This window comes from Vulpes lagopus, chromosome 7 (genome assembly GCF_018345385.1).
Source record: "Vulpes lagopus strain Blue_001 chromosome 7, ASM1834538v1, whole genome shotgun sequence".
In the NCBI taxonomy this organism is placed as follows: domain Eukaryota; kingdom Metazoa; phylum Chordata; class Mammalia; order Carnivora; family Canidae; genus Vulpes; species Vulpes lagopus.
The window spans coordinates 72,697,808-72,986,165 of NC_054830.1; the positions used below are offsets into that span (position 1 = coordinate 72,697,808).

At 36.3% G+C, this 288,358-nt stretch overlaps 1 protein-coding gene, 2 long non-coding RNA genes and 1 pseudogene across 8 annotated transcripts; 1 reads left to right on the top strand and 3 right to left on the bottom strand.

The window, feature by feature from the left end:
• Positions 1-1,900: 1,900 nt before the first annotated feature.
• On the bottom strand, positions 1,901-64,808 carry SMC2 (structural maintenance of chromosomes 2). Of its 3 annotated transcripts, none has more exons than XM_041764101.1 (25): positions 64,698-64,808; positions 63,390-63,619; positions 62,653-62,802; positions 60,051-60,173; positions 58,363-58,401; positions 55,360-55,470; positions 55,142-55,186; positions 53,075-53,308; positions 52,726-52,875; positions 49,942-50,175; positions 48,389-48,548; positions 42,074-42,191; positions 41,165-41,303; positions 40,557-40,676; positions 38,790-38,994; positions 29,055-29,190; positions 26,343-26,467; positions 23,553-23,746; positions 22,432-22,575; positions 19,822-20,016; positions 17,404-17,604; positions 15,301-15,417; positions 11,985-12,145; positions 8,011-8,158; positions 1,901-7,001 (listed from the first exon to the last, which is right to left on the bottom strand). In XM_041764101.1, the coding sequence occupies exons 2-25, from the start codon at positions 63,555-63,557 to the stop codon at positions 6,843-6,845; spliced, it is 3,576 nt and encodes a 1,191-aa protein (XP_041620035.1). In that variant the 5' UTR covers positions 63,558-63,619; positions 64,698-64,808; the 3' UTR covers positions 1,901-6,842. The 3 variants fall into 3 exon arrangements, with proteins under 3 accessions (XP_041620035.1, XP_041620034.1, XP_041620033.1); XM_041764100.1 differs by lacking the exon at positions 64,698-64,808 and adding an exon at positions 64,491-64,658; XM_041764099.1 differs by lacking the exon at positions 64,698-64,808 and adding an exon at positions 64,474-64,658.
• A 20,273-nt stretch (positions 64,809-85,081) lies between these two features.
• LOC121496018 lies at positions 85,082-207,880 on the bottom strand. 4 transcript variants are annotated; one of them, XR_005989088.1, is made up of 6 exons: positions 207,814-207,880; positions 195,517-195,607; positions 191,929-192,032; positions 176,149-176,214; positions 172,687-172,773; positions 85,082-86,000 (listed from the first exon to the last, which is right to left on the bottom strand). It is a non-coding gene; the product is annotated as an uncharacterized LOC121496018 (long non-coding RNA). The 4 variants fall into 4 exon arrangements; XR_005989087.1 differs by lacking the exon at positions 85,082-86,000 and adding an exon at positions 93,735-93,893; XR_005989089.1 differs by lacking the exons at positions 172,687-172,773; positions 176,149-176,214.
• LOC121496020 lies at positions 197,989-201,261 on the bottom strand. Its single transcript, XR_005989090.1, has 3 exons — positions 201,127-201,261; positions 200,371-200,470; positions 197,989-198,108 (listed from the first exon to the last, which is right to left on the bottom strand). It is a non-coding gene; the product is annotated as an uncharacterized LOC121496020 (long non-coding RNA).
• Positions 207,881-237,347: 29,467 nt separating the features above from the next.
• Positions 237,348-238,417, top strand: LOC121495183 (annotated as a pseudogene).
• The last annotated feature ends 49,941 nt before the right edge of the window (positions 238,418-288,358 follow it).

The window sequence follows — 288,358 nt, forward strand, 5'->3', positions numbered from 1 at the left end:
ATAGTGAATATGGGTCAAACAATCGCATTTGAGTCAGATTGCTAATCCATAGTGTGGTACATGAGCTAAATACCATGGGCTATTTCATATTAACTTTTATGAGTTCTTATACTCTTTCATTAAGGAAATCTTGGAGACCAAGTCATTTAATAGGTTATGGACTCGAGAGTTGCACTTAGCAGTTTACAATCTACTACAACTAGGACGTGTTCAGTTACTAATAGGCAGTATTTTTTAATGCCTTATGAAAGGGGGATGGGAATAGAGAATGATCCATAGTGGTATTTTTTTTAACAGAACCTTGAAAGATGGATATGCTATTATTGATAGGAATGGTATAGAATGTTCCACATGAAAAGCATGAGCAAAAACAGACAAAGCAGCACGCTGTGCTCACGAGTGACAACGACTGTAGATTGTGTGGCATGTGGGGTTCACAAAAGCAGTTTAGGATAGGTTGGAACTCCATAAAGTAGGCGTTAGGGGCTTAGAAGTCCAAACTGTTAAACAGAGTAGTAATGTAAACAAGGAATAATATGCAGAAAGGAGCAATAAGCTTTGAGGTAAACGTTAGAAGCTTATGACCATCAAGTAACAGAGCCCATCCTACAAACCACTAAGAAAAGTTGTCTTGGGTAATATGTAAAGCATCAACCCATCAAAGAAAACTCTGGTCCTTAACTGGTGGCTAGAAAAGAGGCAGTTTATGCCTACCAATCTGTCATACAAATAAGGAATAGTATAGTAGTAGCCACAGAATCTCTCTGGATTGGTATAAAATGACCAGTGGCATCAGCTTTAGGATTAAACTGCAATCTTTGTTCTCTACAATGGATTTAAATGTAGCTCTTCTTGTTCCTACCCATGAAACAAGAGAATTTTGTCAATGCAAGGCAGAACGGGAATGTCAGTTCCAGGCACAAACACAAGAGTATACCTAACTCCTAGTTTGTTATGTTATTATGGCTTAGTGTACGGGGTCTTCAGCTAGACAGTCTTAGTTTAAATCCTGGCTCCTGTCTCTCCTCACGTTCTAGCTGTGTAACTTTGGACAAATTATTCAAAATTCATATCTAGAGTTGAGAATAAATATATAGTTGGAAAGGGAGTTTTAGATAATCTAGATATTCTTTCTTGGCACTAAACACAATGCAACAAGTGATTCTTAAGAGTTTGTTGGCATGTGGAGTCTGAAACCCTATCAATAAAATTATTGTACTCTGTAACATTAAAATTAGTGTTTCTTGTACTTAGAAGGGCTATTTTACCTATGCAGGATTTTGTAGCATCATACTTTGGTCATGGGAAAATACCATTTATTGAGTTATGCAAATCTTCAAAATATTAAACATTTCATAATATAAAAAAATTGTTTAATATTACCACCAGTATAATCAGAAAAGTCTTTAATGAGAAGATGTCCTGAGAAGGTGTCCAGCTCACAATGACAAATAAATACAAGTTTGTCAAAATTCTAATTTTCATTTGAAAGTTACAGTTTTATTATTTGCAACAAATGTCAGGTTAATAAGGCTCACTTTGTTCATTTTTAGGAAATGTCTACCAAATACTATAGACTTATAACCATAGTTTGTCTTAGTCATCTGTTCAAGTAAATAAGAAGCAGGTTTTTTTTTTTTTTTTTTGAGAAAGAACTGAAAGAACTGCATTTCTGTAAAATAACCATGTTTTGGTATGCAGAAATGCTTTTTATATAATTCCCATTTTATCAGATTATGAAAGATGGAGAATGGGATAAAAATTAACTTTTATAGCTTCATCAAGACACTCTTTAAATTTTAAAAGTGAGCCTGTCATTAAAAAATTCAATCAGTAAAAAAAAAAAAAAAAAAAAAAAAAAAAAAAAAAAAAAAATTCAATCAGTATTGCTAATACACTATGCTGCTCTGCCTTGGTTTATGCTACGGTGACAGCAGTTTTACCCACCCTTCATGCAAATGTTAGCATGGGAGTTGCAAATTCTTTTCAGTCTGCACATAATTCTATCAGTTCTATATATTGCAAATAACTTCTGTGCTTTGTCTTTTCATTTTCTTAAGAGTCTTTTGAAGATATTTTTAAAATTTTAATGTTCCCTTATTTGTTTTGTGTGTGTGTGTGTGTGTGTTCTAGGAAATCTTTCCCTATAAGGTCACAGAGATTTTGTTTTCTTCTAGATGTGTTATAACTATTGCTTTTTGGCATATGACTTATCCTTAGTTATTTTTTGTGTATGTTGTGAAAAGGGGAATGTTTTTCTGTATAAATATCTTGCTGTCAGTAACATCTGTTGGGAAAAAAAAAACATGAAAACAGTTGATCTTTTACAGATGTTATTAGATTTAGTTTGCGAATACTTTCTGTGTTTTTGCTCCATCTTCTAATTTTGTTTTGTAATGTTTGGTCAAGTTTTAGTATTAGAACCCTGGTCTCATAAAACAAGTTGGAAGTGTTCCCCTCTCCCACTATTTTCTAAAAGACTGTAGGACTGGTATTTCTTCCTTGAATGGTAAAATTTATACGTGAAACCAAATGGGAGGAAAGTGTTCCTTGTGGAGGATAGTTAATTATTTGAATTGCATTAATAGATGTGAGGCTATTCTGGTTTTGTCTACTCTGGTCAGTTTTGGTTGAGTTTTATTTTTCCAAATTTCCATTTTGTCAAAGTTGCTGCATTTATAGGCATAAAAATCATATTTTTGCATTCTTTTAATTTAGGTCAGAGCCACAGTAGTAACTCTTCTTTCCTTCCTGATATTAGTGACTTGTAATTTCTCCAGTTTACCTGATTGGTTTAATTAGAGATAGACTGATTTTGTTGTTCTTTTGAGAACTAGATACTAGTTTCAATTTTTTTTTTTCTCCACTGTTTTTTGGTCCTGTATATGCTGACTTCTACCTTTCTATTTAATTTGGGTTTACTTTGTTCTTATTTATCTAAAATATAGATTAAATATGTACTTCTTTTTGTTTCTTAACTCTATCATTTAACAATTTAAAGAAAAAAAGGATTCCTGATCGTAACATAATAAACTAAAATTTGGAAAATCCTCAGCTATCTGGAAATTAAGAAATGCATTCCAAAAGAATCCAACAGTGAGAAATGTCCAGGCAAATTAGAATATATTTTGAACTTAAAGATGAAAACGCAACATAACTAATCTTTTAGCTTCATCTCACAAATTTTGATAAGAGGACAATGGTAGTATTAATTGCTTGCTGGAAGAAAAGGTCTCAAATCAGTAATCTAAACTTCTATCATAAAACTAGAAAAGAGTAAAGTAAGCCCAAAGTAAGGAAAAAAAAGAGCAGAAATCAAAACTGAAAGACAAAGTCAATGAGACAAAAAAAATGGTACTCTGAAAAAATAAAATCGACAAACTTCAGTAAGTTTGACAAAAGAGGAAAAAAACACACAAATTACCTATATCAGGAATGAAAACAAGTGATACACTTTCGAGCTTGAAGACATTAAAAAGATAATGAGGTAATACAATGAACTCTACACACAAATGACAAATTTGACAATTTAGATGAACTAGAACAATTCCACACACACACAAAAAAAATACAAACTATCACAAGTCACTCATTATAAAACAGATAATTTAAATAGTCCCATAACTATTGAAGAAATTGTGTGTACTTTACATTCTCCCCATCCTACCCTCCTAATCTCCAGGGCCAGACAGTTTCACAGGAGAATTCTAGTATTCAAAGAAGGACTAATAAATTCTATATAATTATACAAAAAATAGAAGGAACATTTCCCATTTTTATAAAACTAGTATTACCTTAAAACCAAACAGCCAGTAGAAAAAAAACCAAAAACCAAAATCCATGACCAAACTATTAGCAAACAGAATCCTGTAATAGGTATACCCTGGAGATATTTCTGGTATGCAAGTATCATAAAGCAACATTTTGGGTTTTCCAGTGCATATAAAAGTTATATTTATACTGTAGTCTATTACGTATGTGACTGCATTATGTCTAAAAGAAAGTATATACCTTAAAAAATACCTTATTGCTAAAAAATGCTAACCATCATCTATCTGAGCTTTCAGTGGGCTCATCACAGATCATAACAATAATGAAAAAGTTTGAACCTATTGTGAAAATTACCAAACTGTGACAGACTCAGAACAAATGCTGTTGGAAAAAAATGGTGCTGGAAGACTTGCTTGCTGCAATGTTGCCACAAACCTTCAATTTGTTTAAAGGAAAAAAAAAAAGATAGTTATCCATGAAGCATAATAAAACAAAGTGTGTCTGTACATAAAAAGAATTATAGACATGACCAAATGGGGTTTAATCTAGGAATACCAGGCTGGTTTAATATTAAAAAATTAAGCAATGTAATTCATAATATTAACAGGTTAAGGAAGTTACATGATCATATCAATCAATGCAGACAAAGCAATGAACAAAATTCAATAACCCATACATGATAAAACTGATCAAAGTAGGAATGGAAGGAAACTTCTTTACTTTGATAAAGAATATATACTAAAAGCCTATAGCTAACACAATACCTAGCTGGTGAAAGACTGAATGCTTTCCTCGGAATTCTGGGGAGAAGGCAAATATGGCAGCTCTCATTAGTAATCTTATATAACACAATGCTAGAATTTCAAGCCAGTGTAGTTTAAAAAAAAAAAAAAAAAGGAAATAAAAGGCACACAGATCCAAAGGGAAGAAAACCTGCCCTGATTTGCAGATGACATGATTGTGGGAGTAGTCAGCCTATTTGATTACTTTACCGTATTGGAAGAGGTTTCTCAAGGTTTTGCTTTTGCCTTCTTAGTGTACCTGAAATGCCCCCGCAAAAAGGGGAGGAATCTTTTGCAAATGTTTGACCTTCTTCCTAAAAATAATTTTCTCACATTGTGCATACTGCTCATCCAGGTATGTCTTAAATTTATTATGTACAATAAATACAAATGTTCAAAATGTCAGAAGGGTAATGTATCATAGATTCTGGAGACCAACTGCCAAGATTGGTATCCTGGCTCTGCCTCTCTATTAACTGTATGGTCACTAAAGACAAGTTCCTTAACTTTTCTGCTCAATTCAATTTCTTCAAATATATGAATGATGCTGATCAAAAGTACTTACCTCAAATGTGAAAACATGTGCAAATGAGAGTAGCATCTGATGTATAAAAGAGCTTAGTAATAAATGTTACTCCTGTTACTGCACATGTATGAAATAAATGTGCCCATTTCCCCTTCATTTCTTCCAATCAAAGAATACGAACAACATGACTCACAAAAATTTAATATGTTTGAGCATTCTCATCAAAGAGTGAGATTATATGACAAATTAGGGGAACAAGTAGATAATTTGTAGTAAAGAAAATGAATTCATCTGGCAAAATACTCAAGCTCACAAGTTATTTATAAAGTGCTAGTTAAAACAGCAATGAAGTGCCATTTACAACTAGCAAATCAGAAGTAAAAATTACAGCCAGTGCTGACTAGGTTGTGGTCAATAGGTATACGACTTGATGACAAGTGTGAACTGACTGAGCTGTCCTGGCAAACAATTTGCAATACATTCAAAATGAAATAAAAAACGCATGCCTGCCTCTTATATATGTGATATTATACTTTCTGTAATTCAACATAATTCAACATTTACATCTTTGTCTCCCTCTCCTCCCACAGCAGGCATGAACTAATTCCAGATTCAATCCTTTCTGATATGCGCATTTTATCAGTTAATCTGGATGTTATCTGACATCCTCAGATATGTATCAGAATGAAGGATAAGAAATCTTAAAGCCAAAAACTATAAGCATATATTAGGGAAAGGATAATATAAAGGAACTAAGACTTAAGGATCAAGAAGGGATGTGGGGCCCAAATAACAAACTCAAGGTCAGATAGGTTAGGTCATGTGAGGGCTTTTAAGATTCAAAATTTGGAGACACTATTCTGGTGATGTACTTAGAAATAATAGGAATTACACACAGTAATCTTTTAGCAGTTGGCAGTGCTTCTTTTGAGTTCTTTTGGTAAAAGAGATGGATCTAGTTATGTATCTGATTCAAAGAAAAATGTGGTTTAGTCTGTTCACTCTCACATTCTCATTCACTAATAGATTGTTACTGACTGGATTACGAAAAGGCTGACAAAAGTCTCTGAAAACATGAAGAGACTTCAGATAAATGTGGATAGCAGCATGCACCACACCTTCTCCTAGGCTATTAAAAATCTATAAATACTTTTTAAAACCTTCAGATTGCACAGACCAATTACAAAGCATAAAGAAACATGATATCCAAACATGACTGAGTCTAAATCAGGGCTCTGGCACTGTATCTTCATAGAACTAACCACAAATAGCTCAGGGAATGCCTAACAGCTTCCTTTGTGTTCCCTTTGTTGGTCCAGATGCTCACTTTCTAAGTCTTCCTTACCTAAATGACTTTCTTAACAGAAAACACACTAATATCACCTTAGGAATTAAACTAATTAAAAGCTGACTATCAGCTATATTTATCCTATAATTTAATTTCATCTGTTTCTTTGTATTTTTGCAAACAGAATCTACCACCAGCCAGGTACCTCAGGCTCCCCAACATATATAAAAGAATTGTGTAAGAAAAAGCATTTGAGGACGTGCATAAAATCACAATCACAGTAATTGGACCACAGTTACATTAATTAAGAAAAGGGGAATCTATACTCATTTAGAAGTGATTATATAAAGGAAGAGAAAATATGGGTTAAGTAACAAAACATTACATTTTTACATAAATAAGCCCAAGTTCTTTATGTTTAAAAAAACCAGTCAAGGTGAAGGAGTAAATCTGTACTTTTAACTTCCAGATGTGGTCATTTGGGTCCTTTTGCCTTGGAGGTGGTTTCCTTTGGAATCTTTCCATTTTGACACTGAGTAAATCTGGCTACTGTAGAAACACCATCCACAAACTTGGTTTTGAAAAGGACATTTGCATTGTTGAACATACCCTCCTTTAGTGACACGACAATGAACTTAAGGGAAAAAGGAAAAAAAAAAAAAGCATAAATGCTATTTTTTGTAATCTGAAGAAATGCACTATTTTTATTCTGGGGTTAAGAACTGTCTAGAGGTATTCTGATTATTTCTTTCAAAGCTTGGTTCAAAGCAAATGCACATGCTCAAATCCAAGTAACAGTTCTAATATTAGGCACCTATATGGATTCTAGCTTTCTATATTTGGGTTTTAGGAGTCTCTTTTACCTTGAGTGCTTCATTAACCAAGTTTACTATTTCCTGCCAGTTGACTGCTTGTTGCTGCCCTCTGCAGCTGGCATCACTGTTTTGTTGCTACAAGTGCGAAATGCCCTGGTGAAATAGCTTTCCCTGGGATATTTTAAAAATATCAGAGAAGGCTACAAGTTCCTGTAAGCACTACCACTAGCTCAAATGGACATTTACAGAATTAAGAAAAGGTACCACTTCACTGTTACCTGTTAATAAACACAGTCTGTGAGAACTATGAAAAGTGAAGCTCCCAGCGTTGGATTTTGCATGATCTACACAACCACATTTGGGAGCCCCAGTTCCTACAGCAACAGTTCAATAAAAACAAACTGTTCTTAAAGGGCTTTGGGCTTTTATTTCCTACCCAGGAAAAATGCTGAGTACCCCCATCAAGAACCCTATGATTTTCTGATTTCTTACTTAGATTGTGTATCCTCTGGCAGCTAGCTAGAGAAAATAGTAACGTCAACCATAAATTAATTCCAAATTATGAAAAACTTCGATTCTCCTTCATCGTACAACCAACAATGGTAATGTCTGGATCTTTCTTTAATAGGAAACCAACCCTTTTTTCCCCTTCTCTATCCATTTGAATGTAAGTTTGTCTAAATAATCACTGTATATTTAAAGAGATACATTAATACTTTAATATTCTTCGATCCTAAATATCTTAGTATTGGCCATTACTAAAGAATAGTTTTAGAAAACAAATACTATACTTAAAACTATCATGGAGACATTTTTTCTGGTTCTTACCTGAGAATGTGTGAAATGGGTACGCAGCATCTGTCCAATATTCTGGGTGTGAGAAAGGTCCAAGGCTGCATCTACCTCATCCAGGATATAAATTGGAGCAGGTTTGAAGAGGAGCATGGACAATATTAATGACAAAGCTACTAACGACCTATGAAAAGATCAGAAGAGAAGTCACCAAAACTTGATTTTACCACTCTTTACCAAAACACTAAAGCAAATCTGCTATCCTCTTATTATGGGTAATGCAGATTTAGCTGAAAATCACCATAGAAATAAAGAATCTTAAATTTCAAACTTCAACACTTTTATTGTATTAAAATGTTTCTTTTAATTTAGATTCTCCTATTTTCTCTTAAATGAGTTTTATTTTAACAGACCAGGTTTATATTCTTCTTTCCAATCAAATAATCAGGATAATTGGTATTTATCCTTAAGGAAAGATCATGTTAGGTTCTTTCTTTCCTTCCCCAATTGCTATTTAGGTAGCAGGCGACTGAGGGCTATATACTTACCTGTAAAGACAATAACTACTGTCTTGGTGATAGTATAACAGGTTTAGGTGCCCTCTTTCAAACTTTTACTATGCATGCACTTATGAGTATACACAGACACACACAAATACCCACTTTTTGTACTGGTACCATTTAAGAGTAAGCTGTATCGACTATGACCCATTACTCCCCAATGTCAGAAGTTCAAACAATTATTATGTGGTTAATTTTGTATGTCAACTTAACTGGATCACGGAGTACTCAAATATTTGGCTACACTTTATTTTTGGGTTTGTGGGTTTGTCTCTGAGGGCATTTCTGGGTGAAATTTGGATTTGAATTGGAAGACTCAGTAGAGCAGTTTGCACTCTCCAACGTGGATAGATATCTGATATCCTACAACTTGCTGAAGGCCTTAACAGTAAGAAAGGTAGAGGAAAGAATTTGTTCTTTCCTGCCTTGTTACTTGAGCTGGGACATGGATATTTGGTCTCCATGCTCCTGGTGCTCAGGCCTTCAGACCCACATTGAATTACACCACTGGTCCCCCTGAATTTCTAACCTGCAGACAAACTGCGGAACTTCTCAGCCCACACAGTAAGATGAGCCAGTTCTGTATTAAAAAATGATCTTTTCATATACATACACAAACATACACCCCCCGCCCACTGGTTCTGTTTCTCTGGAGAACCCTAATACACCTTATTTAAAAGCTGAGTTAGGCACCCCAGATTTTAGAGCTCCTTTTCAGTTCTCTTTTAACTAGCCATCCCCTGTAACTGTATCTGGTTTTGTTCTAATTTGGTATGAAGAATCATATAATAATTCTTACATTTTTTTCTTAAACATTTTATTTAAAAAAGCTTTTTTTTTTTTTAAATAGAGAAACCAAACTTTCTAGCAAGGGCATGTAAAAAACAGTGCAATAAACAATAGCAAAACTGATATCTACCTCTATAGAGGGGAGTGGAGGTTATTCAAGCATCCTAAAATTATTTTTCATTGGCTCTCTCTGTGCCAAATGTTTACAGCACTGAACTTTCTTTCAACTTAACTTTTCAGGAAAAAAAATCTTTCACCAAGAGTTATACAGTGCTGGATATACATCTAAAATAATGGTATATATCTAGAAATAATTTTGTATCATCTTAATTATGGAAATAATTTTCAGGTCCCAATAAGAAAATAAGCATTCATTTTAGGTTATCTTCAGAACATTTTCTAAGGCTTTGGCAAAAAAAGTTAGATATTGGGATCTGAACCATGGAATTCAATTTTAAAGTCACCGAAAGGTGTCTTATACTGTTAAAATATTTAGGAATTTTATCATAATGAATTATAATCAGAGGATCACTATTATATCATAAAAATGACAAAGGATTTCATAAGGAAAATTAACAGGTCTTGGTGTTTTCTAAATACATAAGAGTTCCATGATGGCATCATAGGGCACATGAGAAAAATTTAACTACTAGGACTGTACAGCCTGCAGGGGAAAAATGCAAAATTAATAACCATCTTTAATTATGTGAATATTCACAATTTTCTCTCAGTAGGTTTTAATTATTTGGTTCTCTACAGCAGGTAAGGATTTAGGCCACATGACCTCCTAAGTGTGCCGATTGAATCACCGCGTTAAGACTGGGAAAGAGGTCCCTGAAGCCTAGAACATGCTATTTCCAACACTAATTCATTCCTTTATGTAGATCCAAATTTCCATCTGGTATCATTTTCCTTTTGCCTGAAAACTTCCTTTAACTTTTAAAGTTCTGCTGGGATCAGACTCGTTCAGCTTTTGCTTTTCTGAAAAAAATATTTATATTGACTTCAATTTAAAGAGTATTTCGAATAGACATAGAATTCTTGGTTGATATGTTTTTCTTTTACCACTTTCTAGTTGTTGTTCCAGACTTCTGGCTTGGACTGTTTTTGACAGTAAGCCTGAAGTCCTTTCTATCTTTGTTCCTTGGCACATAATATGTCTTTCTACTTTTGGCTGCTTTTAAATTTTTTTTTCTAAAATCACTGGCATATAAAATCACAATTTCATATAACATGGCTTTGCTATGTTAGCATATGTGTGTGAAGGAGAGGGATATGTTTATCTTACCTAGGGTCACAGAAACGAAGACTGTGGGTTTACAGAACTCATCAAACTTGGGAAAATTTGGAGCCATTATTTCAAATATTTTTCTATCTTGCCTTTTCCTTTTTGAAATTCCAAGTACATGTATGTTAGATGGCTTGATGTTTTCTCATAGGTCACTGAAGCTCAGTTTTATAGTTTTTTCTCAGTTTAGTTTTAATAGTTTCTATTTGCTGTAATTTCAAATTCATTAATGTTTTTTTTTTTTTTTTACATTGTCTAACTTGTTAATGTCATGTGGTGAATTTTTTTAGGCATATTTATTCTCTCTAGAAATTCCACTAGATTCCTTTTTCCTTGTAATTTTTGGAAATAACTAACACAATTCTATAACTTCCTTGCCTTCCATTTTTATCCACCTGTCAATTCTGGGTCTCCTTCCATTGGAATAATTTTTTTCTAGGCAATGAGTCACATTTTCTTGATTTCTATCCAGTATTTTTTAATCAGATGCCAGACATTGTGTTATGTTAGAATCTAAATTGTGGTATCTTTCTTTAAAAGCACTGGACTAAAAAAAAAATAAAATAAAGCACTGGGCTTTGTTCTGAGAAACAACTACGTTACAGGAGGATCAGCTTGCTCTCTTAAAGATTTGCAGTGAACTCTGCTGTGTGTGTGTAAGGTAGCCTTCACTTTGGGGGCAGTAAAGACTGAATGCAAAGATGTTGCTTTCTGGGGCCTCCCAAATTTTAATTTGTTTCTTTAATTTAGTGAGTCCACTAGGCTTTGTGTGGATTCCCCTCCCTGCACCTATAATCCAGAAACTTCTCCAATGGAGAAAGCTGGAGTAAACACTGAGCTGAGAACTTTTATTTCATTGCTCATAGGTATCATATTCTTGGGCTATTCATTTCCCAAAGCCTAAAAATAATTACTTTTCATATATCTTATCTAGTTTTCTAGTTGCTTATCCTAATTTCTCCTTTGTTGCCTACTACTTTAAAGGTTTATTTAGTCATTTGAGAGAGAGAGAACACATGCAAGTGGGGAGAGAATCCCAAGTAGACTCCCTGCTGAGATGGAGCCCAATGTGAAGTTCAATCCCATGACCCCAAGATTATGACCTAAACCCAAATCAAGAGTGGGACGCTCAAAAAAAAAAAAAAAAAAAAAAAAAATAGAGTGGGATGCTCAACTGAGCCACCCACAACCCCCTGTTGCCTACTATTTTAATCAAATGTTCCAAAAAATCTTCAATCTTATATACTAAGCTCCTTAAATTCTACATATAAAGATTACCTACCAATTTTCAACTTTGTTTTGCTTAGTTAGATTATGGATTATAATAAAATAAGAGGAATGAAACATCATAATACTGAAAAGGGATTACTCACCTCTGACCACCACTAAGTTCTGTTAGGTTTTCTTTCCAAGTATTTCCTAAAGCAACCTTGAATTCCAGACCATCCAATACAGTTTGGCCCTCTGGTGGTGCAAGCATAGCATTAGCACCAGGCAAGAGAGTAGAAAAAATAGACCCAAAGTCCTTGTTCACCTGGATTTAAAAAACAAAAAGATATTAAAATATTATAAAAGGCTTTTCAAGAATAGTCAAATATTGGTATGTGTATATTCAATCTACTAGATACATTTTGTTGTCTCTTACTAACTCAGATATTCACAAATTATGGTCCATGTGATAAATCTGGCCATGCCCATTTGTTTATGTATTGTCTATGGCTGTTAAAACTAAAACAATAGTCTAGTAATTTCAACTATATGGCTCGAAACATTAAAAATACTTACCTGTTCCTTTACAGAAAAAGTTTACTGAGCTCTGCTCTAACTTCTAAGGGGAACTAGAGGCTATACTTCTAACTGTACTCTGAAATTTCGATACTTTTGTAAGCTATATTATAGGAATCTTGAGATTCCAGAATCTTCCTTCAACTATATAATATAGGAGACAGAAGTTGCAGTTGCAAGTGGCAGAAACAAAAAACTCTTGGGTATAAAATGTTCTCTTATAAAACTTGTTTTCTTTCGACTGCTTTGATGGGCCAGTGGTGATCAGCTAACCTTAAAAAGCCTAAGATCACAATGAGGTCTAAGAAAAAAAAAAGGCATGAAATCAAACAACCAGATCTGACATTAGATGGTCCTTGTCTGTAGGCTTCTTTTCAGCCAAAGAAGTTGTCAAAAAACAGGAACAGGATTAGACCCCAACAGAAAAGGCTAAAGAAGCTGTTTGGCTTATCACCATCAAGCCACAGATTACCTAGAGATTTAGGGTCAGTATTCTAATTTTAATTGGGTAATTTTTGTACACACACGCTTGGATCAATGATTTGAGAATGTGGTCATTGGTCTTCAAAAAAATACACAACTAATAATTTTAGAGCGTTCAGTAAATTTGAGAGCGTATACACACACAGGCACAAACCCATGAGGATCTGACAGTCATGTTCCCTGAAGAAATCTACAAATTCAAGCGCAAATAAACAAGAGATCTAGATACCAAGGAATACAGTTTTAAGAGTAACTGCATACATACTGAGTAATACCCTACACAGAGTTAATAGATTTTAGTTTTATCTGGGATAGATTTCTGGAGCTAGGTGAGGTTCATCACAATGGAGAGGGCCACTCTCTTTTTTGGGAATGATGAAGATAGCAAAGTATTTATAAACAACTTTGGTTCTTTTTCCGTTCTTTAATTTTTTGTCCAGGTAGGAGTGAGACACTAAACAGGATTAAAACAGTAGACTGCTACTAAACCCTGAACATGACCATGGATTCCATGTGGAAACTCCTCCAAAGAGTAAAAGAGAAACTTAACAGTTAGTGGGTAAAGAAGAAGATAGTCCTATTCATGATAGGAAATGCATTACTTTCATGGACATATATAAAGGTGAAATGTGACTGAATTTGAAAATCCAACACAGGTAAGAAGGAAACAGAAAAATAACAGAGCCAATGCTGAAAATACTCTGGCTTTCTGAATTGAATGTGCTGGAACCCAGAAGTATACAATGCTAATAACACTACTTACCTCAATAGGTTATTTTGAGGATTAAATGAGAACATTAATATGAGAATTGTATCTAACATATAATAAGCACTGAATAAATCTACCTGCTTTGAGAGAAACTTAGAAATTGGGGGAACATCAATTTAAAGGATAAATTTGTACTTGCATTAAATGCAGGAACCATGGGGAAAAGTTCTCAAATCCAGTGTTAAATCCACACTTATACAAAGATAATGGGACCCACTTTTTGCATGCCTTTAAAAAAAGCAAACTCCATAGGGAGATGGTACACTGAAAATAAGTCATAGAGTAAGAACAAGGTGACTAAACGGGATAATTGTGCTGCCATTACTGAAAATGAAGTTTTCAGAATTCCAAATAGTTACAGAATTATTTGGAGGCAAAGTACCCAATTAAATCCCAGAGGCACAGGCTTGTTAAAGTACCAAACAGCACAGTAACTATGTTTGAAGTCTTTTGACTGAGAATCTTTTGCTAGGATGATACAGGAAAACTTCCACATAAGAGGCTATGGAATTTATCCTAAAGCAGACGAATTACACGCAGCCTAGGAAGTGAAATAATAGTAAAGAACCTTGAAATCTGCTAAAGTTGTTATGATACAAGACAAAAAAAGTACTTGGGATTTTGCTGAATGACAGTCCAGTGAAAGAGAATTCTAAACTTCCTTGCTTACTGCCCAATTTTTTTAAGGGCAATTTTTTTAAGGGCAATTAGCAACTGAAAGGCAATCTTAACTTTGGTTCTAACTTAGGAAGAGAATCCCAGTTTTCCATCTTTGGCTATATGATCTTAGGCTATTTCACCTTTCTAAGCTTTTATTTCTTCATCTATAAAATATGGATGGTTAACTATCAGTTATGGAATTATTCATTAAAAGTACAAAATGCTTCACTAAAAACCTACAAAATGCATAACTATGAATTTTGAAATGCAATTAATAACTTCTAAGTGAGGGATGCCTGGGTGGCTCAGTGGTTGAGCGTCTGCCTTCGGCTCAGATGGGATCCCAAAGTCCTAAGGACTGAATCCCACATCAAGTTCCCCAGGGAGAATTCGCTTCTCCCTCTGCCTATGTCTCTGCCTCTCTCTCTGTGTCACTCATGAATAAATAAGTGGTAGGGAATATGCCAATCTTTAGTTAGAGAAATGCTATGAGAAGGAATATTTGACCTCTGTGAGTCTAGGCAAGGAAACCAAGGAAGTTAGAATCAACCAAAGGGGTCCTTGGGAGGTGCTTTCCAGTGATCAGAGCTTCCCAATGCAAATCTGAGAATGCTTCTAGCTTCAAGCAGAAGGTGAGTAGGGTATGGCAGATACTGGACAGAATCTAAGGTTTCAGATAAATAGTATTTTGAAGGTAAGAATGAAAAATAAATCTAGAAAGTTAGAAAGTTAGAAATTTAATATAAGTTAGGACCCAGAGAAGTAGACTAAGAGTATGAAGGAACACAAACTTATTACCTTTGTAAATCAGTAGTAGGTAAGTCTAAAAGGACAAATGCATTTAAAAGTCAAGGAGGTTTTAATTAAGGTGTGAATGTGTGCCTCATTCAAACACAAATCATTTCAAATTCATCTTAGCGTATAAACCTATTGACAATATTCTTCATAGTTGCCTCATAGAGAATAAATGACAATATTTTTGGTTCAAATACCTTTTGCCAAGCAATATTTAGGGCTTGGTTTTTCTTCTGGTCAAGGTCTTCTATAGTTGCAAGGATTTTGGATTTGTCATTTTCTACAATTCTTTTCTTCTTCATCAGGTCATTATACTAGTAAGATTAAAAAAAATCATAATTAGAAAAATATAAAATTTTCCTTATATTCTAGAATTCAGTCAGGAATAGGGGTTTAATTTTTATATATAATATACATACTCCTGTTTACCAGAAAGGTATACTGCATTAAGAGTCATGATGTAAACCAAATCATGAAGAAAGTAAATATATCACCTATATGCAAAGTTTAGTTGCTATTATTGAGAATTTATAGGATGAGCTCCTGACGTATTCTGATTCCACTAATACTTCTACCAGAGCTTTCTAGCAGCCAAGGCAAAAAAGAAAATGTCTTATGTAAACTCAAAAGTAGCCCTGGCATGCTTTCTTCTTAAGGTCAGTCTCAGCAGTGACATAAAATTTCAATTCCTCACCATTATATACAAGCCCTACATAATTTGGCCCTTACTTATCTCTGACTTTTTGGTATCCCACTTCTCCCCAGGCTCCAGCTGTATGGTCTTTTTTCAGTTCCTTGAACATAATAAGCTCATTATAGCCTTACAGCCTCTGCATTCTTCTCTCTTCCTGGAATGCTTTCTCTGTATCTGACATAATTGGTGCCTCAAGTATCATATCTTCAGAGTGGTCTTTCCTGGTTAATGTAGAAACTCACTGATAAAAAAAAAATTGAGGGAGGCTGCAAAGGGATAATTACACCATGAGTAGCAGCAGAACTTTCTAATAATCCTCAATTAATTTCTCCTCAAAGCCTCAAAGGAGGTTTCAAACTCTTCCTTAAAAATTCCAGCCAATCCTGCTCATGTCCCCTTGCTGTCTCTCTGCTTTATGGCCAAGCTCCTAAGACTTCCTCTCTATAATTTTCTCTTATTCCTTGCATAATTCCATGTAGTTTCTCATGTGGACAGACACAAAATACAACAAAACAAAAGGCCACCTTGCTTATCAACAACAGAGCTTTCCCCCCTCTGGTAAGGAAATGGGAGTTGGCAAATTCTTTTAAAGAAGTATTAGACCCAGTTATCATATCTAATAAAAACAAAGAAGTGAATAAATTTCATGATCATATGCAGCTCAAATTCAGACCAGATTTTCTTCCACATATATGGCATATATTGCAAAGCCTTAATGGAGAAATAGAATCCAGCAGGAACATTTTATAGATAGATCACAACATGAACATTATTAGCCTATTTGGCATCTAACATAATATAGATTCTTTGTAGATACTAATGTCAATAACAATTACAAAAAAGACCCATTATAGAAAAATTTCTTAAAAGTAATTGAGCTCATAAGTATTACCACTTTTAAAGAGCTCTCATAATTCTATGATACAAATTCAAACAGAATCTTGCAAATTTAAAGAAGGTATATGGCATAATATAAAACTACTCAGACTGCTATTTCCTATGGAGCTGTCAAGAATATGGATTGCTTTCCCCTGTAGATTTTTATAGTAACATGGCAGATTTTTAAAGTTTTGTCAGGGTTGGGGAGATGGATAACATTATCAAGTAAGTGAGCATTAAAACAGAAGATGCTGCTGGATTTACAAGTTAATTAATGAGTGGCTATGCATATAACAATATTAGTCATTATTATGTAATGGTTCCAGGACACCCTTGAGTCAAAAGGCATACAACAGTTATGGAATGAATGGTAAGGAGGCAGATAGCTGAGTACACCTTATTTTTCAAAGCCCTTTCAAGGCAAGTGAAAGAAAGGATAGAAATATGAGGAGGTAACCAGAACAAACTGTTGTTTTTATGTACACAGAGAATAAGAAAAGGGTACAATATGTTTATGGCAAAGCCAATAGAAAAGTTATTCAAGGTACAAAAGAATATATAAATAACTGATAATGCAAAACAATGTAATAAGAACTGAAAAGAGAGAAAGGGAAAACAGAAAAAAATCCAGTATCAAAGGCATCAAGCAGAAAATTTCCTAATATTTGCTGCAAGGGTCACAGAGAGCCATCAATGCTACTCAGGTGGCCAAAGGAAAAGGGTTTACCCGCTCTTCAGCTTCTGTTAGAACATTCATAGCTCTCATGTTGACATTTCTCCCCAGTTTCTCCTTCATTTCTTGCAATTTCTGAAGTCTCTGTCCAGCTTCTTTTGGGTTGTTGGTCTTAAAATCATAGGCGCTATTAGGTTGCCCAAAAAGGTGTTTCTCTGCATTAATCCAGTCATAGTCTTTCAACATTTTGGAGACCTAGTTACAGAGGATAATAGAAGCATCTATCATTGTTTACAAATGGATATTTAAAAACCAGTTTCTTGGGGTGCCTGGGTGGCTCAGTTGATTAAGCCTCCAGACTCTTGGTTTTCGCTCAAGTCATGATCTCAGGACCCTGGGACTGAGCCCCACTATGGGCTCCAAACTCAGCAGAGAGTCTACTTGAGGATTCTCTCCCTCCCCTTCTGCCCTCCTCCTGCTTGTGCATGCTCTCTCAAATAAATAAATCTTTTTTAAAAAAGTTTCTTAAATATTTAGTAATCTTAAATCAACGACTCCTTCATAAAAATGAGGCTCACTGTTAATAGTAAATCTATATTTTTACCTGGAGGATAGGCTCAAAAAAAAAGATGTTGTATAGAAAAAATATCTCCCTATTACTCAAGCACTAGGAGAACCAGCCAGCTCAGGCAAGTATAAAGTATATGTGAAACATTTCCATTAGAATGAAATATAAGTCAGATAAGGCTCCTTCAGATTGTACCAAACTCAAGCAATGGCTTCAAAAACAACTTGTGAGGGAACCTCAGGGTGGCTCAGTGGTTGAATGTCTGCCTTTGGCTCAGGTTATGGTCCAGGGGTCCTGGGATCAAGTCCTGCATCAGGCTCCCTATGGGGAGCCTGCTTCTCTCTCTGCCTCTCATGAATTAAAACAAAAGAAAAACACACAAAACTTATGAAAGTTAGGATTCTTATGGGAATACGTAAGGCATAAACTTAGTAAATTTGTGCAAGCCAAATCCTGATTAACTGATTAATTCTGAGAATTATTAGATGAATAAAAAGCTGCCTAAACGTGACTCCATTCTCTTAGCCACTCTTTTGATAAGGCACAACAGTATACTTTATATAATATAAACTGTTAAAAATTTTAAATTATGGTGCTTAAGGAGACTTTCTCAACTAAAACTGTTTAGGCTGGTGCTTACTGGTAAAATCTAATCCTTGTCAATTTGTTTCTCCTTATTAATTCCAGGGGTATGGTCTCTCCTCCAGGCTCTAAAGATGATCACTTCCAGTCTACCTTCCCGCTGATCCATCAGCTCTAAGAAGTGATTCTGGGTACAGGTTACTTAGCCTTATCTCTAGTGCCTTGCCTATCATCTGATACTAGTTGGTATTCACTAAGTATTTGATAAACCATATACTTCAAAGAATCCTTGACTTTTTAGCAGTTCTATCTGCAAATCTCCTTTTCACCTCCTTAACTGTAAATAAAATCCCCCAGCAATCACCACTACTAGCATTTTCAATTAGCAAAAAACTGTATCATTTTTTTGTTATTTCAGGATAACAGTAATATTAACATTGGTAATATTTCAGTGAATCCACTAATATTAGGCTACCAGGCTAAAAGGAAATCAGTAATAAATTAGGATACTAATGATGCGGCTATGAAAAAAAAAAACATTTTTTTAAAAACTCAGTAATGAACCTGAACAGGAACACATGGCTCTTTCAGAGGGTGGGGTAACTATTTTGTATGCTCTGAGTTTTCTGAAGTTAAATCTCTTCTACTTTCAAGATGCTAACAAAGATTTAAAAGACACCAAACTGTTACACACTCCTCCGAAAACATAATGGGTGAGTTACTAAGACTCATGAGTGCAGCCTCTTAACCAAGCATGAATTTCTGCAAAAGTATGTATTCTCTTTAAAGTACTTAAGACATTGTGATACAAAGAAGGAAGAAACTTTTTAAGAGTGACCAAAAAACTGAGATAACTGCAAAAAGATAGCTGGTAGGCAAAACTGCAAAATTGACTGATTCTCACAAGGACATCCGGAAGCCAATGAAGTCCTTCTTTTAGAAGTTGCCTGTATATGTATTTCTGTGAGTTTCCAATTCATTTTGAAATAAGGTAAACAATATATATTATTAGTACTGATCTATTAATAGATCCATAAATATTTGCGGATTAAAAAATGGTCAGTTCCATGAAAAAACATTATTTGGTGAAAACATGTTGGAGACAGGAATAAATACCTGAAATTTAGAAACAAAACATTTATACTATTTGGTGAAAAGGAACATTGCTGAGAAGCCTTCAAAATAGCTGTAAGCCTCAAAATTATGTTACACAGCAGTTCTGCCATTTCTACTGAATTCCTCATTGAGCAGTTTACCAGAATATTTCAACAACTCAGAAGCAAAAATCTGATTACGGGTAAAAATAAACAACACAAACGTGCCTTCGAAGCAGCATCTTCAGCTTCCCGTTTATGTTTGCTGATGTTGTGGTCCAATTCCTTAATTTTAAGCTGAGAATCATTGTTTTGTTCCTTATGTACTGCTACTTCGGCATATTTAGCTTTAATTACATTGTCTTGGGCTATTATCACTTCTTTTTGTTTGGTCACCTCTTCTTGAGCTTTATTTACAGACTCCTGAAACAAATAATTCAAAGACAACATATAGCAAGGTGCTGTGGACATATTTTTAGTTTATTAAAAGATCTAACAAACTTTGGGCAAGATAGAAATATGTTTAGAGGCAGATGGTCACCTAACCCTCTATATTTTACATCCCCATTAAAATGACTAATTTATATACAGGAAAAAACTTGTTTTACTACTAGAAAAAAGATGGGATGCCAGTGTTCATGCTGGAAGCGACAAAGTTTCTGCTGGGTACAGTGTAGTTGGGATCAACTTGCAGGGATTATAGGAATCTGACTTTTGAGGTCTCAAAAAGGTGGCATTTTTTAGTAGTTAACAAGAAGACAATATGACAGATCCCCAAATATCATTTATCAAGAGTTTGCAGGTTGGTGCTTTCTACTTTTCCCTTTTATAGATATAAGCTATTTTTACCAGTGACAATGGAAGGTCATAATGTTTGGTTCTAGCACAGGGGTCAAAAGAGAAAAAGAAAAGAGAAACTTTTTTGAACAAATAGATCTGTGACACAAAGAAAAAGTTTCTTGCTTTGACTTTTATTATCCTCCTACTTCCCAAGGCTGAAGCTACTCACTCAATCCTCAAAGTGGTAATTAAAACTGCAATTCAGTCTATCAACAACCCCCTGCTCCACAAACCCCTTTCGTTCATCCTAGATCTTAAATCACACTAAATGTTTAAACCAAAAAAACCAGTTCAACTCATGTTTGGGTACAGGGAAAACCTAAGTAGGACAATCTGCTACAAGCCTCTGAGGAAGAGAAAGGTAGAAGGGTGGTTTTTTGTGATGAAAAGCACAAGTAAAAAAAAGTGTAGCAGTTTTTTAGGCATGCTCATTACAAAATGATCATTTTGAGCAATAAAGAACACTTAATGTTATGGTTAGGTTATTGAATGTGCTCAAAGTGCTTTAATTTCCTAAAATGTTTAATCTGTGTCATTAGAGATCTTCTGAGGAAGGAAAATAAATCAGGGCATTCATATAAAAACCGAAAAATAATTTTAACTTTTTGAAACATTTGAAGAACAAGAAAAGAAAGTGAAAAATAGTCTGGTGATTATTAACCAAAGGGAAAAATAACAGATACAGGCCTATTAACTAACACCATATCTAAAAAAAAAAAAAAAAAAAAAAAACATGTTTATGAAGATTTTCTCATGCTTACAGGTTAAAAATTGCATTGCAATTTTGACTACTTTAATCTTTTTTATAATAATAGGAAATTGTCACTAAGGTTGAGCAGAAATGAAATTTTAGTTTTGTCTAATTATTTAGTAGACGGTTTCTTTTCTTAGCCTCTGGGGAGTGTCCTTTGCTATTCTTATCAAAGAGAGGAAACAATTTAGAATGAAGAGCCTGAAAGAACCACCTTTAAGAACGAAGTGATCCATTCTATACTTTTCCATAAAGAAAAATGGAAATATGTATATGTTAGGACTTTGATTTCATTTAGATTGAGAAAGGAGTAGCTTATTTTCACATTTATCTTTATCTTTAGAAACATGTTACCGAATTTTTTAAAAACTCTCCAACATGAGCTCCATGAAAGATAGCACAAAATATGGAAAATATTTCATATGAAAAAAAATGTAAGATTAAGACATATTAAATATCTTTAAAAACTAAAATTTACTTTGGAGACAAAATAGAAACTGAACAAATCTAGAAAATCTAATCATCACAAAACACAGAGCTGAGAAGCATTTTTTCAAAAAAAGTAGTTAAAAATGTTATTCTGCGGATTTAACAATGTGTTAAAAACAAAACTTGGGTGCCTGAATGGCTCAGTCAGTTAAATGTCTGCCTTCAGCTCAGGTCATGATCCCAGGGTCCTGGGATCGAGTTGCACTTTGGGCTTCCCACTCAGTGGGGGGTTTGCTTCTCCCTCTCTCTCTGCCCCTCCTCCCCCTGCTGGTGCTCGCTCTCTCTCAAATAAAAAAAAATATTTAAAAAAACAAAAAACTTGAATTAAGTCATCAGAAGAATTAAGAGCAAGCGCAATGGGGCTGTTTTCCAGATTTGTTCCTTCCATCGGAGGAGTACTTCTCAGCCCTATGGGTCATAATGGCTATTCCCTGTATCTGCTGTTCCTTTATCATTTTGCATTCTCTTTTCTCTTTAGTGATCAATCCCACATCATTCCAAATTCCTACTGTAGTGAATTTTTAATTTAAACTTTGCCTGCTCGAATTACTGTATAATTTGTCTTCAGAGTAGAGCCAAACTAAAACAATTAGTATTATAATTTCAGGACTCTTTCTGGATCACAGTAATCACTGTTTTGGCTCTCATCAAGACAAGAATCAAGAGAGCGAGACCTCTAGGAGTCAAACATCTTCTAGCCAACATTTCATAAGTTGATTCACATTTGTTATTTATCCAATATAGTAAGTAAACGTTACCTTATTTTTAGCCACCTCTACTGCCATTGCTTCAATCTGTACTTCATAGGATTTGATAGCTTCATTTACAGCTTCAAGCTGTTGTTTATAGGATGTGTGCTCTCTCTTGAGCTCTTCCAGCTCCAGGGTGATAGCTTCAACTTCCTAGAAAAAACCATTATCTACACATTCAACAGCTATTGACTACTAAAAAATGAATACATATATCTCAGCAAAATTAGTAAGATTCTCATGCAAGTTAGACCCACAGCTTCATTATTCAACTACCAAAACACATGTAAGTGGTTTCCCCTAAAAGAGAAAGGAAATTTATTTTCCTACACTTAAAAAAAAAAATCACGTATAGTTTAAGTAACTTAGCATAACCTATTTCCTTTATCCGTTTATTCCTAGAGAAAAATATAGAATTCTACATAAAAGATAAACTAGCAGAGGAAAAATCCTTTTTAAAAACATAATTATGCAATGTCAAAAAAAAACTAGTTTCTCAATTTTCTTCTTTCCCATTAAACCTTTTAGTTCATTAGAAAATACTTTGTGCAAGCATTTAATGACAGAATATGAAGAAAAATAGATTTAAGTAAAATTGTATAGAAAAGTGATTCAGAGCTGTCTTTAAAAATAGAAAAGGCTAGGTTCAAATTCCAGCTTTGGCACTATCCAAAGGGTAAAATCAGATATCACCAGTTTACAACTGAATGGCACTTTATAAATGTAACATGCTTTGTCCTGTATCAATTTTCACAGCATCCATTCACCAAATGGATGATCACCAAATAGAAATGTCAAAATTCAAGCTGACATGACACAGCTCTACTACATAATAGAAGTTTTGGTCTACTCTTGCGCAAAGCATTTACAATAACGTAATTTTGCTCGTTCTTTAAAATTAGCAAGACTATGCAACCCATCCTTATAATTATGACCCTCCATTACAAGGTTTTCAGCAAAATGTTTTAATTTGACTTAGAAGATACATAATTTATCTCCTAAAGAAGCATAGTGTGCTTTAGATACTGTGTGAATACTGATGAGTAAGGCCATCAAATATGCTCTACCATCTTCAGCTTTGTATTGATGATAAAAAGTTGGTTTCCACTTCAAGAAAGGTTATTTATTACCTGTTGTTTTTCTTTCATTTTCTTACTAGAAGCATCTGCTTTTGTTTTGGCAAAATCCAGTTTTTTCTGAGCATCCTTCAGTTCTCGGTCTCTCTCAGCCTCTGCATTTTTCATTTTATTCTCCAGTACCTCATATTTTTCTTCTGCTTTTTTCTGAATTTCTTTGGTGTTTTTTAAGGTCTCCTCACTTTCCTCTGTATCATAGAGTAGGCAAATGTGACTAAATGAGTTCCTCCAACAATTAGCAGTTATAGGTAATGGTTTATAAATGTCTTATTAAATTCACCTTTAAACAGAAGAAATGGTCTGAAAAATTGGAAGCTAAAGTTTAAAAAAATTAACTGTTCCAACCTTATCCTAGAAATGTTATATTGAAACACAGATCCTACCTAAGAGCCTACTTGAATTATCTAAAGATCCATGAAGAAAGTACTTCCAAGCATATGAAATCTGAGTAAAATAAACTTTACTTGTAACTTATTTAAAAGATCACAAGCCATCCTTTTAGTGTACCTTTAAGATGCTTCCTAAACCAGAATCAACAGTATTTTTCCTTTTACTTAGTTGCCAAAAAGCTTACAGTTAATTTCATAAATAAGCTTATGTTGTATTCTTTGCTTATTTATGCCTTTTCTTAAAGTAGAGAATATGTGAAAACATGTCTAGGATGAAGCATAGAAGAAATAGCTCTAATTTATAAGGAAAAAAATAAAAGCAAGATCAAAATGAGCACATTACTATTACAACTGCTATACACTGTTTTAGAATGTAGATACAACTATAACCCTGGAGATCATGACTATACAATGTCCTATACTGCTTTTCAGTGTAATATTGCTGTAAGAAATCACAGAAAAAAAATTAAAAATACAAATGAAAATGGAAATAGGATATAAAACTTAATGGGATGCAGCAAAGCAGTTCTAAGAGTAAAGTTTATAGTGATAACTGCCTACGTCAAGAAATAAGAAAAATCTCAATCTACCACCTTACACGTAAAGGAACTAAAAACAAGCAAAAAACAAAAGCTCAAGGTTAAAAGGAAGGAGGAAAAGTAAAATGAAAGAAACCAAAAAATAATAGAAAAGATCAATGAAAGTAAAAGCTAGTTCTTAGAAAGATGGAACTGACCAACTTTAAGCTAGCCTAAGTACAAGAAAGGACTTAAAATCAGAAAAACAAGGGAGACATTATAACTGATACCACAGAAATACAAAGGATCCCAAGAGACTATTATGAATAATTATATGTCGTCAACAAATAGAACAACCCAGAAGAAACAGATAAATTCCTAGAAACCTACTGCCTACAAAGACTGAATCATGAGAAACAAAAAATCTGAACAGACCAATTACTAGTAAGGAGACTGAATCAGTAATCAAAAACCTCTTAAACTGGAGTCCTGGACCAGAGGACTTTACTGGTGAATTCTATCAAACATTCAAAGATTTAATACCTATCCTCAAAGTCTTTCAAAAAACAGAAGAGGAGGGCACTCTGAAACTCCTAAGGCCAGCATTACCCTGGTATCAAAACCAGACAAGGACACCAGAGGGGGGAAAAAAAAATTACAGCCTAATAACCCGGATGAACATAGACCCAAAAATCTTTAGCAAGTATTAGTAAACTGAATTAAATTATACATTTGAAGGATAATATACTATGATCAAGTGGATTTATCCCAAGGATGAAAGGCTAGTTTAACTTCTGCAATCAATGTGTTATACCACATTAAACCAAATGAAGAATAAAGAGCATGTTTTCGATAGATACGGGAAAAGCATTAGACCAATTTCAACAACGATTTATAATAAAACTCAACAAAGTAGGTATAAATGAAATGTATCTCAACATAAAAGGCCATACAAGACAAGCCCACACTAACATCATACTCAACACTGAGAAGCTGAAAGTTTATCCTCTAAGATCAGAAACTAGACAAGGATGACTCTTGCCATTTTTACTCAACATAGTACTAGAAGTCCTAGTCAGAGCAATGAGGAGAAAAAAAGAAACCAAACAAACGCATCCACAGAAGAAAGGAGTTAAACTATCTTTATTGCAGATAACCCTAAAGACGCTACTAAAAAACTGTCAGAACTAAGAGACAAAGTCAATGAATTTCAAAATCAACGTACAAAAATCTGTTGCACTTCTATATACTAATAATGAACTATCAGAGAAATTAAGAAAACAATCCTATTTATAATTGCATCAAAAAGAGTAAATTAAAAAAAAAAAGTAAATACCTAGGAATAAATTTAACCAAGGACGTAGAAAGACCTGTAACATGGAAAACTATAAAGCACTGATAAAAGAAATTGAAGACACAAATAACTGGAAAGATACGCCATGCTCATGGATTGGGAGAATATTATTAAAATGTCCATACTACCCAAAGCAATCTGCAGATTTGTTGAAATCCTTACCAAAATTCTAATGGTATTTTTTTTCAGAAATAAAACAATCCTAAAATCTGTATGGAACCATAAAAGACCCTGAATAGCCAAAGCTATCTTGAGATAGAATAACAAAGGTGAGGAAATCATACTCCTTGATTTAAACTATAATACAAAGCTAATGTAACCAACACCATATGGGATTGGTATTAAAAACAGACCACATAGATCAATGGAACAAAAGAGAGCCCAGAAATAAACCCACGTGCATATAGTCGATTAATTTATGATAATATAATAATTAAAATATTTAGGGTGATCAAATAGATATAAGATCTAAAATATATAAAGTTAACAGAAATAGATTAAACAGAGAATGTTTTTATCTTACCAATGGTTTTTTTAAGAGCATCTAATTCTTCTTGCTGCTTATGATATGAACTTTGCTGGAGCTTGGTTTGTAATAAATCTGCCTCTTCAGTTTTCATTTCCCACTGCTGTTTTAGTTGGCGATACCTTAGAAAAGGAGAAGATTACAATAAATGATTATAACTTTTCTGATATTTGAGATACGCACTTAAACTATATATAAACTAATATAAACTCACAATATAAACAATATAAGATGCCACTGGTTACAAGAAGAGCTTTGATGACATGTTTCTGAAGCAAATTCAAGTCTGATTTGGTCACTCAAGGTAAATGACTCTAAATGACCAATACTGGTAATAACTATAGAAATACTCTTAATTTTAGAAAACACTAAAAATAACCTTGGAATAAATAAGTTTCCTTAAAAAGGGTCTCTCCTACTGATTTGTATCAAGAAGAAAGACTCCACAGTAGCTCCCTACCAAAAAAATACATTAAAATGTAACAACCACACAAAACTTCAGAAATCTGGTTATTAGTTTCCATTTTCAAGTTATTAGCAAAGTTCCCTATATTTTATAATGAGACAATAGTTTAAAAAGGCACAGTGCTGACCTTAAACATTATAGTGCACTCTTCTTGCAAATCCTGTAATTCTAGCCCATTTCTAGCTGCTGAAAATTCTTTCTTTGGAAAATATTTATCTAATTCAGCAGTAGTGAAATTTCCAGTTGGCACCAGAAATTCATGAGGTCTGAGTAAAAAAGGAAGGAAGCAACTTATATAACATAAATACTGCCTAAGTATTTTTGCCTAAGAATGCTTGACAGCAATTAAAACCATAATTCTCAAGCCATTTCTCAGTTCATTTAAAAATGTGGGGTGTAGGGGGGATCCCTGGGTGGCTCAGCAGTTTAGCACCTGCCTTCGGCCCAGGGAGTGATCCTGGAGTCCCGGGATCGAGTCCCACATCGGGCTCCCTACATGGAGCCTGCTTCTCCCTCTGCCTGTGTCTCTGCCTCTGTCTCTCATGAATAAATAAATTAAATCTTAAAAAATAGAAATAAAAAAATAAAAATGTGGGATGTAGAAACTTGAAAAAAGATATAAGCTTTTTTCTTAATATGGTCCATGAAAGAAGGGCTTTCTACTCTCATTTTTTTTTTTTTTTTTAAAGTAGGCTCCACACCCTGCATGGAGCCTAACATGGGGCTTGAACTCACAACTCTGAGGTCAAGACCTGGGCTGAAATCAAGAGTGAAACACTTTACTGACTGAGGCATCTCTCATATTTTTAAAAATCTATTTCCTTTCCTTCACCTCAATGCCATAATCAGCCTACGAGACAATTCTGCAAAATAACTTTATTCAGTGGTATTGGATCATTTAACAGTTCTAAGTCAAGTCCAACTACAAATTCATTGCCTTGCTAAAGCTTCCACGGATCTCAGAAATGTTCTTCCCATCTTCTTCACAGAGAAAAAAGTTCATTCACTTTTTGGTAATTTATGTTAATGAAAGTAAAAGTAGGCTCTACATGTAATATGTTTGAAAGTGGATATCTTGATACAATTTCTATCTTGGAATGGCCACTTTGACTGATTATGACCCATCTCTTTCCACATATATAATATTCTAAAAAGTCTTGGCACCATTCCAACTTTTGATAATTTCAGAAGATAAATGCTAATAATTTATATATATTGAAGTTTATCTATGTACAGATTTTAACCTTTATTCAGTATTATGAATTCTGAATAAAATGTTTGATTTTAATTTTAACTCTGTTCCCATTTGTCATCTTCAGAGAGACAGGAAAAAATTAGAAACTTTCAAATAATGTACTTTTTAAAGTTTGTGACATTTTCCCCCTTAGAACTTAGCATTATCTAACATATGTTTTACCAATTTAACTTTTTTATTGCATTTTCTCAGATTTCATATATATATATATACACACACAAGAAGGAGGAAGAGATTTATCGGTTTGGGTCACTGCTGTATTCCTGCTCCTAGAAGAATACTTGGCACATAGGAGACACTCAGTAGTAAATAACATTAACTGACAAAAAGAGGTTATATTAAATAGCATGATCCCAATTTCAAAAAATAAAAATATGTATTTACCCATATCATACACAAACAGAAGTAATGTTGAGAGGTACACATATATATCTATATCCACATCCATAGAGAAGAAACACTCTAAGTGTCTGACTCTTAATTTTAGAAATAGTTTAATAGTGAATTCCTGACATGAACTCCTATACTTCCTCAGCAGGCAACCCAGCAGTCTTTAATATCTATAGGACAGCCATATGCTGCTAATGTTGACATCTGATTGATGCTACATTATGTATCATTTCAAATCAGAGACTTTAGTATCCTCTGGTATCAACCTCCAGAGTATCTACGGATTTCCCTACCAATTCCAGGAGAAAGCTAACAGTATATCTTAACAGGGAAAGAAAAATATTTGGCTGATTTTTTTTTCTTCCTTGTTTAATTAGCTTTCCCTATTTTCTTATAACAGAGACCTTATTTTTATCAGAAAAAAGTAAGTAACTGATAAACAAGTTATCAACTCACAATTTATTCAGATAATACCAAGGATATTATGAGAAAAGTCAGAAATTATATTCTTTAGATAAAACTCTTTCATTTTTCTACCATACAAATCGTTGACCAAAAAGAAACTTAAAAATACAACTTAATCTGACAGAAATCTTACTTTTCAGCTGTGTTTTTAAGACCTGCTAATTCCTCATCTAGACTCTGTAGTTCATTCTCCTTGATTCTCAGCTCATCTTGAACATTTTTCAGTTCTTGAAACTTGGTTAAAATAGAAGCTGCCTGGGATCGAGCACCTGATAGAAGCAAATTTTAAGAGGACTTAGACATTGGGTTACTACATATTTAGACAATAAATAACTTTCAAAGAATTATACTTGAAAAGGTTCAATAGCACATCTTATATAGTTAGCTTATAAAGATACAGAGTTCATTTTATCATTGGAATCTTAGGATATACATAGTCCATAAGAAAATACTTCTAAGCAGATGTGGATTGTTTACTCAAAATAATCACTGCTCCTTCTGGGCCCATCCCTCTCAGGGCCATTTTCCTCTCCGATATCAACTTAGCCATGTGATTTGCTCTGGCCAATGAAATGGAAAATGTGCCTCTTTTGAAAGTAAGCTTTAAAAAGCAGCACATAATTCACCATTTGTTTTCCCTCTCCCATTAGAAAAGCAGGTTCAAAGCAGGAGCTATTTTCCCTTCAGCCTGGGTTCCAGAATGAGAATAACACTGAACAGACATAAATGACCTACAGGTAAAGTAGTCTTACTTACGGTAGGTACCTTTTAGAAGCCACTGAGATTTGGGTGCTATTTGTTACTGCATCATAACCTGGCCTAAATTTTGATATAGCAGAGGAAGCAGGAAAAATTGGTTTCACTTTATAAGCAATTGTAATTGTGTGACAATAGATTGAGTTATACTGGCAAGAAAACTCTAGGTTTGATGGGAGAATACAAAGATCAAGTAGCAATGGTATTATGAGCACTTTGGTAATATGATACAGGGATGTGTATTTGCCATCCCTAAAGAAGGAACTTCAAGAACATCCCAATCAATGAAATCTAAAAAGTGTCTTCTATCTTACATATTTAAAAATATTTGATCTCTCTTTATCCTCCAATTACAGATACTAATCCTCTTATTGTATATACTGGGGAATTTGATACTTGCTGATGGAATTCATTTTGTTGGCTATTGTTTTCTTGGCCTAGAAAGAGATTCATTCATGTGATATCTCAACAGGCATTATATATACAGTCTCTTGGTTTGGTTAAAAACACAAACTGTGAAAACAGATAACCTGAATTCAAATCCCGGGCTTTGCCATTTACCCACAAGTTATTAAACTACTCTGTACATAAGTTTCTACAACGGTATACTGCAGATGATAACAATATACCTATTATACAGTTGCTAAATGATGAAAGGAGTTCATTATTTAAAGCCCTAAAAATAGGTTATCATAAAATGATAGAAATATTCTATATCTGCATTGCCCAGTTACCTGTTAACTACTTGTGGTCACAGAATCCTTGAAATATGACTAGTACAATCGAGTAAATTATTTTTTTGGCTCTAATTATCTTAATTAAATGTAAAGAGCCACATATGGCTACTGTACTTGACAGCACAGTCTTATAATGTTGCCTGATACACAGGGAGTACTATTTAGTGTTTGTTAGTACTTGATCACTCAACATTAGATCTGGAAACTCAATGTGGCAAATACTAGAACAAGAAGATGATGATCATTATCTTATCTCAAGGGCGGATTTAATTTGTCTTACTTTTGCCAAATACAGTGGCATGTACACAATTTAGAACTCAACATTTCTCAAACAAGGGTAAAGTAAAAATACTGAATTAAAAAAATTTTTTTCCAGTGGCTAGAATATCGTAATAGGGCAAAATGCAAGAGAAAAAAAACAAAACAAAACAAAAAGCAGGAACAGACTTACTTGAGAAGAATAAATAAAGCAATAGAATTGATTACTATAGTATGAACTCCTTGAGGGCTATAACATAATTTCTCAGTTATTATTAAATAGCTGTGATACAGTAAGCATTCAAAAAGAAAATCGAATCCTTAAGTTAGGAATAAAAACTGGATTAAGTCATTCCAAACCCACAATTTCCCGTTTTGAAAAACAAAAAGTCTCATCCAACTTACCACACAGATTTTGAGGACAAAATGATGTAAACTAAAACCTACCTCTGAGATTTTCGGGGAAGATGGAAGCAGAATAGGAGGACCCTAGGCTCACCTCATACCATGAATACAACTGGATAACTATCAAATCATCCAAAATACTCCAGAAATCAACCTGAAGACTGGTGGAACAAACACCACAAGTAAAGGCAGAAAAGAAACCATGTCAAAGAAGGTAGGAAGTGTGAAGATGTGGTTAGGGAGAGAAATGGCTACCATGGTGGGGTGGGAGCTATGGCCAGAGACTAGCACCTGGGGGAGGCCACACGGGTGAGGCCACACAGGAGACAAATCCCCGTAGCAACTGGCTTTGAATATAAGAAATGGTGAAAAGGGACTCTAAGGGAAAGGAAAGAAACTTAGTAGGGAAAAAAATGAGAGGAAGACAAACCATGAAGAGACTCTTAACTCTGGGAAAAACAAAAGTTGGCAGAAGAGGAGGTGGGTAGGGGAATGGGGTAACTAGGTGATGGGTACTAAGGAGGGCACATGATGAGATGAACCCTGGGTGTTATACTATATGTTGGCAAATTGAATTTAAATATTTAAAAAAAAGTGAGAGGGGCCAAATTTCATGAGTTGTGGCAATGAGCAGAGCTTAAAATCTAGTTTTAAAGGTCAATGTGCTTGGCTCTAGAAGAGCCACAAGGGTATTGGCGCTGCTTTTTGGACAGACAGCAGGGTAAACAGCCTAAACAAACAACATGGTAACAGCTTTCTGAAGAGTGCCTGGAGCACACAGTGGGGAAGCAGTGAGCTCATCTGGAAGCAAGTCCCAGAAAGGCAGCATTCAGGGAGAGATCTCCCCTTAGAACAAAGGAACAAGCACACCCATCCCTCACCCACCCCTCAGTATAAACACAGAGCCATGTATGGGAACCAACCCAGCAGACATTTGCGACCTAAGATGCTTATACTGAACTCCATCTCCCATGCTCAAGTGGATTCCCCCTTCCCAGTCATGCTTGCCTCAGTCCCAGAACAGCAGGCTCCCACCCCCAGAAGACCAGTCCAAAGCCTTGGCAAGACCATGTCTCCTGGCCTGTGAGTTTTACAGGGCCTCGGTTCCACTGGCAATAGGTATCTTTTCACAAGCAGACCAGAGCACACCTAGTTAGTGTTCCACATTCAGGCCAGAGACTAAACACTGCCCACAAGAGGCAAAGAGAGCCTCTGTAGACGACTGGCCTAAAGGATAAAGAGGCCAGGACACAACAGAAGAGCACACTCAAGAGTGGAGTGGAGTGGAGTGATACACTGAAAGTGAATGAGAAAAAGATGCAGCCAAGAATACTCTATCCAGCAAGACTATCATTCAGAATAAAAGGAGAAAGGAGGTTTCCCACAGAAACAAAAATTAAAGGAGTTCATGACCACTAAACCAGACCTACAAGAAACTGGAAAGACCAAAAGTGACAGACAGTATGAAGGTAGGAAACACAAAAGTAATAAAAATGAATATCTCTGTAAAAAAAAAAAAAATCAGTCAAGGAATTTACAAAACATAAGGATGTAAAATATCCAAATACCTAAATGTGGGGAGGAGAGCAGTAAAATTGGGTTCAAACTTAAGCAAACTGTTTCCTAATACAGACTCCTATATGCAGAAGATACTACATACAGGGGCGCCTGGGTGGCTCAGCAGTTGAGCGTCTGCCTTTGGCTCAGGGCATGATCCCAGAGTCCCAGGATCAAGTCCCACTTCAGGCTCCCTGCATGGAGCCTGATTCTCCCTCTGCCTGGGTGTCTGCCTCTCTGTGTGTCTCTCATGAATAAATAGATAAAAATCTTAAAAAAAAAAAAAAGATATTACATACAAACCTAAAGGTATTCAAAAACTAAAAACTATTAAATGCAAGGAATAAAAAAAGAATGCAAATATATCACTAAAGAAAACCAGCATACCACGAAAGAGAGAAAAAAGAAGGATGAGAAAAACTTCAGAAAAGAAACAAGAAACAAAATGGCAATACATACCTATCAAAAGTTACTCTGAATGTACTAATGGACTAAATGCTTAAATCAAAAGAAAAAGAAACAGGGTGACAGAATGCATTAACAAACAAACAAACAAACAAGATCTATATGCTGCCTCCAAGACACACTTCAGACCTAGACACCTGAAGGTTGAAAGTGAGAGGATGGAGAAACATTTATTATATGAATGGATGTCAAAGAAAGCTGAAACAGACATAGTTAGACTCTAACAAGAGTCAAAGACAGACACTATGTAATAATAAAGGGGACTATCCAATGAAAAGACATTACTGTAAATATTTACAAACTCAGCATGGGTATCTCAAATATACACAACAGTTAATAACAAACAAAAACGAACAAATCAATATTAACAGAAAAGTAGGAGGGGACTTCAACACTTACATCAATGGATCGATTAGTCAGAAAATCCACAAGGAAACAGTGGCTTTGAAAGACACAATATGGACACACTAAATGGATTTAACAAATATATTCAGAATGTTCTATCCTAAATAGCAGAATACACATTCTATTCAGATACACATGGAAAATTCTCCAGAATAGATTGCATATTAGGCCACAAAGAAGTAAGAAACTAGAAGCTGGTTCTTTTAAAAGATGGATAAAATTGATAAATCTTCAGCCAGAATCATGAAAAAACAAGAGAAAGGACTCAAAATTACAAATGAAAGAGAAGAAATAACAACCAATTACACAGATAATACAAACAAATCTAAGAGAATATTATGAAGAACTATATGCCAATGAATTAAGCAACCTAGAAGAAAAAGGATAAATTCCTAGAAACATAAACTACTAAAACAGAAACAGAAAGAAATAAAGAATTTGAATAGACGGAGTACTACTAGCAAGGAGACTGAATCAGTAATGTAACAACTCCCAAGAAGCAAAAGTCCAAGACCAGATAGATGGCTTCACAGGCAAATTCTAACAAACATTTAGAGAACAGTTTATGTCTATTCTTCTCAAACTATTCCAAAAAACAGAACAGAAAAAAAAAAAAACAAAAAAAAACAAAAAAACAAAAAAACAGAACAGGAACGCTTCCAAATTCACTTTATGAAGCCAGCATTACCCTGATACCAAAATCAGACAAAGAAACCTCAAAAAAGAGAATAGGCCAGTATTTCTGATGAACATAGAGATAGAACAAAATATTTTGAAAAACAAAAATCTTCAACAACTCAAAAAAAAAATCTTCAACAAAATATTAGCAAACTAAATCCACAAATACATTAAAAAAAATCATTCACCCATAAACAAGTGGGATTTATTCCCAGGATGCAAGAGTGGTTCAACATTTGTGTATTAATCATGTGATACATCACATCAAGAGAAAGGACAAAAACCATAACATCATTTCAAAGATGCAAAAAAAAAAAAAAAAAAAAAGCATTCCATAGAGCATTCATTCATGACAAAAACCCTCAAAAAAGTAGGTTTAGAGGGAATACACCTCAACATATTAATAGCCATCTATGAAAAACCTACAGTTAATATCCTACTCAATGGGGAAAAACTGAGAGCTTTTACTCTAAGGTCTGAAACATAACAAGGATGCCCACTGTCACCACTTGTGTTCAACATGGTATGAAGTCCGAGCCACAGCAACCGGCCAACATAAAGAAATAAAAGGCATCCAGGTTAATAAAAAAATAAAACTTGCACTATTTGAATTATACTATATACAGAAACCCTGAAGATGCCACCAAAAAACTACTAGAACTGATCAATTAATTCAGTAAAGATGCAGGATACAAAATCCATGTACAGAAATATGTTGCACTTCTTTGTGTTAACAATGAATCGCCAAAAGAGAAACTAAGAAAATAATCCCATTTACAAAAGTGCACTGAGAATAATATGATACCTAGAAATAAACTTAATGGGGTGAAAAACCTGTATTTCCAAACACTACAAAAACTGATGAAAGAAATGAAAGATGACGGAAAGAAAAAACATTCCATGTTCATTAAATGGAAGAACAAATATTGTTAAAATGTCCATACAATCCAAAGCAATCTATACATTTAATGTAATACCTATCAAAATGCCAACCAGGGTTTTTCACAGAACTAGAACAATCCTAAAATTTGTATTGACCCCCAAATAGTCAAAACAATCTTGAAAATGAAAAGCAAAGCTGGATGCATCACAATTCTAGAATTGACTTCAAGTTATATTACAAAGCTGTAGTAATCAAAACAGTATGGTACTGGCATAAAAATAGACATTATAGATCAATGGAACAGAAAACTCAGAAATATATCCACAATTATATGGTCAACTAATCTCTCACAAAGAAGGAACGAATATCCAATAGGAAAAGGACAGTCTCTTCAACAAATAGTGTTGGGAAACTGGTCAGTAATGCAATAAAAACAAAACAAAACTAGACCACTTTCTTTTGCCATACACCAAAATAAGCTTAAAAAGGAATAAAGACAGAGCTGTGAAACTTGAAACGATAAAATTTTCCGAAGACAGTACATACAGTAATGTCACTGACGTAGGTCACAACGATATTTCTCTAGGCACATCTCCCAAGGCAAGGGAAATGGAAGCAAAAATAAACCTTTGAGACTACATGAAAATAAGCTTCCACACAGCAAAGGAAACGATCAAAAATACTAAAAGGCAGCCTACATAATGGGAAAAGATATTTGCACCTGACAAAGCTGATAAAGGATTAGTATCCAAAACATAAAAAACTGATAAAACTCAACAACTCAAACCCAAAAAATTCAATTAAAAAATGAGCACAAGACATGAAGAGATATTTCTCCAAGTAAAAAATACAGATGGTCAATAGACAGGAAAAGATGATCAATCAACATCACTCATCAGGGAAATGCAAATCAAAACAATAAGGGTATCACCTCATATCTGTCAGAATGGGTAAAATGAGAAACACAACAGACGAATATGGCAGAACATGTGAAGAAACAGCAACTTTCGCACTGGTGGCAGGAATGCAAACTAGTGCAACCACTGTGGAAAACAGTGGGGGAGATTCCTCAAAAGGTTAAAAATGGAACTACCCTATGGTCTATCAATCACACTACTGGGTATTTATCCAACAAATATAAAAACACTAATTCAAAAGGATATATAAACCCTTATGTTTATTGCAGCATTATCTACAGTATCCAAATTATGGAACCAGCCCACCTGTCTACTCACTGACTGATGAATGGCTAAAGAGGTCACCTGTGTGTGGGTTACACACACACACACACACACACACACACACACACACACACACACAATTATTCAGCCATAAAAAGGAATGATATAACACCTAGAGCTCATTGAATCAAGTGCCCTCCTTAATGCCACTCTGTTAACCGATCCCCCTCACCCATCTCCCCTTCCAACAACCCTCAGTTTGTTTTCTATATTTAAGAGTCTCTTATGATTTGCCTTCCTCTCTATTTTCCTCTTATTTTTCCTTGCTTCCCCTATGGTCATGTTTTGTTTCTTAAATTCCACAAGTGAAATCACATATTTGTCTTTCTCTGACTTATTTTGCTCAGCATAATACCCTTTAGTTCTTTTTATCAAAAGACTTCATCCATCTATTCATGAGAGATACAGAGAGAGAAGCAGAGACACAGGCAGAGGCAGAAGCAGGCTCCCTGTGGAAAGCCTGATGCAGAACTCGATCCTGGGACCCCAGGATCACACCCTGGGCCAAAGGCAGACACTCAATCATTGAGCCACCCAAGCATCCCAATATCCTTTAGTTCTATCCATGTCATTGCAAATGGCAAGATTTCACTTTTTGATGGTTGAGTAATATTCCATTATTTGTGTATGTGCATACACATAGCGCACACACACCATCTTTATCCATTCATCTGTTGATGGACATCTGGGCTCTTTCCAGAGTTTGGCTATAGTGGACACTGTGGCTATAAACGGGTGCGGGTGCCCTTCAGAGCACTGTTTGTAAATTTTGGGTAAATACCCAATAGTGAAATTGATGGGTGGTAGGATACCTCTATTTTTAACTTTTTGAGGACCTCCACAGTCTTCCAAAGTGGCCGCGCCAGTCTGCATTCTCACCAACAGTATAAGAGGGTTCCCTTTTACTACATCCTTGCCAACATCTCATTTCCCAAGTTGTTAAATTAAGCCATTCTGACTGGTGTGAAGTGGTATTTAATTGTCGATTTGTGTTTCCCTGATGCTGAGTGATGCTAATCATCTTTTCATGTGTCTGCTGGCCATTTGTAGGTCTTCTTTGGAGAAATGTCTGTTCATATCTTCTGCCCATTTCTTAACTGGATTTGTTTTTTTTTTCAGTGTTGAGTGTGGTGTGTTTTTTTTTGTTTTTTTTTTAAAGATTTTATTTATTTATTCATGAGAGACACGGAGAGAGAGGCAGAGACATAGGCAGAGGGAGAACCAGGCTCCCTGCGGGGGGCCCAATGCAGGACTCGATCCTAGGCCCCCAGAGCCAAAGGCAGACACTCAACCACTGAGCCACCCAGGCTCTGGAGTTTGATAAGCTCTTTATAGATTTTGGATACTAGCCCTGTATCTGGTGAGGCATTTGCAAATATCTTCTCCCATGCCCTAGGTTGCCTTTTGGTTTTGTTGACTGTTTCCTTTGCTGTGCAAAAGCTTGTTATCTTGATGAAGTCCCAATAGTTCATTTTTGCTTTTGCTTCCCTTGCCTTTGGAGACCTGTCTTGAAAGAAGTTGCTGCAGCAAGGTCAAAGAGGTTGCTGCCTGTGTTTTCCTCTAGGATTTTAATGGATTCCTGTCTCACGTTTAGGTCTTTCATCCATTTTGAGTCTATTTTAGTGTATACTATAAGAAAGTTCCAGTTCCTTTTTTACCTTTAATTCATTTAGTACAGAGTATTTTTTTGGTATTAATCTTGTCTCCTAGGCTTTCTTTTCATTGCTGTTTGTCTCATATCTTGTGTATCTTTTTAGATATTTATTTTTACCTCTTTTTCATTAGATTTAAGCTCCAAAATAAATTAAGCCCAAAAAAACCCCACAACCCTGAAAGTAAATAAAGTCAAATCCAGGGACGCCTGGGTGGCTCAGTGGTTGAGCATCTGCCTTCGGCTTGGGTCATGATCCCAGGGTCCTGGGATTGAGTCCCACAGAGGGCTTCCTGCATGAAGCTTGCTTCTCCCTCTGCCTGTGTCTCTGCCTCTCTCTGTGTTTCTCAAGAATAATACAATTTTTTTAAAAAGTCAAATCCATAAATCTTTACACTTCAATATAAGATTTTTAAGTCATTAGTAAACTGATATGCTTAATAAATATTTTCTGCTTTTCCTTTTTTAATCTTACGTATTTCCTAGAGCTAAATGAACTAATGGTATGGTTCCTGGCATATCCTAAGTTCTCAACATATAGAGGAAAGAATCTTTAGTAACTTTTCAACATTAGCTCTGAAGTCCAGCTCTCTGAGTTAAAATACTTAGCTCTAACACTATTTGAGTTACTAAATGACTTACTAAGTTTTTCGAATTTCAATTTCATTCCTTCTAAAAAAAATGGGAAAAATAATAAAACTACTTTATAGAACAGTTATAAGGAATAAATGAGAAAAAAAGACAAATATGTATAGCTCCTAGCACAGAGTGAATTAAATAAATATCAGCTATTTTTATTCTTTGCAAATAAACAAGAAAGCAAGCAACCTACCTCCACTCAATGTCCCATGAGGATCAAATACCTCACCTCCTAGAGTTACAGTTCTAGTCATTATTCTTTTGTCGAAAGCCACCTTTTTTGCATTATCCATATTATTACAAACAAACGTTGTTCCAAAGACAAATTCCATTGCTTTCTGAAGTTCTGGTTTGTATTCAACCAGGGAAAGAGCCACATGAACATTGTTAGGACCAACCTGTGGGAAAACAACAGATATATCACAGTACATACTACTACTTTCCTTACATTATTTTATAAAACAGAACTACTATACTACAAATTTAATTAACTTACCTAGCACTACAATTCCTTTTGAAATTTCTAAAATACTATGGAAAATCAAGAGTTTTAGAAAAAATTTGTTTAAACACTGAAACCTCTATGGCTAAATAAAATATTTAACTAAAGTACCAAGCATTATGAGACTGTCTATTAACAGCAGAAGGCAGCACCAAATTTCTAAATCCAAAATGGATTACTTGGCACATCTTGGTTAAAATAAAGCAACTGCTAGATCAACACAATTACACAAAATGTTTTGTTTCAATTATTAGTAATTTGTTTGTTCTAAGGAAATACTTTTTCATTCAAGTTAAACATGGGAGGGCAGCCACCTATCAGTTACAGAAAAACACAACTAACAATTGCCAGGCAAAAAAATGTTAAATCCCTGTTTTATTGTGATCCAACTGCCTCTTCTCAACCTTTGTTGATGTGTACTTCTGCCCATCTTTTTAAAACACTTAAGCATCATTTAAGGAACTTAGTAGCAACGGAAGAAATCAAAATGAAGGCAGTTCTGTGTAATAAATGTTCAGCATTGCCCTCTAACACCGCAGCTACCATTAAAAAGGTCTGATTAAGGGACCTGCGTAGAAGTATCTTTGTTGTTAGCTGAGATCCCCATTTACTTCTTTGGACTTGTCCAAAAAATGAAGTAACTTCCAAAACCTTCCAGACCCAATGGTGATTATTCAAAGTAAACAAAATACTAACCAGAAACACTACCTTTCAATTACTCTGCAATAATTTTCCTTCTCCTAAGAGTATACATGTCAATACAACTGTATTTTAAAATAATTTCCAGTGAAGGCTGATAACATAAGGATTGGCTTCATGTTATTACCCAATATTACACAACTATAATTGCCTTTTAAATGTATTGCCTTGTGTTCCTCTGGAGTTTACTTTTTTTGTTATTGTGTTTTTGGTTTTGTCTGTTTTTACTAATATCCATAACAGTTTAGATACACCTCAGCAGCTGACTGGATAGCCTGGTTCCCTGCTTTGCTTGTCCACAGGATGGAAGGCAACCTAGAGAAACTCAGAGAAGCAGCCCTGTTATGTAAGGCTGATAGATACCCCCTGTAACAGTTGTTACTGTGGGCAGTTAAACTGCACCTGGCATGAAAAAAACTGAAGAATTCTGGTATTTATAAGCTCTGTAATTCTAGTAACTCAGAGATTGGAAATGTAATACTATCATGTGATAGTCATGTAACCTGACTGAAGATTTAAAGACATTTTAACATTACAACTTTGAAAGATCAAAGGTAGTTTTAGTTTTCCACCATTGCCATTCCCCTTCCATCTAATTTCACAAGAAGCCAACTCTTTTTTTGTAAGCTTAAATGTTTAAGGCATGGTAACAACAACATTTTGTGGTTCTACATAGGATTCTGTCCCCCAAGTTAATCTCCTCTAACTAAAACAAAACAAAAAACGAAGATTTAGATAAAACACATAAAGAAGACTTACAAGATTCTGAGCAACCCTCAGAGTTTCTGGAGCAATACATCTGGCTGAAATTTTATTGAGTGGAATTATAGTGTATCGACGTTTCAGTTCCCCCTTTTCTAGTAACTTTTTTCCAGTAACCTAAAACATTGTGCATTTGAAATGAAAACATAAGATATTAATGACAGAAAACATTCAGAGGGAAAGAATGCAAGTTTAGGAATCCATAATTAAATGTTTAGTGCCTACTGAGGGGGGCACTTGATGGGATAAGCACTGGGTGTTATACTATATGTCAGCATTCAAACTCCAATAAAAAAATATACATACATACATACATACATAAATAAAATAAATGTTTAGTGCCTACTATGTGAACAATCAAAGGTCTAAAACTGGTAATATGCATTCTGGATTCCTGAGTAAGCATGACACTTCTTTGGGAATACAGTTAATCAAATATAATAATAATCAGTAATATAATAAAAAACCATTAAATGAATAAATGTACCTGTAAAGATAAGCAACCTTAGGAATATCTTAAAATATCAAGACATTACTCAATTCTAGCAGCTCATGATATTTTCAACTACAGAACTGTAAATTTTCTTTAATTAAAATTAATTTACCTCTGTGTCTACTACAACATTGTAGAGCCGTTCCCCAGCCACTAATTCTAAAGCTGTGGTTGTAGAAGTATCTTTCACACTAATCAGAGAAGCTACAAGTCCTTTCACACAATTTCTATTCCAGTTCTTCTCTGGATCTCTAAAATAGAACAGTTGACAAAAATTAATCTGAAATAATACAACAGAAAAAGTTGTATTTTACTAGGTAAGATTTCTTCCTAACAACACATTAAAAGAGAAGCTTATATGCTTTTAAGAAAAACAAAAATTTTTAAATGTTCCAGCTGACTAGACAACTATTGTTTTAAGTCAGTCAAAAGATCTTTCAGTACATACTGTTTTCAATGAAACAAAAATAACTTTGATGTTATGATCTTTAAAAAAAAAAAAAGATTTCAGAGACAGAGAGGGGGAGAGAGAGAGAGAACACATGAGAGTGAGAATCAGAGGGAGCGGGGAAGCAGTTTCTGCTGGGCTTGGAGCCCCACATGGGGATCAATCTTGGAATCCTGAGATCATGACCTGAACTGAAACTAGGAGTTAGGTGCTCAATCAGCTGAGCCACCCAGGCGCTCCTGATGTTATAATCTTTGTAATACATATACTACTCTAAGTATTCCTTGAAAAATACCCATGTTTTGAAACAAATTGTAAAATGTTAATGTAGATATTTAGAGAAAATTTTGACTGAGATTTAATTTCCTTCATTTTGGTCTTTAGAATTCCTACTGCCAACACTTGAAACAATTCAATAAACATTTAAGAATAAAAAATGCCAATTAAAGGAAAACAGCTTACAATGTTTTTCATACAGAAATCCTGATGTTAATAAAATTTTCAAACTGTCTTCCAGCTTAAAAATATATCTTGGCTATTACCACATTAAAATTTAAGGTTTAAATATCTTACCTGTAGGCAAATTGAATATTAGGAAATCTGGCTAAGAGAGCTTCATATGTTTCTTTCAATCTACTGATATCACGAGATAGCTGCCTGCGCTTTTCCAGAAGTCCTTCCTCCTTGTTTTCTGAACAGTAAATCACAAGTAAATTGACATAAAGCTTTTAAAAATGAAACATTCTATAGTTTTAAAGAAACGAACAGTAATCTCTATTTCCAAAGCATTCCTAGAAGCAAAATACAAATTTCTGGTATGAAATAAAAGGATGCTTAATATGAAAGGTCAAATAGACATTATTACCAACAAATAACAGAAATTTTCATTCTGAAAGCAATATAGGAGTTGAATAACTGAATGGGAACATACAAATGACTTCTTGAGTTTTCAAGTGGCACTTTGGTGACTGAAGCAGGAAATGGTCAGTAGTTGTTTTAAAAAATTCAGAGCTGGGAAAATGGAGAATCTTAATCTCCCCATGTCCCATGGATTTAACTAGATAACAACCACATCAATGTAAATAACCCAGAAAACGTCCCAAAGATTGGCACAACACTCTCCACAGCTAAGTTTAAAGAAGAGACCACGTCAAAGAGGGTAGGAAGGGCATATGCAGAGAGGTTCAGAAGATACTATATACACCAGTCCTACTATGGCCCGAGCAGGAGGCTGGGATCAGGCATCTGGTCTGACTGTAGCCTCACCCACCAAGAAAAGTCTCTCAAGGGACAACATAAGGAAAGCAACAAGCAGTTCCGTGCTACTGCATCTCCAGCAAACACCTAGTCTGACTCAGCTCAAACCCAAAGCAGTCCCAGACTGGCCCACTAACAACAGAGGGTACAAACCCTGTCCATGACAGGCAAAGAGACATTCCAGACAACTGGACTGAAGGCAAAAGCGGCTGAGCCATAACAGTAGGCTACACACGACATAAAAGATACCACTAAAGCATCAGGTTCTGGTGAACAGGAGACACTGCACTGCAGAGCACTATAGGAATTCAGCTTCATAAGGTCACTACTTTCAAGATCAGGAGATATAGCTAATGTTCCTAACATATAAAAACAGACACAAAGTTAGTCAAAATAGGGGATACAGGGATATATCCCAAAGGAAAGAAGAGGACAAAATCATAGCAAGAGAGCTAAATGAAACACAAATATGCCTGATAAACAATGTAATGATCATAAAGATATTCACTGGACTTGGGAAAGACTGGACTTCAATGAGACCCTTAACAAAGAGACAGAAAACATTAAAAAAAAAAAATCAGAGATGAAGAACTCAATAACCAAAATTAAAAATATACAAGATGGAACAAACAGCAGACTACAGGAGGCAGAAGGACAGATAAGCAACCTATAGGACAGAGTAACAGAAAGCAATCAAGCTGAACAGGTGATAGAAAAAAAATAACAAAAAATGAAAACAGACTTACAGAAGTCAGCAATACCATCACGCATAATAACTTTCAGAAACAGAAAATTTGAAGAAATAGTAGCTGAAAACTTCCCGAATCTAGGGAAGGAAACAGAAATCGAGATCTGGAGACAGAGCCCCCAACAAAAATCAACCCAGGGAGTCCAGACCAAGACAAAGTAGTGATAAAGAGGAATTTAAAAAATAGCAAGAGAAAATAGTTACAAATAAGGAAACTCCATAGGCTATTAGTTGATTTTTCAGTGCAAATCTTGCAAGCTAGAAGGGCGTGGCATGATACCTTCAAGTGCTGAAAGGCCACCAAGGCCATCATTCTTTTCAAAAGCACATGGAACATTTTCCAGAACAGATCCCATATTAGGCCACAAAAGAAGTCTCAACAAATTCATACCATGCATATTTTCTGACCACAATGCTATAAACTAGAAATCAACCACAAGAAAAAGTCTGCAAAAAGCACAAACACATGGAGGACAAAAACATGCTACTAAAGAATGAATCAGTCAATCAAGGTGGGGGAGGGGTGGAGAGGGGGAGGAAATAAAATACATGGAGACAAATGAAAATGAAAACACAATGGTCCAAAATAGCTGGAATGCAGCAAGCTGTTCTAAGAGGAAAGTTTAAAGCAATACTGGCCTACCTTGGAGAAGCAAGAAATACCTCAAATATCCTAACCTTTTACCTAAAGGAGCTAGAAAGAAGACAAACAAAACCCAAAACCAGAAGAAGGAATAATAAAGTTAGAGCAGAAACAAATGAAATAGAACTAAAGAACAGAACAGATAAAAGAAACCAAACTTTTAGCCAGACTCAATAAGAAAATAAGGAGGACTAAACAAATGAAATCAGAAATGAGGAAAAATAACAACCAACACCACAGAAATACAAATTGTAAGAGAATATTATGAAGAAATATATACAAACAAATTGAACAACCTAGAATAAACTCCTAGAAACATATAACCTAACAAAACTGGAACAGGAAGAAATAAAAAATTTTAACAGACTAACAGCAGTGAAGCTGAATCAGTAATATAAAAACTCCCAAAAAGCAAAAGTCCAGGACCAGACGACTTCATAGGCAAATTCTACCAAATATTAAAGAACAGTTAATACTTATTCTTCTCTCAACCTATTCCAAAAATAGAAAAGGAAGGAAAACTTCCAAATTCATTTTATGAGGCCAGCATTACCCTGATTAAAAAAACAAAGATACCACACAAAAAAGAGAACTAAGAGCCAGTATCTCTGATGAACATAGATGCAAAAATCTTCAACAAGGTATTAGCAAACCAAATCCAACAATACATTAAAAGAAATCATTCACCACAACCAAGTGTGAATTATTCCTGGTTAAACATTTACAAATCAGTCATCGTAATATGTCACATCAACAAGATAAGGGATAAAAACCGTAAGATCATTTCAATAGATAAAAAGCATTTGACAAAGTATAATATCCATTCATAATAAAAGCCTTCAACAAACTAGGTTTAGAGGATATATACCTCAACATAATAAAGACTCTATAGGAATAATCCACAGCTAACATCATAATGGGGGAAAAAAATGGAGCTTTCCCCTAAGATCCGGAACAAGACAAGGATGCTCACTCTCACCAATTGTATTCAACAATGGTACTAAAGTCCTATCCACAGTGATCAGATCAGCCAAAAAAGAAATAAAAGGCATCCAAATTGGTAAAGAAGTAAAACTTTCACTATTTCCAGATGGCATGATACTACGTATAAAAAGACTGAAAGATCACCAAAAAAACTGCTAAAAACTGATAAATGAATTCAGTAAAGTTGCAGGATACAGAATCAATGTACAAAAATCTACTGCCTTTCTATGCACCAATAATGAAACAGCAGAAAGATCTATATGCCAATAATTAAACAGCAGAAAGAGAAATTAGGAAAAGATTCCATTTACAATTGCACAAAAAATGATAGAACACCTAGAAATAAACTTAACAAGGATGTATAAGATCTGTACTATGAAAACTATAAAACACTGATGAATAAAATTGTAGACAACATAAACAAACGGGAGGATATTCCAGGTTCATGAATTAGAAGAACAAATAGTGTTAAACTCTCCCTACTACTCAATCTACAGATTTAATGCAATCTCTATCAAAATAACTATCATTTTTTACAGAACTACAACAAACCATCCTAAAATTTGTATGGAACCACAAAAGACCCTGAATAGCCAAAGCAATCTTGAAGAAAAAAAAAAAAAAAAAAAAAAAAAAAAACAGAACTAAACTGGAGGTATTACAATCATAAATTTTAAGATATACTATAAAGATGCAGTATTCATAACAGGCACAAAAGTGGACACATAGATCAATGAGATATAAAAGAGAACCCCAAGATACACCCATGATTATATGGTCAATTAATCTTTGACAAAGCTGGAAAGAATATACAGTAGGAAAAAGCCCCTACAACAAGTGGTGCTAGGAAAACTGGACAGCTGTCTGCAAAAGAATGAAACTGGACACTTTCTTATACCATAAACAAAAATAAACTCAAAATGGGTTAAGGACCTAATGTGAGACTTTTTTAAAACCATAAAAATCCTAGAAGAAAGCACAGGCAATAATTTCTCTGATACTGACCATAACAACATTTTTCTAGATAGATCTTCTAAGGCAAGAGAAACAAAAGCAAAAATAAACTACTGGGACTATGTCAAAATAGAAAGCTTCAGTACAGCAAAGGAAACAGCCAACAAAATTAAGACAATCTATGGAATGGGAGAAGGTATTTGCAAATGACATATCCATTAAAGGTTAGTATCCAAAATATGTAAAGAACTACTACAACTCAACACTAAAAAAATAAATAATCCAGTTAAAAACAGGCAGAAGACAAATAGACATTTCTGCAAGAAGACATACAGATGGCCAACATACACATGAAAAGATGCTCAACATTACTCATCACCAGGCAAATGTAAATCAAAACCACAATGAGATATTAGTTCAAACCTATCAGAATAGCTAACTAAAATAAGACAAGAGACAACAAATGGTAGCAAGGATGTGGAAAAAAGGAACACTTGTGCACTGTTGATGGAGGTGCAAAATAGTGTAAACACTTTGGAAAACAGTATGGAAGTTCCTCAAAAAAGTAAAAATAGGATTATCATATAATCCAATAATTCCAATACGGGATATTTACCCAAAGAGAATGAAAACACGAATTAAAAAGAAAATACACACTCCTATGTTTACTGAAGAATTATTTGCAATAGCCAAATTATGGAAGCAGTCCATGTATCTATCAATAGATGAATGGATAAAGAACATATAGTATAGACACACAATGGAATATTACTCAGCCACAAAAAAGAATGAAATCTCTCCATTTGCAACATTGGTGAATCTGGTGAGTATAATGCTAAGCGAAATAATTCAATCAGAAAAAGACAATTGCCATATGATTTCACTCCTATGGAATTTAACAAAAGAACAAATAAGGAAAAAGAGAGACAAACCAAAAAACCACTTTTTTAAAAGATTTTATCCACTTATTCATGAGAGACAGAGAGAGGCAGAGACATAGGCAGAGGGAGAAGCAGGCTTCCTGTGGGGAACCCAATCCAGGACTTGACCCCAGGACCACGCCCTGAGCCAAACCAAAGACTGACCCACTCAGGTATCCCCAAAAAACCACTCCTAACTATAGTTAAACTGATGGGGAGGTGATAAGGGGATGGGTGAAATGAAACAAGTGGTTTAACAGTACATTTATGATGAACACAGAGTAATGTATAGAATTGTTGAATCACTACACTGTACACATGAAACTAATATAACACTGTATGTTAAGTATACTGGGATTTAAAACAAAACAAAACAAAACAAACAAAACAAAACAAAACAAAACAGCTGTTTTATACTTAGTTGACCCTTAAACAATGGGATGGTTGCTGCGGGGAGAGGTTGGGGCACTGACACCCCTCTCCCATGAAGTTCTAAATCCATGTTTAACTTTTTTTTAAGTAGTCTCTGGCCCAAAACAGGTTTTGAACTCACAACCCTGAGATCAAGAGCTGTACGCTCTACCAACTGAAGCAGATACCCCTGAATCTGTGTTTAACTTTTGATCCTCAAACTTAAACTTAATGAGCCAAACATCGACAAGAAGCTTTACTGATAAGATAAATGGTTAACACATATTTTCTATGACATATGCATTATATGTTGTATTATTACAGTTAAGTAAGCTACAGAAAATTGTAAGGAGGGAAACCTGGGTGGCTCAGCATTTGAGTGTCTGCCTTTGGCTCAAGACGTGATCCCTGGGTCTGGAATCGAGTCCCACACATCGGGCTTCTTGCAGGGGGCCTGCTTCTCCCTCTGCCTATGTCTATGCCTCCCTCTGCCTCTCATGAATAAATAAAATATTTAAAAAAGAAAGAAAGAAAATTGTAAGGAAAATACATTTATAATACCGAGTTGTATTTATTTAAAAAAAAAAGTCTCAAGTAGACTCATGCAATTCAAACTTAGGTTCAGGGATCAACTGTTTTATAAATACTTATACTAACATCCATTAATAGAGTCAAAAAAAATCCTACTTGCTATTTCCTTTATTTATTTTTATTTTATTTTTTTAAGATTTTACTTATTTATTCATGAGAGACAGAGAGGGAGAGAGGCAGGCAGACAGACATACACAGGCAGAGGGAGAAGCAGACTCCATGCAGGGAGCCCAATGTGGGACTTGATCCGGGGTCTCCGAGATCACATCCTGAGCCAAAGGCAGACGCTCAACCACTGAGCCACCCAGACATCCCCAATTTAGTTTCTATCAACAATCACTGCCTCCTAATGATTTAATATCAGGTGTTTAAATGCAAACCTTCATAATTTAGCTTCTTCATTTCGGCTTCTAGTTTTTCTTTAAGTTTCTTCACAGCCTCTAAAGCTTCTTGATCTTTCCTGTAGCCACTATCCATCTTCTTAACTTCAGCCTGTTTAGTCTTTAATTCTTGTTGGGCATGTTTCAACTTCATCTGAGCCTGTTATTGAAAATTTAATAGACTATTTGAGGCAGATAGTGCTAGTGATTAAATGACCATAGATGCAGATTGGTTTAAGAAACATCAGACTTAAAATGTAACTATTAGGTGACTTGCATTAATATTTCAAGAGATGAATCATTTCCCAGTATTTTCTCCTCAGAAAACAACTCAGTCTAAACAAATAAATGCTTAACATAAGTGATTACTTATAATTTAAGCCCATTTTTTAATACTTATAAAAGATGACATTACTGAGTTCAAAGATTATATTGAAGAATAATTGCCATTAGCTGTTAAATTAAAAACACAACAGAAATCTAGTAATCAGAACACTAGTTCTCTTCCTTTCCACTTACGTATGCCCGTTTGTTAGTGTATTTTTGAGTGTTGTTCAATTAACAATGGAGAAACTGTACTGAGCAATAAGAAAATTCAACTGGGACAGGAAACTAACAAGAGAAATTTCAATGCCAGGAGAAATTCAAATTTATATAACTAAGGACTGTTCCTTAAAAGCATGAACTCGTATTCTGAGATCGAACTGGATGTGTCATCCAAGACTGAATAATGGTGGACTTTTCCCAATATATACTAAGTTACAGAAAATCTGAGAGGACCAGCAAGTTTTTTTGTTATTGATCTCTTACAAATTCTTGTGACCATCATCTTTGAATGGAAAAGTTGCAAATGCGTAACAGAAATGTTGAACAGGAGTAATACGACACAGACACAAACATCTGTATTTTTAAAGAGGAGTCTTCTTTTAAAAGATAATGTGTGAAAAAATTTATTTTTTCTTTCTGCCCTCAAAACTCTTGCATGTATAAGACTTTAAAAGCTGTAAAACTATCTAAACAAATTTGAAAGCTTGAATGACAAGCTTTGAAGATTATGAAATCAGTGTAGGGAAATGGAAGACTAGAAAGGCTAAGAGGGAGGTAGAGATAACCTCAAGGATGAAAGGTAAGGACTAAGTGTGGGGGCACAGAATTGGGCAGGATGTTTGTTGTCCTGTTAGAGCTTAAGATTGTGACTTTATGTTGCCACTAAAACAGCAAAAACAACAAATTAACCTCAAATATTCCATACAATACTACAAATAGAATAAAGCGTTTATTGCATTTACAATTTCAACTAATCTAGGAGAGTATTTAATGTTATAGCATCTCAAACTATTGTCATCAATATTTAGCAGTTAACATATTTGAATTTCATTGTGCTATAAAGCACCTAATTTCATTAGGTGCTATAAAGCAGCAAGATAACAAATTCCTTGACATCGATCTGATTATTTTCAACATTTTATAACAACTGTCAAAGCACAGCAGCTTCTTAAGGGGGGAAAAAAAAAAAAAAGAGCAATCACACAATCATTAATGTCTATATTTACCTGTTTGGCTTCTGTCTGAGCTTTACTTATGTCATTTTTACAGGCCATCATTTGACCAGCAAGAGTTGCTTCTGCTCCATCTTCATTACTAGACAATCCAGCGGAAACAGCATTGAAGTGCTGCTGTGCAGCAGCCAAAGCTTCAGCATCTTTATTACTTGCTTCTTGAAGGGCATTCAGCCCATCTGTTATCTTTTTAACCTCTTTTTCCTTTGCTGCTAAAGTTCTAGAATCCTTCAGGAAGAGTTTCAGATTGGAAAATATTATGTTTTAGGAAAGATTCCCACTTTTTCTTATATACCTATGCCCTTATGTCATCAAATTTCATAGCATTCTGAAGTGGGCATGGTTAAAAGGAAAATAATTTAACCATCCTAACTTTAAAACTTTATTTCCATTTTTCAATTCACCCTCTGTTTTTGGGATAAATGTACCCTTATACTACCAGAAATACTTTCATTCCACATGCTACAATCTAATCCAGAAATTAGTTAAACAATAGCACAAACCAGTCATTTGAAGAAACTAAAAATTAACTTTCTAGAGCTCTAAAAAAGTAATAACCATTCTACTCCAAGCTTCAAAGTGAAGATTGTAGGACTAAGAACACATACATGAAAATTTATAAACTATCAAAAGCCATAAAATTTAAATATTAAATACTTGTGTGAACGGCATTACTAATACTTAATACCGTTTAAGTTATATACACTAAAACACCATTATACGGTAAGATACCAGCCTGGGGCGGGGGGCGGGGAATCCAGCTATATTATTTACATGAAAGTGACCAAAAATTTTGGCCTACATGTTTAGTTCATGATTAGAAATATTAGATATTTAACATCTACCAGGCATTGTTCTAGACATTAAAGACACAGGTTCCTCAGGGACCCTATATTCTAGAGGGGAAGACATAGTAAAAAATAAAGCAAGGGACAGAAAGTGATGGGAACTACTATTTTAAAAAGAATGAGGGAAGGCCTTTTTGTGATGACATTTTGGGCAGAAACCTACATGAAATAAAAGGAGTGATCATGCTGATGCTAGGGGGACACAATTACGCAAGCTCTGCAGAATACGCTTGGATGTTTGAGGAACTGTGGTTGGAGCAAAGTGACCGAGTGGAAAGGTGCCAGAAGTCCTAACATGTACAGTCTTGTGGACCATGGTAAAGGTGGTAAAGGCTGAATTTAATTATATATGTGACACTGAAACATTAAAGAACTTTAAGCCCAAGAGCGATGTGATCCAATTTATATTTCAGTTTCTGTGAAGAACAGACTGTAGAGCAGCAGGAGTAAAAGCAGGGCAAGTGGTAAGGACTCCATTATAGCATCCCTCTTGTGAGGTGATGGCCTCCAGGTTAGCAGTGATGGAGGTGATGAAAAGTGGCTGTATTAAGGATGTACTTTTAAAGTGAGGAGAATTTTCTGACAGAGTTTGAGAAAAAAGAGAGAATGCAGGAGGACTCTAATTTCTAGATCCAACAATTAGGTTAATAGTGGTGCCATTTTCTGATGTGGGAAAATTCAGTATTGAAAAAGGTTTGGGTAGTTAAGGAAAACTTAAAAATTTTATTTTGGATACATTAAGTTTTAGACTCTTTACCTATGTATAAGTGTCAATCAAATAGCTGGACAAATAAATACAGAATTCAGGGAAAGAGTCAAGTTTAGTTAAAGATCTGAACATCACCATGCAGATGGTATTTTAGGGCTATCAGGCTGGATGGAACTACCTAAGAAATGAGTGCATATAAAAGAAGTTTGAGCACAAGCCCTGGGGCATGCCAACATTTGTATTTAGATTTGTCTCTCTAGATTAGATTCAATATTCCTATATTCAACCACCTAATCAACATCTCTACTAAGTTTAACAGGCACCTCAAGCTTATTATGTTCACAGTGTACTTCTATTTTCCACTAAGCTAATGGTAATGCTATTTCCAATTGTCAAAGACAAAAATCTTCAGTATCCGTCAGACCTTTCTTCCACTTTCAGCAACCAATCTGTCTGGACTACCTTATTGGACCCACACTTAAAAATACTCATAAAATCCTATAATTTCTCTCAATACACCCATTTATACTGCTATCCTAGAGCTATCATTGGCACCTACCACCTGAATTACCTGCTTCTTCCCCTTATCTTTGTATTATTCTCTAAATACCATGAAAGTACTATTAAAATATAAAAAATCTTGTTCTTCTCTTCTTAGCCAGCTACAATAGCTTCCCATGTCACTCAGAATAAAGATCAGAGTCTTTCACATCTTACAAAATCATGTGGATTGCGCTCCTTTTACCTTTCCGTATTCCTACTTACTGCTAACTGGCCACAATTACTCTCCCTGCATTTTTATTTCTAATACCGTAGGTACCTGGGACAACTGCTACTGGTACATCTTCCCCCAGAGCCAATTTATTTTCATGGTTCTCTGACTTCCGTCAGGTCTTATTAATGAAATATCACCCTCTCAATGAGATCTCCAGTGGTTACCCAATTTAAAAATCCCTAACTGTACCCACCTCCTTTATATTCCTAAAACTCTCCCCTGAATTTTCTCCAAATCACTTATCACTATATAACACGCTATATATTTCACCTATTTTATCATCATTTTCCTCATTGGAATGAAGACCCAAAAGGCACTGGTCCAAACTGTCATTTTGTCCACTGCTCTATCTGTAGCCCAAACAACTGCACTTGGTCCATAGCACACACAAGCAATAAATATTAATGAAATGGACTTCAGATTTACTGAACTTTGTATTTACTTACCTCAATCATATTTTTTTCTAGTTCTCTGCGTTTGTTCTCTTCACTTGCCAGATTTTTCTTCTTGAGATCAAAGGCACTTTGAGATTTAGTATTAACTCGCTGAGCTTCTGCAAGAGCATCTTCTAAAGATCGGAGTTTACCTCCAATTTCCTATAATCAAATGCATCCAAATCAATCAAAGTACTTATAATTTACTCATGCCATCATTTTCTTATAGGACTTCAAGAAGACTGACTTTTTATAAGCTTATTATAAAGATTAACAAATCAATATGGAAGACTACATCCAGCGAACCTTAGTTACTATACATAATTTTTTTACAGTATATCATCTCTTATGTATGTCTGACCTTATCTTTTCCTTTTTCCAACTCTTCTATTTCACGACTAAGTGCTTTTATTTTTTTGTCATCCTCAGACAATTTTTCTTTAAGCTTTACAACTTTATCTTGCATTTCTTTTAACTCCTCAGCTGAGCGTTCTTTTGTATCTTCAGCCAGCAAAAACTGATAAGCAATATATAAACGACTCAAATGTTCTATTTCCCTCATTATTTTTTGGTACTCCAAGTAAGAAGATCTTTCCTGGAAAAGAAACCACCAATAAAGTATAACTCAACCTTCATATTTTTCAACAAATTTAGAAAGACTCAAACTATAGCAACATGTATAAAACTCCCCATAACAGTTTTCATCTTAAGTTAGTGATCATGGATTATAGAAACTTAAACATTAGTGGCTTTTCAAATAGCATTATACCATAACCAGTGAATCCTATGTGGCTATTTCTTCTAATATATAATCAGGCAGTTGGGATTAACAAAGAAATGTACATAAAAGGTTCATAAACTGAGGGTAGTAGTTTATCAGTATGACCTATACAACCACCAATGATACACTATTACATGTATTTTGTAGTAGTATTACCAAGATACCTACCCAACAGTCAATTATGTAACTTATTTATAAACATATGCTTACACATTACTAACTTGATTCCATTAAGGACCTGCTAGGGTAGACAGAGTAATAATGAAAATCTCTGTAACTTACAGATGAAGAAATGAACTCCGTGTCGTTAAATGACCTCTCTAATGTCAGATTCAGAATGAATTTTGCAAAATTGGGTGTAAAACCTAGGTTTATTTATTTATTTTTAAGATTTTATGTATTTATTCATGAAAGACCCAGAGAGAGAGAGGCAGAGAAGACACAGGCAGAGGGAGGAGCAGGCTCCATGCAGGGAGCCCGACTTGGGACTCGATCCCAGGTCTCTAGGATCACGCCCTGGGCCAAAGGCAGTGCTAAACCGCTGAGCCACCCAGGCTGCCCAAAACCCAGGTTTAAACTCATGATCTAGGCGCACCTATGTGGCTCAGTTGACTGAGGATCTGCCTTCAGCTCAGGTCATGATCCCAGGGTCCTGGGCATCCCTGTTTGGTGGGGAGTCTGCTTCCCCCTCTATCCCTCTCCCCCTGCTTGTGCTCTTGTGTGCACTCTTTCTCAAATAAAATCTTTTTAAAAAGATAAATTCACTCTGATTTAGTGTTTTCTACTAAAACATGCCTATAAACAGGATACCTTCAAGATCACTATTCAGTCCTTCCAATAACATCCACAATACTATATGGATTCAGAAGACAACTTTGAGAAGTATTGAATTTTAATGAACATTTAATGAATTCCTAAATACACAACTTTATTTATTTTTAACGACTTTATTTATTTATTCATGAGAGACATAGAGAGAGACAGAGACACAGGCAGAGGGAGAAGCAGGCTCCATGCAGGAAGCCCGATGCAGGACTTGATCCTGGGACTCCGGGATCACAACCTGAACCAAAGGCAGACACTCAATTGCTGAGCCACCCAGGCGTCCCAATGGACAACTTTAAAATCAATACGCCCTCAATGCATTTTTTTCACTGAAACGCTGATGGCGTCAGAAACTTTAAAAATTATAGAAACAACCTGGACATGTTTCAGTTCCCTTCACTTACCAACTGTCTTGATAGCAATAATTACAGTGATAGCCTCTATTATCCTAGAAGCTATTCACTCTACCAGCAGGAGTATTATGAATGTCATAACCTCAAGAAATGTCCCACTCAATTCTAATTATTCAGAAAGTCTAGACTTCTCTCCAACAAAGTATTACATCATTACGAATCATTACAAAATGATTGGCATATCATTTTCTGGGATCACCAGTGATCTCTGAAATCATTATGATTAATAGATATGCAGAACATGTCTTCTACAAGCAGAAGGCTGATGATCAAATATCAACTCTTTAACTCCTTATTTCATCCTACAGAAAAATTCCTGTGGCACACATTTCATCTTTATTTGTATGGTCTTAAATACCGTCACCAATTTTGAGACATTCTAGCTGGCAATCCTCTATACAGTATATACCTCCTTTAATTTTTGAATGGTTGGAGTAATCTCTTCTTCAAGTATCTGGAAAATAAAGGAAAATCAAATTTTTCAGTATGTAAAGTACCATTAAAAAAATGTGAAAGGAAAGTACCATGAAGTCTAGGGAAAAATTGGGAAAGGGAATTTCCTCTTTGCAGTAAAGAAACTCTAAAATTACTTTCATATTTAAAAATATTTTATGTAAATTTAATTACCGTCTTAATTTCTTTCAGCTTAGCCTCTTTTTTTTCTATAGTTTTCTGGGCAGCTATTTTTTTGTATTCATACATCCTGGTTCCAGCTGCTTCTTCTATCATGGACAAAATCTAGAAAGACAATTACATTAATGTTTTAAGAATCCAAGATAAAGAACTTCATTTGAGTTTACATTAAGTATATCATTGAAGGTCTTAACTTCACTAAATATCTTACCAAATAATGCCCCAAATGTATCAAAGAAGTACATACAAATGCGTGTATTCCCCATAGCCTTAACATTCAAGAAACTTTTCTGGCCTTTACGCCAACCTAAAAATCAAACTTCATGCTACACTGAGGATGTAGAGTAAAAGCTCTTTTAAAATTGAAGCCAGGAATGTCTGGCTGGCTCAGCTGGCTGAGCATGTGACTGTTGATCTTGAGGTTGCGGGTTTGAGCCCCACATTGGGTATAGAGATTATCTAAAGATAAAAATTTAAAAATAAAATTGAAGCCAGTAACTCCTCTCTCTTTTCCTTCAAATATAAGTCTAAAAAAAAGTAAAGGCTAACAACATTCAGTTGTCGCTTTAGAGTAATCCTTTCTGACAACAGGATGAAGTGTGACATAACATATGCATCCCAACCATGGCACTTGCTCTAAGAACTTGGGCAAGTAACTTAATTTGTTATGCCAGTTTCTTCATCCATAGGATACTTAGTATGTCACAATACTGTTGAGAATTACACAAAGTAATTTATGTGGAAAGCACTCTGAAAAAGGTAAATATTAATCAATTACAATTTTATAAGTAGAACAATTTTGCCAGCGCTTCTTTTTCAGAGGCTTCTATTCATCATCAAGTCTTATCTCTAGAGGATTATTTCTCTCAAAACTTTTTTGATTTCTATGTATTTGTTAGGTTTCAAATTAGAAGTTTCCCCTTAAAATGTTATGTAAGGAAGATATGCATAACCTACAGGTTCAGAACAGACCAGTGTTATCAATTATCAGTTTTATCTTAGTTCTTCTCAACAGAAAAGAGTAACTTTTGTTCTTGTACAAAACACTTATTCCTTCATACCAACTCTTTCAAGGGGGTTTCAAGAAAAAAATTAAAATTAAGTATAAATACCCTAAGCAATCCACTGTACGTAATGAATTAATTTCACTCAACTCTTTTTCTGTAGGGTTTAAGTCTAACATGGAACAATGGTTGAGAAGGGCTGCTCGATACAGTCATTGGGCACATAAAATTCTTAGAACACTGGTTAATAAACTCCTTGATATTTGCCACTGTGGGGATTTTTTTAGATTTGACATCAAAAGCCAAGGCCACAAAAGCAAAAACTATATCAAACTGAAAACCTTCTGCATAGCAAATCAAATCATAAACAAAATGAAAAGGTAACCTATGAACGGGAGAAAATAGTTGTAAATCACAAATTTGCTACAGGTCTAACATCCAAATACGTGAAGAATTTGTATATACAACTCAAAAGAAGAAAAACCAAACAATTCAATTTAAAAACGGGATGCGAGGATGTGAACACATAGTTTTTCACAGAAGACATACACAAATGGCCAATGTGTATGTGAAAGGTACTCAACATCACTATCATCTAGGAAATGCAAATTAAAACCATGAGCTACTCCCTCTGTTGGAATGGCTATTATCACAAAGACAAGAAATATCAAGTGTTGGTGATGCTATGGAGAAAGGGAAACCTTTACATATTGTTGGCAGGAACTTTACATATTGTTGGTAGGAATGTAAGTTGGGTGCAGTCATTATAGGAAACTATGAAGGTTCCTCAGAAAATTAAAAATAGAACTACCATGTAATCCAGCAATTCCATTCTGGCTATTTATCCAAAGAAAACAAAGGTACTAACTTGAAAAGGTATCTGCACCCTCATTTACAATACCAAGACATGGAAACAACCTAAGTGTCCACTGACAGATGAATGAATAAAAAGATGTGACATATATACATATATACACAATGGCATATAATAAAGCTATTTAAAAAAGAATGCAATTTTGCTATTTGTGACAATGTGGATAGAACTTGAGGGCATTATGACAAGTGAAATAAGTCAGAGAAAGACAAATACCATATAATCTTACTATATGCAGAATCTAAAAAGAAAAAAAGAAAAAAAAAAAAAAAACCCTGAGCTTATAGAGAACATATTCATGGTTACCGAAGATGGGAGTTAGTGGGTGGGCAAAATGGGTACAGGTGAAAAGGTACAACCTCCCAGTTATAAAAGTCCATGGTAGTCACCATGTTACAGCATGAGGACCTTAATTAATAATACTGTATTGTATATTTGAAAGTTACTATGAGAGTAAATCTTAAAAGTTATCCTAAGAAAAAGAAAATTGTAACTGGTTATGGATGTTAACTAGATTTATAAGGATCATTTTGCAACATCTACATATGTTTAATCACTACATCGCATATCAACTAATATGCCACTTCTACCTCTATTAAAAAAAAAAAAAATCTGTGCCCCAATGTCCCAGGCATTTTCCTATACATTCTCATTTAATCCTCAGAAAAGACCTGAGGTATGGCCTACTAACTCTAATTTATGGATAAGGAAACAAAGAATCAGAAGGGTTATGTTATACAGCTTTAAAAAGGTGAAGTGTAGGGCACCTGGGTGGCTCAGTGGTTGAGCATCTGCCTTTGGCTCAGGTCGTGACCCAGGACTCCTAGGATCAAGTCCTGCATCAGGCTCCCAAGGAGCCTGCTTCTCCCTCTACCTATGTCTCTGCTTCTCTGTCTGTGTCTCTCAAGAATAAATATAATCTTAAAAAAAACAAACAAAAAAAACGGGTGGGGAGATATAGCGCCAAATAGTTAAAAAAAAAAAAAATTCTTTACTAGTCACTTTTAAATCAATAATGTTTCTAAGAATTTTAATGGAAGAAATTTTTAAAAATTGATTTAAAAGATTAAAACACTATCCACAATTATAATTTTTACTGTCCACAAATAGCATCCTTACCTCTGGAGGTTTCATATTCAATACTTTTGTAATTCGGCCCTGAAAAATAAAATGGCAGTTACTATAATGATAAATTAATCACCTACCTAAAGGCATACATGTTTATCTTCACTGAAGCTGTTCCATCCTAATATACCAATCTTTTAGGAGTTCTTTCTTTAATCTACATGAAAAGATGTTTCTTTTATTATATTTGAGACCAAAGTTACCTTATAATTCCTAATTTTGCCAATTACCTTTTCACTTACCAGTGATATGGTTATTAAAAAATATGAAATTAACTCAGACTGTATTTCTGAGGCAATATTAATGATATAAAAGTGTCCAATAAGTATATATATAAATTTTAGCATAATTGTTTAACACGTCTTTTTTTTAAAGGCTACACTCCGGGATCCCTGGGTGGCACAGCAGTTTAGCGCCTGCCTTTGCCCCAGGGCGCGATCCCGGAGACCCAGGATCAAATCCCACGTCGGGCTCCTGGTGCATGGAGCCTGCTTCTCCCTCTGCCTATGTCTCTGCCTCTCTCTCTCTCTGTGTGACTATCATAAATAAATAAAAATTTAAAAAATAAAAAAAAAAATAAAGGCTACACTCCAAGATAATTTCTAGAAATAGATTGCACATTTGTGAGCCTCAAAAAGAATCGTAAAATCTTTTATTTCAATGCCAGAATATCACTACCAAAAAAAAAAAAAAAAAAAAAAAACAAGACAAAACCCCACTACCTAAGTCTCAGAGCATCATATTACTTAGGATTTAGATTATTTTTTTTTTTAAGATTTTATTTATTCATGAGAGAAACAGAGAGAGAGAGGCAGAGACACAGACAGAGGGAGGAGAAGCAGGCTCCATTCAGGGAGCCTAAAGTGGGACTCCATCCCAGGAATCTGGGATCACCCGGAATCAAAGGCAGACGCTCAACCACTGAGCCACGCAGGCATCCCAAGGATTTAGATTCATTTAAAATAAATTTTAAGCTTTAAGGCTGTGATGTAGTAAAAATAAAGTTATTTTGGCACATCAGGATCATGCCATTGACCTTGCAGGATAAGTCGAGTGAGATAATATAAGGGCAAGAAAATATTAGCACTTATTTTTCATTTGAATAAGTCTCTCAGGAAGGAAATTACTTAAAATTTAATATATATTTGAAATAATAAAATGCTTCAACCCAATACTCTGAAAGAATACATTATGACAATATACTTTAAATAATTCTTATAGGGGATCCCTGGGTGGCTCAGCGGTTTAGCACCTGCCTTCAGCCCAGGGCATGATCCTGGAGTCCCAGGATAGAGTCTCACATCAGGCTCCCTGCATGGAGCCTGCTTCTCCCTCTGTGTCTCTGCTTCTCTCTGTGTCTCTCATTAATAAATAAATAAATAAAATCTTTAACAATAAATAAATACATTCTTATAGTGACCATGTATTATTCTTGTAATAACAAAATAAGTCAAAGAAAATTACTTCTAGACATTCTTTAAACTTCAAATGTGTATGTTAGAATATATCAATACAAAAAAAAAAAAAGAATATATCAATACATATAACTAACACATACTTCTTAACAGGTACCCAAATACCAGTACAACAGAAAATAAAAAATGGAAAAGCCAAAATGAAACACTTGTCCTATTAAAATAAACGATGTCAAAACTATTATATAAAGACCATAAACAAAATACCTGCATGATGAGAAAGTGAGGGTTGTTTACATTAAGGCCAACAGAACAGAAGAGATCTTGTACTCTGGAATTGTTTGCATTTACTCCATTGATTAAATATTTATTTCTACCACCAATAACCACCTAAAAGGGAAGTATTTTTAAAAATATAAATGAACAGACGTATCTTGAACTAAGATGACAAGTTCCCAAATATGTTTCACTTGTTTCTTCTGTCCAACAAATGGTAAATAAAACCAATCCTAAGTAAATAACGGAGGAAGTAGGAGGTGGTCAAAAGACTATAGATTGAGTCAAGATAACCGACTTCTAATCCAAGGACTTTTGGATTATATAACCATGCACAATCCTCCTAACCTCCCCTGCATTGGACTAGATCTCTAAGGTCACTTCTGACTTTGTTTTCAAGTACATGTGAAATGATATTCTTTTTTTTCTTTTAATAAATTTTTTATTGGTGTTCAATCTGTCAACATACAGAATAACACCCAGTGCTCATCCCATCAAGTGCCCACCTCAGTGCCCACCACCCAGTCACCCCCACCCCCCGCCCACCTCCCCTTCCACCACCCCTAGGTCTTTTCTCAGAGTTAGAGGAGTCTTTCATATCCTACACATGATCATTCTCTGTAATTTTTCCACCCTCAGAGCTTAACCCTTCTTTCCTCCACTTTTTAATTTCCAAAGAACAGAACGTAGATACTAAAAACTAAAGACAAGCAGTTCTTTTTTAAGAGGAAAGGGAGAGACTCTTAAGCAGGCCTCATGCCCATCAGGGAGACCAACAAGGGGGCTCAATCTCCCAACTTTGAGATCACAACCCCCAATCAAGAGTCAGATGCTTAACCGACTGGGCCACCCAAATGCCCCAAAGATAAGCAGTTTGATAACAATCCTTGAGAGATTCTAAAAGGAGTTAATAAAGACATGACTTTTGAATTCTTGAAAGAAAAAGAGTAACCATAGAGCTTCAAAGAACAACTTCTACCAGACACCAGCTTGTTCACACTGTACTATAGCCCTTATACTGTCACTTAATGGACATAATCATGTCATCCTCAGTAATTTGAGGTCCTTAAAAAGATGTTGCTCATTTTTCTCTCTGTATTTCCAAGTGCCTTTAAGAATGCCCAGCACACAGCAAACTACTGGATGAGTGTTAATTCATTTCTTTTCTTGACAGGAGTATTAAGCTAATAGATCATATATTAATATATTTAAACAAGAAATCTAGTATATATAAATATTATTTTTTAAAAATCCCTATAACAAAATTTTGGTGGAAATAAAGGCATATGGACTGCATGAGGACAGGAATTTTAGGTAGATTAGTAGAAGACTTATGAAAATTCCTAAAAGGTATCTGATGGATGCTTAATGACACAGAACAGGATTTTATCCCAACCTAGTCAATGCCTTATTTTTTCTTAACCAGAGGTTTTTATTAAAAAAGAAAGCAGGGATCCCTGGGTGGCGCAGCGGTTTGGCGCCTGCCTTTGGCCCAGGGCGCGATCCTAGAGACTCGGGATCGAATCCCACATCGGGCTCCCGGTGCATGGAGCCTGCCTCTCCCTCTGCCTGTGTCTCTGCCTCTCTCTCTCTCTCTCTCTGTGACTATCATAAATAAATAAAAATTAAAAAAAAAAAAATTTAAAAAAAATAAATAAAATAAAATAAAAAAGAAAGCAGAATCTATAAGCTACATAATGCTAACATAGAGAATAAACAGGACTTAACAGAATTTTTAAAAATAAAACTGACAAACGAACATTGTATGACTATAACAAGATAAAGGGACAAAGGTCTGGTCCTGCACTGGTTTCAAAAATCTGCTTACAAATAGAAATGGCAGTAACACAGCTAATACACATTTAAAAAATTACAGTGATTTTTAAGTAAGTTGGATATGAATTCATAATGTATTTTGAACTCTCCAATGTCAAATAGGGGAAAAGAGAATCGCACTTAAAATGAAGTGACAATTCTGCTTAATCCTGTCCTAAGGAGACTAATCCTGGTAAATGCAATTTAAGGCGCCATGCATGAAATAAAGGCAAAAAAAACTAGCGCAAATTTGTATTCAGCGGAATCAGACAAGTGAAGGAAATAGAAACAATTTTATCAGTTGAAAGACCTAGAAAGATTTAGCTTAAGTATTTAACACCTCAATAGTAAACCGAAATATTAAAATATGGATTATGATCTCAAAGAACCAGATTTAATATGTAAAACTTGATGATAATACTTTGGCTCATTTTATAGAAATAACTTTTTAATTAGACCTGCCCAATAACAGAGTAGGTTACCTCAGAAGGTAACAAGATCCCAAGTATAGGTATCCCAGCAGAGAAGAATCAAATACGGTTCAAGATTTAAGCACAGCTGAGTTGCCTGTACTGACTGACAGGTTTCCAGATCCCTTTCAATCCTCTTGGTAAATGGTGGAATTTGCATGATTAAATTTTTAAAATAAGGACGACATTCTTAAGAGGTCGAGTCTATTTGATCAATTTGCTCATCAACTTTGCCAGTAAAGTCATATTGCCAAAAAAACAGGTCAGATATAAGTTCTTAAGTATCCAAATATTTTGTAGCCACTCACCTGCCTTGTTACTGTTATTTCATCATGAACCTCAAATCCTAAAGGACTTTGCTTTTTGTCAGAATTATCAAATGTGATTGACACTGAGGCTTTGGTGATACCAGCCTGCCCGTTTTTGTAAACTAAATCTTGTAAGTTAGAAGCCCGAACCTAAAACAAAAGAAAAGTTTATCAACTACAAAACCCCATACTGCACAAAGAGGCATTAAAAATGGGTTACTTGCTGTTGGAAAAGCACCCATGTAGTATCTGTTAAGTAGCTGAGGGACAGCTGCATTCAGAAGCAAGGAAAGGAAAATGGGAAACCACCTAAAATGAGGGCCTTTCTCCACAGGACTCTTCCAACCCTGCATTGAATTGTTTTCTACTAATTTCTTAACTGAAGTTCATTTGAAAGATTTAGGAAGACAGCATCTAAGAATTTCACCGTTCAGATGCAGACTGAATGGGTAGGAATCCAGACTCTGGAAGAAGGCTGCCTTAAACAATGCCTGAGTTTGAGTGTTGCTCCAAACATCTTAAGGAAATGAACCTTAAGCAACCCAAAAGTTCTGTTTTCTCACCTAAAAAGTGGAGTAATAACACCTACCTCTAAAGGACTGCGGTGCGGTATAATGATTTACATAAAACTTGCTCAAAATGCAAATGAAGAGATACTAGCAATATAGTCTCTATGTTCAATGTGGGTTCCCTCGAGACTCCCCAAACTTAAGATTCCCGTACATCAGAAAGTTTACCTGAGATAGGTTGGAGATGCCCAGCAAAAAGCAGATGGAGTCCAGTATGTTGGATTTCCCACTACCATTTAAACCAGTGATGGCATTGAAGAGGGGATCAAAACCATTGACTTCAGTCCTCTGAGCGTAGGACTTAAATCCTTCAAGAATGATGGACTTGACATGCATGATCACTAGTGACTTGGGCAGGCAAAACTTCTGCCGGGAATCAAACAGGCCGCAAAGCAGCTCTATACAAGAGAGAGAACATTAAGTGGAACAGAAATCTGTAATCATAATGTACGCGAAAGACTAAAAAAACCATAAGAATGACAGCTTCCAGAGAAAGAAAACAGGCCCTTGCCGAGCTACTTCCCTCTGATGTAAAAGACTCGTCTTCCAATCTAACCAGTTGGAAGTTAATTAAACGTCTTCCAATCTAACCAGTTGGAAGTTAATTAAACCATTAGGTCAACCTGGAGGTCACCGACTTCCTTCCCCAGGCTTACCTCCCGTCTTTATCATTCTCTAACAGAAACGGATTATTCCACATCCCACTCCCTTGGCCCGCCCGTAGTGCCCTGTTCCCAGATACTGACACGACTCACTCTCCTCTACTATGCTCACGTCTTTCTTCAAATGTCACTTTACTGGGCTCCTTCTGGACTTTCCCATTTAAAAACGGACCTGTCCCCATCCTCTCACTCTTTTTCCTTCGTCGTACTTCAAGATGACACTCAACAGTATGTATTCGTCTATCCAGACCATCGCAATGCAAGTTCCTGTTGACCTTTGCTGATGCCCACCGCTTAGGCCCCAACAGGGCCTGACTCCAGGGCGCCGGGGGCGGGGGGGTCAGTCAATACCCTCCAGCTTGCTTCCCACTCGGCGTGTCCCCGCGCCCCCCTCCCCAGGCCTTTCTACCAACACCTGTTTGCCCTCCTCCCGGGCTAGAGAGAAAGGAGCCACTGCGCCCGGGAACCCATCAGGACTAACATTAGCTTGAGGTCGCTTCTCGCGAACCCGTCTCCCCCCCCTCCCCGCCGCGCACACCCAGAATCAGCGCGTCCTCCTCTGCAGCCGGGACTGCCCGACTAGGCCCCACCTGCCGCGCGGACGCACCCGCCGCCCCGCCGCGCCAAGCCGCCCGGGTTTCAGGTGCCCTAGAGGCTACTCCTGGTTGCAAAAGCAGAGACCGGCCCACTCTGCCGGGCTTCCGGACGCTACCAAGCAAACCCCGACATAGCGGCTACGACGCACAGCCCGCGCTCCTCAGCCCGGCCGGAAATATTTATATCTTTGAATTTCGGCGCGAGCAAAGGACCCTACCTCGGCTGCCTAGTTCATTGGCCGGTGCCTAGGAGATGCCTGACTTAGAGGTTACATTTTTCCCTCCCATCCAACAGTACAAGCGACCAGGAGGTAGGAAAGGGCGTCACGACACTGGCAGCTCCGGGGGTGCGACGGCGGGGGCCTGAGGACCAAAGGAGCACGCGGCTTGTGTGGAGCCCGGCGTCCGGCATCTCGCGGGCAGCCCCACACCGCAGCCTGGGGGCCTCGCGCTTCGCCGGCCCCGCCCCCGTTTAGGCCCCATCTGGCCTCGGGCAGCCCGGAGGCCCCGCCCCTAGAAGGCCCCGCCCAGAAGCCCCGCCCCCGAGTCCCGCGGTGCTGGCGGGACTCGCTGGTTCGCGCCGGGGTAGTTGCAGAGCCGGGGAGGCGGGCAGGCGGGCAGGCGGGCGGCCTCTTTCCCCGTGTCCTCATCGTCCTGCAGAAGCCTCAGAATTTACCCGACTTGGCTCAAATTTATCAAAATTGGGAGGCTGCGCTTTTTGGGGGCTGGGGGAGAGCGCAGTTTGGGAGGTCTGGGGGGGGGCACGTTCTGGCTCCGCCCCTCCGCGTTCCGGACCCTGGCGGGCTTTGTTTTTTTTTTTTTTAATCTTTTAAAAATCTTAAAATCTTTTAAAAGTTTTATTTATTTATTCATGAGAGACACACACAGAGAGAGAGAGGCAGAGACACAGGCAGAGGGAGAAGCAGGCTCTGCAGGGACCCCAATGCGGGATTCGATCCCGTGACCCCGGGGTCACGCCCTGGGCCGCAGTTGGTGCCAAACCGCTGAGCCCCCCGGCATCCCCAGCCTGGCGGGCTTTTTCATCTCAAATTTCGCGTCGGGGAGGGAGGTTGGTACTCGCGGTCGTCGGGAGCTGTGCAGGGGGTGGACTAACAGGTGTTCTGCTCCCTGCACTTATAAAACGGTGGCAGAGCCAGCATGTCAGAGAGTTTTTTGGAAACCCGACAGCTAGTATTTGTTGAGCCTCAGTGTGTCAGGCTGGGTTCCCAGGGCTTTAAAATCCTGCAGCAACTCTGAAACCTGTGACGTTGTTCTCCTCTTACAGGTGAGCGGAGAGGTTGGGCGTCCAGCCCCGCAGCGCGTCCTCGTGAGTCGTGACCTACCGGCCCTCTTCACGTTCAGAATCCAGTACCGCTGGTACCAGGGTCTTTTATTAGCCTGTCCTGTTCTTAACCAAACTGGCCACTTCACCCGGAGGTGAGCGTACGGATAATAACCGTCCTTTAGGAAGGACGGCTTCAGAGGGCACTGTCCCCAGGTGATGCAGAAGAACACGGTGCAGCCGGTCCCCTGTGTTATACCACGTATTTAAAATGTAGAAAGAAAGAAAGAAAGAGAGAGAGAGAGAGAGAGAAAAAGAAAGAAAGAAAAGAAAAGAAAAAGAAAGGAGGGAGGGAGGGAAAGAGAGAAAGAAAAAGAAAGAAAAAAGAAAAAGAAGGAAGGAGAAAGAAAGAAAAGAAAAAAAGAAAGAAAGAAAGAAAGAAAAGAAGAGAAAAGAAAAGAAAGAAAAACGAAAGAAAGGTCTTTCTTTGGCCCAGAATGGCTTTGCAGCATTGGGCACCAGTGGAACTACCAAAAATTACCGAGAATGGGCCTATGTTTTGAAATTCTTTCCCTACTTATAAAGGAACAAAAAAAGGTTTTTGGTGGGTTTGGTTTATTTACTAAAGACTCACTCTCCTATCCCACCCCCTTCTGTAATGTCAATGGTTACTAGCTTCACATCTTTTAACGGCTAAGTATTTCTCTTTGTCTATCTTGAATCCTGCATCCCCTACATTCTACAACTCCTATATTGGTTCTATTCAATTTTCTATTAAGTTTTTTTATTTTAATTCCAGGATCGCTAACATACAATGTGATATGAGTTTCAGGAGTATAATATAACGATTCAACACTTCCATACAACACCCAGTGCTTACAAGCGCCCTCCTTAATCCCCATCACCCATTTAACCCAGTCCCCCCACCTGCCTCCCTTCTGGTAAACATCAGTTTTTTCCCTCTAGTTAAGAGTCTCTTTCTTGGTCTCTCTCTGTAAAGAGTCTGTTTCTTGATTTGTTGCTCTTTCTCTCTCTCTCTCTCTTTTTTTTTTTTTTTATCTTTGCTGGTTTGTTTTGTTTCTTCAGTTCCACGTATAAGCGAGATCATGTATTTGTCGTTCTCTGACTTACTTCGCTTAGCATAATACTCTAACTCCATCCCAGTTGTTGCAAATGGCCTATTCAATTTTAACATACATTTACTCTCAACTATGTCCCCTTCATCATTTTGTGAGTAGAGCATTTTAATTTGCCAACAAGCCCTGAAGTGGGTTTTACCAAGTTGTGAAAAAGAAACATTTTTGAGAAGTGAAAATGGACACTATTAGCCTTTGCCCTTAATAATTAGCTTATATATTTAAGTCGGGTGGATGAAAACATATGCAAATGCACTTTTGCTGGATGAGCACTTCTGAGTTGTTAAAAGAATATACATACCTACTTCCATTGCAATTATTTCCTAAAATTAAAATTGCTTATTAAGGGAGAGATCTATATCAGTTTAAGTCTTCCAGCATGCCAGGTACATAAGGAATTTCTGTGAAATTAGATGGATTTGAGGAAACAACTAATGGCTGACTGATAGCCCCCTCCTGAGATCATAGGGAAGTGGGGAAAACCAAGGCACAAAGCCACTAATACCTCCATAATTTGGAGAGAAAAGGGCTGGAAGTAAGGATAGACCATAGGGTAAATGTAATAAAAATAGAGCACTGTTCTTGTTTCATCACCATGGATCTTGTGAAAGGTTCAAGATTGGCAGGCTGGTAAAGTTTTAGTCCTATGTCCAAAGCAGCAGCACCAACAAACATACTGATAAAACCATAAGGAAGGACTTCGGAAAAAGATTTGGTCTACTCTTCCAGGGCACTGGGAAGAACCCTCTATCCCTGGGTGCATATTTCTAATTTTAGACTTCTAAAGTAGCCCTTGAGACCTAGATGATTCCTTTCTCCCAGCAACTTAGGACAGAAGAAATAATGAGAGGACTTTACCTTCCCTGCAGACCTAAGGAAAGGTTGATTCATTTTGTTGAGATTAATTTGGGGTTCAAAGGAATGAATTCATAATGACGGGAACTTCATATTGTAAAATTGTATTGCACAGGAGCTCATTTTGAATACACCAAGTGTAACCTGTTTGACAAATATAGCGGAGCATAATCCAAAATAAGGAATGGTGGGACTCCTGGGTGGCTCAGTGGTTGAGCGTCTACCTTTGGCTCATGGTGTGATCCTGGAGTCCTGGCATCGAGTCCCGCATCAGGCTCCCCGCAAGAAGCCTGCTTCTCCCACTGCCTGTGTCTCTGCCTCTGTGTGTGTGTGCATGTGTGTGTGTGTGTGTGTTTCTCATGAATAAATAAAATATTTTTTAAAAATAAGGAATGGAAAAGGAGATGACTATATTCATTCACTTATGGGATCTGGTTAGACCCATTCATTTTCATTTCGATGATGAAACTGCAGTATTACATGTTCTGTTTGGTTCTTTGTGTATTCTTTCATCATAATTTCTATTATTTTGCCTCTTTAATAAAATAACTTTATTTTCTCTTTCAGGTACTTCAGCTTTTGAGTTCCCAACTCTACAACATTTGCTGAATTTTACTCATAGTGATTTATATCCTTCCCTGGTGCTGTTCTGGGATGGGGTTGTTTTGTTTAATGGGAGTCTCTCATGCCCTGAGTTGTGAAAGAGTCCCTTCAGAACAGTTATGTATTTGTTTCTGCCAGGGTTCTTTGGCTCTTAAATATCCTGAGGCATTTGTGAATGATTATTTCTCAGCTTGTGGTTCCTGAATTATGCAGATACTATGAATTTATATCTTGCAGGCCTGGGGTTTTTATTTCTCACAGGTACCTTTTGTTTTTAACCCTTATGCAAAGCCACAAGCAAAGAACAAACTTCTTTGCCTCTTTCCCAGACTAGTAGGTTGAATTTTTCCAGGCCCAGTGACTGGCAGTTGTTTAAGCCTCGAGGTTTTACCTGAGGGCTTAGTTCCTATTCCTCTGCCTCACTGAGGCTCTGGGCCTTGTGCTGCTTGTGCATGGAAACCCAGCTACTGGCTCCTGAGCCCTAAAGCCAAGTATAAAATGTGGGAGGGCTGCAATTTATCAGTTTGTTTCTGGCACTGAGAATTTCCTGTCATGTTTTTGCTTTTTGTTACTGAGCTTGGCATATGGTTTATATAATAATTATTATATTAATTTTTTTGTATTTAAATTCAATCAACATATAATGTAGTATTGGTTTCAGAGGTAGAGGTCAGTGATCCATCAGTCTTATATATTGCCCAGTGCTCATTACATCCCATGCCCTCTTTAACGTCCATTACCCCGTCACCCCATCCCTCCATCCCTCTCCCCTCCACCGAGCCTCAGTTTGTTTCCTATGATTAAGAGTTTCTTATGGTTTGTCTCCCTCTCTGATTTCATCTTGTTTTATTTTTCCCTCTCTTCTGCTATGATCCTCTGCTTTGTTTCTTAAATTCCACATATGAGTGAGATCATATAATAATTGTTTTTTTCTGACTGACTTATTTTGCTTGGCATAATACCCTCTAGTTCCATCCACATAATTGCAAATGGCAAGATTTCTTTTTCTTTTTTCCCTTATTTTTATTTATTTTTATTTATTTTTTTGATGTTGAGTTGTATTCCATTGTGTATATACACCACATCTTTATCCATTCATCTGTTGATGGACATCTGGGTTCTTCCCATAGTTTGGCTATTTTAGACATTGCTGCCATAGATATTGAGGTGCAGGTGCCTCTTCAAAGATACTATTATATTTTATCCAGTATTACTTTTTAAAGGGAAGTTCAGTCAATCATTTTAGAGGAGGTCTTCATGACGTAGTTTTTGAATGCATGTGAGTTGGTGTTGGTGGGGTGAGGTCTGGAGCTGATGACCAAGAAAGAATTCTTGAGATGTCTATGGTGCAAATTGGTGATTTTATTAAAGCACTGTGACAGGACTTGTAGGCAGGAGTTGCTTCATCTGAATTGTAAGGAATGGCTGATTATATATACTGAGGAGTTGGGGGAGGTTAGGGAGAAGGGAGGTTTTCAAAAGAACTTTTATATGCTAAAGAGGACCTACCAGATATCAGATATTGGAGGCTTTGTCATTGTCAAGGTTGTGTTTCCCTCTAGTAAAGCATTAACATTAAGACAGTTGGGAGTTTCCTGGATGTTATACTCTGACTATCACAAGTCCTTGTCAATGGGCTGCAGGTTATAAGGAAATTTTAATTTTTTTATTTTTTATTTTTTTAGAGATTTATTTATTTATTTATGATAGACAGAGAGAGAGAGAGAGGCAGAGACACAGGAGGAGGGAGAAGCAGGCTCCATGCCGGGAGCCCGACACGGGACTCGATCTTGGATCCCAGGACTCCAGGATCGGGCCTTGGGCCAAAGGCAGGCACTAAACCGCTGAGCCACCCAGGGATCACCAGGAAATTTTATTTTATTTACATTCCCTTCTACCTTTGTTTCCCACATCACTATGGATGGGCAGGTGGTGTTAGGACTCCAGGAAATTGAGTCTAAGGGTCTCTGGAAGTTAGCTACTGATAAGAATGCTTTTTCCTTGTAAATCACTAAGACTTTTACACACTGATAGAGGCTCCTGTCTTGAGGGACTGTGATCTCTATTAGTTAAACATTTGGGTTTTTTTTGTTTTTTTTTTTCCTTTTCTTAGTTTTAGGGCAGCCAGGAATGCCTAAGGAATATCACATGTATCCCACCTAGGAGTGGTGGTGGGGGTTTGTGGGGTGTCATCTTGCGCTTTGTCCTCAGCTTGCCTTCCGCTCCCTTATCATTCTCATTTACTTTTCATGAAGAACATCAGTGATCTCTCTTTTGCACCGGCAAGCATTGCTTTCAGATTCTTATATTCCATATAAAGTATCTTTTCTTAAAAAACAGAAGTCTGGCACCAACTAGCTTTTAAGAAAATATTTTCACATAATACTCATAAAATCCAAGGTCTTATTTCCTATTTGTAATTGCAGGTTTTCAGCTCTCCTTGACTTTTATCACTTCCGTATTGGTTTATAGTTAAAACTACTTCTCTTTTGCCACACCCCTTCCTTCATGGAGATGATTACTGGATCCCCTTTCTCCAATGTGATTCTCACTTCATTGTTCTCTTTGTTGTGATGGTATCTTCTTTTTTATTTCAAATCCATGCACATTTGCTTGATCTTCTTCCAGTGGGTTCCCTTTTATTACTGTTAGTTCTTACTAGATTCAAACAGACTTTTCACTCTTAGATTTTTAGTTCACAAACTCTGTCCCTTCTGTATTAACATTTTCTCTGTAGTCTTCGACATCCTTCTTCAGTCCTCTAGTCACAAGTATTTCTTATTCTTTGAATTCTGACTTAAATTCCTAATTCAGCAAATACTTATTAGTACCAGTCTCTACCCTCTCTAAAGTTCTACAAAATACTTATGCTTCTATATCAAAAATATGATATCTCTACACTCTGTATAAATACTTGGTGGAAACTGCCTACAGAATTAATTCTAGTCTCTTTAAGGTGACATGCCTGGCCTTTCATAATTCATTCTCAACCTTCTTTCCCAGACTCATCTCCTGTTTCTTCTTTAGATTGCCTTGTCTTTTTGTTGTTGTTGTTGTTCACTACTGTGAACCAACCAACCAACCAACCAATGACAAAAGATAGTGTGCCAACTTTGTTAGTGGATAGGTGAATGAATGAATTCAGAAGGCATTTATAGAATGCCTACCTTATGCCAAGAAGTGTGTTAGGTGTTGGGATATAAAGATGAATAAGATGTGGACCTGTCCCAAGGAGTCCATAGTTGAGTAGAGATGATTTGTATAAAGACATAACCAGAGGAAGAGTAAAAGGGATTATAAATAGAGTAGATGGCACAAGGCATAGAACATAAACATAATGCTTGATGTAAAAATTATCAAGATTTAGAACAGGAGATCACAGAAGCCTTAGATAATAGAGTATTTTGTATGCCATTTTAAAGAACTTTGTGTCATTCTTGAAATGTTGATGTTCTTCATCTCTGTGTCTTTGCACGTGCTAAACTTGAAATGCCCATCCTCTCCATATCTCTCCGCATGTGTATTTCTATTTCTATGTCTATTTCAAAACCCAGATCTAATCCATTTCTGGAAAAATTGCTCCTATTCTCTTCTTTAATCTCTTAATCCTTTCATCAGATTTTTCTTCTGAGCTTTAGTCATACAGTGGCCTATCTTTGTGACATACCTCAGGGCTTACTTAGCACACAGTAGACAATAAATACTGGTTGAATATGAGTAAGTTTAGGGAGTTCATTTCCTGCTTTCTGATTAAGGTAAAGGAAAAGAATAGGTTAGAAAAATGCAGAAAAATTGAAAAATGCAGATTATTGAAATACATAATATATTCCTCAAATTATTCAATATTTTAAGGCTCAGCAAATTAATGGTAGTGATTATTTCCCATTGATATAACATTGAAACATTTTTTTTATGCCAGCTAGCCATAATTCTCTTTGTGTAATACCATCAGTGACCACAGTGATCATCATAAAGCTGAGTAACCTACCATAGAATATCCATCCTAGCTTTTTTGCTTCAGAGGCTGTCAACACCATATACTTTCCCCATCCTACTTTTTTAACCTATAAAGTAAAAACAAGCTTCTATTATGCCATGGAACAGCTGTAGTTTCAGGTTCAAAGAATACGATTCAAGTATCACCAGTTCCCAGTTGCTGCCCAATATAATTACTACCCCTCCTTTGTGCTCCTTTATTACATACACAGACTCCTGTTACATGTTATTGTATTTATATACATTATAAATTATATACATTATATACATTTATATTCTTGTTTCTCCTCATTGTGAGCACTTTCATAGCAATGGTCTTGCCTTATTAGTGTCTGTATACTTAGCATCCATCCCAGTTCTTTGTCAGAGTTGTGCTCCATAAATGTTTACTGAACTGAGGAACAACCAGAAGAACATATAGAACATAGTATAAAGATGAGCATTCTTTTGAAACTAGAGAACATGCATTCTGTTTTTTAGATTTTTCAAATAAACATTGGTTGTTGTTGTGTTACTTTTATGCTTCTTAAAATTCCTAAGTAATTACCTGCATACTCCATCAAACATTAACATGCACAGCAACTCAGGTATACCTTGATCACTCTCTCTCCTCCCCTTCCAATTCTGACCTTATCTCCAAACACTAACTTCTGCTCCACTTATACCCCACTCCGGTTGGGTGGCAGATAGGGAATATCCAGCCCTCTGGCTATTCTTCAGTCTTCACTCTCCCTATACTCTTTTCCCCAAATCCCACTCCTACCCAAAGGGGTGGGATCCTGACCTTTATTTCCCAAGGGACTTCAGACCAGGATAATGTAACATCAATACATTTTTAAGAGTTTGAGGGTTTTTTTTTCCCTTCAAAATACAGCATTTGTGGGACATTCATAGCATAGCTTATTGCAGCTTCAGCAATCCAGTTCTAATTCTCTTTATATCCTTTGTCAGTGGGCATTGAAAATCATGTCTGCCAGTCTTTTTTGCCATTTCTAGTTCTCCTCTCCCAATCTCTATGGGTCACTACTTGGAAAAAAGAAAATGCTTATTGACTTCTATAAGGACAAGCAATAATGTACAGGCATAGACTAATCTAGATCCATACACAGTAAAGAAACATGTTTTTTAAGAGAAACAGACTTTGCCTACATTAATATAAATATGTTACTATATTAAGGAAAGCTCTTTATTTTCTTGGTGCTATATATCTAAAATCTAGCAGACAACCATTGCTCAATGTTTGTATAAACTCGAGTATCCAGATGATTCTCCAAAAACAAAGGCTTTTTATGCCTAAAAATTTAATCCTTCACATTTTAGGGGAAAAAAACAGGGTTTGCAACTTTCAAACAGTTTTGCCCATCATTGCTGTTCAATGATTTAAAATAATCTCATTTAAAAAACACCTCATTTATGACTTAGCTTGTCATCTTATTACTTTTACTGCTTAAAATATTGATGTATACTAGTGCCAAGTTCCAAACACTTTTCCTAAGTTACTTTATGTAACTCAATAATTATTTATTTTTATTTTGTTTTTTTTAAAGTAGGCTCCATTCCCAGCTTGGAGTCCAACACCGGGCTTGAACTCACAACCCTGAGATCAAGACCTGAGCTGAGATCAAGAGTCAGATGCTTAACCTACTGAACCACCCAGGCATCCCAACGATTCTTTTATTATCTCCATTTTATAGATGAAGAAGCAGGATCACAGAACTAGACTTTGATCACAGAGAAAAGCCAGGACTAAAGTCCATCCATTTATTCAACAAATGCTTGGGTGCTTACAATGTCAGTGAAGAGTACAACAATTTCTGCCTCACGGAGCTTATACTACAGTGGATATCAGTTCTTATTTTATTGATTACAAAGCATAACTTCTTGCAGTAATCTTATAGTGCCCTAGAAATAGCTAGCAGTCTTAATGCCTCTGGTAACTTTCTTTTCCATGTGACTACTGAAGCCCTCAAGTCATTGAAACCCCAGCTGACCTATTTCACCAGATGCTGGACATTCTCAGTCAAGTTTGGATTTATAGTGGGTACCCAGGTTTAGGTCAAAAACATAAAATCTTAACAACTTCTTTGTTTTCAGGGAAATGAAGAAGAAGTATCTCACTAAGAATGATGGGATAATAGGTAGATTTGTAAAAAGCAGCTTGGATTTAGCATAGGTCAAAGTGCTGAGCACGGACAACAGGAGGAAATGTTCCTCACGGTTCCAGTCAGTGGCATCTTTTTATACAAAGCAATATTGCCAGCATTCTACTTAGAGTAATTTGCAGTAATATTTATTTTGAATATTTTTTATTAACGGGATCTAGGAGTATCTGGTGAGAATTTCTCTACAAATGGCCATCGGATTAGTCTTATTCATGAAACTCATAAATCCATGAAATTCAACATTTTATATCTAGGAAAAATAAAACTGGGGTCATGCTGTTTAAGAGGGTAAGGGAATTTAACGGAATGCTGGGGTATTTATGGCAGATTTATGATGAAAATATATTCTAACTGGAAGCTTAATTGTGATTTAAATTACAGGTCAAGCTGTGCAATGTGTTTTCTTTTTAGGGGGAAATCTTTGGGGAGGTAAAGTGTACTTGTTTAAAGAAACAGCAAATGAGAAAAGATTGCATTTTCTGTTTCTCTTTTAAAATTTCAAGCTGCAGGGCAGCTGGGTGGCTCATTCAGTTGGGTCTCTGCCTTTTGCTCAGGTCATGATCCCAGGGTCCTGGGAACCAGCCCCACATTGGGCTCCCTGTTCTATGGGGAGGCTACTTCTTCTTATCCCTTTCCCTTTGCCTGCCACTCCCTCTGCTTGTGCTCTCTCTGTCAAATAAATGTATAAAATATTTAAAAAAAAATAAAATTTAGAGCTGCTTTAGGTCAAATTGCCTTTGAGTTCCTAATGATGGCTGTTGTGAAATTTCTTTGTTTTACTTTGTTATTCTCACCCTCTGTTCCAGAGCAGTTATTTCACTTGACAATAACAAAAAGATGTAGGCAGCATATCTGCCAACAAACTAATATGGAAACCAGAGATAAGGTATTCTCAACCTTTCTAGAATTGTGACATCCTATCATTTTAGGGACTCACATAAAATTAGTAAGTTCTGCAGACAGAAGAGCCCTTGAAGAATTATAGCCACTCATTTGGCCAATGGGAAAATTAAGTCTTCTAGTGATTTTCCTAAATTTACTCTTTATCTCAAGTAAATTAAGGTCTAATGAAGAAATAAAACATGTATATGAATAATTTTAATTCAATGTAAAAGAAATTACTTCCCTGCAAAATAAAAATTAAAACATAATCAGAGGTTGACTCTGCAGGGAAGAGTTCTGCTTGGAAAAAGAACAGGAAAACCTGAGAACTCAGATTCTTACTCTTTGATATTTCCTTCACCCTCAGCAAAATTCTTCAATACTTAACATCACAACCACCATGCAGGATTCAGCCATGAATGGGGATGGGGTCAGGGTGGGGAATGGGGACAAAAGGCCTAGAAGTGACCTGCTCTCCCTTTAAGTCTCTGAAACAAGGCCAAGTCAAGAATGGAACATTTATACAACCTTCTACTGAAGCTTTAGAATAATGGGGAAACAGTTCATAGAATATGGTGAAAGAAAGAAGAACCTAGTTTACAAATCATGACTTGGGACAGCAGATACTCTGGGACTCCCAGGCTTAGGGTCATTGGTGTGAGACCCCAGAGAAATAAATGGCACTAAAGTATCCTATCTGAATTTCTCATGTTATCCCCCCCTACCATCTTCCATCTTAGTTTTTCTATGCCTCAGGTTTGAGGAGCAGCTTCATAGTCATTCACTTAGTGGACCTTTTCCCCCTTCAAAGCAAACTTATAATACAGGTCTGGTGTAGAGTGCCAAGAGAGTACAAAAGAGGAAGGAAGAAATCATGGCTGAAAACAGCATCATTTCCTGGTAGGTTTTTCCTAGATGGTGTTTGAGCTGAATCCTTAAGGGTAATATGCTTTTGACACTTGGAGGTAGGGAAACAACGGTCCAGGTGGACAGATCATTGTGGGCAAAAACTAAGAAGCAATGGTTTCCATAGGTGATAACCTGGTACAGCCTCCAAAGATTTTATTAGGAATCTATATTACTCTTGTAGTGGATGCTGTGTTGTACCACATGGAATCCCCTTCAGGACAGAGGCAGAAGTTCCCTCAGCTGCCAGGAGCGGTGGCTGCTGATAGCACACAGCTGAGCCTCTCCCCAGACACTGCTCTCCCATGAAGAAAGCTGCCGAGCTGGAAATTATACCTCCTCTTCTGTGATCAGCTACATCCAATGGCTGGTTGATGCACAGACACAAAGCCCCTTTGCTTCAACCAGGACAAATATAAAGGGTCATCTAGACAGTTCCCTATACAGTCAGCAGGGACCTGGTGATTGCAGCTCAGTTCAGCATCTCCCTGGGGCCTGTTCTCTTTTCTGCACTTGTCACAGGTGTTCTGGACCGCAATCCCGAATTAACTTTCTGCATAGCAATCTCTTGAACTCTCTGTATTCTCTGGGGAACCCCCTAAGCAAACTCCAGATATAACTGGAGACACTATAGGCTATTTTAACAACATTTAACATAGAACTTGGAAAGCCTAAAGAGTATATGTGATTAGAAGTGCTGGCTTTTGGTCTCTGTGGTAACAAGTTGGCACCTCAAATTAAGTGCTGAATTACTAGGCCAATTTATATTCCACTGACAAAGACCTGGAAAGGAGAGAAATTGTACTTAAGTTGCGATGCGGCTGTCCTCAAGCTTTGCCAAGCCCATCAATCAGTTCTGGTCACTAAGTGTTAGGGGCTTTATCAGTAAGATTATAACTGGAAGATATGTTTTGAAAATAAAACAAAACAAAAACAAAGATACTCAAAGGCTTAACAAGCAACAATGGTTTATTTCTTGTTCATACTATATATCCGTTGTAGGTCAGCAGAGGGAAGAGGTATTGCTGCTTGTTATAATCACTAAGGGAGGTAGTCTACTGGAATAGTCCCTCCCTTAGAACCTTATAGATCTCAGGCACCTGGGTGCCTCAGACAGTTCGAGAAATTAAATAAATGTGTGTGTGTGTGTGTGTGTCTGTGTGTAAAATTTCTCAATTTAACCACTTGAGAGGTACCTGGATGGGTTAGTCAGTTAAGCAACCGACTCTTGGTTTCAGCTCAAGCCATGATCTCAGTGTCAGGATATTGAGCCCTATGCCTCATCAGTGCAGCGTCTGCTTGAGATTCTCTCTCTTCCCCTCCCCCCCTGCTTGCTTGCATGCAGGTGCTCTCTAAAATAAATAAATAAAATCTTAAAGAAAAAAAAAGAAAGAATCTCACACATCTCCGCCAGAGGGAACATGAGCTCTGGACTGGTCTAAAACCCAGAATTTAAAATGCTCCACCCAAAATAACATTATTTACACTCACAATTTACCACAACTCTTTACTACAGGGGGCTCAGGAAGTGCAATCCCAACGATGCCTGGAAAATCAAGACAGCTGCAGGGGCTGGAATAATTGGCAGACTGCACTCATGAAGCCTTGGGGGAAATCTTGAAATCTAGAAAATAAAAAATTTAAAGAAAAAAAATCTGGTTTAACTGGTAGCTGAATTCTCATTTTCAATGAAATTTTTAAAAAGCTTGGTAGTAAGTAATCATTGATCCTTTATTGACTTTCAAGTCATATTTGCACTGTTTAGATTTTGTATTTATTTTATAAACACGTGTTAGGTACCTTCTATTTAGAAAGTGCTATGATTGTTACTCTTGGGGATTAACTATGAAAAATCTCTGGAATGTTTCCTTAAATACACTTGCATCTAGTTGGAGATAACAGGCATTTGAAGTATATAGGAGAAGAAAACAAGGACAGGATACAGGCAATGTTAAGTGAGTGCGAAAGAGGAAATTAAGTGTCAAGTTTGAAGCTAGGCAGGACAAATCTGTACCATCTACAAGTGCACTTGAAAACATTCTTCTGGTTTGACCTATGTAGAAAAGTTAGATAATGAAAAGTGAATGTTTTATTATTGTTTTTAAACCCTTCTTGATTTTCATTTCCCCTCCTCCCATTTAAGACCCTTCTATTTACATGTAAAAAAACACTTTTTTTCCATATATAGCACCACAAATCTTTATGTGCTTAGGATAAATTATAATGAACTGAAAGCTAGTATCACTGCTCCTTGAAATCAGAAGCCATGCTTTCGTGGTATTCCGTATACTGTCTTTTAAGTTAATGATGATTTATGGTGATAATTACAATAAATTGCATGTCCTATGCCTCTTACAGGTTATAAAGCAAGTTTACATAAACTATTAAAGTTATTTCTGCAACATGCTCATGAGATAGGTCCAGGTAGTTTTAATACAATTATTCCCATATCATATATAGAGAAATTGAGGCTGAAAGAAATAAAACATATTATATATGTTTTCATATATATAATATATATATATATTAAAGCCACAGTAGGTCACAAAGATAGACAAGGCCAATTATTAGTAATTAATAAGATCTTAATTCAGCAGAAGAAACAAGTTATATCTGAAGATATGGTTAAGCTTCTTCTTTAGGTGATAATGGAGTGTTGGAGGCAAAGGAAGAAAAGGAGATAAGGCTGTTAGGACAGCACAGGTAAAGCCAGGGAGAGGCAGCCTAACTCATGACATAAAGTACTAAATCAGTCTAAGTTGGACACCTGAAGATTTATCATTGTCTTCAATTTAAAAAAATGTATTATGTTTCATATATAAACAATTCATAGAAGGGAGAAGGGAGAAAACATCCCTTCATTTTCCTTTTATGAATTTTCTTATTATAAAAGTACCATAATTCATCCTGGGAATTCAGAAAAGTACATGAAAAAAATCCTGGTATATTTTCTCCTAATTTAAATATGTGTTTGTTATTATATACATATTCTTAATATTAACATAAAAATTTTTATTTATAGCTAAGGTCATATTTTATAGACCTTGTTACTTTTTTTTTTTGACCTTTAATGCACACATAAATCTAACTGCTCAAGATGAAGATGTGATTGGGTGTGTGATGGAAATACTTCCACTGAACTGTCTGTTCCAGGACATAATTACTTTTGGGGTGTGGCCCAGTAGGATGCCAACTCCTAAGATAAACTTATGTTTAACGTAGCTCAAATTTCTGATTGATCTGATAGATCCCTTTATAAAAAAAGGAGACTGGGGGCACGTGGGTAGCTCAGTCCGTTAAGCATCCAACTTTTGATCTTAAGGTCAGGAGTTCAAGCCCCATGTTGGGCTCCATACTGAGCATGGAGTCTACTTTATAAAAAAAAAAAAAAGGAGAGAGAAACACATACATATTTTTAAAAAAATATTGAGTATCCTATGTAGAACTATGTGTATATAGCCAAATAGAATACACAATGAAATATAAAAGTATCTTTCCTATTATAATGAAACACACAGTCTGTGTTTTCACTTAGAATAGTTATGCTTTATCAAGCACTGATTATTGGCAGATATTGTTCTCAGTTTTCTCATGTATTACATCTAATCCTCAAAACTATTCCCCTATATTTACAGATGGGGAAACTGAGGCTCAGAAAGATTAAATAATTTGCTTAAGGTCACATATCTAAAAAATGTCTAGAATGAAATTAAACCAAGTGGATTACAACAATAATTGTGGTATTAAATAAATATTCAATTTAGTTACCTATTGTGTTAATGGGTACTTTGATTAAAGAAGCAGACAATGATATTTTAATAGTAGTTATCTCTGTTTGGTAGGATTTTGTAGTTTAGTTTTATTTTATTCTTTACTGTTACAATCAGAAAAAATTACTATTGACTGTGGCTCTGCCTGTTCTGAGCAGGAAAACACTGGGCAATACCCTCTTTATATTTAATTTTTCATCTCTGTTGTATCTGGAAATTGAGAGTGTTGAGACAACTTTTTGAGGATACCTTCTTGCTCTGAAATTCTATTGCTTGTAAGACTTGACAGGGGATAGAATATTCCATGCAGAGGACCTATATAATACTGAGACTAAAGTTTATGTTTACATAATGTTATTTCTAGAAATACATTATAAACTCAATTTTCTCAAGAAAAAAAAATATATAAAAGCTAAACGAAGCCAAAACAAAACCAACCCACAAAACCTCAGAGGAAAAACTAGAGAAAGTAAAGGGAATCATTTTGGAAGAATGGTATAATAGAAAAAAAAAGCATTTTTCTAGAAGCAGGACCAAGTTACATTTCAGGATTTGCTACTTTCTGGCTATGTTGAGAAAATGCTTTCCCTCTTATTCCCAGTTGCTTTTCCTATCATAAATTAGGCAATTAGAAATTGAAGGAGTTAGTGTCTTGCTGTAACCAGGCAAACTTGATGCTACATGGAACATAGGAATCAGAGCAGTAGGCAAAATCAGTTTATCACTTTTGGGGGGATAGAGGGAGGATGCAAATGTTGCTCACTCTTGGACAGTAACACAACACATATCGAAGGTGCCTCATTCCAAAGACAAAATGAGCTTTTCAATATAAGGCTTTCTAGGAGAACCTGGGGGTAGATAGGTAAGGATGTTTAGTGACTCCCAGGCTACATAGTACCAAGAGTCTTGTCCTGTGAGATCTGTGTGCTTATTGGCAGAGGACACATCTGGAGATAGTCCTTTAATCAAACATTTCCTTCATACGGGATCAGAGAGAGGTGCCTTTAATCAAACATTTCCTTCATATGGGATCAGAGAGAGGTGCCCCTACTCAGCATTCCTGATTTCTTCCTCCCATGGAATGAAATGTCTTCCTTGCTGCAATTGTGGTGGAGGAACTTATATGGTTCCTCTCTCCTGTGTAATGATGATCCATGATCTTGATGAAGAAAGAATCTGACAGTTACATAGTTGAGTACACCCTGAGGTCAAAGAGGAAAAAGGATCATAGTATGTTCATGACAATAAAAAAGCACATAACTTACTTTAGGGGAAAAAAAATGTGGATAAAGGGAACTCTAATAAACAGTGAATGAATTGTAAATTGGTAATATCTAGTGAAGTTGAAGGTGTATATTCCCTACAACTCAGCAGCTTCTTTTCTAGGAGAAATTCTGATATGTGTATAAAAGGAGATATGCTCAAGATTTATGGCAGCACTAGTTAAAAAAGGGAAGAATTAGAAACAATTGAAGTGTCCATCAACAGGAGAAAAAAATAGTGTGATTTTGTCATGGAATAGAATGTTACAAATATAAAGCAGTTAAAATAAATAAAACAGAGCAAAATATATATTAATACGGATGATGATCACAAACATAATGTTAAATAAAACAGAGCACTTTGCAAAATAATACCTGTAATATGATACCATTTATATAGTTTAAAATTCTGCAAAATTATAATATATATTGTTTAGAGATAAATACAAGTATAGAAAGAGTAGAAAACCTAATTAAAAATGATAAATATTGAATTAATGAGACTACCTCTGAGAAGGAGCAAAGGTCATGGAAATGCAAGGATTGTAGAGAGAACCCCAACTATAACAAAAGCAAATATGGAATAATGTGAAGGTATGATAAAACCAGATGCTACACACATGATTTTTATTATGGTATTCAATATTGTTGAGTTTTTTTAACTACTTAATCTTGAAACACTAATTTAAAAAGCATTGCATATTCAAGCTTGTGTATTTTTTAATGAGTATAAAAATTGCCTTTAACTTGTATAAAAGATAAGATGCCAATCAAATGTTAGAAACATTGAATTAGAATTTCAGGATTCTGTAGAAACATCTGCACCTGTAAGAGGAGATAAATTAGGGAAATTATGGATTTCATTATTGTAGAGGATTTTATCCTCTTATTGAATGAGAGAAATTTTATCCATTTGTATGAGTCATATTCTGGCTCTGAGTTTTACCACATATATAAGCACAGGTATTTCAATTTTCTGTAATTTACCCATTTCTAAAATTGACATATTCGTTTTTTCAGATTATTGTTTCCAAGCTCTTTGACAAAAAAGGTAGCTTCTAAAATTGTAAGTAAAGTCAGCACATTTGTTTGGCTACTAAACCCTATGTATGCTTTATTTCAGCAAGTAAAACTCACAGGAATGCATTCTTACCATGTCTGTCTAAGACACATTGAGGCAGTGAAGTTCGAAGGTGTTATGTTCCTGTAGATTTCTATTATACTAAAATCCTTGAAGCATGAGAAGTGTGTAGCCATACTGATTTTCTCTCAGCATGTGATGCAGAATTTATATACTCTATTTCACTCTCATAAAAGAAAATCTATCGCTAAAAATAATGGTCCTGCACAAATTATATATTGAAAATGATCAAATACCTCCTTTTAAAATTCCTACTTTTTATATGACATAAAAATATAAATTAAGAAACCAGAGTTTGAAGAAAAATGGTTAAAATTGTCATGGCTTTTAGCACCAGTTTTTATTTTGCTATGTAGTTTACATAACTTGAATTAAATCCAATTTTGAGGCAATAAGGTGTCTATTTAATTGCATACTTTTATTAAAATAGTTTTTAAAACTTTTCAGAAAGTCCTCTAAATTATATATTTCTATAATCCATTCATTTGGTACTTCTTGTAGACTTACCATGCATAGGATATGGGGGACCAAGATCTATAAGGAACACATAATTAACATGTATCAAATTTATATATTCAAAGCATTTTCCAAGTACTTTTTAAACATATCTTATTTTACAGTAGCTCTGAAATGTAGACATTCCCATTACGCTGATTTTGGCAGCTCCTCCCATCAAGTCCTTCCATGACTTGAATCTAAACTTCCCTTTTGATTAGCTTCTGGTCAACAGGGTACAGTAGAATTGACTGTCATTTCTGAGCTCAGTCTCTAGGAAATCTTTCACTTGCTTTCTCTTGGCATTCTATTCTCACAGATAGCTCCGGTTAGCTTACTGGAGGATAAGAAATTACATGGAAAGAGCCAGTTGTCCTACCTGAGGCTATCATAGATCATCTTGCCAGCCAACTACCAAACATGAGAAGGAACCCAGCCAAGATAAGAAAGCTGCACCCTTGATACAAGTCTCATTACAGATATGTAAGTAAACCCAGCCAAGCCCAGAAGAACCACCTAGCTTACTCAAGATTTAAGAGAAATAGAACTTTAAGTCAATAATAAAGCTATAATAAATAATACAATACTGTATATTTAAAAGTTTCTAAAAGTCAATCTTAAAAGTTTTCATTTTATTAAAAAAAAAGCATTCAGAAATGGTTATTGTATTTTTATTCTAAAGATTTTATCCATTTATTTCAGAGAGAGAAAGAGAGAGAGCATGCGTTGGTGCAGGAGCAGGGATCATGACCTGAGCCGAAGGCAGATGTTTAACCAACTGAGCCACCCAGCACCCGAAAAATGCTATTGTTTTAAGCCACTGAATTTTGGAGTCATTTGCTACCCAGCAATAGTTAACAATGACACACTGATCTTCAAAAAAGTGACACGATTTAGATTAGAGGTGAATACTGAATCACACCTGTATAACTTCAAAGCTTGTGCTCTTTCCATACACTGCATGGGATATAAATAATATGGACATGTTTAGACCAAAGTAGTATAGTTACTCCAAAGAGGGAGGAGTAACTTTGATTGACATGATTAAGAAAGCTATTATAAGGAAGATAATTCTTTGGATTGCACCCTTAATAGAGAAGGAGGCTTGCATTTGAAAATGAGCTAAGGTCTAAAAGCAAGAAGGTGAAAATCATGTTCAAAGAATGGCCAATGAGGCTGTTACCCACAAAGTACAGTTGGCAGAAAAAAGCATTGGGAGATAATGCCCCAAGAGTGGTTTTTATTCATGCTAGGTTTTTTTGTGCATTCAGATGAAAATTTCAATGGAAAGAAATTGTTATTACTTTATAAGCAAAAATAGTAAATTGGTTGGGTGTTTTGATTACTTGGATTATAATTTCATAATTTCAAATTAAAATATACAAATGTCAAAGCATTATTTATTATAAAAAATTGGTGTTTGGAGGAGAAAATATACTTACCCTTTTAAATGACTCAATATAACTGAAAGGTCATAGATGTTAGAGAGACAATACTGGATGTGAAATTCAGTTTAGTCATCTACTGCCTGGACCTGGACAAGACACTTAGCATCTCTGAGTCCTCGTTTTATAACCAGCAGAATGGAGACAATGAATATCTATTTCATAGGATTTCTGGGAAAATTAGATATAAGGTATATAGAAATGTCTAACACACAGTAGGCACTTGGTAGACAGTAGCTATTTTTACAAAAATCAACATTTAATACATTAAAAAAAAAAATCCCCTTAGAATCAAAGTTTCAATAGTGACCTTAAAGATGGATACAACCATGACTAAGTTCAGTGGTGCTCTGAAGTGCAGTAATTCTTCATATTTTACTGATACAATTTTTTAGATTATATGTCAAATAGAAATATTTATGCTATTATGCAATTATGGGGAATGTAGAAACTCATCTCAATCCCTACTTCCTCTACAAGATGAAATGCAGAATGATACAGATTATGTTCCAACATCAGAAAATATTGAATTAGTGATTTTGTGGTAAGAATAAAATGTAAAATGAATCCCTACCAAACACAGTTGAGGGGTGCCTGGGTGGCTCAGTGGTTGAGTGTTTGCTTTTGGCTCAGTTCATGATCCCGGGGTCCTGGGATTGAGTCCTTTATTGATTGGGGTCCCTGCAGAGAGCCTGCTTCTCCCTCTGCCTACGTCTCTGCCTCTCTCTGTGTCTCTCATGAATAAATAAATAAAATCTTAAAAACAAACAAACAAAAACACAGTTGAATATGGACCAGCACATTGGGAAAGGGTAAATTAGGGGTGGGATCATTTTCCCCTCAGAGGTTTATCAACTGCCCTTGTAAACTCGTCATTGTTTTAAGAGTCTTTATGTCAGGGAGCTACATCTAGAAGGGGATGATGAATCCTCACACCTACAGTCACATATGAAACAAAACTAGTATGACTATTTATTAAAGAAGTAAAATCCAATGCTCTTTTTACAACTATTAACAAATATGTGCGAGTGAGTTTGTGTTGAAACTGGGCACTAATGCACACTGGTGAGAGTATAAACTGTAGTTATCTTTTGAAAACAAAATAGCAAAAACTTGGAGAATTTTCAGGTTTTTTGACCTGCTGTTGCTATTGGTAACACCGTGTTATTTTATGGAAAAAGTAAAAATCACATGCAAAAGGACTCATTGCTGACTTATTCATAACAGTGAAAAACCTGAAAGCAGTTTAATGTCTAAAACTGAGAAATGGTTCAGTAAATAACAGAATATCAATTTGTAAGCTAGAAACCATCCATTAAAAAGTACTATGAAGAATAGCAACATATAAAAATGTCTATAACATCATGTCAAGTGAAAAAAAAAACATTAAAATCTACACTATATTTCCAAACACATAAAATTGTTTTCCCATGATCCAGGAAACACAAAATATGAAAACAAAGGATTTGTTGGTGAGATGAAATTGCAAGAGATCTTTCTTTCTTTCTTTCTTTCTTTCTTTCTTTCTTTCTTTCTTTTCTTTCTTTCTTTCTTCTTTCTTTCATATTGGTCTAATGCTTCTAGTGCTACAAACAGAAGACAGAATTAGAAATTAATAATATGGAACTAATTACTCTTATGTTAGATCTTGAAGGCACCTACAGGTTGATTGTTTACAGTTTACCAATATCAGTGTAATTTCCTATATCCAGAAATGCTTCACATCCTTTCTTCAACAGATTCAATTAAGTGTTCTTGTAGCTGTAAATTGACATCAACCTGAAATAAATACTGTAAGCATAATAGACTGGAATTTATGCAGTCTGCGTTGTGTAGAATTTAGAATGAATGATAAGACAATTACTCACCAGTTCCTCAACACTTCACTACATCTTGGACTGGGAAAAAGGAAAAAACAAATTCTTGAAAATGGTATTTTCAGTGTCTATGGGTTATGTTTTGAAAAAATGAGAACACTTCTTTTTCCCAACAATAATAGCTGTATGAATCTTAGCTAATTACATCATTCACATTCCACATTAAGTTATACAATTCTTTATAAGAAATATGGAGCTCTTTCTTTTTCTATCCACATCACAGAAAGAACCATCATAATACTGGACATTTGAAAGAATCATTTTTGTGTGCTGAATGCTGATTTTTAGGAGATTTCGATCCGAAAGCTAGCATTAACTTTTGAAAGAGATATTACCTGCTTTGAGCTTCAATGATCTTATTTATAAGCTAATAGTAATTTTTCCCTTCCCTCTGTGTCTCAGGTAAAGTTATAACAAACTATAAATTAATGAAAAGAAATGCAAATTCACTCAAAAATATAAAATGATAAAATTGCATTTGCTACTCCTGAGGGAGGTATTAATAAATATTTAAAATATTCATTACAAAAAGAAAAAATTACTATCTTTCTATTCTGTGTATCAATTCCTTGGTCATTCAACAAATATTTATTTGGGGCCTACTGTCATTGGGCTAGATGCACGGAATACAACCATAAAAATGACAAAGATCTTCTTCCACAGTCCAATAGGAAAGGCAGACAAGTGAACAGGCAATAACAGTATAATTTGATACATTTTATGGTAGGGCACTATGGCAGTGCTATGGATTGAATGTTCCTGTGCTCTCAAAATTCATATGTTGACACCCTAATCACTAATGTGATGGGATTTTGAGGTAGGTCCTTTAGGAAGTAATTAGGCTGCATTCAGTCATAGGAGTAGAGACCCCATGACGTGAGCTAGAACTAAGATAGAAATTGGTACTGAGAAGTGGGGGCGGGGGGGGGGGTCCACTCTAACAAATACCTACAAATGTGGAAGTGGCTTTGGAAGTGGATAATGGGCAGAGGTTGTAGAGTTTTGAGGTGAATGCTAGCAAAATCCAATATTGCTGTAAAAAGATTTTTATAAGTAATTCTGGTGAGGGCTCAGAATAGAAAGAGGAAAACTGTAAAGAAAGCTTCTGGGGATCCCTGGGTGGCTCAGTGGTTTGGCATCTGCCTTTGGCCCAGGGCGTGATCCTGGAGACCGGGTATTGAGTCCCACGTCCGGCTCCCTGCATGGAGCCTGCTTCTCCCTCTGCCTCTCTCTCTCTGTTTCTCTCTGTCTCTCATTGATAAATAAATAAAATCTTAAAAAAAAAGCTTCCATCTTCTTAAAATACATTAATAATCACATACTGAATGCTGGTGGAAATACAGATGGTAAAGGCCATTTCGATGAGGTCTCAGACATGTGACTGGACAATGCAGAAAAGATAATCCCCATTAGAAAGTAGCAAAGAACTTGTTTGAATTGTGTTTGTGTCCTAGTCTTTTCTGGAAGACAGAACTTGCAAGCAGTAAGATCGGATTTTTAGCTGAGATTTCTAAGCAAAATATTGAAGGAGTGGCTTGGTTCTTCCTGACTACTTATGTTAAAATATGACAGGAGAGAGATAAATTGAAGATGGAATTGTTTAGCAATAAAGAAATCAGAACTTGGAGCTTTGTAAAATTCTCAGCCTGTCCATATCGCAAAAAATGAGAACACCAAGGTTGTCCTTTTTGTATGGAGATTAAGTTTGAGCATAAACCACAGATCTTATTAGCCATCTCAAAGGAGGACGAGAATAGGGAATGATTACACCAAAAGATACTGCCAGTTTGCATTTAGGAGAACAGAGAAAGTGGGATGAAATGAAGGAAGGTTGCCCAGATTCTTAGACCCTACAGGACTGGACCCTAAAGCGATTTGGCTGTGTGTGTGAACTTGTCCTTCAAGAAAAGAGAAGAAGGACCCCAAGGATGATCCAGATATCATCCTGGTGACCACCTCAACAGGCCAGATAGCTTCCAACCAAATTCTTGTTGCCACTCCAGTGGGTCTGAAAGTCAGACCTTCAAACCAAAGAGGATTATTTTTGAGCTGTAAGGCTGAATGGAGTTTGCTTTGCTGGGTTTTGGACTTAGTTGAAACCTGTCACTCCTTTCTTCCTTTTGGAATGGGAATGTCTATCCTATACCTGCCCATCATTGCTGGTATTTTGAAATATGATTGACATCTATATATAAATCTTGTATCCTATGACCTTGTTAAACTCACTCAGTTATTGGAGCTATTTTTGTAGATTCTTTGGAATTTTCTAAATAGACAAACATGTCCTCTGTGAATACAATTTTTCTATCCAATCTACTAGTCTTTTACTTCTCTTTTCTTTATTGTGCTAGTCAGTACTTATAGTTCCATGTTGATTAGGGGTAATAAGATACATCCTTGCCTTCTCAATCTTAGAGGAAAAGCATTCAGTCTCTCACCATTAAGAAGGATGGTAGCTATAGGTTTATATTTTGATGTTGTTTATTCTGTTAAGGAAAGTCCTTTCTATTCCTAGTTTTTTTGTTGAATGATAAAGTTTGGCAAATGATTTTTCTACATCTATTGAGATAATTGCATAGGTTTTTAAATTTAGTCTGTTAATATGGTCACTTAATTGTACAAAATGTATCCTTTTTATGTATTTTTACGGATATTTCATATATTGTTAGATTTGCTAATGTTTTATAGCTGGTTTAGCAGCTCTGATGCTGGAATTTGTACTGGGGCAATAAGACCCCAGTCTGATCCAGTCTGATTTTTGGTTTTCCATTTAAAAAAATTAAGAGGTGGCTATTAAGATTTTTTTTATTTCTCATAATCCAGTAATGCTTTAAAAAGCATATACATACATACACACACATATACATACATACAATACCTATTTGTTTAGTATTTAGAAGGCCCTTCAGAATATCTTAACTCCACAGAGTTATAAACAGAAGTCACCTGATCATTTGAGCTAGAAGTACACACTCTGCCACATTTTAATAAGAAGAAAACTGAGAATAAGGGTGATATGTAATCTGCTCACAACCACATAGCTAGGAAGTGTTATACGTAGGAAGAATTGTCTGCACCAAACTCCATGCTGTTTCCAAAAAACCATACTCTCATCTTCAGTAGGTTACATATAATGGGAAATATGAGGTCTTATAAAATTTTTTGTTCTTGTATGTGTTTTCATATTATCTTATTTTCAGGAAACCAATTGTTGATTTTATTAGGAAATCAGAATATTTTATTGTCTGAGCACTCAACCATAGCTTTTACTTTTACCTCTGCTAATCTCTCCTTTATACCAACTACATTTTAGATTTGCAAGAGCAAGAGTTTCTACTTCTTTGTCAGGATCCCATGGCTCCTGTATTCTGGTTGTAATCATTTATGAGTTCAGCAATTAGAGAATCTAGATTTGGTTTCATCAAACCTATCTTGAAATCACAGCGAGTACTTTTCTGTAATTGGAGTACATTAACATTAAATACATTAATTTGAAGGCTAGGATGAAAGACTTTTATGCAAAGTTTTTTCTTCTCATACCCATTTTGTCATTCAGACATTTTGAGCATGTTGTATTATTGCGTGCTGTTTTTTTAAAGTAATAAAAATCCACACCTAATTTGACATGATTTCTTTGGCAGTTAATAAGAACACATTATACAGTTTAATGAATCTGCAAACTAAATAATGGTTGTAGTGGGTGTGAAAATAGGGATATTTAAATGCATAAGGAAATTTAGCACACATCCCAGTGGCCATGTAAATAGACTTCTGATTCTTTTATAAATTGCAAACACTTTCTTGTGCAGAAACACAGTGAAAAATATAGTCCTGCATCCATACATAGAGCTCATTATCATACCTCAGAATGTTTACTGCATGCCTATTATCCACTTAAAAGCTCCATTAAAACAGCTACTCTGTTTCAGCAGCAGCTAAACAAGTCAAAAACGAAGCCTCATTTGTCACTATTTATCCCCAGAGATTAGAGACAGCTGTATTGATGAGGTGTATTTAAGATCACATCTTCAGTTATTTTGATAAAAAGCTTTCAAATATGACCTTGTGTCATATAGAATCAGTATTCAAAAGCTCATTATCAGCACAAATTCTAGAATAGACAGACCCAAGAGGAATGTACATGAAGAAAAATGATTGTGAGTAATGGACATTTGGTAGATGGTACTGTTGACTTACTTTAAGAAACTTAAGCCTTTTGGTGTAATAGGTATTATTATTTATTACAATGCATGTGCAAGGATATCTAAAATGTTCGATGCTTTACATGAAAGTAAAATAATTAACAGGACAATACATTACTGAAAAACAGAAATGAGCTCCAGCTTAGGGCCAAGTAAAGAAACCATAACACAGAAGCTACTGACATTCAGAATGTGTCATACAAACAACAATGCATTTTGAAGCCCCTGGTTTTAAAAGTCTGTGATAATCTCTTCTCTTCGTTTGGCCCCATCTATCCTTTATTTAGACACCAATGACCATTTTTTACAATTGCTGCGCTGCTCCTAAATGGGCAGATGGTAGCAGTATTCACAGACATAAACACAGAATGTGTTAGGTTAAGCTTTTAAAATGAATATGAAAAGAATGACTAGACATACAGAGATCAAATAACTATTTGCAGGATCTTTGGATGAATGACATGAGATGAACTGTGTGGTGTCTATTTAGGTGAGCTTAGATCCAACCCCTATGTGTGCACCTGTGCTTTCACATGTTTAAACATAAAATGTATTACTATCTTGATCTATTCCTTACATCTTTATGCAAATATACTTACAGGGAATTCATTTTTTTATAATAAATTTATTTTTTATTGGTGTTCAATTTACCAACATACAGAATAACACCCAGTGCTCATCCTGTCAAGTGCCTCTCTCAGTGCCCGTCACCTATTCACCCCCACCCTCCGCCCTCCTCCCCTTCCACCACCCCTAGTTCATTTCCCAGAGTTAGGAGTCTTTATGTTCTGTCTCCCTTTCTGATATTTCCCAACATTTCTTCTCCCTTCCCTTATATTCCCTTTCACTATTATTTATATTCCCAAAATGAATGAGAACATATAATGTTTGTCCTTCTCTGATTGACTTACTTCACTCAGCATAATACCCTCCAGTTCCATCCACGTCAAAGCAAATGGTGGGTATTTGTTGTTTCTAATGGCTGAGGAATATTCCATTATATACATAGACCACATCTTCTTTATCCATTCATCTTTCGATGGACACCAAGGCTACTTCCACAGTTTGGCTATTGTGGACATGGCTGCTAGAAATATCGGGGTGCAAGTGTCCTGGCGTTTCATTGCATCTGTATCTTTGGGGTAAATCCCCAACAGTGCAATTGCTGGGTCGTAGGGCAGGTCTATTTTGAACTCTTTGAGGAACCTCCACACAGTTTTCCAGAGTGGCTGCACCAGTTCACATTCCCACCAACAGTGTAAGAGGGTTCCCTTTTCTCCGCATCCTCTCCAACATTTGTGGTTTCCTGCCTTGTTAATTTTCCCCATTCTCGCTGGTGTGAGGTGGTATCTCATTGTGGCTTTGATTTGTATTTCCCTGATGGCAAGTGATGCGGAGCATTTTTCATGTGCATGTTGGCCATGTCTATGTCTTCCTCTGTGAGATTTCTCTTCATGTCTTTTGCCCATTTCATGATTGGATTGTTGGTTTCTTTGGTGTTGAGCTTAATAAGTTCTTTATAGATCTTGGAAACTAGCCCTTTATCTGATATGTCATTTGCAAATATCTTCTCCCATTCTGTAGGTTGTCTTTGAGTTTTGTTGACTGTGTCCTTTGCTGTGCAAAAGCTTATCTTGATGAAGTCCCAATAGTTCATTTTTGCTTTTGTTTCTTTTGCCTTCGTGGATGTATCTTGCAAGAAGTTACTGTGGCCGAGTTCAAAAAGGGTGTTGCCTGTGTTCTCCTCTAGGATTTTGATGGAATCTTGTCTCACATTTAGATCTTTCATCCATTTTGAGTTTATCTTTGTGTCTGGTGCAAGAGAGTGGTCTAGTTTTATTCTTCTGCATGTGGATGTCCAATTTTCCCAGCACCATTTATTGAAGAGACTGTCTTTCTTCCAATGGATAGTCTTTCCTCCTTTATCGAATATTAGTTGACCATAAAGTTCAGGGTCCACTTCTGGGTTCTCTGTTCTGTTCCACTGATCTATGTGTCTGTTTTTGTGCCAGTACCACACTGTCTTGATGACCACAGCTTTGTAGTACGACCTGAAATCTGGCATTGTGATGCCCCCAGCTATGGTTTTCTTCTTTAAAATTCCCCTGGCTATTCGGGGTCTTTTCTGATTCCATACAAATCTTAAAATAATTTGTTCTAACTCTCTGAAGAAAGTCCATGGTATTTTGATAGGGATTGCATTAAACGTGTAAATTGCCCTGGGTAACATTGACATTTTCACAATATTAATTCTGCCAATCCATGAGCATGGAATATTTTTCCATCTCTTTGTGTCTTCCTCAATTTCTTTCAGAAGTGTTCTATAGTTTTTAGGGTATAGATCCTTTACCTCTTTGGTTAGGTTTATTCCTAGGTATCTTATGCTTTCGGGTGCAATTGTAAATGGGATTGACTCCTTAATTTCTCTTTCTTCAGTCTCATTGTTAGTGTATAGAAATGCCATTGATTTCTGGGCATTGATTTTGTATCCTGCCACACTGCCAAATTGCTCTATGAGTTCTAGCAATCTTGGGGTGGAGGCTTTTGGGTTTTCTTTTTTTTTTTTATGATGTAGAGTATCATGTCATCGGCGAAGAGGGAGAGTTTGACTTCTTCTTTGCCAATTTGAATGCCTTTAATGTCTTTTTGTTGTCTGATTGCTGAGGCGAGGACTTCCAGTACTATGTTGAATAGCAGTGGTGATAGTGCACATCCCTGTCTTCTTCCTGATCTTAGGGGAAAGGCTCCCAGTGCTTCCCCATTGAGAATTATATTTGCTGTGGGCTTTTCGTAGATGGCTTTTAAGATGTCCAGCAAAGTTCCCTCTATCCCTACACTCTGAAGAGTTTTGATCAGGAATGGATGCTGTATTTTGTCAAATGCTTTCTCTGCATCTAATGAACCATATCATATGGTTCTTGGTTTTTCTCTTGCTGATATGATGAATCACATTGATTGTTTTACGAGTGTTGAACCAGCCTTGTGTCCGGGATAAATCCTACTTGGTCATGGTGAATAATTTTCTTAATGTATTGTTGGATCCTATTAGCTGGTATCTTGTTGAGAATTTTTGCATCCATGTTCATCAGGGATATTGGTCTGTAATTCTCCTTTTTGGTGGGGTCTTTGTCTGGTTTTGGAATTAAGGTGATGCTGGCCTCATAGAATGAATTTGGAAGTACTCCATCTCTTTCTATCTTTCCAAACAGCTTTAGTAGAATAGGTATGGTTTCTTCTTTAAACGTTTGATAGAATTCCCCTGGGAAGCCATCTGGCCCTGGACTTTTGTGTCTTGGGAGGTTTTTGATGACTGCTTCAATTTCCTCCTTATGGGGAATTCAATACACATATTTTTCAGCAGTATAAAAACTTTTCCAGAATGAGGGTTGAAAGAACCTTCCTAAAAATAAAGAGATGCATATCATTGTTTAACCTTTGTATTTACGTGTTTCTATCTCTTTATTTACTTATTTTTAAATCTGGAAGAAATCTACCATCTTACTATTTCTTGACTTCTGGATGCAGCAGATATTGGTTGTCTGTAAACCGTGATCCTTAGCCACACACCTTTCCTCCATTAAATAAGCCTGACTCTATTTGGTAGGTCACAAGCTAAGTTCATAAAATTAAGCGTAAGTAGTCTAAGCTAAACATTTCCCTATGTTAATGAATGGTGAAGGATTAAATAAGTGACCTGGTTCTGGCCAATAAAGTGTTTGGAATGGTTGGGTTCCTGCAAGAAAATTTGCAGCCTGATAAAAGGAAAGAAGGCAAGATGTCTTTTTCCTACTTTACAGGGGCTTTGTGTGGACCTTATGCAGGAAGCCATGTTGAAGCAATGATACTATCTTGTCTCTTCTGTGCTAGCGCTGTGGACAGATTGGAGGAAAGAGGATGCATTAATGAGTAAAAGGTTGTTATCAGAGTCTGAGCCAAAGAAATGGCAGTGGTGATAGAATAGAGGGCTCCAGAGACACTGGAGAAGTAAAATGGACAGAAATTGGTGATGGATTTGATATGAGTGAGAAAGTAGGAGTTGTTGAAGAGGACATGAGATTTCTGGCTTGGAAACCAAGGAGTGGTAGTTCTCTTAAACAGGATGATAAAGATGAGATTTAATAGGCCTTTAAATGTCAAGGTAGTGTTATCTAAAAATAGTGAAGGAGGGATCTCAGTGCAGATTAGATCACAAGTACTAAAACTAGAGCTATAAATTTAGAATCATTGGTTTATAAATATTAGTAAAAGTCATGGATATAAGTGTGGTTAAAAGAAATGGGAAGCTCCTCTAAATAATTCTTCATGATAATTCCTTCCCACTTGTTACTTATTTTCTATCTTTGAGTGTTGAAAAACCTAATCCATTTCTCATATATCCATCTGCTATTGAATATCTTTTTCACTTGTAAACCTTATAGGCACCTCAAAAACAGAATATCTAAAATCAAGTTTGTATCTTTACCAAATCTAAACCCTCTTCTCTACTTTTTATCTTCCAGAAAAATAAAAGATCCTCCCAATCACAGAATTTGTGAGTCCTTTAGAATTCTGGTTTTTATTTAGTTATTCTAGACTTAATCAGTTGTTCTATTTTGTTAATGTGTCTTCAGGCTTATCACTTTTTCTCCATTTCATTGGCTATTTTAGCTAATAAACATAGCATTAATTAACTGGATTATGGAGATAGTCTCCAAATCAACTTCTAGTTTTGGCCCTTCTAATTTGTTCCCCGTCCCAGTTTTTGTTGGACTGGAAAACTTAAAGTGCAAAGCTAATTGTGAAATCTCTCTGCTTAAAATCTGTCTGTGGACATTACTGTCATTCAGGGTAAAATTTAAATTTCTTAGCTTGGTATACCAGACCGGTGTCTGGTATACTAATATATATATTGTATTAGTATTCTAATGCTGCCATGAAAGATTACTACATATTTAGTGGCTTAAAACAACACAAACTTATTGTCTTATAATTTCTGAATGTCAAAAGTTCAAAATGGGTTAGTAGGGCACATTTCTTCTGGAGGCTCAAGGGAGAATCTGTTTCCTTGGCTTTTTTGACTTCTGGAGGCCAAGTTTATTGCACAGTCCTCCATCTTCAAAGCCAGAAGTGTGCTTTCTTCAAATCTTGATTCTTTCTGACATTCCCTTCTTTACCTTTTAACTGCCTTGGGATTCAATTAGACCCACCCGACTAGCCTAGGATAATCCCCTCATCTGAAGATCCTTAACTTAATTATATCTGCAAAATATCTTTTGCCATGTAAGGTATTATATTCTGGGAATTAATATGGGAATGAGTAACAGCCAACAGGCACATGAAAAGATGCTCATCATCACTTATCATCAGGGAAATACAATAAAAAACTACAATGAGATATCACCTCATACCTGTCAAATGGCAAAAATAAAAAATTCAAGAAACAAGTGTTGGTGAGGCTGTGGAGAAAATGGAACTCTTGCACTGTTGGTAGGAATGCAAACTGGTGCAGACACTGTGGAAAACAGTATGGATGCTTCTCAAAAAGCTAAAAAGAGAACTACCTTATGATCCAGCAATTGCACTACTAGGTATTTACACAAGGAATACAAAAACACTAATTCAAAAGGATACATGCACCCCTATGTTTATAGCAGCATTATTACATTATTACAATAACCAAGATATTATTACATTATTACAATAGCCAAGATATGAAAGCAGCCCAAGTGTTCATCAACTAATGAGTGGGTAAAGAAGATATTGTATATATACACAATGGAATATTATTCAGCCATCAAAAAGAATGAACTCTTGTCATTTGCAACAACATGGAGCTATAGTATATAAGGCTAAGTGAGATAAGGCAGTCAGAGAAAGGCAAATACCATATGATTTTACTCATACATGGAATTTAAGAAACAAAGCAAACAAGCAAAAGGAAAAAAATGAGAGAGGGAAAGAGACAAAGGAAGAAACATACTCTTAATTATAGGGAACAAACTGATGATTGGGGGGGAGGGAATGCATTTAAATAGGGATTAGGAGAGCACTTGTGAAGGGCACAGGGTGATGTATAGAAGTTTTGATGTACACCTGAGATAAATATAATGCTATATGTTAACTGGAATTAAAATAAAAACTTGAAATAAATTTTAAAATAGTACATAAATAAATAATATGGGCATGACAATATTCTGCTTACCACAAATACACCTTCCAGTGGCTTTGGAAAACTTTTCCTGGAATCCCATTCCCTTAATTCCTGTTTCACTTAACTTCAGGTGTTTCTAAGATAGAATGCTCAACTTCAGGTTTCAATCCCTTTCCTTGTGGAAAATCACCCACAGCCAACACAGAAAAAGACACAGAAACACATATTCTGGAAAATATCTGTAAGCTAAAACATATGAACATGGAAATGGATGTGGAATAAGCACCTCACTTAACAAAATGAAAATTTTCAAATCTAAGAGGCTGCAGAGAGAGATACTATGACAACGAGATGATTATCTTCTCCATAGCATTCTGGAAAGGCCTAAAGAATTAGAAGCATCACTTACCACAAAGGGTCAGGAGGGATAAAGGGGATGGGGTAAAGGAACATGAGAGACCTGCCTGAAAATGTACAAGAACAGCACCTATTGCTTCCTCCACACCCTGCAGGAGACATGGAAATACTGTTACTAAAGAAAGAGAACCATGGCGTCTCTGGATCAGTGTAGGGGTCTAACAACAGAAAAGAGTTTAAGCCAAGCATAAACAACTAAATTGCCTTGTTCAGTTGTTTAGCAGATGCTAGAGCTAATTTGGGCATAGACACAACTGATCAGCTCTGTGTAAGCCTGGCCCATTCACACTCCTCTAATTTCACCAGTGTCCCAGTCAGTAATTCCCCCCAGTCTTTGGTTTGTAAGTTTCCTTTTAGAATAAAAATTTTGTGAAGAAAGAAAAATTGGTATGAATAACTACTTGTAGAAAAACTCATTCACTGGATCTCTATACTAAAGGGTAATGTTACATACAATCACATCAAAGAGCCAAACACAAAAACTAAAAGCATCACGCTGATTACTAGGAAAAACACTAAAGACGTGTTTTTCCAATTCTTTTTCGAACAGTTCCATGTGAAGTAGATAGATAGGGAGGACTTCTGGCTGAAGCAGAGGCAGAACCATAATTGGAGGGAGGAACCCAGCCATATAATATCCATAAGAGATGCCACTTAGTACTTGTAATTATTAAGATAAAAAGATGTCAGAGTTTGCAGAGTGAAACAGGCAATGGAAACATCAGTGGTCAGACAAGAAAGCCCTTGCAGCAAGTCATCACAGGGTGGTAACTTTTTATGTGTTTGCTCCTTCGCCCGCTAAAGGCACAGGGTTCCATCAAAGAATTGCTTTACAAGGCTATGGCTCCCCTGCTGTGCTGTAGTCTGCAACGGGGCTCTGTAGCAGCTGGTTTAAATAAAACCCACTAGGTGCTTTTTCTTTTCAAACAACTCTATAAAACCTGGAATTGCTTGATGTTGAGATTTACCATTGAGCTTTTGACATTTTTATCTGATGGTGTTGCTTCATCACCAGTGAATCTGCTGTTGGCAAACCTCATTAATTGGGTAGAAGCATAGTTAGTGACAAATCTAAATTATTGAATATTTTTTAAAAACCACTTGTTTTACTTTTAAGGAAACTAGATGATAGAATGTGAACATATAGTTTAAGAGAATGTTTTGGGGAAATAGTTTCAATGAATAAATAAAAACTATTGTAATTAGCCTATTATCCCAGGTATTTACATGGAAACGATGCTTCTAAAAAACTTGAGGTTGCCTGAAAGTAATTTCTTCTTTGAATTAGTTATAAACTTCAAGCATTCTGTTCACAATGGTTTTCCTCTATTAATTTGCTTAACAAACCATTTCTTCATCATCAGCACAAAGGTAAACAGCAACGTAATTAAGAAAGTTTCTGAATTACGGTGATCTACATAAGTGAATTTCATTTTGCCAAGGTGACGCAGGTATAAACTTGATGTCAGAAGTGGACATGGGCTGTCGCTGAACCCATGTCTGTTTGATCATCCAAGAACTAGCATATGTATCAGTTCTATCTAGAGGATATCTTGCTTGTAAGACTGTCCACGACACACAAAGGACAGTGTCCACATCTAAAGCTTTTGTACCTCATAGTTCCATCTAGTGTCAGAGGAGAATTCTGTGACGTATTGGGGCAGAAGCGTGAGTTCCCAGGGAAAGCAGACTCTTGAGTTTAGTAGTGATACTAAGGGCACTATTGAGTGAGTGGGAGCTGCCAAATAGAATCAGCTCCTGTAACAGATGCTCTCGGTTGAAAGAAGTAAATGCAAAACTGTAAGAGAAATAACTTTTCAGCACAGAAGCCTCGAGGCCCTTGAGGATAGATGATGCCAGAAAAATGTGAGATTATTGTGCCTGCCAGAGTATATTAATACTATAAATATAGCTAATTTCCTGAGGAACAAGATCCTTGAAAATGTACCAGATGTATGATGCTGAATATCAAGTCAAACAGCAGAGACAGAATGGTAAGCAAGCATCGATTCCTGCCCTTTCTCTTCCTCAGGGTAGTGAAACATGACTGGGATCTCTCATTGGATTCGAGTGGGTCCCACGCTAAACACATTAATTTTTTTCCTGATGTTTCTTTCCTTCTCTTTTCAGAATCTCCATCTTCATTAAAGTTAGAGAGAGCCATCCAGTAGTTCAAGAGCTGAACGGTAAGGTTCATTCTTTCATTCACCAAATGCTTATTAAACAACTGAAGCGCTGGGCACTGTCCTGAGCCCCTTAAGATACATTAGTGAACAAACCAGACAAACATTCCTGCCTTCCTGGAACTTATATGCTAGTGAAGATGAGTAGTATCGATGGTAAACAATAAACACAACAAATGGATCATTTTTTAAAAATATTTTATTTATTTATTAATGAGAGACAGAGAAAGAGAGAGACAGAGGCAGAGGGAGAAGCAGGCTCCATGCAGGGAGCCCGATGCAGGACTTGATCCCGGGTCTCCAGGATAGGCCCTGGGCTGAAGGCCACGCTAAACCGCTGAGCCACCTGGGCTGCCCAACAAATGAATAATTTATGTAGTGTGTTCATGATTGCTGTGGAATACAGGTAGATCAAGTAAGGGGGGGGGCAGTCAGGATTGTGGTAAGGAATAGCCGGGAAGGATGGAATGCAACTTTAAACTGGGTGGTCAAGGTAGACTGAGATTGAACAAAACTCAACGGTACTTCCTGCTTCTCTTCCTCACCACATCTAGTGGAGTTAAATTCTAACCATCCTTCAATGCCCTGTTCAGAAGTCACCTCCTTTGTAATGTCTCCCTGAGTTCCTCAATATTCCATAAACATTCTTTCCTTTACATTCCCACATGTGGCTGGTATTGTTGCTCTCCCCAAATCCCTCTGAGTAGCAGACAGGTCCTATGCTCCTGCATATATGCAGTCTGACAGCTCCATGCCTCAAGTGCTTGCATCACTGACTCTGTGCCTTAGGGCATTCCAGTGCTTAGAGCGAAAAGAAGCCCAGAAGTGCTGGGATTTAACATCCCTCAGGGATTATCCTCAAACAAGGAGAGAAGAGAGTGAGTGGGTAAAGACTCCAGCTTCCCTATCTGCTAGTCGAGTAATTTTGAAGTGCATTCCACACAATTCCTCAGAGGCTCCCATTGGGATTAAGCATCAGTTGCTCATAGTGTCTGTTTATTAATGCACCATTTATAGATATCTTGCCCTTTTCTGTCTCCCTCTCTGCATTCTTTCACATGTGCTTTCTGCACTCAGCTTATAAATAACCTTTCCAACCCAAATACTTCAGGGGAATCTAAATTCAGACACCTTAGCATTTTGATTTTGAAGTCCTATGGTCTTATTGGATTTTTTCTTTATATTATTTATGAACATTTGCGTCTATTACTAACTTGTGAGTTCCTCAATTTATATCCTAAAAATTCTATACTGCTAAACAGAGCTTTTGACCTTTAATCTAAAATATTAAGTTGCCTATATATTTGGTAAAGTTGACCCGGGTTTAGTTAATCAATGACTTGCATTCATTCAAATTTCGGATGCATTTTTTAACAACTGTATTTCTGTGCACTATTCTGTGCCTCAAATTTTTCATTAGTAAACTAGAGATAAAAACACCTAGGCTCAGGGGACTGGGAACTATTCAGAGGATAAAAAAAGAAAATGTACACAAAGGTCCTAACTTAGTGCCTAGGTACTCATTCAGTATAGTCCTTTCCTGCCCTTTGCCTTTCTCTCTCTTGCCAAATTCAATATTTTAAAATAAAGGAATCGGTGTCTTGTAAGGCTGATTTTTGACCTAAGCGTATGTAATGCTAAACATAATGCATTAATTATAAATAAATAAATAAATAAATAATCTGAAACAGATATAACAGAATTTCAAGTCTCTTTAAAACATTAACAACTAAATCAGAGGTATTTTATCTGAGGGAGGTGTAGAACCATAAACTGATACATGTTTCTGTATTTTTCTCTTGTTCCTTTTCATTCAGTAAAGAAGTTGTCATCATGTATGGCAAGGTTCCATTTATCTCTTTAAAGTATCTGACATATATTGTAGAAATATACCGTCAATAAAATAATCGCTTTGACCAACTAGTTACCTAGGGCAGGTGTGTGCAAAAGAGATACTACATTACTTGTAGCAAGGGTTTGCCTATCAAAAATTTATTAATCATTAGATACTAATTTTTCCCCTATTCTATATTTTTAGATAGTGATTTGAGGACAGAGATCCAACTATTTTAAGAGTGGTGCCTTGTAAATTACAAGAAAATGTTACTAACTCAGTAATAACTACAGATAGTGAAATATTTTCATAATTTCAACTTAAGAAATATTTCCTGCACATGCAAAATCCTGTGCCCAATGCTTTATGAAAGTTTACAGAGGAGAGAAAGTATAGGGTGAAGATTTAGAGTGGTATGAGATACTATAGGATGGGGTCAAATTTGAGTGATAAAAGATACATAAACTCATTGCAACATAGGTTCAAAAGAGAAGGATAAGACTATTTCAGCAACCAGGAAACCTTCATGAGGAGATATTTTCTGAGATGAATTGGTTCTAAGGATTTTAGCATGCAGAAATGGAGCAAGGGGCACTTCTGAAATGTGGGCCAGCCTATACAAAGGTGTAGTCATGGGAAATAAAAAAATATTTTCAAAAAGAGATTGTAGTCTTTCAGTTTGGCTCAAAAGTGAAATGTATTAAAATAGGTTGTAGTAAGCAGGAGTGAGAGAAGGGAGAGAGGCCACAAGGCGAAGGGTCATGAAGATGAGAGAGACAGAGAGATTTGCGTCAAATGGGAATGTAAGTAACTGAAAATTCTGTCTTAACCCATTTAAACAATAAGGAAAATTTATTATCTCACACAAGTAGAAGACTACCCTGCTTCTGGACACGTACCTCAGGTTTGGTTGATTCAGATTCTCACTGATATAATCAAAGACCCACAGTTTTTTTCATCTTTCTCTTTTGCCAAAGCAAAGATGTCAGCTTTGTCCACTGCCAGCCACCCAAGATCACAAGTTGCCCACTGTGGTTCCAGGCACAAAATGCAGACAAGACATCAGCCAACAGAAGGATAAGAACTGTCTTTATAGGTGTATAGAAGCATCTTTCAGAAATCACTTTCCCTGAAGCAGTTACCTCTCACATTTCACAGGCTGAAATTAGATCACATGCTCTTTCCTAAAGCAATTACTGATAAAAGGAATGGGATGTTCATGCTGGCTAAGATGATTCAATTTATATCACTGAATCATGTTGATGGAGTAGATGCAGTTTTTCTTCCAGAAGAAGAAGAAAGGCATGATGATTGCTGAGTAGGCAACCAACAGTCCCTGTGGAAGTTATGGTGATCATATATCCTGGTCTGCCTGTTGAGTTCTGGTCCATACCTGCTATCCCAATGTAATTAATAATACATTAATTCACTCTCAAAAGTGTTCCTGTTTGGACAATAAATTATATGGTCACTGCAGCTAAAATAGATCATTTTAGACGTTTAAAGATTTGGGTGTGAGAGCTATGACTTAGAGTGATTTATCAGTATATAATATGATTTAAAAAAAAAAAGTTTACAGGTAAAGACCAAGAGACTAGTTAGAAGATGACTAAAACAGATTTAAAAAAAGTCTAAACTTAGTATAGTGGCAACAGGCATGGAAAGAAAGACGCAAAGAGTCCTTACAGAAGTAATAATTTAAAATTTGGCATCTGTTCATAACAGTAAGAGAGTAGAATAAAAGATGAAAGGCTTTAAATATTTAAATTTGCATTAGTGAGAGAATATATTGTTCTAATGGAAATGGTAAGGCCAGAAAGACTTGTTTTGATAGGTAGAATGTGAAGTTCGGTTTTGACATGTTGAATTTAGTTCTATTGGGGAAATTAGGTGAAAGTATAAGGAAGTTTATTAGGGTTATCAACAGCTTCTGTGATAATTAGAAATACAATTTTTTGGTGGACTTTCATGGAGCCAAAACATAGAACTCCGCAAAAATAAACAAGTAAGCAAAAAAATTTAATTCATCATTTACTCCGTAAATAATTACCAAGTGTAAGGGACAGCTCTAAAAGTTGAGGAATCAGCAATAAACAAAACAGATCAAATCTTTGACCTCTTGGAGCTTATATTCTAATGGAGGGAATCATGATAAACACATAAATGTGGTATTATGACATATTTTGATAAAGATTATAAAAGAAAAATAAAAGTATTGGGGGTGGTCATGCAAGTCTTTTCCAATAAAGTGACATTTGAGTAAAGAGCTGAAGGAAATGAGCCCTGCAGATATCCAGGCAATGAATATTCTAGTCTGAGAGGACAGCAGGTGTAAAGGTTTTTATTGAAGTGTTCTTGAACTTGCAGGAATATCAGAAGGACAAGTATGTCTGGAGCCTAGAGAATGAGGAAGCCAATGGAAAGTAACAAGGTCAGCCAGCCAGCCAGAGGCCAGGTTCATAGGGCCTTATGGGTCCTGGTGATCACTTTGAATTTTGCACTGATTGAGGCAGAAAGCCATGAGGATTTTTGTTTTTGTTTTATGTATTTTTTAATTTGTTTTTTTTTTTTTTTTTTTTTTTGCAAAAGGAATTTATTTATTTTTTATTTTTTATTTATTTATTTTTTTTATTGGTGTTTAATTTACCAACATACAGAAAAACACCCAGTGCTCATCCCGTCAAGTGTCCACCTCAGTGCCCGTCACCCATTCCCCTCCAACACCCGCCCTCCTCCCCTTCCACCACCCCTAGTTCGTTTCCCCAAGTTAGGAGTCTTTATGTTCTGTCTCCCTTCCTGATATTTCCCAACATTTGTTTTCATTGAAGTTCACATCCAGTGCTCATCCCCTTAGTGGCTCATGAGGATTTTTAATACTGATGAGTGGAGAATAGATTATTGTCAGGCAAGCAGGAGGTAGGGATACTAGTTATAAAGCTGTTATAAAATTTTTGGTAAGAAATTATAGAACTTTAAAGTAAGAAAGTAGCAGAGGAGATGGTGAGAAGTGGTCAGATCCAGAATGTATTTTGAAGATGGAGTCATAAAAGATTTGCTGATGGATTAGGTATGGGGTGTCGAAGCAAGATAATAATAATAATATAGAAAAGCTCAAAGGTTTTGGCCAGAGACATGGGAAAGACTTTTGGAGGGGTATACGTGAAAGAGAGTTGGTAAACCAAATATTTGGTTTCAGAATATTAAGTCTGAGGTGCTTACACTGGAGGAGGATGTTAGTAAGGTTGTTGGAGAGATGGAATATGAAGTGCAGCAGAAAAGCTAGGGCTTGAGATAAAAACTTTGGAGTCATCAAGTAGATGGTATTTAAAATCATGGGATCCCTTGGAAAATGAATATAGATGATGAATAAGAAAAGAGGTCCATGAACTCATAGCTCTGGGGCACACCAATGTTGTTCAAAGATCAGGAATACGTTTTTGCAAGGCAGGAGAAGACCTAAAAGAGCAATGTTCCAGAGTCAATGGTGTGATGATAAATGTTTAACAAACGGCCTTCTAAAATTAAGAGCCCTAATTTTTAATGCTTGCCAATTTCTGTGGTATAAGTACTTCTACCATAACCAACTTTATGCTTATGCAATAGGCTTACAAAATTCCAAAAAATTAACAACTGTATCTTGCAAAGCAAGCTCTAGTATACCACTGCCCACCTGAAAGGTACATAAGATTTTTAAAGGAAGAGGGACTAACAAGCTTCCAAATGCTGCTAATAGAATGAGCACGAAGAATATTAAGAAATGGTCACTGGAGTGGCGACTTGGAAATCAACTGATGAATTTGACCAATGAATATGATGAAAAAGTTGCTTTGAAGGGTGTTTTTAGGATGAATAATGGGGAAGTGAGTAATGCTACTTAGTAAGATGGGCAGTTAATACTTAAAGTTTCTTTATGAGGAAGCAGTATTGAGAATGTGAAGTATTTAACTACCTAAAGAACCAGGAGGAGAACATTCCAGGGAGAGAAAGGCCCTATAGCAGGAATGACCTTAGTGGTTTCATGAATTGAGAAAAGGCCTATGTGTTACAAGTATAGGGGGTAAGGCTGGAAATGGCCAGAGGTGAGCTGGAGATGTAAAAAAGATCACAGTGTTCCTTGTAGGCTATCAAAAGCAATTTATATTCATTATAAATAATATGGAATTATGTAGAAGGGTTCTAAGCAGAGGAGTCTCACAATCTGATTGGGTCTTTACAAAATATTACTGTCCAATGTGTAACAAATACATTGAGAATTGGGGAAAAAATAGGAAAGTGTAGTATCCTTGTGGGAGAATTGTTTTAGTTGCTCGGGTGGAAGGAAGATGATGGTGACATGGTGCCAGATAGTAGCAAGAAAGAAGGAAAAGAAGGGATAAATTTTCAAGGTATCTAAATTATCTGTTGGTAACCAGAATGTAAAAGATAAACCAAAGGTGGCATTAAAAATGATGTTATGGGGATCCCTTGGTGGCGCAGCGGTTTGGCGCCTGCCTTTGGCCCGGGGTGCGATCCTGAAGGCCCGGGATCAAATCCCACATCGGGCTCCCGGTGCATGGAGCCTGCTTCTCCCTCTGCCTATGTCTCTGCCTCTCTCTCTCTCCGTATGACTATCATAAGTAAATAAAATTTTAAAAAAAATTTTAAAAAAATGATGTTACGATTTATGGCTTGGGCACTTGGGTAGGTGGTCACGCTATGTACTGAAATAGGAAAAATATAGAGAAAAATACCTGTTAAAAGGAAAAACTTGTATTTTATCATTTATATGTTCAATGCCTTCATTTTCATGGGATTCGGGATGAGGAAAGGTTTGGGCCACAGATATTACACTGGGGGGTTGGCACATACATGATATTTAAAGTCATAGGAATGAATGAGATCACCCAGGGAAAGATAGAAGAGAGAAAAGAAGGTTGTAGACTGGAGGAAGATCAAGGACACTGAGGAGGATGCAGAGAGTGGACAAAGTAAGTTAGAGCGAAGTAGTACTGCAGATTTTATGAAAGAAGAGTAATTTGTGAGGGAATAGTCGATCCCGTGGTTGGAGATCCAGTGAGAGAGGAAAGCATGAGGGTCACTGGAAACCTTGACAAGAAAATTTTAGAGAAATGGTGGGGGCAGAAGCTAAACAGTAGGGAACTGAAGAGTGAGCTGCTGGGAGAAGCAGCATAGACAGTTTGGGTTGACAACTCTTGAAGAAGTTGGCTCTGAAAGTGAGCAGAAAAATGGGGAGTGGGTAAAGAGGACATAAGGAAATATTGTTTAAATATATGTGATGATGGACAATCTTTACATGCTAGCAGGAATTATTCATGACAGAAGGAGAGACTGATAATGCAGAAGAGAGGGGGAATAATCAGGAAGCAAAATCCTCTAAAGGTGAGTGGCAACGGGGTATGGAGTGAAGGAATGACTTCAGCTGGTGTGGGGAGCTTCTCCATTGCATCTGAAAGGTAGAAAAAGTAAGGGCAGGTCAGGCCCTTGGGTTGCTGACTTAGTGATAGGAAGAGGGGGTGCTTCCCACGTCATAGCTTCTGTTCTATCTGGGAGCTATGAGACCAGGTCAGCATAATAAAGTGGTGCTGGGCAGTGTACAAAGTGGCAAAAAGGAACTATCTGAGTAAAGAACAGAAAAATAAGCTTCTTGGAGAAACAGTAACACTGCATGCTAGAAGTGAATTTTTATTCAAGGCTGGTGATCAAGGTGTTCATGAATTTCAAGTGACACCAATTACATCCATTGCCCCAGTTGTGTGATTTCCTCAATAATTCTATTATGTTGTCATTAGAAACTGAAATTATGTCATGTGTGTACCTATCATAAAAAATGAAATTTATAATGTTTAAATGGGTAAAAGTTATTAGTGTCCTTTCAACCGGCACTTATTAAGTCCCTGGTACATGTCAGGCACTAAAGATTCAGAGACGGAAGTCGTGGTCCCTGCTGTGAGAAACCCACAATGCAGTAGTGCCACAGGCATTTATGGAGTAACTGTGATCCACTCATGTCAGCAGGTGAGAGCATACTGGTGTAGGATTGTGTAAATACAGGTTTATACTGAGTACGTGAGGTCTTCAAGCTTAAAGCATTCGTAACAACCCTCTGATAAAAAAACACAAAAAGCAGTGTTACCTGATATTTCATCAATCATAGGATTACACGGACTATTATTTCGGATGTTCTATTCCCTTCCATACATGTAAATACTGGACATATGCGCCTAAAATAATTGTCAAAACAGTCTGATATCCTATATCCTACATGAGCCAGAATCTCTGAAGGTAACTTACATGTGTCCTGAAAATTTAAATACTAATTCTATGTTATATGTGCATATTCTGACTCAATAGTAAGTGCCAGATACTGTGTTAAGCAAGGACACACATTATCTCATTCTAGTGTCAGATATACAATAAAAAATGTGGAAGTCATTCCTAACCTTTTTTCAGAGGAAACTGAGTCTAAGAGAAGTAGTAAACCAGGCTTTAAATCTAATCTGTCCACCTCAGTCTGCACTTTCACGCCTCTTTAATTTGAATTGTGATACATATTTTTAGGAATTGTTTTAAATATTTAAATGTTCTACATTTAGATCCTTCCCCCCACCTCTTGCCTATTGCCAATGAAAGCAGACCATTTTTTTTTTGTTAAGATTTTTTTTTTTTTAAGTAATCTTTACACCCAACATGGGGCTTGACCTCACAACCCTGAGATCAATAACTTCGTGCTCTACCAACGGAGCCAGCCAGGTGCCCCCAAGGAAGAACATTCTTGTACGTCTGACCATGTTCAGTCTTTGGATATTTCTTTTTTTTTTTTTTAAGATTTTATTTATTTATAAGAGACACAGAGAGAGAGAGAAGAGGCAGAGACACAGGCAGAGGGAGAAGCAAGCTCCATGCAGGGAGCCTGATGTGGACTTGATCCCGGGACTCCCTGGGCTGAAGGCACTGCTAAACCACTGAGCCACCCAGGGTGGCTCACCCAAGAGGGTGTCTCCCCAAAGTGGGGAGGGGTGGATATTTCTAATACAAAAAAATAATGTTTTTTTTGGCTGTTTATCTCTGAATAAATTTCGACTGTGCTCTTCATCCTCATCAAAATGAGTTTATAGTGTGTCCTCCCTTAGAATTTCTGAGGGAAGATATCACATGTTAACATTTCATTTATCTCTATCTCCTAGTTCAGTTCCTGTCACATAATTAGAAATATCTGTTTATCTGAAGTTACAATGGGATGTGATACGACAGTGCGAATTTGAGTGGTCATGGCTTAGACAGAGACCGTGGTGACATCTGGAAGTTCTGACCAAAAGCCTCAGCAATACCTGGCAATTTGTGGAGAGGGATGCTGTGGACACAAGCATTGCTTCCAGGATAGTCTAATGACAGTGTGTGTTAGAAAAATGGTGAGCTCAATACATTTGGGGTCAGGTCTTTCTGAGGAGCAGGAGCCAAGAAAAGTAAGGGAGAGACTTGTCTGTTTTTGTATAGCCTGGTGGCTCCACCACTACTCATGGTAGTTCAAGAAGGAGAGAGAGACAGACACAGACACAGAGACATGGAGAGACTGAGGTTCACAGCCTGAGTCCTGCCATTGCCCAGGTCCATAACCTTTAGGAGGTAAGTTCTGCAAATTTCATATTCCTCACAGTGTGTTATCCTTCCAGGATTAATGTGAGATTTAAATGACAAAGTATTTATGTACCTTGTGAAAAAACCTGGACTTCTGCCCATTATGTAGAAAATGTTGGGTGATACTCAATGGGGAAGCACTGGGAGCCTTTCCCCTAAGATCAGGAACAAGACAGGGATGCCCACTCTCACCACTGCTATTCAACATAGTTCTGGAAGTCCTCGCCTCAGCAGACAACAAAAAGACATTAAAGGCATTCAAATTGGCAAAGAAGAAGTCAAACTCTCCCTCTTCGCCAATGACATGATACTCTACATAGAAAACCCAAAAGTCTCCACCCCAAGATTGCTAGAACTCATACAGCAATTTGGCAGCGTGGCAGGATACAAAATCAATGCCCAGAAATCAGTGGCATTTCTATACACTAACAATGAGACTGAAGAAAGAGAAATTAAGGAGTCAATCCCATTTGCAATTGCACCCAAAAGCATAAGATACCTAGGAATAAACCTAACCAAAGAGGTAAAGGATCTATACTCTAAAAACTATAGAACACTCTGAAGAAATTGAGGAAGACACAAAGAGATGGAAAAATATTCCATGCTCATGGATTGGCAGAATTAATATTGTGAAAATGTCAATGTTACCCAGGGCAATTTACACGTTTAATGCAATCCCTATCAAAATACCATGGACTTTCTTCAGAGAGTTAGAACAAATTATTTTAAGATTTGTGTGGAATCAGAAACGACCCCGAATAGCCAGGGGAATTTTAAAAAAAGAAAACCATATCTGGGGGCATCACAATGCCAGATTTCAGGTTGTACTACAAAGCTGTGGTCATCAAGACAGTGTGGTACTGGCACAAAAACAGACACATAGATCAGTGGAACAGAACAGAGAACCCAGAAGTGGACCCTGAACTTTATGGTCAACTAATATTCGATAAAGGAGGAAAGACTATCCATTGGAAGAAAGACAGTCTCTTCAATAAATGGTGCTGGGAAAATTGGACATCCACATGCAGAAGAATAAAACTAGACCACTCTCTTGCACCAGACACAAAGATAAACTCAAAATGGATGAAAGATCTAAATGTGAGACAAGAGTCCATCAAAATCCTAGAGGAGAACACAGGCAACACCCTTTTGAACTCGGCCACAGTAACTTCTTGCAAGATACATCCACGAAGGCAAAAGAAACAAAAGCAAAAATGAACTATTGGGACTTCATCAAGATAAGAAGCTTTTGCACAGCAAAGGATACAGTCAACAAAACTAAAAGACAACCTACAGAACGGGAGAAGATATTTGCAATGACGTATCAGATAAAGGGCTAGTTTCCAAAATCTATGAAGAACTTCTTAAACTCAACAGCAAAGAAACAAACAATCCAATCATGAAATGGGCAAAAGACATGAACAGAAATCTCACAGAGGAAGACATAGACATGGCCAACATGCACATGAAAAATGCTCCGCATCACTTGCCATCAGGGAAATACAAATCAAAACCACAATGAGATACCACCTCACACCAGCGAGAATGGGGAAAATTAACAAGGCAGGAAACCACAAATGTTGGAGAGGATGCGGAGAAAAGGGAACCCTCTTACACTGTTGGTGGGAATGTGAACTGGTGCAGCCACTCTGGAAAACTGTGTGGAGGTTCCTCAAAGAGTTCAAAATAGACCTGCCCTACGGCCCAGCAATTGCACTGTTGGGGATTTACCCCAAAGATTCAGATGCAATGAAATGCCGGGACACCTGCACCCTGATGTTTCTAGCAGCAATGGCCACAATAGCCAAACTGTGGATGGAGCCTCGGTGTCCATCGAAAGATGAATGGATAAAGAAGATGTGGTCTATGTATACAATGGAATATTCCTCAGCCATTAGAAATGACAAATACCCATCATTTACTTCGACGTGGATGGAACTGGAGGGTATTATGCTGAGTGAAATAAGTCAATCGGAGAAGGACAAACATTATATGTTCTCATTCATTTGGGGAATATAAATAATAGTGAAAGGGAATAGAAGGGAAGGGAGAAGAAAAGTTCGGAAATATCAGAAAGGGAGACAGAACATAAAGACTCCTAACTCTGGGAAACGAACTAGGGGTGGTGGAAGGGGAGGAGGGCGGGGGGTTGGGGTGAATGGGTGATGGGCACTGAGGGGGGCACTTGACGGGATGAGTATTGGGTGTTATTCTGTATGTTGGTAAATTGAACACCAATAAAAAATAAATTTATTATTAAAAAAAAAAAAGAAAATGTTGGGTGATTGATTGATAGCTGTTGACATTGTGACATTTTTAGACCTGACCTCTTTGAAACCAGGAGTTACGCCATGTCTATCTTTATGGTCCTGCCGACAAAGCCAACTCCAACTTAGAGAAGTGAATCAAGAAAGAAAGAATTAATAGGGGCACCTGGGTGGCTCAGCAGTTGAGCATTTGCCTTTGGCTCAGGTCATGATCCCGGGGTCCTGGGATCGAGTCCTGGATTGGGCTCCCCGCAGGGAGTCTGCCTCTCCCTCTGCCTATGTCTGCCTCTCTTTTTTTTTTTTTTTTTTAATTTTTTATTTATTTTTGATAGTCACAGAGAGAGAGAGGCAGAGACATAGGCAGAGGGAGAAGCAGGCTCCATGCACCGGGAGCCCGACGTGGGATTCGATCCCGGGTCTCCAGGATCGCGCCCTGGGGCCAAAGGCAGGCGCCAAACCGCTGCGCCACCCAGGGATCCCCTCTGCCTCTCTTTTTGTGTCTCTTGTGCATAAATAAATAAAATCTTTAAAAAAGATAGAAAGAATTAATAAAGTCATAGCATTTATTACTATAAAATGGGAGCCTGGGTGGTACAATTGGTTAAGTGTCTGACTCTTGGTTTTAGCTCAGGTCATGATTCCAGGGTCATGGGCAGGTCTGCTGAGAACTCTTCACTGAACGTGCACTTTCTCTCTTCTCTTTCTCAAATAAAATAAATATATATTTTTAGAAAAGTAATAGCTTTTTTCTATCTTCTGTCTTTCATCTCCCAAAGGCCACTGACCTTTAGGAAGCTGAGGTTAGGCATCAGCAGATCTTTCTAATCACCTACCGAAATCATTAAGACAAACTGCATAGGAAGGACAGTGAAACAATTACAATACTGACATTAGTATTTTTAATTATTAATCACATCCTTTATTTGAATTGACTCTTTTATTTACCACATGTCTAAGTGATAGTAAACATAATCACTCTCATTATAAACTAATTTGAAAGGTAATTTTCCAATTAATAAATATGTACCAATATAAATTGTGTTTTTCTGATAAAATAATTATAATAGCTGCCAACAACTTTGGAAAGAAAACAAAGGCATTTGTTAGTGGCGACACCTAATGAAAAATTTGATGGGCAAAACAAGAAAAATTGACAGGCACAATTCCCCCCACAAGAACAATTTGTTACTGATGATGAAACTGAGAAAAAACCAGAATGAAAGTTGTGAGATTCACAGTGAAAGCCCTCAGGGTAAAATTAATTTCTTTATAACACAGTTTAAAGTCACACAAAAGGAAATTGCTTGTGCCAGATGGGGCAGGAAAGGCATTGTGAATAAAAATGAGCATCTCTTTTCTGCTTACAAATATTTAAATTAAGATGATACCAGCATGTCTAGTTAATGGAATAACAGTATTGATGGTTGCACAACTTTTAAGGATTTTCTTGTTCTTTTAAAATGGACTTTGCCAACACACTGAAATACTTTAAGCAATATATTAAACCTGGCACTTATTATCAGAGCACATGCTCTTCTCTTTGAATTATGGTTGCAGGCGGAACAAGAAGAATGAGATGGATAAGGTACTGGATTTCGAGTCAGAGAACCCCATGCAGCTCTTGCGCAGGCTCTGCTACCGAGTAGAAGGAAGGCAAGTCATAGACCTCCAAGGGACAGTTTCTTCATTAGTAAAATGAGGATAGGAGTACCTTCCCTTCCACCAACTAAGTTCCATGAGCACTAAATGAGACAGTTCATGAAGGCAAACATTTCTTGAAACCCATAAAGCATATGTGTGTAACTTTGTGTATAAACTTTGATTTTGTGGCTTATTCTTCCTGGAAATGGTCTGGAAATTATCTCCAGTGTTGTCCTGTTTCTGATCTGAACTGTTGGTTCACAGCTGCTAGCTTTCTTCTTGTTATAATCTCATGCATTTTTATATATAACATTTTAAATCTAATCATTGAGGATTTACCTGATGGTGATCTCTCTCTGCTCTGAAACGCCTATAATAGTTATTTAGTATTTCTTGTATGCCACCATTTATCTTTATATTCATATGTCCTCTCCATTTAGCTGTAACATAAACTCTTGAATATTAACACTACTACTAATAGCTTACACTTATTGTTTACTATATGCCAGGCACTGTGCTCAGCATTTTAAATAGATGACTACACTTAACGAGAAGCAGAAAATGCATCCGGTTTTTCAGCGAGGTCACATCATACATCTGTGAATAAAGTGTGAGTTAACATTTCACACTCATCAGCTCCCACTCTCCAAAAAAAATGAGAAATTAAAAAGCTATAGAAAAAGCTAAACATTTTCCTTCCATTTCATTCAGTGAGCCTATGCCCCAGAGTGAGAATAAGATGAGAGAGGTGAATATGTGCCCTCCCTAGCTGATGTCACTTCTCATACAGCTCTCACAGTGTGAGCATCTAGCTGTAGAAAGTATGATTATAATGTCTAAAGACATTGGTAAAATAAGGACTATGAATGTAGTCTATATACTTTAGCTGGTACTAACCTAGGGAAAGTTTCAATGACAGAGCAAAAACTGGTTGTATTAGACTTCCTAAGAGAGGATGTGTCTATCTCCAATGTGGGAATTTCCAAGAAATTGTCTTTTTTTTTTTTTTAATTTATTTATTCATCAGAGACACAGAGACAGAGGCAAAGACATAGGCAGAGGGAGAAGCAGGCTCCCTACAGGAAGCCTGATGCAGGACTTCATCCCAGAACTCCAGGATCATGATGGAAGCCAAAGGCAGACACTCAACCACTGAGCCAGCCAGGTGCCCCTCCAAGAAATTTTCAAGGTGAATTTGACTCTATGTGGTTTTGGTTATCAATGAAGTGAGAAGGAAGGGCATCAGCTAAAAGTGAGAAGGAGAAAGGGCTTTGACATTTCGAGTGGAGAGGAGGGAAAAATGTGAAATGGGAGAGAAAGAGAGTACATAAATTAGGGATATGTTGTAGGGTTGTCCAGCAATGGTAAAAATCTGCTATGCATTTGTGTTTTTGACTTTATAGTGTGACAAATGAGTCTATGGCCATACCACGTGCCCAATCTTGTCTGATCTTGGAACCTAAGCAGGATCTGGCCTGGTTAGTACTAGGATGGGAAACTGCCTGGGAAGACCAGGTGCTGTAGGCTTTAAACCAAATAGTGTGACAAATAAACATGACTATGCTTTTTCTCCCCAGTACATTTAGCTGCTCAAGTACAGAGGAAGAAATAGGTAGAAGGTTGTGACTACTAGGAGAAGGGGTATTACCACATAAACTCTTCAGAGGGAGTGGAGGAAAGAAAGGAAATGTGAGTATATGCAAGAGGATTATTTTAATGCTAAGCATGGAGTCTGAGCTGGATAAAAACAAAGTGAGGACATGGATTGGGTGAATGATAATGCAAAAAGTGGGAGGGTTAATATATTGAAAGTTCTGATGTAGTCAAATAATCTTGGATTAACCATAAATTTGCTATGCTTGGTAGTTCTTTTTTCTTTCTCTATAAATGGTGCCATCTTCTTCCCATTCTCTGAAACAAGAATCCTGGGCCTAATAATACTCTATTTCCACATCTTACTTAACCCCTTCCACCTCATGGTATTCACTCAATAACCAAAAATTGTAGCTTCCATATTCTGATGTTTCATATCTGTATTATCTAGAATACTCATAGCTTATCTCTTTGCCTTGTATAAGCCATTGCTGCCCTATCCCTTTCTATCACCTGCATTATTTCCAGGATGGCTTGGTAATAGGAAAATTATGCCATGGTTTCGAACAGATTTTGGGATTAAGAGAACATAAAGGCCTTCATGATCTGGACTTTGTCTACCACTTCATTGCTATCACTTCATTCCCTCTCCCAACTATATTGCCACACACCCTTTAGTTGTTCCAGCCATACTTGCAGTTTCCACAATCAGTCCATAATTTGTTCTGTTTCACTTTGGCCTTTTCGATGAAAATACATCTAAACAACTTCAGTCTCCAATAAATGTCTACTAGGATGAATTCCCTGCACAATACTTTTGAAACTTAATTATTTGTTAATAATCTTCCATTTCAAAAGTTGACAAATGATTTTCTAGTCTCTTAAAATCGATTATAAGGATCCTGAGATAGGGATTGTGTATTATATTTAATTTCCCATTCCCTATAGCACCTAATGTGGTTTTAAACACATAGGAGACACTATAAAATGCTTGTTGGAAAAAATATATAAATAATTGAATACATGAATAAATGAAAAAACTTCCTTTGAAGCAAACCTCTACTTTTATGATTTGTTAGTGATTATTTCCCTCTGATGACTGAGTTTAAAAATCTGAATTGTGGCTGAGCAGAAGAGCATTTTAAACATCTTGTGAAAACTGGTCAGAGTGGCTAAAATTAACAAGTCAGAAAACGACAGATGGGGGATCCCTGGGTGGCTCAGTGGTTTGGCGCCCACCTTTGGCCCAGGGTGTGATCCTGTAGTCCCGGGACTGAGTCCCACATTGGGCTCCCTGCATGGAGCCTGCTTCTCCCTCTGCCTGTGTCTCTGCCTCTCTCTCTCTCTCTCTCTCTCTCTCTCTCTCTCATGAATAAATAAATAAATCTTTAAAAAAAAGAAGAAAAGGAAAGAAAACAACAGATGTTGGCAAGGATGCAGAGAAAGGAGAACCCTCTTAAACTGTTGGTGGAAATGCAAGCTGATGCAGCCACTCTGGAAAACAGTATGGAGGTTCCTCAAAAAGTTGAAAATAGAGCTACCCTATGACCCAGCAACTTCACTACTAGGCATTTACCCCAAAGATACAAGTGTAGTGATCCGAAGGGCCACCTGCATCCCAATGTTTATAGCGGCAATTCCACAATAGCCAAACTGTGGCAAGAGTCCAAATGTCCATCGACAGATGAATAGATAAAGAAGATGTGGTATGTGTGTATATATATATATATATATAATGGAATATGACTCAGCCATTGAAAAAAGAAATCTTGCCATTTGCAGTTATGTAGATGGAACTAGCGGGTATTATGCTAAGTGAAATAAGTCAATCAGAGAAAGATAATTATCATATGATCTCACTGATATGTGGAATTGAAGAAACAAAACAGAAGATCATAGGAGAAGGGAGGGAAAAATAAAACAAGATGAAATCAGAGAGGGAGGAGACAACCATGAGACTCTTAATCCTAGGAAACAAACAGGCTTGGTAGAGGGGAGAGGAGTAGGGGGATGGGGTAACTGGGTGATGGACATTAAGGAGAGCATGAGATATAATGAGCACTGGGTATTATATAAGATTGATGAATCACTGACCTCTACCTCTGAAACTAATAATACACTATGTGTTAATTTAATTTAAATATTTTAAAAACTTAAAAAAATATCTTGTGAGAGTGCATGATTTTTCACCATAAATATCCCTGACATAAAGTCTTTTTAAAACACTTGAAAAGCTAAAGATTTAGAAGCTCAGAGTCACTTCAAAAGTTTGGTGTTTTTGGATATTATTTCATCAATGCTGGAGAGCATGACTTTGTCAATTCATTCATAAAATGTTATTGAACACTAATAATAAACTAGACACGTGGGAAGTGCTGAAGATTACAATGGTTACAACAAACACAGTCCGTGTTCCAATGAAATGTACAATCTTGTGGAGAAGACAAGTTTAATATCTGACTAATCACACAAATAAATGCAAGTTGTAAAAGCTATAACCCTATGAAGGAGGAACATGGTCCTATGATTCATGACCAACTCATGAAAGAGTTGACTTTGGGTGGTTGTAGAGGGAGTGGTTCTTGAACAGAGATGCTCTTTGCCTCTCTGAAACCTCAGTTTCTTCATTTCTAGAGTGGAAATAAAACTTTTGTTTAATTCTATAGATAACTGCTATGAAGTTTCAATAAAATAATATCTATGAAAGAAAGAGCTCTGCAACTAAACATTATTATTTCCACTGGATTTATACCTCCTCCATATGTCACGTTTTCTTCTCTTCCAAAAAAGTGGAGGGCTATGTTGTAAGCAAAAGTTACAAAGCCTCAGAAAGTTTTTGTTCTGTTCATTGAATTATCTTTATTTTTTGAAGCAAAATAAATATATGTCCAATGGTGTGCAAGTCTTCAGTTTTTTTTTTTTTTTTTTTTTTTTTAACCACCCACTTCAAGTTTTGCAGAGATTGGTCTCAGGTCATTATTGAATATATTTTGATCAAGTCAATCAGCAGAAATAGATAGCAAATCAATGGATACAATAAACGTTGGCATATACTGCCTCATCTCAGATAATGCCTATTTTTGGACAAGGAGATGGTTATGTCGGGCCTCTATGTCAGTGCCACACCTCACAATGGGGGCTTCTTGGGCATCTTGCTCTGTCTCTATGTAGTCTCCCTCAGAGTCTCTCTGACATGGTGGCCTGGCTAGCTTGGCTCTTACATGGCAGCTCAGAGCTGCAAGACTTCATGTCCTGAGAGAAAGAGAAAGCCAGGCAGAAGCTTTTCATAGTCTAGCCTTGAAAGTCATTTAGTGTTCTATTTATCAGAATTTAAAAAAAATTGACTATGCATTCCAATGTTGGTTAATACTATATAAGTATAATTCTTGCTGTTATTTTTTCCTCAACCCAAATTATTTTAGAGTTACTACTAATAGAAGGAACAGCTTGATTTCCCTAATTCTAGCTAGGGCATATGGATTACAAACAACATTTTCTCCTTAATTATATTTTTACATATAGTATCCTACAAAGAAATAGCAAATTACTTACATTTAATACTATATTTCATAATTTATCTTTTTTGAAAGAACACTTGAAATTTGGATGCTTTAGCTAATCACACCAATAGATGCCACTGCAAATCACAACTACAGGAGGAAGAAAGTACTCAAGATATGAGCAGACACAGTTAAATTGATTGAATAGTATAAGAGCCTCAGAATAAATTTTAAAATCTCAAAGTAATTCATTTCTACCTCTAAGGAAAAATTTTAAAAATTCATGGGAAAATACAAATTGTCTTCCAAAATATTATTTAATGATCAAACGTAGAAAATAGGACTGTTCAGAAGAATTGGGGCATTTTAGTTTGTTATAACTTCACAAAAACCTAATAACTGTGATCCCAGAAAATGCCAATAAATGATGAGTTTGGGTGGAAATTAGTATTAGTTATACATAGAAATATCAATTCTTCCCTTTTTACTTAGTGACAGAAACTCCAATTTTAAACTTGAAATAATTTTTACATTTCTTGGACTTGTTTACAGGTAGGCATGGACATGTGACAAAGTAAAACATGCAACTTTAGGGAAACTTGACTAATGGAAGAAGAGGAAATGCTTTTCTTCCTTCTTCTACTCCCAAAGAACACTTAGAATATGGACTTGGTGGGGTGTACGGGAGCAGCCACCCTGGTGCATATGGCACGATATCACCGTGGGCAGGGCAATATGACTGAATGAATGAGTGTTGCCAAGGGGCACCTGGGTGGCTCAGTGGTTGAGCATCTGCCTTTGGCTCAAGGCATTTTTTTTTTTTTTGATATAGGTTTGTCTTTATTGGTGATGCTCATTCTCTTTGGAGGTCAAAAGGAATAATAATGAGGTACACATGACTTGCCATGGGACTCCACACATGCAGGGGTATAAATCTTTTATATTTTGATTTCTCTTTGTACCATTTCTGTTTAGACATAATTTGAAAGCTGGGTTGGCCCTTGTACTTTCTAATGTTAAGATAAAATACTCATAATGAATGCAGTATGGGTTTCAAGTGAGCCTTTCAGATCCTATGTGCATCCTTATGACAGGCCTTAAGATAAAGTAAACATATATGCATTTACTTAACACAACTACTTTTGTGTATGCTGGGGGAAGGGATGGGTCTCAAGTAAAATTTCCATGAAACAATACAATCAATCCAATGATGCACTTAAGAAAAAAAAGATTTATTTATCTTAGAGAAAGCAAAAGCAGGGGGAGGGGAAAGAGGGAGAGAGAGAATCCACAAGCAGGTTCCTGCTGAGAGAGGAACCCAACACAGGGCTCCCAAGACCTTGGAATCAGAACCTGAGTTGAAATCATCAGATGCTTAACCAACGGAGCCACCCAGGCATCTGCAATGAGGCACTCCAATGAGAAGTTTATCTGGGAACTGGGAAGGTCAAAAGATAACAGAACATACACAAAGAAACCCACTTTCAAGCAAGCCTTTGTGTTTTAAGCAAAAACTCTGGGGAAAAAAAGCCTAAAAATATTCTGAAGGTGGTATATAGTTTTATAGTTGCGGGGTCCTGGGATTGAGTCTCACATCGGGCTCCCTGCAGGGAGGCTGCTTCTCTCTCTCTGCCTATGTCTCTGCCTCTCTCTATGTGTCTCTCATGAATAAATAAACAAAATCTTCAAAAAAAGAATTAGGGTTGCTGATGGTTGTGGGATCCCAATACTAGAGCTGTCCTGCCTGCTTAAGCTTTTATGTGTGAAAGAAATAAATACTACTTTGTTTAAGCCACTGTTATTTTCACTTTTTTGGTTATTTTCAGCAAAACCTAATCCTAAGAATAAAGGGTTTTAAAATATTTTTAAGCACATATTCTTTCTCTCTCTCCCCCCTGCTTCTTAGGTGGAATCTCCTCTCCATCTTTACCTTCACCTTCTTATTGATCTCATCTCTTTCTTCTTTTGCCTATTTTCCTTACTTCCCTTAAATATCAGTAAGAGTGGTAAATGTACTTTGGTTGTTGTTGAATCATCCCATGACAATAACAGTTAAAAGATACAGGTTTTATGTTTTCTGTTCTTTCTGTTCTTACTATCTAAAGCCAGGAGATATATATATATATATATTTTTTTGAAGGTTTTATTTATGTATTTATTTGAGAGAGAAAGTACATGCAACAAGGGGAGAGGGGCAGAGGGAGAGGAAGAGAGAGAATCTCAAGCAGATCCCATGTTGAGCAGGAAGCTGGACGTGGGGCTCTATCTCATGACCCTGAGATCATGACCAGAGCTGAAACCCAGTCGGATGCTCCAACTGACTGATCCATGCAGGTGCCCCAGGATATATAATATTTTATATTTCTTTTTCCTAAAAACAAACACAAAAATACCATCACATGAAATTTTTCTCTTGGCCATGATACTCTACTGAAGGTTTTTACCTTCCAGTGAGTCAATGTTTCAAGATTGACCAATGTTTTCCCATTCTGGCTAAGGTCACACGAAGGCTATATTTAATGCCTTCAAAAGTTTCAACAAATCAATGTTTCCTTAAGTTTATGATTTAAAACTCCCTGCCTCGAGGGTCTGCTCTGGAGTGAGAAGCTCTTAAATGTGAGTCATGGCTTGGGAGTGAAAGTCTGTTAAAAACAAACATAAAACTCTTCACAGCTGGGAGTTGCCCTTTCATTTTTAGAAATTCATTCTTGTTTCCATAATGTAATAAAGACTTAGCCTCTGATCTCTGGTCATATCTCACAGGTTTTTGCTAAGAAGTGGCTGGCATAAAATCCACTCTTTATAATTTCAGTTACATTAAATTGTCATTTTAAGGTATTCAAAATGCAATAAACAGAATGTAATAAACCAGAGTACTTAACATCCATCCCTATTGAACACTTAGCCATTATCCTAGAACTAGCCCAGATTCCTGTTTTGCATCTCTATTAAAAGACTACTTTAGTCACACAGTCAGGTAATGTACTAAACCTAATTGTACAGGGACCTCTTCATAGAACAGGATTTTATGCTCTCTCAATTTTCTAAAATTTGATTTTTTTCTCTTTCTTCAATAATTAATTTGATGTAAAGTCTCATTTAACATTATTTTGAAGACGTGAATGAAACTCTTGCCATATCTTTAGAAAAGATAAAAGCACTGTGTGCTTCACTTCCCTGGGCTTATTTTAAAATGGCTATGGATTTTAGTTTGTAATGACTCTGGCTATAACTAAGAAATTTGTTTAATTATATAAAAACAGGGGTTCATTCAATGAAATGACTCTGAGATTCTGCTTTCTAACATATGTGTGTGTGTGTGTGTGTGTGTATACACATATATTTGCAAATATATATACACAAATATATATACACATGTATGTTTGCAAAGATATGTGTGTATATATTATATATAATATATATAATATATACACTTTTTTCTTTTGCCTATTTTCTTTTGCCTGTATATATATATATATATGTTTATTCACACAATCACTTAATTCTGGAACATAACTACTATACAAAATTTTATACTAGTTCTTTCCTTATTTTGGGGTGTTGATGGACAAATTAGCTTTAATTGCTGGACCTGTTAAATGGGAGATTTAAAAAAAGTATATGCTGTTCTGAATGTTAGATAAAATACAATACACTATGAAATACTGTGTAAGCTCCTGGAAGGCTTATCCCTATCTCCTCCACCTCCAGTGCCCACTGATACCTGAGATATTGGGACATGTCAGATAACTTCACCCCAAATATTTGCTATAGGAAAAGCATAGACGAGTGTGCCCTGTAAATATTGAAAACCCAATATAAATCTATTTTCTTTAGGCTTCCTTTGTATTATTGTGACTCTTTCCTTCTGCTGCCTTTTCTGGTCCTGAAGTCTTTGTTAATTTTGTTTAAAGACAATGCTAGTGATAATGGGAAAATTAGAATTATGGGTCCTTGGTATTTTTCACTGCTCAAAAGACTAGGAAGTGGAATGCAAAAAAAAAGCAAAGACAAAAACAAAACAAAACAAAAACAAACTAAACACACCCATGAGATAAAGTTCTTAGAAGACCACAATCCAGTTGTCAAGCAAATCTCCACTGAATCAATTAACAGAATTTGCATAACTGGCATCTGGGTGATAAGGAAGTATCACCCACTCAATTACAGCCCCAGGATCTGATGGAGCATGGGTTTCTTCGCAATTTTTCCCTTGGCTTGCTCCTAGGAGCAAAGAGGTAGAAGAAGGAAAAGACACAGGGAAGTATGGAACTCTTGAATTTTCTTTTCTATACTCTCTCTCTAGGTGACAGCATTTATTACCATGGCTTTAAAAGTCGTGTATATGCCATTGACTCCAAAATGTATATCTTTACTGATCATATCTGAACCTCAGGTTTAGTTATCCAATGAATCACATGGCATCTAAGAGGAGATTGATTGATTGATTGATTTGACAGAGGGCATGTGCAAGCAGGGGGAATGGCAGGCAGAGGGCAAAGCAGACTCCCTACTGAGCAGGGACCCTGGGATCATTACCTGACCTGAAGGCAGACACTTAACCGACTGAGCCACCCCGGTGCCCCTCCTCTTAGATGGTTTATAGACATGCCAATATTAGGATCCCTCCAATAAAACCTATCACCATTTTCCTACTCTATTCCCACAATTCCCTTAATCTTCTGATCAAGTTAAACATCATAATTGCTTAGATGTTTATGTGCCAAAAACCTGAGAACCATTTGTAGACACCCTACCTTCTTACCCTATATTCATTCTGCTCCCATGATATATCAATTCTACCTTCAAAACACATCCAGAATCTGGCCCCCCATTTGCCAACTTTCCAGACATCATCTCTGTCTCAGCCATTATTCTTTCTCATGTGGACTGCTGCAACAGTCTCTTATCTGTGTCTTCTGTTGCCCAACTTTCCTTTCTCAACACACACAGTGTTGTCTATACATGGAAGCCAAACTGGTATTTTAAAAATGCAAATTGATTACGCCTCTGCTCTGTTTAAACTCTCCCCATACCCAGGTCTTCAACTTAATGCTACACTACTTTTACTCTAGCTCATTATATTTCTGCCATCCTAGTCTTTTCTAGTCTCCAAAGGCATCAAGTGCTCTCCTACCTTGGGATGTCTATTCTCTGCCTGGAATGTTCTCCATTGCCCACTCTTCACCTGGCTGGCTGAATTTACCCTTCTAGTCTGCTTACATGTTGTTTCTTCAGAGACACTTCTACTAACTATGCTGTTATTTTCTCTCATGGCAGCCTTTACTTTCTTTAAAAGATTTACAAAATTTTAGAGCCAAGATCATGAGCGTTAGATGTGATGTCACCTCATTTGTGAGCTTGCTAATTCCAAGATACCCTTATCTCTTTGCCTCTTCTTTTCTCTGCTGGGACAGAAGTAGGATGTCTTTCACAGTTCTTCCTGTGTCAACCTATGCACCAAGATATCTCTATGAACTTACTTAATTTTATTTGAGAATGTTCTTTAATTAGGTATAAAATCTATTCTGTTGTCTAATGAATGTTTTTTCCCTAGTGATCCTTTTTGAATGCTCCAAGCAAATGCCCTTAGATACTTGCTTTTTCTAAGACACTACATCTATTTCTCAAGTTTAAGACAAGTGGAAACTTTAAAAAAGAAACCAAACTCTTGCATTACTGGAATCAAAGTGGTTGCCTGTGAGACGAGCATTTTGACCTGATTTATTCAAATCTATTTGTCTATCCTCCACATCATTCAATGTAAGATTTTTTTTTAAAGATTTTATTTATTTATTCATGAGAGACACACAGAGAGAGGCAGAGACATAGGCAGAGGGAGAAGCAGGCTCCCTACGGGGAGCCTAATGTAGGACTCGATCCCAGGACCCCAGGATCACGACCTGAGCCTAAGGCAGATGCTCAACCACTGAGCCACCCAGGCACCCTCAATGAAAAATTTAAAACAGACTACATCAATAACGAACTCTATAAAATTATAATAAAATAGAAAAAGAATCATAGGAGTGGGACAGAAAAGACAAATATGCCTATAATAATGGCCCAAATATTTTGTATGGTTGTATTCCAAGTTGGGCTCTGAGATTTCAGGCAGAAAAGATGAAAGGAGAGACTAGATATGTTACACATTTCTTATGATCAGAGGGAGAAAACCAAAATTATGTGGTTCCTTAGAATAACCAAAGCTTTTCCCTGCACTAATTTCATGTTGTTGTTTCTTATAATGACCTTATTTCTGAGAGAGCAACATAAAATACAAACAACAAAAAACTATAACCATAAAACAACAATAACAACAACAATAACAGAAATAAAACCAATGCAGGGGCATTGATTCTCTATAGAACGCTAAGGTAATAAGTTTTAAAAATATAAGCTGCTGAAAATGATTCATTTCTCCAGGTCACACACAAAGACATATTCAGTTATTGCATTCGGTGGTAGTAAACTTTTGACCAACTCTCAGCAATCCGTGATGTGTGCAATGGGAGTGCTTAATAAATGCTGAGCCAAGCTTCCAGAGCACCTAGGCTCCTCCTGGATTGTAAGTATCACACTTTAAAGACGGCTCTCTAATAATCTGGTACTTCATTGTGCTTAGTCTGATTCAGTATTGATTATGTTCTCAGTCTTTCTGAGTTCACCACTCTTTTCTGTCAGTTGAAGATGATTGCCTCCATTTCTGTGCTTTTTCTTGGGAAATGTATCCCTTTCAAAGTGCTGCCTGAACCAATTTCTTAGCATTGGAAGGCAAAGCAAAGGTATGCTATAATGAAAAAGGGATCATCTACAACACAATTTCTTTGACTCAAACAAGAACCTGTGGATTTATAGATTTTAGATGGAGAAAAACCAATAAGTGAAATTTGCCATAGAAAAATTATACCTGAAGCCATAAAGAAAATTCAGTTGCTGTTATGATCCATGATCAGAAATGGCATAAATCTCTGTACTCAGCTTCTTGCCTCTTACATTGAAATAGGGAAAAGGACAAAGCAACTACATTATTTTCATTCTAGTTGGAGGGTCACTGGACTTGAAATTGGTACACTCAGATTTTAGAAGCATCAGTTTCTCTAAACAGCTGTGGGTACTCACGTAAATACATTAATGTTTTTCACTGTGAACCTAATTTATGCAAAAAACAACCAGAGATTGGACTAGATCATTGGTTCTCAGTTCTACCCAGGCCAACATCCCCTTTTATAACAAATATTTCTAATGCCCTCTTTGCTATCCTGAAGTGAAATTCGTATGTAATATAATCTACTATAGAAAAATTACCACCAAAATAGATATCACACTCTAACTATACATAAAGATGAACCGAAGAGAAAGTAATTCATAATAAAATAATATGTATATTTCAATTGGCAAATGTTCAGTTATGGCTTTACAGAAGGACATGTTGAAGTGGTCAGAAAATTATATTCCTTACAAGGAACGTTTGGATTTATTGGATACCAGGTGATCAGAAACCATTCCATAGGAGAAGCATAGGAAAGTAAGAGACACAAGAATGCACATTGAAGTAAGAAAAATAGTCTTAGAGTTAATTAAAAAAAGGTCAGACTTACCTGTATATTGTAGGAAAAGGAGAGAAATAATGGTAGCTAAAAACAAGTTAACATGACAATGATTAGAGATGGAGAAGTAGGTACAATGAGGGAATATATTATCATTACAAATAAAACACATCCTATTTTTAAGTGTAATATCCAAATAATTACTCTATGACATGGAAAAGGTAGGTGTAGGAAAAAATATGCCCTATCTTGAAATCCTTCTATTGGTCTATAATATCTGAAAGGACCTTAGAAATTATATCTTTTGACATGTGGTAGGGAATAGAAGGTGGACTGGAAAAGTAAACAGCAATGAAGAGGATGTAGAGAAGATGTGTAATAGATCTCTGAGAACAATATTAGAGTAAGACTGAAGGGCACCTGGGTGGCTCAGTGGGTTAAGCATCTGCCTTCGGCTAAGGTCATGATCCCAGGGTCCTGGGATAGAGCTCCATGTTAGGCTCACTGCTCAGCAGGGAGTCTGCTTCTCCCTCTACCCTCTGCCCCTTCCCTCCCACTTGTATTCTCTCTTTCTATCATGTAAATAAAGAAATCTTAAAAACAAAACAAAACAAGAAAAGAATAAGATTGAAAATCAACTAGCATACTCAAAACGAATGATTTCAGTACGTAATTTTTACATCTGTGTGTTATAATAGATTGGCTATTTTACATCTGCGCTGCCCTAGGGTGTTTATAAATATTTTGAAATAACATATTAATGAAATATTGGAGAAATATCTGATTTTCATATCTCTTTACTGTTTTAATATTTAGTTGTAGGTTTTCTAAAAGAAATTTCAAATCTCTGTTACATATTTAGATGCAAAAGCTATAAATATAGGCAGACAGAGGTAGGTGGTGCTGGTGCTGGCCTGGCATTGATGATGACTAATTCTGGGTGAAAGGACTTTCTGAATTGTTAAATAACTCTTGTTAAGGCCTAAACACAACAAAATTCAAATCTCTTAAATTATACGGTATTACATTACTAAAATATTCAGTGTATATTAAAACCATGCAAAAATAGCTTTTTTATATGTAAAGTGCATCTAGTTTTTTGACCTAAAGCTTTAAACAGTCTCCCACCTACATGACTACCTATCTAGAGCTGTAGGTCTCAAAATGTGGGCCCTGGACCAGAAGCATCAGCATCACCTAGGAACTTGGTAGAAATGCAAATTCGCTGGCCCCATCCTAGGCACAGTGAATCAAAAACTGGGAGTAGGGACCACCTGTCTGTGCTTTAACAAGCCTTCCAGGAGATTCTGAAACAGGCTAAGGTTTGAGAACCACTGATCTTCAAGGGATACTCGCAAATTACCTAGGATGTGAGATAAATCTTCATTGTGGGTAGCTGTCCCACACATTATAGGGCATCTCTGACTCCCACTCACTAAACACCAGTCAGATCCCCAAAAATTGCAACATCCAAAAATGCACCCACAAATTTCTCAAATGCTTCCTGGAATGTGCGACTATTCCTGTTGAGAACCACCAGGTTAGATAATGGCTGTAGTTCTGGTCTATTGTTCTTTATTACTTTCATGGAGTCAGCAGGAACTTAAAAGGCAATGCAATTCAGAGCTAGTATGTTTAAAACTCAAAACAGTGAGATTACTATAGGACATCTGTCCATCAGCTGGACTGGTGCTCAACTGTAGGTATTGCTGAGTCTCATTCTTCAGAGGTAATTTTTTTTCTTAATTTTTTTAAAAATTTTTATTTATTTATGATAGTCACACACAGAGAGAGAGAGGCAGAGACACAGGCAGAGAGAGAAGCAGGCTCCATGCACCAGGAGCCCGATGTGGGATTCGATCCCGGGTCTCCAGGATCGCGCCCTGGGCCAAAGGCAGGCGCCAAACCGCTGCGCCACCCAGGGATCCCCATTCAGAGGTAATTTTAAATTGTAACTTAGCAGACAGAAGTAGAAAGGCATAAAATCAAGTGGAAATAAATTCTCCCTCTAAATGTCCTAGGTTATTGGTTCTTCTACTTCAGGCTTTTCCTGAAGGCCCTGGTTCACACTATTGGTTAGTTACAATTGAGTAGACCATCAATTTGCATGATAGGGATTTGGGGGGTTAGGGAAGGAGGATCTGTTAACCCTTATTGCTTTGTCAGTTTTCTGTAACCCCAATCTACAAAATACCTCAATTCTGCCTAATACAAGAACTTCAGAGAGGTTTTTAGTTAGACCCATGGGAAGTACTGAAAGACCCAATCAAGATCTGGTAAGCATTCCATTATTAGCAGAAATTTAAGCTAGTGATTATCACAAATAGAGTTTAAAATAGCTAAAAGTACTATATATTGAGAATCAGAACTATGCCTGAGACTATGATTCTTACATTAGTCAGGGTATAGACTTAGAGTCTTGAGGTATAATATTAATGAAAGCCCAATCTGAATTCTTGATAAATAACAGAAATAAATGACATTTGGAGTTTCAATGATTAGTCCATAATTTGTCTCTTTACACAATTTCTTCTTCATTTTAGCTAATTTCCTCCCCTCTGGAAAATTAACAAAGGGAAAACAATTCAAATGAAACACAGTCTTGTGACTTTAATGCTCATCAAACAATTTGCTGGTAAGAGGAGTCTAGTTCTAAGATAAATCGCTGGTGTGACAGCTCTCTAATTGATCAATTGACCTCTTGACAGAATCCAAGGAAGAAATATACCCTCCTTCAAATATACGTTCAGAGTTTCCATGGCATTTCGGAGGATTTCATTTTATGAATGTTCAATAAATTTGTGTGCAAATCCTGAAATCAATGCCAGTTTTCCTTTTCTTCTGTCTCCTCATTTTAGTGTTTATCAATATTGACAATTCCCATTTAAAGTGTAAACTTCTCAATTAACCAAAAATCTTGTTTTGCATATGTGATCTAAAATCAGGGTCCTGTCTATTTTCTATGCCCTAAACAAGCAAATTACTAGCTAATTGGGGGTAATCTCAATGCTAGTGGTTGGTGATACAAAGATACATAGGACACAGCAAGATTAGAAATAAGACAAGCCACCAGTGTAATGAAATCTAAGTGCAGAGCATAGATGAAGCACAAAAGAGGATGATTTTGATTCATTTTGACTGATAATCAGTGAAGAGGGGTCTTTTATATATGGATGAAAAACAAACACACTTTACCCAAACAAGAAATGAATAAATATACTAAAACTGAAAAAGGAGAACATATTATATGTTTAACTTCCTATGTCATTGTCAGATTAATATATACTGTGTTTTTTTCCCACTGTTAAATATTTTTTGAAATTCTGGCTCTTAGTAACTGACACTAATTCACACTATATCTTCATTTACTTGATTATTCTATATTTAAATGTTTAAGATATTTCCAATTATCCATTTTAGAAAATCTACTGTATATGGCTTTGTTAAAGTTCTGTTTGCAATTATCTCACCTTGGAAAGTGAGAAAAAGAAAACAGGTCTGTGTAAAGAACTGCTTATAGAATATTATGTATTATCTTTACACCTTAGAAAAGAGGTAAAATCATACAGAAAATGTGTTGTTAGAGAATATACAGAGACCAAGTTATTTTCTGTACACTATTAAAGTTTATAGCTGGGTAAGGCTATTTATAACAAATATAAATGTTTGGCTTATTACAACTAATTTACTTTTTGTTGTATAGAAATGCAATTATGAAGTCCACAGACTTTGGATAACAAAATAGGAAAATTAGATGTCATGTCTATAATTAAATTTAATCTCTGTTTTAAATTTTTTTTTAATTTTTTTTTTTTTAATTTATTTATGATAGTCACACACAGAGAGAGAGAGAGAGAGAGGCGCAGAGATACAGGCAGAGGGAGAAGCAGGCTCCATGCACCGGGAGCCTGACGTGGGATTCGATCCCGGGTCTCCAGGATCGCGCCCTGGGCCAAAGGCAGGCGCCAAACCGCTGCGCCACCCAGGGATCCCTTAATCTCTGTTTTAAGCTACTGTTTAACCTGGTGTCAGAGAAACTTAATTTGGGCAATTCTAGGTAAAACCAGTAAATTCAAGTTTGCTCGTAGTCACTTCACTGCCATTCCCTCAAATTGATATTTCCTCCCTTGCACTTCTTCCTGTAATTGCATCTCCGTGCAGGGAGAATGTTGGGTGTAGGGTAAGGTGACCACATGGCGACGAGATAACACAGAAAGTTAATACGGAACACAGACCCACACCCATGAAATGCAGAGTCCTGACTGGCCTTTGGTCATTACCATTCCTTCATCTAGTATTTGCTGATGTGTTCACGTTTGCATTTGGGAGGAATACTCTGGGGAAAGCTCTAGCATAGGATAGAGGGTCTATGGCTGTCTATTCCCAGTTAATCTCCTTGTTAATCTCAGAGGATGGGAAGAAGTGAGGCCTCCCTGGGGCCATGGGAAATTAGTGGGGCTGCTTCAGCAGTTTAGGTACCTAAAACCCTAGGCAACCAGCTCTACTGCAATCATCTTACGGTGGCATGGGAAACTCTTGCTATGGTTTACCAGGGTCCCAGCTTTATTATAATTACTGCTTTTTCTTTTTAAAAGATTTTATTTATTTGTTCATGAGAGACACAGAGAGAGAGAGACAGAGACATAGGCAGAGGGAGAAGCAGGCTCCCTGCGGGAAGGAGCCTGATGTGGCACTTGATCCTGGGACCCTGGGATCGCCACCTGAGCCCAAAGGCAGCTGCTCAACCACTGAGCCACCCAGGTGCCCCTGATTACTGCTATTTTTGAGGGAGACTATGTAGCTCTCCTCTATTATTGGGTCGCCACACACGTTATGGGTCTCCTACCACCCTCTCTCTTAACGCTATGAGTTCAGAATTCTGTATTGGAGACTTCCTTCCGTGCCAGCTCTCTGGCTGCTCTTCAGCTCATCCTCTACCCACAGCTCAGAGGAACTCTCATTTTTAAAATTTTCTTCTTTGGTAAGAAATATAGTTCAACAACCACCCTCTCATTTCAGTCTTTACCTTGATCATACCTACAAAGATTCTATTTCCAAATAGGGTTACATTTTGAGGTTATGGGTGTACATTAATTTTATTTTTAGAGAACACTATTCAACCCACCACAGCTGATGTAAAGAGAATTACAATGCATAGAAAAAGGAGATGAAAAAAAAAAAAAAAAGAAAAAGGAGATGAAAAGGAAACTCACTATCACAACTTTCAGAGTCCAAATGTATGTATTATGTATCATATAAAGAAAATATCTTTTCCTGAAAAACATCTGTTGGCTCAATCAAGGTATGGATTTGACTTATTAGATATTATAAACAACCAAAAAACTCATGGGAGGGGAGAGATAGGGCACAGGATGTAAGTGGGATTAGTAGGCATCACATCTATTTTTTAAAAATATTTTATTTATTTATTTGAGAGAGACAGAGAGAGCATGAGCAGGTGGAGGGGGGAGAGAGAGGAAGAAAGAAGCAGGCTCCCCACAGAGCACAGGGCCAGACATGGGGCTCAATCCCAGGACCCTGAGATCATGACCTGAGCTGAAGTCAGATGCTTAAACAAATGAGCCACCTAAGCACCCCTGGGCATCACATCTTACTTATGTTCATAATATATATGCATCTGCCTTAGATAACTGGCATTTGTACATTTCATTTGCCCCTTTTCATGTTTGTATGCAACTCAAGGGAAAAGACCCCACCTCATTCATCTTTGCCCTAGAGTAAAATTTTGCACTCTTGAAGTACTCAGAAAACTATGCCTTTGAAATGTGTACTAACAAGTCCAGAATATACTAGAACACATGCAATAGAGCCTCAAATTTATGTTAAGAGAGAAAAGGTACATACATGGATGATTTCAGCTATAGAGAAATTCACTTCAATCAGCTTAATTAGAAATGCCATCATTATTGTTTTCTTAATTCCCATTACAGAAAGCAGAGAGGTAGAACAAGCTTTGACATTGAGTGATACAAAGGCTCAATGATTTCATTAAGGGTTTCTGTTCTCTCTGCTATCTGCAGGGCAACTGCAACTTAAGGCTGATTACCCTTGTGGTGGGCAGATAACTGCCAGGAGCAATTGATAAAAGTTTCTTAGGAGCTTCTCTCAGCCTTTTCTTACAGGTGAGGGAACTTGTCCCCAGAGAAATTAGCTATCTGGCTTAGAGTAACAATGGCACAAAGCTGCTCATGGAAAGTAACCATTCTACCCATGATAATTTGGCAGGAAAAACAAGCTTATTCACCACTGAATCATCACAGGACTGACCTAAGTCCTCCACCAAACCAAACAAAAACAACAAACAGGTTTTCAGGCAACAGACCTGAAAGAGCAACAAGTTGCTTTGTTGTTTTGTTTGTTTTCACAGCAACCTCTGTTCATCTATGCAAATCTATGGTCCTATATGAGTGCTTCATTTTTTTTCTTTAATGAAGAAAGTACCATAAAGAAGTGAAGAGAAATAGAACAGAAATCAATCTTTTTTTTTTTTTTTTTTTTTAAGAGACAAGTTTTCATCTCAGTGAGGCCAACTTCTATGTGTGTGACATTGGGCAAGTAAGGCAGATGTTGAATGTGACCCCATATGTCCCCTGTTTCCTACTTCATTTTTCCTCATGTCACTTTTCCTTTGGTTTACCTTTGAGCCAGCTCACTTGTCTCTCATCCGTTCTTGGAAAGAGTTAACTTCTTTCCCACCGAAAGCCTTCCTAAAGCTTTGCCTAGCCCACTCTTTCTTGTACTTTTTGCCCGGGTGACTCCCAATCATTTCTGTGGTGTCAGCTTCAGTGTCCCTTCTTCAGAGAAGGCTTTCCGGACCTTCCCTTCTAAACTAAACCATCTTGTTATACTCTCTGATCATACCCTTTTATTTTCTTCGTAGTTACTAATATAACATATTTAAGCCCTGTCTCCTCTACTAGATTTAAGACTCATGGGGTCAGAATCTATGTCCATTTTACTGATAGCTAAACCCTTAATACCTCTCCTATCCAACACCCAGGAAATACTCAATAAGAATTGATAAATAAACTCTCAAGTCTTGATTCCCTCTTCTATAAATCCTGAATAATAATCATAGGATTATTATAATCAATGTGAATTAATATATATTTTGCCAATAGTAAACCAGCATAAAGTATTATTTAAATAAAACTAGTTTCCATTACTAACAAATGAGTGTGCCTCAACATAAACATTTACAGAAGACTTCTTATAAACATGCTTCTTTACCATCATAAATACATTTTAAAAATAGGCTGGACAACGTTTGACTCAAAACTTTGGATTTGAAGGAGCGTGCTAAAATATGCGAATTTCCTGGGGGAATATTATCAGTCTTCCAGTTGTGGTCCTGACTGAGAATGCTGCACTTGGGTTTATAATAACAGGAGAATGTTAGTTGAACTGTGACGGGTGGACTTATCATGTGGGGCAGGAACCAAGGTTATCTGCGTCCAGGAAACAGATGGCGTTCCAATTCAACAATGCAAACCCATGGGCTGCTTATGAAAGAAATGAATTCAGGAGATTATAAAGTCAAACCATTTACTTTTGAGGAGAAATTATTGGCTGAGTTTCCAATAATTTGGCTTGTCATCCCCAACATCTGTTGTCTTTGCTGTTATACCACTTTGCTCCTGATGACAAATTGAACAAGATCAGAGTAGTGCATGATAACTAATAAACATCTTCATGGCTAAAATCAGTCAATATTAAATGCAGGGCAGTGGCATCACAGAATGCAGCTTCCTAGTGGAAGCCTCTCCACTTTTACCATCCTGCATAATTCTTGTACTCTTCAGGGATTCCTCATTTCATCCATGCCTCCTGGAAAAGAACTTACTAGTAATATCTTACTTGTGAAAGTAGCCCTAAAAGTAACACATGTGTATAATTGCAAGAATATCTGATGCATGTCTTCTGATGAAGAATTATGTATCACAGTCCTATCTGTAATGAAACTGAAAAAAAAAACTATATTGAAAAGAATATAAAATGATTTTGTTCTGCCTTCTGCTTGGCCCATCTGCTGTTATTTTTTCCCCCTATCGGCAAAATGTTAGACAATATTTCAACTTAACATCTCATAGGCACTTGCACAACGGAATAGATATATTAATGTTTCATTTATTTTTTAACTCTGTATACTTTTTTGTTTTCCCCTTAGTTAATAGTAAGGCTAAGTAGATCATGATGCTTTATTTGATAGAGATTCTTTTATCTCCTACTACAAATCACATTACATATGTAGCTTTCCTTTGTACCATATTGTGGATAAATAGTAGTTCACTGATACTACTGCTCCATGGATGAAAAAAAAAACAAAACATAGTGTTATAAAAGGCTTGCAGTTGATTCTAGGTGAGGACAAAGGCTCAGGAATCAAACCTAGACTATGTGCCAGCCACTGAATTAAGCTTTTAAAATAATGAACTCCTATTAGAAACAGACCTTCAATGACATGAGTTCATCATTTCTTATAAAGGATAGGCCTGGTACTGAAAATAAAACCTGCATTTTGGTAATAGTGAAAAAACTCTGACCTCTATCACATCAAGCACTTATTGTTCACTCATTCATTAAATCTTTTATGTAACCTGAATGACCTTAGACCTTACCAGCTTTGGTTAAGTGTCAGGTTGCATGAACTTTAACACCAAATTTCTCATGACTCCTCATTCTAATCTGCACGATTACAGAACCTCAGTCTGCTTAATTCTTTGGGAATAAATACAACTATATCTGGGAATCCCCAAAAAGGAGTTTATATGAGCTCGGAATAATTTTTTTTCATGTTCTTCTGCTCTGGTGTATTTGCCAAAGTTCTAATGCTCAAAAACTTGTGGGAAGGCCCTCTGCCCCTGTATGACCACTGAAGCTTTCTAGAAGAGTGAAACTTTTTGCTGAGTGCCAATAATCTCCCCTATTACTTGGTCATAACAGAGATTTTTTTCATGGGTCACTGCTCCAAACATTCTCATACTACAGACTGTGATAGAGTAGGGCAATTACTTTGCACCCACTTCTGTGAAATTCTTCCATTGGGGCTCAAAAATAGCACTTCTTTTCTAAAGTTTTACAACATTACATCTTATAATCCCTTCAGTTCCTTCCTGCTGTTTCTCTTTCTATCCAGGTCAGATCTAGCTCTCAGGCTGGATCAGAACAGGCATATTTTGTCTTCCATTTTCTTGTTTTATCTCTCCAAACATTAGAGAAAAAAAAAAAGTAAATGCAAGAAACTATTCTTTCTTTCTCTTTTTTTTCTTTTTATCAATCTCCCCCAAACAAAATTGAAAATATATACTAGTAAGTTGTTTCCCCGGTGTCACTAATCCACTGTTCAGCAAAGAGCCAAGTCTAAGTCCCAATTTTACTCAGAATGAAAAGCTGAGTCATGAGCCAGGGCTAGATTAAGCACTAGATCAGAAATAGATTAAGCACTAGATAGGAAATAAAACAAGAATGAGACTCAGTCCATGCCTTCTTCAAAGAGCTTGTAGTTTGGGAAATAACATATGATGATAAGCAAGTAGTAGAAAAGAACGTCATAGATGCCATAATAAAAAACTAGGAATTGTTGGGGACAGACATGGAAATGAATAATTTGGTATGGTCCAGCATTTGGAGAAGAGATACCTGGTGGAATGGACAAGGTGAATTTCATATACTTGGTGGGTGTATGAAAAGGCTGACCTGAATTCCACCGGTAAAGAAAAAAAAAATTAAGGATACTCAGCAATACAATGAGTAAAGTCATAGCATCTTCAACTGCTCCGAGATCTCACTGGGAAATTACGCAAAGTTCCGTGTGGCTGGGATGTAAGGTATATAAAAGGGGATTGGAAGAAGTTTGCAGTAAGATTTTGAAGGGATTTTGATTGCCAAGTTGAGGTGTATGGACTATCTGGTTAGATGATGAGTGGTTGTGATATAGGAGGGCCAGGTTCTTGTCTCAGGAAATCAAAGAATGAATCCAGAGGACAATGGAGAGTGAGTAAAGGGACAGAAGTTTATTAAGCAAAGATACAGAGAAAGCTCTCAGAAGTTAGACGGGGTCCTGCCAGGGTTATGACTGAGGGCTTAGAGTTGGTCTTTTATTGAGAACCTAACTAGAAAGTTTATGGCCTTGAGATTTTTTGTGCTGTCTTGAGTGAATGACATAGGGCTGTTTTTGGGTCTGGTGAGTTTCTGTGATTTCTCCATTAGTAGCCACCAAAGGAAGATACTCTCTAACATTTTGGAGATAGGGGGACAGATTTATTTTTTATTTTAATTTTCTCTGTTTTTGCTGCCTTACCTCTGTTTCCTTGGCATGGGTAGGACACTGACCTTGGACCTTTCAGTGTCCCTGGGATTTATGGGAGCCTACAGTTTTCTGGGAACCTCACTCTGGGTTTTTCCCTTATCTTTCTCTGCCTAGCTCCATCTGTCCCTAACTCAGTTGTGGCTTTAAGAAAAGAGTCTGACACATAGTTGCGTGTTAATTATGGAAGAACTTTGCAAAGTGGATTGGAGCAGGGAGAAATTGTTGCATGAGGTTGAGTTTGGATGCCTTTGAAATAATCCAGGCAATAAATTAAAAGAGCCTGAATTAAGAATGCAAATGGGATAGAGAAGGGAAATTTGGGGGATGTTTTAGAGTTTGGATGTGAGAAAGAATGAGAGAGAGGACTTACAACTAGTTTTGAAGTTTCCGCATGGGAGATCAGGAGAAACATGCTATAGGTAAACATAAAGAGAGGAATGGGGTTTCACTCAGTTTTGAAAATTCCAGATAAAGAAAAATAATTAAGACCTGTTTGGTAGATAGAAAAATGACCCCTCAAACATGCTCCAATCCTAATCCCTAGAAACTGTAAATATGTTACATGGTAAACATGCAACATATTGACTCTGCTGATGTCATTAAATTAAGCATTTTGAGATGAGATTATCCTGGATTACTCAGGTAGGTTCAATGTAATAACAACTGTCCTTATAACAGGGAAGCAACATAAACAAAGTCAGAGAGAGGGAGTGTGATGATGGAAGTAGAGTCAGAATGATGTGCTTTGGAGGTGGAAGAAGAGACCATAAGGTGAGCATGGCAGATGGCCCCTAGAAACTAGGAAAGGTAAGAAGACAGATTATCCCTGACAGCCACAGAGGGAATGCAGCTCTACAGATACCTTGATTGTAGGCCAGTGAGACCCATATCTGACTTTTGACTTTTAGAACCATAAGATAAAAAAAAAAAAAAAGGAACCATAAATTCATTTGTGTTGTTTTAAGCCATAAATATTATGGACAATCTGATATGTCCAGATGATCTCTGTGCACATTATTGGGAGAACTTTAATATTTTTTCCCTAATGAAACAGATAAAACATTTAGCATCATTAATATTTTTATTTATATCTCAGATCCATTTAAAAAGAGATGGAAGTGTTCCAGATAGAGTAAATCACCTGTGCAAAGGTCCACATTCTAAATGCCCAAGAAGGAATCTCTGCTGAGGGTCCCCCTTACTTGCTTTCTGCAAGTAATAAATCTTTTTAAAAAACTCATATCAATTTTAAGATGTTGGTGTTAATGTCACCATTAACATGCATGATTAACTGATTACCATGATTAACATTATTGGTATTCATCATGTCCATTCACTAGTTCTACCAGAATGATAGATATTAAAGCACCATTGTAGGCAATGGCTGCTTATGTTCCCGGGTCATTTGGTTCTAATTCCTGTATCTTTTCTTTAATTCTTGCTCTAATGACCCATTCTGGATCCCTTTATTCTTTCATTTTTTTAAAAAAATATTTTATTTATTTATTTGAAAGAGAGAGAGAGAGAGAATGTATAAGTAGAGGGAGGAACATAGGGAGAGGGAGAAGCAGACTCCCTGCTGAGCAGGGAAGCCTGATGTGGGGCTCAATCCCAGAACTCTGGGATCATGACCTGAGCCGAAGGCAGATGCTTAACCGACTGAGCCACTCAGGTGCCCCCAGATCCCCTTTTCCTGAAAGTATACCCTATCAATATTTTTTTTGTCACTTGCAAGCTGTATGAATTTGATTAAGTACATAAGTCTTTATACAGTGTCAGAGGGTCAGTTACTTATACATAAAATGGGAGTAATGAGGACAACCTCACTAGGTCAGGATTTAAGATTGCCTTTTGGCTTTTTTTTTTTTTTTAAGATTTTATTTATTTATTCATGAGAGACACAGGCAGAGGGAGAAGCAGGCTCCATGCAGGGAGCCTGATGTGGGACTCGATCCCGGGACTCCAGAATCTCGCCCTGGGCGGAAGGCAGGTGTTAAACTGCTGAGCCACCCAGGGATCCCATATATATATATATATATGCCTTTGGCTTTTTGAAGCAAGGTAGTAATAGGCAAAAAGATACCCAACCTCAGGATACCCATACCCAGCTTCTCCTAACCTCCTTGCCAAAGGGATGCAGTGTACAGGAATTCTTCTCATTATTTGCTCTCCTCACAGGGCTTCACATCTGACTGGAGGATGAGACTCATATTTCTTTCAGATGCATGAGTAGGCGGACAGGACAGTAAGGGGGTGAAGTGAGTTTCCATTACAAAGCTTTGGGTATAGTTGGTGTTTGAAAGACTTCCTAAGGACAGGTTGTATCATCAATCACTGCTAATTACAGGGGCTGAAATAGATAGCACTAGAGTTCAAAGCCTCTATATTTTCTGATGTTTCTATTCACTTGTGGGTGGGTGCAAATTTTCTGAATACACTCTTTTTACCTTCCTGTTTACTTCCTCTTCTTATGTCAACCTCCCCTTCACTTGAAGATCTAAGTAGGTGGATGATGTGGTTTGTACAGAATAGGAGAATTTGTTCTCCCCACTTCAAATTAATGACATATTGGCAATACATAATTAAGGAACATCTTGACATAGAGAAAATAACATCTATTGAGTACTTGATATATGACAGACACTGTGCTATATATAGAGAGAGTACTTGATATATTGATACTATTGAGTACTTGATATATGATAGACACTGTGATATATATATATTCTTATTTAAAACTCATATCAACTTTAAGGGGCGTGTGGGTGGTACAGTCAGTTAAGTATCTGACTCTTGGTTTTGGCCCAGGTCATGATCTCAGGGTCTTGAGATCTAGCCCGAGTCAGGCCCTGTACTCAGCTTAGGGTTTCACTCTCCCTTTGTCCCTCCCTCTGCTCTCTCAAATAAATAAATCTTTAAAAAAAAAAACTCACATCAATTTTAAGATTACTCAATATTAATTTTATGGATGATTAACTGATAATCTGATACTTAAGGAGACTTGTATATTGCCACGGTGCACAAAGCTACCAAGTGATAGTGTCGAGTTTAGAATTTAGGTCTATTTAAAATACCATATGATTTCACTAATATGTGGAATCTAAAAAAAATCAAAAGCAGAACTCGACTTACAAATATAAGAACAAATTGATAATTGCCAGAGGAGAGGGGGTAGGGAGATGGTCAAAATGGGTGAAAGGGAGTGGGAGATACAAACTTCTAGTTATAAAATGAGTAAGTCATGGGAATAAAAGGCACAGCATAGAGAATATAATCAATGATATTCTAATAGCGTTGTATGACGACAGATGGTAGCTACACTTGTGATGAGCAGAGCATAAGATAAAGCAAAGTTCAATCACCTGGAACTAAAGTAACATTGTATATCAACTCAAATAAAAATAATTTTTTAAAAAGAATTTGGGTCTCTTTAATTCCAAAGTCAATTTTCTTCTCTTTGCCCCATGCAGAGATTTAATAGCCCTGGGAATTATTTTATGAGGCAGAAATTTTGGAATCAGAAATGGATCTTGATGGACTAGTTATGTGTGGACTAGCTATGTGACTTTGGATGAACTACTTTTTAACCTCTTTGACACTCATTACTACTGGTGGCATCACACATGTGGTGGTGAGTGGAGGTAGTGCTTCACTAAAAACCAGGTATTTCCAGTTTGGGTTTCAGCTCTGCAATTAGCTGTGTGGTTTGGAGTATTTCACTTAGCTGATCTAAATCTTAGTTTTCATTTTTTGTTTGTTTGTTTGTTTGTTTTTCAATCTCTAAAATGAGAGGGATATGGAAGCCTTATTCCTTTTAAATTTGAAATTTTACTACACTAAGGGTTTCAATTTCAATAATGATGGTCTCACCCAGACAGCTAGTGGTAGCAATTCTAACAGTTCACTACACACACAAACTTCTTTGAGCAATGAAATACTATCCTGGCCAGTCTGGGCTCCAGCCAGATATATTTGCAGAACATCCCTTAGCTTGAAATAGAAATGTATTGCTCAACCATCTGTTACAATTAAGAAAAGGTTTGAAAATGTTTTCTATGTGTTTGACTAATCATGTTTTAGGGCCCTGAGGGTACTTTACAAATTACATGCCTTCCTTTCTTTTTGGCATCATTAAAAATCTGGAATCTGTTTCCAAAATTTACCAGCTCTCTCTCTCTCTCTCTCTCTTATTTTCTCTCTTCTATTTTTTTCTAAGAAACTTGTTCAGTCTCAAGTGGAACAAAGTAAGCAAATAGGCTTCAAGATGAAGTTAATCTGTAGCAAAGGGAGTATTCGTAATTTCCATTCATTGGAAAATGACCTGACTGGTATCAGCCATGAGGAGCTAAGCCATAGAGATCCATCTACTAAGTGGAATGTCTGGTTTCCCCCACTAAGAAAATAATACTATAATATGATGCCGTTTGGCCCTTCATTAGAGATGACCTACCCACGTGGCCAGTACTCAGGAAGAAAGTACAGCTGACCCTTGAAAAACACAGGTTCGAATAGTGCACTTCTATTTATATATACTGATTTTTTTTCAATAAATATAGTACTGTTAAATGTATTCTCTCCTCCTTATGGTTTTAATAACATTTTCTTTTTTCTAGATTACTTTTTCATAAGAATATGGTATATAAAGCATATAACATACAAAATATGTGTTAATCAACTATTTCTGTTATCAGTAAGGCTTCCAGTCAACAATAAGCTATTAGTTGAGCTTTTGGGGAGTCAAAAGTTATACACAGATTTTTTACTGTTGTGGGGGTGGTCATTGTCCCTAACCCCTGGTTTGTTGAAGGGTCAACTGTACTGCATGGGGCAGGGGGAAGCTATGGAATCTTCTTGCCTCATCCTATCATTCTACATCTTCTCAGCTGTATCTCTTTGTCTCTGTGTTTCATCCCATACTTTCAGGGATGTAAGACGTTGGAATTAATATTTGGACTCTGTTCCATTATACTTCATAATTTGCCCCATTCTCTTTTCTAGTCAAGAGAATGTTCCTTTCTTTCTGTAGTGGGAGTGATGAATTTCTCTCAGCAGGTGCTACTCTTAGAAACATTTTCAATTGCTTCCATCAGATTTATTACAGTGGGATGGTGAGGTTCTTCTTGCTTCTATCTCTATGTGCTTATTTCCTGTGTCCACAATTTCTGTACTTGTAACAGGGAAGCTTACATATTTCCTACGAGGCAGGCTATCTATTAATAATGATCTGAGGATGGTGGTAGGGGATCCTGCTCACAGACGGCTTATTCTCTGGGTTCCTTCCACTGTGCTTCCTCTCTAGGGCAGCCTTTCTCAATCCTCCTCCCATGGAGGAACTACTGAAATAATTGTGGGCTCTCAGGGAACCTCTCCATAAAAATTATTACAGCAATAGTTCAGGATGCCTTAGGACTATTGGCACATAGATGAAATGATCTTATAATAATTGGCAATGTCCTTTTGAGTACAGAATGATATTTTCCTGTGGATCTATTTGGCTGAATTATTACTCTATGTTTATAGTTCTCCTGCTCCACACAGGAAATAAACTTTATGGAAGTCAGTAATATTGATAAACAAAAGTTCAAGTGTTCCCTTTCTTAAATTTCTTATTTGATTTTTAAGAATTTTATCCTTTGACCTAAAGGTCTTTGCACATATTTTTATTATTCAAGCTGTTAATCAGGCCTTTCTCCATTTAAACCAAGAATGACTTTATAGCTGAACATGTTGGGGAAAAACAAAACAGAACAACCAGATTGTTAAGCCTAGCTTAGCTTTTTTCTTAACTTTATAAAGATATAAAGACTCACAAGGTAACCATAATAAATTTCTGTTAGATAAGGGCCAACAACCTCTTCCTGTAAAGGACCAGATAATAAGTATTCTAGGCTTTGGAAGTCATATGTCTTCTGTTGCAATTATTCAATTCAGCTGTTGTAAAGCAAAAGCAGCCATGGAAAATACATAAGGGAATGGACATGGCTGTGTTCCAATAAAACTTTATTAGTGAAAACATGTTTTAATATAGGCCAACTTTGGGCAGCCCTGGTGGCTCAGGGGTTTAGTGCTGCCTTCAGCCCAGGGCCTGATCCTGGAGACCTGGGATCGAGTCCCTGCCTGGGAGCCTGCTTCTCCCTCTGCCTGTGTCTCTGCCATTCTCTCTCTGTGTGTCTTGCATGAATAAATAAATAAAATCTTAAAAAATATATATATATAGGCCAACTTTAGCCTATGGGCTATAGTTTGCCTCTGTTAAATAAGTTGCTTAAGTCAAAATATGATTTAGTTCCTTTAAAGGTAGGCTCAGGAAATTTAATTTAAATAAAGATAATATGTTAATTTAAGTAATGTGGGTTACAGTAAGATTTGTTGACAATGATGAATATAGTAAATTTACTAAAACCATAAGATAAGATATATATCCTGAAACACATTGCATGCAAGCCTTTAATAATTTCTTTAACTGAGTGACATATGATCGTGTCAACTTTAATCCTAGCTCTATTTTAATTCTAGATTGCAAAATTATTATACACATGTGTTGGTTTCTTATTCTTGTATAGACCTGTATATACATAAAAGGGTTATTTCTGAAACTTGAAATAAAGAAATCCTTTACCTTTTAATGTAGAATCTATGTTTCATTTTCACTGCACAAATTCTTAATTCTGGTTGAAGCTTGAGGTAAGCACACACAGATTTTATGTTCAACAGAAATAGAGTTTCTGTCTTCGCTCTTGATGATTGCTAAATGAATAAGCTTGCTCACACATGTCAAAGTTTGAAAATTTCAGGTCAGTGTTCATTGCTTTCCAATGAATGCAGGGTACTCTATTCACAGAAACCTAGAACTTCTCTAAGGCAAGTGAATAAATATCATCTTGAGTATTAAATCAGTGTGCAGCTCAGAAGATTCTTTTCTTCACTCAAATTTCTCAGGCAAAGCAGAAGGTACAGAGAAAGAGCTCAGTCATACATAGGTGTTCAAGAGAGAAGAAAAGAAAAACTTTTTTTTTTTTTTTTTTTTTTTTTTTTGCAGTTTTCCTAAGTGGTTTTCAGTATAACTTGATTCCCTCCCCCTATTCTGAAGCTCTTGCAGCAATGGAAACTTAAAAGATTTTCTTTTGCAACATGAAATTTTTCCTCCCAAAATTCAGTTTCCTTTTAAGGCCAAGAGTCTTTCCATTTTGTCCAACCAGTTCACATGAAGAAAAATCTCTCTTCAGTAGCTAGTTTCTGTAGCACTCTTCTTCTTCAAACCACTCAGCAAAATCCAGCTATTTTTTTTTTTTGAAAATCCTAGTACTCCTACAATATATATTTTAGTTCCAATACGGTATTGAGAACTCTTCTCTGCTAAGCCGCCAGATTTCTGCATTTAGAAGAAATTTATAAGCTCTTTGTTCAGGTTTTTAAACCATTTTCAAGTAAACTGGTCTTTCCTTAATAAAGCTAATTACTTTTGTAGCATCAACAAGAATGTAATTTATTTCATCTTTACCTCTTGCAAAAAAATCAGTGTGTGGATACAATGTTAGAATTTTATTTTTTAACAATTAGAGAGAGAAACCTTCTCACAGAGCCAACCATTGATAGGGCACCATCAGGACAGATGCCAATGCAATTCCTCTAAGAAACGTCTTTATTTTTTTCCAAGTAGAAAGAAAAAAAAAACATTAAATATAGCTTTACCTCTGTTCTAGGCAATGTATGGCAGCAGTGAAATCTTTCTTAAATTTCTCCATCATTTACAAATCTTACAAATGCTATAACATGACATTATTGGTGACATCAGTTTCTTCATCAACCTGGATAGAAAACCTCATTTTTCAGCTTATTATACAAAATTCCATTTGATATTATGTGACATGTCATCCCCGTATTGACATTTTTTTCATGAGAAATCTTTTCAATTTCTCCTGCTGAATCTTAATATACTTACTATACTGGCAGTTTTTTTCACCAATTGTGTAACTTTTTTCTTCTAGGCAATGTTTTGTTGCTCAGTAACTTGATTTTGAGACTTTTCAATGAGTACGACCTTTTCTTGACAAAAGCTTTACTCTATTTTGAAATTCCAATAGATGCTTAAAATAATCATCATCTTTCTTTGTCAACTGGATGTAATTTGTAGTTAAGTGTCTTTCCAAGATTTCTCGAGGCAGTGCAGCATTTTAACTTGCCTGCCACAGGGGTGCTTGGATGATTCAGTCAGTGGAGCATAAGACTCTTGATCTCGGGGTTGTGGGTTCAAGCCCCACGTTGAGTGTAGAGATTAGTTTTAAAATGTTTTAAAAAATAAAAAAAATCTTTAACTTGTCTGCCACAAACAACATGCAACAGGTCAAAACAACTTGGATTACCAGCCCATGTAAAAATCCATGGAAAAATAGCTTCCCTGGTAAGAGAAGAATTTATTCTTTGTCTCGCTTGATACACTAGTGCAATGAAACCACCAAGAAGATTGTAATTCTTTATCACTAACTGTATGGGAATTGTTCATAGGCCTAACTCTAGAATCTTCCTTTTCCATCTCATGTCTGCAAAGATGCTTCATACTGGACCATCAGACTTGCTTAAAAACACAAATATTAATAAAATATAAAACAAAAGGGCATAATAAATAATGAACAAGACATTTCAAAAATGTCTTCTAACTTACTTGATCGGTGGCTTGCAATATTTCTGAAAACAGCAAAGCAACAGTTGTGGCTCATAAAAATTCCCTTTCTATGACAAAAAATTCCCTCTGATTGTCTGTTACATCAGGAGACTTGTTACACACTTGTTGGAGGCACGCATGGTCAACAGTGTATGAAATAAGTAAAAGACTCCCTGGGGAGTGGACATGCTGGAACAGAAGATCCATCAGAGGTTTAGTGGGAAACTTTAGGAAACACATCACTTACTAAGGCCTTCAAGAATGCACTGGAGAGATGGACACCATCATCGCTGGTCGATGGGCACAAGCTTGGCTTATTAATACAATAATACAGGAGATCCCTGGGTGGCTCAGTGGTTTAGCACCTGCCTTCAGCCCAGAGTGTGATCCTAGAGCCTGGGATCGAGTCCCATGTCGGGCTCCCTGCATGGAGCCTGCTTCTCCCCCTGCCTCTGCCTCTGTCTCTGTCTCTGTCTCTGTCTCTGTCTCTCTCTCTCTCTCTCTCTGTGTGTGTCTCTCATGAATAAATAAAATATTTTTTAAAAAAATAATATAAAAATACAGATAATGAGGTCCCAAAGTTGCAGGAAGGAGACTGCAATTAATGTAATGACTGACAAGTCAGAGAGGCAGCAGAGGAGGCTTGGAGATTATTAATAGACTACACTATCTTGGTAACATAGATTAACAGCCAACAAGAGTGTTGCTTAATATAGGCAATCAAAAGAAGGTAAGCATGCATATTCAAGAGACTGTGGATGGACCACTTTAATTGGAAATTATGATCTTTTGCTGAATTTCTCAACTTGAGTCAGTTTTCAGACCCAGAACCTTATGACTAAACAGGTAATTAGATCCTGAGGAGGGAGGCCCATGCAACACCCTGGCAGATTTAGACTGTGGTGTTCTCAGTCGCATAGTCATTTACTCAGATCACTGTGTTTCAGGAATAGAATAATATATAGACTTTTTGAAGGCTACTAGACATAGGGTCTAAGTTGACATTGATACTTGCAGCCTCAAAGTATTATCAAGGATCTTGTTGGAGTGGGAGCCTACAGGAAGCAGGTAACAAACACGGTCCTGCCAAAGGTATATTTACAGCAGAACTACTGGTTCTGTGAGTCTATCCAATATTACTGGTCCTGTAAAAGGACACCAAGTGATGATGCATCCAGAACTCTACATTTTGAGTTGGACTCTATCACACTTACCAGGTCAATAAAGTCAGGTAGGCCCAGTAACCGTCCATCGTAAATGGAAATGGTCACTTAGCAGGTCCTTGACTATATAATTGGAATTGACATATTCAGGGGTTGATGGAAGCCCTACCATAGATCATGGTCCCGTGGAATCAGAGTGATCAGAAACCTCTGAAAGTGTTCCCCTCCTCTCCCAAAATATAACTAATTAATACAATATGGTATTCGCTCTATTCTTAAGGATGTAAGGGTGGGAGCCATTATTATATTGCCACTAAATTCTGAAGTCCATCCCTGCAGAAAACACACGTACTCTGGAGAATGACTTTGTACTGCTGCAAACTTACCCAAGTGATAGTCCTGATTGTAGCTGTTGTAGCAGATGTGGTACCTTGGTTGGAGCAGATTACAAGGGCCTAAGGCACATAGTATGCAGCCACTGATTTGTCGAATGCATTATTTTCTCTTGCAAATAGTTTGTATTCACACAGAATGGACAACAAAGTACATTTACGGCGTTGTTCCACACTACATTTACTTTCCTGCTCTCTGTCATAATATAACCAGAAGAGATGTGGACTGTTTGGACATACTACAAAATATCACATTGATTCATTTTGTTGATGCCATCATGTCTATCAGGTAAGGTTAGCAAGAGGTAGCTAGCATGCTGGAGGCGTTAGGTAAGATTTATACACTACAGAAAAGGACAGATGAAATTTATAATGATTCAAGGTCCTGCCACTTGAATAAATTTTTAGATTCAGGTTCTGGTTTTTGTGAAAAGACACATTTCTGCTTTTTTTGCATTCCCTGCTACTGAAAAATAAACACAATGCTCAGTAGACTTCTTTGGTTTCTGGAGGCAACGTATTCCACACTAAGGAATAATGCTTTGGTCCATATTTTAGGTGTCATGGAAGGTTCCTAGCTCTGAATGGGACTAGAGCAGGAGAGGACTCTATAGCAGGCCTACACTGTGGTGCGAGAAACTCCTTTATTTGAGTCCTATAATCCAGAAGAACCTATGGTAACAAAGGTGTCCCTGAGAGGATTGTAGGCTTTGGCAAGTCCCTGTGGGAGAATCATGACACAGGCCCCTGGGAATCTAGAATAAAAACACACCCCTTTCACCAGAGAATGATACACCTTTTGAGAAACAACTCCTGGCAATGTGGTTTGTCTTGCAGAGATGGGACACTTGACTACGAGCAACCAAGTGACCATGTGTTCAGAACACTACACTGAGTTGGATCCCATCAGACCTACCAGGTCAGTGTAGTCAGGTAGGCTCAACAACGGTCCACAGTAAGACAGAAGTGGTACATTTGTGTTCAAGCTCAACTAGGAGGAGCAGGCCCTCATGTCACCCAACAGTTTGTCCTTCCCTCAGCTCATAGCTGTGACCATACAGAAGAAGGAGAAAGAAGCTTGAGTGAGAGCCCAGTTTGATTTGTGGGTAGAAGCCCAAAATGGGCAGTAGTTGCCATCAGCCACATTTGTAGTCAGCCTGGTAATACAGTTGTAAGGAAAAATCTTCCCGATGAGCACAGCAGCCACCCATTCCGTATGAAAGGAGAGATGGCCTTAGGTGAGAAGATGTACAGATGTACAGAACTGTGAGCAATAGCAAATGGCCTGGCCAGGTGCCCAGAGACCTGACAGGAAAAGGACAAGAAGATCAAAGCAAGGAGGTTGAGTGGAGATGTAAGTAGACAAGCACATGGAAATAGGCATTAAGCATGAAAATTATTTAAACAGTGGGGGTGGGAAAAATACCTGCTGGATAATCTGGATAACCCTGCCTGGGTGCTTTTCAGTAGTCCTTTGACTGTGACCACGGAGGGGACAATGAAGCAACTCTGGTCCTGGAAGGATATGGTTCCTTTGGGAATGTGGATTCGTCACACTTTCATCTCAGTCACCAACACAAGCAGAGGGTGGATATTTGGAATGGACAGTGGAGGATGGATACCAACTACTCTACTTCTGTCCCATTAATCTCCTGCTCCTGAGTTCCTCCACAAAAAGAGAGGTCAGCTGGAACCCTGAGGATCTGTAAGTCAAACATGTATGGAGAAGTGGATTCATGCGGCACACAAGGTGAAATGTGGCAGGTGTGCAGCTCAGATTGCCTTTCAAGAGGGAATTTGCTGGTGAGCTGCGAGGATGCTGCACTGCAGTGTTTGAACCAAAGCCATGTTCTTCCCAGGCAGCCCATAATGAATGAAAGATGTGGCTGGGTAACAGGGTCTGCTCATTCATGTCCAGTAAGAGATTCCTTTATGGGGCATCTTTGTACACCAGCAATCTGTTCGCTGCCTGACCCTTGCAACAAAGTGCTGTCATCTAAAGATCTTCCAACCTGACTTTCCTTTCTTTCCTTCCCCTTTCACAGATGTCAGATCAGCATTCCAGTCTGGAGGCTTCTCCTGCCTGCTTCTGTTCCTTCTCTTTTGTAGGAATTTCCCCAAATACATCTCTTTCTCTTCTAACTCTGTCTTTGAGTCTACACCTGGAGGATCCAGCCAACACAGCTTCAAGGAAGGTTGGTTTTAGAAGGAAGAAGCCTGTCATTGGCTCCTCAATACAAAACCATGCTCATCAGTGATCACCACCATCCTTTATCTAATGTTAGCAAATGAGAATGGAATCAATTAAGTGCATGCAATCCTGCATGCTGCCATTTGGGGTTAAAAGACATCTGATGAAATCACAAGCAAGGTGGCATGATGACTGTCTACCACTCTAGGGCTGGCATTCCACGGAGCACAAAGTTCCAAAAACCATGCATAATTTATTTTTCTAAGTCAATTTCTCAAGGAACCCCTAGCATCATCTAGTGGAATCCTAGGATTCTGGAGAACCCTGCTTAAGAAACTCTGCTCTACACCAGCTGTTATATAAGACTGATGATGAATCCCTGAATCCTACCTTGGAGACTAATATGCTACATATTAATTAATTGAATTTAAATAGAAAAAGAAAAAAAAAAGGAAAAACAAAAAGAAAGAAACTCTGCTCTAGAGGTTTTGCCTTCATCTTCCTATCCTCTTTCCCTCGACCCCTCCATATGAATCTCTCATCTGCTATTTAAGTTGCCACTTTTCTTCCATGCTGCTGTCTCTCAGTCCTATCCTCACATGGTTTCTCTGAGCAAGGTGGGAGGCGGGTATCAACCTGAGAAGTAAGCCTATGAGCTTTTAATCTTTATTTCTGTTTTGAAGTGTGCTGAAAGAGAGAAAATGACACCTTGTGTTCTATTAAGAAGAGGAGAAACAAACAAAAATACCCCATAATATCAATCAACGTTGTGGTATATAATCCTGTCACGTGTCATTTTAGCAAAGAACTTTGGAGGCCTAGAAACATTAAGATAGCCCTCAATTAAAACATCAGATTTTATGAGGCACCTGGTTGGCTCAGTAAGTTATGAATCTGACTCTTGATTTTGGCTCAGGTCATGAACTCAGGGTCCTGAGAGATCGAGCCCTGCTTTGGGCTTCATGCTGGGCATGGAGTCTGCTTGAGATTCCCTCTCTCCCTCTCCCTCTGCCCCTTCCCACCACTCATGTATACACTTTCTCTCTAAACAAAAACAAAACAAAAAACATTGGATTTTAAAGTAAACGTGTCTGTATGACTCTCCGAGACTTTTAGCAACTTCCTCTCTCTCCAAGTTCACACGAATCTGCCTTATTTTTTCCCTGACAGGTAGGTGATGTTTTATCCTATAGAAAAAGAACCATGACTGTTTATTTGGTTGATTCTTCCACTGCCCTTGATTCCTAGTTTGCTGATTTAATGTAAGTTATAGTTCTAGTCTACAGTGTTTTCCCACTTGTTTTATACCAATAAGATTTAAATTGTTATAAACTATAAAATATCTATCAGTGAGTTGAGAAAAGGCAAAAAGCACACCCTAGCAAACAAACAGATAAATATTTGATGACAGCAATAGATTCTAGGGGAAATGGAGTCTTGTAATTAGAAGACTGTCGGTTCACAATTACTTAACAGGCTCACATATTTCTCAAGAGCTTCAAAATATTTCTATGTCGGAATGGTGACCGATCTGAGTATCAAAGCCCTTAAGTGAGGGTATTAAAAATCTTCTTTCCTTATTCTTGTTCCTATTTAACTGGTATATCACAGAATTAGGTGTTTAGCAAAACTTATTTCCACTAAATGTAATGATCCTTTCCAAAGACAGTTAGAAACTTTTGAACTTATTTTTAGTGGAAATATATCAAAACAGTGGACATATATCAATACACATTTGCTGGCTTTCTCAACTATTTGCACTTGAATGTTTAAACTTTTTGTAAGATGACTTGGGAGTTCTTATCAATTGTGTTAACACCTTATTATCCTACATCATGTTCTCTACACTCAAGTCCCTGAAACACAGCTGGGAAGGGAGGTTTCTACTTCAAGTATATCTTTAATTTATGGGCAGACGTTTCACTCTGAGTTTCTGGCTTTTTCTACACCGTGGTGGGCTAGGATAAAGAACATAAAAGAATCACCAATTCTACTTTCTGCCTCTTCTGAAGTCAATTTCTGAGGTCTGCAGAACTGGAAAGCTTTCTTCTGTCTGAACTTTCTCTTTTCTCAGGATGAGATTCCCTAAAGAAATCTCAGTCTCTAGGAGACTGACATTTCCCTCTTCTGAGATTTTCCTAAGGAAATATCCACCCCTCATCTAAACATCTTAGTCCCAACCTTTCAGATCGAAGGCCAGGAAGGAATCTGTCTGAATTCTAGGTTGAAATAGCTAGGCTACACACATGATTCTTGATGTAAGTACATTCATAAATAAAAAACCTCAAAGAGTATTTGTTTTCACTTACATTCTTTTTCCCCTCATACTATATATGCACTATGCATATGAATAGTTTTCAAAATAAATGGTATGTTCCTTGGGCAGCTAGAACAGAATAACTTGGAGAGCTCATGGCAGCAAGGACAGTCGTAGATTTTGGGAACACCACAGAGGCATTTCTGCCATATTTGGTCTTTCTTCACCCCAGTTGAGAATCATTGCATGGGCATTGGAAGCATACTTTGTTGCAATACTAGGATGAATACACCAAGTCTTTCAGAAGACGTGTGGTTCTGCTGCTCATTAGCTTTATGACCAGGGCTAATTATTTTACATTTATTATCCTCAAGTTTCTTACCTGTAAGAGACATTAAGGTTTAACATCCTAATTTTGTTGAAGATTACATGATACTGAAGATTATATGATATAATGTATGTGGAATTTTGATTATTATAGATTGCTATAAAACTTTAAAGTTGTCTTACCAGTATAGAGAAGGGGTATAAAGACTTATAGCAAAGGTGGCTGGAAGAAATACACATGGTCATTTTGTCTAGCTGTCTTTCTAGATAAAAAAGACAGGGGATGGGCAGCCCGGGTGGCTCAGCGGTTTAGCGCCGCCTTCAGCCCAGGACCTGATCCTGGAGACCTGGGATCGAGTCCCACGTCGGGCTCCCTGCATGGAGCCTGCTTATCGCTCTGCCTGCGTTTCTGCCTCTCTCTCTCTCTCTGTGTGTGTATCTCTCATGGATAAATAAATAAAATCTTAAAAAAAAAAGACAGGATTACTAACCTGGTAAAAGCCTGAGACATTCACTGGAACTCATTTTACAGGAGTGTGGGGTTGTTATATATAAAATACAGAATCTCAATTACTACATCTTTTTTTCTTTTTTCTTTTTTTTTTATTTGCTGAACTTATTTGGGTAGTGTTCCCAGCAAGGCTTACCACAGCAGGACCAGCTGTCACCTGGTTATCTATCTGTGTTCTGTGACTAACGTAGAAAAAGCGGGTACTATCCTCATACACAATTATAGTCACTTCAGATTCAGAGAAGTGGAGCAAAGGGAGTGCTATACACTCTTCAAGGCCTAATCCTTTCATATCAGCATAGCTTACCAGTGAATCCCTAGATTTAGAAGAATAAAAAATCAACTTGTGTCCAGAAAGCTTATTCTTCAGCACCCATTATGCTATTGCTACTTTTGGATATTCACTCTCATAGCAGAAAATGCCTGAAGGAAGAATGAGTATTTGTATTCCAGCACCAAAACAACATCCCAAATTTCTAACACTAGGTGAGGGGTATATAGTAATGAACTCCAGGAGATCAACTTTTAGCATGGGAGATATACCACATAAATGGTTACAACGTCACTAACATAAAGTGCAAATGGTATTTTCCTGCAACCAGGTCTAGAAAGCTCAGGAAGGATTCCAGGATGGTGTGATGCCTGAGCAAAGTCTTAGAAAATAAGCATCACCTAGGGGGAGAGAATTAGTTGTTCTAGGTAGAGGGGGATGTGTGAGTAGATAGGGTTGTGAGAGTAAAAAAATCTGTTAGTAGCTTGAAATTGTTGGAGGCAACAGTGCAAGGTAGGAAGTAATAAGAGGCGCGGCTTGAACACAAGGCAGAGGATGCATAATAAAGGCTTTATGCCACCTTAGGAACTGAAATTTTTAGCTTGGCATCAAAATGAAACTACTGAAGAGTTCCTTAGTAGGTACTGTGGCATAATTATATTTGCATTTTTGAAAACAAATTTTGGCAGTCACACACTTCGTAAATTTGAAGGGAATGTGACTGGAAACCTGTTAAGGAGCTTTTTCAGTAATAATTTGTGTCAAACATTGAGTTTGGGAATTCAGCATTATATACATATAATATACAAAAATGTCTGTAACATATATATTGTATATAAATACAATAATAATTCTTATATATTATCATAGGTATAATAATTATTATATAATCACATATCATACTATATATTTATGTTATACTATAATATGCACTATATTAAATGTATTGTATAATACATAATATATAATATATATCCTATATGTTTATGATATTGTATTATATATTATAATATATTCTATAATATGAATTCTGTAATATAATTACAGAATATAGTATGTATTTTTTTAAACTTTTTTTAAAATTTTTATTTATTTATGATAGTCACACACATAGAGAGAGAGAGAGAGAGGCAGAGACACAGGCAGAGGGAGAAGCAGGCTCCATGCAGGGAGCCCGACATGGGACTTCATCCCAGGTCTCCAGGATCACGTCCCAGGCTGAAGGCGGCGCTGAACCGCTAGGCCACTGGGGCTGCCCTATGTATAAATTATATTTATATAATTTTTAAGCAGACTTAGTTTCTCCTGTTTTATATATATATTATGCATATATGGAGTGTTTTCAAAATAGAGGCGTATCTGAGTTCCTTGGAAAGTTGGATCAAGATATCTGGATCAAATAAAAAATGGCTGGAGGGATAGTCATATTCGGGAACACCACAGAGGTATTTCTAACATATTTAGCCATTCTGTCACCCACTTGAAAATCATTCATGCACAGGCACTTGAAGTATGGTTGGTTGCAAATTGCTAGGTTGAAAATACTGTAGGAGTTTATACCGAAAATCTGTCTCACTGTTATTGACATCTTGGAATATGATGAGTTTTTATTATGATGACAAATAACAGTTTACTTTTCTTCTTCTAGAGAAAATGAATTGAAACCTGCAGGACAGCATTAGCATGAGCTTTGTTTGTAGGTTTCTCTGAAGTGAATTCTTTAATTAAATGATTAATAATTTCAATTGCTAGTCATCTGAGAAACATCATGCTTGACTACACTTTTAGTATAATATAATCATTTCTTATGACTAAGGCTTTCTCCTTCACCAAATAAAATTTATGATATTTACTCAGGTGTACTCCAGCATGTAGGTAAAGTCAGAGAAGATGCCAAAGGTAAGTGAGAAAGTAGACACTGTCTTCGAAGTGTCCCTCTGGGAAACCTGATACATATTCCTTGAGTTGTAGCATTTCACATTTTGCTTGTAAGTGGTAACCTCAAGCTGCCTCCATACTTTTCTATATGTCATTGCATCATATTAACTGAAAAAAAATTGAATATGATTGTAAAAAGGATAACACAAGTGTCATATCTTCAGAATAGATGGGTATTAAAAAACTAATTCTGGGAATGTTTTAGTGGAGAAACATGATGCTATACTGATCTGGAATCAACTCCTGGCTCAACTACTTCTCTGCGATGTGACCTAGGGCAAGAATTTAGCCCACAAGCACCTTGATTTTCTCTTGCAAACTGTGAGTAATAAAACTTACCTTGGAGAATTATTTATTTTGATAACCAGTTGGAAGTTATTTTTTTTTCAGTTGGAAGTTATTTTTTTTTCAGTTGGAAGTTATTTAAAGTGCCTCACTTGGCAAATAGCAGGCTTTCTATAATTATTACTATATTTTTATTCTTTGCTGTCACTTTCTGATAATTGGTATTTTTTCCCTCTTCACCACTAACTACTCTTCCTCAATTTTCCTTGTCACCTCTCTCTTGCTAACTGTTGGGAGTTCTAGAAGGATGTGATCCAGGATGTCCTTTGTTTTCTTGGGATGTCCTTTGTTTTCTATCTATAGAGCTAGATGGCCTTATGCAGTTCTAGGAACATTCTGTGTGCTCATGGCTCCCAAATCTTTATCTCCAGCCATGACCTTCTCCAGTAGCTTTGGATTGCCTACTTGAAATCACTCTGTGGATGCCTGATAGGCATTGTGCATAGTAAATAAATATCATGTTATTATTACTGTAAATGTTATTATTACTATAATTATAGATGTTGAAGATATATAAATAGGAAAAATAAATGGAAAAAAAAGAAAAACAAATGGAATTCCTTCTCCATATGTTTATGCTCTGCAAATGATATTATGCTATAATCAAAATAAATAAATTATATGACAGTAACAAGTGCAATGGAGAAAAATAAAGCAGGCAAAATAGATATTTATTACGACTTAACAAATTATCCCAAATTTAGTAGCTTAGAACAATGCATATTTAATATTTCCCAGTTTCTGAAACTCAAGAGTACAGGCATTGTTTAGCTGGGCAGTTCTGACTTAGGGTCATCTATGAGATTTCAGTGGAGATATTTATCAGGCCTGTAGTCATCCAAAGACTTGTTTCAAAGGACTAGAGGATCTGCTTCCAAGATGGTTTTTTCATGTGGCTACTGACAGGAGATTCTACTCCTAGATATCCTACTCCAAGAAACTGGGAACTTCCAAATCATAATACATACACAAGAATGTCCAGAACAACATTCTTCATAATATCCAACTGTTCATCACAGTAAAATGGCGTATTAGTCAGGGTCCTTCAGGGATATGATATGCATATGTGTTATATGTATATGTATGAGAAGATTTATTATAGGAATTGGCTTATGCAATAATGGAGCCTAAGAAGTCCCACCATCTGCCATTGGCAAGCTGGAGAACCAGGAAAGCTGGTAGCACGTTTCAAGTCCAAGTCCAGAGGCCCCAGAATCAGGGACACTGATGTTGAGGGCAGAAGATGGATGTCCCAGCTCAAATAAAGAACAAATTCTCCCTTCATCTGCCTTTTTGTTCTAGTCTGCCCCTCAATGGATTGGATGAATCATCCAATCTCACTGCATTGGTGAGAGCAATCTTTACTAAGTCTACCTGTTCAAATGCTAATCACTTCCAAAAGCATCCTTACAGATATACCCAGAAATAATCTTTTACTTGCTCTCTGAGCATCCCTTAGACCAATCAAGTTGACATAAAATTAGCCATCACAAGTGGATAAGTAAATTATGGCATATTCATAAATAGGATTCTTTAAAGAAGTGAAAAACGAGCCAACTATAGCTATGTACAGCAACATTGATGAGTCTCACACTTGGGTTGAAAGAAGCAAAAATGTAAAAATACATACAGTATTGATTTATATTTAGTTCAAAAACAGGCAAACAATCTACATTTTTAGGGCTGCATTCATGGATGATAAAACTTTAAAGAAAAATCAAGGTTATGACTAACCCCCAAATCAGGATGATGATCACCTGGATAATCAGAGACTACCAGTCGGAGAGTGAGAATTGCAATCAAGAATGAGCACATCTCTATTTGGGAAGGCCAGTAGTTTTATAACAATCTAGATGATGATCAGACAGGTGTATGCTTAACAATTTTTATTATGCTCTACATGTTTGTCACTTACCTTATGTACTTTATGTTTTACAAAGGGAAAAAAAAGATTGCGTGTTCACAGTAGGCCACTGGAGGTCAGTGACATGCGAAAGAGATATGGAAATAGGTGTAAAGGAGAGAGTTCTCTTCAAAAAAAGAAAGGAGGAGGGAAAAAAAATGATGCAATGGACTTGTTTAGTACTTTTAAAGGGGAATATTTATTCCATTCTCCTGATGTTTCCTTCTATGTGGAGGGACTTTCATTAGCTGGCAAGTATTTACTCTCCATTATCTTTCCCCTGAGGGGGCAGTTGGAGGGATGGAGTAGGCAATGACATACCTAATTGATGAGTTTTGGAGAAAAACTAGACCTTTAAGAGCTCTGGCGCTTTTCCTCTCTCTCTCTCTCTTTTTTATATATATATATATCTTTTTTCTTTTGTGAGTGAGCTAATTGCATTTCTGCTCCTCTAAATATAGGTGAGTGAATCTAACCATAAATGAGTGGATAAACCCATTCGGGAGTTAAATATGAGGAAGCTTACTTGCTCACAAAAGAAGCCACATCCTCAAATTCTGCTTTATAAATAGCAAACGTAAGTAAGTCGATAGCCATCTGCTGACTTCTGGCCTTAGTCTTTTGATTGATTCAAAACCTAAGTGGGGAAAAAAAAATCCTTATTTCGCTCCCTGTCCCCCTTCTACAGTCTTGGGTAACACAGCTACTGTCCGCTCATTTTGGTGAGGACTCTATTGAGCTCCTAACTTGCCCTGCACTAGCACTGTGAATGGCATTAGGGCACTCCCTGTGACCTAGAGTTTTAAAAGGTAATTTTATCTTCCTTCCTGCTTTCCAGATCAGTACTAAAATAGAGCTTTCATGATCAACATACAGTTAAATGGGCACATTTTGGAAGCAGGCCCTCAAGATTTCATGGCAATGATGCCAAGCAAAAGCAAAGCTAACTCAAGGATGTACATGTGGGCAAATAATCTGGGAGTAAGGAATGATAACACACAAAAAAACATGCAACAAAGCCGCATAAACATAAGCTAATATATAAACTAATAAATGTCTCCCTCTTGATATGCCTTTGCCGCATGAAACAAAATAAGATTAGAACACAGATGTCTTCAATTTCACAAGAGGCATATTGTGTCTATTCTCCAAGCTTAGGCTAGGACAAAGAGCATGTATGGTACAATGAAGACTCTAACAGCTCAATAAAATAATTATTGTTTATAATAAAAATATTATTAACAGCAATATTTGTAAGTGCTCCACGAATTGGTAGCTGTTACTGCTTGCTATTAAGAGTACTGTCGGTGTCAGGAATCAAAGTGACAGAGGAGGATTAAGAAAAAAAAAACCCAAAGAAAAGCGTAAGATCTATTTGTTTCCATATGTATCTTCCTCGTTGCCTCATCCTCCTTCCAGACTGCTTGCCTCCTTCATGTCTGCTCAGCTATGAAAGGAATTTGTGGTCTGCAGGGACAATAAAGACTATTTCCTTACAGTTAGGTCTATGACTGCTCTTTGCGAAAGTGACATTGTAGTAATAACAGATAAATAAAATAGAGAAAGGGGGAGTCTCTCTGCAGCTGTGAAATAAAGCGGTCCCTGAGGTGCAGTGACAACTCTAAGCTCAGATGTTGAGGGATCAACAGCACATTCGAAATTCAAATTGAAGCCTAGCCAGGGTGGGGTTCACGGTGTCACCAGAAAAAGATGACTTAAATGTCCTTCATCAGGCTGTACTAGGTGCCATTATCCTAGTGCATTTGTCAAGGTCCAGGCTATGATCAACAGCTTTGCAGTCTTAGACATTTGTAAGTTGTTTTTTTTTTTTTCAACACAAGTAGAATCACAGTAATTAAGTTCATCAAGCTGATGTATAAAAACAGAATGTTAATATATTAATTTAAAAAAGAAGAGTTAAACTACATAAAGTAGCACTCTCCTACTGGCATCTCTAGAATGTGTTTACTAGGTCAGCAGGCAAGTAAAAGTCTGAAGAATGCTTGCTGAGTACAGAAGCAGAACAAGCCCACCATTATCCCTCACATTCGCTGCTTCGGGAAACTTCGGATCTGATCTGGGTTCATGGATACTCTTCCTTCCTCTATCAGGGAGAAGCTATAGTGGACTTGATTTTTTAAATGCAACACAGTACAGTTTTGTCTCTATATAAAACTCTTCAACTGCTGGCCATCACAGGCAGAAACCCTAAACTCTTTGTACTGCCTGAAAGTCTCTGTATATCATGACCCCAGTAAACCCTCAGAAAATTTAATCAGAGATGCTTAAGTTTTAGAGCAATATTTTCAGATTTCAAAACACAATTACTAAGGGGTGCCCAGGTCGCTTGGTTGGTTAAGCGCCTGACTTGTCAATTTGGCTCAGGTCATGATCTTAGAGTATTGAGATCCAGTTCCACGATGGGCTCCCTGTTGGGCATGGAACCTACTTAATATTCTCTTTCCCTTTGCCTTCCCCCTTCACCACTGCACACTCTTTCTCTATAAATACATACATACACACATACACACACACACACACACACACACATGATTGCTAAAATTCCTGTCAGAAAAAAAAATTATTTTGAAAGATTTATTTATTTGAGGGAAACAAAGAGAGCACAAATGGGAAGAGTGGAGGGAAAGGGAGAGAGAATCTCAAGCAGACCCACATTGAGTGCAGAGCCCAATGCTGGCCTCCATCTCACAACCCTGAGATCACAACCTGAGCCAAAACCAAGAGTCTGATTTACCCTTCCTGCTGCCACCCAGGCGCCCCTCAGCATTTTTATTGTTACTTTGAAACTACATACCTCATATTCCTCTTTTCCTCATAGAGGTTTGTTTTTATAACTTATTTTTAATAATGTAGCATTACATTAAACAAGGAAGCCATGAGACTGATGTGGCTCTAATGCCGTGGCTGCCTATGTAAGCAAATCAAAATCTAAGCATGTAAATGCCTCATGGTTATGAAAGCAACCCGCCAAGGCCAACCAATCACCAACAGCCAAGTAGGCTTTAAGTTATAGCCAGTCGGGGTCCCTGGGTGGCTCAGTGGTTGAGAGTCTGCTTTCCGACCGCCCAGGGAGTGATCCTGTAGACCCGGGGTCAAGTTCCACGTCAGGCTCCCTGCATGGAGCCTGCTTCTCCCTCTGCCTGTGTCTCTGCCTCTCTCTCTCTTTCTCTCTCTCTGTGTCTTTCATGAAAAAAATAAATAAAATCTTTTTTTTAAAAAAAAAAGTTATAGCCAATCAAATACTTTCCTGTCTTTCCTTCTGCACTTATTTTGTGTAGGTGTTTCCCCAAGGCTCCTGGCAGGGGTGGGGTGGGGCAGCAAGCCCCCAACCACTTCAGTTTAGCACTGTCTGATCAGAACTGATAAATTCTCAAATGAACTCTTAAAAATTTTTAAGATGCCTCAGTTTATCTTTTAACAATAGCTTTATTTCTACTGGAACAACTTATTTTGGAAATCAATTGTTACCAAAATAGGCAGGATCTCTATTAGTGATCTATTACAACATCTAATTTTAGGCACAGAGATTTAGAGTCAGAGGACCTTACTTGCTTATTCATCTATGATTTATTAAGTACCCTCTAACTATCAAGCACTGTCTTAGGCATGGAGCCGGAAAGCAATAACAAAACAGATTTCCTGCTTTTTCATGAGGCTTAATATTAGATGGAGGAGGAGGAGTCAGGACAGATCTATCTATCTGTCCCACACACATACACAGATCAGATAGACCCAAGATGCACACGCAGAAACTTAAAAGAGAATAGACGGATACAGGGGATACAGAAAGATTATATTGTAAGGATTGGAAGAGAAACCTTAGACAGTATAACTGGGCAAATAGAATCCAAAAGGAGATCTATATATCTATATCTATATCTACATATCTACATATATATATTTAACATTTGAAAAATTCCCTGTGTCTTAGAGAAGGTTAGAGGAGGATTTAATAATTTATATGCAAAAATATTACTAGGAGCAAGGGCTCCATTTATCTAAATGCTGATATGTTACATTTGGTTGGGACCTCTGATTCTATACTGCCAGATAGGATCCCAAGTGGACTCCTTTGGATATTGAAAAAAGACTCATAAAGGGGATCAAGCTGGTTCAGATAAGTGTGCACATTTTAAGGTGCTTTAAATTATTGAGAACCCTCAAGAATGCTTGAACGTGGTTTATAGGAATAAATACTTGCTGTTAAATACTTCAGTGGATCTGATTATTTTCTTACCAAATGGTTTTGCTACCCCCAGCCAGCTGTTTCACCAGATAAACTTAGGATTGCTAAAAGGCCAAGGCGAGTATTTCTGAGAGTATAGTTAACGCGACGATATCTCTTTTACGAGGATACATTAAAACTTGTACCTGAACTATTAAGAAATGCCAAGCTACTTAGGTGATGAAAGGAGATGTTCAGAAGAGATCATTTCAGTTTAATCTTTTCTGAAATTTGATTTGGGTAGGCCAAGGTGAGCCGGAGCCAACGTAGTGATCATTTCGTAGAAAAATGAAGTATGACAGTAGATACTGACCATGAAAAACATTGTTGAACAGCTTCATTGACCAGTCTTGATTTCCAGAAAATCTATTTGTAATGAGTTTATTTTATCTCTTAAAGCAATTAGAGAGAGAAACCAGCAAGACAAAATTTTCAACATTTAGATGAAGAAAGTAAGAAAGAGGTAGGACTTTGGAAATTTGGTCTGTAATAAAATTTACTTGAGTGTTATATTTGGAAAACTTATAAAATAATAGTACCTTTAAAAAGTTCAGAATTAGAAATATCAAATACTGGCAGTGTTTAGATATCTTCAGATGGCAGAAGGAGTTATTTTTAATGGTTTTGGAAAGGGAATTAGCTATATGACCAAAAAACTATGTTTACATTTTTTTTTCTGTATATTTCTGTATATTTACTGCCTCTATATCCTTGGTAAGTTATTTTATCACTTTTTTCTACTTTTCTATCTTTCTCTGTCTCTCTGTGTATATATTATACATATGTATACATATATACACTTATGATAACCTTAGCTAATATATACTGAAATTTACTATGTGCTATCTTATTTTGTCTTTATGGTAATAAGCCAATGATACAGATAGTAGCAATATTCACATTTTGCAGACCAGGAAACTGATAATTTCAGCAGCTATGAATCTTCCCTTAGGTCATGCATCAACAAATGGAGGAGCCAGTATTTGAAATTAAGAATGTTTATGTAAGGTGGTTTCTGTTTTCTTTGGTTTGTTTGGTTTTTCAAAGTAGAAATACCTTAACTGCAAACAGTTAGATGGCTGTCTGACTTCTCTCTATTTTTATGATCTGGCCAAAGGGAAATTAAGTTCACTATTAACATTGTTAGATGTGCTAATATTATGGTGATTATATGAAAAATTTATTTTTATTAAAGTTGTATACTATTTGTAGGTAAAAGGACACAAGTTTCCTCCTGAAAGTTAAAAAAGAGGATACAATAAAAGAAAAACTAACATAGTATCTGTAACTGCTGAAGCTGAGTGATGAATATACGGAAATTCATTATATTGTTCCCTTTGTTTTTGTGTATGTGCAACTCCAAAGTAGAGTTTAAAATTCCAGAGTCCAGGATGAATCTGGGTATGACTTTTAATGTGTTTATGCATTTTCCACATAACTGAGTAGGTTATTTCATGTGTAGTTTCTAGGTATTTTTATTCACTTTTTCTCCAGAAGTTCTTAAATTGTGTCTTGGTTTTGCTCTTGCTATTGATCTTACTGTGTTTTCACAAGGAACACATTTGATTCATAGGTTGGATCTGTAATTCTGCTCAAAATGTTTATTGTATTGTCTTGTATTGATCTCTCTTTTTACCCTTTATTCTTAGAATTTCTCAAGTTTATCTGCCATATTATTGATTTTATTTTCTCTAAGTTGAGTGTATTACTTATCATACCCCATTGCAGAATTAAATCTTCTTCTTGATTTTGGAGTTGCTTGTCTTGTTAATTTTAATTAACTTAATGAGTTCAACTTGCTTGTTATTCTATACTTCTCTCTATTGACTCTTACCTTCTAGCTCTCCATCCCTCTTTCATGAGACAACTTTTAAAATAAGTCAGACAACTTATTGTCTCTTTATTTTAGAAGCTGAAAGAGGTGTGTATGAAATAATCCTTTTCCTTATGCTGCAGTAGCTCTTCAGAGGCTTTGTGGGTGCATTGGTGTATTATGCATATCCAAGAGGAGGAAATGGTTCCCAAATATTTAACTTTTTTCACCCATTATGCAGTGATCTCTAAAAATCTCTGGTAACATTATTCTATAGAATCTCAATTTGTAAAATGTTGGCTAAATTTTTTGAAATTGTTCTTTTCTGCCCATAATCAGCAAGAGGAGAGCAAATTCATGCCTTGGATCTTGTATATGTCTTCACCATTACCCAGTTCAGTAGAATATTACTTTACAACTATAAAGGACCGAGCCCTGTGTGGATCTGCAGATATAGAGACAAATATTTCTTCCCACTCAAAGAGGACTCTGGGATAATAAACACATAAACATAGGTGTTCTGGTGACAGAAAGGAAGGTGTATCTAACTCTCACTAATAGCACTGAACTAAAGGCTACAAAAAAAAAAAAAATCCGTTAACAGAAAGAAGCCTTCCAAGAGTAGTAGTTCAATTACTAAGTGGTTTGTTTTTAAAAATAAAGGCCATGTATTCTCTTTATAAGCTATGGGTTTTGGTATTTTGGGTAACCCTGAGGAAAAGGAAAATGAATACTATTTTGCCAAAATGTTTCAAAATCTTTTATTATGTATTAAGGTGAGTGGTTTCTGAGTTTCAAAAAAAGAGGTTATTCTGGTTCAATACTAGACCTCTTTAAGATTTACTGAGAGGGTGTTTAATATTAGAACAATTGTTTTGGTTCATTAAGTTTTTTAAGAGGTTCTAAACTTTAATCAGTGAGAACTCACTCAAGCTTCTAACTGCAAAAGCAGGCTCTTTTTTAGTCATGGGACAACTTTAAAATTTTACAATTTTAAAGCTCTCTTTGCAGAATTTGACATAGGTGCCCCAGAAGTTTCAGGTTTTGTTAATGTGATAATGCTCATAAATAGGAGGCTACAAACTCTATAGGACATAAGGAGACTAATACAAATGAGTTTTCTAAGTCTGAATCTGGTTTATAGTTGGGATTTCAGAGGTTATTTTAAAATGTTACCAAAAAAGCTACTATTTGTTAAGACCTTTATGGCTTAGTGTTTTCTTTTGTTCTGTATTTTTTTAAAGATTTATTTATTTATTTTAGAGAGAGAAAGAGAAAGAGTTGGGGGCAGGAGAGGGCAGGAAGAGAGGAGGAGAAAGAATCTCAAATAGTCTCAGCCCCAAGCCTACTAACACAATGTGGAGCTCAGTGTGGGGCTCAATCTCATGACCGTAAGATCGTGACCTGAGCAGAAATCAAGAGTCAGATACTCAATTGACTGAGCCTCCCACGTGCCCCTCTTCTGTTTTATAATCATTCTTTGGTTAGGATCTCCAACAGAGAAATGATTAGAAAATCTATCATCATGAAATGATTAGAAAATCTATCATCAAAAAAAAAAAAAAAAGAAAGAAAATCTATCATCATGTCAATATCCCTAATATGTAACCCTTACCCATTGGCAAGGAAATGTGAAGTGGTCTTACAGAAAAATGGATACAAGAAATGTAGAGGAAATACACAGACATATAGTACAAATCATTGTAAACACAGAGAAGCTCAACCCTCAGCAGTAAAAACAACAACAAAACATCTATAAAAGAAAAAACAAGAATTAAAGAAAGCATGAAACTGGCGAATCATTTTAGAAATAACGATAACCTTTCTGGTAAGGGAAAACATTAATTCAGGTACTGTGTTACTGAATTGAAAACTGGCACAGCCTTTCTGGGAAGGAGAGAGGTAAAATGTACCCCCCCAAAACTTGAAAAGCATTTATCATCTCTTAATCATTAGCATCATCAATTCTGGGAATTGATTCTCAGGAAAATTGACTCATGGTGCTTGAGCATCATGTCTTTGTATAACCCTTATTACAGTTTGGTTTTATGCCACTCATTATTCCCATATTCCAAGTGGGAAGGCCAAAACTCAGAGAGGATTACACCCAAACTCCCACAATAAGTCAGTGACAGCCTGGATCAGATCTGTTCAATCTCAACTTCATAATTATTGTTCAGGCAAAAAATATTTAGTTCAATTTTGGGGGTACTTTTTCCAGGCTGCATTCAATGTTTGGTTCTGGATGTACAACATAAGATCTATCAAGAATTTACTAAGCACTAAGTTTTTCATATGTGGATCACCTGCTCTTATTCTTGGAACAAACCAAGAATGGTGTCCTGTTTTTTCAGTGAGGAAGCTAACTCCCTAAGGTATCAAATAGCGGAGTTGACAAACCAGCCCAAGCAGTATTATCCCGGGTTCTCTCTCTCTTCACTATTACATTGATCTCTCTCCCCAAGATAGACACCACCACCCACAGATCCTGTCCTCAAAGAACTCAGAGTGTAGGTGCAGGAAGACAGATTTGTTATGGTTCAGAACACATGACAAAAATACTATGCGGACAGAAGAGGAGACTAACATAACTATGCTTTGGTCCTCATGGTGCTGATGGTGGTGTGTAGGTGGGTCCTCAATATTAATTGTCATTTGAAGATCAATTTATATTTATATTTGCATCTTGCATATCCACTGAGAAGGCTTTGTAACACGAGATAAATATTTTTACTTATTGATTGATTAAAAATTCTACATGTGTTTTCAATCCTATAGAAAAGAAAGTAAAATCATGAAAACTCATAGAAAAATAGTGGAATTAAGTTTTAACGTTATTAAAACGTTAACAGGGTCTCTCACTAACAAAAGGATTGTTTTATTTTCTTTTTCCTATGTCTCTATAGTTTCTTTGCTTTTATAGTCAGACAAATGCTATACATATAGGTTTTTAATTTATATATGAAATGAATGATATGATATGAGTATCAGTGTTGAATACTTAATTCACAACCTCTTAGGGGTTATACATATAATACAGCAGATATTTTCTATGGTTGTTCAGAGGCAGAGGGCAGCTCATATGAGCTTTCAGTGATTTTCTAAATTCCAGCCTAGCTTCTAACCTTATGCATTGGGTAAATGTGGGTGCTCTCATACTGGCCTTCCTGGGAAGACTTAAAACTTAAGAGTCTATAAAAGCCATCTACGAAAAGCCCACAGCAAATATAATTCTCAATGGGGAAGCACTGGGAGCCTTTCCCCTAAGATCAGGAACAAGACAGGGATGTCCACTCTCACCACTGCTATTCAACATAGTACTGGAAGTCCTCGCCTCAGCAATCAGACAACAAAAAGACATTAAAGGCATTCAAATTGGCAAAGAAGAAGTCAAACTCTCCCTCTTCGCCAATGACATGATACTCTACATAGAAAACCCAAAAACCTCCACCCCAAGATTGCTAGAACTCATACAGCAATTTGGTAGTGTGGCAGGATACAAAATCAATGCCCAGAAATCACTGGCATTTCTATACATTAACAATGAGACTGAAGAAAGAGAAATTAAGGAGTCAATCCCATTTACAATTGCACCCAAAAGCATAAGATACCTAGGAATAAACCTAACCAAAGAGGTAAAGGATCTATACCCTAAAAACTACAGAACACTTCTGAAAGAAATTGAGGAAGACACAAAGAGATGGAAAAATATTCCATGCTCATGGATTGGCAGAATTAATATTGTGAAAATGTCAATGTTACCCAGGGCAATTTACACGTTTAATGCAATCCCTATCAAAATACCATGGACTTTCTTCAGAGAGTTAGAACAAATTATTTTAAGATTTGTGTGGAATCAGAAAAGACCCCGAATAGCCAAGGGAATTTTAAAAAAGAAAACCATATCTGGGGGCATCACAATGCCAGATTTCAGGTTGTACTACAAAGCTGTGGTCATCAAGACAGTGTGGTACTGGCACAAAAACAGACACATAGATCAGTGGAACAGAACAGAGAACCCAGAAGTGGACCCTGAACTTTATGGTCAACTAATATTCGATAAAGGAGGAAAGACTATCCATTGGAAGAAAGACAGTCTCTTCAATAAATGGTGCTGGGAAAATTGGACATCCACATGCAGAAGAATGAAACTAGACCACTCCCTTTCACCATACACAAAGATAAACTCAAAATGGATGAAAGATCTAAATGTGAGACAAGAGTCCATCAAAATCATAGAAGAGAACACAGGCAACACCCTTTTTGAACTTGGCCACAGTAACTTCTTGCAAGATACATCCACAAAGGCAAAAGAAACAAAAGCAAAAATGAACTATTGGGACTTCATCAAGATAAGGAGCTTTTGCACAGCAAAGGATACAGTCAACAAAACTAAAAGACAACCTACAGAATGGGAGAAGATATTTGCAAATGACATATCAGATAAAGGGCTAGTTTCCAAGTATAAAGAACTTATTAAGCTCAACACCAAAGAAACAAACAATCCAATCATGAAATGGGCAAAAGACATGAAGAGAAATCTCTCAGAGGAAGACATGGACATGGCCAACAAGCACATGAGAAAATGCTCTGCATCACTTGCCATCAGGGAAATACAAATCAAAACCACAATGAGATACCACCTCACACCAGTGAGAATGGGGAAAATTAACAAGGCAGGAAACCACAAATGTTGGAGAGGATGTGGAGAAAAGGGAACCCTCTTACACTGTTGGTGGGAATGTGAACTGGTGCAGCCACTCTGGAAAACTGTGTGGAGGTTCCTCAAAGAGTTAAAAATAGACCTGCCCTACGACCCAGCAATTGCACTGTTGGGGATTTACCCCAAAGATTCAGATGTAATGAAACGCCGGTACACCTGCACCCCAATGTTTATAGCAGCAATGTCCACAATAGCCAAACTATGGAAGGAACCTCGGTGTCCATTGAAAGATGAATGGATAAAGAATCTGTGGCCTATGTATACAATGGAATATTACTCAGCCATTAGAAACGACAAATACCCACCATTTGCTTCAACGTGGATGGAACTGGAGGGTATTATGCTGAGTGAAGTAAGTCAATCGGAGAAGGACAAACAGTGTATGTTCTCATTCATTTGAGGAATATAAATAATAGTGAAAGGGAATATAAAGGAAGGGAAAAGAAATGTTGGGAAATATCAGGAAGGGAGACAGAACATAAAGACTCCTAACTCTGGGAAACGAACTAGGGGTGGTGGAAGGGGAGGAGGGCGGGGGGTGGGGGTGAATGGGTGACGGGCACTGAGGGGGGCACTTGACAGGATGAGCACTGGGTGTTATTCTGTATGTTGGTAAATTGAACACCAATAAAAATTAATTTATTAAAAAAAAAAACCTTAAGAGTCTAGGGGCACCTGGTTGGGGCAGTCAGTTAAGTGTCTGAATCTTGGTTTAGGCTCAGGTCATGATCTCCTGGTGGTGGGAGGGAGCCTAGTGTTGGGACACATGCTCAATGAGGAATCTGCTTGAGTTTCTCTCTCCTTCTCCTTCTATCCTTCCCCACCACATGTGCATGTTCTCTCTCTCTCCCTCTCAAATAAATAAATGAATCTTAAAAAAGAAAAGCCCAAAACCAAAAGACCACTTGAGTCCAGTGTTGGGACTGGCCACAGAAACAGCACGGTAGTCATGAAGCTAAAGTGTTGGTTGCCAGACCAAATGAAAAAATGCATACAATTGCATTTGAAAACATGTAACTGTTATATAAATACAAGATATATTTTCAAGGTTTTAAAGTATGAAAAGGAGTCTTATTAGCAGAAAAATCACCAAAGAAATAATCCTGTCCAGAGTGTTCCTGGTGTTGATCCTAGTCACAGTATAAACATGGTCAGCCAGTCATTAGTAGATATTCTCTTGAAGGTAAATTTTAGATGAAGTAATTTTCAAGCTCTAATACAAAGAGCAAGCATTGGCCAAATGTCCTTTATACCAAGTACTTTAAAGCAGTACTCATTTGAGCCTCACAACAAATTTTTGTCATCACTACAAATGTGGGATCAGGGCAGCCCCGGTGGTGTAGCGGTTTGGTGCCGCCTTCATCCCAGGGCCTGATCCTGGAGACCTCAGATCAAGTCCCATGTTGGGCTCCCTGCGTGGAGCCTGCTTCTCCCTCTGCCTGTGTCTCTGCCTTTCTCTCTCTCTCTCTCTCTCTCTCTCTCTCTCTCTCTCTCTCTGTGTGTGCATGTCTATGAATAAATAAATAAAATCTAAAAAAATGTGGGGTCAGTAATTTGTTCAGGGTCACACTTCTGCGAGCTATAAAGCCAGGAATTAAACCCAAGAAGCAACTGGGTCCTTACTTATTAATGGATGATCTATTGCATTGAAGAAATAGAATATTAAATATTGAGAATTTGATAACTACTTGCCCCATGTTTTCTGCATCTACTTCTGCTCACTTACCCTAAAACAACTCCTCCAATAACCTTTATAACACATTTTTAAAATGCCAATTAACATATGTTTTCTAGTTACTTAAATATTATGAGGTAACTTGACAGAATTAAACACATCCAGCAGTCCTGAAAAATTAGAATTAAGATTCTCTGGAATGGATAAAAGAGATAGACTAGCAAATAATACATTCTTTTGTCTCCTCTCTGTTATACAGCATTTTGAATAGCCATAAGTGATTTTGCAGTTTTTTCAAATATGTCCCCAAATACAGTGGTTCACAAGTTCTGCTCCCCTCTAGTCTTCCACTTCCAACTCAGAAAATTTGATATTTTCCACTCCATATTGTCTCTTGAATCCAAATGTGTTTACTACAATTTTAAAGAAAATAATGCTGAACTATTTTGAAAGTGTTCCCTACTCCAGGAGTAGGGTAGGTTGAAGAGAACAAAGCACATTTTATAATTCTGGTTATCCCACTAATTATTAATATGAGTATGTAATTAAGGCACAGAGTCAGGAGGAGAACCTTTACCCTGTCTTTGGTAAGTAGGTAGAAAATTTACAGAATAGTACAAAGGTAGAAGAATCTCCTAGAAGTCATGGGTGTCCCTACAGGAAGTACAAGACCAATTTAAAGAAACTAGTGGTGGTGCGTCTGCGTGGCTCAGTCGGTTACACATCTAACTCTTGATTTCCACTCAGGTCATGATTTCAGGGTCCTGAGATTGAGCCCCATCTCTGGCTCTGTGCTCAGCACAGATACTGCTTGAAGATTCTCTTTCTCCCTCTCTCTCTCTGCCCCCATCTCAAATAAATAAATAAATAAGTCTTTTTAAGAAGAAGAAATAACTGGGTAGAAAGATAAAAAGAGGAATTCAGAGGGAAAATGATGAGCAACATGGAATGGTGGAAATACTGGAGAATTTGTAGTTCAAAGGACAGGTTAAAGGTCCACCTCTGTCGTCTATAAGCTATAGTACCTTGGGAAATTAAATAAAGTTGGTTTTCTCACCTAATCCCACAGGGATGTTTTAAAGATTAAATGAGTTTGTGCAGAAGGCTAGCACATGCTAGAACACAGTAGGCAGCAAATATATAATAGTTTTTATAGCACTCTTAGATTACTAATTTGGGGATAACGCTATTTACCACACAGGGTGATCACGAGAATTAGATGAGTTTCTCCACAGATGGAGCTTACCTTTCTGTACCAGTCAAGCTCCTGGATGGATCTCTTTGTTCTTGGTTAAGCCTTCATGGAAACATTAATTCATTTATAAAATCCTGCTTGCAGAATTTATGCCTCCCCATAAGGCGTTCTATCTATCCGCTCCAATGCACTTTCTGTATCATTTGTAATAAACAAGTTTTATTTTTATAATCTGACCCAAATAATAAGAAATGTTGCTTGGAGGGAAAAAGAAATCCCACTTTCTTGGGAAATTCGGCCACAAGGGGGAAGTAGAAGAATTTGTTCCGGAAATCTAGCAGAGTTTTTCTTTGTTTAATTTCTCCTCCCTTTCTCCCCTTATTTCCTCAGTTCTGTTTGGCATCTTGTACTTATCTTACAGGCTTCCTGATTCTAAAAATATCTTCAGAGGCCCTATACTTGGAAAGTTTATCAAAGTCAACCACCTTTTGATATCAGAGTGATGTTTGCAGGACGAGGTAAATGGTGCCTTGCTGGCAATGATGCCTTCGATTCCCGGTCTGTCCTTATGGATTATAAAGCAATAAGTGCTCACTGCAGCACTGTCCTAGTGCGGTTAATCACTGAGAGGAATTATCTATGGTCACAGTAAGATGGTTGTGTCAGAGCCAGTACGACATCACCTACATGGGAAGAGGTGCTTTGCAGGTCCTGCTCTCTCGGGGAATTACTCATTTAGATTGCCTGCTGTTAGCTTATAGGATTTCTCTGGAATCTACCTGCTTTGTTGCTCTTTCTTTCCAATAACTAGGGGCTCTTTTTTTTTTTTTAATGCATTCTCTTTGTCTGTACTTGATTAAAATTCAAGCTTTAGGCTATGCAGATTTAATCAATTGTTTTCAAGGTTACTTATGTTTGATAAGTATGTGTGGTGGCCAGGTATATCATATAGTCTTGAAGGTGCTGGTTATGGCACCGAATAAGGCAAGGGCTCTGCTCCTAAGGAAACTACAGTGTGATAGGTCATTTTTTTCCTGCTAATATTCAAGTTGTATGGATATCTTTATATTCTAAAACCTTTTGGTTCTCATTTCATACCGAATTAAGTCCCAATCTCACACAATGTAAAGATGTATAGCTTAGGTGCCTTGTAGGAAGAGGGTGCGCGCAACCACTTACAAATTTAAGGAACGAATGTGTGTGGGGGAAGGCTAAAGAGAAATTCAAAATTGATGGCAAAACTTAGCTTAGCTTCTGTCCCTGAACTGGGAAAGAGCAGCAGCCTCAGGAGAGGGTCACCCCCATAGAGGATGAGCACTTTGGTAGTTAAATGACTGGGATTCAGCTGCAAAGTGGGGAGCTAAGAAAACAAATGTCCCAATATATGCCTTATAATCTCCCTCTGGGGCATCCACTAGTAGAATTCAAAAGGAAGTCAGATGCTTAGAGAACATGGTACATGTGGACCCCAAAGTTCAGACTCCTGGAACCCAGAACAGGGTGGATTCAGGAGGAAAACGCATCAAGAATATCCAGCATGAAGGCCCCTCCCAATCTAACCCAAATTAACTTGCCATTTATTATGGTTCTATCCTTACATTTCTATCTGCTACTATCCCAATACCTATAGATAATAGATAATTTTGGAAATTAAATTCTCTTTAATAGAAAGAATTCAACACTAAATTAATAAATATTTTTGGAGGGCATATTATGTACCAGACATATTTCTAGCAGCTAGATGTGGCTTCTACCCTTCAGGAGTTTATATTTGAGTGACGTCATCTCAAAGAGGGTACAGTACAGTGTGTGATCAGAGAAAGACACATTAGGGGTAAGTAACATGTAATTAGGGGGATTCAGAGAGGTTTCCCAAATATAATAATGGCTAAGTTTATTTGTGGAAGATGACAAAAGAGAAAAGAGACTGGAAAAGTATGATCCAGACAGAAATGAAGGTGTGAGCAAGGACCTGGACATAAGAGCAAAACAGCCCATTTTGTGGAGCTGCAGACAGTGCATACTGGTAATGTGCTAAAGGGACAGGCGCTGTGTGCAAGGTAAGCAGAGGCAGAGCACGAAGCCCTGGAAGACATGCTGGAGATCTTCGGAGTTAGCTGGACAGTTAGGTAGTCAGGGCCAGGGTCCCCAGCAAGTCAGAGTCAGGACAGCTAAGATCTGAAGTCCTCTGATCTATGCTTGCTCACTGGGTGGTTCCATTACCAGTTCACCGGGACTGAAGCAACTGGGATTAAAATTGGTCCAAATGCTATCTTGGTGCTTTTTGCCATTACCAGTAGGTCACTGCTAATTGAGCATCACTGAAATTTAATTCCTGTGCCAAGAAAGACCTCCTCGGTGTATGGCACTGCCTTGGGCAGCAGCTATCAGAGCATCACAGGTGGAGGTGAAGTCTTTCTCCTACCCACCACCTCCTACTGCCCCCTGCCGCTACCCCAGAGCTGAAATCGGACTGCCTACATTTACATGTGGGCTCTGACTTAAACTAGTTTTACATTTCTTCCAATTTCCTTGAAGCTCATTTTCCTCATCTGTGAAATCTCGAGAATTTTAATTTGTGAATTGAAAATTCACTACCGGTTCTTTAAAGACAAAGCGAGACAATTAAAAAAAAAAAAAAAGTTTTATGACTTGTAAGTGCACTGCCGCCTGAAGCTCCTGAGGTCTGACTTCGAAGCAGGTGCCTCTGGTTCTTAGTACAAGGATAGAAAGAGCCTTTCTGGGCTGATGTCCAGAGTATTGGGAGGAGGTTGGGAGGTTGGCAGGGAGGGAAGTAAGACAACTTAAGGTGCTGATTAAGTAGCAGGGGTAAAACCCTGGGGGACCAGCCCTGGGTCAAATCCAGCTGTTGTATTATGCGATGGTTCTACCCCCTTGAGAAACACTGCAACTCCCTGCTTTTTAGTATTGTAGCAGATGGGACTGTCGTGGTCTCCAGATTATAGGAGAATAGCACCTACATGGGTTGTTTCTCTCATGGATATTGACCCACATCCGGAAGTCCATGCTTCTGTTTCTGCAGAGGAAAGTTGAGTAGGTTGCACCCCCTCCTGGGACTCTCAGGAGGTCTAAGCACAGATGCCACTGGGATCCTTGTTTCCCCCTTTGGTGCCGAAGCTGAGAGGGCTGACAGCTAGGTTCAGTGCCAGGATTATATGGCACTTAGCATGCATCTTAGACCCCAGACTGATCTTGAATATGCTAAACTTGGTCCTAATGACAGTCTGGGATGCCAGCATCTCCGGAGAAAGTCTGATGACTTTTCTGAGTTGGAAGCAAGAGGATTAATATCAGTTCAGAACTGGGTTTGAGGCTGGGGGAGGGGGTGACAAGAGCAGGTAAATGGGTAGGTGAGGAATGGAAGAACCGGGGCCCTAATGATGCACACGACTGGGAAGCCATGGTCACAGGCAGGCCAAGCAAGCACACGGGAAAGTGGTCCAGGTGAAAGCCAGACTGGAACGCTGTTTCCCTCCCACATACCTTTCATAAGGTCTCTGGGAACCGAAGGCCACGCAGGCTGGCACATTTCACGTGACTACAGTCTAGATCCATGCTTGAATCTTGGCTCTGTTGGGTGAGCAAGTAATTTCACTTCTTTAACACTCATTTTCCCAACCAGTAAATACAACAATATCTAAAATGTAGCTGCCTCTAAAGGTTTTATGAAGTTCAAATAATATCTATCTACTAATAATTTTTTATTGAATGTATGTTGTTATAAGAATCTAGCACATGTATGTAGAAACTATATATACACCAAATATATGCTTGCCAATTTTAATTTTTAAAGACGATTCATTAACTGAAAAGGGCAGTAATAACATTATAAGATAAAACTTGTTTTGGTCTTTTTTTTTTCCTATTTAAAAAAAACGTAGAATCCACCCAATGTTTACTTGTATCATAATTCCAGATAAGGGAGCCTAAATTTTCATTTTTCATTTTGTGGTTTTATTATTGCACAGATCTGGTCTCCTAATAATGCATCCTGTAAATGTTCGATTTTCCTTCACCATGTTGAAATCCAAACAGCAGGGGAAGTGAGGCAGTAAAGCTCAGGTCCATGTGAAACATGACAAATTTTTTTAAATTCTGGCTGTAGAAAATATAGTTTTTATTTCTGACTAATTCTGACCGTCTTCTTCATCTGCCAGTGCATAAACCTGAAATTGGTTTCTACAGATATTCCAGAGGCAGGTTTTTGCTCATTTATTCTTTCACTTGCTCATTACATAAGAATCTACTAACTTTACCCCTTAGGAATCTACTAACTTTACCCCTTATGAGTGAGGCACTGAGCTGGTTGCTGGTAATACAACAACTACACATGGTTTCTGGACACAAAGAGCCCAGGTTCCAGCAGAAGAGATCTCGACAAGGAAGAAGGAAGTTGTGATGCAGAACGATATCAGAAATGGAAGCTCAGGGCAATCTGAGAGCAGAGTTTCTCGCTCTCATTAATTTTTTTTTTTTGACAGCAAAACTGTAACAATTTGACTGCATTTGAAAATTTCTCAAAGAACTCCAAAATGCGCCTGACAGAGAAAGAAATGCTTTATATATACAAGGAACTATGTATACAGAAATATAAAAGTCCTTAACATCAGAAATCAAGACAGAAAAAAAAAAGAAGTCACGACAGAATTGACAATTTGTTTCAACACTGTGCTACCAATATATTTTCTTGAGTCATAATTAGGAGCTTTGTTTGTTTATTCCTTATTTCCATGAAATGTCTTTCTTCCCACCCCCACCCTTCCCCAGTAATATCTTTGGGGTTTTCATTTTCTGAGTCATTTAGAAATAACATTCACAATTTACTTTTCAGGATGATTTCATAGAAGACAAAATTTGATGTAACCACCGGGACAAACAGTGTCCTTGGTATTCGTTGTAAAGTGCCTTATAATAACTAATTTGTATATCTAAGAACTTTCTTAAATATACCATTAAATCAGTAATATTTTAGATATTTCCTTTATTAATTTTTCCATTTCATTTATTCATTCATCAAGATTTATTGGCATAGCCACTCTGTGTGAGACTTCTGCTAGGAAAATAATATATATATATATATATATATATATATATATATATATATACGTCTTCAAGTAATTTATAGTCTTGTGGCATAAACGGACATATTCACTAAAAATAGCATTTATAGATTGTTACTGTTGGCCCTGGCATCCTTACTTACAGATATTTTTAAAAAATAACTCCTCATCCAACTATTTTTGAGAATTTTTGGCTTAAACTAGGAGAGGAAACTTTACCTTTGCTGAGTGCTAAATGAACTAAATGGCTCGTTAAAAAAATAGTAATAAGGTAATGAGAGAAGATTCAGAGCTCCAGAAATAAATATTAGTCAAATGAATTTGTCAAAAACTACACTCAGTATATGATAATCAGGTATTACATAGGAGCAGGAAAGACTTCTGCTTTAGGAAATGGAGGATTAAAAAAATTGTCACCAGGGAAGTTAACTTACAACTTTTCTCTGTTGAGGCACTGATACTCAGGCTTTCCTAGCTTGTAACAGAAATCTAGAAATAAGGTTTTTTTTGTGTGTGTTTTTTAATATATATATATATATATATATATATATATATATATATATCTGTACAATATCTCACAGTTTTGTTTCTTTCTGGGTTGTTAATTACATAAATTATTTCTTGAAATGGAATTGCCCAAACCCTGAGGTACCATGTTCTTCTAGTTTCAATTTTGTGGTATAGCTTTATAGTTAAGAAAGGGGCTATGTGGCAGATGGCCAAAAAGTCACTGGGGCCTGCAAAGTTCAATTGCTTGAGAGTCCCCTGGCACAGCAGCTTAAAAGAGGAAAATAGGCTTATACTGAAAATAAAAGAAACTGATAGAAATACCACATCCCTAGTGTTCCAAAATAGGTGCCTACCTAACTCCATAACATGTGCAAGTCCTCTGAGACCTGTCAAAGCTGAGCTTCTTCACTTTCTTACTTTAAGACTCCTTAAATATTTCTAAACATTATATAGGTTAAAGCACAGCACCTAAACAAAACAAAACAAAACACCCAGATGACCACATATATTTCTCATAATATGTGTTCTGTCCTAAGTCCTGGCTCATATAGCCATTGGGATTTCCTGTGATAAGAGTAATAAAAGTATCTTTTATTATGTTAAAAAAATGAGTTTTGGAAAGCCCTTCCGTGACTTCTGCATAAGGATGCTCATTGTCAGGGGAACCAACTACAAGATTAGAGAATCTGACCCTTCAGGTACCTGACCCCACATCCATTCCCAGTCTCCTCCAGGGAAGAGAGAGAAGTGATTGAGTAATGATTAACTCAATCATGCCTTTATAACGAATCCTTCATAGAACCCCCAAATGACAGGGTTTTAGAGAGCTTCCAGGTTGGTGGACAGGTGGAGGTGTGGGTACAGGGGCTCCCTCAGAGATAGCATGGAAGTTTCCAGCTTCCAGTAAACAGATTTCCTGCTTCCAGTAAACAGATATTCTGAGCTCTGTCAGCCATTCTGCCCAATCAATTGAGTCAAAGGAAGAGGTCTTGGGAACCTCTGATTTTTAGCCAGTTGGTCTGAAGTATAGGTAACAATTTGGACTGGCAACTGTCATCTGAAGTAGAGAGGTAGGTGAGTCTTATAGGAGTGACCCCTTAAACTGTGGAATCTGACATGACCTCTGGGTAGATGGGATCAGAATTGAGTAGAATTGTAGGACACCCATGGGTGTCCAGAGAATTGTTTGGGAGGTGGGGAGAACTTCCCACCCATGAACTGGAATTGGGATCTGGACACTTTTAGAATCCAAATCACTTAATACCTTTTAAGGCATGCACATAAATTATTGTCACTTTTAAGCCTTCCCTCATCAGCTCCCTTCAGAATTAAGTCTTCCTGTAATAACGGACTCCCCATGCTGGGTGTAGCTTACCCCTCCAGTGCAGTGTCTGCTCTGTGTTGCTTGCTGCTATCGAAGCACTAATTGTTGGTATGGTTCCTAAGGGAACAGGTGCATGAGAAAGACACAGAATTAGTTAGGCTTATGTTACAATTGTTAAATTATTTAGATCTGTGGGGGTTTTGTGTTTTATTCACTTAATGTCTAGATGTCTTTAAGATGCTTATGATAAGAAGTGGACGACTACAAGGCTAATTTCCAGACCATGTTGATGACATCAAGTATCCTGGGACAACTCCCAGTTCACAGAAAAGTCACAAATAATATATTCACCCAGGAAATCTCTACACATAATTTAAAACTCATTTTTACTAGAAAACGTACTCCAGTTATGGGACATGTCTTTATAATAATAATTACAAATATTTTCCAAATTATAATATTGTTTGCAAGCAGTTGTTAAAAAGAATAGCAGGTTAACATCGGTCTCCTAACGAGTTGTTCTTACGTCTAGAATATATTAAAATATGTTGGTTGGTGAGATCTCTATGGGAAGTATTTGGTTACCCCTTTTTGATTCAAACAGATTTGGCCATATTTGCAGCATAGCACTTTTCTAAATGTACTTCTAAATATGAGATTTCTTTCCAAGATGATTTTTGAAAGTGATCTGGAAGACAGTGTCAGACAATTTTTCATTTGCTTGTTTGATTGTTCTTTTTATTGTTTTGCTCCTAGTCAAGACATTTCTCTTTTTAGCTCCAAAACTTCTGATGATTTGCCTTCAAAATTTGCATGATTGGCTTTTAAATGTTGCTGAAAGAGAGTTTCATGTGGTAATTGTTCAGTTTCTTTTTTCACACAACAGATACTGAAATTTAGACTAATTTGCATCTCCCCAATAATAAAGCCCATACTTTAAATAAACATCTAAGTACATCTCATGGCTTTTATATTGATGACTGCTGCTTAGTACTGAGTCACAAACTGTGGCAGAGAAGCGCTGTCATCTTAGTTACTTTGTTTCTTTGGGAAGCCACAGGGACTAGACAAAAGTTCCAAGTTTCCTAATCTGTTGCAAATAAAATGTTCTACTCTGTGAGTTTTCATGATGAAAACATGAGGCTGGCCCCTGACAGCAGTAAGGTGCTGCTGACTCTGTATATGTGGCAGGTATGTCGTGGAACATCCTAAAAATATGGAATACAAACTTTAGCCCCAATTCTTTTTTTTTTAATTTTATTTATTTATGATAGTCATACAGAGAGAAAGAGAGAGAGGCAGAGACACAGGCAGAGGGAGAAGCAGGCTCCATGCACCGGGAGCCCGATGTGGGATTCGATCCCGGGTCTCCAGGATCGCGCCCTGGGCCAAAGGCAGGCGCCAAACCGCTGCGCCACCCAGGGATCCCTTTAGCCCCAATTCTAAGTAAAATATAAACTTCTTGAAAGTGTACCATGCTTATCCTGCACCTTCACTTATGGTCCAGCACACCACATACTAAGTGGGAGTAGAAGCTGGTTTACTTTCCTACCCCAATCTGGCCCTCACCACAGGGAATTTCTCAAACTGAAATTTAAGGGATTTTTTTTTCTTAGGTATAACTCATATAAGATCACTCTGCTACTTCAAATGCTTACAAGGGGTTCTGGGACCTCTGTTGACCTCCAGAATGTAAGTCAAAACTCTGGAACCTGGTTTCCCAAATTTGGGAGGGCCTATACGAATTGGTTTGCACCTGCCTCTGCAGCCTCAGAAGTTACCATTTATTTCCTCATGGATGTTCTGCACTTCTCTCAGTTGCCTGAACTTGTCATTTTCTTTCCTTTGGATCCTTGTCTGAGTTGTTCCCACCGGATGAATCACTAAACCCATAACTTCACACTCTTCTCCTTTCTTTTTTATTTATTTTATTTATTTTTTTATTTTTTATTTATTTATTTATTTTTTATTTTATTTTTTTACTCTTCTCCTTTCTTGGTTAATTCTTTACCCTTCATTCCTGGAAAGGTTTACCCAACTTCCCAAATTTAGGTCAGCTTCTCTCAGACATGAATGTACAAACATAAACTCTACTTCCTTGTTATACTACTTATGGCGTCATTTTTATTTTCTGGTTGTCTGTTCCTCCTGTGAACTTCCAAAGGCAAAGAGATGAACTCTATCTTTTTTTTTCTGCTTTATTTTTAGGCTTTAACCAAATACCCTGCACATGATTGGGATTCAGTAAGTATTAGTTGAAGTAACTATAATAGGCAACCACCAGTCAAGAATTAGCCAAGAGTCAAGTTTAATTTTTTTAAAGATTTTTATTTATTTATTCATGAGAGGCACAGAGAGAGAGAGAGACAAAGATGCAGGCAGAGGGAGGAGAAATAGGCTTCACGCAGGGAGCCCTTGTGGAACTTGATCCTGGGACTCCAGCATCATGCCCTAAGCCAAAGGCAGAAGCTCAATCCCTGAGCCACCCAGGTGTCCCAAGAGTCAACTTTAGAAGTGGAACTGTCAATCTCACCCAAGGCTTTAACTTTAATAGTCTGCTTTTTATTCTATAATCTGTCCCTCTTCCTCTTCTCCCATCCAAGTGGGATGAAAATGTACGCATCATTAGAGGCTCACAACAGGACACTGATATGTGGTAGATTGGACAGGAGGTATTCATCTTTCCTGATACACATACACATTCCACAAAGGGCTTTTATGGTACTTCTTACCCTATATTATAATAATACGTCTCCCCAATAGTCAGTATTTTAAGGGCAGTAAACTTGTCTAGTTTCTAGTGTTGAGCCCCAATTCTAGCATATATAGTAGTAGAGTCTAGCATCTAGTACATTTAATAAAATGTACTAGAACGAAAAATGAAAAATCAATTTTATTAAATGGGAAGCTGTGTCTCAAAAACAGAGAATAATGAAGCACCTGGGTGGCTTATAGTTAAGTGGCTGCCTTTGGCTCAGGTCATGATCTTGGGGTCCTGGGATTGAGTCCCACATTGGTCTCCATGCTCAGCAGGGAGCTGCTTCTCCTTCTCCCTCTGCCCCTCACCTTGCTCATGCTCTCTCTCTCAAATAAATAAAATCTTAAAAAAACAAAGAGTAATGTGTTTGAGGTTCACAACTACTAAATTGTCAAGGCATAAAATGCTGGGAATCAGAATTTTTGACTCAGAATTTGATTAGAATCAGAATTTTTGATTTTCAAATCAATTAATGGTAATCTGATTCTCCCTATTTTAAAAGATACACCAGATTGTCAAGAACTATACCATAAATTCCATGATTCCCATTTGATAAAAGACACAACCAGTAGGCATACATGGCAGAGACTTCTTTAAAGAAAATGGCTCAGGGCAAAGATAATGTGGAAGAGAAACAAGTAGCCAGGTAGTCTCCTTTCTGAGTTTGGACTTTGGGTTTATCTTCACTATCGTGGACACTTTCATTCCATCTCTTTTTCTCTCTTTTAAGCTAAATACTGAGGTAAAACATATATAAACAGATAAACACAAAAGTGTATGGTTCAATGAATTACCATAAAATGAACACATCAGTATAATCACTCCTCTGGTGAAGAAATTGAAGAATAAGAGTAATAGCACCCAAATGCCTCCCATTGTGCACTTTCTCAATAACCTCCCCTTTCTTCCATCCTATTTTCCAACTTTTTTTTAGATGTGTTCCTAGGATATAAGGCATATAGGGACAAAAATATCACTGTTTCAGGTAAGAAGACTCAATTCAACAAAAGAGGTGATTTTATCCATACATATATGAGACAATGTACTAAGAGGCTAGCACAGTGAGCAAAGTATGAAAACTCAAAAAAGGGAAACTCGTTGGTGGAGGTGGGGCAAATAAGTCTTTAGACAGGAGGTGACAATTAAAGGGAGTTCTGAAAATTGGCTTCTTGGGTTCGCAAAGGGAAAAAACGTAGATGATCCCAGCCAGAGGGAGACAGGATGGTGGTGAGAGAAAAAGGAGTGGCTGTTTGTGAAAAGGCTGGTTAGGGCAACAGGTATCAAAATTGGCTGTGAATCAGAATCCCTTGTCATGCTGTTTATGGGCCACACTCTAGGTCTGGAGGATCCTGTGTACCAGAGTTATAGGGATGAGACCTACTTGTGTGAGTTATTTACAAAGCTTCACAGTTATTTTGGTTTGAAAACATGATTGTGAATCAATGGACTGGAGGCTAGAGTACCTTAGAGAATGTGAAGTATTATGTATATGGCGGGTCTGAGCAGATTATAGAGAATTTTGAGCATCAAGCTATGTATTTTGGCTGAAGCCTTTAGTCTAGTGTTTTCTAAATTCCCCTAGATAAGAATTCCAGGCAGCCTAGTAAAAAGTCAACTTTTGCTGACTTGGCTCCAGTGATAACCAACAAAGGAGATGTCCTTGTCCCCCACCCTCCCTTCCTTTTTCTCCTTCCTCCATACATATATGAGACAATGTACTAAGAGGCTAGCACAGTGAGCAAAGTATGAAAACTCAAAAAAGGGAAACTCGTTGGTGGAGGTGGGGCAAATAAGTCTTTAGACAGGAGGTGACAATTAAAGGGAGTTCTGAAAATTGGCTTCTTGGGTTCGCAAAGGGAAAAAACGTAGATGATCCCAGCCAGAGGGAGACAGGATGGTGGTGAGAGAAAAAGGAGTGGCTGTTTGTGAAAAGGCTGGTTAGGGCAACAGGTATCAAAATTGGCTGTGAATCAGAATCCCTTGTCATGCTGTTTATGGGCCACACTCTAGGTCTGGAGGATCCTGTGTACCAGAGTTATAGGGATGAGACCTACTTGTGTGAGTTATACAATCCTTCCTTCCTTCCTTCCTTCCTTCCTTCCTTCCTTCCTTCCTTCCTTCCTTCCTTCTCTGTTTTTCTTTCTTTCCAAAGAATTCAGGTGACTTTAATGATGACACCCAATTGGGAGTCATTTAGATTTTAGTGGAGTCAGACCTGCCATAGAGATACCTTCATACAAATGTACTGGTCGGAGAAAAAGATTTATGTGAGGGAGAGAAGATAGAGGCTCATTCTATCATTTAGGGGCTAGCTTATTAGTAGGGACCTTGGTTAGTGCACTCTTTAAATCTTTTCTGTGAGACTGTCCAATACATAATTGTTACCATGTTACCAATACATGGTAAATAAATGGATGAATTATTAACTTATGAGTTTGGTGAACATGTGTTATTTTCAAGAGCATTTTAACAGGCAAAATGAACAGGACTTGGTGAACAAATTGAATGTGGGGCTGGGAGGGAGAACTGAGCATGACTGCATGACTGGGCAGCATTATTATTTCTAGCATGAAATGGTTGATGGGCGATAACGCCACTCACTGAGCAGGATCAAGTGTTATTTTTTAGATTCAAACTTGAGGAAAATATTGTTTCTTTAAAAAAAAAAAGAAACAAAACAAAGTTACCAGCAAATGACTTTATTTGAACATCACAAAATCTCATACATTTCCTTTCCCCTCTTTCTACTTCTATCCAGTCATGGCAACACCCCTAACACCAATCTTAACTCACACAAGTGATGCATACTGGCATGGGGTACGGATTATGCATTTAAGGTCCACACCTTAGACTGACAAAGCCAATTTTCACACCTGTCAGAGCCTCTCTCTCCCCTTTGCTCCGCTCTCCCTTCTTGCTCAGAGCAACTAATTTTTTTTTTCCTCCACAACACTTTAATACATAAGAGAGAGGGAGCGAGCATGCCTGGATGAAATGATGGCTGTCTGATTTTCTTACAATAACTGCTGCAAAATCCTGAGTGAGTGGTGTAACTTGGTGCTAGAGTTTGAAACAGAAGGGCAAAACTCTAATTGAATGTAATCTTCAAATAACCAGAGTCATAAAAGAGAAATAGAGGTGGAACTTCATCGCAGTTCCATTTGAGAACTCGTGTAGCTGCTCAATTGGAGAGCACCACATAACAATTACCTGTATATTAACAGATCATAGGTGAGTCTTGATTTTTCACCTCAGTGAACAGTTTTCTGGCAATAAAACAAGGAGTACTTTCTTTCCTTATTACGGTAAAACTGCCACTGGGCTTCATTTAATAAGAATTAACTGTGAATAAATTACAGCATCAAATTATGCACCATGACATGACTTGGTGTGAAAAATCTAGGCAGCTGCAAGACTCCTCGAAGTTAATTCAAGCTGAGCTCAGTAGAAAAACCGTTAATTACTTCCTGGAACCTGTGGATCTATTTTCAGTTCCTGGTGCCACTGGGATCACAGTTTAGATGAATTACCAGCAAATTCTAATGAAAGGCAGCAGTGGGAATGGGCCCACTGAAACGGGGGTCAAAATTTTTTATTCTTGGATTTGCCTCTGGCTTTTACTATCAAGTATCTCTACAAATTGGTTTGAGAAATCACAGCTGGATTTAGAAGACTCTACATTTTATATTTGGAAGGAAACATAGAATCATCTAGTTCTACCTCCTACAGAGAACAAACTTCCCTTCCTTGTCATTTCTGAGAGATGGTGAGCCTCTACTTATAATAGCTCTGTGACCAGGGCTCATTACCTCCCAAAGCAGCATATTCTTCTGATAGAACAAAGTTTTGGAAATTATAGTCAAAATCTAGCTGATCTTAACAGTCTTTCTACATCTAGTTCTGGGAATTGGAACAGTTTCCCAAATTTGCCTGATTAAGATCACATGGCACTCGCTAAACCTACAGATCACCTAGTCTTTTCCCCAGGAAATTCTGAACCCAAAAGTCTGAGTTTGGGTCTAGGGAATCAGCATTTCTATCACACACATCAGATGATTATTACTTTCAGGTAAGATCAAGAAACACTCCTCCAACCACTTATAAGACATGAATGTACATGTAAGAATTACCTGGCACCTTGTTAAAATGCAGATTCTCACTTAATGAATCTGGGATGAGATCTGAGTTTCTGCATTTCTATTGAGTTCTCAGGTGAGCCAATACTGTTGGTCAGCAAACCACATGTTGAATATCGAGACTCCTATCTCCAGGCTGTAAGCCCCTATTACTTAATTTCTCATACAGTATGGATATGCCAAGGTCTCTCTACTCTCTTCATCATCTTGGTTATTTTCTCCTGGCTCCATTTTGTTTTGCTAATGTCTCTCATAAAATGCGATGTATATAATCTAATATGCTTCTCCTACTGTGCTTTGAAATTGGCACTCTAGTGTTCTTCCAATAATTTAAACCAACTTTCACTAAATTTGTAGGTTCGTATTAATTTTGTGATCTGCTGAATCTTTAACTTCCTTGCTTAAACTACTGCTACATATGGTCTTCTGGAAGCCAACTTGATTTTACTTTGATGGATGAATACTAAATTTTGTTCCTGTTGAATTTCCCATTTCTTTTATTCTTTTTGAGAAAAAAATTGAATCTTGATTGTGTTACCTAGGATAGTAGATATCCCTTCCAACTTTATTTAATCTACTTCTTAGTTCTTCATGGGTTTTTTTGGAATGTTGAAAACAAGAGAATTTTCTGACATGTTAATGGAGTGGACTATTATAAAGTGACGAGTTGCTAATCTATATACTTCTAGTGTGGCTTTTAAACAAGAGGAACTCTACCTAAAGTTACTATCAGCCAGTCATTGTTTTCTAAGAGGGGCTCTATTGGTATTTCAGCTATGATAATTCTGTTGTATGAGATGCTTTACATATAGTTATTCATTTAGCATCCCTTAACACTAGCCTCTAAATGCAAATAATACTTCCTGGACATATTTCCAAATACCCACAGGGTACAGTACTTTCCCTGATGGAGAATTGTCCAGCATGTATTTTACCTTCTTTCCAGAGTATATTGTGAGAGACTTTATTTAATACTTTTCTCTATGTTGAACTGAGACCATTCCTTCTGTAAAAACTAAGACCACTGTTCCCACGGAATTTAACCATAATTAAATTCTAAGGGACTAAGAACTGAGACCACTCATGTCAATATGATTCAATTCTTTTCTCAAGAAATTTTTAACCAAGGAGATAAACCTGACACACAGTAAATAATTCTTTTTTTTTTTTTTTTTTTGCTTGAAGAAATTTTTATAAACCAAACTATCTAGGTAAATGATGTGGACAAAATTTCATCACCTAGACACAGTTTGCTAATCAGAGCAACAGGTTATCAAGGCTTGCTTTAAGATTCTTGGCCCGATGGTACAGCAATACTAAAGGATACATCATAAATGTTTTCCCCAGTTCATTGACTATCTTAAAAGACCTGCCTTAAGCCACTTTACCCCAGACTCCAAAATTCAAGACTTTCCAAAACTTTTCCCTTTTGAGACATATTTAAAATTATCAAGATAATGATGTCCTCTGCTTTGGTAAGTTTAATAAACTCAGTTTTGTTGGGTTAACAGGCTTTTCTGGTGATCTTTGTTAGGGTGCTGCACTGTTTATTCATAAAGGCTTTAAAATATTTCTAGTGGTGAGCTTTTGATATCTTGATTTGTAAGTCCTCAGAAGCTGAGTACCGACTTCAACCTTGTTTAATGATTGATATGTAATTTGAAGTCTTTCAGGAAAAGAAGAAAAGACATGGAAAAAGAGAAAAGGGGTAATGATGAAGATCACAGAAAAGAAAGGGTCAAGAAAAGGAAGAGTAGGGGGATGGAGAGGAAAATGAAGAAGACAAAAGGAAATAATGGGGAGGGGACGCCAAGTATCTGATAGCAAAGAATAATGAAGAAAAACAAAAAAAGATATGACTATCTTTTCCCTCCTTGTTTTCATCATGGAAAATAGGTTGTGTCTCTTTGTTGTTTTCTGTCAGCATGATTTAAGCTACAAACATGGACAAGGAGAAGAAAGACAATGAGTATAATCAAGCATAGGGGATGATGCCAGGACATGAGTGAACACTTCATTCATTCTGCAGACAAGGAACTCTCCTTCTTTCCAGAGATGGCTCCTCCCACCCAAAACGGGTGGCTAATGTTCAGGACTTGAGTAGGTTGGGACTCCTAAAATCTGACACATAATGAATTTTACATAATATTTATCAATCTATCCTACAATTTTTTTTAATTTTTTTTAATTTTTTATTTATTTATGATAGTCACAGAGAGAGAGAGAGGCAGAGACACAGGCAGAGGGAGAAGCAGGCTCCATGCACCGGGAGCCCGACGTGGGATTCGATCCCGGGTCTCCAGGATCGCGCCCTGGGCCAAAGGCAGGCGCCAAACCGCTGCGCCACCCAGGGATCCCTCTATCCTACAATTAATTGAGATTCATTCTTTATGATTTTTCCTAGCCAACCTCTGTGGGTTTTTTAGCATTCTTTATGATTTTTCCTAGCCAACTTCTGTGGGTTTTTTAGTTTTTGTTTATTAAACATTTTGTATTTAGATCCACACTACTGAAATCTATTCATGATCTTTTTAGTAAATAGAGGTATTTACCTCTTTCTAGATCTTTTATACATTTCCCTATAATAGAAATATTTTAAAAATTATTGCTTGTTTTATTTATTTATTTATTTATTTATTTATTTATTTATTTATTTAAAGATTTTTTTTTTTTAATTTATTCATGAGAGATACACACAGAAAGAGGCAGAGACATGGGCAGAGGCAGAAGCAGGCTCCATGCAGGGAGCCTGATGTGGGACTCGATCCTGGAACTCTGGGATCACATTCTGAGCCGAAGGCAGACACTCAACCACTGAGCCATCCAGGCATCCCTGCTTGTTATATTTAAAAAACATTTTCAAATGTCTTAAACTCTGAAAGTGTAAACTGCCTAATTATGTATAAATTGGATGCTTCTAATAATTAAATTTATGCAGTAGTGTATGGCCCAACATGTTTTATTAGGAAGTAGAAATAGCATGAATAGATATAAACAACCTTGAAAATAAAATTTTTCTAATGAGCAGTTTAGACTTTTCTATAATTTTCTACAACACAGCATAATATTCCACTTCTGGGTCTTTTATTTTTCTGGACACAGGACAGTCAAACATTCATTCTCCATTGGCTGAGAATATGTTCTTTCATTCTTGCTAAGCCATTGTATTATAGAGTATAATACTCCCCCTTACAGAATCCAGAGTGAATTCTAATAACTTCTTAAAACTGGTTCTTTTTTTTATTTAAAATGTTTCATTTGTTGAATATGGAACATAGAATGTTTTTTTTTTTTTGAACAAAGTGTCTTTTATTTGTGACATACAAATACAACCAATGCAAAAAGAGATCACTTTTCCCTTTGATTCCAGTGATAACAAGTTGCTAAAGAAAAAAAAAAGTATCAAGGAGTTTATCTTCAGTTTCCTCTAAAAAAAACCCAGAAAGGGTTAAAAACAACCATATACATGTCATATACACATCTGACATCAACAAAACTAACCTGAAATAGGGTGGATACAATTAAAAAAAAATCTTAAAATATTTTAACATGCCCCAAATAAACACACAAAAAAGCTGGGAACAAAAGACCTGCTGTTTCTCAAAACCAAGACCTGGGGAAGGAGAGACTCATGTTTGAGAAGTGAATGGGCTCAACACCGAAAGAGAGGAACCTGCTAGTCCTAGGTGGCGCCTCTCTTACCCCAGCCCTGGCCCCGAGCAGCCCTCCAGGAGACGGCGGCAGGGGCCACAAGAGCAGGGTGCAGCACCGAGCACCCCATCTACCAGTGGGCTTCAGTGGCAGGTGTTCAATGAGTGGAAAGAGACAACATACACCAAACTCACCTTATGAGGAATTTACAGTGGGGTTCCTTTTGATCCCCTTGAGTGGGATTACGGGCAGACCAGCAACGGGGTGGCAGATGAATCGCCCAACATGCTGGTGTACAGAAAGTCACAGAGAGAGAGAGAGAGAGGCAGAGACACAGGCGGAGGGAGAAGCAGGCTCCACGCACCAGGAGCCCGATGTGGGATTCGATCCCGGGTCTCCAGGATCGCGCCCTGGGCCAAAGGCAGGCGCCAAACCGCTGCGCCACCCAGGGATCCCTGTTTTACCTTTCCTACCTCAGTTTTCTCACAAGTTTCTACATCAAATAAAATATTAATTGATCTTAAAAAAAAAAAAAAAGGTGAAGAAATGAGTTTCAGTAGAAAACCAGTTTGTTAATCTAAGCAAACTTGGTTTAACAACTTCATAAGACCAAAAAGCCACAAATTAAACTTCCCCAATTGCATGAATTTTAAACTAAATGAGCCTTTATAAAGCAACCAAGAGTGTCTTAAACTTTAGGTCTGGGCTGCGTTGCTGATATTAGGAACTCTTCCAAGAATACAAAGTCAATAACTAAATGAATGTGAACTGGAAGTAGTTTATATGGATTTCAGAGGGCAACCAAGAGAGGATGCAAGCACAAGATGAGGAAGAAGTAAATGGTGGTGTAAATCCAGGATCATAAACCCCAGGGACACAGGCCAAACTCAAATCCAAGCCAGGCAGACATCTGTTCCAAAAAATTCTATTTTAAATGCGGCAGATATTTTGTGTGACATTACAGATTTGAGAGCAACAGAGGGGACACTGGTAAGAAGTATGAGTAATGACCACAAGCTGAGGCCAGAGACTTAGTATTCCCAGCCCAGCAGAGAAAGTTTAGTCTGTAGTTAGTCAAGCAGAGATATTGCACAGCATTAGTGTAGGTCAAGAAGTTTCAGCATGATGCTCTCACAGGCACCTGGGGTTTTGAACACCTCCAGAAACTCATTCATCAGGCATGGATGGCAGCTGTGAACTATTTTTGAATTTCACTTGCTAAGAAGAAAACTATTAATATATTTTGGTTAGTTTTCATACTGGTTGGGATTTAGCCTGCAGGTGAGCATAGACCATTCCTGGAATGGGGTTAAAGGAGTCATAACTAATATTGAGGGATGTGGGGGGATGTGGGGTCGAGGGTGGCGAGTGATAAAGAGAGGCCAACCTCCTCTTAGGGAATTTCTGGTGGAGAGACCTTCACTCCCTCCTCAGTGTTTAAAATTTTAGGTCAAAAGAGGAATCTGGTAGCAACAGTCAAATATTCTTTGTTGTGATTATTCCCTTGTTATAAACCAGACTGTGATCAGAGCATTCCTTTATGGTGTTTTGTTAAATTATTCCAACACCATGTAAACTAGGTATTATCAGCTTTTATAGATGAAACAAAATAATGAGGTCTGGAGAGGTAAATGCCTTTCCTTTGACCGACTCCAAGCTCTGCGCTCTTCTTCTACACATCTTCTTTTGGAGACATTCTTTTTATCTCTCCCATATCACACAAAGCATCTGCAGAGACTGACTTGAGAAATTACCCTTGCTAACATAGAGTAATCCGCTGTAATTAGGCAAATTAAGCTCAAATAACGGTCCTTCGTTCGTACATATTGATACCCCGAGGAAAGATCATTTCTGAGACTTCTTCCGTAAACCTGGCCAATGATTATATATATCATTGCAGAACAGGATAGCAGGGTGCTGTTGTATGATTCCATGCTGATCATAAATAAGTTATAGGAAGTAATTTGTATTTTTATCAGTAAGTGCCATCATCCTAGATGAACAAACAGCAGCAGTCACATTCCCCTCAATCATTATAGCTGCTTGTGGTGTGGTGTTTTTCATAATTCTGACTTTAGGTCTTAATCCAGCACTAACACTTAGCAGACCAGAGCAATATCTCTTCTGTGCTCTGTTTAATGTCCAAACATTAAAATTTTATGAATGACTGCAAATAGATAACAAGTGCCAAGGCAGGCCCCAGTTGCTATTGTTCAGCAGTGTTTGCTCTGCAGCAGTTTTCGGAGCTCTGCAAACATATCTTCCATCTGGCAGCTGGCTATGTTTTCAACTTTTTCTCTGTATAAAGCCCTTAGGCAATGCCATTTCATGCATTTTGCTACTCAGGCTAAGTGAATAGCCTATCAACATCTTCTGATGAAGTCCCATAATCAGTATTATTGATAAAGTAGAGAAAAATTATAAGAATATATTTGAATATTCTTCACTCATTAACAGAATCCATGGGGGGAAAAACCTTCAAATGCAAAAGTGTATGTTTGGTTAACAAATTAATCTTTTTATTTTCTTCCTTGTTAATAATACGCAGACATCTTCTGCTCTTCCCAGTCTTACAGTTTAGGTATTTTTGCTTACCCTGCATTGCCAGACTCAACTAAAATCTGACGTCAAGCTGGTCAAGTCAACTCCTTCTTTTTCACCATTGACCCAGCCTTGGAATTTGTTTCTTCTTGCAGACTCAGTGTACAGTGTGCTGTGGATGAAATTCTAGTCCATTTGAGCTTTCAGCATTGTACTATCTCCCATTCCTGGTCCCACACACCAGGCTGACTCATTTCACAGATGGACTTCTGCGTTAGATTACCCATCAATCTATTTGTTTATAATATTTACACCTGACCATCTCATTCCAGATGACCCCCCCGCCCCCCACCCCAGCAAAAGCCCTGTGTGCATATCTACTATAATTAACTCAAGTAGTTTTTTTGACAGATAGTGTTTAAAAAGAGTTGGTGCAGCTTACGAGGAATACTATGGAATTGGATGTCAAAAGTCTTTGATTCAGTTCCATCTCTAACAGTTTTGTTTTAAGCAACCACCTAGCTAACCCTGGATCTTCGTTTCCACATCTGTAAAATGAGGAAGGGGGATTTTCAGAGCCTGTTTGGAAGAGGCCCAGAAATTTATCTACTCAGATCTCATCACTGTCCCCCTTAATTCCTGCACTGAAATTCACAAAGGAAATGCATCATACAATGAAAGAGAAAGAAAACAGCCTGGCCAGATCAGCTAAATTTAATCACAAGGTAGGGAGGTGGACTGCCCTGAATTCTATGTTGCTTAGATGACTCTTTAGGTGTCCTTCAGTTCCCAGTAAGTCAATAATTCACTTGGATCTGTTAGGAAAAGATAGTCAAATAATCAATTGATGTAGTTTATAAATTAGTAACTGACCGGTTTTATAGTCAAACTGGTTTTCATAAAATTAATGCAATCATTAATGTGAAGTATCAAAGGTGTTTTTTGTTGTTTTTACGCAATTCTAGCTTCAAAGTTCTATTAGAGCATTCAAAATTCCTTCCGAAGAGCAAAGACAATCTACAACTAAATATCTCCCCCTATTGAATGAATAAAGAAAGCCTCTCTGTCATGTAGGAAACATTAGTTAGGGTCTCAGATATTGGAAGCATTATAAATAGAGGGATAAACAAAGCACTGGTTTTCTGGGAACAAACAAATTTAAAAAGCAGAAGTTCATAATAAGATTAACGCAAATATTTTTCATCTTAAACAGGTTCTTCCTACAATTTTTAAAAGCTAATACAAAAGGATTTTGCACAGAAGTTGAGTCAGTCTAGAGTTCATCATGCTACTAACAAAGGTTCACATGCTTATACAAATGGAATTCATAAGAAGGTATTTAAAAAGCCTTACTTTGGCACCTGGGTGGCTCAGCTGGTAAGCATCTGCCTCTTGATTTTGGTTCAGATCATGATCTCAGGGGCCTGAGACTGAGCCTTGTGCATTCATGTTGGGCTCCACCCTCAGGAGGGCGTCTGTTTATCCCTCTGCCCCTTCCTCTGCTCTTGCTCTCTATCTCTCAAATAAATAAAATATGAAAAAAAATTTTAAATATAAAGCCCCACTTTATTTAGGAGTGTCCAATTTTCCTATGATTAAAGTCTTATCGGTCAAATCTTTTCTAAAAGATGAATTCTTATGTAGAACATATGGAAAATATTATAATGTATAAAGAAGAAATAATCTCAACCTCAGTGAATATTATTTGGGGATATTTCTTCTATTATTTTCTTCTATTATTTTATATAGATGCACATACATATTTTGCAAAATAGTATATTATGGGAATATAGTTTTGAATCAAGGTAGTTTTACTTGACCATATGTTATGAGCATTTTCCTATTGCACTAAATATTTAATAAAATTAAAAAGATTAGATTTTATCAGATGAATACATCAAACTTTTTAAACATTTCCCTAAAAGAGATTTTGTTTATCATAATAGTGCTAACCAACATAGGTCTTTACTCTATATAAGATAGTACAGAGATGTAAACTACTCAAAATGTTTTACATGTATTAACATGTTTAATTCTCAAAATAAACATGATGTAGGTATTATTTTTCTTTTTTTATGTCTAAGGGAACTGAGTTGTCAAGAAGTTAATAATTATAGCACCTTCCTCTTAATAAATACATTAATGACATATCTGCTAGCAGATCCATTGATGATATTTGCTAGTAGAGGAGAGTTTATTATGGAATTCTTTTAGCAGGTTCTATCCAATCTGTGTAGAATTGTTTGTGGTAAACAAACATATTTATAGGGAATAGTTCTTGGAATATGTCATATATGCTATGTAATGACAATGAAATTGAACAACTGAATGAGTAGGAAATATCGAAACAGTCCCCTTTGCAAGTGACAGGACTATACACTATTCTTAGAGTATTCATAATGTGACAAGAAAGGACCTGGGGAACTGTCCTGATGGTCTCAAATCTCTCCCTGACATCCTTGAGGCTGGTAATTATTTATAAACTTGAAACTGCTATCTCCATATGGAGTAAAATTTTTTATTCATTTAAATCTTATTTTAGCAATCCTATCCTTTAGATAATATCAGTTATTTTTTTTTAACATTTTTGATGTGTAGGGTATATTGGGAGACAATTATCTACATTTTGTAAGCACAATCACTCACTACCTTTGCTCCAAATAATTTTCATAGATATTTATGTACTGAACAGTCTTGGAAAATAGAGGTGTTATCTCCCTCCAGAACAATGGGAAAGCAGCTTACTGTCTGGTGTCATTAAGGGTCAAGTTCCTCTCTTCTGTTGCAGTCGATCACATATGTCACCTGGACCTCTTCACTTTCCTCTGTGGATGCGTGGGCTTGGGGCACTGGCACAGAAAATATAAGAAAATGATACTGCGGCTACAGGAGTCTCACATCCTCTGCCAACCTTCATATAAGTGTTGCAGGCTAAATTTTTAGCTTGCAAGGAAGGTAAAAATCTCTTAACTCTTCACAATCCTTTTCTGGGTTAAATTTCCCTTCACTGGTACCTCATAGCATCAATTAACAATGTCATTAATAGTGGATAGAGTGCCTCTATTCTCACTTTTGACAACATAGGCTATTATAAAATAGAGGGAACTTTCTCAACTTTGTTAATTGATGGTAAAGAAGTCATCTCTTTGTTTGGCTATGTACATTTTAATTGTTACTGGAGAAGTTATAATTACCTTTATTTGTTTACTCTTAAAATAGACTCTCAAACTCCATAGCCAGAGACACTGTCTAAAGTAATTTTATTTGGTGCGGTCTAACTCACTGCCCAGCATCTATTAGGTAATCAGAAAATATTTAGAATTGAATGAATAAAAAGGATGCATTGCTTTATGGGCTGCCAAGGCCTTTTCTGGTTCTTAATCTTTATTCTCTGAATTAACTATTCCTTTGTTCTAAAATTCTTGAAGTTTCAACTTTTCCCTAAAAATTCACGAGTTTTTTTGAGAGTCATTTTCCATTAGCAATCTGCTCTCTTTCTTCTCAGTAACCTTTCTTTTCTTTGGCTGTCAGTTAAAGTAATCCATTGTTTCTAACTTTACAAAAGAGAAAATTGATCATTTATAAGTCGTTTCACTCTGACAACCCTGCAGAAGGATCTTATATTTTCCAGTCATCTGTTCCTTAAAGCCTAACAAACGCTAGTCTTCAGTTCAGCACACTCATCTTCTTATCTAGCATCTGTCTCTTCCATTAGCTTTGATGTTTTTTGTTTACCCTTTTGGACCAATTTACTGCCGTAATCTATGAATGGAGAAATTTTATTTGCTTCAGTGATTTTTATCCTGGTAGAATTGAAAGCTTATTTTCTGTAGGGTGATGTTAGCAGTGATTTCTGAAATTCTCATTCATATATACCAGATTGGCTTGCTTCTTCAAATCTCTTTTCAAAAAATAAATATTACAAATATATTGAACTGATTTAAAATTATGTATCTATATTTATACACATTTATATGTATTATTCTCATATGTATATGTATATTAAATGTTGTATTTTGGCACAAACTTTTGGGACAACAAACTGCCCATTTTAATCAAGAATCTTAAAAAATGAAAAATATACCTTTTCTCAAATTATCCTAAGGGCATCATCTGAAGTAGAGTAAAAAATAAAACTTTATGCTTAGAGATGGCCATTGCAACATTACTTCCACAGTCGAAAACTTTCAGAAACCTTAAATATCTAGCATTAAGCATATTAAATAATTAATGGTGATGTTTAGAAGAGTCTTAACACTGAAAAATGATATTTTTGTGAAAATGCAGAAGTTTTGAAGAAACCACTTTGAAATGCTATCAATTATATTTGGGAGATGAAACTAGTTTAATCAAATTTTTTATTTAACAGTGTGTTCTCAAAGACTCATTTTGCTTCTCTGTATAATAGGAATAATAAATATAGCCCTCTTACCAATGTGGGGTTTTTTGGCAAGACTTAGTTAGAGAGGTAATGGATGCAAATTGCTTATTTCAGTGCATTATACATATATATATATATTTTTTTTTATTATTTATTTATGATAGTCATACAGAGAGAGAGAGAGGCAGAGACACAGGCAGAGGGAGAAGCAGGCTCCATGCACCGGAAGCCCGACGTGGGATTCGATCCCGGGTCTCCAGGATCGCGCCCTGGGCCAAAGGCAGGCGCCAAACCGCTGCGCCACCCAGGGATCCCAGCATTATACATATTAAACATATTATTAGCACCCGTTATTGGGGTGCCTAGGTGACTCAGTTAAAGTGTCTGCCTTTGGCTCAGGTCATGATCCCAGGGTCCTGGGATCAAGTCCCACGTAAGGCTCTCTGCTTAGCAGGGAGTCTGTTTCTCCCTCTCCTTCGCTCCTCCCCACCACTCATGCACTCTCTTGTTCCCTCTCTCTCACTCTCTCAAATAAACACATAAAATCTTAAAATAAAAATGAAAGAAACAGCTGTTATTGCTGCCTGGAATGACTATTCTTGTATTATTATTATTGGTAGTAGTATCTATCATTGACTAAAAAACAATATTGTGCTTCCCACTTGCCTAGCATTATTTTTCAAAGTCAGAAACTGAGATTTGGATATGTTAACCAGTCCAAAGTCAATCTAAGACTGAGAATAGTCAGGCTTCTAACATCTGTCAGAATGTTTTCCTTGATAGGCATGCAACCATTGCTACCATCTGAATGTGTCATCTCAACATGGCAAACTGGGAAAGACTTGGAAAGCAGTGCTCCCATATTTGCTGAAAAATGAATCCCATTAACTTCTCTACTAGACTATACGTTTTATAAAATCTGTGGGGTAGAGTGCTTATTATTATCAATTATTAAACTTACATATGTGTGGGATTGATTTAGATGTTAAATGACTTATGACACTCACCAACTAATTTAGATTAGAACTGATAATGTAACCCAGGTCTTCTAACTGTCCCTTTTCTGCATGTGACTATATTACCAGATAATCACAGTGAATGTATTCTTTCAGAGGTTAATCTGCAGAGCAAAGTTTTAGCAAAGGCATGTTCCCGTCTGGCTCAAAATCTTTAAAGTATAGGACTGTTATCCAAAATATACAAAGAGCTCTTAAACTCCACAATAAGAAAATGAACAACCCATTTTAAAAATGGGAAAACTATAAATAACTCTAGGCCTACATATTCGGTAATCTAGACTAAATCAACCAGTTCCTTGAAAGACACAATCTACCAGAATTCACATAAGAAGAAATACACAATCTGAATAGGCCTATGTCTATAAAAGAAATTGAATCAATAATTATTATCCTTATAAAACAGAAAGCATCAGGCCCAAATGGGTTCACTGGTGAATTCTAATAAACATTTAAGAAAGAAATTAGGCCAATTTTCTATAAACTCTTTCACAAGACAAAAGCAGAAGGAATATTTCCTAACTCATTCCAGGAGGCCAGCATTACCCTAATAATGTTTTGAAACCAAACAAATACATTATAAGAAAAGAAAACTGCAGACCAATCTATCATGAGAAATAGATGCAAAAATTCTCAGTAAAATATTAGCAAACCAAATCCATCAAAGTATAAAAAGAATTATACACCACTACTCAGTAGGATTTATCCAGGGTATTGAGAGCAATTTCAATATTCAGAAATCAATTTATGTGATCCATCAATCAAGAAGAAAAATCACATCATCATATCAATAGATGCAGATAAAGAAATTTTATCTGCATAATGTTCCAACACCAAGTCATGATTTAAAACTCTCAGTAAACCAGGAATACAGGGGGCTTCCTCAACTTGATAAAGAATATCTTCAAAAAAACCTGTAACTAACACTGTACTTACTCATGAGAAACTTGAATATTTCACAATCAAATCAGGAACAAAACAAGGATGTCCTCTCTCAACACTGCTCTTCAACATTGTACTGGAAGTCCTAGAAAATCCAATAAGACAAGAGGAGGAAATAAAAGGTAAAAGATCAGGAAGGATGTCATCATTGTCAATACAGAAAATTCCAAAAAAATCAGCAAAAGGACAAAATCCTCCTGGAATAATAAGCAATGATAGCAAGATTTTTATAAGGTTAACATATGAAAGTCATTTGCTTTAGCTATATATTAGCAATGAACAAATGGAATTTGAAATTACAAACCACTACAATTGACATTACCACTGACATTAGCACTCCAAAAAATTAAACAATTTAAGTATAAATCTAATAAATATGCCCAATATCTATATGAGAAAAACTATAAAGCACTGATGAAATAAATAAAAAACTAAAAAAAATGGATAGATATTTAATGTTTATGAATAGGAAGACTCAATATTGCCAAGATATCAGTTTTTCATAAATTAACCTACAGATTCAATGCAATCCCAATCAAAATCCTTGCAAGTTATTTTGTGGACACTGACAAACTGATTCTAAAGTTTATATGGAGAGGCAAAAAACCCAGAATAGCCAAGACAATATTGAAGGGGAAGAAGAAAGTTGGAAGACTGACATTACCCACTTAAGATATACCAAAAAGGTACAGTAATCAAGAGTGTGGTATTAGTGAAAGAACAGACAGATCAATGGAAAAAAAAAAAGAGAGAGAGAGCTCAGAAGTAAACCCACATGGGGCACCTAGGTGGCTCAGTGGCTGAGCATCTGACTTTGGCTGAGGTTGTTGTCCCAGGGTCCTGGGGTCCTGGGATTGAGTCCTGCATCAGGCTCTTTGGAGGGAGCCTGCTTATCCCTCTGTCTATTCTGCCTCTCACCATCTCTCATGAATAAATAAATGAAATCTTAAAAAAAGAAACTCATACAAATATAGTAAACTGATCTCTGATAAAGGAGAAAAAGCAACGGAGCAAAGGTAATCTTTTCAAAAACAAATGGTGCTGGGAAAACTGGACACCTAATTGCAAATAATGAATCCAGAAACAGACCTTACATTCTTTACAAAAGTTAATTCAGAATGTGTAGTAGACTTAAAACACCTATAAAATAAAATAGGAAAAAATGTAGGTGACCTTGTGCTTAGCAGTAAATTTTTAGATACAACAAAGGCATGACCCATGAAAGAAAAAATTGATAAACTGAACTTCATTAAAGTTAAACATTTCTGGTGAGAGACTATCAAGAGAAGTGCTAGAGAATAAGAGAAAATATTTACAAAAGGGGCACCTGATAAAGGACTGCTATCCCAAATACACAAAAACTCTTAAAATCAACAAGAATATGAACAACACAATTAAAAATATGAGCTGAAGACATTAACAATCACTTCCCCAAGAAGATATACAGATGGTAAATAAGTATATAAACAAATATTCCATATAGTACGCCTTCAGGGAAATACCAATGAAAATAATGAGATACTACACACCTCTTAGAATGGCCAAAGTCCAGAACACTAACAACATCAAATGTTGATATGATATGGAGCAGCAGGAACTCTTAATTGCTAGTTGTAATGCAAAATTACACAGCCATTACATTAATTAACTATTAAATATCTTGTTTACTTATGAGAGAGTGAGAGAGAGAGAGAGAGAGAGAGAGCATAAGTGGGGGGGGCGGTCACAGGGAAAGGGAGACGCAGGCTCCCCACTGAGCAGGTAGCCTGACATGGGGCTCGATCCTAGTACCCTGGGATCATGACCTGAGCTAAAAGCAGACACTTAACTGACTGAGCCACCCATGCACCCCGATACAGCCATTTTAGAAGACATTTGGGTGGTTTCTCGCAAAAAGAAACATACTTTTTTGTGTGTGTGTGTGTGAAAAAGAAACTCATTCTTACTATGTGATTCAGTAATCACATTCCTTGGTATTTAGAGGAGTTGAAAAGTTATGCCCATGCAAAAACTTGGACATGGTTGTTTACAGCAGCTTTATTCAAAACTGCTGAAATTTAGAAGCAACCAAGATGCTCTTCAGTAGGTAAATGGATAAACTGCTACATCCAGGAAGTGGAATATTACTCAGTGCTGAAAAGAAATGAGGTCTCAAGCCTTGAAAAAGGATGGAGGAATCTTAAATGTATATTACTGACTGAAAAAAGCCAATCTGGAATAGGTATGTACAGTATGATTTAAACTATATGAGATTCTGGAAAAAAAACACAAAACCATGGAGACATTTTTTAAAAATTATGTTTTTTAATTTTTAAAAAAATTTTAAAAGATTTCATTTATTTATTCATGAGAGATACAGAGAGAGCAGCAGAAACATAGGAAGAGGGAGAAGCAGGCTCCATGCAGGGAGCCCCATGTGGGACTCGATCCTGGGACCCTGGGATCATGCCCTGGGCCAAAGGCAGGCGCTCAACCACTGAGCCACCCAGGCATCCCTATGGCTTTTTTTTTTTTTTTTTAGTTGTCCTAAGTATCTCTTCCATTTGCCTATTCATGAGTTTTAATCTTTTTAATAAACTGGTAAACCTAAAAATGGAAAAGAAAAGAAAGAAAAAAATATTAAAGGCTGCCAGAGCTAGGGAGCACAGAGGGCTGAAGAAGCAGAGCAGTAAGGATTTGGGGACAGTGAACCTATTCTGTATAATATTATAATGGTGGAAACATTTCATTAAATATTTGCCAAAACTTATAAATTATACAGAACTCCCCATGAGGCAATAAAAAAAAACCTCATAAAATGTACAAGATTAAACTCTAACATAAACTATGGACTTTGGGTGATAATGATGTCAAAGCAAGGTCACAGATTATAACCAATGTACCATGTTGGTGGGGGGTGGTGACAATAGGGGAGGCTGTGCATGTGTTTGGGCAGAGGGTATATGAGAACTCTCTACTTTCTGTTCAGTTTTGCTGTGACCTATAACTGCTTTAAAAAATAGTCTATTTCCAAAACCTTTTAAAAGTGTTCAGCTTTTCTGACTGTGATGTGGTTTTTCACCTTGGATATATTATAGGTGTTTTTATTTTCATTGTCATGCTCACCATTGTTACTACTAATAAAATGCAATGGAAAAAAAATGAAAAGCAATTACCCATGACTCTTTCTATCCTAATATAGCAGGTATTTTTCATTCTTTGTGTATTACTTTCGTGTGTTATTTGCAAATAGCTTATTTTACACAGTTGAAGTCGAGTATAAATTACAATCTATGGGGTTTTTTTTGCCACTTGAAATTGTATTACAAATACTTGTCTCCCCTTTATCTTCATAATCATCATTTTTCATAGCTGTGTAATATCCCATTATATGAATGTACCATCATTTAACAAGCCTTTCCCTATTGTTCAGCATTTATTCTATTACAGAAAATGCTGCACTGAATATTCTTTAGGCATATACCTTCTTTCTTCTGTTGAATTATTCCCTTAGGACAAATTTCCAAATGTGGAATTACCATAGCAAAAGCCATGAAAACCTTTGGTTTTGCTACATATTAGCATATTCTTTTCAAGAAGTAATCTATACTGAAATGAGTAGAGTACAAATGCACTGATTTAGCTATAACTTTTTTTTTTTTGCATTAGATACCATCACCTCTAATGATGATTTATTAGTTACTGTGGAAAGTTTTAAACCGATTTAATCATTTTATTAAAAATTTGACTATAATAATAACAGCTACATAGGAATATCAGTATTACCGTATTTCCTGAAAGTAATCCTATACTCAACTGTGTTTGAACCTCAGTCAAAGCAGGAGAAATAAATATTTGAGACAAGTTGATTAATGATTGCCAACACTTAGGTGCGTAAGTATATGGTTTTGAAAATTTGGAAGTAGCTCTGTATCTGAAGTAATTTAATCACTTACTTTGGTAATTGGGTTAAAATAATTGATCTGTTTAGAAGAGCTTTTTATAAATATCACAAACTAAAAGATAGTCTCTGTGTAATTAGGTACATTACAAATCCAGAAGTTTAAATTTAACATTGCTAAGAGTGATGGATAAGGGCAGTAGCAAACCTTCTGCATTTCTTAATCACGGATTCTACTTTTTCATTGTTCCAATGTAGACATGGCTTTGAGAATGCAGATTGAACAGACTGGCTCAGCAATGCCAGGATAGATTTAGTATTTAAAGTTCAGTCAAATACCAAAAGGCCCAGAGGTTTTCTTCTGCACTAAAATAGCAAATCCCATTAGTTAGAAAAGCAGAAGAGAATAGAGTACCTCACCATCTTACCCACATAATTCCTTGATGTTTTCATGGGTAGCACTGCCCTTCACAGTGGTTTTGCAGATTAGATGAATCCAACATCCATTTTTGACTATACTTGTTAATACTGAGTTGATAAAACTCATTTGGTCGAAGTTAATATATTTCTACCTATTAGGCAATTTCTAAATGCATTTCCAAGTAAACAGTCAGAAACACTGGTCTAGCCTGTACTTTTCTAACAAATGTATATAGATTTCGTAATAAATTAAATTGGAATTTCTTTTCACTCTCCAAGATTAACTTGGTGGTTGCCTTAAGGCAACAGCAATTAAAAGTTGTTTTAGATTTTTTCTTCTGAACTAAGCAGTATTAAATTTCTGAAGAGATGTTGGTAGATGAAACTGACCTTGTGGCATACACAAATAGGAAAATTCAACTATTTTATTTTTCTTAGGCTAACCAATGTCTACAGTGAATATTTTTGTAAGAAAGTATAAATATGTGAAATTGATGGACTTATTTACCCAGAGATATCAGCTCTTTGCTTGGATAATTAATACTTACGGATTCAGAAAACTTATTCAGATAAATCATCAGGGAGATAGACCACTGTGTCCCAAGTAATAAGTATATTTTATTAACATATATTTGATGAGCAGCAAGTCTAGAATTAAAGATAAAATTATTAAAACTGAAATGAGTTTTTTAAATTTCAATTTCATGTACAAAATCACATAAAAAAACACAATACCATATGGTATTGCAAATTGGAAACCATTTTGGAGACAAATAGATTATGCCAAAAAATAAGTAATATCCTTTTGTAGAAGAAATTTCCTTTAGTCTTTTTAGTCTTTGATAATACAATTGGACAATTCATTTTAATTTGGCTGAAATACTGGGGCAAAACTGTTTAAAATATTCATTAAGTATATATCATATATTTATGTTTTTTAAAAAATTCCAGTTATTTTATATTTTTCTTGCCAAATTACTGTAGGGCCTGTATAGTGATTTTTCATGGAAGCACTGAATAGAATATTTTGGTCAAACCCATTTATACACACATGTGCGCACACACACAAATATACACACAATTTTTAAATATTTAAGTAAGAGTGGTAATTATTTTGTGATAGGTGTTTGGTAAGAAAGTCATGCTTTTTTACTCTTCCCAATTATTAGCAGAGAAGAAATACCGACATTTAGAAATGTGCTTGTTAAGCCCAGATTCACTACAAGTAGAGTGAGTTATTGATTTTAATGATTTAAAAAGGTTCAACCTCTAGCATAGGGATTTATCTCCCATATGAAACATACCCATGTTCATGGTCTTGAACTTTTTGTCATCAGCCATCCCTGTGCTCTGGTAAGTGGATAATTTTGCAGCTTGGGGAAGCACTTGGGTGTAATAAAACACAGTATAGAAATTTCTTTCTCCCTCTCCTGAACTCTGCATTGTGTTAGAAGCAATAAATGTCCTTAGGAGAAAAATATCATTTTGGAGACGAATAGAAAATATTCAAGTATGAAACAAAGGATTGAGGTTAAAGCTGAAAATAAATCTTTAAAATGTTTTGAAAATTAGCTCCAGTGATCAAAAGAGTGAAGTATTTTCATGTGATGTTAAACAAAGGAACTAGATCTCAAATATTTTAAAACCAATTGTTAGAGATTATCTAAGACCATATATTGTGGTTTCTAAATTTTCTTCTCTAGGGCTGAGTTCAAATCTGTCTTCAGGCTTTAGATTAACAACTGTTACTTTTCTCTATAGGAGTCACTGAAGTTAAGAGGGAATGGTCAGGCTTTCAAATCAGAGGATCCCTGATCAAAGCTATAATCATCTCTGCTGCCCATTAACCGAGTGACTCTGAGCAAATGTGTTATGGAGCACATTATGAAGCCACTGGTTTTCTTTATAGAAAGCAACTCTGAAAGGCCATGGCTTGCAGCATACATGACAAATATTTTCATCTAAAGTTTTAAGTCTGAGAGAATGATAACTGCTTCCTGGAACTCTGTATTGAGAAGATTTGAAGATAGATTCAGATTCAATACAAGAGTGGGCCATAATCAATTATTCCCAAATATCAGATATTTTTAAAACACCCCAGATGATTGTACAGCCAGTACTGGGCTGACCTGTTCAACCACCTGAATATAGTCATTAATCCATAAGTAGTATAAAAACAAAGAAAGTGACACCTAAGAAAATCAAAGACAAACCACAGAAAAGCAAATATAACCACAAAATTTAGAGAGCAGATTTTCTATATTGGGAGGTACAGTCAATAGGATTTCTAATTTCTTGCTAGAAACAATAGTGTTCAGAAGACAGAATTTTATATCCTATGAAATACCTTTCAAGAATGAATGTAAAATAAAAAAAAAAGAATGAAGGTAAAATAAAGATATTTTAGATTAAAAAAATATATTTTTAGATAAATTAAAACTAATAGAATATGTCACCAGCAGACCTACATTACAAGAAATATTAAGAAGGTATCTGGGTGGCTCAGTCAGTTAAACATCTGACTCCTGATTTCAGTTCAGGTCATGATCTCAGGGTTATGAGATCAAGCCCCATTTCAGGCTCTGTCCTTAATGAGGAGTCTGCTTGAGATTCTCTCTCCCTTTCTCTCTCTGCCCCTTCCCCAGCTCAAGAGCTCTCTCTCTCTCTGTCTCTTTCAAATAAATTTAAAAAATCTTTAAAAAAAAGTTTTTTCAGGAATCCCTGGGTGGCTCAGCGGTTTAGCGCTGCCTTCAGCCAGGGGTATGATCCTGGAGCCCTGGGATCAAGTCCCGCATCGGGCTCCCTGCGTGGAGCCTGCTTCTCCCTCTGCCTGTGTCTCTGCCTCTCTCTCTCTCTGTCTGTCTCTCATGAATAAATAAATAAAATCTTTTAAAAAAAAAGTTTTTTCAGACCATATGGAGATGTTACCACATAGAAATTTGCTCTTTAGGAAGGAATAGTATCAGAAATAGTTTTTCTATCTATTTATTTAAAATATAAATGATTAGTTAAAACAACATTGTAACATACTGTGTGATTAGTAACATATGTAGATGTAATACACATGGAAACCACAGCACAAGGTGGGTAATTTCAAGGTTCTCACATTTTACATGAAGAGGCATGTGAACTCTAATTATCCTAACTCAAATTACTCTAATTTGGGAGACATTATAGAAAGGAACCTCTAAAAATTAATACCAAGAGGTATAGCAAAGAATCTAAAGATAATTTAAAAGAGAATTATAAAAAAAAAAAAATTCAGAGATGCCTGGGTGACTCAGTGGTTGAGCATCTGCCTTTGGCCCAGGGCGTGATCCTGGAGTGCTGAGATCAAATCCACATCAGGCTCCCAGCAGGGAGCCTGTTTTTCTCTCTATCTATGTCTCTGCCTCTTTCTCTGTTCTCGTGAATAAATAAATAAAATCTTTAAAAAAAATTCAGTTAACATAAAGGAAGTTCAGAAGGAGTAACAGAGGAACAAGGAACAGAAATTATAAATAGAAAACAATTAGTAAAGTGGGATAAACATATCATATTTACAATTACATAAATCTACTCATATATAATTATATAAATGTAAATTGACCAAGTAGTATAATATGCATATATGAGTGAAAAGGAAAAAAAAATCTCAGCAAGACCTAAATATATGCTGTTTAGAAGTGATACACTAAATATAAAGACTCACAGAGGTTGAATTCAAAGGATGCTAAAAGAATACCAAATAAATAGTAAGGATAGTATCAGATGATGAAGACAAAATCTATTACCAGAGATTGAGAGGAATTTCAAAATAACAAATGGATTAATTCTGCAGAAAAATATTTCAAAAAACATGTCTGCCTCTAAAAGTAGAGGCTCAAAACACATAAAGTAAAATCTGACAGATATAAAGAGAAAAACAGATAAATGCATAAGCATATTTTGTGATATTAATACCACTTGTTCAGTAACTGATAGAATATCCAGACAAAATATTAGTAAAGACATAGAATATCTTTAACCATCTTGACCAAATTGACATTCATAGAAAACTACATCTAACAATTTGCCAAATGTACATTTTTTTAGAAGGGCACAGTATACATCCAATAAGATGGGACATATGCTAAGCCATCAAAACAATCTCAATAAGTTATAAAATACTGAAACGTGGGAGAGTTTAACTGTGGCCATAGTGGACTTAAAATCAGGGACAATGTTATATCCAGAACAACCCTTTTCTAAACGTTTGGAAATTGAAAAACTTCAAGAAAACTACGGTAAAAGGAGAAATTGAAAAGGTAGTTTTTTGAATGACAATGAAAACATAACTATTTGTAAGATTCAGCTGAAGCAATGCTTTGAAGAAAATTTTAGCTTTAATAGCTTGTTTTAGAAAAGAAGGAAGATATAAAACAAGTGATATAAGGCAGAGTTTGATAAATAAGAGCCAGTGGGCCAAATACTGGTAGGGATATTTTTTTATAGCCCATCAAACAGAAATGCCTTTAGATTTTTAAATGGCTATATTTTAATAGTCAGATATGTTTATATAGAATATCTTCAATATGCATACCTATAAAAATGTCTATCTATAGAATATCCTCAATCTGCAAAGCTTAAACTATTTACTCTTTGGCTCTTTACCAAAAAGTTTACTCAACCATGACCTAAAGTTCTATTTTAAGTAGCTAGCAAAGAAGGGGCCAGATGGCTTCATTGATGAATTCTTTGAAAGTTGTCTCCAGTTAATTTTCCTAGCCACTTTACTTCATCATTATGTGCTACGATCTCATTTCATATATGAGCTTCTCTTAGAGACTCATTGCTCCCCACCCTTGAAATTTCCATTCTGTACCCTGAAAGGAACCCCGGATGTGACTCTATTCCCCTTGCTGTGCTACTCCTTTTTGCTCCCCTTACCCACGTCAACAGAGCTGTCTTCCTACTTCTCTACACTATATATCATAACCTCTTTGTCCCAAGATGGCATGTACCTTGCTGTCTTCATAGAGACCATAAAGGGAGAAGAGGCCAGAAGGAAAACAGATTTGTTCCCATAAGGAAAGAAAAAAAAATATGACCCCCCTTCCTTTAAAGTGATTTTCTTTATATTTTGCATTATTCCAGGGCTAGTGATAAAATATAGATTACCATGGTAAAAAGCCCATCGGGGTCAGGAGGCAACATAACATGTGTGCATTAAGCTAGATGTAAGATAAAAAAAAGATGGAGATTCTAGAAGCTGGGGGAATGCACTTTCTTCATAACAACATTTAAAGTTTGCTCTTTGTTTTTGTCGTTTTAGCACGGCATACTTTGAATTAGTCTGGTTGGCCAGTCAGTTGCCTACAATTCAGTCACATTGTCTAAACGTTTGCCATTTTGAATTGTTCCATCTTATTTATAAATATGCACAAATATAAATTTCCGAGAGATGATAAAATGTCACTGAATCTACATCAGACAAGTCTTAGTGAAAAATCTGAGCAAAAGCACATGTAAAAAGTTCAAGAATGAGTCAGGATGCACACAAAAATACAAAAGACTACTGGAGTATATATTACTAAGCATTTGTTTAACTCTTGACAAGTAATAAAACACAGGGCCATGAGATACATTGTTTCATAATCTTGACAGCAACTCTGAACTAGACAAGGTCATATTTATTAAATTATTTTTATATTTTAATTTCTTATGAAGAGGATTTAGAAAGGCTAAGATTAAGTAAATAACGCAAAATAAAAATATTTGGGATGCCTGGGTGGCTCAGCTGGTTAACCATCTGATTCTTGGTTTTGGTTGAAGTCATGATCTTAGGGTCCTGGGGCAGAGCCCTTGCACTGGGCTCATGTGAGCATGGGGTCTGCTTGGGATTCTCTCTCTCTGCCCCTCCCCTGTTTGTGTGTGAGCGCTCACTCTCTCTAAGATAAACAAAAATCTTTAAAAAATATACTTAAGTAAGAGATGAGACTGTAAGTCTCAGAAATGTAATAGATTTGAAAATGAAATTAGTACTCATGATATATCCCATAAATTTACACACATTTGCTAAAGATGGACATTAATTTTGCTCTAAACTAATAAATCACTATTAATCCTGTAACTCATAGTGCACATAACAACCCTTAGGATGAATGTATTTTTTAGAAGAAAAACCAAAAATGAATTTCTCTTACGGGTCCTCATAGAAGGCATATGGGTAATTTGATGAAAAGTGTTCTCACAACTGATCAGTACATGCTGTGATGACCATAACAGACTTTTTATGAAGTTCCTTTAATATAAACTATAATATAAATATAAATTTATCTATTTATAAATATAAATTGCTCTCACAGTGTAAGAGCAATTTTAGAAGGGGATTGAGAGGAGGCTAGGTATCCCCATTTGGCAAAAGTAGAAATGGGAAGAACAGAATACGCTCTTGCAAAAAGAGGGAACCTGAGTTGAGAATTAAATAATCAGCACATTTAATTGTTAAACATAATCTGCATAAATTCTTCCCAGGTTATCTACTAAAATCCACATTTTTCAGTTGATAAAAATTGTTTTAGAGACAACATTGCTTGATCATAACAATATATTTAAATAGTGAGAGAGCCAAGATTTAAAGAGGGTCTAACGTAGATCCAAAGCACAAATTCTTTATACCATTATACCTTGTCCATTAGGTAGATAAGGAGGTAGATGCAATTAACTGGATGAAGAATTATGCAACTATTTTATTCTTTAAAAGTAACTATGAATTGAATTCTTAAGGATGAATCAATCATGAGTTATTTCACTACACAAAACTCTCAACTATAAAGTATTAAAAATAATCCTAAAATTGTTGATTTTCATTTTTACCAGTAACTTTCAGAGTATTTATATCCCTATATATGTATATTCCTATAAATCCTATGTTCAGTGACCACTTTTAGTCAGGAGGAAGATATTGCACTGAAGTTAATTGTTATCTCCCTTACAGAAGTTAATAATGTTGCAGCCAAATGCCACTAAAGATAAAAATTTTTGTGATCTTATAGCCCGAGGATATCAGAAGTGATATATGATACACCAACCTTATTAATTCCTTTTTTTTTTTTAAATTAGGTTTAACTAAAAAACCAAGCAAAAGCGTTCTGGCATTTGAAAGTAAGTAGGCTTTTATCTATTATTAATTCACATAAGAAAAACAGCTATGATGGCAAAGGCCAGATACTTATACACAGGCTATAAATATGGATGAATAATTCATTTTTCTATTAATGTTGAATTTATAGTCTAATGATTGAACTCGATTTTTTCTCTTCCTAGAAGGACATGCACCAAGCAAAATACTGCACTGTCAACAGAACATAAAGCAATGCAGTAAACAAAATGAGATTTACTGGTCACATATTTTTCTTATTGGAATGTCCCCTATTCATAGACTTTATATTATGACTCACTAGAAGGTTCTGGAAAATCATATCTTTCTAGAGATAACCTTAAGTGTGAAAAGGTATTTGCCTCTCTATCAGGCAACATGTGATTTGGCAGCTGCCGGAAGGCCCCTGTGCTCCATGTTACTGAGTCTGTAATCCAGGGCATTTTCTTCTGAATTTCTTTATTATACTTCAAATATATGTTCCCAGATCTCAACTTCTCACTCCAAGTCAGACAGCAAAACTGATGATCCAAACTTAAAATTTATTTATGGTGCTAGGAAGTCCTTGATCGTCTCTTCTGAGATGATCTCATTTTAAGACTGAGAGGGACTCATTCCAATTAAAAGGTTATTCCTAAAACAAATTTTCAGTGACCAGTCACTGTAATCTGGAATGAAAAGTCAATCAATTTGATGCCACCTGCCCTTGTTGCCCACTGGATGCATGCCTAAACCAAACACAGAAGTGAGTACATCATACACACTCAGTTTGCCTAAGGCAGATTACACATCATCTATGAAGAATTGCCTAACACACACCTACACACACATAGACACAGAGAAAAACAAAAACAAAAAAAACAGCAATTACCTCTCAACTTCGCAGATGCTCCACACGTTTAAATCCATCTTTTCTTCTCCACTCCCATGTACTTCTGGCACTGACTATCATAGGTTATATTTGTACTGCGGTATCATTCTAATTCTTCATGACACAAACAAGGTAAGTTGGCACAGCGGACAGAGATAATATTTCTGGAATCCATTTTTATACCATAAAGCTAGTAATATCCTAACTTTAAGCAGAAGTAGTTCCAAATACCTATATGATATAGTTACATATAATATAGTTACATGTAATTCAGTGGCTCTGAATTACATATATACTAAAACCCCCAAACTAACTATATCTCTGATTCAAATTCCTTTTAGTCAAACACAAAAATTTTCTGGTTATTCCAGAAAGGTTGGAATGGAGAGAAATGGCACTTGGATTAGAATACTTATCTGTAGGTATAAGTAGGTTAGAATATCCTACTTTGCAAACTTTACAAAAAATATGTGACTATATGAACCCAATATTAGGGCCCCTCCAGGAGTACCTTTAATTAAGGGGACCTGAGATTTAAGCTTCATTAGCCTTATTAATTTTTTAGTACTTGTGTCCTGTGATAACATTTTGGATAAAGGAGAGTCAGGAAACTTTGATGCCATATCCCTTGGATGAACAATACGGCAAGGACAAAGGCATACCTGCAGTTTTCAAAAAGAATCCCAAACTATTACAAAGGGTGCTAGGTACTAAAAAGCCAATTAGTATGATGGCAGTGATAATGAAACTGTTAATGAAATACATAGAATGGAAAGCTCCATATCTTTTCTCAAAAATATAACTACACTAGAAATCATTAACTTTCTTAAATCAATTTAGTTCATTTAATACTTAATTCATTTTCAGTAAAGTCTCTTTTCAAAAACATAAAGCCTTTCAAGGAATGATTTACACTCTTATTAAATAATATAAGTATCAGCTTAAGCTTTTATATGGCCATCTTTCACATCCTTTTTATAGGGCAGTTTTATCTATGCTTCTTAATCCCTTAAGAGAAAGTAACTTTTAAAATGATTTCAGTTAATTGTTTAATAAGATATGTAAAGTGTGTTTCAAGAATATTATCTTTTCCACAGTTCCATTGTATCAATGAAAATATCCCTAATTTCAATGCTACTGTATATTCATGAGGTTGAATTTGTGTCTAGGAAGAGAGGTAAATAAAGGAATTGGTGAGTCAGAGGTTAGGAAGGGACTTGTAAAGTTCATTAACCACACTATTCTGCCTTTGATCATATCTCACATGATGCCAGATAAAACCCATATTAATTTTAACCACCTAAAAAGAAGAGTCCATTTCTTTTCCTAATCCTATAGGGCCTTTAACTATGTTCCTTCTGTGTGTAAATACTTCAGCTATCAAAAATGAACAGGACTCTTCTAGGCTATCAAATCATTTAGAGCTGTACCGTGTTTTATTCACTATTGCATTCCTTGAGTCTAGCACAGGGTCTAATAACCAAATACTCATTACATGTGTTGTTGGAGTAAGATACCTACATGGAAGCTGATTTTAGAATAACTAGACAGAAACGTTTGTTTGGTAAAATACCTGGATGGCAATTGTGATAGTAGCATGATAGTTTTAAGGGTATAGCCAGGAGGAAGCCAAAGAGCCATATGAATAAACTTTTCTGAAGTGCAGGGTGCTTAAACTAGGGAGGAGAAATAATGAAATCAAGGAAGAAAGGACACCCAACATTCAGGCAGGAGCCTGGGCAAACAGGAAGGGATGAGGAATTTGTGTGCAGATAGTAGGAATGTTCCAGAGACTCTTAAGAATTAGAATATATATGTGTGTATATACATATATATATGTGTGTGTGTGTATATATATATATATATATATATATATATATATATATGATTTTATTTGTTTATTTGACACAGAGAGAGCAAGTATACAAGCAGGGAGAGTGGCAGAGGGAGAGGCAGGCTTCCTGCTGAGCAGGGAGCCTGACTCGGGCTCAATTCCAGAAACCCAAGATCACGACCTGAGCCAACAGCAGACACTTAACTGACTGAACCACCCAGGCAACTCTAGAAAAAGTGTATTTTTAAGGACGGTGTCTGTAGGGTGTAGTGTTGCAACTGGACAGCATGCACAGAAGGAGAAAGGAAGAAAAGAGAGAATTCAATGGAAGAAGAAAATCAGAACAGGAGGTGCTAAAAAGACAGACACGGTCTCTCCCTCTCCCCCAAATCCATTGAAGGAGATGTTATCCCTTTTTGTGAATGGTATAGTTTAAGCCAGTTTAAACTAACAAGAAGAAGCAACTCTTTCTGCCCATGGGTTCTGTCCCCTTGCTTTAATTAAACCACCTTTTTGCACATGCATACATACATACAAGTTGATTCCAACAAACTGGAGGATTTGACGATATTCCACATGTTGAAATAGGGGTTAGAAATACTTCAAATTGATCAAACTGAGGACCTCCCTTCTGCCTTGAAAGAGCCTAAAGGCTAATGTTTGAGAGATGCCCACAGGCAATTTGATAAATTCTGCAGCAGGTGTGTGATCAACCTGCAGCGAGAACATGGACAGAACGGGTGTTACACTCTACCTGCTGGGGAGAGACGGTAGGAGGGCAGAGAAGCAGCAACACAAGAGTGGCTTGGCGGATGTTCCAGAATTTCGTAGGAGGGAAAGTGGGGAAAAGCATTATGGGGATAAGAAACAGAGTGTACAAAATCTTGGGAATCTAAAAGGTGCACTGGGGTTGAAAGCAGGGAAAGACTGAGAAGGAAGCCAGGGTCCTGCCCTGAGAGCACTCGCTGTTCACACCAATCTGAGGAGGCAGAAACTGGTCCCTACATGAGCAAGGGAATCCTATTAGGGTTTTGTTTCTAGTTTTGTTTTGTTTTCACCATGGAAGTGACATATGCATCAATATCTATCTGTTTTATTTCACTAACATGTTTTTAAGACTTCCCTTAGGAAAAAAACAAAACAAAACATTTAGAATATTGGGTGACATCAAGTAAGAAGGCACTTTGAAGAGACTTTGAAGAGATGACTAATGACAATTGTCTGCACTCGGCTGGAAAAATATAATTCCCCTTATTTCCATTTCTTGCTTAGTTTCCTGAAAAGGCACTCGATGTATCTTTTGCAATGCATGTTGTACTCTGACCCAATTTTCATATTTCTTTCCAGGGTTTTGCCTGTTTGGTGTCAATGTTTCATTCACAGAAAGACACAATGACAGATTATTTTCACTTGTCCATCCATTCCTGGAGCTACAGGCAGATCTATATTCCACTTTCTGCTCTAGTAAATGAAATAAAGACGCAGGGAAACAGTATATGAGGAGAATGTTACAGGAAATCTATAATGCTGATAAAACCCACAGGTTTAGCAGAAATCAGACAATTGAGAGTTTTTATTTTGTTATTATTTTCCCTGGCAATGCTTAACTTATTTATTGCAAAACTAGGACAAACCTCAAAGTGAATGAAACGATGCAAGTTTTATTGAATTTTGTCTAGCTAGCCAGGTTTGAAATATACTTTTTTGTGCTTCTAGGAAGCGATTTTGGGGTGCACTGAAAGAGTGCATACATTCTTAACATTTTTTTCAAGTAGGAAATCACAGATTTTATCTGTAAGCATAGAATTAAATCCATTCTTCATGATTCTTCTTCACTACCACCTCTTCTAAGATGCCCTACCTGATTCTGCTCTTCTCCCTGTAGTTCTATATTACATACCAGGTAATCTAGCTTTTATTGACAGGACAGGGATTCTAGGAATTTTTAATAGAAGTTGAAAAGACTCCTGGGAGGTAAGAGAGAATGACGGCACAGAAATTTTGTCTGAGTCATTGGACCTTGTTTTGGATGATAGAAAACAGAGTACATGATTCTGAATATGTCATAGCTCGTATAGATTTATAACTGAAACCTAGAGTGAAAGGATTAAAATACCTGAGTGAAAATAAAAAAATCTCACCTTGCGCCTGAAGGAGAGGTTAGAGAACAATAAACAAACCTAAAAGAAGGAAGGAAAAATAAAGATTAGAGCAGAAATAAATGATATAGAAACTAAAAACAATAGGTCAATGAAACCAGGAGCTGCTCCTTGAAAAAAAATCAACAAAATTGATAAACAATCCTAAATTTGTATGGATGTATAAAAGGCCCCAAATAACCAAAGCAATCTTGAAATGAAAAAGTAAAGCTGGAGGCATCACAATTCTGGACTTACAGTTATATTACAAAACAGTAGTGTTCCAAACAGTATGGTGCTGGCACAAAAATAGAAACACAGATCAATAGAACAGAATAGAAAATGCAGAAATGAATCCACAACTATACAGTCAATTAATCTTTGACAAAGCAGGAAAGAATATCCAATGGGAAAAGGTCTTCCAACAAATAGTGTTGGGAAAACTGGACAGCAACATGCAAAAGAAAATAAAACCTGGGTCACTTTCTTATACCATACACAAATATAAATTCAAATGAATTAAAGACCTAAATGTGAGACCTGAAAGCATATAACTCCTAGAGGAGAACACAGGCAGTAACTTCTTTGACATCAGCCATAGAAACTTCTTTCTAGATATGTCTCCTTAGGCAAGGGACACACAAAAAAGTAAACTTCAGATACATCAAAATAAAAAGCTTTAACACAGTGAAGGAAACAATAAATTAAAAGGCAACCTACAGAATAGGAGAAGATACTTGCAAATGACATATCTGATAAAGGGTTAGTATCTAAAATATATATAGAACTTATAAAACTCAACACCAAAAAACAAATAATCCAATCAAAACATAGGCAGAAGACATGAACAGACATTTTTCCAAAGAAGACATCCATGGCCAGCAGACACATGAAAAGACACTCATCATCACTGATCATCAGGGAAATGCAAACTAAACTTCAATGATATATCACCTCATACCTATCAGAATGGCTAAAATCAACATAAGAAACAACAGAGGTTGGCAAGGATATGGAGAGAAGGGAATGCTTGTGCACTCTTGGTGGGAATGCAAACTGGTGCAGCTACTACGTAAGTTAAGGTTCCTCAAAAAGTTAAAAAGAGAACTACCTTATGATCCAGAAATCACACCACTGGGTACTAACTCAAAGAATACAAGGATTCTAATTTAAAGGGATATATGCACTCCTATGTTTATAGCGGCATTATTTATAGTAGCCAAGATATGGAAGCAGCCCAAATGTCTATCAACTGATGAATGGATAAAAAAGAAGTGGCGTGTGTGTGTGTGTGTGTGTGTGTGTGATGGAATATTATTCAGCCACGAAAAAGAATGAAATCTTGCCATTTGCAATGATGTGGCTAGAGCTCGAGAGTATTATGCTAAGTGAAATAAGTGAGTGAGAAAAAGACAAATACCATATGACTTCATTCACATATGGAATTTAAGAAACAAAACAAACAAAGGGAAAGGAGAGAGAGAGAGAGAGAGAGAGAGAGAGAGAGAAACCAAGAAACAGACTCTTAATTTCAGAGAATAAACTGATAGTTACCAGAGGGGAGTGAGTTGAGGGGATGGGTTAAATAGAAAGGGGGATTAAGGAGTGTACCTGTTGTGATGAGCACCAGGTGATGTATGAATGAAAGTGTTGAATCACTATATTGTATACCTGAAAGTAATATAACATCGTATGGTAATTAACTGGAATTAAAATAAAAACCTAAAAAACATATAAATAAAGTAAAATAAAATACCTGAGTGAGAACATTTAGGGAAAAAAAAGAAGCTGGAAAACGAGAGCCCAGTATTTAACAGGACTGATATCAATTCTTCAATAATACTGCTAATAATAAATTCAGGGGATAAAGCCCGTAGTTCAGATATTAGTGTGTCTACATAGCAAGAAGCTCAGGGTTATCCTGTAACTGTAAGAAAGACAGAAGTAAAGCTAGTCATTGGGTACAATACTTCCCAAGGAAGTCTCAACGAGGCCAGAAATCTCTCTAGAGTTCTTCTGTCTTCCTCTTTCTCTATGACAACATTCCCCTCTACTGCAAATTTGTCTTTCACATGGCAAGCACTCTGCTGTTGAAATCTTCAGGGACTCATCACCTGTTTCTTGGGAAAAGCTGACATTTGCTTAATCTAATATCATGTTATAAAATCCAAGAATAAGGTTAATTTGAGTTAGGTACCCAGCACCAAGCCAATCATGTAGATGGGGCTGGGGACATGGGGAGATGCGCATGCTTTTAAGAGTAATGTCACCTTTCAGAACTCATGTTTAGTTCTGGAGGGACAGCATTTCTGTGCAGAAGAGAGACAGTGTTTCCAAAAGAAAAATAAAGGATCAATGGGCAGCCATAAAAGAACTGCTAGAGCAAACACATAGCAAGCTGTGGCATCTTTAACATCAACACAGATGCTTTTAACCTCTGTCATTGGCTTCTCGGAACAAACATCTAAAACTTATGTTGGCATCAGCATCAGCGGGTGCCAGCAGACATCGATAACAGGGCTCATTCTTTTTGAATCATTATTGACCGGCGTAGCATCACAGTGAGCTGTATCAGAGGAGGAGGAAAACAGTACATGCTATTGTAATAAATAAGAAAATTAAAAGGGACACCCTGAACCACAGGGGGTGTATCTGAGTGTGGATTAGATTCCTATAGAGTAGATAGTGATGAAGCCAGAGAAATAGTTTGGTAAGATGCTCTTATTTATACTTTAAGCAGCTATGGCCTGGGAAATACAGATTTTGTATATTTTTTGGCTATATGATTGTCTCTTCTATCAGGTGTGCATCCTAGGACTGTGCGTGGATGCTCGATAAAGGGAATGTTTTGCTGAACTGTGGTGTGGGCTACTTCCACCTCAAAATCGTGTATTTCGTACATAGCCATTTGCCGCACATATCTTAAAAGCAGGTCAATTATTCAGTTTTAGAGTAAAGCCATGGATGGGGTCAATTCAAAACACAAGTGCATAACAGTACAGGAATAGTGACTAGAGGAAGCAGTTAGCTGATTATGGGTATCTGAAGTGTCCTAAAATTCTCAAGGCATAGATCTAGCACCTTTGATGCTGGTGGGATGAAACACTATAGCAAGGGATGATGGTGGAATCAGGCCTTGAAACTTAAGAAGTTGCTGTCCATGAGCCCATACTCCCCATGAGTCCATACTCCCCATGATGCAATCTGGGCTGCTGGATTAGACAGTGCACCAGAAGGGCACATGTCTGCCAAGGAAGAACATAGAGTCCTAGAGCACGAGGCAGTACTTGGCTGGAAGCTCCTCAGCTTAAAGAACTTAACTAGAAATTAGAAAGAAGGACTGGAGTACAACTTAAGCCTTGTAATTAAAGCAACAAAAGGAAAAAGGGGGAGTTTTGACTTGGAGGGCGAGAAAGATCTCAGAATTAGCCTGTGGGGAGATTAGTCCCAGATCTCATGGTTGGTGAAGCCATCTTAAAAAGCAGTGGGGTAAGCCGGCAACCTGGGCTGGCACATTGGGTTCTCTCGGTGGACATTAGGTCTTAGCCACAACAGACCGGACCAGGAAGGGGAGGATGAGAGATTGAGGATGCTGATCTACTTCCACATATGTCAGGGTTAGCCCAGAAACTGCAACAGGAAAGAATTTGCAGGCAAGGGGGTGGGGTGGGCACCAGCATGTATCTACGGAGAACAAATACAGATGCAAAGAGAAACAAGACAAGATGGACAGGTAACTTTCTGAACTGAGAGGAAGCTGTCGTTTCATGCTTACTCCCCCCTTCTTAAATGTTTAATTGCTTAACTGAAATGAATTCAGATGTTGTTCAACAACCATTTGGTGTGATGAGATTTTGGAAGATGAACATGATCTAATTCTATGGGGATCTATGTGCATGCCATATGGAGAGATGAATTTTGATCTATGAATCTCCTTAGAGAAGATTTGAGTTAGGTTCTAGGAGATCAGAGTTTGCTTTCCCCTTAGAGTAACAGGTTGCTGGGTTTGTACTGTGGTGTTGTCCTGGAAGCATGCGACCAGAAACACTTAGAAACATGTGATGGACTTTGTGGGCAGCTCCCCTTGGTACAGTGCAAGAGCTGTATTCAATCAAGCTGTCAGAACAATGACAGCTGTGAGAAGGGGCCCATAAAGCTATTCATCAAGCTCTGAAACAGCTAGCACTTTACTTGTCTGGAGTTATTTACTAGTGGTTGATGATGACACAGTTGAGCGAGGCAGAGGCTTATGAGGCATCTTGGCTCTCTATTTTGGTGAGAAGGTCATCTTGAAAAGGAGAATTTTAAGATCTTTAGTATATCCAAGCCAGGCCTTTTATTATTATAGTAAAAGACCAATAAAACAGAGAAAAACATTTTTTAGAGAAGAGTGTGGGCTTTGAGGTTATAAAAACTTAGATTCTGTTTCAATGTTCAATCAGAAAAGCAAAACCACTAGAATATATAAATCATTCTGATGCTATGAGAAAAACCGATAGAAGTACATCTTAAACTCTGCTACTAATTAGATGTGTATCTTTCGGTAAAGCACTTTAAGTCTCTGTCCTGAGTCATCATCTGTGAACACTGAGATTTGATAAGGAATGTTTTCATTTTAGTAGCTTTTTCCTAACTATATGTGATTCTCTGTGTGTGTTAACTTTATCTTCCCACTAGGGTAGTGAAATCCCTGCAGGTCAGAAACCCTGAACAATTCTTCCAAATCTCCTGTTGAGCACAGACTAGCTATCTGCTAAAAAAGAGAGAGAGAGAGAGAGAGAGAGAGAGGTAGTTGAATAGAAATTTCTAGAAAAATAATTGATGGATAAATAAAATCTTAGTTATGTAGAATTTCGTAAATAATATTTGATTAAGTACAATGATTTTTAAATGTGTTGTTCTAAATGGCTATGGTATAGGTGTCTTGGAGAACCATGCTTCCATTTTGATGTTTTAAAACAAAAAACCTACATCTGGAAACTTGACTTTCTGTCCAAGGCAGTTTGAATTTTCATTTTTTAAATGAATAAAATCTATGACCCAAGCTTCTAAGAGTTTTAATTAGAAAAAAATCTATCATATCCTTCAAATTTGGTTTCAGCTAGTGAGAATAAAATATTGTGCATTTCTTTTAGCTGATAGCCATCTGCTACAGAAACATTCAAATGTCAGCTCATCAGAATTTAAAAGGACTTCCTGAACAGAAGTTCACTGAAATTTAAGAAACTTTAATGGAACTTCTGTTGCAAAATGATGCTGTCTTGGCTTTAGGCTAATCCCCAAAACACACCTACAAATCCATCTCCCAAAATGTCTGCCACAGAGAAGGAGCTGGATCAGTTTTACAATTTTTATGGCAAAGGTTAAAATAAGTAATTTCCACAACAGCTGTCGACATACAGTCTGTCTTTGGAGGCTGCTTTCCCTGGAGAATTTTATTTCTTCAAATGTCATAATTAGAATTTCATCTCCAGTGACTACTCAAGGAAATCTGGCAGCAGGAGACAGCATGGGTCATGGTTTAATTACGAATGCATCCTTCCCGTCTGAAGGGCCAGGAGCTTGTTGCTAGTCATGTCACAGAAACCCCTATGCACTGTGAATAATTAAGTGCACTTTTCAGCGGATAGCAGTTGTTTCCTTAAAATTCACCAAGATTTATCCTACCATTAGCACATCTCCCTGTTCCCTGTTTCAAAACCCTACGGGGAGCAAAGAAGTAGATTTCCAGGCAATTTACAGCAGAGTTTAGTTCACGTACTTACACTACCTATGACGGACGTGTATCAACAGGAGGGCACTTTTAATGCATTCATTTATTCATTTTATTCCATCAAACAAACATTTATTGAATATCTACATTGGTGCTGAGCATTAAACTTACATTGGGGAACGAAGTTGAACAGCGCTATCTTTTTCCATAATAGAGACATATCTGAATTTGTTTATAAATCACAATTAAATGAGTGATATAGTGGAGTTATATACATGATGCTTTGGGGACACCAAGAAAGAAGTAATTAATTCTAGTTGTACAGATCAGGAAAGACAAGGCAGGGAGGGTGATATCTCAACTGAGCTATAAAGTATGAACAGGAAGGAACTTGATAGATTGACAACGGAGGGAGAGCAGTTCCTGACAGAGAGAACTGCATCTGTAGAAACAAGGATATTTGGAGACACCTGTAGCTGGTTCAGTGAGGAGTCAGTGCAGAAGGCTTTCGAATAAGTAGTAGAAGATGGGCATAAGTACAAGATCGGGGTATATTTTAATATAGGCAAAAATGTAGATATCATGGACAAGATATTTATCTTTACAAAAGGGTTATAGGAATGACAAATATCAATTCCTCATCTCTCAGAACAGCCAGATAGGATCTTTGAGTATCTTTGTCCTTTTATCCCAATTGCCCAAAAAATCTATCATTTTCCCTTTTTTAAAAATGAAGCTTAAAAGATTAGTAAAGCCACATGATGAAATACTACTTAATAAAAATAAATGAACTACTGAGACATGCAAGAAAGCTGGATGAATCTCAAAAGATTTGCCAAGTGAAAGAAGCTGGAGAGAAAAACTATATAATGTGTGATTCCATTTATATAAAATTCTGGAGTAGGCAACGCTATAGTAATAGAAAAAAGGCTGGCAGCTTCAAGGAGCCAGGAGTTGGACAGAAGATACTGACAAAAAAAAAGGGGGCAAGGGGGCACAAAGGCACTTTTGGTGGTGATGGAAATGTCTATTTCATGGTTGTGGTGGTGGTTACAAGACCGTAAACAGTTCTCAGAACTCATCAAATTATACATTGAAAATTCGTGAGTTCTACTGTTTGTAAATTATAGCTCGATAAAGCTGATAACAAAGTTGATGTACATCAGAAGCTGGCTTGGCATGACTTAGGTTCAGAGCTGCTACCGCCGTTTAAGTCAGAAGCAATCGTTTTTCCAATAAAAATATCCAGAATGGACAGCCACTGAATGGATAACCAATGAATGGATCTCTTCAAGAATCTGAAGATGGAGAATAGGTTAGCTGATGCTAAGCAGAATAAGAAACTGAGGGATATAGGGGTCATTGTTTGACTTCGATGCAATTTTTAAGTTACAAGTAGAGTAGTAAACAATGATTTTCATAAAACACTTATCTGCCAGAAATATTTCTAAAAGCTTTATAGATATCAATTCACTTAATTTTCACAACTCTGCAAGTCTTATCATATTCCCATTTGTCAGAGAAGAAAAACGAAGGCAGAGGGAGTTTGGTGAACTTTCCCAGGATCACAAACCAAGTAAGTGCAAGAACTGACATGTGAAGCCAGGTAATCTGGTTCAGAGTCTGTGTTCTTAATCACAGAGGCATTATATCTGAATTTAAATTTTCCCAGAAATTTAATAATGAGAGGAGTTTATATTCAACCTTGGGACATCTTGATGTTGTATTTTGTTATTAGACTAGGTTAATATTGTCATTTTATATCACTTCAGAGACCTTGATAACCTTTATAAGACAATTGGCTGGACATGATTAGAGAGTGAATTTTCAGCTTCAAATACAGTGAACATTGGAACAAATTAGTTGAGCACACTGTTCTCCTCTATTTCGATGCCTTCTGGGGGGCAAAATCTATACTGACCATCAGAGGTACAAAGGATGTCCACAAAAGAACAGTGATTGATACAGGAGGAGTGGCTACATAAAGATGGAAATGAGGCTGTACTTTTCCCTCCCAAGGAAAATCACCACGGTCATATATGACCACAGGTCTCATGAATAAACTCAATGGATTCGATGAAGAGAAATCACTGGAGAGTATTAGAGGGTATTATAATCCACTACACATGTTTTCCATGCATTTGAATTTCCACCGAAACAGCTCTTCTGGAATGAACTATTGGATTACTTAGTGACACCAATGGTCCATATTTCCTGAGTAGAGAAAATTCATTAACTCTGGGAACCTGGCCTCTCGCTGACATTCATTCTTTTTGCACTAGTACAAGGAAGAAATCCTCAGTAGTTATGTCTTCCCTGAAAACCAAAGCTGTCTTCAGTTCAAGTGCCTCAAGAGCTGGGCTGGAAAGGTCACAGAGAGCATTAGCAGAACGCTCTCTTTCATAAACTTTAGTCTCAACTTCTAACCAGCTCTTATCAGTAACAATACCCCTCTTTTGATATCCATTTGTCAGAAAGAGATGGCAAAAAGAGGGGTGTATTAAAGCACCTGAACAATAGTAATGGTGCTGCTGGGCTTTGTTTGGGCTCCCAGCGAAGGCAAAATGAAGGGACTATATTGGGAATAAGGACAATATGAAAATCAGGCAGCATATGTGGGAAAGAAAAATAGAGCAAAATTAAAGTCTTTCAAGCTTTCCTATAACCTATCTTCATCCACAGTATATAACTTTCTTCTGCTCTTCCTCCCACTGTGGCCAACATACACATACATGTCACCCTCCAACCCATCCCACAGCTGCCAAACAACCATGGTGATAACAAGACCTTTTATCCACCAGTAATTTTCCCATAGTTTTTGTTTGTTTCATTAAAGTCTGGTGCCCAAAGACCACCAAGAATACACTTGTAGTCAAACAAATGTAGGTTTATTAATTTGCTGCAGCAAGGAAAACTATATGCTATGAGGAAAATAATCTTAGTGAAATGGAATTAGAATGATAATGTATGGGATTTGGGTTTATATTAGGTGATTTGGGAGTCTGTTTTTTGATTGGATTTTCAGAAAGCAGAGGCCACTTCCTTATACCATACACAAAAATAAACTCAAAATGGATTAAATACCTAAATGTCAGACGTGAGACAGACTCTTTAAAGAAAATGTAGGCAGCTGTCTCATGGGCATCGGCCTTAGCAACATTTTTCTAGATATGTCTCCTCAGGCAAGCAAAAGCAAACATAAACTGTTGGACCACATCAAAATAAAAAGCTTTTTCACAGTGAGGGAAATCATCAACAAAACAACAAATCAACCTACTGTATGGGAGAAGATATTTGCAAGTGCTATATCCAATAAGGGGTTAATATCCAAAATATATTAATAACCTATACAACTTAACACCAAAAACCAAATAATCTGATTTAAAAATGGGCAGAGGTTCTGAAAAGACATTTTTCTAAAGAAGACATATAGATGTCCACCAGACACATGACTCACTAATTATTAGGGAAATGCAAATCAAACCACAATGAGATATCACCTTACATCTATCAGAATAGCTAACATCAAACAGACAAGAAATACAAAGTGTTGATGATGATGTGGAACAAAGGGAACCCTCTTGCACTGTTGGTGGAAATGTAAATTGGTGCAGCCACTGTGGAAAAACAGTATGGAGGTTCCTTAAAAAGTTAAAAAATAGAAATATCATACAAACTGGTAATTCCGCTATTTATCCAAAGGAAATAAAAATGCTAATTTGAAAAAAATGTATGTACCTGTATATTATTGTAGCATTATTTACAATAGCCAGGATATTAAAGCAACCTAAGTGTCCACTGATAGATGAACACATAAAGATGTACAATGGAATACTAGGCTATAAAAAGAATAAGATCTTGACATTCACAACAACATGGATGGACCTAGAAAGTATTATGCTAAGTGAAATATGTCAGAAAAAGACAAATTACATATGATTTCACTTGTATGTAGTATCTAAAAAGCAAAACAAATGAACAAACGACAAAAACCAAGCAGAAACAGAATCATAAATACAGAGAACAAAGTGGTGGTTGCCAAAGCTGGGGGGAGGGTGGATTTGAGGCAAAACAGATGAAGGGGATTAAGTGGTACAAATCTCCAGTTATAAAATAAGTAAGTCATGGGGAATGTAAGTCCATAAATTGTAATAATGTAGTATGGTGACAGATGTTAACTGCTCTTATCACTGTGAACCTATACCGAATTGTTGAATCACTGTATTGTAAACCTAAAATGAATATAAGATTGTACGTCAACTATATTTCAACTTTAGGAAAAAGAAAGAGAATGGAGGCTATTTGGTTACTAAGTACATTAATCATTTAAATTCAGAAGTGGAGAGGGACAAAGCAGGGCTGTCACTGGTAAATGAGTATTAGGCGCTCACATTGGCTTTGAGAGGAGAATGTGGTTATATCCTGTCCTTATTTTTGTTTCCATCAAGGTCACAAAATAACCTTATCTGACAGTGATATTCCATGAAATGGTTTATGTTCAGGAAGCAACACTACAACCTAGCCATTGGCGGCCAGGCAGCTAACAGTTGTCAGCTGTCAGAGATTGTTTTTTTCCTCTTTTTTTTTTTTTCTCAGTTTCTTATATCCATTAGCTCACATCTCTGTTGTTCTGAGATCACTTGCAAGTTTGTTTTCAGAGGAGAAAAAAAGCAATCTGTGTTAGTTACCATCTCACGAACCAGGACTGAATGTTACAGTAGAAATTCTGAGAGAAAGAAAAAGAAAAAAAAAATCTATGATATATTTTATGCAAAAAAAGTGGAAATGTATTGACTGCATATGTGCATGAGACCAATTTGTTGGAAGTACAAATACCGTTCATACAAATGTCTATAGCTACGCTATGGTTATAGTCACTAATAAGACCAAATTATTTGAGGTAAGCAAACATTAGGAAAGTTTCATGTATAGTTTGGTTATGTTAAGCTGGCTGCAATTATGCTTTTAAAGACATAAAAAATAATGCAAGGAAAAGGTTATATAAAAGGTACCAGTAGATTGCGGTATTTTAATTTACTTTTTCATAGATGGAATATTAACAGTTGAGGGAAGTGTTATATTTCAAGTATAGTAAAGCTAAGCCTCAAATGAAAATTGCATTAGGTTTATCTTTAATAGCAGATTGGAAGTACTGAAGATTGCTTTCTACACATAACATGAACCTAATGTAGAATTTTCAGTGATTTACTCATTCTCTTTTAAGAGAATTAAATTTCTTAAAATCTAAACTTCTCATTGGTTTCCTGGTTTGAGGTTTTTATTTATCTATTTTTAAAGTATATAGTTTGTTCCCTTTACCAAATGGTTCCTCCAGAAATAGTTATGGATGGGACCTGCTTCTTAAAAGTAAGCTTTGGCCATTTTCCAGTTTCCTCATTCACTATTTACATATATATTTATATTTATACATATATGCATGCCTATCCATCCATTAGTAGATGTTCCAGGGAAGGAACCAATGGTGAAGAACTGGCCAATTTTTACTACATTTGATTAGGACACTTCCTTTCTCCATGCATTTCTCAATCAGAGAGCTTGAACTGCCCACTCTGAACAATGCTATCCTGATTCCTCACATCACCTCATCTGGAGAAATGAGTTATGGAGATCACTATGGAGGAACTGGTAAAAATAGTGGAGAAAGGAAGGCAGTGAGAAGGCTAATATTGGAGTCTTTTTCCTTGTTCTATCCACGCGCAATTGTGACCAGAAAATAATCTACTGAAATCTACTGAAATACATAGACTGAAGCTTCTGAGCCCTCTTTTCCAGTTCAAATGACCAGAATTGGTGCATTACTAATAACTGAACTCCAGACTTTAGTTGGATTTTACCAGATATTTCATTAATCTCTACTTTATGTTCCAGGATCTAATCTAGGTACCACACCTCATGCATGTTTTCCAGCCTCCTCTGGTCTATAAATTTGTCTTTCCTTGTTTAAATGACCTTTACAGCATTGTGGGTTAGTACTGTCCAGTTGAATGTCCCCTAATCTATATTTGTCTGATAGTTTTCTCATGATTGGTCTTGGGTTAAGGATTTGTGGAGAAACACCAAAGATATAAGGTATTCTTCTCATCACATGACACCAGAGATTACATATCTACTTGACATCCCTGATTATGTCAATCTTGATGACTTGGTTAAGGTAGTGTCTGCTAGGTTTCTTCAATAGAAAGTTACTTCCTCTTTTCCCTAGTCTTTTCTTTTACAAGAGTCACTAAGTCTAGATCATCCTTGGGGCCAGGATGGGATTAAGCTCCACTCTTAGAGAAGGGATTACCTATCTGTCTGTCTATCTATCTATCTATCTATCTATCTATCTATCTATCTATCATCTATCTTTCTAATCTTGGAATTATTTTGTAAGGAAGAGTCATTTATTCCATTGTTTATAACAATACAGATTCATGGATATTTATTTTATATTTTGCCTTATAATCCAATATTACACTATTTCATTACTCAAATTTTTCCAGTTTTGGTCACTGGGTGCTCTTTTAGGTTGGATCTTGTGCTCATTTAACATGGCTAGTCTTTCAATTTTTTTGAGCACTTCTGATACTACTAGATGATTTACATTCATCTTTGTCTTTTCTTGCCCTGTACCCAAATCAGCCATTTTTTCCAAGCAACCCTGGTTTCTTTTACTGGATGATTGTGTTTAGAAACCAAAATATGGGCACTGAGTATGTTCTTTGCTATTGGCATCACTTCTAGGCCCTCTCAGTGTCAGTTAGCTAATTTATGTTATTCATTTGTTTGTTAAAAATTGGAATTATATGGGCAGCCCAGGTGGCTCAGTGGTTTAGCGCCGTCTTCAGCCTAGGGTGTGATCCTAGAGACCCGGGATCGAGTCCCACGTCAGGCTCCCTGCATGGAGACTGCTTCTCCCTCTGCCTGTGTCTCTGCATCTCTCTCTCTCTCTGTGTCTCTCATGAATAAATAAATAAAATCTTTTTTAAAAAATTGGGATTATACTTCACATAATCTTGTGTGAACTTTTTCTGTAGCTAAGTTTTATTTACATATTATTAAATATAACGAATTCATATGGTTTAAAATTCCAATCTCTTTTCTAAGCTGCATATGTCATTTCCCTTAGAGACAACCAATATTATGAATATCTTATATTATTCCCAGTGATATTCTGTGCATACATATATGTATCCTGCTCCTAATTACAATTATATACGAAACCAGAATACTATTATGTATTGTCCTATGCCTTGATTTTTTTTTCACCCGACAATATATCTTAGAGAGTTTTACAGATCAGTTTATGAAGAACTTCCTCAATCATTTTAATGGCTGCATTCATTATCATTATATGGATATATGTACCATAAGTTATTTAAGTAATCCTCTATTAATAAATACTTACATTGCTTCTATTCTTTTATTATTACAATCAATAATGCAATATAAAATATTGTACATATGTAATTTCTTACATGGTTGAACATATCTGTAGAGTAAATTCTTTAGAAACAAAAGTGCTGGGTCAAATGGCAGTATTTATCATCGTGATAAATACTATTGTTTTCCACAAATGTTTAACAATTTATATGAGTTCAATGATCTTTGGAGAATTTCCATTCCCCTACACTGTCACTAATATTTTAGTGTGTTTTAAAACTTTTTCTATTTTTGCCAGACTAAATAAACTACATTTCAGTGTAGTTCTTACTTGTATTTTTCTCAATATAATAAATATTTTCATATGTTTAAAATGCATATGTATATTATCTTCCTTTACTTAGCATATCCTTGTTCTTTCTCTTGTAGGTTGTTCATTTTATTGATATGAAATTGTTTACATAATAGAAAAATTATACCATGTCTCTAAAATAATTTGCAAGTATTTTCACTAGTTTCATTTGTGAAATGTTTATGTTGGGCTTTTCCATGTAACTTTATATTTTATATAGATCATTGAATTTTTATATAATAGATTTAATGCTTCTGAATTTTATGTCATATTTACAAAAGCCTTTCCCTTATAAGATTACTTTACATTTTTTCCTATGGTTTATATAGTATTTTCATATTTTTCTTATTGATTTCACAAAATATCATTAATAAGTTTTGAAGAAAATAAACATGGAATGATTGCAAAATTTATTTTTATTTATGTGGCTTTCATTATGGGTTATATTATACTTTGCTTGAAAATCCCTTCTTGGGATGCCTGGATGGTTCAGTGGTTGAGCATCTGCCTTTGAAGCTCAGAGTGTGATCCTGGGGTCCGGGGATGGAGTCCTACATCGGGCTTCCTGCATGGAGCCTGCTTCTCCCTCTGCCTGTGTCTCTGCCTCTCTCTATGTCTCTCATGAATAAATATATACTTAAAAAAAAAAAAGAAAATTCCCTCTTGCTGGACATGATTTTTCCTTTGATTAGATTCTTGTGATCAACTTTAGAATTATATAGCATCCCTAGCATATCCCCAATGATATTTTCAAGAGGCATGAATACTCTACAAATATCCCACTAGCAGTGTAAACGCTAACAAATGTGTTTGTAATCCTATTCATTAGAACAAACATATTGAGAGAGTCTTCTATATGCCAGACACTGTGTTGAACTCTAGAAGCGCTATGATAAGAAGTCTATTAATACCTTAATTTTTATGTGATATAAAATTAGGTGAAAGTCCATGCCTTTCCACCCTATGCCTCTGACAGTGAATGGCTTATGTTTTGTGAATTTTTAAGAAAACCAAAATAGGTACGTTCTTATACTTGGATCCCACTGCCAGTCGATGAAGGTATTGTTTCCTCAGATAAGATCTACAATGTCCACTAAGCACATGAAAAGGTTCTGACCATAATTATTCACTGGGAAAAAAAAATGCAAATCAAAATCACAGTAAGATGTTATCTCACACTCACTAGGATGGCTAAAATTTCTATAAATTAAAAAAGATACAATAACAAGCATTGATGATATGTGGCCAACTGGAACTCTCACATTGCCTGTGGCATTGTAAAACATTCCAATCACTTTGGAGAACAGTTTAGCATTTCCTCAAAATGTTAAACTTGGTACCATATGACTCAGTAATTTCACTCTTTGGTATACACCCAAGAGAACTGAAAATGTATGTCCACAGAAAAACTTGTATGCAAACATTCATAGCAGCAGTATTCATAATAGCCAAAAAGTGGAGACAATTCAAATGCTCATGAGCTGATGAAAAAATTAAAAAAAAAAAAACCCATAGAGGCAAAAGTGGATTCATTATTGCCAGATGCTGGAAGAAGGGAGAAATGAGGAATGATTGCTAATGGGTATGGTTTTAGTTTTGGGTCATGAAGATTTGCTCCTTTGCTTCTGCCTAAGAGTTTTAATAATTTTAGTTTTACAAGTTTCTGCTTGAGATGGCTGTTCAAGCTACATCTCCTCCCTCTCCTCAACACATTCAATGTTGCACCAACAAGAAACTACCTTGATTTTAAGATCTAGTTTCTGGTATTAGGTTGTGTCTTACTATTGGTGTGCATGTTTAATTTTGTAAAATTTTTACTTTCTTCAAAAGCCATAATTAAACTATTAAAATTATAATCAAAGACCCCTTAAAATATATACTTCTGTATATACACATATACATACATACATAGGCTTGTGCATGCTTATATGTACACACACATACATTGGTCTGTTTTCTAGAACCTTAACTGTTACATTATGTTTTTAGAAAAAAAAACTTTAAATTATTTTTACAAGGCTTATATTCAACCTACTTAAAAGCAGTTGGTTTTCTGAAGTGTGCCTTAACAAATGCAACAATGGTTGCAACAATTGTTAGCATACATGGAGGTTGTTCCCAGGGAAGATTAGGTGGCTGTCCTCACTTACTCTACAGGATGGCATTAACTTAAAGAAAATACTATGCTCAGGTACTTGTCTCAGTTCTACCTGTCCAGAAAACTCAGTCTTGGAAGTGAAATAGTATAGACAGAATTCAGGAAGAAGAATTCACACTTAAACAACAGCATCTCACTAGGCTTCTATGTAAACCCAGCCAAAATGGACAGTCATGGCCTCCATCAGTAGGACTGAAATAAAGATTGCAATAAAGATTGCAATAAAGATTGGTGAGCTCTCCTTCTTTTTGGACTGAGAAGTCTTCAAAGATGGCCAACTGCAACCCATAATAAGTGAGGAAGAAAAGCAGGTTATGTTATTTAAAAAATACACATAAGTTATATTTAGGAAATTATAAGTGGCTAAGGACTCTATTTCATGGCTATAGATATCCTTCTTTCTCCTCACCCAGATTCCTCCCCAGAGCTGATTGAGCACCATCAACCCTTCCCTCTCACAAATGTAATGTGTTTACAAGTGCCAGCAATCTTAAGTACAGTATCATAGTGAAAAATAGAAGTGTCTATTCTAAATGGCACATAATACATAAACATGAGAAAGCAGATAATGAAAAGTGATACTAAGAAATCAGAATGATATGATGCAGTGACTAGAAGGCATTATTATATTAGCTTTCCTCATTTTGAAAGTCTTAGTTGGGTACAATTCCAACATAGACATACTAACATTGACAATGTCAGTGTCAGTGTACTTTCTAGGGAAGGCCTCAAACATTCTTTTGCTAAAACAAAAATGAAAATAGGGACTTAACTCTTATATGTGACAACCAAAAAAGATCTTCCAAATACAACTGCATTTAATGAATTATTCAATTGTTTGCTTGCTTATCTATGTGTTTGTGTATATATGCATGTATGTATGTGTGTGTATGCATGTATGTTAAAAGTTTTGGCATTAGCAATTTTATATAAAGACTAGTAAGTGTATTAAAATAAATGCCTTAGGGGGGCACCTGGATGGCTTAGTCAGTTGAGAAGCCGACTCTTTTTTTTTTTTTTTTAAGATTTTATTTATTTATTCATGAGAGACACACAGAGAGAGGCACAGACACAGGCAGAGGGAGAACCAGGCTCCCTACAGGGAGCCTGATGCGAGACTCAATCCCAGGACCTCGGGATCATGACCTGAGCCAAAGGCAGACACTCAACCACTGGGCCACCCAGGTGCCCCCAGCATCTGACTTTTGATTTCGGCTCAGGTCATGATAGGGTCATGAGGCTCCATGCTAATCAGAGGGTTTGCTTAGAATTCTCTCTCTCCTTCTCCCTCTGCTCTTACCCCCCCTTTCTCCCTCAAAAATTAAACAAATCTTTAAAACAAAAATAAATACCAATGGCAGCATTGATAGATGATACAGACAAATGTTTTTTCTTCTCCACACCAACTATGCAGATTTAACATTTTTTTCTTCAAACTAATCTGTCTTCCTACCACTGGAGCTTGCAGTGACCCTCTCTGGTGATTATATAGCAGATTACAAGTATCAAGGGTGTTAAACTCCACCAATAAACCATTCTTTCATTCTTTCATTATTTATTTTTCTTGTTCTAAGGCTAAATTCTCCATCCAGAGTAAATAAAATTATCATTGGAATATAGACCAGTTTCAGAAAAGACATTTACTATTATGAAGGCTACCCAATCTCCAAGTACCTGTTTGGCTTTGTTGAAACTTTTCATATTAAATGGTACATTATCAGTACATGGTACATTTGGCACAATTTGAGGGGGCGCAATATTTTTTTTTCTTTGCACAAGGACCTGTAACATGTTTACTAAGTCTAGGATGCCCACAAGATTTGTGTAAAACAGGTTCACTGGAAGAATCTGGTTACACCTTTTCTTTGCAGCTCTTCATGAAGACAAAGTCTTGGTATATTTCATCATCTCTTTTTTAGTGGCCTATTTTTAAGTTAAATGAAATATTTCTTGGCTTCCTCTGCAATATAAATTTGATCGATTGTCGTCACCTGTGTGTCTGAGTTTGAAAATGAAATAAATTGTCAGCCATGCTGAAAAAATAATAATCAAAACAGAAAGTATATTCATATAAAGATTGGTGAGCTAGGGCTTAAGGATTTTAGCAACTTAGAAATTTGAACAGCTGTTGTTATTTGCACAAGAATGATTTTCTTCAGATAATTCAACATACCCTTTAGTTCTTAATTCTGTAATTATGACAGCAATAATATCTCTAATAACTGGATTTATTATAGTGATTGTCTTTACACAGGATTTATTACTCTAAATGACTATTACATTTGCATTGTGGAATGCTGCCCATGATGTTTTCATTTTATGATTTTTTAAAGATTAATTTATTTATTTTAGAGAGAGAGAATCCTCAGACTCCCCTTTGAGTGCAGATCCTGATGTGAGGTTCCATCTCACGACCCTAAGATCACAACCTAGCCAAATCAAGAGTCTGATACTTAACTGATTGAGCCACCCAGGCGCCCCCATGATTTTTTCATTTTATGTATCCTATTTTACCTCTTCAGGAAGATAATTTATTTCTTGAAACTGGATATGGTTAATGGTCAATGGTAATGTTTGAGATAAACTGCCCAGAGCATAAGCTACTATGTGAATAGGTGGAAGGTCCAAAATCTACCTTTTGACTTCTATGTTAGGTGATGAAGAGTAGGCCATAAAGCAGAGCTACTAACAGTCAGGGATAACAGAGGGATTTTTTTTAAAGATTTTATTTCTAAGTAATATCTATACTCAAATGTGGGGGTTCAAATGTACAACCCTGAGACCAAGAGTTGCATGCTCTACAGATTGAGCCAGACAGGTGTCCCTAGCAGAGGGATTCTTGAGGGGGCAGAGAGACACAATGACAACTGATGGATGGCACTGTTCACCCAGGCAGGGACAGCACTTTAGTAGGAAAAGTAAGTCTTTTTGTTGATATATTCTTTTATACAGGAGTATTATTTTCTATTCAGCTATTCAAACATGTTACAAAAGACTGCAGTTTGGCCTAGGAAAGTCTGTTGCCTTTAGTTATTAGTATTCATCCAATAGTGTTTATTTATTACATTGTATTTAGTCATAAAAATGAACTTGCAGGGCAGCCCGTGTGGCTCAGTGGTTTAGCACCGCCTTCAGCCCAGGGCATGATCCTGGAGTCCCAGGATCGAGTCCCACATCGGGCTCCCTGTAGGGCGCCTATTTCTCTCTGTGCCCCCCTCTCTCTCTCTCTGTCTCTGTCTCTGTGTCTCTCATGAATAAATAAATAAAAACAAAAAAGAAAAAAAAGAAAGGCTCCAAAATGAACTTGCATTGCCATTACCTACATAGTGCAATCACTGTGACCTCAGCACTATCATTTCATAGATTTCTTAAAGCAGGTTATGGAAAAATTCACAGGTAGGTGCAAATAGGGGGTAGTGGTAGGGAGTTGGAGACTAAGACAGCATCATGTTCTTTGTTGCTTATTTGTTGTTAGATTTCTGGTATCAATGATGGCAGAGTAGGGAGTGTCCCCATGCTAAGAAAAGGAGGAATTTATTCCTGACAGAGTGTTGTCATGAGATACACAGTAATCTTTTGCATAAGATTAAAAAAAGTTTTACCAGCACATCAGTTATTTATTTACTTGTATTTATTTTTGCAGTTTTTAATTGAGGGAAAATGAACCTGCATTGAAATGCATAGAACTTAGGTGTATAAATCAGTGAGTTTTGAGAAAGCAACTGTCATAGCCATAAAAATTTAGAACATTTTTTCATTCCAGAAAGATACTTGGTGCCCATTTTAGTCAACTCTCTTCCCCATAGCCAGCCATGTCTGATTTCTATTGCCATATACTAGTCTATCTTGTTCTTGAACTTTATATAAATGGGATCATACAGTATGTACTCTTCTGTGCCTTCTTTCACTCAATGCAATATTTTTGAGATGCATTGATATTGCAGGATGTATTTGTAATTCACTTGTATTTATTGCTAATTATTTTTCCATTATGTGAAAGTAACAAGTTTGATTATCCTTATCCTGATAGGAAATATCTTGTGATTTTAATTTTTGGACTATTATGAACAAAGCACCTATAAACCATCATGTACAAGTTACTTTCGACATGTGTATTTTTATTTCTCATGTATCTAGAATCTCACCGTATAATACCCAAAATTTCCAGTAAGCAAATCACAACTTGAATGAGAAAAGATAACCAACAGACAGTAACATCAAGATGAATCAGATATATCAATTACCTAATATGGATTTTGAAGTAGCCATCATTTAAATGGTTCAAAAATCATTTAAAAATTGCCTTGTGATAAATGAAAAGATTGAAAATCTCAGCAACTAAATAGATTTTGTAAAAAAGAAAGAAATGGAAATTATAGACCTGAAAATTACCATGATGAAAATAAAACCTCAATGGGCTATGGATGGGCTCCATAGAAGAATGGAGATGACCTACAAGAAATCACTCAACCACACTGGTTGAATATAGCCCACATCTTAGGATCTGTATTTTGTTCTTGGCTGATTCTTATAATTGCTTCTCCAGGCAGAGCTCCACTTTCCCAAAGGCCACAGGTGTTAGAATTTAATTATCCTGCATCGCAGCTGCATCTAGTATCCTGAAATTGGCAAAGTGCTGGTCAGAGAACTCTAACTCCAGTTGTTCTTTTTTCCCCACTTTTTCCTTGAAGGCTTGTTTCTGACTCAAAATATATGCTTTCTAAATGATTACTCTCAGAATTTCCTTTAAAGTTCAAATAAAGTAGTAAGTACAAATCACAGACAGGGATTCCCTCATTTCAACACTCAAGCAAAAAGTTGTGGGGGTGCCTAAGTGGCTCAGTGGGAAATATGCCCACTTTGGATGACTGTATCTGGCAGTGGGTAGTGATGAATTTTGATAGACTTGTCATCACAATGGGATGCTTGCATGCACTCTCTCCATCTCTCCATCTTTCTCCCATGCTCTCTTCTCCCTTTCTTTCTTTTGGAGAATAGATACTAAATTTTAGATGTTGTGTTAAAGACTCATTCCTGAAGCTACCTTCCATGCAAAACTATTCCATATCTGAAAACTTTTGTTTTGGAATTTTATATCAGAGAGTGACCCAAGTTGAGTTTTATTCTCCTAGTGATGGAATTTATCAGCCAGTGTAGTGTTTTGACTTGATCCAAATTTCTAGCTGTTATTTGCCTTAAAAATATTGTATATGTAGTAACGCAATTGAAGTTGCTTTATTTTTCCATATAGCAGTAACTTTACAGTATCTATCTAAATTCCATAAGATGGGAACTTAGATACTTCTTATGATATATTATTTCCTTTGGAGATTTGAAAAGGAACTGAATATTGAAAACTAATGTTATGAAGGAGGGAAATGGCAAATTATGTGAGAGTGTCCTGATTCTAAAATTTAAATTTTGTTTCTTTATGCTAAAGATTAACTTTTGTTAAATTTTGCCTAAATGATTATTTTTGATATTATTAAAATTTCAAATGTAATTAAATATGCCAATCTAAGTAAATAGAAATCAATTGATCATATGTGTAAAGTCTATTTTTCTGTTCTTCATTGATATTAATTTCATTGTCTTAATATTAATGTCAATACGTCTCTGTTTCTACAGCCTTACAGTAACTATAGGAATTATATACATTTAGAATTTCCATTTATATTTTAGAATGAAAAAGAACTTGTCGATTTCTTAACAAATGTACTGAAATTCTGTTGGGGGCATTTCATTTTGGAATAATTTATATTTTAATAACATTAAGTCTTTCATTCTATGAGCATGGTACACTTTTTTACATTTATGTAAATATATTTATGTCTTTTTAAAGTTCCCTCAGAATTTCTGTAGTTTCAGTGAATAGATATTGAGTATCTTTTGTTAGGGTTATCATGTATTTCATGTTTTTAGATGCTGTTATAAATGACATTGACTTTTAAAATTTAAATGCTAATTGTTTCAATGTAGAAATACATTTAATTTTAATCAATTACTACTGCATCCTTTGACCTCTTAATATTGACTTATTCTAGAAGGATTTTAATGTCTATTCCTTAGGATTTTCTATGTAAATGATCATGACATCTGGTTAAAAGGATAATTTTACTTCTTCCTTCCCAATCTTTACGACTTTTATCTCTTTTACTTTTCTTATTAGAATGTCTAGAATATCACTACACTAGAATATATCATAAATATCCTTTTACTGATCATGATCTTTGTAGGAAAACATTCAATATTTTATATTAAGTAAATTATAGATGTCGGTTTTCAGATACTGCAGTGTTCTTGAATTTCCATTTGGTTATTTTATAGTGTTTCCATTTCTTTTAAAAAATATTTTATTTATTTATTCATGAGAGACACACAGAGAGAGGCAGAGACATAGACACAGAGGGAAAAGCAGGCTCCCTGTAGGGATCCTGATGTGGTACTCAATCCCCAGCTTCTGAGATCATGCCCTGAGCCAAAGGCAGATGTTCAGTTCAATTGCTGAGCCACCCAGGTGTGTCCCTAGTGTTTCCATTTCTAATGTGATGTACCCTATCTGTTCACTTACTATGTTCTTTTTTTTCTTTTTAAATATTTGAACATACTTATAAAAGGTAATGCAAAGGTATTTTCTGCTAATTACAGCTTCTGGAATCCTGTTAGGCTTACTTTCTACTGACTGATGTTTTTCCTGAGAGGAGTTATTATTATTATTATTATTATTATTATTATTATTATTTTGTTGTTTTGTATGTCTACTAATTGTTTATTACATACCAGGTATTATTACTTTTTAAAAAGAGCTTATTTATTTATTTGAGAGAGAGATAGGGAGCAAGAGGGAGAGAGAGAGAGCACTAGCAGGGGGCAGAGGGAGAAACAGGATCACCACTGAGCCAGGAGCCCAATGTGGGGCCCAATCCCATGTCCCTGGGAAGGCAGACACTTAACCAACTGAGCCACCCAGGCGCCCCTATACCTGGTATTAGAAATAATATGTTCGGGATCCCTGGGTGGCGCAGCGGTTTGGCGCCTGCCTTTGGCCCAGGGCGCGATCCTGGAGACCCGGGATCGAATCCCACGTCAGGCTCCTGGTGCATGGAGCCTGCTTCTTCCTCCGCCTGTGTCTCTGCCTCTCTCTCTCTCTCTCTCTGTGACTATCATAAATAAATAAGAAATTAAAAAAAAATTAAAAAAAAAAGAAATAATATGTTTCTGTAGGTTTAGGTTATGTAGACTTATTTAAATAGGTATTAAATTTTCTGACAGGGAAATAAACTATTAATGGATCCTCTAAATCTGGTATACTTGGATTTATTCCTCATTATAGCAGGTCTGTTTCAGTTGTATCCTTAGTCCTAAGGATATTTTTCTAAAACATTTTTTACTAAAATTAAGGACTTATTTTTAAATTGTGGCCTTTCTTCAGTTTCAGCTGAAAGCCTGAGGTTCTCAATGAGGTTATTTCACTATGATTGAATTGTAACTTCAACATCTAATATCCCCAGTTACCCAACAGCCCCACATTTGTGAATCCACAGAGAGTTCTCTGATAGGTCTCATGAAGCCTAATGATGTGCACAGGCAGCCCAGCCATTAGCCAAGGATATTTAGAAGGCATCCATTCAGATTCTTGTCCTCCTTGCAACCACCATATAGGTCCCTCTTCTATGGCTTCATGCTCTACAAATTTCAGCTATTTTTAAAAATATTTTGTCTATTTACTTAGAGAGAGAGAGAGAGAGAGAGAGAGAGAGAGAGAGAAAGCATAAGCAGGACGAGGGGCAGAGGGAGAGGAAGAGTGAAAATCTAAAACAAAATCCAAACTGAGTGTGAAGTCCAATGCGGGGCTCAATCCCATGACCCTGAGATCATGACCTGAGCTGAAATCAAGAATTGGACACCTAACCAACTGAGCACCCAGGCGCCCCTAAATTTCAGCTTTTTAAATCTCTTTATCTTCAATGAGATACAGGGTTTCCCTTGGGTTTGACTGCCTGAATCATTGTTTGGAAAGTTACCTCATACAGAAAAAGAAGATAAACATGGGACTTATTTCATGTTTCCCTTCTCTCAAAGACTACTATCCTACCATACCCTTATCCCATGATTAAAAACCATTGCTTCTCATATATTTTGTTCAATTTCATAGTTGTTTGTGGAAGTAGAGTAATAGCTGCTGGTTACTCCATCATGGCATGAAGCAGAATCCCTTTTGACTCTTCTGCTAATTTATTTGTACAGTTATATAATAAAAAGATGAGAGAATAAAATGTAAAGTATTGAAACTTCATGCATTTAAACAAAAAAACAATTAATTGTAGTATGAATCACCGCAGCATTACATCATTCTTATATCTTAATAGACATCATCCACAGGAATGCTCCAGAATTTTTCCATCTCTGAAACGTTCCATCTAAGAATCAATATCTCTGAAAATTCATGAATAACTCTAGAAATAAAGGAAATTAACTAATGAGTCTCCTCGAGGAAAGCTCTCAAATGGGCTAAAATATGATATAAATGTTAAAATGATTAAAAAGTTACAAATACACATTTTTCTTCTATACAATTAACGATCCTCTAGCAGGGTTGATGTAAGATGTAGAAAAGGAAAAGACAGCAGAGAGTGTATAAAACACCACAAATTATTAGGTAAGTTTGGGAGTTATTATGAAAAATAGAGATAAAGAAAAGAAAAAGGAAAAAGGAGAGAGGAGAGGAAAATCAGAGGAAGGAGGAGAGAAAGAAGAGATTTTTTAGGCCATCTATTTAACAAGGATTTTGACCCTTCATTAAAAAAATCCATTCTTAAAAAAAAAATAATCCATTCTTATCCACATTATTCCTAAAATTCAGTTACCTGTTATTTCCTATAATTAGCCTGGATTTTTGCCTTCGCTCATCTTAGCTCCATAAGTGAAATCTATTGATTCCATTAACCTGCCACATTGGCTACATTCTGCAAATATGGTGCTTTCAAAAGCCTCCCTTCCCGGGAGAACGGGTGACATATCAAAACTGTCCCAAGAGATTTGGATTGCTAGTTTATTTTATAGTGACATTTAGCCATTCTGACAAGTGCTTAATTATTATATGTTCCTCCATAAAGGTTGTCTCTGACAATATGTGTAAATCAAATAAATTAAAGCATTATAAGCTATTAGTTTTCTATTCTGGTTGACATCTGTGATATTCATTAATAAATAATTTAGTACATTTATAGATGATGATGGAGAGAGCATCATTGCTGCTGGGATTATTTTCTCCCAAAGGATATACTAGACAGCTGCTTGCCTCTAATAAAGTTAAATCTAAGGCCATGAATTTACACTTTGTCCTACTATTATAATTGTTTGAATATACCATATTAGTTTATATTAGTTTATATTATGGACATGCAAATATAGTGCTATGCAGTGTTGTACAGAGGAAGGACTATTATTGCCAGAAGGAGTCATATATTTAAGTCCTGTCTTAGGTCTTATAAATTCTTTGTCCTATCTGGATCTCAGTTTCCTCATCTATAAAGCCAAAGTTAAATTGAACTAGATAAATTCTAAAGCTCTTTCTAATCCTAAAATTCTGAAATTTTGTGTTCTGTTAAATATTTACTGGGAATCTGATAGGTAGTGAGTTTCTTATCTCATTAGTTCTGAGCCTTGCCTACATCCCCATCTTGTCCTCCATACCCTGAGTATCTGACTCAACTCTATTATTTGTGAAACCAGATTGTGGCTACTTGAAGTATATGTAATTTTTAGCATAGAAAATAAGGCAAAATCAGGTTGATTCTTACATCAACTAAAAGTGAAGTAACATCTTCAAGAAAGCATGAAATGGTGGATACTGCCAGTGCTGCAGAAAGTTGGGAGGGCCTAGAGGGCCCTGGGAGACCGAGGTGGCTGCCAGGGTGGCTTTGGCACTGGGATCTCAGGTCAGGCTCATGGCCATGGTCAGGCAAGGGCTGAGGCCATGGAGCCTGCAGAGGGCCACAGGCAAGGAGTGAATCTGCATCACCAACTTGGGTCACCTGGTCAAGGACTTGAAGATCCCTGGAGGAGATCTATCTCTTCTTCCTGCACATCAGGGAATCTAAGATCAGTGACTCTTTCCGGGGGACATCCCTCAAGGATGAGGTTTTGAAGATCGTCCCTGTACAAAAGCAGACCCATGCTGGCCAGCAGAGGCAACTCTGCCATTGGAGATTACAATAGACACCTTGGTTTGGATGTGAAGTACCCCCAAGAAGGTTGCCACTGCCATCAGTGGGGCCACCATCCTGGCCAAGCTTTCCCCCACCTCCTTTCCATGAGGCTACTGGGGAAATGACGTTGGTAAACCCTACACTCTCCCATGTAAGGTGACCAGCTGCTGTGGCACTGTGCCTCATCCCTGATCCCTGCCCCTGAGGCACTGGCATCATCTTAGCCCCTGTGCCCAAAAAGTTACTGATGATGGCCGGTATTGATGACTGCTACACTTTGGCCAGGGGCTGCACTGACACCCTGGGCAACTTCACCAAGGCCACTTTTTTCTTTCTTCTTTCTTTCTTTCTTTCTTTCTTTCTTTCTTTCTTTCTTTCTTTCTTTCTTCTTTCTTTCTTTCTTTCTTTCTTTCTTTCTTTCTTTCTTTCTTCTTTCTTTCTTTCTTTCTTTCTTTCTTTCTTTTCTTTTCTTTTCTTTTCTTTTTTTTTTTTTTTGAAAGGGAGTGTGAGATGGGGAGGGACAGAGAGAGAGTGAAAGAGAGAATCTTAAGCAGGCTCCACAAGGAGCCTGACATGGGCCTGACCCCACTACCCTGAGATCATGAACTAAGCTGAAATCAAGAGTTGGATGCTTAATCCACTGAGCCACCCAAGTACTCCACTGAGGCCACTCGTGATGCCATTTCCAAGACCTACAGCTATCTCACCCCGACCTCTGGAAAGAGACTGTCTGTGTTCACCAAGTCTATCAAGAACTCACTAATGATCTTATAAAGAGGCACACCAAAGTCTCTGTGCAGAGGACCCAACTGTAGCTACCATGTAGTTTTATGCAAGAAAAATAAAGTGAATTAAAGACTGAGAAAACAAAACAATAATAAAAATGAACTAAACCTCAGTTTGCTACTTGAATACACTGGTTTTCCTAGGGCCCTCAAATATGATGAGTTAGGTGGGTATGAAGAGAAAAGTGAGGAAGCTGAGTAAAGGCAGAAAAAACTTAATTTTACTCATCTAATAAACATATAGTGAAGGCCCCGCAATGTGCTAAGCACTGTGTTTAGGTGCCGTGCCATTAACCGAGGATATAGAGAAGAGTGACAGTCCCTGCTCTGAGAAAGCTCAGAGCCTAGTGGTGGAGACAGAGAGTTAAAACAATTATTCTACTCTAATGTGATGTGAGCAGCATTTAACTTTTATGAGCACTTACAATATGCCAGACTCTGCTAAGAGCTTTACAAGTATTATCTCATCAATTATCAAAAGAGATCTATAAAGTTGACATATTGTTATCATATCCATTTTTTTTAACAGATGAAGAAATAAGTACAAAGAGGTTAGTCCAAACTAGTCTATACTCATGAGCCCTCCGGTCCTCTGCATTGCTTCTCTGCATCTTCCTCAACTTTTCTCCACCTAATAATTCCCTGGTTCTATTTCTATTTCATATTCCAGAAAGAGAGAATCTGATTGTACAGTTTTAGCAGTATCCTGTATTTTGGAAACAGTCTCGCTCTCGGTCACCTCCCCTCACTTATATTTGGATTTTGTCAAACTTTAGATTAGTGACTCTTGATCCAGATGCCTTCTCCCCAGTGGAATCATGTATGACAGGAAGCAGGTATTGTGATATACAGAATGGCTGCTCTCTTGAGCAAGATGAAATTTCCATGGAAGATAGCTGTGTGCAATAGGCTGCATAATTGGCTTACTCAGTTCAAAAGATATGGATGAGTTTTCAAACAATAAAATATATCAATTGTGGAGTAGGCTTTAATATTGATCATAAATAAATGCTATGTAGTACCATTAAAAATGGAAATCTAAAAAGTAAAGCAATTAACCTGTTTGGGAGATCTAAATGAAAATACTTCCCCAAAGGAATTGTATTTAGTAATGATTTTACCAGAAATATTTCAGGTATAAATTGAATGAATGTTTTGTATTGTGATGTACAGAGTTTTTTTTTTTTTTTTAGAAATGCTCATATGTTTATTCTTATATTTTTGTTCTATTATATTAGAGCTCTTGCCTTAGAGTTCTGGCTCTAAGGCAAAATTGTGATATGCGAGATACAAACTCATGTTTAATTTGATCATTTGGGGAATAAAGTCCCCAGATACAAGTAAGTGCAAATCTTTGGAACTACTGAATATAATTTACATGAAAACCTAGATTTAGCATTTGAGCAACACTTCAGTCCTCTGAGGGTCTGCCTTCAGAGTGGAGATACTCAAGGATAATACGATTCCCTCCTCCTTTTCAATTAATTGTTTTTCTACATTACCCTGCATTACCTTCCTTAAGACTCCACAAGAGTATGGCTCTATTTTTCTGGCATATAAGATTTATTTTATTTATTAGTTTGACGTGCAGGTGCTTGAATTTGGGAGACCCGGAGACTTGGAACATTTTATTAATTTTGAGAACTCTGAGAAAATATCATTGCTGGGAAGATCTAATCATAGAATATCAGAATAGGAAGCATAATGCCATTCCTTAACTCTTTAGGAAATGGAGGTAGGGGAAGCAGATTTGAGAGGAGAGAGTATATATGCTTAATGGCAGAATGGTGTGTTTCAACTTGCTGTGCCACTGTTGGTTGATGCTGAATACAGTTACCAGAAAACTCAATCCACAGGGACGTCTCGGTGGCTCAGCGCTGAGTGTCTACCTTTGTCTCAGGGCGAGATCCCAGAGCATGGGATCGAGTTCCACATCGGGCTTCCCACAGGGAGCCTGTTGCTAACCTCTGCCTGTGTCTCTGCTTCTCTCTCTGTGTCTCTCATGAATAAATATAAAATCTTAAAAAAAAAGACAACCCTCAATCCACAGTCTCACTTCTGCCCAGTTAATAAACCAAAGTGACAGTCTAGGAAAATGACCCTCCTTTAAGTAATGGATATTATGAGGACTAAGAATCAGAACTACTCAATATATTACATACCTCAGAGTGGGACTATTATAAGAATATATGAACAGAAGAGAAACAGAGTAGCACTGATGATTTGGTATCTCTATTTAGAACATTATAATAGCATCCCCTTCACTGTTTCATATCTTTTGCCAATAAATTAAAATATTTCCTAACAAGACACTATGAATTATCCCTCAAACACCTCATATCCCTCCCCATCCCTACTCCCTTCCCAGAAGAAAATCTATCTGTCCTTGTCCCTCCATATCCATTAGCAGAATAATAGTTTTCTTTGAATGCTTTCACAATCTCTTTAACCAAAATTAGCTTTTAATATGATTGTCTATAGAAAAATCTATTATGATTATAAAGAGTGTAAAGGATATTTATTTTCTTTGCTTAAGACATCTATTACAGTGAAAGACCACACTACACAAAGTATTTATTATGAGTAATTACTTATGAATTATTGTTTACTATTTTATATTTTCAACAGCCTTAAGTTAGTAGATGGATTAAACTCTAAATTTAGGAGGCCCTGTGTTTGAACACAAAATTATGTCAGTTGGCTTTCTCATAAATGATTTACTGGCCCACAGAAAGATTACTGACAGTGGCTGTCTATTATATACCCGAACTTACGTGGAAATATTGCTGGTAATTTATCCTTGTTTATAGGAACCATACAAAAGCCACTAGGATTTCAGATTGGTTCTAAGGCTTTGAAATTCAATAGTTAGCAGCCAAACAGATCATGAAGCTGGCCTTGTGATTGAATGCTGGGTGCTTGCAGACTGGAGGGTACATCCCATCGCAGAGTCAGCCACTCTGCAGATACTCCTAAGAACGGTATCACATCAGGCAGAAATGCTATTCCAGTGTAGTCAGATCTGATTTTTCAAGAGAAGCCCAAAATTTAGATCTCAGGGGGAAAATTCTATTTTGTAAACCTAAGTTCAATTTTTAAAACCAAATGGGTCAAAGACATGTTTTTCAGGTCAAATCGGGCTACTTATAGGAGATGTTCAGTTTAGTGACATCAGGCTTGGTCTCCAATGTGTCCATCTCATTATTGTAATAGATTTGAATGTTGCTCGAAGGTATTTGCACAGGAATTTGGGAAAGAATGAAAATGGGAAAGAATGTCAAAGTTTGTCACTATAACTCTTCCTAATTTATGCTTTCAACGAACCATCCAGTCTCCATCACAAACCTTTAAATCTGCTACCAAGTTTAACTGGTTTTTTTTTTTGGTGTCATTTCCTTTTGAGGTATACTTTGTGTAGTTGTGTTGTGTTTTGATTTTTATCTTATTCTTATGGGATGACTTTACTTCCATGTTCTTGGAGGATGAAATGGAGAAGATCTTGTCATCAACTACAAGTGCAAGTGCTTTCTGGCAATAAAAGCACGGCAAGAGTCATCCAGTTAATATTAATTGTGTGAAAAACAGAGTTTTCCAATGTATGCACTGTGAGAGTTTCCATCCTCATACTTGAAGGATCATTCCTTCATCGGGCTAATTAGTGAGGATATCGTTGCTAATTTGTTCTTCTGAAAAGTATTGGATAAAATTAACACAAGTTTGCAGTCCAGCCACACCACACCTACACATACAACAGACAAGGACTCCATGAGATCTTGAGAGCAAATAGTCTTCGATTTTCTGTCTATTTAGAACCATGGAAAAAGACTAGAACTCTCTGCTCCGGATTTGGGATTTTCTCCTAATCACATTATCTCTAATCACCATACTTTATCTTGGGGGCAATAAATTGGATTTTTTTTTAAGGTCCTTATGCTAGAGATGTTAGGGAGGCAATGGGGTTATATTTTCATCCATATGTGTCATAGTGTTTTCCTCCCTCTCCATCTCCTAGCCCCATTTTCCTGGGAAAGTCAGATTTATTCTCTACTCTGCTGAATTATGCCCTCATTGGTTCAAATCTTGGTGATTGATGTATTCATGGGTGTTAGACCCTCTAGCAGTTCTCTATCCTGTGACTCCAAAATTTTCTCCCCTGGGTTTTGATTTGCTGATTTCCAATTAAAAGAAAAAAAACTGCATAGCTCTCAGTCTAAAGCAATTACCTGTGACTTTGTCTCATATGCTTTTGCTCCTCAACGTCATTATGTGTAATGTTTCTGTTATCTTTCCTGGGTTTGATTCATATCTGCTTAGGGAAAACAAGATCCAAAAGCTGACATTTAATATTCTAATTGTGCACTGACTTCTTTACATGTCCCTGAGGGGTCAGTATCCCCTCCCAATTCCATTGTGTACTGAATCCCTTATGTTCATATATGTGCATATGTTAGGATGCTAAGAAAAATAAACTCTACATATCACTGCATTTCCCCCCATAGGGACTTGTAAAATACTGCATATTTCTTATTAAGCTGGTTTTCTATTCATTCAAAAATATTTATTTCATGTGCTTACTGTATGTGGTAGAAAAAGAAAAATAAGATTCATTCTTACCTGTAAGTAATCTATACTCTAATGGGTGAGGTATTCATATTTATGAGAAACTATAATAAAATTAGACCAAAAAGTGCCCTGAGAGAAGTATGACAAAATGCTACTGGACGCACAGGGATTAATTCTGATTTGGGGGACTGGGAGAAATCTAACAGTTTATTGTGGAAGGAAATTTTAACATTAACCTACAAAACTATTTCTGTAGTTTTCTTCTTGTATAAACCCTTAGAAGTCAAGCTTTCCAAAAGTAAACAGGCTGATATTAGACACAGACAATGTCCTCCCTCAATGTTACCATTAACGGTAATGGACAATTCAAAATCCAATTCTTTTACATTGACTCATTACTATTAATGAGACAAAATGTAATGAAATGCCAAATATTCCTCATGGAAATACAGAAAAGGTGAAAATGAGAAATATGATCTGAGATTTTAATTTGTAAGTCTGAACATAATAAAACAGAGTACGTTCTCTATAATTTATGAGAAAACTTAGGTTAGATTTTCTATTGTCTCTTTCTCTTGTGAAATTTAGGCTTCCCCCTCCCTCACTTAGCCTTAAATTCTTCCTCTCAAGGGATTCTGATTAGGTAGCTTTAAGGCTACAGGGCACGATGAGATAAAGACATGATCTTATCTTACTCTATCTTACATTTATTTTTTTATTTTTTTTTTTATCTTACATTTATTAATAGTGCTGTCAAGTGGCAATATTTTAAAATCAATATAGTCAGAACAATTCTAGAAGACAGTTAACATTTTTAGCATATTTATGGTAGAAAACAGTGTATTTGTAATCCATTTGAACTCTACAGAAATTATTTTCCTCCCATGTTCAGGTCTTGATAGTCTTCTTTTCCCTCCATTATTGCTTTCACCTTTTAATTACTAACCTGAATATAATCTAGGGTTTGTTGCTACCAAAATAAGCAAGAGGAAGAATATAACCACCTTGAGCCACATCCTACTGGGGCCATCAAATGTTTTTAGTTTGAAGCCTATGTTCTTTCAATCATTTACATGGGAGGACATTCCTATATTATCGTTTTTCAGATCATTTAGAAGTACCCCCTTCCTACCCAACACAACTGGAAAAATACATACAGATCAGCTGATGTTCTCTTTAAATCTTTGCAAACATTCTTTTTTTTAAATGATTTTTTAAAAAGATTTTATTTATTTATTCATGAGAAGACACAGAGAGGAGAGAGAGAAGCAGAGACACAGGCAGAGGGAGAAGCAGGCTCCATGCAGGGAGCCTGATATGGGACTCGATCCTGGGTCTCCAGGATCACACCCTGGGCTGAAGGCAGCGCTAAACCCCTGAGCCACCTGGGCTGCCCTCTATGCAAACATTCTTAATGGGAACTAATGGTAATTATGTTACTTTAAAAATACATCTATCATGGCACCTGGGTAGCTCAGCTGGTTAAGTCGCCCACTCTGGATCTCAGCTCAGGTCTTGATCTCAAGGTTGTGAGTTCAAGTGCTGAGCTGGGCTCCATGCCAGGCATGGAGACTCAAAAAAATACAAATGCATCTATAGCTGAGTGTCATGTTAACTTTCACTGGTTATTAGTTGTGCTTTGTGTTTTCTGTTTCATTTTTCAAAAAAATTGTTGCTTCTGGGTTGGTTACCTCTTCTTTTCCTCATCAGACTTCTAATGGGTCACTAAGATCTCAAACTCAAAGGGGCTTTTGCAAGTCTCATTTAACAACAGTACTGTGCGTGCTCCATTATTCTTATTGTCCTCATATTTGAGACTGCTGCCACCTTTGGGGAAACCTTATACTACTTCTGTGGTTAGAGCTTTGAAAGTGTAAAATGGTTCCCTCCATCCTCATTGATTTTTTTCTTTCAATAATTTCTGCTCTTATCTTAGATATTTTCATTTTGACTCCTTAAAGTGCTATTCTTTTTCTGTCTTCTACCGATATTCAGAAAATATGTTTTCAGGTTTTGTTCTTTGTAATATCTGAGTTGAAGGCCATCCATTCCCCATTTCATCATAATTTTTTTTAATTAAAATTAAAAAAAATATTTTATTTATTCATGAGACACACACACAGAGAGAGAGAGAGAGAGAGAGAGAGGCAGAGATACAAGCAGAGGGAGAAGCAGGCTCCATGCAGGGAGCCCAACTTGGGACTCAATCCCAGGACTCCAAGATCATGCCCTGGGCTGAAGGCAGGCACTAAACCTCTGAGCCACCCAGGCATCCCTGTTTAACCATAAATTTAACTACATCCCACATAATTTACTTGCATTATTCTCATTATCATGTCTTTACAAATATATTTCAATTGTGATCTCTTCTTTGATATGTGGGATAAATATATTTCTTAATTTATTTATTTATTTATTTTTTTATTTCTTAATTTAATGTCGATCTTTGCCCTGTCTTAGCTTCACAGTTTATATGCTTTTAAAAAAAAAAAAAAATTATTTGAGAGAGAGAGAGAGACCAAGAGGGGGATGGGTCAGAGGGAGAAGCAGACTGCCCGCTGAGCAGGGACCTGGGATCATGACCTGAATGGAAGGAAGACACTTAACCAACTGAGCCACCCAGGTGCCCCTGATTATATATAAGGTTAGTCTATAGATTACAACATACATCTTCGATTTATCAAAGTTTTATATTAACTTCTTTTTCCTGAACAAGGCCCTCAGACCATTTTAATACTATTTGTCTCTCTTCTGACTTGATGTTATTGTTATATTTTGCCATATATTGTCATACATTTTAGGTGTAAACATATATAAGCACAAAATTTGTATAACTTTTAAATAATAAATATTTATGTATACTTATCCACATATTTACATTTATTGTTGTTTTGTGTTCTTTCTTGCATTTTCAAACTTGCATCTGTCGATCAGTGTTCTTCTGGCTTTAGAATATCTGTTATCTTCTTTTTAGCTCAAGGCTGGTTGTGACAAATCATTTCTTTTTCTTTGTCTGAAGAGGTCTTATTTTGGTTTTGGTTTTAAAAGGACATGCTGCTAAGTTTTTCCCCAAACTCTGAGAGTGTTGTTCCAAAGAGTTCTAGATTCCACTGGCACTCTGGCTGCTTTCAAGATTTTCTCTTTTACCGTTATAGTTCTCCTGGGAATTGTGGCTTTCTGTAGCTAATCAGTTTTAAAAAGTGGTAATTATATCTTTCAATCTTGATTCTCTTACTTTCTCTGTTTTGGGGCTTCCAATTCCACAGTACCATGAGAGCAGTCTACTTCTAAGTCAAAGCCCTTTGATACCTACGTATATACCTACATATATACATCCATACTGAACTCCAATTTTTGTTAACTGAAACTGTCAAACTCTGTGGTGTCACACATAGTCTCCATAGGAATTTATGCAGCAGAATTAGCCTATATCTGAACTGGTAGATACAGCTGGGAAAAACCAGTCCCAATTTCTGAGCTCACATCTCTTAGTTTCCTTTTTCTCTTGGATCTTGGCCCCTGAATTCTTCACAGGCTTGTTAGCTCTCTCATACTTCCAAATACATGTTCTTTTCATATTTTATCCAGTTTTTCCAGTTATTATCAAAGGGAGGGTTGGAATGAGTTATCTATTTGCCATGAAAGGAAACAGAACTCTCTTTCCAATTGATACATGACATATACTAATCTTGAACGTTAATAACCATGATTTTTAAACATATATTTATATCTGTCTAGCCACTATCCAGAGAATATACAGAATATTTCTAGCACTTCATTAGATACCTGTGTCTATACCTTAGACTATATCTCCCATCAGATGACTATAATTCTGACTTTTGTAATCATTGATTAGTTTTATCTGTTTTGAGGTTAGTATAAATGGAATGTCACTGATGATACAATTATATATCTTGCTTTTTTCACCGAACATAGTATCTATGATATTTACCTACGTTTTTGTATGTAGTTGCCTGATTTCTGTATCTGTGTAGTATTTCATTGTATTAATATACCACAATAAGTCTACTCTCTTGATGGGCATCCAATTTTTAGCTACTTGGAATAAAGCTGCTACGAACATTTTGTATGTTATTGTTTTGGGGTTTTTTGGTATGTTTTTTGATGGCCAGATATACTCTTTTCTCTTGTGAATATACTAACAGTGGAACTGCTCAGTTGCATGGAAGGCAAATATTCAGCTTTAACAGAAACTAACAGTTTTTTAAATGATTTTATCGTTTTACATTCCCATGAGCAATGCATGAGATTTCTTTCTCATATAGGCTACAAGCTGTTGTTTTTTAAAATAATTCTTCATTTTCTACTCTTCTTCCTTTCCTTTGATTATGTAGCTTGTTCATTGTCAAACAAAACTGAGAATGTGGAACTTAAACAATGTTTTTGCTGCTCTGTTCAATTTTCCTCCCCTAACAGTAACTTCTGGTCTTTTAGTTCACATTTCCTAAGGCAAGGATCTTTTGGTTCAGTCTAACTCTTCTCCCACTTCGCCACTGGGGTTTTCTTTTCTTTTCTCGGGTTTCAACTCTGGCAAATGAGCTCAAGCTAAGGGAGGAAGTTTTGTTTTCATGTGTGATTGCTACTTCAAGGAGTTAGGGAGATACTTGATGCCATGTTTATTTTGCCTTTACCCACAACTCATGTTCATTCTTCAAGATAGGAGAGAACCCCAAATCTCAGGGTAATATTTTATAGTCAGTTTACCTCCATTTTCTCTTCCCAATTCCATATTATCTCTAATTATTACTGATGCCAATCTGACTATAATTGTTATGAATAACAATAATAGAGAACATTGTGGATATTCTCGGTGAATTTTAAATTTTGTAATGATACAGAATGAAGTAAGTATTTGTGTGTACTTCGGGTGTTTGTATTAGGCATTTGATGAAGCTGTTTCTCTGTTTGGATACTACTGCAACTCGTTTTCTAACATTTTTCTACAAATCCCCAACAAATGTTGATTGATAACTTTTTGGTGAAGATACATTTCCGGGATTTACAAGAGGGAAGAAAAATCCCACCTCCATGAATCATTGATTCTTACTTTGGCCCATTCATTCCAAACATGTCTACCAAGTACAATGTCAGTTTATGTATTTCAATATTTAATAGTCTTCTGAAGTCTCTGGTGTGTACACACATTCTATTAAAACCCTGTCGACTATTAACTTTCTCCAATCATTCATATGGGCTTTTTCTTGCCAAATGTTAATGTGACATCTGCTGTACCTAATTCCAGTAAATATCAGGAATTTTTATGCATACAAACGGTTTATCATACATACACCATCAATTTGTTCTGAGACATGTCACTGGTGCAAATAGCCTAGAGGTTTTATTTATTAAGATTTACATTAAGTAAAAACTAAACACTTTAATTCAAAGGTCTTGGATTTTCCATCCAGATGTTTATAATCTCTCATGCTATTTACTGACCTTACCAAATTAAGGTTGTGAATTAATTAGCTGTGTTCATAAATTCACAGTAAAGAGATAGAATTACTATAAAAGGCTGATAATATATGATATTAGATTTTCATAAAATAAGGAGGCAATATAAATTCCATCTGGAAGGAGCAAAACATAATAAAAAATCAAGATCCTTTTTAAAAATGGTAATGGATATATAGAGTCAACCAGACTTTCATGCATAGTTTAATGAATTTATGTACTTCGACCACATAAACAAAAAATATCCTGTTACATAAATATTGGAATTTGATGACAGATTTTTTCAAATTTTTTAATTTCTTTTCTACTTCAAGGGAAAGTGATTTTTTCTTATTTTCATTCAACTATCTATTCAACTGGTTGTCCATCAAGCACATATTTTTGATCACTTCCCTAAACCTCTAACCTCCTCAAGTCAACCTCTCCCTCATAGTATTATGTGCCTTTTACTCATAGAAAGTATAACAGTTATAACATTGACATTTATTTGTGTGATGATTTGGTAATTTTGTGATTTCTCATGAGATTTTGAGCTCTAGGTTGGTAGGGTCTTTGTACCATCACCACTGTTTCTCCAGAACCTAAAAGAGTGTTTTACAGAGTAAATGATCAATAAATAAATGTAAGAGGTGCTGTATATGAGTTAAAGTTTCAAGGAAATCAAGAGATTATATTTGCCTCAACAAACAACGGGAATCGGGAATACAGAAGGAAGAATTATGCATAGTACAGATTAGGAAAAAACTGTTTTTTCTCTTCTTTCTTTCTTTCTTTCTTTTTTTTTTTTTTTTTGAAAACTCTGTTTTATGAGAAATAGGAGAAAGCCACTCAGGAAGGGGGTAGAAGCAGATGGTATTATGAAGCAGATATTAATATTAGCCAAAGTAAAGATTTTTACTTTGTAGGATAAATAAAGCCCAGGAAAATAAAATGTATTGCAGGATGAGGTTAATACCACGGTGAACCTCACAGCTGAGATTAGACACAAACATGTATCTTATATTCTCTCTATTAATTTTTGCCTAGGTCCAAGGAGCTTATTCTGGTGGTATTCAGTAACTGCCTGTTGCCTGAAATAAAATAGCTTCTTCACCTTTTCAATTTGTTAACTGAGTCTTGAATTGTTATAGAAGGAGACCACAGGAGCACGAGTTTTGGTTAGCTCTTCTCAACCCTCTCTATACCTGGTTTCCATAAAATAACTCTTACAGACACCACTTTCCTATTAATACTTTCTCCATTTCTCTCTCTATATACACATAACTATTTACATAAAATATGCAATACATACATAAAATGTGTTTACATATATGTGTAAATATAGAGAGATGAATACATACATGAGTTTTTTTAAAAGAATTAACTAGAAGGATGGCTGAACATCTATCTACAGTCATCTCTCTCCTTACTGAGACCCCACTGCAGTAATAGCAATAAAAGAATGGGAATCATAAACCTACAACTGTGAAGATGATGGATGGAGAACTGCAGGGATTATCTATCATTTAAGGCACCCCAACATATTGAACTCCTTTTGTAAAGTTTGATTATTTTCCACATTTAGAAATTTGTCTTCTCAAGGTAAAAGCAGGAATCCTCTCTCTCTAGAATCCCTGTAGCTGTGACCCTCTGGGCAGACCTGTGCCTTTATCTTTTCTCTTCTCGTATTTCCTCCTCTTCACTCCTGTATCACCTTCGTATTTCCAACTCCAATTCTGACTCTATCTCTCCGACTTATGTTTTCTGGATCATTTCCTCAATTCTTCAGCCAGTAGAGAAGGGAAGTTTGGATGAAATTTAGCTTGTTTCTCTTTTTTAAGTTTTTAAAAGTTTTATTGTGTGATGTAAATACATTTACTCTAATTAAATGTTGGAGATTGGCTTTTGGTGGGATTTTTTTTCTTATTTTTTATGAGAACAAGGCTAGCTCAGATTGAAGCCTGACTGGATGACTGATCCAGTCAGGCTTCAATTTATATAAATTTATATTTATATAATATATATTTATTTATATTTATATGAATTTATATTGTCCCATTTACTTACCTTCTGATTTTTTCCGTGTGTGTGTGCGTGTGTGTGTGTATGTGTGTGTGTGTATTACAGAGTCTATTTGAAGGGAATTTTTAAATACTTCTTAATGTTTTTTCTTACTCACTGAACTTTTCAGATTTTCTCTCTTTTGGGGAAAACTATAGTAATTCATATTTATCTACCAGGTTGTCAATTTTGTATAGCTTTTCAACATTTGGGGGAAAGAATGTCATATAGTAGCATCATAAAAACAAAAGGTATTATATAATCCTAGAGCTATTTTTGTTTGTTAATTCACATTTTCTTTAACTTATTGATTGGATTTTCCAGAGCAAATCTTTCTTTTTGATTCATCTCCCAAAAACAACAAATAAGACTGGATACTTTCTACATAAGATAGAATTCCAACTACTGACTACTAAAATAGTTTTAAGGTTATATACTCTTGTCTCTTTTTTTTCAAGATTTTTGTTTATTTACTTGAGAGAGAGAGAGAGAGAGAGAGAGAGAAAGAGAGTAAGGGAACACAAGCAGGGGGAACAGCAGAGGGAGAGGGAGAAGCAGACTCCCCACAGAGCAGGGAGCCTGATTCCAGGCTTGATCTCAGGACCTCCAGGATCATGACCTGAGCTGAAAGTGGACACTTAACCAACTGAGCTATCCAGGTGCTTCTTATTATTAAATGCTACAGAAAAGTTATTTCTTAAGTCATATTATTTAGATATATTCATTTTGTCCTCTTTAAGAAGATGTAAAAAGAGTATGTGTTGGTGTAAGATACGTTGTTGTTTCATGAGCTTCACAAGCCTTAGCTTGCTTGTGCTTCATAGAAAATTCTCAATTACCAACCCCCACTTTTCTCTGTGAAATAAAAGTCAGTGACTTTGGGTAGAAGTTATACTGAATATAGACAGTCAAGACAAAGAACATTTATGACAGAGAAATTCAACTATGCATGTTTTTTTTTTTACCACTAAGGAAAATCATTTTCTCTGAAGGAAGAGCTCTCAAACTTCTTGGCTTCTGGGCCCCTAAAATTTTTATTTTATGTGGGATATAATGTAAATTACTACTATCAAAGTTATATTTTCAGAAATTTAAATAAAGAAAAAAACTTTAAAATACATATGTATCAAGTCATTTGAAAATATCCAAAGTGAACTCACTCCATGTTAGCAAGAAAACGTATTTATGAAGAAATAATTATTTTCCAAAGGGAAAAAATAATTATGATTAGAGTGGCATTTTTGCAAATCTCTTAAATGTCTCACCTGATAGAAGACAGATGGGTTCTTAGGTCTGGTTCTGTACTTGGTATTCTGAGATATCACGTGTTATACAGCCTCTAGGCACCTCTCCTGTACACTCCTGGAAAAGCAAAAGGCAAACAACATCTTAGTGTTACAATGAAAATAGTTTTGATCTTACAGATCTATTGAGAATTGCTGTTCTCTCTCAATGAAATGCCAATCTGTTCCAGAACACCAAAGAACACAGTGAAGAACAATATGGGGCTGAATTTTATCTGCCTTACTTCAGATTACCTGAATTTACAAGTAGGCCACAAAAAATATTAAAATTTCAGTAAGTAAGTAATTTCAGCTTAAGTCTTAATGGGCTGGTTGCCTTGATAAGCTAATTGAAGCCTTAACTCATACTATGGAAAGGTGTTTTTTACCTTCTGTGTTATCTGCCTAAATAAAAGTGACTCTGCTTCTTACTAGAATAGTCTTCTGTGTTTTATGTCACTCTTATTACGTCTATGATAGTGAAGGATGAAAAAAACACAAAAAACTAAGGTTCTTCATTTGTGGAAGAGCTAAGATACTTTACAATAGTGCTATCTTTTATACATATTTTTAGAAGTTTTATTGTTAATTTGATAAAAATAGGTTACCAAGTGGTTTCTCAGTCACTTGCAATTCTTAATCAGCCAAGTAAACAAATCTGTGAAAAAAATTTTTGATTCTTAATTCCCAAAATAACACTCTAAATTTAGAAAAAAATAAAATATTTTTGTAATTTCCCAGAAACTTCTGGAAAAATCACAAATTTGTATTTCCTTTTTTTTCTCCTTTCAATAAAGAGAGATGTTAAAAATAATTAGGTTTGTCTCTGTGGATATTATATTATAGTGGAAAAGTTTCTGTTTCTTTAAGGAAAAAACAGAAATCTTTGCCAATCCTTTTCCTTTGTGGTGAGGTTGTTGTTTCAAGGGTTTTGGCATGAATTAGTCTATAATTTTTGCTAATCTACCTGTGCTTTGGTTTAGTTAGGGATAGTTACTCTAAAAGCATGTTTTTCAAACAACTCTATGATTCACAATACATTTTACATTTTGATGTAACATAGACATTCATAAATGCTCACAACAAAAATAAACATTTAAAAAATACTACTAGCCTATACATTTGAGATGTACTTCTATTCTAGACCATTCTATATGCTATCGATCTGGCTCAATTAAAAAAAAAAAATTTAAGCAAAAACTGGTTCCGAGCCACTAAATGGATTTCACAATCCACTATTAGGTTGTGAATTTTAATTTGAAAAACATTTCACCAAAGAAACCTTTTATTGATAATCTTACCTTTCCCTGCCATGCAAATTTTCACATTTTGTTTTCTTTTTTAACAATGAAAAGGCGGGGATAGTAGTACATTAGCAATCAGTCAGTGACATCACATTATACCTGTGATCTGTCTTTTCTTTTCCCTTACTATGAAGTGATAGAAGCAACCACACGATAAACCATAAGAAAAGTCATCTAAAATCTGGGTTTAATCTGGACCAGCAGATCCAAGGGATTGTTTACTTTTCCTTTTCCTCTGGGCAACTCTGAGTGAAGAGAAAAATCACATGCCACACTAATTTCAGACACTGTGCACTCTTCTCTGGCAAATGAATCCATTAAAATCCAGGGAGCACCTGCTGACCTGTGCACATTGCTATTCAATGCTGACTCAATATCTTCAGGGAGGGAGTGGAATAAAAGCTTTTATTTTAATAATATCTACTAATCGTGTATCCTAGCAGCTGTTTTATTTTTGCTGACATAGTAGAGAAAACAATACCTGATCCCTGGGAAGTATGAGCTTCTGTTGGAGAACTGTACAATCGGAGTGTTCCTGAACTTTGTGCGTTTCTCAGAGCATGCCAAGACCAGCAGGAAGTACTCTCCTTTTCTTTCCCACTACAGAGTTCAGCACCTGAGTCTATGTTCCTTTCTTTATTTGTACCACCACCCACTGTCATGTTACATCCCCCAGAGTGGTGGCCAGAAGATTTTTTTTTAAGATTACTTATTTATCTGTTCATGAGAGACACAGAGAGAGAGAGGGGCAGAGACACAGGGAGAGGGAATAGCAGGCTCCATGCAGGGAGCCCGACGTGGGACTCGATCCCGGGTCTCCAGGGTCAGGCCCTGGGTTGAAGGCAGTGCTAAACCGCTGAGCCACCCGGGCTCCCCAGAAGATTTTTAATAAAAAGTTATACCAAGAAGTCAGACTGAGCATAACACATTAAAAATATAAATAATATAAATATGGCAACATGACAACAATGTAAGGATTTCTAACAGTTCTTGTAGTCATTATTCTAAGTTTCTTAATGGGAATAGGAAATTTACAAATAGCTTTTTGGTTTTCCTTCCTACTTTCAAGGGTGGAATACACCTAACCTTTTCCTCCCTTAGATCCTTGCATTTTTCTGGATTGCTCACTCATATTTTATTTGTTCCTCCTGAAATATCAACTGCAATTAATAGGCTTCATTTTGTATCCATTCAAGTATCCAATTACATCAAGTAAGTAGTTTGTACTACTGGGACCACCCGTGTATTTCCCACGACTGAACCCTATATACATTTTCTATATCCTTATGAAATATCTCATTGCTATCTTTACTCTCAATCATATTTTTATATTACCTTTGTTCTTTTGGTAACCACAAAGGTTAAAACTAATGATTTCCTCGAATGCATTTTTCTTCAAATAAATCTTAAATGGAAAAGCAATATATAAACCCAATAAAAAGGAGCGTTTCTTTTTGAAATCTCAAAAAGGAGTTCTAGAGTCCATTCCTAGATAATCAGCTCATCCCCAATATGTATACCTGTGGAACTCCTAAGACTTTGCAGCTGACATAAAACCCACAAATATATACATATAAGCTTTTTTTTAAGAAGAAGGAAAAATAAGACATACCAGTTTCTGATCAAATATCACTACTACTACTAATCATTACCACTCAACTGAAAATCACTACTAAATCACTACTAAATTGAAAGCACATAAATAAAAACTTAATGGACCCGCGGGGGACAATGAGAATGGGAGAGAGAGCTGCAGATTAAATATTTCTGCAAATCTTTGGAAGACTAAAACTAGATGGAGAAGTGAGAGCTGAGCCTCGAAATCTAAAAAAAGAAAAATCAAAGAAAAGCTACAACTTAAAGCCTGAAGAGGCTTTACCTAAGGATGATAGTAAAAATATTCCATGATCTGTATAGCATGGGCTCTTACCAATAAATTTATATTGTATCTGGACTAAGTGAACAAATACCAATCTTGAGAAGACCAATGACAATAAGCATTTCCAGTAAGTTTTCTTAAGGCATCACCCACTGCCTTGGGCAGAGAGGAGTGAAATATTGGCCAGAAAACTGGGGAATTAGTTGGAAGTTTGTCTAGAGAGTGGTTACTTAATGTAGCACTCACTATGGCAGGTATATAGCCTCATTATGTGCTAAGCACAATTCTTGGAGCTTTACGGAAAATACAGTTTTGCCTTTATGATAAAACTAAGAGTAAAATATTAAAATTATCCCTTTATAGCTAAGGAAACTAAGGCACAGAAAGCTTAACTTGCTCAAGGTCACCCATGTAGTAAGTGGTGGTCGTATGATTCAAACCCAGGCAGTCTGTCTCCATTCTCTTAATGACTGATACGTTGCCTCCTACTCCCCCACCCACACCCCCGCCTCCAGGGGAATTTGAATAGAAAAGGGTTTTCCTAAGGGAATTTATGCATAGCATTAAGTAGGGTCAAAGGAAGGAGCTGGAAACAAAGGGATTAAATTAATTTCTTTACTCTGAATTGCAGGGCCTTCAAACCTGCTTTGTTCTCAGGATAATAGCATGGACATATCACTTTCTCCTACCTCAATAGGAACACACATATGGACAGGAGAGTAGAGGATGTGTGTCCAAAGAAACAAAAGATCTTAAGAGCAAAGATGTCCATGTGCTGAACTGGGAGTCTCACAGTGAAAAAGTCAAATTAATATCTGCTTATCATAAAGCCCATCAACTAACAAGCCTTACCTTATCAACTTTTAATGGCTTATTCTTAACTTAAAAAGACCAGAAAAGACTCGCTAAGAATTTGAGAAATAGTTTCAACATGAAAAAGATACTACCCATCCTATTAATTGTGAGATAGATGAAGCCAAAGCCAACAATTGGTAATAGTCTCAAAGTGACATTATATCTACAAGATCTGAATTCTGTGACAAAGTTTTATAAGAAAACAAGAAACAGCTCCGAAGAAACAAAAATATAAAAGAGATTTTAATTTTTCAGTAAATCAGTTGAAATATAAATTGAGTTAAGGTCTCAGAAAGTAGAACACAACAGCAAAGCAATCCAACAGAAGATCAAATCATAAAAACAACTTTCTGGAGCTCTTATTTCCTTTTGTTAACCTATATATGCTCTTCTGTTTTCTTTGTGGGCCAGCACATGCATAAAAATAATTTCAATATAATCTTATGCTTTCCAAATCCTCTCCCTATTTTATTTTCTGTTCTATTGCTTAGGCTGAGATTTTCAGACAATGTCGAATAGAAAGAACAATAAGATAAACCCTTACTATCTTTCCGATTTTAATTGCAATGTTTTCAAAGTGTCACCAGTAAGTGTATATGCTAACATTTGTGATATATTGTTACTTAAGATAAAGAAAATCATGATATATTCTTACTTTTCAGAGAACTTTATAATAAAAGACTGCTAAATTTTATTAAATGCTCAGAATTTACCCTTTTAAGTATATTAAGACAGTGAATTGTATAAGCAAATTTTCTAATACTAGAAAATTCTTTCACTCTTGCGATAAACTCTGGTTATTCATAGTCTACATGTTAGAATTATTAACTTTTATAAATATATTAATGGATTAAGTTTGGTATTCAGAGCACTCAATTTTAAGATTTTTCATATTATTTTTGAAATATGAAGTTACAACTTTTCTCTAACTTAGCTATATTTGTTCGATGTTATCAAATATATGGTAGAATTATGAATTGTGTGTATTATCATTATTATTATTAGTGGTAGTAAGACACTTAAGATTTACTCTCTTAGAAAAGTTTAAGAATATATCACAGTATTGTAAGCCATAGGCACTATGTGGTATAGTAGATCTCTGGGACTTATCTTGCACAATTGAAACTTTGCATCCTTTGATCATTGCTTCTCCATTCTCCTCCCCTTATTCTATTCTCTGTTCCTATGAATCTGACTAATTTAGATTCCACATTTAAGTAAGATCATACAGTATTTGTCCTTCTCTGTGTGCTTTATTCTACTTATATCCTCCAGGATTATTATTCAGCTTAAAAAAAAAAAGAAGGAAATCCTGCCATTTGATCTTAAAAATTTTTAATGATTGTATTTCATATATGACACTGTTTGATTCACAGCTTTTTTTTTTAAAGCCTTTATATTTATAATTGCTTCTGATTGGTCTATCATTTACATTTCATCGGAAAAAAAGTAATTTTCCTTTTGTTTTCTTAGCACTAGTTTTATTCATGCACTTGAATATGTTTTTTCACATTTATTTGTTTGAGACTGATTTTGTTCTTGTCTCTATCCAGTGGGTTTGAATTTGCTTTTTAAAATCTAGTTTTTAAGCATTGAAGCTCATTGATTTTAGACATGGCTGCTTTTCTGTTAAAGCGTTTGGTGTTGAGGATCCCTGGGTGGCTCAGGGGATCCCTGGGTGGCTCAGCAGTTTAGCACCTGCCTTCGGCCCAGGGCGTGATTCTGGAGTCCCAGGATCGAGTCCCAAGTCAGGCTACCTGCATGGAGCCTGCTTCTCCCTCTGCCTGTGTCTCTGCCTGTGTCTCTCTGTGTCTCTCATGAATGAATAAATAAAAATCTTTAAAAAAAAAAAAGCATTTGGTATTATAACATTTCTCTTAAGCACTGACTTAAGTGTATCTCACAAATTTTGCTAACATGCTATTTCCTTTCAAATCAAATTTTAATTTCCTTATGACTTCTTTTTCTCATGGGTTATTTACAAGTATGCCATTTAATTTCTAAATATATGAGGATTTTTCATATATTGTTCTGCTGTTGACTTTTAGATAATACTATTGTTGTGAGAGAACATTATTTGCATGGCTTAATTTTTCTTTTAATTTATTAAGGGTTGTTTTCTGGGCTTGAATATGGTCTAACTTGGTAGATGTTCCATGTACTCTTTTTTTTTGTTTGTTTGTTTGTCTGTTTCATGTACTCTTGAACAGAATATTTATTTGGTTTTTGTTCAGTGGAGAATTCTATAAATGCCAATTATGTCAAATTACTTGATAGTGTTTTTCAGGTCTTCTATATCCTTATAGATTTTCCCTCTCTACTACTTCTATCTTACTGAAAGGAGCTTTGATATCTTCAGCCATAATTGTGGATGTCTACTTCTTCTTTCCATTATATTAATTTTGTTTCATGTGTTTTGAAGTTGTGTTATTAAGTGAATTACCATTCAGATTTTGTCTTTTTGTTTAAAATGGATTTTTTTGGCCATTTTTTTTTTCATGACGGTTTTCCATGTTCTGATGTCTACTTTGATACTAGATACTCTAGCTTTGTTTTGATTAATGTTTGCTCAGAACATATTTTTTTTTCATTTTACTCTTAACCTATCAGTGTTTTTCTATTTAAAAAGGCTTTCTTTAAGACAGTTATATAGATGTTTTCTAAAAAATTCTATGAATAATCTTTGTCTTTGTCTTTTGTTATGTTTAGACTTTATATTTAACATCATTGATATGTTCAATACTAAATATTAGTATTTACTATTTACTCTTCCTCTCCTTTTTCTTTTCTCTTTCTCTGCAGGCTTTTGGAGTAATTAGATAGTTCCTAGGATTCTATTTTGTCTCCATTACTGGTTCAATATTTAAACTTCTTCTTCTTTTTTTTTTTAAAAGACTAGGGTTACAACATTCATCTTTAATTAATCATCATCTATCAAGCCTTATACCACATACTTGCAATTCCTCCCTCCCATCTTGTCTTCTATTATCTACATTTTACTTTAATGTATGCTATAAATCCAAACTACATAGGTATTATTATTGCCTTATACTGTCTATTTCAATAAAAGAGAGAAATATACTTTACATGTATCTTCATTTTACTATTTCTGGAGGCATATCTTTATCTATCATCTATCTATCATCTATCTATCATCTATCTATTTCAATCTTAGTTTTTGTGTAATATATTGTTCAATCTTATAGTCTGTGTAACATATTCTGCTTAAAGAACTTCTTTTAACATACCTTATATTCAAAGCCTGCTAATAATAAATTTTCTTTGCTTTTGTTGGTCTAAAATTGTTTTTATTTGACTTCCATTTTTGCTCTGGGTTGGCATTTTTTTTCTTCTTTCAAATCTCTAATATGTCATTCTTCTGTCTTCTGGCTAACATAGTTTCTAACACGATAATTCTAATTCTTGTTATTCTGTGCACAATGGGTCCTTTCTCTATGGTTGCCCTCAAGATTTTCTCTTTGTTTTTCAGTAGTATAAATAGTTGTGTTTTCAGAGGAGAGTATTTAACCTGTTTGGTGGCTCTCTGAGCTTATTGGATCTGTGGTTTAATTTCTTCTATCCATCATTAAATTTTCTGTTATTGTTGTCTCTTCTTTTTTTTTTTTTTTTTTTTTGATTCCAAGTAAATGCTTGCTAAGCCATTTGATGTTGTTCCATAGCTCTTGGTTTGTTTTTTATTTTTATTTTTATTTTTTATTTTTTTATTTTTTATTTTTTTATTTTTTTTAATTTTTTTTTATTTATTTATGATAGGCACACAGTGAGAGAGAGAGAAGCAGAGACACAGGCAGAGGGAGAAGCAGGCTCCATGCACCGGGAGCCCGACGTGGGATTCGATCCCGGGTCTCCAGGATCGCGCCCTGGGCCAAAGGCAGGCGCCAAACCGCTGCGCCACCCAAGGATCCCTGTTTTTTATTTTTAATAATTCTGTGATTCAATCTTGGTTATTTCTACTCCTTTTTATACTCACTGATTTTTTTTTTTCCTTAGGCTATGTCTAGTCCACTGATGAGTCCTTCAAAAGCATTTTCACCTTTAATACCATGCTTTTTATCTTTAGAATATACATTTGTTTCTTTCTTAGGAGTCTCTATCTCTGCTGAAACTTTCCATATATTCATGTAATGACACTTTTTCCACAAAAAAACTTTGCCATATTAATCAGAGCTAATTTGAATTTCCTCTATGATAGTTCCTATAATTGAGTCATTTTGGGGAGTCTGGTTCTGGTTCTAGTGATGACTTTGTGTTTTGACAATAGCTGTTTTGCTTTATTTCCTCAGGATTTTTATTGAACCCCTATCATTGAGTGCAGAACAAATATTAAAGTATATGCCATTTATGTCTGGAAATGGGCATACTTCTTTTCAACATACTTTTGGTAGTAGAATAAGTCAACCTAGTCAGAAGTTGAACTGGGTTTTGTTTTGTTTAAACTGTTACTGGGATACCTTCAAGCAACACGGACTTCAATTTCTTAGTGTCCCTGACCAGTATTTGAATTTTAGCAATTTGTTAAGTATTTTAGCTGAAATATTCTGTCTTGCAGGGAAGCCACTGCTTTCTATCTCTTTCGGTGAATTAGTCTCTTCCTAGAATTTCAGCCACTAAATTGTCTTGAGACCTCAGCTCTCCAGTGAGTTCAGGAATAGATGGATTTTGTAGATTATCTGGATTGTTAGGGTGGGAACAACACCATTTCTAATTTTCTAAAATGTTAAGTAGAAGTGGAACTACTCTATCCAGTAATTTTGGGGTTTTGACATTGCCCTTGAGACCACAAAACCAAAACCCAAACTCGTATTATTGGCTCAGTGTAGGAGTCAGTGGGCTGTGGTCAACTTGGCTCAGTTATGGAGGTAGGGACATCCCTGTTTCTTTCCAGTTTTCTATAAACCCACATAGAAGAATTTTTATTCTTCCTCAGCTTATTTTAATGAAACTACTTGTAGTTTCTCATCAAACTTTGGGCATTTTCCATCCTTATCATTACACAGGGTTAGAATTTCTGATCTTTGGCCTGCTTCTGAACCTAGAGACTGGCAGGTCTTTGACCTCCACACCTAAAATAGCCAGTGAAATAGTACCTTTAGGGAAGTGCAATGTTCTAGTAAAGAAAACCATCTTGGTTTTAGAAGACCTGGATTCACAGTCTGTCAACACCAGTGGTAAGATGTAGAAACTATGTGCCTCATCTAATGTGAAATAGTAGATATGTGTTTTAGTTGGCTGCATTTTTATCAATTTTGAAAGTCAAGGATGATGCATTTGACATATAACGTTATACAGTATCTATGAATCAAGGATTAAAGATAAACTAGATGTAATTAATTAAACAGTATTTCAAAACAACATTCCCAGCAACATTGAGTTTATATTCAACCTTGGGACATCTTGATGTTGTATTTTGTTATTAGACCAGGTTAATATTGTTGTTTTATATCACTTCAGAGACCTTGATAACCTTTATAAGACAATTGGCTGGACATGATTAGAGAGTTTTCAGCTTCAAATACAGTGAACATTGGAACAAATTAGTTGAGCACACTGTTCTCATCTATTTCAATGCCTTCTGGGGGGCAAAATCTATACTGACCATCAGAGGTACAAAGGATGTCCACAAAAGAACAGTGATTGATACAGGAGGAGTGGCTACATAAAGATGGAAATGAGGCTGTACTTTTCCCTCCCAAGGAAAATCACCACGGTCATATATGACCACAGGTCTCATGAATAAACTCAATGGATTCGATGAAGAGAAATCACTGGAGAGTATTAGAGGGTATTATAATCCACTACACATGTTTTCCATGCATTTGAATTTCCACCGAAACAGCTCTTCTGGAATAAACTATTGGATTACTTAGTGACACCAATGGTCCATATTTCCTGAGTAGAGAAAATTCATTAACTCTGGGAACCTGGCCTCTCGTTTACTTATAAAATCTTTTCATCTGCCCTCATAGTCTTGGGTATCATTTGGATTAATATCTTCATTTTAGTGATAAGGCTATGGGGACATAATTATAAGTAACAAACTACTAAGAGAGGGACCTGGGATATAAACAAGTATTTCCAACTCTACTTCCATGTATTTCTTCTATGACACAATGATGTCTCCTTAAAAAAGTTACCATACATTTCTACACAGCACATAGCCTCAATTACATGGCTCCGCAAAAAACAGGAAACCCCTTCAATTACTACAAAATAATTCAGTGCTTTCTCTCAGGGTGTAAAAGTGATTTTTCTCTCTGATTGTTTAGCTTAAAACTTGCTGAACTGACAGAGGAACGATGGAAATAGCTTATATGGATGCTTTTAAAAAATGGATGGTGAAAAAAGAAAGTGGAAGTGTGGGTTATCTATAGCAGAAGAGAACCAAGGAATGCTGGTAAAAAAAAAAAAATCAATTATCCCAGGGGTGCCTGGGTGGCTCAGCTGGTTAAGCATCTGCCTTCAGCTCAGGTCATGATCCCAGGGTCCTGGGATGGAGCCCCACATCAGTCTCCCTGCTCAATGGGGAGTCTGCTTTCCCTTTCCCTCTGCCCCTCCCCCATGCTCTCCTCTTGCTCTCTCTCTCAAATAAATAAAATCTTAAAAAAAAAAATCAATTATCCCAGCAGGGTATTGAAGTTGAGCATGCAAACTGCAATTTGATAAAGAAAGTCTGCTGCTTTGGATAATACAGACATCTGAGGGTTTACAGTTACCCATAAGCAGTATGTAATCCTATATCCTGTCTCAGGAAATGAGCCTGGTATGTCTCCTTGCTGTATCTTTCGGCAGCAGGACTTGAGGGGCATTGGTGAATGGGTTTGTATTTCAACAGCTTTAATTTCACTTCCTAACTTCTTAGAAAGTGTAAATCTCTGCAGGGTACTACTGCCCCCATTTTGTTTCTTCCAGCTTTTTATCATTGGATTCCCTCTATTTTCCTGTCACTTTTATTATTTACTCCACAAGGCCTGAAGCAACTTAAAAGCAATGGATCAAGCCTCCATGAGCAAAAAGGAGATTCACTTTCTTAAAAACTTCATTTTATAAGCATCTTACCCTTTAGAAAAACTATGTAGTTGTCAGAAATACATATTTTGATTTTACTTTTAGGTTTGCTGACCTTCTTTCTAAATAATTCATTATATGTTATAAGATCCTTTAAAAAATTTGATATTGATGAATATTTAGCTTTTTTGACTGTAGGAAAAAAATTAAGAGCAAAGCCTATCAGTATTGAAATGCTAATAATTTGAGGAATTTTTAAAAATAATCTTGTGTCTAGAGTTTCAAAGCCTTTTCACATGTTATCTTATTTTAACATATGTGGGGATTGGTGAAGTTCATTTCAGTAACCTGTTTTTCAAACAACTAATTATTGTAGAAGTGGGATTAAATCCATTTCTCTAGCCTTATGTTCTATCAGGCCCAAATATTTCTTATGTCTAATTCCTCGACCTAATTTTACTCTATAACAAGAGAAAGCCTTGTTTCTTTACTTTAAATTTAAGGCTAGAATTATATGGAAGCAAATCAGGCCAAATAGAGCAATAAAAAGGATTCAGTGATGTGACTCAAAAGATGCCTATATCTAAAACATTTGAATTTAAAGAAACCATTCCCCCCAGTCACATATAATCACATATGATTTGTCCTTATGTGTATAAAGCTAGACATTTAATAAAGGCAACCGCATCTTCCACATTTGTCCTGTTCAAGTACAGAATATTATTTACAATTTTTAGAAGATACGTATAAGACATTCAGGCTCAGCAATCTAGGTTTTTGATTTATCTGAAGGCAACAAAAGGTGGTTAAATTGGTTTTTCCTTGGGCCTTTTTTTTTTTTTTACCTCCTATAAGTCCACTAAGGTTAGAAATAATAGCTTTATGTAGCTCTCAGAACTTGGGTCAGACTCTTCTGACACTTTGCGTACAGATGTGCCCACAGGCATATGATCCCACGTGTGAAGCCAGCTATAATACATTATGATAATAGGAAAGTTGTATCCACAATTTCACTTTATTAGCAGGAGGCATTTATATTTGTGCATAATATTTCTCATGAGGTTTGATAGGGAACATGATGAGAATAACTTTCTACATTTTTATTAATGAGTTCATACTTCAGAATATTTGAAAGCAAGAAGTTCAAGCTTTCTGACCTAAAGCAGCAGCACGGAAGAACAGCTAAGGTAACTGCTTTCAGTAAGGGATCAAACCTTAGACATATCTTTGATGTTAACTTATTCACTGAGGTACACAGATAATATTGCTCATGGCACCTTTTATATCTCAGGTTATGTTATTGAGGTCCACAGTTCCCACTGAAAAAATAATTCGCTAAAATAACTTTGATCATTTTTACATATTTCCAGTTTTGGAGAAATGCCATGCTTCTATCATTTATCCCCATTTTGATAAAGATCTTACTGCTCAATTTCATAAATGATTCTTGATTTCTTAAGTTACTTGTTAACTTTTTGGGAAATCTTCAATGCTATTACTTCAGAAAGCCTGGGGGAATTTCAGCTTCCTAAACAAGAAAAAAAAACTCCATTTTGTCACTGCAGGTTTTTATTACTTTAAATTTTTATTTTCCACAAAACTGGAACCATACATTTACACAAGAAAGCACAGCTCTATTCCTGCACCCCATGTCTGACTCTCATATTTAGGCTAGCTGAGATCTGAATGCTGCAACAAGCATAATGGGAGGCAGTCAATGGTATGAAAATCTATTAAAATATAGGGATATTTACTTGAACTTGTTAGTAACCAGAAATTAAAATAATTTGAACAGATCTTGGGTTAAAAGAAGAGAAAGTCTGAGAGCTGTTAATGTTAATTCATCTGCTCTGAAAAATCCAACGTACTATTAGATACATAGATTATTATAAAACTCTTGTTTGGTATAAAATATTTCTTATCCTTGAAATTTAATGATTTACTCCAAGTGATAAATATTATAAATTAATTTTGTTTACTGAAGATATTCAAATAGATGATATGGAATTTGTTATGACCAAATGAATCATGACTCTTCAAACTTTTGCCCATTTATATGGTGAGTAGAAAATTCCTCTCAGAGAGGAGGTGCAGTATCAATAACCAAAACATAAAATGCCATGTTATATTTAGATGATAATTCCTAAAGCATTTCTAAATACTTCAGTGATGTGACCCTCAAACCAGCCCTTTAAGGTAGGTAAATGTCATAAGAATATGAATGCAATGGTATGATGCCTTTCCCAAATGAAAGTTAAGATTACCCTTTAAAAATAAAATTGGGGAGAATACAAATGTAATGCATGAGATCATTCTGCTTCAGGAATGACACAATCCATGAGGCTGCCTGTGACTGTATTACCAAAGACTTTAGAAAATACTAAAAATTTAATCAAGGATGTCCTCTCCACACACATCAAGATGCACGACTGCAATGCCATCTTAAGAAGACAAGGCTCTGTGATTACAGGGTGAGGGGGTCTGCAAGAAATTTGCAAATGCAAGGCCCAATGAGCAGAAAATCATGGTATCTTTGTACCATTATGCCTAGAGGAGATTTCCCTGATGAACCAGCACAAATATTTATTTGTGGGTCTTTCCTTGAGTAAGATCGGCTGCATCAGGCTAATGTTATTTGATGCCACAGGCAGTTAAAGTCCTCCAACTTCCATCTCTTGCTCTGTTTCCATGCTAACAAGATGACGCCCCATTTCAATAATAAATTGGCTTAACTTGTGTGCTTCCAGCGGGAAGGGAAGGCACTTATCAGGCATGTAGATTATTTATGTCCATTTAGAAATGATAAAATGATGATGCATTTTGGTAAGATGGCAATGTAAATTCATTTTGGTTACTCAGCAGTGAAAACTCGTGCATTAAGAAGATCTAACTCTCCCATTCCAGAAGCCTATGGAAATGAGTACTCACTATAAAATATTAAAGACAACAGCATCACTGGAAAGTGGGAAAGCTGCCATGAACATGTTACAAACTTCATATAGTCATGCCATTTTAATTTACTACATGCTCACCAGAGGTCAGGTATTCTATAAGTGTTTATGATGTATCAGTAAGTGAAAGACACAAAAATCCCTACCTTTTTGTAATTTACGTTTTAATTGGGAGATTAAGAAGATAATGGTAAACTCAAAATAAGTAAAGAATATACTAGAGAGTCCTCTGGCAAAAGAAAAAAAATGAGCAGGGTAAAAGAAATTGTGCATCTTGAGTAAGAAGGAAATTCCTGCTATTCACTAGACCAAGGTAGGTAATTTCATTGAGAAAGTAAAACAGAGCAGAAATTTAAGAAGATGGCGCATTAGGCAAACAGGTAAGTAAGAGAACTGCGTATCTGCCAAAGGGAAGAACTAGATTGAAGGTCCTAGGTGAGTATAAATTGAAGGTTTTCTCATATATGAATACCATGGCTCAGGCTGCGTACCAACACAAGGCCTGATGACACTCCTTTCCTTGCCCACCCAAAACAGTACAGGTAATTGGAGAAGAATCTAGTGGGTGGCTGCTAACCCTCCATGACTTACAGTGTCACGGAAGAGGCAATGACAATAACAGCAGAAGATTTTTTATCTTCAGCTCCCAAAACCTCTTTGAAATAGATTTACTCAAGGAAGGAAGAAAACAGAATATTTACTTCTATTTCAGTAAGAGTTCAATAATTGCTTAGTTCTTGGATATATTCAATTAAGCATTTACAGAAAAAAGTAAACTTTAAACTGGCATTGAGATGACTTCTGCTACAAATGCAGTGATTTTAGCCTGTGCTTTCCACTTGGATCTATCTTCCAGAGTGTGAATAAATAATCAAAGAAATAGAAGGACATTTATGTCAGCCTGGAAACCACGAAGGGTTTTTGAGGAATCTCTGAAAAACTTAGAACAGGCAAGGCTGGTTTAAAGGGAAAGTCATTCAACCCATAGGATTCACCAAAATAGAAGATTACTATGAGGTTTGGAGCAAGAAAAACTGAGGATTGAGGCTGATTGAGAAGCAGCTAGTGGATAGCACATAACCTGAAAGTTTCCATGTATATCTCAGCTTAACTGGTGTAGACACAGAAGTTTATTAACACTATCTGCTATCATACATCTGGAAGATATTAGCAACTATTACCAATTAAAAATAGTGTAATAAAAAAAATACTGCAATAGAGAATACTATTGTGAGACTACAGTGAGACTTTTTCCCTTCCTTCTAAATATGGATCTCTGGTGAACAGAAATAGACTCATCACAGTCCTTGGTTTGTTATATAGTGACCTCATTGGCTGGTGCAAAGGCCTTTATTCATCTGATCATGTATTTATTTTTAATAATGTAACAAGTATCCTCAAACTCACCACCCAAGCCAAAAACTTAATAATATTAACTTTCTTCTGCCTAAGTAGTCCTCCTCTGGTTTGTCTCCTTCCCTCTTTCTAGACCTGATAACTATATTAAATTTTATGTTTACCTTTTATTTGCTTTTTTTTTTAAAAGGAGTCATAACAGGGACACCTGGGTGGCTCAGCAGTTGAGTGTCTGCTTTCAGCTCAGGGCATGATCCCAGGGTCTGGGATCAAGTACCGTGTCAGGCTCCCTGCAGGAGCCTGCTTCTCCCTCTGCCTATGTCTCTGCCTCTCTCTTTCTCTCTCTCTGTGTGTGTCTCTCATGAATAAATAAATAAATAAATCTTTAAAAAAGACTCATATCATGTATAGGTATAATCAATATATCTATTTTTGCTTGATTTTTAATTTCGTTACAGGGAACCATGTAATATAGTCTTCTGGATCTTGGCTTTTTTGACTCACTAAATTATGAAGACTTGACTATAGCTTCTTTGGAAGATCTGCAGCTTCCTTTGCACAGCTTGGTTCTCTGACACAGTGAAGCAACCGCTGGCTGATCCTTTGTGGCCTCCTTACAACCTCTGCATCAGTTTCTGTTCTTGATGGTACAGTACCATTCATGGCTTCAAATTTCTGGGTATTCTCATATCAGCAAGACTTCTCTTGGGTGACTGCTTCTGTCAAAAATCCAGAAATAATAAAAGTTCAAACCAAATCAGTATGATAGTAAGAGTTTATTGTGCACAAGAGAACAGTTTGCAAACTGAGCGTCTTCAAATCCAAAACCCATATAAAATTCAGAGGCATAACATTACAGGATAGCTTATAGGGTGAAAAAAAAAAACACATTGTTTAACCTCTGTAATGACTGGTTATTACGGTGAGGGTTTTTCAGACAGCAGGGAATTAGTTAAACACGCTTACCTTATGTCATTTCAGGCATATGACTTCATTTTCTTTTATAATTATTGGAGGCATTTACAAGAAATAACCCAAGTTTTGCTTATGTTCATGAAGTAAGCTAGATTTTATTTTGCTTACATGGCTTAAATGTTTTTTTGTTTTTTGTTTTTTGTTTTTGTTTTTGTTTTTGTTTTTTGTTTTTTTTCCTGCTTGGGGAATTTTCAGGCCTGGTCTCCACTTTATTTTACTTAACACTATAAAGGTAACTCAAGGCAGGCTACTTTCCTCAGGGGCCAGTTGGCCCATGTAAACTTCTAAATGTTGGGAGTTCAACTCCCAGCTGCTTGTCCTGGCTGCCACTTATGTACCTGCTCCAGCTAGTCTCGCCTGAAGAATTCCCAGGAGGGACCAGAAGCAATTTCTTGGTGTCCAGGGACTGGATGCTTCCAAACTCCAGGACATGCATGTTTTGCTCACCCAAGGACCTTCACAGAGCCTCTTCTCCTACAGTGGTGAGTGCTTAAATGTCTCTGCGGTTTATCAGGCAGCCAGTGAGGATTCAGATCAGCTCCCCTTCTTCCAGGCACTCTAAGTCTCTCCAAAAGCCCTCTCCACTTCATTTGAAGAGTAGGAGAGCAGCTCTCTGTCTTCTTGTAAGAAGTGAGAGGAAATGCTACAGCAATCCCACTAAAGGCAACTCATTACTCAAAAAAACTCCTGTTGTCTGTATGATACGAAAGACCAAGCTGAGATTTGCTTCACAGCTTTTCTCTTTCTCTCTCTCCCCTCCTTCCTTCTTTTCAAAGGTTGTTTCTATCTAGTTTTCAATTCTGACACCTTAGCTATTTCTAAGAAAATTGGAAAATCAAGACTCTAAGCTGTTGACACTGATTATCACAGAAGGTGGAGTTCAAGGCATTCAGGACAAGACTTATTTTTTTGCTTTGTGATGCTTGCTTTGTTATAATTATCATTTGTTACTTCTTGCAGTTTAAAAAACCATTTGGGGAAACCATGAAAATCAAATAGACTCGGCAGAAAATTATTAATAGAGGAGCAGCAAACCTACAAATGCACGAGTCCAAAGGGGTTTGTTTTCAGGGAGTCCATCTGATGAGATGATTATCTTTGCCTTTGGAACCATTGGCAGACTTTCGAGTCTCAACCAATCACTTCAAAAGCAGAAAACTCTCTGTATTTTGATTCCACAAGACAAATGATTTCTCTCCCAGACACTTGACAAAACAATCATGAAAGGAGATTAGGAAATATTCTAATATAAAAAGGAATCAATAATCAGGAATATCAAGTTAAAATAGTGAAATATTTTGAAACATTCACTACTGACATGTATGTTTCAGATGATTAACTCATTTTGAAACTATTTAATGGAATAAAAAGATATGGTATTACTTTTTGATTTTAAAAAACTAAACAACATTTAAAGAAATAGGACTTTATCAATAAAAAATGTTTTAAAATTTTGAGTCTTTAGAGATTGAAAGAATAATTTTTCTCCTTAAATATCTCATGCTCTTCCATTGTCCATATTGCTATAAAAGCACTTCTGCTCATGCTACTCTCCAGCTTAAAAATACTCAAATTCTGCTATTTGCCTGCTAGATAAAATTAACATTTCTTACTTTAATGCAGAGTCCTTCTTTATTAGGCATGAGATCCCTTCTCATTTTAATTTCACAGCCACTTATTATTATTCTACACTTCAGTATCATTGAAGAATTTGCTGTTCCCTGAGCTCATCATAGCCTTATTCATATATCTATTCCTTTGCTCATTTTATTCTTTCTGGCTGAAACCCTGAAATGACCTTCTGCTCATGAACTATAAATTATCCTTCTATACCCAACCCATATGTCATCTCTACAAGGCCTCCCTTAAGAGCCTGGGTGGCTAGTCACTCCATTCGCTTATAATTAATCCCTTATGGCAGTTACCTCCATCTATTGTAACAACTTATTCAACTCTCTATCCTAAACTCCTCAGAGTTCTTAATGTAGATACTCAAGAGACATTTTTAAATTTTAATGAATAAATTTTTAAAAATTAATCCCTAGATTTAACTGGATATACTAAAGTGGCTCAATAATCATAATTTAATGTTATAATTTACTTAGGAAATCCAAGATTATTTCATACCCTAGCTCTCGATATGGTAAAGTCTAATGAAGTAGCTAATTTCATGGTAAAAATCATTCAATAGGCTGCATATATACACAGGGATTTTATATAAAGCTGCATAAAATCTGATTTTTAGAAAAGATAAGACCTTTTTTTCAGATTAAAAGTATAAATTGTTTAAACTTCAGTTTAAAAGTTTTACTTTGGAGATTTTTGTCATTCTTCCAAGGGCTGAAAAGATATTTCCTCAGAAAGGTGGCTAGAAAGAATATGATTATGCTTTTCTTTCTAAAAAAAAGGATTATTTTTAGTAATTTCAGTTACTTGCTATAATCCAAGACTTGTATATCTCTCTTCTTACATGCCCATTATTTTCAAGTGTGGAAAGAGAGTTGTCTCCATCCTGTGAATGAGCACACTTCTTTCAAAACTCTGATATTAATCTTGTCTTACCCCAGGAGTGCCTGCCCTAGCCAGATCTGCTGATTTATTACCATAGATCACTGCAAAGGTGATTATAGCAGGATAGTAAATGACTAGGAACTCAGTTTATTGCTCTGGGTTACCCCTGAAGCTTTGCAATTACTTCACCCAAGGTTGACTGTACTTCCCCAAGCTTATTTTTGTCTCAGCAGAGGTATGTCTCTTGCCCCTGCAGTTTTTCTACGTGGTGATGTGATAAGTACAACTGTTTCAGGTCAAACAGCACATACTGGCTTATAGTCATCAGGATACTAAAGGAACATGGAAATTCAGACAAACTGCCATAGGCCCAGGTTGAGGGAACCACTTTGCTCTCAGCTTTGTGAAGTTTGCATTGATAGGTTCTTACCAGAGCATTGTCAGCCCCAGCTGGTTGTCACTGCCAGATGCTATTGCTAGGGCAGCTTGCCAATATCTTTCCTCTAGACCTGCTTGTTTTCCCAGAGTTGTCTTGGCAGGCTATATAAATATTTTAACAATGAAAAAGCATGCAGGAGGGAATTCTGAGAAAGATTATGGTATAATGGATGACACAGAAGAAACTGATCTAAACAGCTAGAAAGATATGTGAAACAAAACAAAACAAAACCCTTCACCAGGGCTGAGATTATGGAATGGTGCCAACCCCATGCTCCAGATAACTCAGACTGAGCCAGATCAAAAGAATACACCAGGAGAAAATGCAAAATTCTCCTTTCTAGAGAGTAGTGCAGTATTATAGGAAATTACAGGAGGAGCTTTTGGAAAAACCTATACAATATATACTAATTTGGAGGAATGAAGGCCCTAGTGACAAGGCTATGGGACAAAACACGTGGTTATTCCTTTTTTTGACCCAGATTCTTAATTATGATGTGAGATTTTTCTAATATAACTGAGAGAAAAGGGAGACAAGTTTGGACCTTGAAAAAGATGGGAAACAGTTTAAAAGGAGCCATTTATGTAAAGCCCAGCAGCAGTAAAGACAGCTAAAGTGACAAAGGTGACAATGTGCACAGACTCATTAAATTTAGTTATTTTTTATCCCAATTCCTCAGCAAAGTTGTGACTTCATTTTAATGCAAATGAACAATCCAAAAAGGGCAGAACCCTCATCCACCAGAGGAAGTTTAACAATCCTCCCAATCCCTCAAAAATTAAAATAGTTACAATAAGCACAAAACAAATCAAATATATAACTAAATAAAAAAAAAATTAGTTGAAACTACCCAACTTTCTTTAGATTGCTATATGACCGAACATAGAATATAAAACCTATGTCTTGAAATCTCACACATAAATCACAGGGAGGGGCTATAAGATTCACCTACACTGTTTAGAGGGAAATAGGGAGACACTAAGATTGCTTAGGCATGTTCTCACTTAAACATGAATAACCATTAAAACAAACAGACAAAGTTAAACAAAATGCATGATTCAAAATAAATGAAATAAATCTAGCTTGTATAAGATTTCACAGTCCTAGAGTTGAAGTGCGAAACTATTATCTCAAATGACTATTTGAATTTGAATCCCCACTCTAGTTTCACTCTACTTTCTCATCACCCCTCCTCTGTCACCCCTCTTTCTAGTAGCAAGAAATTTAAGGAGAGAACTGGGGTCACTCCTCCCAGTCCTAACAGTCTACTTCCTCACCACAGAAAATTTCACACTCACTATTAACTCTCACCTCTTTTTCTTATCTTATTCCCTCTTTCCTTTCCTCTTTACAGACCCCTTTCTCTTATTTTAAGCAGGAGACAAAAATCAGTTTTTAAGATATTTTATTTCTTTTTCATGTTGGCTTCCTCCTGGTAGGTCTTTCAAACCTAGTGATTAGAACCTGGAGTCTTCCTTATCATTAATACATTAAGTAATTGGTTGATGAAAGAATATACAACATCTTACTTATTGACTCAAGTTATTGATCTGCCACAAATTAATAATCTACATATTATCTTGAGAAACATGCAAAGGGTGGCTTAAAAAGGATCTGTTTGGGGGATGCCGGGGTGGCTAAGTTAGTTGAGTGCCTGTCTTTTGATTTTGCCTCAGGTCATAATTTCAGGGCCTTGAGATAGAGCCCTGCATCCTGGTCTGCACTCAGAAGGGAATCTGCTTGAGATTCTCTCCCTCCTTCTCTCTCTCTGCCTCTCCCCTGTTCATGCTCTCTCTCTCAAATAAATAAATAAATATATTTTTTTAAGTGTCTGTTGGATAATTTACTTCAGGAAATAGATCACTGGAACATTTGGGGAAGCATAAACTTGTATTCTTCAGGAAATTAAAGCATAAGTTCTGTAAAAGAAGAGATATGCTGATAATAAAATAGACTGAGATGAAAAAGTTTCTGGCATGTCTAAGGAATAAATTTAAGAGAACAGAGACTATCAATATAAAACCTAAAGCTAAATTAGAAGCAGTATAATATAAAATTGAAACTGTTAGAAATATAATAAATTGATGTGGAGCATAGTTAAAATAAATTTTCTAGAACACATAGAAAAGGAACAGAAATGAAAGTCTTCAGAAAAAATATATAATGTATATATAACTCATATTAATAATTAGCATAATTAAGGAAAACATGAATATATCTAAAAAATAATTAAGAATTGGAGGGAAACAATTTATAAAGGAAGACTAATGTTTACGCATAAAATTATTTGTGACAGACTCACATTGAAATCAATCAAGTGGATATTCATTTTGGAAAAAAAATATTGAACTTTAAAGACAAAGAATCATACTAACAATACAGTAAAAAAATGTCAAATGTCATAAAATTCAGATAAGTTTTAGATGTATCCTCTTCATTACAAATCAAAATACAGTGTAATAATTTGTAGCAAGTTTTGAGGAAAAAAAGTTGTGATATAAGAATTCTCAGGCACACATGTGAAGGTAACAGAAATATATTCTGCAATATGCTATGCATAATATATTGGTGTGTCTCCAATTATCTTACTTAAATGTAAAAAGAGAGAGAGAAAGATATACAATAATCACAGTATTAAAAATCATAAGATATTTAAAGATATATTCTAGTTTATTTATTAGATATAATTTTGTTTATAAACTTATTTGAAGGAGAAGAAAATCTAAAATAATATGAGACCCAATATTTCATAAACATAAAAGAAATGAAAAAAATTTATTAAAAGAAAAGATTCTCAGATTTGGGGTACTAAATAACTTCTGTAACATTAATCTTAAAAGGCATATTAAACCAAATATATTAAATAGATATGTATACACAACATTCCATCCAAACCTGCAGAATATACATTCTTCTCAAATGCACAAAAAACATTCTCCAGGATTGATTACATAGTAAGTGATAAAATGAGTTTCAATAAACTCAAGAAGACTGAAATCTTATCAAGTATCTTCTCTGGCCACAATGTTATAAAACTAGAAATCAATTACAGAAAGAAAACTGGAAAAAGTGTCAAGACTAAACAACATGCTACTAAACAACGAATGGGTCATTAGAGATATCAAAGAAGAAAACAAAATACATAGAGACAAATGAAAATGGAAATATGGCAAAATCTATGGGATGTAGCAAAAGCAGTTCTGAGAGGGAAGTTCATAGCAATGCAGATTTAGGACAAAGAACAAGAATGATATCAAAGAAACTACCTAAATTTATACCTAAAGGAACTGCAGAAAGAACAAATGAAGCCCAGAGTAATAGAAGAAAGGAAATAATAAAGATCAGAGTGGAGGGCAGCCCGGATGGCTCAGGTTTAGCGCCACCTTCAGCCCAAGGCGTGATCCTGGTGATCTGGGATGGAGTTCACCTCAGGCTCCCTGCAGGGAGACTGATTCTCCCTCTGCCTGTGTCTCTGCCATTCTCTCTCTCTCTCTCTCTCTCTCTCTCTCTTTCTCTCTCTCTCCTCTCTCTCTCCTCCCTGTGTATTCTCATTAATAACTAAATAAAACAAAATCTTAAAAAAAATAAAGATCAGAGTGGAAACAAAGGAAACAGAGACAAAAAAAAAAAAAAACAACAGAAAAGATCAATGAAATTAAGAGTTGGTTCTTTGAAAAGATAAGCGAAACTGACAAATGTTTAGATAGATTAACAAAGAAAAAGAGAGCTCAAATAAACAAAATCAGAAATGAAAGAGGCATTACAACTGATACCACAGATACATAAGGATTGTAAGAGATACTGCAAACAATTATCTGCCAACAAACTGGACAATCTAGAAGAGATAGACAAATTTCTAGAAACATAATCTTTCTGAATCATGAAGAAAATGTGAATAGACTGATTACTGGTAAGGGAATGGAAAGAGTAATAAAAAATCTCCCAACAAGCAAGTCTAGGACCAGACAGCTGCACTAGGGAATTCTACCAAACATTTAAAGAAAATTTAATACCTATCTTTCTCACTTTTCCCCAAAATTGAAGTATCCTCTTCCAAACTCATTTTATGAAGTCAGCATTACCCTGATACCAAAATCAGACAAAACACCACATACACAAAGAAATTACAGGTCAATAATAAATATAGATACAAAAATACCCAACAATATATTAGCAAACCAAATTCAACAATACATTAAAAAGATCATTCACCATGATTGAGTAGCATTTATTTCAGGAATACAAGGACAGTTCAACATCCACAAATCAATCAACATGGTATACCACATTAATAAAATGAAGGATAAAAATCACAGGATCATCTCAATAGATGCAGAAGAAGCATTTGACAAAATCCAAGCATTTGACAAGATCCATTTTGGCATCTGCCAAAATCCAAAATCCAATCCATCTATGATAAAAACTCTTAACAAAGTGGGTATAGAGGGAACATACCACAACATAATAAAGGCTATATGTGGCAAAGCCACAGCTAACATCATACTAAATGGTGACTTTTTCTTCTAAAACCAGAAACAACACAAGGATGTCACTCTTGCCACTTTAATTCAACATAATATTGAAAGTCCTAACTATAGAAACTAAGCAAGAAAATTAAATAAAAGACATTCAAATGGAAAAGAAAGAAGTAAACGGTCACTATTTACCAATGACACAATACTTTATATAGAAAACTATAAAGAGCCACCAAAAAGCTACTAAAATAAATTAATTCAGTAAAGGTGCAGGATACAAACTCAATCTATAGAAACCAGTAGTATTTCTGTACACCAAAAAATGATCAGAAAAAGAAATTAAGAAACCATACATTTCATTTATGACTGCATCAAAAAGAATCAAATACCTAGGAATAAATTTAACTAAGGAGGGGAAAGACCTCCACACTGAAGACTATAAGACAAGGATGAAGGAAATTGAAAAAGGCACAAATAAGTAGAAAGATATTCTATGTACTTGGATTGGAAGACTCAATATTGTTAAAATATTCATACCACCTAAAGCAACCTACAGATTTGATGCAATCCCTATCAAAATTCCAATGGCATTTTTTTAGAAAAATAGAACAAATAAGTCAAAAGTTTGTATGGAACTACAAAATGCCCCAAGTAGACAAAGCAATCTTGAAAATGAAGAACAACGTTGGACCTCCAACTTTGTCACATTCCTTGACTTCAAACTTTACAAAGCTATAACAGTCAAACAGTATATAGTATTTGCATAATAACAGACACACAGATAAGTGAATAGAATTGAGAGCCCAGAAATAAACCCACACAGATGAACAATTAATTTATGATAAAGAGGAAATGCCTGGGTGACTTAGTAGTTAAGTGTCTGCCTTCGGCTTAGGGCATGATTCTGGAGTTCTAGGATCGAGTCCCACATCAGGCTCCTTGCATGGAGCCTGCTTCTCCCTCTGCCTATGTCTCTCCTCTCTCTTTCTGTGTCTCTCATGAATAAATAAATAAAATCTTAAAAAATATTTTATGATGAAGAGGCCAAGAACATAGAGTCTTCTCAAAAAATGTTGGAAAAACTGGAAAGTCACATGCAAAAGAATAAAACTAGATACCATACATAAAAATTAACTCAAAATGGATAAAAGACATGAATGTAATACCTGAAATCATGAAATTCCCAGAAGAAAACTGAGATAGTAAATTCCTTGACTTTGATCTTAACAATGTTTTTTTGAATCTAACTCTAAAGGCAAAAGAAACAAGAGCAAAATATATAAATGGGACTACATCAAACTAAAGAGCTTCTACATGGTGAAGGAAACCATTAGCAAGAAAAAAGAGACCAACTGAATGGGAGGAGATATTTGCAAATCACATAGCTGACAAAGGGTTAATATCCAAAATATATAAAGAACTGCTACGACTTAACAACAAAAAATAAACAACTTGATTAAAAAATGGGTGCAGGATGTAACTAGACATCTTTCCCAAAAAAGACATACCGCAGGCAAATAGGCACATGTAAAGATGTTCAACAATACAAATTATTAGGGAGATGCAAAATTACAATGAGATATCACCTTATTTCAGTTTGATTGTCCATCATTAAAAAAAAGACAAGAAATAATAAGTGTGGGAGAGGATGTGGAAAAAAAGGAACCTTTATACACTACTGGTGGGAATACTACCGGTTGTAGCTACTGTGGAAAAAGTATGGAGATTCCTTAAAAAGTTAAGTAAAACCTATCACAATCTAGCTGTTCTACTTCCGGATATTTATCCAAATAGTATGAAACACTAATTTGAAAAGATATATGCATCTGAATGTTCATAGCAGCATTATTTACAATAACAAAGATATGAAAACAATCCAAGTTTCCATCAGCGGATAAAGGGATAAAGATGTGGTACACACACACACACACACACACACACACACACACACTAGAATACTACTCAGCCAGAAAAAGAATGAAACATTGCCATTTGTGGCACTATGATGGACTTTGAGAGTATTGTGTTAAAGGAGAAAGCCAAAAACAATATTTCATTCTATGTGGAATCTAAAAGAAACATACAAAAACAAAAACAAAAACAAATGAACAAACAAAGCAAGCAAAACCAAACTCATAGACACAGAGAAAAAACTGATAGTTACCAGAAGGAAAGTTAGGTGGGGAAAAATGGGTAAAAAGGGTTAGATTCATGGCAATGAATGATAACTTGACTTTTGGTTATGATTATTTTGTAATGGATACATTATTATATACATTATAATCATAATGCTGTATACTTGAAACTTATGTACGGTTATATGCCAATTTTATCTCAAAAAAAGAATCTCCATAATTTATGTCATTTTGTCAGTGGTTCACAAAAAATAAGTGATTGGGAGAGGATGTGTGTGGTAGGTTAAATAATGTTCTCCCTTCCTTCAAAGTTGTCCAAACTCTAATCCCCAGAAACGCTAAGTATATTCACATGGCAAAGAGTACTTTTCAGGTGTGGTTAAGGGTATGGACCTTGAGATGGTGAGAGTATGCTGGATTATCCTGGTGGACCAATTGAATCATAAATCCTTGAAAGTGAAGAATCTTTCAGGGCTATAAACAGAGAAAGAGAGAGATGACTGTAGAAGAAGGGTCAGAGAGGAGATACATCGCTGGTTTTCAAGATGGGGAATAAGAATCGTAAGATAAGGAATATTAATGGCCTAGAAGCTAACAAAGGCATGGAAAGAGATTACCCTCTAGAACCCTTCTTCCTTCTCTATCCTTATACCTCAACTCTTGGCTGCTGACCAAGGTCCGAAAAATAAAAGTCACTACACAATTAAAGATTCCAATTGTGGCCGGGTCCTGAATGTTGTCTCTAAGTCATTTCCAAGTTTTTCTAAGTTTTATCTCTCATTCTCCACACTGGTAGGTCAAATATTGTCAGTTTTCTTATAGAACAGACTCTTAATTTTGTCTGCCCTAGTATCTATTCCTCCATTTTCTGAGAACATTACACTGATATTCAATTAGAAAACTACGTTCCTTCCATATGCAGACTATACCACTGGTTTTGGTCTAAAACACTTCCAAGTTTCACAGATGGACACACGATCCAGGCTTGGCCAATCAGTACATTCCAGAGCATTGTCAGTGACTGATTTAGGGAAGAACCCATAACCCAAGATGTCCCAATGAAAAGGCAACCGTAATAATTTTGCTAAAACTACTGTAAAGATGCACCTCTGTTTTCTGCTATAGTTGCTAGTTTGAGACAGTACAAATCTAGAGATTTCAAGTGTCATTCACATAGAAAATCAACCTGAAAATGTGGCCAATACAAAGTGAAAGTTGAAACAAGTGGAGAGAGAGCTCTACTAACATCTTTTGAGCCTATTGAACCAGATATGATTAAATTCTTATCAACTTTGCAATTCCCAGTTAAGTTAGCCATGCAAATTTTCTTCTTTAAACTACTTTGAATTGGCTTTCTCTCACTTATTAATGAGAGTTAAAAAAACACTTCTGAAATATCAGAGCATACCAACTACATAGAATTAGATTCAAGAATAAGAGCTACAATCAGTAAATACACTGCTATTGTATTTACTCATTATATTTATTGTATTTATCATACTAAGTCCTTTATGCAATCATTGGATCTGGGGTGGAACTCTATGGAAGGTTTTGCTTCTGAGTCTGGTAAGAGCATAAAGTCACTATGCTCTAGGTCAATAAAGATGGAAACTGACAAAATGTCCTGTCACCACCTATAAAGGTACCTGTATGCAAATAAAGCTGGAAAGGAAGAAGTGGGAGATAGCAAGGACAAACCATTAGGTCCTGAGCAAAAACTGGAACCAATATCCATCTCTCACCATCTCCAACAGTGATGAGATGGTGATCTTCAGGAAATGATAACATTTACCACAGACTTCCACATGTACTTCTCTTAGGTCTTGGAGAAACTCAAGGAAGAGATGAGAGATCCAGTAGGAGATGAAGGAGTTGCATTCTGACTGCTACCCAACTAAGGTAATCCAGCAAATGAATTACAGTGTATACAAGCTGCAGTAGGAGCCTCCTATCTGACACCAAACTTCAGAGCACAGAAGCAGCTACTAACCTTTCACTTTTCAAATCTCACAAACTTCTCTTGAAGCTGAACTTAAAACCCTAAAGTGAAGAAACTATGGAAATTTACTTCTAGCTTATTAACCTGACACGAAAACAAATCCAAATCCACTACATCAGCTCTTCTATCTCTGTTATCAAAGTATGTCTTTTACTTTAGAGAGTAAAGAGAGGACATTAGACAGAAACTGACAAAATGTCGTATCACCACACCTATAAAGGTACCTGTATGTAAGTCCATACATTATTCCTTCCTTCATATTTCCTGATTTTAATTCTTTAACTTATACTCTGTATTCAATTTATTCTTACCTACTTGGGGACCTCACCAGGATGATTCTTTTACATATCATTCCAAGAGATTCTCTTCATATAATGGAATTACATACTGTGGAAAACCTTCCATGGAATGCTACTTCAGGTCTAACAATTGCATGAAGGTACAATGGTACCATTAAAAATAGAGAACTCCCCCCCCAAAAAAATAGAGGACCCAGAAATGGACCCTCAACTCAATGGTCAACTAATCTTCAACACAGCAGGAAAGAATATTCAATGGGAAAAAAAGACCATCTCTTAAACAAATGGTGTTAGGAAAATTGGATAGCCACATGCAGAATGAAACTGGACAACTTTCTTATACCATACACAAAAATAAATTCAAAATGGTTGAAAGACCTAAATATGAGACAGGAATCCACCCAAATTCTAGAAGAGCAACTTCCTCTGATCTTGACTATAGCAAGTTCTTGTTAGATATGTTTCCAGAGACAAAGGAAACAAAAGCAAAAATGAACTATTGGGACTATATCAGGATAAAAAGCTTTTGCACAGCAAAGGAAATAATCAACAAAACCTAAAGGAGATCTATGGAATAAGAGAAGATATTTGCAAATAACATATCAGATAAAGGGCTAGTATCTAAAATCTATAAAGAACTTACCAAACTTCAACAACCCCCCCCCCAAAAAAAGATCTAGTTAAGAAATGGGCAGAAGACATGAACAGACATTTCTCCAAAGAAGACCTACAAATTACTAACAGACATGAAAAAATGCTCAACATTACTCGGCCTCAAGGAAATACAAATCAAAACCACAATGACCTCACACCAGTCAGAATGGCTAAAATGAACAGCAAAGTAAAAAACAACAGATGTTGGTGAGGATGGAGAGATAGGGAAAAACTCTTATATTGTTGATGGGAATGCAAACTTATGCAGCCATTGTGGAAAACAGTATGAAGGTTCCTCAGAAAGTTAAAAATAGAACTACCCTTTGACCCAGTAATTGCACTAGTAGGCATTTATCCAAAGAATAAAAAAATAGTGACTCAAATGGGCACATGCACCTTAATGTTTATAGCAGCAGTATCCATAATAACCAAAATATGGAAAGAGCCCAGATATCCCATCAACAGATGAATGGATAAAGAAGAGGTGGTGTGTGTGTGTGTGTGTGTGTGTGTGTGTGTGTATAATAGAATATTACTCAGCCATTAAAAAGAATGAAATCTTGCTATTTGCAATGATGTGGATGGAAATAGAGGGTATTATGCTAAGTGAAATAAATCAGTCAATGAAAGACAAATACCATATGATTTCACTCATATGTGGAACTTAAAAGAGACACAATAGATGAACATAGGAGAAGGATAGGAAAAATAAATCAAGATAAAAATGGAGGGGGGCAAACCATAAGAACTCTTAACTATAGGGAACAAACTGAGGCTTGCTGGAGGGGAAGTGTGTGGGGATTTGGGGTAACCGGGTGATAGGCATGAAGGAGGCACTTGATGTAATGAGCAGTGGGTGTTATATGCAATTGACGAATCACTAAATTCTACCCTTGAAACTAATAATACACTATATGTTAACTAAATTGAATTTAAATTAAAAAATTTTAAAAATGAGATCGATTATCATGTACTAAACATGAAAAGACCCTCCAGTGATATATTTTTGAGTGTAAAAACAATAAGTAAATAAATATGCATTCTAGGATTTTTACATACACACACAAACACAGTATATAAACATTTATCCCAAAAATATAATAAAGGAGGAGGTTTTCGAAGGATATACATGACATTAAGAACATTTACACTTGGAGTATGGGGTTAGGGTAGAGTTGTGAATTTTTATTTTTATTTTATTTATTTTAGAACTCTTAGATTTTTTGTTTTACACCTATTATTTAATTTTGTAAATAAAAATAACAAAAACCAGAACAAATTTTATTTTGAAAGTTCTCCCGATTTTTAAAATTCAAAGCTAGCCTAAGACTGGGAGAGAAAAGAAATCGACTATCCAAAAGGATAAAATAACAATCAGAAAAAAATGTAAAAGCTAGGTTTCATATATAAATATATCCATGAGTTTCTCCTTGGGTGAAAGAGATAACCGGAAGATAATTCACTCAAGACATACTAGAGAGAATTAGCAATTATTGAAAACTAACAATGAGAATGTAGATATAAACATATATAAAAGAAGAAACACAAATACATGAGGAAATGGTCAACATTATAAGTAATAAAAACATACAAATACACATGATACATGTATATATATGTACTTGTATATATATAGACTTGTATATATATATGCTGCTCACAACTCACTGCTTTGTGTGTATGTGATTATTTTATACTGGCTGGAACCTGTAACTTTTCCAGAGAATAATTTGGAAAATATTACTTTGTAAACATTAAGGTTTTATTGTCTTAAAAAGTAAGTCATTAGAAGAGTAATTTTAAGGATGAATTTTTCTGGACTTAAAAAATAATAAATTCTGACCGAATTTCTTTGGGACATGTATTTTACCAACTCAGGTGAAATTTAGAGCTAACAGGCATAATGCATTCATGGAACTCTTGTTTTTATTAAACAGTCTTTATGTGATTAAATTATTAGAGATATTTTTTTGAAGTTGGCTGAAAATACGAAGAAAATCAAATGAACATTTTTACTAAATATTTCTTACGTTTATTTCTTAAATATTTATATATTATTAACAGTTTTTCTTAGTATGCTTATTCAGAATGATGCTATGTCAATAAAGTGATTTTATATAGAAATATCTTCTGAGTTGCCTGGGTGGCTCAGTGGTTTAGCGCTGCCTTCAGCCCAGGGCGTGATACTGGGGTCCTGAGATCGAGTCCCACATCAGCTCCCTGTGTGGAGCCTGCTTCTCCCTCTCCCTATGTCTCTGTCTCTCTCTCTTTCTGTCTCTCATAATTAAATAAATAAAACCCTTTAAGATAAAAAAAGAAATATCTTCTACCTTGTCCTCAGCGATCACTCTAATTTCTCTATGAAAAACAATATTATTTATATGAGTTTAGGAATATATTTCATTTAATACATTCACATATATTTATATGGAATTTATGTAGAATATTATTATTGAATATAATTATTTTGTTGCAAACATAAAAATATATCTTTTGTTAATCATCAAACCACATCTTTTAGCATACAATTAAAATGGAAAATGAAGTCCCTTTGATTTATTATATGCACACAACTTGCTGATCAAATATTTGAATCTATTATATTAATTTCACTTTTTCTTGAATACACTATGATAGATTTTTAAAAAACAAGCAAATAAATTAATATTAATAGTGAATGCAAAAACGGTGTACTCTGGAGAACTGTTCATTTTTCTTTTAGTCTATGTCTGCTCAGAGAAGTTTGTGGTAATTGCATCAATCATTAATGTTCATGTTAATTTGTGCTCTGTGGGGGTATGTAAGATTGTTAGCCAAATTTACACATTGCCTATGAAAAACAGTGGAAGGAAATCTCTTGTTTGTTTTTATCGAATATTGCTGCTGAATCATATTTTAAATATGGTCATAAAAAGAATTAAAATTATTTTTGTAATTTACTTCTGAAGTAAATAAGTTTGTGTTACTGTTCTTTTCTGTCATATACCTTAATTATTAAAACAACCAAATAAACTACTGCATGCCTTTGGAATATGCATACTGACTTGAAATAAGAAGACTGAATTTTTTAATCCTTTCGTGTTAAAATTTCAAATTAAAAGTTACACACTCTACCTGTTACCCTCCAAAAGGAAAAACAACCCCTTCATGTGTTGCCTCTGATTTCTTGAAAAGTGAGAGGTGGTTGGTGAAACAATGCCACGTGACTCTTTGGTTGCTTCTGTCCCAGGTACTGAATCCTTTGCACCTGGGATTCCCATTTGTTTAGTTCTTTCAGTCAGTGTAAGATTAGCTTAGTTGTGACCTCTGTTTCCACGACAAGATACATACCTGAACAAGATGCAACAGAATTCCACAGAGCTTAAAAGGGCCAGAAGAGCTGTATCATCAAATTCTGAACCTCTGAATCCCAGCTCCATTCACAATGCAACTATACTAACGTCCCTTTCCTTTTCCACAGTCAGGATTTATGAATACCAAAGGAGTGTGTCCTCACCATATGCTTTAGTAACACAAATTTTGAGAGCAAATTTCCATTCATCCTTTTTTCCCTTTCTCTGACTAGCTTTGATTTCCTTTCAACCTGAAGAAAATGAGAGTGTTCCAACAATAGAAGGATGATTCCATGAGGACTGCTGGTGTGGTTTAAGGCTGCCAGGTCAGTGCTGACTAGAGTCTCTCAGAACCGATCTATGTCTGCGACATGGTCTATGTGTATAGTTTTGGAGGGCATTTTTAGAAAGTTAATCAACATGTCTGGACCTTAGATTTCTCATCTATTATTAGATAATGGGAAATAAACTGCATTTGGAGAGATTGTAAAATTCAATTGAAATAATTTATGTGAAGTTATTTTGGAAATCTTGAGAGCAAACTGATGCCAGTGATAATATCAGATGATCTGGGGATTAGGACCTATTAAGTAATAATAAAAAAGAATTTTAATGCCTTTAAGTTAGAAATGCACTCTTTGACCAAGTAACTAGATTGTCATCTATCTATAATGTCTTATGCATTTATATTACCTGCTTGCCTGTGAAAGCATTTGAATTAATATCTCCTGATGCAAGGTTTAAAACTGAATTATAATTATGATATAGAACTTAAGATACATTTTCCAAACAGTAAGCTTACAGTTTATGCGAATTATTTCTATGTAATCAGAAGTTCTATTATCAGACTGTATGCTATTTAATGTTTTATATAATGGTAAATGATCAATTTTATCTTGTGTTTGCCAAAAAATAGTCACTAAAGATAAGAAAGATAATAATGTATAAAATTTGAGTTCCATAATGACCCTGAGAAATAATTCTAATCACTCCCTTAACATGTAGAAATCTCAGTTTAATAAAACTTCCATAAGATACTTTTGTTCCTTGGCAACAAGTATTTGTAAAACCTATGAGATGAACTAAGTATTTACAGAATATTTTGTGCTTGATGTGGTTTCTTGGCATCAAAAATATTAAAAGTTGCTCTTTGATATTGTCTTTTAATTATAAGAAAGCAGTAAATAAGCTCTGTACAGGCCAAATTTTCATAGCTGTTTGGAGGGAAAGAAATCTGGTACTGCCTGATGTCTTTTTTTATTTTAAGGTATACATTTATTTGAATATATAATTAAATTCCTAGGCAGGTAAATTTTTACAATTTGTGTTTTGCATGGATACAGGAAAGGAGAAATTTAATTTTGTGTCTTTGTATGGAGTTATTGCACTAGAATAAACTTTGTTTATTGATTTGATTTGCACGCAGCTACTATCAGACACTGTTATTCAAATCATATTGGGTCATTAATAAAAGTAGATTGCTTTCCTCATGCTTTTTCCTCACAACACATTTTCAATAGGAATCTACTCTCATTTTATTTTGGTTTTGGATAAAACCATATGAACATGCTTAAATTGTACAAAATGACTATCTGGAAAAAATAAGAAAGGGCCATACAAATGGAGCCAACGTAAAGATCTTGGAATTAGTAATGAAAACAAGCTTGGATCATATAGGGTTGCAAAAGAGAAGTGCCATATAGCAGGAGTCTATCCACAAGCTACTGCATGGAGTCCCTACTTGGAAGGGGAGGAGGGCAAGAGTACTTTCCCAGGGGCAGGGATCTCAGAGAGGAATTTACATGTCTAAGTGAGGTCACTCTGCAGCATGGCAAGGAATCTTTGAGTTAGAGAATGCCAAAGGAAAAATCTGCTGTTTGGACTATATTTTAAATAACTGGATGGGTAAAAAGTTTGCACTAGTGGGTATTTGAGCTAATAGGTCTTAGTATATGATAAAGAAATAAGCTAGAGTCCAATATACAGAGGCCAAATTTAGCTCACCTATTAGAATAAAACAGCAGAGAAGCATTTGTTCTATGAAGGCATTTCTATGTATATAAAAAGTACTGGATACTTTTGGGTTAAGAAGGCTAAGAACTCTTTAAAATGTTTCCTTCTTAAAAAATAAAAAAAAAATATCCCCTTCTTGCATCAAACTCATAATCATTTTGTATTTAAGTACATACACATAGGGACAGTTAAGTGACTGACTCTTGATTTCAGCTTAGGTCTTGATCTAAAGGTCATGGGATCAAGCCCTCGGTAGGGTTCTGTGCTCTATATGGAGTCAGCTAAAGTTTCTCTTCCCCTCTTCCTCTGTCTCTCCTATGCATGGTCTCTAAAATAAATAAAGGGAATCTTTAAAATAAATAAACAGATACACATACATATTAATCTTTGAAATCAAGAAAGAGAAATCATCTGAGACAGAAGATCCAAGATAGTAATTGGGGACACATGGTATATAACATAGGACAAGCTAGGAACAGACTCTTTGGGCCTGAGGTCTTGAAACATATGTAGGTCAAGGCCTTAAGCCAACCACATATATGTTGAGGACAGATGTGGCTCTCATCTTGAAGCAGAGAACAAGAATGTATTGGATAAGGCCCAAGAGATTTCTTTCCAGTACCTGGATAGATACCAGAAATGAGCTACCAACTCTGGTAGGAGTGGAAATAGATTTACTTCTATGACACCAGAAACTGGTCTAAACATAATTGCACTATTAGATCCACAATTGAACTCTGAAGCAAGTCAGTGATTCAGATCCCAGTTTCCTTTAGAACCATGATAAGGGCAATTGCAGGTATTTCCCGTGATATGTGTGCATGTGTATGCACATAATATTCCTTCATCTTTGCTTTATTAATTTTTAAATGTTCTTTAGTAGGAAATATAGGAGGCCTATATTGTATATATTGCCTGTCATAAATTTTACATCGTTTTCCCCAACAATTTTGTCTTTTGCTATTTCAGGTAGAAGCTAGTGTACTCTCCTACTTCTATCATCATTCTCAATGTAGCTTCCTTATAGTTTTCTAAGACAGAAGAATTCCAAAAAATATTATCTTCATTTCCCATGCTACTAGAGATTGTCCTATCACTTAAGAATAACACGGCCACACCTGTCACTACAAGCTTTGTGTTTGAAGACATGGACCTAATCCTTTAGCCACAGCTCAAATTCTGTATTCTACAGCAACAAAAGGGTCTTCAGGTAAAATGTTCTTTTTTTTTTTAATTTTTATTTATTTATGATAGTCACAGAGAGAGAGAGAGAGAGGCAGAGACACAGGCAGAGGGAGAAACAGGCTCCATGCACCGGGAGCCTGACGTGGGATTCGATCCTGGGTCTCCAGGATCGCGCCCTGGGTCAAAGGCAGGCGCCAAACCGCTGCGCCACCCAGGGATCCCTAAAATGTTCTTTATAATCCTCATATACTATCCCTATTTATAATTCTCACACCTCCAAAATTGTGGAATTATCCTTGGGGTACAGAATCTCTATTTATCCAAAGGACCCACATTGTTTATCGAAGGTGAATAGCAAGCTGCCCATTGGGTTGTTCCCTAAAATGTAGATACAGCGTTTTCTAGAACTTAAGTGGGGACTTAGCCTTGCTTTCAGTAGTAATGCAGATTTTTCTTTCTTTCTTTTTTTTTCTTCTTCTTCTTTTTTTTTTTTTTTAACATCTCCATGCTCATTTCTGTCATGTTACTAAGGACTGGGTGCGTGGGTGGGTGCTGCCGAGAATGCAATACCTGCAACTATTTGACATCTTTATCTTGAATGGTTTAACTTTCCATAAGCCCATGTTTACCAAACTTACTAATTATGGAATTAATCAGAGCATATGAACTATTAAGGAGGAGAATCAATTTAAAACTACTAACCACTTTCACACCTTAAAGAAAGAACATTAAAAGAATCTTGTCCTATTATAAATGCATTGAAGTTAACTTTCTCTGTAAGCTCTTGTTTGCACGGTGAACATTCACTGACAATAATTTTATAGAAAGGTCAAACTATCTAAACATTTGAGAAGGCTTTGTGATAACACATTGAAAATTACCCTTATGATGGATAATATTATTTGTTTTCCCTTCCCACGGAGGATTACACATCACGGTCTCACAGATTTTAGGCTTGACCCTGTCATTTGCCAGACTCTTCCCGGCTAGAGGGTTAAATAACCCCTCTCACACTTCTACGTGGCCAGGTCACCTGCTGTGGCTAATGCATTTTGAATACAAGTGACATAAATAGAAACTTTAAGAGCCAGCATAGGGTTTATCACTTCTTTTTTCTATCTGCCATGAGACTGGCAGTATTCTAGCTAGACACTGCTTCATCAGCCTTGATCCTAAAAGGAAGACAATATGTAGCAAAACCATAGCCAACCTTACCCACGGG

What these genes read in the sequence shown, in the direction of transcription:
- SMC2 (XM_041764101.1), bottom strand. Translation starts at nt 63,557, where the DNA reads ATGCATGTCAAGTCCATCATTCTTGAAGGATTTAAGTCCTACGCTCAG. An exon ending in CTCAGACAGAAGCCAAACAG is followed by an intron (nt 48,549 to 49,941) that starts GTAAATATAGAC and finishes TTTCAATAACAG; the next exon opens with GCTCAGATGAAGTTGAAACA. An exon ending in TGAGGGTTGCTCAGAATCTT is followed by an intron (nt 38,995 to 40,556) that starts GTAAGTCTTCTT and finishes GTTTTCCCACAG; the next exon opens with GTTGGTCCTAACAATGTTCA.